At 35.8% G+C, this 288,358-nt stretch overlaps 1 protein-coding gene across 2 annotated transcripts; it reads left to right on the top strand.

Annotated features, from left to right (window-relative positions):
* Positions 1-94,232: 94,232 nt before the first annotated feature.
* On the top strand, positions 94,233-264,380 carry LOC149564654 (coiled-coil protein). Of its 2 annotated transcripts, XM_089818214.1 has the most exons (5): positions 94,235-94,699; positions 166,832-166,953; positions 177,227-177,318; positions 258,493-258,579; positions 264,047-264,380. In XM_089818214.1, exons 1-4 carry the CDS (start codon positions 94,320-94,322, stop codon positions 258,529-258,531), a joined length of 633 nt encoding a protein of 210 aa, XP_089674340.1. In that variant the 5' UTR covers positions 94,235-94,319; the 3' UTR covers positions 258,532-258,579; positions 264,047-264,380. The 2 variants fall into 2 exon arrangements, 1 of the variants encoding a protein (XP_089674340.1); XR_016361882.1 differs by lacking the exon at positions 177,227-177,318 and having other exon boundaries at positions 94,233-94,699.
* Positions 264,381-288,358: the final 23,978 nt, after the last annotated feature.

The raw sequence follows: 288,358 nt of genomic DNA, 5'->3' as shown, positions 1-288,358 counted from the left end.
CACAGGCATACACCATTATGAATATTTTGAAGCAACCTTCCATATAAACCTTTTGAAGCAACTTCTCAACCGTAAGAGAAACATTGTAACAACTAAGATATGAGATGGCTTCCCAGTTAGCTATGAAAGAAATTAGAAAGCAATAAAAACTGATGACAAAGATTTGAGTCATGACTCCTCTCCTCTCCTCTCCTCTCTCATGACTACAACTGATCATGACTATATTACTATCAATGAAAGAACATCCAATAATGCATACATTCAACAATGCGTAACTTGAATATCTTTGAAGTGAGTGGATATTGATATCACAGAGGCTTCATACATTACACTTAGTTGGATTTTGTGCAATTATTAACAAGACAACCAATTATAAATGGCATAATATCATTTTGATGGAACCCTTACCAAATACATGCTTTGAAAAAAATTAATTATTGATTTGATGAAACACTTGGCAAAAACATTATGTGATAAGAAAAGTTGTAGATTTCTACCACTTAGTGATGGCAACTCGAAACCTTTCAATCGTCTACAATGGAAACTCGAAACTTGTCAAATGTCTACAATGGAAAGTAAAACTTGTCAAACACCTACAATGGTAACTCGATCAACCTGCAAACCATATGAGAAATGCAAACATAAATAGAAAAGGCACCTAAGGCAACTCAAAATATAATAAACAACAAAGGCATGAAAGGCAACTCGATGGAAAATGGTTGCTTCTTACCTAAAATGGCACCCGTGCTCAATGCAATTATTCCTTGTCACATGTTAGTTCATTGATCAATCCCTCTCGATGATCAACTATTTATTAGCTTCAAGAACAAAAAGGAATCATTAAGTAACAGCCCTTCCAAAATAATGCAACACTTAAAAAGAAAATGCATAGGATAGCTTGGAAAATACAATTCAAAAGTAATAAAGTGGTATGTTATCTTGCATAACCTAAATAATAAAATAAAGTAAAGGACAAAGGATTATAAAAAAATTGTACTTACCTAGTGTAGACACCTAAAAATCCTTTAGAAATTTTTATTTTCTGAAAAAAGTCCCTGATGACATCATCATTAATTAATTAATTAATTAATTAATTTTTATGCCATTAAATCCCTTTATCTTAATTAAAAATATTTAATTAAGGAATCCCTCCCAAAAATGTTTAAATCTTATTTAAACATTATTTCCTTATTTATTAATTATTTAATTAATAAATTGACCAAAAATCCCAAAATAAATAATTTATTAATTTTTTTCCCAAAACTTGGCCAATTTCCTTAAGACCACTAACCTCTTCCAAAATCTTCTAATCCTTCTTTAATTTCGATTAAAGGCTAATCCCATCATTTCCTACCCCTAATCCCAACTCAAAATATTTAATTAAGATTAAATATTAATCCTCATGTTGATTAAAAATATTTTAATAAATATCTCCTCAACCCAAACCTTTGAAATAAATAAAACTTTATTTATTTCCTAAAACCTTATTTATCCTCATCCTAGGAAGTTCTAGACTCTTCTAGAAAGTCTTCATCCTCATCCAAAGCCTAGACTCTTCTAGAAGATGTCAATCCTTATCTTTAGTCATAATCCTAATCCCCTCCTAACCTTGTCACATTCCCTAAACATGGGTTAAGACTTGCTAACCCAAGTCAAAGTTAACAAATATCTCCTCCTTCACCCATCCTCATTAAATGCCATCCACTTGCCCATCTCTAACATCCCTAATCTAATCCTAAGCCATCTCTAATCCTACCCTTAATCATTTGCACAATCTTAAACAAGCTTAAGACTTTCTTAAGCCAAGCCAAAGTCTATCCCCTCAAAATATCCCAACCATAAAACTTTATGAAGCCCACAAAGTAATAAATGACTCTTACAAACCCATTCATTTCTCTTACAAGCCATTATGAGGATTTTTATGAGCTTTGAGCCTCCTTTGTTGACCCCTCAACTCCTCTTGCTCTAACCAATGACCTTGTTACATGTGTCACTCCCTGATTGGCTGTAAGGAAGCACAATCCATGTTCTCTCCTCTCATTCAATCTAAACCTTCCATAAGCTTTCTCCCATCCTTGCATCCTAGCCCTTGGTCCCTCAAGCCCTTTGCCTATTTAAGGAATCCTCTCCCAAGCCATTTTAACACAATCTAGAAAGTAAAGCCATAATGCCATTTTGAGAAGCCATTTTTACATCAAATCCATTCACCAAAATCTATCAAAAATCCTCCATTGAAGCCCATTTGAGCATTTGAGCATACATACATAATCAAGCCATCTTAGCTATTAGACACACCTCTACATCAAGTGATCATCCTCATTGAGAGAGCCTATCCATGGCTCATATTCTCATTTGAGGACTTCACTTTATTTCTCATGAAATTATGTTAAATTAGTATGCAAATACTTTTGATTGTTTTAATTTAGTGTTTCTAACATACTAAAGTAGCATATACACCCAGTAGAGATTTAATGCAACACAAACCATGACAAATAGACCCTAAAGACCAAAGAGGGATTTTGTGACAATAGAAAGAAATCATAAGCAGTGAGAGCAAAAATTAAATAAAGGCTTTTTAAAAATCTTGTATAACCTAGAAAAAAGAAAAGGATAAAGTATTGTTGAAAATTTGTACTTAGCCATGTTATAAAACTAAATTATAAGATATCAACATGAGAATATTTAGATCAAGAAACATATCACCTGTTTGCACTGCATATACCCTATAGAAAATCTGAAATCTAATGTATGTGGTGCATATACCCTGTAAAAAATCCAAAACCCAGAATGTAATGTTAGAATTTGTTGTCCTAAAACAACTTTAGCTTTAGCTATCCTAACATGGATGAATTAGATTCCTTTTAAACATGGAAGAACTATATTCATCTTTATCAAGAGTAGACTAGTTTGACTAGAAATTTTTTAATTGGGATTTTTAGACCTTGATGGTTTCCTTGGTCCAAAAAAAAGTAATTCATGTCAACATAATTAATTAATGTTGTCACTAATTCAATCAAGAAGCCCATCAAGGGGATAATCAGAAATAAGTATAATCATCTAAAGATTAATTGGTAACTCAGGCCTAGATAGTGTAGGGATCATGTTATATTCCCATTCAAGTTCTTTTGTTAAAGGTAGTCCTTTCTACCTAGGATCAGGTTTCAAATTAGCCAAATGTAACACTCACCCATGTCCAACCTTGTTGATAGCATCAATATTTAATTAGGAGGATATACTTAGCCTGTTGATTGAAACATGTGCACTTTATGTTCCTTATTTTGAAGGATTAATATATTATGTAATTATTGGATAGATTAGCAGTAAAGTTGGAATTATTAATGGATTACATATATGGAATGCAATGTAAGTAACTATGAATTTTTTTTGATGTGTCTACACATTTGCATGATGAGAAGTTGCATTTTTATGTTGCTTCAGTTATGTAAGTTTCGATGGTTGTATTTGAAGTTTATTTGAGTGAGAAAATGATAAGTTAAATCATGCTAGAATCAAAGGATTTATCCCATTATAGAAGTATATGTTATTATTCATGCACCAAAGAACAAATCGAGCCTTGTAATGTTTAACATATTTGGTGCAACACTCTAACCATCTCCCATGGAATCCTGAGTCTTATTTAGTATATTTTGAGTCTTGAATGATTAGGAATTAGTTGTTTCATATCATGTTATTAGGTGTTCAAATTAAGGTCATGTTGACCAATTTTTTGTTTTAAGTATTATGAGTCATAATGAGTAAAAAGTGGGAAAGTGCCATGGAAAGACATAAATGGAATATATGACAGTGTCAAGACATCATAAGATGATGATAAACCTTTTAAGGAACCTAGGAAAGTATATTAGAACAAAAAATGCAAAATGTGAAAATATGTAAAAATTGCCAAGAAATGTTGTCAACATTTTCTTTGCAAAATTAACAAAGTCTAGAAGGCGAACAATCATTCATCTTGTTTGAACTTCTTAGGGAGGTGAAAGGTCTTATTTGTTGATATAAAGAAATGTAATTTCATTTGGAAAAAGGGTATAGAGAAGAAGAAGTGATGTGGAATAGAAACATGAATATTATGACAGATAACTTTGTATAATACAAGTCTTTTTTTTTTTTGGAAATCTACATATTCTGATTTTTTTTTATAGCATTATGTTCTTCCTTACTTTCTCATGCTTTTAGTGATTATTAAACTTCCCTGTGAAGGTTATTGAAGGCGTGGATCAATATGAATGCAACATATCATGAGTTAGCAATATGGTTCTTTGTATTTATGAGTTGAGCAACAAATTATTTGTAGTTTTCAGAATTGGTAATCATAGCAGTTGCATACTTTTATTATATAAAGTTTGGGAGAACTTAAAAGGCATGTGGATGTTTTAGATTTCCCTCCCATTAAGTAGACACTGTATATTTATTCCTTAAGCCACAAATCAACATATTAATTGCTGTCATATGCAAAAAATAAATAAAATTGAATCAACATTTTGCAAAAAAAACTGTGATAGTGTCTTGGTTGGAGTTGCCCATATGAAGACTGCTATACATTCTTAGAGTACAGAGGAGCCTTGAGGAGAGTACAGTAGAATAGAAATGGAGTTGTGGGGGTACTTACCTTATTCAATAAGGAAATCTTCACAATTACACGGGTTTGTGAATTTTGTCATCTACCAATGAGTGAAAGCCTGAAAGTTAGAAGCTTGACATTAACTTAGAAAAGGTAATTTTATTTGGAAGTTTTTGTGTTGTTGTTTTTGGAGAGTGAGGTTAGAAAAAATAGATGTGTTCTTAGGCTTCTCTATTTAGACTCAACCTGCAAATTATTTATTTGATTGAATAGTGGAAATCCATAGTCAAATTATGTCAATATCAGTAAGAGATATCTCAATTTGCCTTTAGTTTGAGAGGTGTTTTGGAGAATTTGAGTTCTTGATCTACCTTCCAAGGGAGTCTACAAGGTAGAGCAATTTGTATTGGTGTTGTGAAGCCTCTAAGGTGTCTAGAACCTTATTAATAGTAAAGGTATTGTATTGGCAATGAGTTAATTCCTTTGGAAGTTTATAGGGGTATGGTGTTGATAAAGATCCTGGAGGTGCGAGGTGATGGAGGTGTTGTGTGGTGAGGTGTGAGAGGTTGTTGTGTGATTTTTTTTGAAGGTATAGGTAGAGACAACTAGAATAGGGGAAAGTGGCACAAGGAATATGCCATTCACCTTATTTCTATCCTTAGAGAATTGAAGGGGATGGCATATGTTATGCTTCGGTAGGCTTGGAAGAAGCTTAGCCTAGTTTAAGAGTTTTTGTATTAACAAAAAATAATCATCTCCACCATTACTTGTATTAGTATTGCATATAGTCAAGTAGATAATATGTATGCTCTTCACTGAATACATGGAAATCAAGCTATGAGATATTATGTGAATATACCTTTGGCTTGGTTGAGTTTGGTAATGTGAACAATAAACCTAAATTAAAATAAATTAAACCCATTAAATTGAGTTCCAAAATCAAGATTGGCACAATGTGTCTAACAAGAAATAAGAGGGGTAGGAAGATGCCAATTGTCAAATGTAGAAAAAGACTTGGGTAGTGTGTAAAAAGCATTATTGAAAAGAAATGGAGTTGGAAAAAGATGAAGAAATGAAGTGAGCAATATGAAGAGAATAGAGAATGCTAAGGGAGAAAGAGAATCTTTACAAACATTAATGAAGGAAGGTGAAGCAGACTTGAGAAGATGTTTCCTTTTAATTAAAGTTTCGATGGTTTCCTCAAGATTGAATTAGATGAATAAGAGGAATAAGGCACACTCAAGTAGAGAAAGAGTAATGAAAATAATGGTTTTGGAATGCTACGAGGAAGTAATCAAGATAAAAAAATATGGAATGGAATTGCTATGAATATATCAGCAATGTGATTTTACTATTGGAGTAGTAACAAATAGGGATAATGATGTTTGACCAACTCTAGAAGATATTAGGAAGGATTGTTGAATCCTTTGCATTTCTAAATGAGAGGGATTAAAGATGAGAGTTGTCAAATGTTTATTGATCAAGAAGTTTCACAAAAATGACTTCTAAGAGACATGCTTTTCTGGCATGTAGAGATAGTGAGAATTGGTAAGGAAAAAACTCTTTGCAATGTCATCACTTCCTAGCTAGGTTCCTACTACTTCACTTGCAAGCCTCATAGTGGTGGGTCTGGCTTGGTTGATTAGGCACTCTCCAACTAGTTGTTCCTCCATTCCATCGACCACTTCTCCATTCTTAGTTACTTCTACAAGTCTTGTTGCCTCTTTCTTTTAGAACATTTATCCAACTTTCCCAAATCAATTCTTTCACACGAGACAAATTGTTAGCAGTGTCCTATGCATTCAGGGTCAAGATTATCACATATACATTGTGGTGGGCTTCTAAATTAGCCATCTTTCTCACCACTTTATATCCTCTTTCTAAGACATTTGATTGCATAGAGACATATATTTATGGTTTTAAGCATATGAACTTATGGTTTCTATGTATATCATTCTATATGTGTGTGTGTGTGAACATAAGATGGAATGTGGATACCTCTAAAGACATAATATTTGCTTGATTTTATGGACAAGACTGGTGAATATAATAGTTATACATGTTAATGGATGTTTTCTCTCCTAAGCTATGTTTTGGGTAGTTACCTCCTGTAGTCGTAGGTTTGCAAGAGTGATAATTAAGACTAACACCTTTTCCTAATAGTGATGATGTGGATATATATGTATATGGTTAGATGTGTGTGCATTAATTATGTTGTAGGAGTTGAACATGGATATTCAAGGACCAACATACTAGCATGAGAGTCATCAAAGCCAACCATGATTGCAGAATCTTTGCAAAGGAAGTCAATGCTTCCTGTTGCATGCAACACTTAGATTTAGTGTGCGCTATATTCTAGGATTGTTCATGGTCAATAATTTTTCTATTATGAAACTTTATGAGTTGTAACCGATCCTCTTTATGAAGTGATCATAGATTTAGGAGTTAGTGGTAGTTTTCCTTTTAAATAATTGACTGTTGTGACTCTTTTGGAGTTAGACAAACAAAGTGGTTTTTAATATAGAACTCTTGCATACTATTTCAAAAAATGTAATTGTTTTTATGGATGAATAGAATGTTCAATTCAAGTTTGCAACTTTCATCTTGATTGTACTTTGCATTCACCCATTCAAGGGGGCTCACTTGATGAGTGAATTGCTTTGTTAATGTAGAGTTCATTTCCTATTCATTTATATGTTTTAGAACTCTGTTGTTCCAGCAACCACTGATACTAGAATTAGTAACCTGTTCCTATAGCACAGTCAGTTGGAGTAGTTCCTAACTGTAATTTCCTACTTTGATTAGAATATATTTTCTTACTAGTTTTAGTTTAGTTTTCTTGAAGCATAAGCATTTGAATTCCTTAAATAGGCTTAGAAGAGGAGGTTTAACACATATACTTTGTAGATGCCATTCCAAGTTTATGTCCCTGATTGATAATTAAATGAGACTAAATAGTGCATTAGGAATCATTTGGGGTGTCCAATCTTGAATTAAATAGTCCATTGCTTTGGGTTTCTAATACCATTGTTTGGCCAAGCATTTTTGGCGTCGTTGTCGGGGATGGTGTTAATTCAAACTAATCCTTGTAGTTGTAGTCTTAGTTATAATTTAGTACTTCAATAAACACTTTTACACATAGAAGAAGAGATCACCTCGGGAGATTTCTTCCTCGTAACTATCAAGGAGAACCACTTGAATTATTTAATCCTCAAATTGAAGAACCACAGAGTGAGAATGAAGAAGAAGAACCCCCTAAAAATCCATTTGCTAATGCTCAAGAACACATATCCTCTTCATCATCTAAAGAATCACTACATTTGAATGACCTATTTGTTGAACTTGAATATGAAGATAATCTGCTTGCTCTTGTTGTATATCAGCCACCACCATAAGGTCCTCCTAGAATGGCTAATCAAGCTCCCTTTCCTTTTCCTATACCTCAACAACAAGGCAACTAGAATATTAAAATCTTACCTACTGCTACACTTCCCAAATTTTATGGCCTCCTAGCAAAAGACCCTGAGACCTTTCTCTTTGAATTTGAAATTCTTTTCTAGAGATATGACTATACCACTAATGCCCACAAGCTAAAGTTGTTCCCATCAACTCTAAAAGAAGCTTCTTTGAGATGGTTCATGGGGTTGGGTGCTAACGTTGTAGTAGATTGGGATGCCATGACTACAATGCTTCTTACAAAGTACAAAGAGTGCTGTAGAGGTCAAGATTTGAAAGGTGATGACATTTTTAAAATGTCTTAGAAGGAGGATGAAATACTGCATGATTATATATTCAGATTTATGTTTAACCTGCAATGTAATACTCAACACTAGCTAAATGGGGCATCTTAGAAGCACCTTTTCTTAAAAGGTGTGAATGATGGAAGTATTGAGGCTCTAGACCTAATGGCAAGAGGTGATATCATGCAAAAAGCATGGGTTGACATAAAGAATATATGTGAAAATCACTCAAGGGCCACTTTGAAGAAGGGTAGGGGACTTAGAGCCCTACCACATAAGTCCAATGGTGGTTTTGGAGTATCTAAAATGGAGTTGTCTAATCTACTATCTGATTTCAAGTAGGACATCATTAATGATTTTGCCACTCAGCTGGATAGTATGCAAGCAAGGAGGAAGAAGGAAGTGTCAGATGTTGTGCTTGTTGAATAATGTTCTCATTGTAGAGAGAGGAAAAGAAATTGTAAATGTAAGACGATTGCATCTATGGATGTTAACTCAATGCCCACTGAGTTCAACGCTATAGACGAGGGGAATGAAGAATTTTTCTATGTTGCTCAAAGATGTCCATGGGCTCAGAGACAAGGTATGCCTCTAGATCCACTGAATAATTTTGGTTATAATAGTAACTATTGGCTAAACCAAAACCCCCAAAATTCTACTCCTTAAGGTTAGAATTGGAATCAAAATTGGTCTAATCAATAGCCATAATATAACCAAGCCTATCCACAACAACAACCATTTAACCCATACCAACATCAATATAACTGCTATCAGTAGCTGCAATAGAATAACAAATGGCCACCTCATGGTAACTGGCAACCACAACCTCTGTGGAGACCTAATAAACCTAATCAAAAACCACCACTAATGCCTCCACCTCAACAACAAGCTATTATGCCATCACCTCCTATAGCAAATAGTACTCCTCAAAATCCAACTCAACTTCTAGCTTAGCCAACTCCAAATCCTAATAATAAGTAGCAAGCCTATTCCTTTCATATGAATGACATCCATATTATATTAGGAACTACACTACCTGTATATGAGAAATATGTTAGCAAGTAATACTAATCTATTAAAAGAACAAAAGCATTAACTAGCATAAAAAACATAACATATATGAGAGACAAAGTGAAACCCTCAAATGAGAATATGAGCCATAGAATGGCTCTCCCAATGAGGATGGTCACTTTCTTTGGGGATGAGTCTAATGGATTAGTTTGGTAGGATTATGGGATGTATGCTCAAGCTTCAAACTAGCTTCAATGGAGATTTTTGGGATTTTTGGTGTGGATGTATGAGATTGGTATAAAACTTGGTCTTAAAATGGCATTATAACTTTAGCTCAAAAGTTGTGATGAAATGGCTTGGGAGGGGATTCAATTTATAGGCTAAGGGCTTGAGGAATGGAGGGCTAAGATGGAAGGAAAGATGAAAGCTTAAGGAGGGCTAGGATGCACTCAAAGGGGAGCACATGGATTGTGCTTGTTTAGCACCAATCAGGGAGTGACACATGTCACAAGGTGAGTGGATGGAGGAAAGGGGATGGATGAGTCAACAAAGGAGGCTCAAGGGATAATATCTTCATAAAGACCCTTCATTATGGCTTTTAAGAGCTTGTAATAATCTTTATGGCTTTTGTAAGAGCATTCATTCTTGGGTGGTTGGGATATTTTGGAGGGAGTTGAGATTGTTGACTTTCCTTGGCTTAGGAAAGTCTTAAGCTTGCTTAGGGAATGTGACAACATTAGGGGGTGGATTAGGCTTGAGTTTAGGATTATATTAGGGATGTTAGAGATTTGCAAGTGGATGGCATTCATGAGGGTGGGTGAGTTAGTGGCTAAGCTTGGTTAGTATGGGTGGATGGGGTGGATTAGGCTAAAAAGGGGGTTTAGGGATAAGTTAGGGGCTTTTAGATTTGAGGATTTTATTTATCAAATAGATTTATTTGATAAATGGGGATTTTGGAATTAGATAGGAGAATAAGATTTAATTGATAAATAATAGGTTATTTGATTTATCAGTTAGGACTATAGATGATTAATTAAATTAATCAGCTAGGGGATGGCAAAGGATTAATTAAATATGAATTTAATTAATGATGCCTTTAGAGATAACCAAATAGGATTACCAAAGTCGTGTAATCAAATTTAGGTGTCTACATTTTGCCCCTCTTTGACATAGTGTTGAGACAACACTATTTCAAAGAAGTTCGAATGAAGAAGACACGAGGAAGATGTTTTAGCAACAAGGTTGCCCTAGTCTCGGATAAAAAGAGGAGAGACTAGACTTAGATGATGCCCCCTCAAGAAGGCAACAAAGAGAGAAATGAGGCTCGACGGCTTCTTGAAAAATACAAGAATTTGAGATAAGCAAGGAGACTCAGATTGACTAAGAGAAGGGGCTAATTAGCTCAAACTCTCACTACGGGAGAATGATAAAGGGCTATCAGATGCACAAGAGGAAACAAGCTTAAGACTTCAGGGGAGATGGAGGGCGAAGGAGCGAAGTGCTATAAAAAAGAATCCAGGATAGGGAGATGGATGATGGGATGGAAAAAGATGATGCAACAGGATTTCAAAGAGTCAGTTGGTGAAAGATGGGTTTCGGAGATCCCTAGGACTAGGATTGTGGATCTCGAAAAATGAGGCTTGGTGGATTGATTGGATTGGTGGATCCCTAAGACTAGGATTGTGGATCCCTAAAGCTAAAAGTGATGAGTGATTCAAAGGGATACTGATGCATAAGCTAGGGTAGGAGTGACAGATGTAGGATATGGATGGGGGATAATGGAGATGAAGGGATTCCATTGAAGCTTTTTTGAGTGGGGGGGATACTTCAAAGAGAAGTACCACCATGTAGTTGAGCACTAGATTTGCTATAGGACTGTTGGTTAATTGCCAAGGTTACTAAGGACATCAAGGCCTTTTTACCAACCGTGCAGAGGACTGACGAACTAACTCAAAACAAACACATCGGGATTGCCCCAGCATCACACATGAATCTCAAAAGAATCAAAGTAGAACCAACACTGGGTAACCCACAAGCAGAAAAGAAAAACAAACAAAAGACTTGATCAAGACCTTACACCCAGATTGCCCCATTCGCAGCATATCATGATATGGAAGATCGTGACAACTTGGAGGAGGGAAAAAAAATATTGTTTGGAAAAGATACTTTAAGACCCAAAAGGGAAGATCCCAAATCAAAAGAAAGCGAAAATCCAAAAGAGAGCCATTTGCCAACAAGATGGGTAGGACAAGGTACTAACAGACCAAGATCAGAGATGAGGAAAGCTATATCCTACAAGGATCTATCAGAGAGCACCTAAGTTGGTGGATTTGGATGAGCGATGCATTTGGCAAGCTAAACTAATAAGGATAACACATTGGTGACAAGAGATCTAGCTAAAGGATGCATTGGAATAGCTAACCACGATGTGCGATGTGTGCAAGATGTTGATCAAGGACGAACTGACACGAACGTTGGATAGATACAATGGTACTAAGCTAAAGAGGATGTACAAGTTGACAGAGCAAGATATGTTAAAAATGTACAAGGTTGTGTTCATGTTTGGTTTTTTGTGAGATGGAAATGTTTGTAAAGGGTGGGATGTCTGCAATAGTTGATAGGCGGATAGGTAGATGGTTTGCGAAAAGCTTAAGGAAAATGTGATTCTACAAGCTATGATTCAAGGGATGATACAAGATTTACAAGGTATAATACAAGCTATGATACAAGATTTACAAGCTAAGGTACAAAATTTACAAGCTGTACAGGAGGTATGTACAAGCTCCATTGGATTTTGGATATTTGGTTGGAACACCAAGGGAACAAGTAGGTGTTTTATAGGATGGTGGGTGAATGGATGAAGGATAGGATAGTGATAGATAATGGATTAGTCTTAGGACACAAGGTGCCTGAATTACCAGGTTTTCACCAAGGTACCTATCCAAGGCGCTTGAATTGCCAAGTTTTCACCATTGGACGCTTATTTCTCTTTACTATTTTATTTTTTTATTTTTTCAAAAGCTGGGTATACCAAGGATTTTCAAGCATAGAACTTCTTGAGATGAATGATGTTAGTAGGATCATGCAAGAGTTCTCCTTCTGGTGTAGATAGCTGATAGGCTCTGGAGACAAAGGAGGCGGTGACAACATAAGGATCAAGCCATGTAGGTGCAAACTTACCTTCCTTTTCTCGATCTGCTTGGACTTTCATGTTTTCTTTAAGGACCATGTCACCTGGCTGAAAGTGTCATGGGAGCACCTTCTTGTTGAAATTCCTTTTGAGACAAGTTTGATAGACTATGAGATGATCATAGGCTTGTTGTCCCTTCTCGTCTAAGAGATCTAGCTGGGTGAGCCAAGCTACTCTGTATTCTTCATCTAATATTTGCCCTTGCAAACATATGCGCAAGGAGGGAAGTTCAACCTCTATAGGTAGTACCGCTTCGGTACCATAGACTAGGGAGTATGGAGTTGTGCCTGTGGATGTATGGAAGGAAGTTTGATAGGCCCATAGGGCGAGATTTATTTGTAGGTGCCAATCATAGCTGGAATCATTGACAACTTTAGGATTTTGAGGAGGGTTTTGTTAGTTGCCTCTGCCTGCTCATTACCTTGTGGGAAATATGGGCTAGAGAAGTGATGATGGATGTGGAGGGAAGTGCATAATTCTTCCATGTTGAGATTTTCAAAGTTACCTCCGTGGTCGGTGAAGATGGTGAATGGGATGCCGATGTAGCAAACAATGTGGTACAAGATGAACTTGGAGACTTGAACTCCTATAGCTGAGACTAGGGGGATTGCTTCTACCCACTTAGTCAAATAGTCTGTAGCTATTATTATCCATTTATGTCCATCAGATGAGAGAGGTGTGATAGTTCCAACTAGATCAAGGCCCCAACAAGCGAAAGGCCAAGGTGGTGTAATAGGCTGTAGATCCTGTGCTGGAGCATGCACAAGATTTGCGTGTTGCTGACATGGGAGACACTTTTTGACAAAGTCACAGGAGTCTTCTTCAATGGTAGGCCAATAGTAGCCTGCTCTAAGGATTTGTCGCGCTAGGACAATACCACTCGTGTGGGCACTAAAAATTCTAGAGTGTACTTCTTTTAACACCATCATAGCCTCGTTTTGGTCTAAACATCGAGAGAGAATATCGTGATAACCCCGACGATATAGGGTATTGGCTATGATAACATAGCGGGATGATTTTCGGATGAGGTTCTGGTGTTGGTTATGTGTGAGGTGAGGGGATATGATACCATCGTTAAGGTAAGTGTGAATCTCATGGTACCAAGGGGATTGGGGACCAACCAAGATACAAACACGGTTTGAATCCTCATTCGCATAGGCGGGTGTGAGGAGCTTCTCGACTAAAAACTCATACTGTGTAGCTGCTTGGGGAATTTCCAAGAGCGAGCCTATAGTAGCCATAGCATCTGCTGCTTTGTTCTATATTTGAGGCACTTTTGTAAATTGAAGCTTTGTAAAATGTTGGGTTAGCTGATCAACTAGCTCTTTGTAGGGTAATAGCTTTTCATCTTTAGTTTGATATTCATTTAGGGCTTGCTTGATGATGAGCTAAGAATCACCAAACATTTGTAACTCAGTAATGTTCTATTATGCAGCTATCTTTAATCCTGCTATGAGAGCCTCATATTCAGCTATATTGTTGGTGCTAGGGAATTGTAGCTTAAAAGCTTTTGAAATGTAATCTGCTTGAGGTGTGACCAACAATATTCCTGCCCCTGATCCATGAGATGTGTATGAGCCATCAAAATAAAGTTTCCATGGGGGTTGTTCCTCAATTAGATAGATATGCTCATCTGAAAATTCTGTGATCAAAGGATATGCATCTATTAGAGGTGCATTAGCTAGGTGATCTGCTATAGCTTGCCCTTTGATTGCCTTTCTATCCACATACTGGATGTCAAATTCGCTAAGGAGCATAACCCATTTGGCCAAATGGCCTGTAAGTGCTATTTTGGAGAGCATATACTTGAGAGGGTCAATCTTGGAGACTAGTTGGATGGTATGACTTAGCATGTAGTGGCGAAGCTTTTGAGTTGATAAAATAATTGCCAAACAAACCTTTTCCATAGGAGTGTAATTGAGTTCATAACCAACTAGGGCTATACTGATGTAGTAGATGGCTCTTTCTCTGCCGTAGTCATCAAGTTGTGCTAGAAGTGCCCCTAGAGTAGTAGGCATTGTTGATATGTACAAAATTAGGGGACGACTAGGAACTGGTGGAACCAAGATAGGGGGATTGGAAAGATACTGCTTGAGCTGATCGAAGCTACGTTGACATAAAAGATCCCACTTGAAGTTCTCATCCTTCTTCAGTAAATGTGAAAATGGCGTACACTTATCTGCAAGCTGGGAGATGAAGCATCAAACAGATTGAAGCTTTCCCTGAAGAGAGAAAAGCTGTTGCAGTGTCTGGGGAGGAGGCATGTCTAAGATAGCCTTGACCTTCTTGGGGTCAATCTCTATACCTCGTTTAGAAACTATAAAGCCTAGAAGCTTGCCAGATGTGACCCCAAAGACACATTTCTTGGGATTTAGCATGAGATGATATTTGGCGAACCTATCAAAGACTTTCTCCAGCTCAGCAAGATGATCCATGAAGGTGTGAGATTTAACCAAGATATCATCCACATAATCCTCCAAAATGCTATGGATAAGATCGTGGAAAATGGTAGTCATAGCTCTTTGATAGGTAGCTCCAACATTCTTTAGGCTAAAAGGAATCATGTTGTAACAAAAGGTTCCCCAAGGAGTAATGAATGTTGTCTTATGCTGATCCTCTTCTACAATCTTGATCTGATTATACCGAGAAAATCCATCCATGAGGGAAAAAATTTCATGTCTAGTTGTAAGATCTACAATCATATCTATGTTGAGCAAGGGAAAATCATCTTTTGGACAAGCTTTGTTAAGATCTCTGAAATCAGTGCAGATTCTGATGTCACCGGAAGGTTTAGTGATGGGGACCATGTTGGAGATCCACTTTGAGTAGTCGATTGGTTAGATAACCTTAGCAGCTAACACTCTTTCTAATTCAGCTTTGACCAATAATGCCACCTTGGGGTGCATTTTTCTAAGCTTTTGTCTGACAGGCTTGATCTTTGGATCGACTGCAAGATGATGAACTACAAGATTTGGATCAAGCCCTGGCATGTCCTGATATGACCATGCAAATTGACCAATGTTCTCTCTTAAGACCTCAAAGAGGAGATTAGCTTGGTCTTGTGATAGGGATGCAACAATCTAAACAAGCCTAGGGATCTCTGAAGAATCGATGTTGACTTCTCTAGTATCCTCAATTAGAATAGAAGACACCTCTGGTCGATTATCTTGAGGAGGCAATGCTAAATCCTCATGTTCTGCTTGTGACTCTGGATTTTCTTGCCAAGGGGCTCTCTTCACTGCCTTAGCTAGTCTCTGATTCACCTTTGTTCCAGTTTTGGGTGTATCGAAACTAGGTTGGGGATTTTCTCCAAAATACCCCTTGGGGTCTAGCTTGTAAATATAGGTAGAATTTGGCTTTGTTTGCTTGTGAGGAGTTTCGGCTCCCATAAATCTTAGAAGCGCTTCCTCTGATGTGAACTCATCAATGTGTAGGACGCTTGGTTGGTCCCAATCTATGAGTTGTGGATGGGCAAGTGGTAGGTCAATGAGGTGGATGGATAGTTCTTGGAGAATAGAGTCTCCGAGGGAGATTTGGTATAGGATATCGTCGTAGGTTCTCTTTTCAACTTCCTCAGGAATGTCTTCGATTTTGACAAGGTCACAGTGAATGTTCAAAAAAGCATGACCGTCCGTATTGGTGCCCCTAGTTGTGGGTATGCCAAAGCCAAGACCTGACTTCGATTCCCACTTGTGTGCATCGATGGAGCACTGCATGCCTCTTTCTTTTGGTCCTAGACCACCACCTTGATAGTTCCATTTGTCAGTGATGAGCTTATGTTCTTGAGGATACTTCTGGCTGAAGTGATCAAGGCATGCTTGATTTCTTTGAGGTGCATCCTTATGTAACCAATTTTTGATATCTGGAGTGAGCTCCTGATGAAGAGGGATTTTTGAGGATACAAAGGTTGTTGGGCCAAATTGTTTATATCGAGGAGGTGGAATCTCCTTAGCTTTGTGATATTTCGGTCGTCCATGGGCATGTGGATCAAGTGGGAGTGCCCCGAAAACAAATGCATCTGACAAACTATACTTTCCACAGCCTTTGTTATTGATCTTTACGATCGATAGGGTGGAGGTGAGGATGCTTTCTGGGTCATTACAAGTGTGGGATGAGCTGGCAATGGTTGTGTCGATATCAATTCTAGGGCAATGGTTTGTATATGAAGCTTCAACTGCATTGCAGTAAGCAAAGGGTTCTAGATCGGCATGGATGGTTACCTCAGTGCCTTGATGCAAAAATTTGACGCACTGATGGTAAGTGGATGGAATGGCTTTCATGGCATGAATCTATGGGCAACTGAGGAGGATGTTAAATGGTAGGTTTAGATCAATAACATGGCAAAGTGTCTCTTGGATGACTGGCCCAACCTTGATTGGCAGCAAAATAGTTCCTTCTATGGTTCTTTCCAAGTTTTCATAAGCTTTGGTGGTGATAACCTCATTGATGATATCTGCCTCAGTATACCTAGCTTGTTTTATGAATTTTAGGGTGCAAATATTCAAGGCTGATCCATTATCTATCATTACTCTTTTCATGAAAAAATTGGATACCATGATGGCTATGTGAAGTGGAAGGGTGTGATCTGGCTCAACCATAGGTATGTCGGTGGGTTTGAAAGATAGGGCACACGAGGAGGATAGGTGCCCAACAAGATTACAAAAATCAGTAGTGTTGATATTTGAAGGGACATGAGATTCTATGAGAGCGCTATCAAGGATGTTTTTGTACATAGGACTAGTGTGGAGAAGGTCTAAATTGGAGATTTGGGCTGGCATGTTGCCAAGGTGCTCCAAGATATATTACTGGCTTTTTGATGGAGCTGATGGTGTTGGCAAAATGGGTGGGCCTGCGATGTTAAATCGTGCTCTTCGAGTGGTGACTACACACTCATTGTTTGGTCCTTGGATATTGATAACATTGATAGAAGGCTCTTTTTCGGATATACAACCTATAAGGCTACCATAATCTATATAGGATGAAGTGTGGTCATTGTTCTTCCCATGTTGTTTGTTTGGCTGATGGTTGTTGGTGTTGTTGTTGTTGGTTTGGATAGGTGCTTTTCCAGGATTTTGGTTGTTGTGTGGAGGAAAAGAATTTTGATAGATGTGTAAGCCTGCATTGGGAGAGGTTTGGGCACCAACGGTGATTTCTTTCTGATCAATGAGGTCCTGCACATAATCCTTCAGTTTCATGCATCTGAGGGTAGTGTGACCTTTTACCCTATGAAATTTGCAGTACTCATTGTCTTTGTACCATGTAGCTTGTCGATTTGCTAGGTAGGAGGAAATTTGATGAGGTTTTCCTTGACTAATTTCTCAAAAATGACATCCAAAGGTTCACCAAGGGGTTGTATAATTTCTAGGTGCAGGTTGGAATTTGGGCTTTTGTCTTGCAACTACATTGATGGCATTAGCTTGATTGCTAGACCCTTGGAAGTTGGGTCTTGGATTGTGGTTTTGATAGCTTTGGTTATTCTGCTATTGGTAGTTGATAGCTTGCTGATTGTTTGGTTGATATGGTGGGTTGGACTGGTTGTAAGAAGGACCAACAATATTCACATATCTGGTATCAGTGATGCCATCTGTTGCAACGTGCTTGTTTTTGTTCCAATACCTAGACTTGTCATTGGAATGTGATTGATTTTGGTTGGCTTCCTTGTAAATCTTGACCACACCATCTTTAATGAGTCCTTGCTCAAGGATCATTCCTTTCTCTTTGATATCTTTGTAGGTTTGCAAATAGTTCATGGTCATGTGGTGAGCTAAGCTAGGATGGGCATTATCAATAAATATTTTCACCAAATGGCGCTCTGGCAAGGTACAAGATATACGGGTGGTAAGGGTTTGCCATCTTTGCAGATATTTGAGAAGGCTTTCTCCACCTTTTTGCTTAGTGTGGACAAGATCAACTACTGATAGCTCTGTTTCAACAAGATGGGCATATTGGGCTACAAATGCCTCAGACAATTCAGCAAAAATTTTAATTGTGCCATAGGGGATTCTATAAAACCATTTCAGAGCTGGTCCGGACAAGCTTTTGGGAAAGAGACACAAGAGGAAGACATCATCGTATGCCACTTCTTCGAAGTGCATGTAAAATTCTTTGATATGTGTGATAGGGTCTCCTTTTCCTCTAAATTTTTCAAAATTGGGTGTCTCAAAATGCTTGGGAAATGGTGTCATGGTAATGGCTCTGTCAAATGGGCAAGGACACATATTCTCAAGCTTGAAGGTTTTTGGATCATTTTCCTCTTGGATGTTTTTCAAAGCTGTCTTCATGGCTTCCCATTCTGCATTAATTGGTGATGGCTGGGGTGCCCCCAATGTAGGAGTGCCCTGAGGTAGGTATGTGCTAGATGAGGCAATGGAATATGGATGGCTTTGAGGTATGGGCTAGTAGGGATTGTACATGGCTTGGGCAACTGAATGGTGGATGATGGGTTGCTGAGGTGGAGGTGGCACATATTGTTGCATGTGTTGCAAGGCTTGCTGCTGATATTGGATTTGAGGTTGGGATTGAGGGATGTAGGCTGGCTGTGGGATAAATGGATTGCTTTGTGGAGGTAAGGTATAAGATGGTTGTGAAGCTTGGGGAAAGGATCGAGGAGCTTGTGGAACTTGGCTGTGGATTTGAGGAGTTTGACCAATATATGTGGGTTGTTCCCCCATTTGTGAAGGTGTCTGCATGGCAAAAGAGGCCAAGTAATTGGTAGTTGGTGGTGGTGGATTTCCTCCTAGAAGTGGCATAGAAAAATAGTTGGTAATAGGAGGTAACGTATTAGTTAGTGGTGGAGGTGGTGGGAATTGAAAGCTTGGAAATGGAACTGATGGGGTTTGATAGCTTGGTGGCTGGATTTGAAATCTTGGTATAGTGGTGGCAGGAGCTTGGGTCACTTGAGAGCTAGGTAGAACATTGGTAGTAGCTAGTGGGGTTTGATAGCTTTGTGGAGTGAGGGTAGTAGCTTGTGGATTTGTGGCTAATGGCACTGAGCTCCAAGGACCTAGTGGAAATGATGGAATTCTATTTTGAGCTGAGGTAAACAAGTTGGGGTTGATGAAGGGTTGATTACTTGGCCCCATGGGTGGCATCCTGGTTGTATATTGCTGAGGTTGGCCAAAGATACTAGCACTGATTTGGGAGATGGGTGGATTTGGAAGGCTAGGTTGGAGAGCAGTAGTAGCAATAGTGAAGGGAGTGAATGTTGAGGTGTTTTGGGTGAAGGGAGTTTAGGATGGAGTGGTATGGACCAATGGTGGAGTGGTGGTGGCTCGATTGGCTTGTGGAAGGGAGATTTCAACTTGAGTGGAGGCTGGTATGTTTGGGTTTGTTGGATCATATGGGGTGGGTTGAGGCTCTTCTTTTGGCACATATTGAGGATAATTTGAATTATAAGAGCCAATGGGTGGTGGGGGTCATCCAAACAATGGGTGAGATGGCTTTCATAAGGGGGGAGGTTTTCCAAAGTCGAAGGCTCTAATGTTGTCCCTTCAAAAGTTAGCCATGATTGTTTCCTTGTTTTTGTCTATAATGGCGTTCACCAATACTGCATTTCCTAGTTGGTTCATGAAGGCTTCAATGTCAGTAGGTGATGGTATGGCGTTCTCTGGGCTGAAGGATGGTTGAGTGCTCAAGGGGAGCGATGTTGTTGGATCCAAATGATAGGGCTCCATTGTTTCCTTCTTCTTCTTGCCTAAGCGAGTGACAGGTGGCATGAAAATGCAGAATGTTCCTAGGGATGAGATGCAGAAATGTTGATGGATGCAAAAGGGGAAGGCTTTTATATGCAAATGATTTCCTAGGTTGAGGCAAAGCTATATGACAAAACCTAAGGAGGATTGGGTTGGGGATTCTAACTTCAAAGATATGTTGCCAAATCATGAAAGGTCTACTTTCCTATGTGCAAGCTTGGTGGTGATTGTGTCAACTTAAGGATAGACTGATGATCCTTTAAGAAGAACACAAGATTGACCACTTGTGGATCCCAACCTTTAGCTCAAGGTGATGAGGGATGACAAGTGACAAAGTTAGATTACCCTAGACAAAGCTCTGTCAAAGGGATAACCTTGGCGAGATTGATGGATTTGGAAGATTTTAGGAATGGCAAACTTTTGGCAAGGTGACAACAATTTTGAAGGCTTGGATGTGAAGATTTTGATTGCTGGCTTGATGGTTTGATTCTAAATGAGATGGATGAGCTAAAAATGCTTAAGGGGAAGGCTAAAGATGGTTGGCTTTCCTACAAAGATGACTCTAATGCAAAAGTGAAGCTTATGCAAGAAGATGTGGAGAAACAAGTGGGTCTAATCATAGAAATCATGCCTAGTTGGTAAGGCATAAGCATTGTTAACAATTGAATGTTGGTTAAATTGGATGGTGCGATCTAACCAGGCATCTTGAAGGGCTTTGTTAGCAGCTTTGTCCTCTACTTTGTGGAGTTTTCCAATTCGAGGACTTGGTGTTAGTTCCTTTCTCTTGGCTGAAAGTTCTTGGTATGCCTGAAATGGTTTGAGTTTAACTTTGTGGAACTTTTGTTTGGGTTTGGGTTGTTCTGACATTAATTCTTGAATTTTCTTGGCTTTGAGAGACCTTGGTTATTTTGCTTCAACTTGTTCAACTTTTGGAATAGGTAGTGACTACGCTAAGTGTGCCTTAAGCTAGGATTGACCAAGTTTGGCAAACATTCATTCAACAAATTAAAAAACAAGCAATAGATATGAACAACCAGATAGAAGTTTTTGATTCTCAGAATGTGATACTTGCGTTGAAGAGTGTGTATGTTTTACAAATGTTTCGATCAGTCACTTCAAACACATTAACACTCTAGATGGTTGTCTACAAGGCTGACAGTGGGTTTAGCTAGGGAGTCCTTGATATACCCAAGGTACGTGAGGCCCAAATCCATAGATGAAACCAAAAAGATGTCACACAGCCGAGAGGAGCGGTAACTCACTTCTCCTCTTTCACTTTTCAAGGGTATAAAGTTCCTTGAAGCTTAGCCTGAGTGACAAAATCTTGATTCCAAGAGAGGTGTCTTTGGATTCACCTCCCCATCTTTATACTCCGCCAGAACGCTGGAGTTGAGGTCATCCCAAGGGGTGATGAAATCCCCAAGCAGGCCTCCTAAAAAGAGAAACAAGGTTTTGCATCCTAATCTTATGCACCCAAGATGGCCTCGAAAGACGACAAGGGGAGAGAAGACTTGGATGACCTTGGGCTAAAAAACACGCTTGTTCCTTTTCCAACTAACTCTTATGTGTGGTTATCTAGACTTTGCAAGCACTCATGTTTAAGAGACAATGTTCAATTCCAACTTTGAAATGTGCCAACAAAGCAAAATCGATCAAAGAATGAATACAAGAAGAAGAGTTAGGGTCAACAAAAAAGTAAACCCGCGTGCCTGGAGGCCCTCCATGTCAAGTATTGATTAATTTCCTTTAAAGCATTCAAGAGTTGGTGTGATTTTGTTTTAAGCCCAAAACAAAGATGTGTGAAACTCAATTGTCAAGTGCATGCCCGGAGGCCTTCCACGTCAATAGTTGTTCAATTTTAGTGCCCAAACTTGAAGTGTGATCGATTTAATCTAGAGTTTTGGTCATTTAAGAATTTTGATAAAGTTAAAGCAAACGTTCAAATACCAAGTGAGTGAGTTAGATTGTGGAGCATTTAACACCTTTTTCAAGTAGACCCATCCCCATAAATGGCGTTGAGATTGCAACCAATAGTTGAATTGATGGGTGATTAGAAAAGAGGTGAGTCCAAGGAACTACTCAAATTGATTTTTGCAAATTTGTATTTAACTTAACGAAGTTTCTTAAATGTCCAAAAATCAAACTTTGCCTAAATTGCATGTGGAAAAGAGATTTGTTTTGTTCAATTTTAAAAACTCCAAATGAAGTGTTTGATATTGCAATGGTAATTGATCCTTGGCATTCAAGATTGGATTTGTTGTTTTAATCATGCATTCAAGAAAAATTTGATTTTAATCTATGACATTCAAGAGTGTGTTTTGAGCAACATTCATTCAATAGAAAATGTGTTTAACCATTCAAGTTCATTCCATGAATAACTTTAAAAATATGATTAAGTTTGTTGCTCCAACCTACAATAAGACAAAAAAATAAAATTGATTAGTCACCCAAAATCTTTCAAAATAAAAACTTAACTATGGGAAAAAATTTTTTAACTTTTTTTTGCTGTTTTTCCTACGCGTAAAAATACTTAGAATGGTCTAAATCTTACGGAACCACTAAAAGTCAAATTTTGATTTATACTCTTTTTAAAAAAAAAATAAAAAATAAAAATAAAAAGTGCAGGAACTGATATGCTAAAACAGAAATGCAACATAAACAGGTAGAGACGATAGTTTATCAGGTAGAGACGCCAAACTACGGAGACGCTAAATTGTGGAGATGCTAGTCTGCGGAGACGACAGAGAAAAAGAAGAGGAGATGACATGTCAAATTTGGGGTGCAGGAAATAGGAGACCAGTGGAGACACTGATTTGTGAAGACGCTGATTTGCGGAGATGATGTTTTGGGTTGGCAGCGGCAGAGACGATAATTTAGGTTAGTGGCGGCGGCGGAGACGACAGAGTATCTGGCAAAGACGCTGATCTGTGGAGACGATAGTTGAAAATGCGTAGACGACAGTCTAGTGGCAGCACCAACAGTAGAAGACCAAGTGGAGATGCCAAACTACAGAGACGTCAGTTTGGTTTTGGAGATGACAAAGTAGCTGGCGGAGACAACAGTTTGCAGGCGCAGACGCCAAACTGCGGAGACGACACTACGCGAAAAGAGCTGAAAAATGCAAATTTTTTTCAAAATTTTTTAATTTTTTGATTTTTTCAGATTTTTGAAAGTACATCTTCTTCCCAAGTGCGTCCTTCAACCTGCAAAAACAAGTGAAACACCCTACAACTCACTCAAACAACAAAAAATATTAGATTGTTAGAAAAAACAACATATAGATAGAAATTGATGATTAAATGACCCATAGTGGGGTCCCACCGGGTGTGCGAAAATGTATATGAGAAATATGTTAGCAAGTAATACTAATCTATTAAAAGAACAAAAGCATTAACTAACATAAAAACCATAACATATATGAGAGACAAAGTGAAACTCTCAAATGAGAATATGAGCCATAGAATGGCTCTCCCAATGAGGATGGTCACTTGCTTTGGGGATGAGTCTAATGGATTAGTTTGGTAGGATTATGGGATGTATGCTCAAGCTTCAAACTAGCTTCAATGGAGATTTTTGAAATTTTTGGTGTGGATGTATGAGATTGGTATAAAACTTGGTCTTAAAATGGCATTATAACTTTAGCTCAAAAGTTGTGATGAAATGGCTTGGGAGGGGATTCAATTTATAGGCTAAGGGCTTGAGGGATGGAGGGTTAAGATGGAAGGAAAGATGAAAGCTTAAGGAGGGCTAGGATGCACTCAAAGGGGAGCACATGGATTGTGCTTGTTTAGCACCAATCAGAGAGTGACACATGTCATAGGGTGAGTGGATGGAGGAAAGGGGATGGATGAGTCAACAAAGGAGGCTCAAGGGATAATATCTTCATAAAGACCCTTCATTATGGCTTGTAAGAGCTTGTAAGAGTCTTTATGGCTTTTGTAAGAGCATTCATTATTGGGTGGTTGGGATATTTTGGAGGGAGTTGAGATTGTTGACTTTCCTTGGCTTAGGACAGTCTTAAGCTTGCTTAGGGAATGTGACAACATTAGGGGGTGGATTAGGCTTGGGTTTAGGATTAGATTAGGGATGTTAGAGATTTGAAAGTGGATGACATTCATGAGGGTGGGTGAGTTAGTGGCTAAGCTTGGTTAGTATGGGTGGATGGGGTGGATTAGGCTAAAAAGGGGGTTTAGGGATAAGTTAGGGGCTTTTAGATTTGAGGATTTTATTTATCAAATAGATTTATTTGATAAATGGGGATTTTGAAATTAGATAGGAGAATAGGATTTAATTGATAAATAATAGGTTATTTGATTTATCAGTTAGGACTATAAATGATTAATTAAATTAATCAGCTAGGGGATGGCAAAGGATTAATTAAATAGGAATTTAATTAATGATGCCTTTAGAGATAACTAAATAGGATTACCAAAGTGGTGTAATCAAATTTAGGTGTCTACACTACCGACACCCAAAGAGCCAATAATAACTGAAGTTGTTGATACTGAGGATATAACCATGAGCTAGCCTATTAATGTTCCACATGTTGCTTAAACTACACTAGTGCCTAAGAATCCTCCTTATCCGCAGAGATTGTCTCAGGTTGTTCCTCCAAAAGAAAATCATGTAGTCATTGATTAGATTGATCAACTCAAACAAATGATAGTGTAGATTTCCTTGTTGGATGCGCTTAAAGAAATTCCAATCTATACTAAAGCAATTAAAGAAGCCTGTATCAAATAACCCAGAAGGAGAAAGAAAGACCCTAATACTATCCATGTCTTAGGCCAGCTCTCTGATCTCATGCTAAGTAAAGGTGGCATGCTTAAGTATTTAGGCCCAAGAAGTCCAATTGTAACCATCTTCATTAATGGTACCCAAATTTAGAATGTTTTAATTGACTTGGGAGCATCAATTAATGTTATGACTAGAGAAGTTCTGTTGAACTTAGTATCATTGGTTTGTAGGGCACACCGACAATATTGTAGCTAACTAATAATTTCACAGTCAAGCATGATGGTATGGTTGAGGATATTATTGTTACTTGTTGGTAAACAGATTTGTTCTTTTATCTTTCATGAAATTATGACTATTAATACCCAGATTATGAATAATATCCATTCACAACAGTTGAAAAGCCATTTTATGGTTATCGACTTTTCTCTAAATTGGTAGGTGCAACTCCCTATATGAATAATCATCAATGAATTATGTTTGTTTCTACTTATCTAAATTAGCGTATGCTCTTAACCCGAGAGCAGGAGAGGCAAACCAAATTAAGCCTAACTAGAACTTAATTCAGGCAAGAAAAAATTCTCAACATCGAAATAGATTTATGTATCCACGCTTCTTATGAATTCATAAATCCATATGCGCGAGACTAAAATAAGTTGAAATCTAAATCTAAACTACAACTGATGAATCAGGAAAACTAACAGAATCATTTTGTCAAATGAAGTATAACAATACTTATTACATCCATTTGAATTCCAGAAAATAGGGGAAATGAAACTCTCTTCTTTCTTAGTTCTCTATAACAAAGAAAGGAAATACTAACAAATTATAGTACCTACTGGAATGGGAAATGATTGAGACGAAGTGCCATTCAATTGTCTCTACAACAGATAGTACTTCACACCAAAATTTGCCAACCTTTGATTAATCATTGAATTTCATACATATAGGTTTTGAGAGATGACCCTTACAATGGGAATTTCAATTAGTTCATCTTCTGAACATGACAAATGGCTAGATGCCAATTTGTCGGATTTCAAAATTTACAAAAATTTGCAACATTTACATCAGAAAATAGAAAAAGGAGTATTGAATAAGTCATTTAGACTTCTTTCCCTTTTTAGTTTTTGCCCTATATGTTCTGGCAACCACTATGATTGGAATCATCTCCTCGTGACTAGGCACATGTACATTGGTGAATCTTAAGAGCCACCTTGAATGCTCCCGAGCTAACTCCTCTACTGCACCTAGCTGACTTGTTAACTCTCCAGCTACCACATGCACGCATCCACTCAGTGCCTGCAACTCTACCACTCTGTTTTGATTGATTGAGGTCATCCCAGATAGGTTACTAAGGTATGTGGATAAATTATTCTTCATTACTTCTATCTCAATGAGAGCCTTTCCTTGCCCACTACTTTGTGAGTCAGTGTGTAATCCTTGCATGAGCTCAAATGCTCTATCTTGAATCTTTTTCACCTTTTCCTTTGTTTCTCTAAGTCCTTCCTCTACCTCTTCAATCATCTCCTGCTTGAATTGTATGTTTTGAAGCCATTCAAACAGAGGCTCAGTTCCCTTCTTCAAAATCTTTGCTTCAACTGCCTCTTTTTCCTTCAGTTGGATGATCATGTTTAGGAGAGAAATGCATTCGTCACACCTTGCCTTTTTTGTGGCCAAAGTGTTGTGATTGAAGTGATATTATCCTTCTCAATTTCTAACTGAAGGATAACATTTCCAATTTGATCAATCAAAATAGCTCCATCTATACTGAGCTTCTCAATCCGTTCTTTTCCAATCTGACCAAAATGCCTATCTTTCTAGAGCTGTGATATGAAGGCTTGTACCTCTTCTGCTGAAGGATTTTTAGTGGCAAGCACACTAGTGATAGTTGCCAATGGAACAACTAATTGCCAGATGAATCTTCTCAACTCCTCTATTTCTACTTTCATTTTGACCTTTGATGACTTGAGATACTCTAGTTGCTCTTCTATCACCTCATTACTCGATTTCCATAGGCCTACTTTTGTATCATGTCTGGCTTCCCCAAGGTCAATTGAGTGCATAGTGAAATCTTCTGGCCTCATATCTTAAGTTCTTCCCACCTTGTTTGGTTTTGCTACCTCCATACTTAGGTGCCCTTTTTCTAGACCTCGTCCCAATATTGAGAAGGTCTTCTACTTTTTAGTATTTACTAAGGCAGATCCTGAGTGAACCACTTGAGAAACAACATCCTTTGAAGGAAAATTTTCATCTTTTCTTTTCCTCTTCTTCTCCAAACTATCCTCAAGCCAAGACTCTATATTAATCACTTTGGAGGCTATTTCGAGAAATTCAATGCTAAACATTTTCTTCTTTACTGGAGTCGTTGTTGCTATAGCTGCAGAAAAAGGGGTCTTTGGATCTTGAGAAAGGAGCTAAGATGAACCTGGAGCTTTCTCTTCTTCTTGAGCTTTCTGGGAAACTTCATCAAACTCAGTGGACTCACTACTACTACTTTTATCATCTCCAATTTCTACTATCTGAATAGGAGAAATAGCAGGCTTAAGAACAGGAGCGCTTACAGATGGAGTAGGGCTACGATGGGGGGATGAGACAGGGGCAACATGAAGATATGGAGTTGGAGAAGCTTGAGGAGATGGGGGAAGAGCAGCATGTGGAGGTGATACTGGAGCGAGAGATCCATCTTTATGTTCCTCTATTTCTTTTTAAGCTTTGGCTTGAGTTTCGATTACTGGTAATGATCCCCCTTGACAGGTTGGGGTTATTGGAACATTCCTCTCAGATTGAGTTGGAGCTTGAGCAGCTATGGTAGTAGCACCAAGAATGGCACTCTAAGAGTAGCTGCAGATGTGGAAGCTTGAGTAGTTTTACTCCTACTCTAGCTTTTCTTAGCTGTCCATTCAACCCACTTCCCAGTCCTTTTGATTATTCTTGCCATCATGACATCGAAATCTTCTACTATGTCAACATATGGTTTGGAACTTATGGGAGTATTCCTCAACTTAGTCAAATATGTATTGCTGTACATATTTTGACCATCATCCTCCAGTCCCTCCACATCTGAATTTATACCATATGTCTTTACCTGATCAATTGTAAATTTGGAAAAGGCACGATCTCGACTCTCTAGTTCATCTTTACAATCTACCCAATAATCCTCCATGGTTGTTACATTTTTAATTACGCTTCCAACTTGAAGCACATCTCTAGCATATCTGTTAGGATCAAACAGGGGCCTTACTGCTTCATACTCTTCCAATTTGTATTTACTCTCAAATGCTTTGAGTATATTCTTTGCATTTGATCTGGTTTCACAATTGTATGCTCCAAATTTTATAGGGAATTCATACCCTTTCTTCTTCAGGCTGGCGCTCAACACGTTCACTTGTACTGCTTGCCTCAAGATCTCCACGAGAACGATCATATCATCTGGGTACCTGGGCAGCTTCACTGGGAATCCATCGAACGCTGTAAGACATAAATAAGAAAATGATGAAAATTGAATAAAATAACTGCCAAATTGACCAATGGTCGCCATTGCTTCTAGACTGAATCTCTGTTCTGAACACCCTTGGAGCTCCCTGCAAATCCTCATGGTGAATGCATCATTTACTCGAATGTATTCTGCATAACTATTCTGTAATTGCAAGCATGGGTAAAACTCATAGCTTTTTACATTATCAGGAAAACTCTCAATTCTAGGGAGTCCCGGCCACAATTGAAGAGAAGCGAACATGTATATCAAGAAAGAGGACATATAAAATGAATTATTAAACTTAGCTGCACTGAGAGCCCTAGAAAGATGCTCACTGACCTCATACGCCCAGTCAAAATACTGTGTGTTTGAGCAAATAACTTGCACCAAAAAGAAGTACTGTTCTATAAAATTAAAAGCTTGTACCTCACCTTTGAGTCGATGCAACAGAACCAAAATGTCAACAATTTCTGGTTTGAGGTCCGTGCTGAAAAGAGTTTTAGGGACTTTACTCTTAGCTCCCCTTGGCTTTTGAAACCAAGACTGCATGATCTCCCTCCTCCAAACCATCTTCTTCAAAGAGTACTTGGACATGGCTCCACTCATCGTTAAATCAAAGAACTCCTCTCGTTCTAGAATCCGCAAGCAATTCACTCTGGCTTGGCGATCAATTGAAATCAACATTGTTTGATCAGGCAACAGAATTTGCTTTGTATCCGAGTTGTAATGATGGATGCATTCCAAAATCAACTTTGGGGCTTGCACTACCACAGGAAACCCAGCTGCTTCCACTAATCCACTTCCCCAAAGTTTCTTTGTTATGGGATGGATTGGCTCTGATCTAAATCTCCTTTGAAAATCTTCCATATCATAGAAACATAGTGAAGTATCCGTGATAGTCGACCATGTTGACTTAATTTTGCCCAATACATCAAAACCTGCGAATCTTGTTGCCATTTTATTTGATGTATGATAGCAACAGTTCAAAAAATTGTAGTTGATACAAGGAGCAAACTGTATAACTCAAAAATTACTTGAAAGCACTATTTAGTATAATAGTATAATAGTGAAACGGGAGTTTGAAAATCTGTTACTTCCCTTTTTATAAAATAACCCCAGATTTGCCCGTTGAACTTCATAAATTGCACCACACGAGTGAAATTAAGGGTAAATCCATTGGGTTGGTGGATGTAAAGGTTCTAAAAGATTTATCTTTGTATTTTCACTGTTTCTGTTGGCTCAATGGTAACTCTCATTAATTACCAATTTACTTCCCATTTCATCTGTCTTTCAAAAAACACGAACAAAGTACTCCCTTGGGCTAAATGCACTTAGGTCAATTCTACTTGCAAAAACCTAATCAATCCACTGATTTTCTTCTATTTACTCGCCCAAAATAATATGCAACCAAATCACATACTTACCATGCTTGCAGGAATGACTTTCTCTGAAGTGCGAAAAATGGCCTTTGAAGGTAGAAAACCCACAATGGAGAAGTAGATTTCCAATTTTCCCCTTTAACTTTCGCTTTTACCTTTCAACCCTAAGCACTTTAATAAAAAAATTCAAGAAATATAAAAGAGGTTTTGTGGACAAAAAATGGGGCCCACTTAGTAACTCTATTTCTCCATCTGAGCCTTTGCGAAAAATATAACTCTTGGTTCGAAATCTGCTAGAAGAGAAACCACTTCTGAATTTTTTGCGAATGCTTATCTCGCTCATCTTAATGAGCTCTGAGTAATTTTTTCTATGCAGAATCGATGATATTTGAATGATCTAACCATTATGCGGCTTACGTACCCTTGTTTCAGCCTACCAGTAGCAGACATGGATCCCTACGGAGTTTTACGTTCTAGGTGCGAAAACCCGCAATGGAGAAGAGACACTTGTTTTTTCGCCACTACTCATTGTTTTACTTCCTCCACCTTATTCACTTTATCTTAAGCCTCCGAAAAATGCAAAACTAACTTCGAAAGTGAGGGGTGGGGCCCATTGGCTTTCTCAATTCCTTTACATATACCTTTTTAGAAAACTGATTATTAACTTCGAAGTCCACCATGGAGAAGCTCTTTTCTGGTTTTCTGCCGATGTTTATCTCGATCATTTTCCAAGCTTTAAAACTATTCTCACTGTGAGATCATGATATCACTTGAACGATTTTTTTTCTTATCATGATCCACTTTTCTTCGAGGAAGCTTATAAATAGTATTTGCCAGTCTTTACAAAAATTTGCCTTCGAGGTTGGAAAACCCGTCGAGATGAACCTGGAGCTTGATTTTCTGCCGATTCAATTTTCTTTAACTCTAGATCGAATGAGGTACATGGAAATCAAAAGATGTAGCACAAATCGAGAATCTCCATCGAGGATGGCTCTAAACTACCCCTAAGACTCATGACAACCAAGAAATACCCACTTGGGCTAACTGTGGTATGGGAGAAAGGAAAAGATGAAAACCTGATGGAGAAACTTAGCACCCTAAGAAGAAAGACCTAGTGACCCGACTTGACAGAATGTGACATTAGTTTACTCTCCACTTTGCAAAAATTTGTATATGGTGGAAAAGTGGGGCAATAGCTAGCTCTGACTGGGGACTTGGGTAGAGTATACCCAAGCAAAGGAACTTAGAATCTCTAGTTTCACAAAAGAAAATAAAGGATTACAAAACAACAAAAACAAACAAAATGAGGAAAGCGAGGAAAAGACACCGGAAAGGGAAAGCTAACTAAGAAACATGCAACACTAAGTCTAACTATGGTACATTATAGGGGTTAACTATTTTCAATTTGTAACTTGGTAGAGCTTGAGATCCTTACCATTATAAGTCAGGGGTAGTTCTTCACCATCTTCATATGCTAATTTGAAAGAATTATTTTCAAATGCCTTTTGAATTCTGAAAGGGCCTTTCCATAGAGTATCAAACTTCTTATGCATTCCTTTTGGAGCCTTTCTTTTGTCCCAGAGTAACACCATATCTCCCGCCATAAATTTTTGAGGTCTTGTTTTCTTGTCAAAAAGTTCTTTTACTTGCATTTGGTGCTGTGTGATATGATCAACAATTTCCATCCTTTCCTCTTCCAGTTTATTCAGATACAAGATTCTCTTTTCTAGACCATCTTTATAGACATTATCTTCAATTACTGTTTTGAGTTTGCTTGCAGCCAATTCCAATGGTAAAGGTAGATTAGCTTCAGTTCCATAAACCGATTCAAAAGGGGATATACCAATTGCTCTCTTGGGTGTCACTCTGTCTGCCCAGAGTTCCTCATGAATCTTTTTTTGCCAATTCTTCTGGTTATCTGACACCAGTTTCTTTACAATATTGATCAAGTTCTTATTGCTAGATTCCGCTTGGCCATTCCCTTGAGGGAAATAATCAGATGAATGACTAATGGTGATCCCATACTCAAAACAGAAATCAGTAATTTCAATTGAAGAAAAATAGGATGCATTATCCATCACTAACTTAATGGGAAAGAAAATCTGACTAAAATGTTTTCTTTAATGAATTGACATACTATCTCAGAAGTAGTCTTCTTTGTAGCCTTAGCTTCTACCCACTTGGTGAAGTAGTCGGTTGTAGTTATGATATATTGATGACCAGCAGTGGATGCAAGAGTAATTGGACCAATGAAATCAAGACCCCATTGTTGAAAAGGTCCTTCAATGATAACGGGTCTCAATGGTAGTGCGGCTAATTGAGGGCATCCAGAAAACATTTTACACTTTTCACAATTTGCTACCCATGCATATGGATCTTTGAACATCCCAAGCCAGTAATAGCATTGCCTTAGTATTTTGAAAGCTTTAACTGAAGAAGAGAAGTGTCCTCCACAGGCCTCATCATGGAATGCTTTCAATAGCTTTTCTTGCTGCGGTTTATCTACACATCTTAGGAATGTACCATCAATAGCCCTTTTGAAAAACTTGCCATCCCAAATCACATACTTGGCTCATTTTAATCTAAGATTTCTTCTTTTTTTTGTATTCAAACCTTCTGGACATTCACCATATGTTAAAAGGTAAGAAATATTCTCGAACCATGAATCATAGAGACCTACTACCAACACTAGTTGCTTCTCATTCGATTCCTGTAATTCACTAGTGGTTTTTCTTTCTGCAATTGCTCTGCATAGAGTATTTCCTCTTATCAGTTTGGTAGGTTTAATCTCAATATCATATTCCTATATCTTCGCCACCCATGCTCCTCTGACATTGCAACCTAATTCTTGTTGCGTTAGTACACTTTTTACTGTTGTGTCTGGGACAAAGACAACAGAGTGTGAATGTAGGACATAGAAACATAAATTCTTAAGTGCTATGACTACTGCATAAGCATGCTTTTCAATTTGTGAATATTTCAGTTCATGATTTTTCAAAGGTATGCTCATAAAAGCAATGGGAGCTTGTATTCCTTCATCATTCTCCTGCACAAGAATAGCCGATAATGTATGTTTTGAAGCATAGCAATAAATAATAAAGTCTTGCTTGTAATTTGGATGACATAGCACTGGGGCATTAGCAACATCAGTTTTTATATAAATGAAAAGTTCACTTTCCTTCCTCACACCATTTGAAACTTGAATTTCCCTTCATCATATCGATTCTATGCTTAGTAGTTTCTGCAAAATTGGGAACAAACCTTCTAAGGAAATTCACCTGGCCAAAGAAAGATTTAACCCCTATTTTTTTTATAGGTAGACTTAGTCTCTGGATGGCCTCTACTCTGTTAGGATCAATTTTAATGCCTTCCTGTGACACTATATGTCCAAGTAATTTTCCTTCTGTTACACAGAATATTGACTTTTTTGGATTGAGAGAAATCCCATGCTCCCTGCATCTTTGTAACACTCTTCTTAGATCTTCCATATGGTCTTTTCTTTTCTTTGAGAACACCGTAAGATCATCCAGGTATATGACTATATCAACGAAGGTCTCACTCATACATCTTTGGAACATAGCTCCAGCGTTGATCAGTTCGAAAGGCATCCTGTGATATGCAAATGTACCCCAAGGAGTTTTGAATGTTGTTTTATGTTGATCTTTCTTTTCTACTTTGACCTGGTTATATCCCAAAAAACCATCAAGCATGGACATCATCTCAAATCCTATAACTGTTTGTAATAAATGGTCCATGTTCAGAAGAGCAAAATTATCTTTGAGAGATGCTTGATTAGAATTACGAAAATCTATACAAATCCTTATCTCTCCATCTTCTTCTTGACAGGCATTATGTTGGCTATCCAGGTAGAGTGGTGGATAAGATAAACGATTCTTGCTTTTAACATGTTATCAACTTCTCAAAAAATGGCATCTACAACCTTTGGATTATAATTTCTTTGCTTTTGCCGAAAGGGTACTGCATCTGGTTTGAGAGGAATTTGATGTTTCACGTCTCCTCCTCTGTAGCTCTTCAGGTCCTCATAGCTCCAAGCAAAGACATCTCTATATTCTTCAAATAACTTCTTTGCAGTTTCTCTTTCTTTGGGAGTACAACATTTTCCAATATTAATCATTTTGGGACTATGGACATCTCCAATGTTCAATCCTTCATATTCACCCGTCGTAGGTCCCTTTTCTGTTCTTTTCTGCTTAACATAAGCATCATGTCTATTAAATAACTTTTCTAAAGCTACAAAATATAGGGGAATAATATTTATTTTCAATTGAACCTCAACACTTTTGCTATGTTCATCATCCTCGCAAGACTCAAGTTCAAAACTGGCTTTATCATTTTCCAGAAATAGTTGCAAACTATTATCATCCTTAAAGACTTGCTAGGACTCTATATTATCTGGGACAATAGATCTATATATAATTTCAATTTGATATTTTTAATCCTTAAAATTTGGATGTGGGAGTAACAAGGAAGTAGCGACTACAAGTGAATCAGCCTTTCTATTCATTTCTCTTGGCATGGCTCTAATGGAGAAGGCATCTAAACCTTTTATCTCATCCCACACCCTATTCCTATAATTCTTCAATTTATGATTCTTCACTGAGTATTGTCCTTTGATTTGTCTCACAATAAGCTCTGCATCAACATGGGCCCTTAAGACTTTTATCCCTCTTTCTTTTGCAGTAACTATCCCCAATATTAAAGCTTCATATTCTACTGTATTGTTTGTGTTACCAAACTCTAATTTGAAAGCTAAGGGCTTAGCTTCTCCTTCTGGGGATATCAACACTACGCCAGCCCCAGAACCTGAGGAAGCACAACTCCCATCAAATTCGAGTGTCCATATGTTAGAAACCTCTTTGTTTTCATCAGGAACCTTCTCGACCTAATTCTCATTCATTTTTTTTACCTAAATCATCTTCAATAAATAACATATAATTACCGAATTCCAATTCCTGATATAAAATTTGAGCTTTGGGATCATCCAATTTCAAGCCTGTGAATTTTGCTTTTTCTTCAAGTTCTAACTTGACCTTCTTATTACCAATAGGTATCACAACTTGGGACTAGTCTAGCTTAATTTCTCCTCCTAAGTCTTGGTAGAAACTTCTACTTAAGAGGAGTTTATAACTTGCAGGAATATCAACTACCAGGATGGTTAATAGGAGTTTCTTTTCTGGATATGAGGCCAGAGCTACTTGTGCATCTTTAATTTGTCCAAGCAAACGGACTTGTTTGGCATCCATAGAATAACATCTCCCATGCACTTTAGTAAGATTCAACCCCAAGGCTTTAGCTACGGAATATGACATAACATTATCTAATGCACCTGAATCTATTATGCAATTGCTGAGTTTACATCCATTAATATACAATGAGATATAAAAAGGTTCAAGCTTCTATCTAGCAGAGGTTGCTAAAACAGTAGAATCTTCTTGATTAAACAAGCCAGATGTTAAGGTTTCATCTTCGATTTCAATAGTCACATTATGATTCAAGTATGAGGTACCTCCTTTACATTTATCCACTAATCTCTTTAGTTCAGAAGGATGTGACTTTAAATAATCAATAGTGGAAATTTGAACCTTTGACTCTTCACAAAATTGAATGAAATCAAAAGATGTATTGTCCTTACCTATTTGTGAAGTGGATGTTCCTTGATCAGTATGTATCTTACTTGTAGAAGGACTAGAGTCATCTCTATGAGTATGACTAGAGGTTTGATTATTCATTCTTTGTCCACGGGTAAGTACTTTGTATGAGGTTCCATCAATAGTTGCGTAACATTCACCCTTTGATTCAGAATCTGATTCATATTCTAAAAATAAATTTCTAGAGTCACCATTTGAACAAGAATTAGGTTTTGAACATGGAGCTGCAATATTTAATTCATTAGTAGATAGCAATTGCATCATATGGACAGTCTCCGAACAATTCTCACTATCATGATTTGTGGTTAAATGGAAGATGCACATATTTCCCTTTTTCGGTGCTGCTTTGATTTGCGGCCTAGGTTGTGAACCTATAAGCTGCAAAAATCCACTTTCATTGCTTCTACCTGGTGAGTTTTGGTAGTTCCATTGATAAGAGTTATTGAATCTGGGTAACTATCATTGCTACTAATTCGTTAGACAACTTCTGAATCATTTCTTTTGATGATGTGGTGTTACTAGAACTCCCTTTAGTTTGAAGTTCTCGTTTCCATTTTCTCATGGAAATTAGGTCATCTTCACATTCAATAGCTTTCTTCTGTGCGTCAGCTAGATCAGTAGGGCGTGCTCTTCTTAGATCATAATTGATGTCTGGAGGCATAGCACTAATAAAGAAAGTTTTTAAATTTCTAGGCGTGGGTCTATTAGTAGTAGGAATTTTGCTATTAATCTTATTGAAGTTGGCAACGAAATCTCTCATGCTCATAGTTGGTTGCTTCTTAATTGAAGTCAACTGCGTTAGCAAGGCATGTTCATCTTCCGCAGTCTTGAATCTGGCTTCAAATTTAGTTCTCATCGTGTCCCAATCTGTTATTGAACCATCAACTAAATGATAAAACCAGTTTGTTGCATTATCTGTAAGGGTCTCTACAAACAATCTTACAACGATATCTTCATGTCCCACCCCCAATATATGGGTAGCTGCAAAGAATGCTTTAATGTGTTCATCTGTTGTGACTTTTCCATCACCTGAGAATTTAGGGAAGTTCTTCCTTGAACCAGTTGGCAGTGGATGATAAGCATTTAGTGCTAGCGGCCCTGTTGCCATAGCCCATGGAGCAACCATAATTGTTCTAGCAGTATATGGAAAAAAGTTAACAAATGGAGGTGCAGTAACTCCATAAAGTGCTAACACCTAACAAGTGGAATTTGAAGTGCTAGTGTCTTGGCTTCTAATAGGAGAAGGGGGTCTACTCTGACTTTTACCTTCACCTTTCTGCTTTGGAACTTCTAAGATAGGAAAACTGAGCTCTATTAATTTGTCAAAAGTGGAATCTTGCCCACCGTGTTTCTTGGTACTTCTGAGGAACCTAAATTGTTCCAAGATGCTAGGTCTGATTTAACTCTAAGCTTACTGTCTTAATTGTCTTTCTGCTCTCCAAATATCTCTTCTTTGAACAACTCTTTCAAAAGCTTCAGCTCTTCTTTCTTCTTCCTCTAATATCTGGCTAGCATTTTGGTAATGTTCAATGTTCCTTCTGTGCCTCCAAACAAACGTGTTAAGGGATGAAATTATATCCTCTTGGTCATCTTGAAAACCAAGGTTAGGTTGGAGCACTGGGATTATATTTTCATGAGGCAATACCATTTTTCCTCATGACAGGCTTTTTGATCAAGTGACTATTTGTCTTCCCAGCAGAGTCACCAAAAATCTGTTGGTAAATAGATTTGTTCTTTTATCTTTCGTGAAATTATGACTCTTAATGCCTGGATTATGAACAATATCCATTCACAATAGTTCAAAAGCCATTTTATGGTTACCGACTTTTCTCTGAATTGGTAGGTACGGCTCCCTATATGAATAATCTTCAATGAATTATGTTTGTTTCTACTTATCTAAATTAGGGTATGCTCTTAACCTAAGAGCAGGAGAGGCAAACAAAATTAAGCCTAACTAGAACTTAATTCAGGCAAGAAAAATTTCTCAATATTGAAACAGATTTATGTATCCACACTTCTTATGAATTCATAAATCCATCTACGCGAGACTAAAATAAGTTGAAATCTAAATCTGAACTACAACTGATGAATCAGGAAAACTAACAGAATCCTTTCATCAAATGAAGTATAACAATACTTATTACATCCATTTGAATTCTAGAAAATAGGGGAAATGAAACTTTGTTCTCTCTTAGTTCTCTGTAACGCAGAAAGGAAATACTAACAAATTATAGTACCTACTGGAACGGAAAATGATTGAGACGAAGTGCCATTCAATTGTCTCTGCAACAGATAGTACTTCACACCAAAATTTTCTGAACTTTGATTAATCATTGAATTTCATACATATAGGTTTTGAGAGATGACTGTTGCAATGGGAATTTTAATTGGTTCATCTTCTGAACATGAAAAATGGCTAGATGCCAGTTTGTCGAATTTCAAAATTTACAATAATTTGCAACATTTACATCAGAAAATAGAAAAAGGAGTATCGAATAAGTCATTTAGAATTCTTTCCCTTTTCAATTTTTTCCCTATATGTTCTGTCAACCACTATGATTGGAATCATCTCCTCATGACTAGGCACATGTACATTGGTGAATCTTAAGAGCCACCTTGAATGCTCCCGAGCTAACTCCTTTACTGCACCTAGCTGACTTGTTAACTCTCCAGCTGCCACATGCACGCATCCACTTAGTGCCTGCAACTCTACCACTCTGTTTTGACTAATTGAGGTCATCCCAGATAGGTTACTCAATTATGTGGAGAAATTATTATTCATTACTTCTATCTCAATGAGAGCCTTTCCTTGCCCACTACTTTGTGAGTTAGTGTGTAATCCTTGCATGAGCTCAAATGCTCTGTCTTGAATCTTTTTCACCTTTTCCTTTGTTTCTCTAAGTCCTTCCTCTACCTCTTGAATCATCTCCTGCTTGAATTGCATGTTTTGAAGCCATTCAAACAGAGCCTCAGTTCCCTTCTTCAAACTTCCTCTTTTGCCTTCATTTGGATGATCATGTTTAGGAGAGAAATGTATTCGTCACACCTTGCCTTTTCTGCAGCCAAAGTGTTGTGATTAGAAGTGATATTATCCTTCTTAATTTCTAACCGAAGGATAACATTCCCAATTTGATCAATCAGAACAGCTCCATCTATACTGAGCTTCTCAATCCATTCTTTTCCAATCTAACCAAAATGCCTATCTTTCTAGAGCTGTGATATGAAGGCTTGTACCTCTTCTGCTGAAGGATTTTCAGTGGCAGGCACACCAGTGATAGTTGCCAATGGAACAACTAATTTCCATATGAATCTTCTCAACTCCTCTATTTTTTCTTTCATTTTGACCTTTGATGACTTGAGATCCTCCAGTTTCTATTCTATCACCTCATTACTCGACCTCCATAGGCCTACTTTTGTATCATGTCTAGCTTCCCCAAGGTCAATTCAGTGCAGAGTGAAATCTTTTGGCCCAATATCTTCAATTCTTCCCACCTTGTTTGGTTTTGCTACCTCCATAGTTAGGTGCCCTATTTCTAGATCTCGTCCCAATATTGACAAGGTCTTCTACTTTTTAGTATTTACTAAGGCAGATCTTGAGTGAACCACTTCATAAGACTCAGGGGACTCACAACTACTACTTTTATCATCTCCAATTTCTACTATTTGAATAGGAGAAATAACAGGCTTAAGAACAGGAGTGCTTACGGATGGAGTAGGGCTATGACGGGGGGATGAGACAGGGGCAGCATGAAGAGATGGAGCTGGAGAAGCATGAGGAGATGGGGGAAGAGCAGCATGTGGAGGTGATACTGGAGTGGGAGATCCATCTTTCTGTTCCTCTGTTTCTTTTTTAGCTTCAGCTTGAGTTTTGATTACTGGTAATGATCCCCCTTGACAGGTTGGGGATATTGGAACATTCCTCTCTAGGGGTTGACCACCTCTGCCTACAGATTGAGCTAGAGCTTGAGCAGCTGTGGCAGTAGCACCAGGAATGGCACTCTGAGAGTAGCTGCGGATGTGGAAGCTTGAGTAGTTTTACTCCTACTCTGGCTTTTCTTAGCCTTCCATTCAACCCACTTCCCAGTCCTTTTGATTATTCTTGCCGTCATGACATTGAAATCTTGTACCATGTCAACATATGGTTCACAACTTATGGGAGTATTCCTCAACTTAGTCAAATATGTATTGTTGTACATATTTTGACCATCATCCTCCATTCCCTCCACGTCTAAATTTATACAATATTTATTTACCTGATCAATTGTAAATCTAGCAAATGCACGATCTCGACTCTCTAGTTCATCTTTACAATCTGCCCAATAATCCTGCATGGTTGTTACATTTTTAATTACGCTTCCAACTTGAAGCACACCTCTCGCATATCTATTAGGATCAAACAGGGGCCTTACTGCTTCATACTCTTCCAATTTGTATTTACTCTCAAATGCTTTGAGTATATTCTTTGCATCTGATCTGGTTTTGCAACTGTATGCTCCAACTTTTATAGGGAATTCATACCCTTTCTTCTTCAAGCTGGCACTCAACATGTTCACTTGTACTACTTGCCTCATGATCTCCACAAGCACGATCATATCATTTGGTTACCTAGGCAGGTTCAGTGGGAATCCATCAAACGCTGCAAGATGTAAATAAGAAAATGATAAAAATTGAATAAAATAACTGCCAAATTGACCAATGGTCGCCATTGCTTCTAGACTGAATCTCCGTTCTGAACACCCTTGGAGCTCCCTGCAAATCCTCATGGTGAATGCATCATTTACTCGGATGTATTCTGCATAACTATTCTGTAATTGCAAGCATGGGTAAAACTCATAGCTTTTTGCATTATCAAGAAAAATCTCAATTCCAAGGAGTCCCGACCACAATTGAAGAGAAGCCAACATGTATATCAAGAAAGAGGACATATAAAATGAATTATAAAACTTGGCTACACTGAGAGCCCTAGAAAGATGCTCACTGACCTCATATGCCAAGTTAATATACTATGTGTCTGAGCAAATAACTTGCACCAAAAAGAAGTACTGCTCTACAAAATTAAAAGCTTCTACCTCACCTTTGAGTCGATGCAACAAAACCAAAATATCAACAATTTTTGGTTTGAGGTCCGTGCTAAAAAGAGTTTTAGGGACTTTACTCTTAGCTCCCCTTGCCTTCTAAAACCAAGACTGCATGATCTCCCTCCTCCAAACTATCTTCTTCAAAGAGTACTCGGACATGGCTCCACTCATTGTTAAATCAGAGAACTCCTCTCATTCTAAAATCCGCAAGCAATTCACTACAGCTTGGTGATCAATTGAAATCAACACCATTTGATCAGGCAACAAAATTTGCTTTGTATCTGGGTTGTAATGATGGATGCATTCCAAAATCAACTCTGGGGCTTGCATTGCCACAGGAAACCCAACTGCTTCCACTAATCCACTTCCTCAAGGTTTCTCTGTTATGGGATGGAATGGCTCTGCTCTCAATCTCCTTTGAAAATCTTCCATATCATAGAAATGGAGTGAAGTATCCGTGATAGTCGACCATGCTAACTTAATTCTGACCAATACATCAAAGCCTACAAATCTTGTTGCCATTTTATTTGATGTATGATAGCAATAGTTCAAAAAATTGTAGTTGATATAAGGAGCAAACTCTGTAACTCGAAAATTACTTGAAAGCACTATTTAGTATAATAGTATAATAGTGAAATGGGAGTTTGAAAATCTGTTACTTCCCTTTTAATAAAATAACCCTAGATTTGTTTGTTGAATTTCATAAATCACGCCACACAAGTGAAATTAAGGGTAAATCTGTTGGGTTGGTGGATGTAAAGGTTCTAACGAATTTATCTTTGTCTTTTCACTGTTTATGTTGGCTCAACAGTAACTCTCATTAATTACCAATTTACTTCCTGTTTCATCCGTCTTTCGAAAAAACACGAACGGAGTACTCCCTTGGGCTAAATGCGCTTAGGTCAATTCTACTTGCAAAAACCTAATCAATCCATTGATTTGCTTCTATTTACTCGCCCAAAATAATTTGCAACCAAATCACATACTTACCATGCTTGTAGGAATGACTTTCTCTGAAGTGCGGAAAATGGCCTTCGAAGGTAGAAAACTCGCAATGGAGAAGCAAATTTTCGATTTTCCCATTTAACTTTCGCTTTTACCTTTCAACCCTAAGCACTTTAATAAAAACTTTCAAGAAATATAAAAGAAGCTTTGTGGGCAAAAAATGGGGCCCACTTAGTAACTCTCTTTCTCCATCTGGGCCTTTGCAGAAAATATAACTCTTGGTTCAAAATCTGCCAGAAGAGAAACCACTTCTGAATTTTTTGCCAATGCTTATCTTGCTCATCTTAATGAGCTCTGATTAATTTCCGCTATGCAGACTCGATGATATTTGAATGATCTAACCATTATGCGGCTTACATACCCTTGTTTTAGCCTTCCAGTAGCAGCCATAGATCCCGGCGGAGTTTTACCTTCTAGGTACGAAAACCAGCAATGGAGAATAAGAAACTTGTTTTTCTGCCACTACTCATTGTTTTACTTCCTCTGCCTTATTCACTTTATTTTAAGCCTCCAAAAAATGCAAAATTGACTTTGAAAGTGAGGGGTGGGGCCCATTGGCTTTCTCAACTCCTTTACATATACCTTTTCAAAAAATTGATTATTAACTTCAAAGTCCACCACGGACAAGCTCTTTTCTGGTTTTCTGTCGATGATTATCTCAATCATTTTCCAAGCTTTAAAATGGTTCTTGCTGTGAGATCATGATATCACTTGAATGATTTTTTTTTTCTTATCATGATCCACTTTTCTTCAAGGAAGCTTATAAATAGCATTTTCTAGTCTTTGCGAAAATTTGCCTTCGGGGTGCGAAAACTTGCCGAGATGAACCTAGAGCTTGATTTTTTGCCGATTCAATTTTCTCTAACTCTAGATTGAATGAGCTACATGGAAATCAAAAGATGTAGCACAAATCAAGAATCTCCATCGAGGATGGCTCTAAACTACCCCTAAGACTCATGACAACCAAGAAATACCCACCTAGGCTAACTATGATATGGGAGAAAGGAAAAGATGAAAACTTGATGGAGAAGCTCAACACCCTAAGAAGAAAGACCTAGTGACCCAACTGGACAGAACATGACATTAGTTTACTCTCCACTTTGCAAAAATTTGTATATGGTGGAAAAGTGGGGCAACATTACTCTAGATTCTTTAGAGTACCCTTTAGATTTTATAGTCTTGTCACCCAAAGCCACTCTTGGAAGTTACCCATTAATCCTAGGAAGGCCTTGGTTTGCCACAACTAATGCTTGCATTGCATGTCATTTAGGAAAGACGACTATATTAGATGGAATAAATAACAAGAAGTTAACTCTGTATTCTCTAGAAAAACCCCAAAGTGAACTTGATGAAGTTGTCTAGCCTAACTTAGGAGATGTTGCTCTTGAAGTAAGCTCTGTGCAAAAACTCATGGTCATTGAGAGAAATCCATTCATGGTATCCAAAGAAGAAGATGACATTCTTGTAGCAATCCTTACCAACCAGTATAGTTTTGAGGAGTCATCTTGTGATGATCAAAATTATTCCCTTCAAGCAATACTGCCCAAGCAAACTACATCTCAGTTTCCTGTAGCACCTGATTACCTTCACACTTTGCTACCTCATTAGATAAAGTCTCTATCCATAGTAGAAGTGTTGATGTTAGAAAACGTTGAGAGAGTTGAAATTGCTTCAAGAAAGGAACTAAATATTAATAAAAACATCACCGAGTCTCAAATGTCCAGTCTTCTCAAGCTTTTACAAGATATTCAACAAGCTTTTGCATGGGATTAAATTGACATGATAGGGCTAGATCCTAAACTCTGTACTCACAAAATATATATAAGCCCAGAATACAAGCCAGCAAGGCAAGCTCAAAGAAGAAAAAACCTTTCTTTGAGAGGCATAGTCAAGACTGAGTTGAAAAAGCTTCTTAGTATAGGTTTTATTTATCCTATCTCTGACAGTCAATGGGTTTCTCCTCCTGTTATTGTTCTAAAGAAAGGAGGAAAGTGGAGAGTTTGTGTTGACTATAGAGAACTTAACAAAGCCACTAAGAAGGATCACTTTCCACTGCCTTTCATTGACCAAGTGCTTGATAATTTGGTGGGTAAAAAGTACTTCTCATTTTTAGATGGCTTCAATGGATATAATCAAATACAAATATCACTAGAGGATCAGGACAAAACAATGTTTACCTGTCCTTGGGGAACCTTTTCTTATTTACTCCTTCCATTTGGATTATGTAATGCCCCTGCTACTTTCCAAAGAGCAGTGCTAGGTATTTTCTCTAACATTGCTATTGATTATGTTGAAATCTATATGGATGAATTTACAACTCATGGAGCAACATTTGAAGAAGCACAAGCTAACTTGGAAAATGTTCTTAAGAGATGTCAAGATTATAATCTCTCTCTTAACAGTGAAAAGTGCTACATAATGATGGAGGAAGGAGTAGTCCTGGGACATTATCTTTCATCTTTTGGAATTCAAGTTGATCATGCAAAAATTATAGTTATAAACACACTTCCCATGCCGACTAAGCATAACCATGTTAGAAGTTTTTTCGGCCATGTTGGTTACTACAGAAGCTTCAAAAAATATTTTAGCCAACTTGCAGCACCATTGTATAATTTGTTGAAGAAAGAAGCTGAATTTGCATGGATAGAAGAATGTGAAGCATCCTTCTAGAAGTTGAAGGATGTTTTGACAACAATACCTATTCTCAAAGGACTTGATTGGAAGCTTCCATTCCATATCCACATAGATGCATCTAATTATGCTATTGGAGAAGTTTTGGGACAAAAGAAAGATACTATTGAACATGCAATTTACTATATTAGTAAAAATTTGCAAGGAGCAGAATTGAATTATATTGTTACTGAAAAGAGTTGTTAGCAGTTGTTTATGCACTAGACAAATTTAGGCACTACATTACAAGCTATGAAGTATTTGTTTATACTAATCATTCAACTATCAAATACTTAATGAATAAACCTGCCATTAATGGTAGACTAGCATGCTAGTTACTCCTCATGTAGGAGTTTAATGTAAAGATCATATACAAATTAGGAAAGGCTAATGTAGTGGTCAATTTCTTGGACCACGACTGCACATACCAGATGATTTTGCAGCAATTGATGATAGTTTTCCTGATGAGCACTTGTTTTCTATAGATTCTTTTAACCCATGGTATGCAGACTTGGAAAACTACCTTTCTATAGGGAGAGCACCACCTCACTTTTCTCCCAAACAACATCGTCTATTAGTTGAGAGGATTTTTAACTTCTCTTGGATCTCAGGCTTTATGTTTTATACAAGACTAGACCAAGTCACAAGGAAATGTATTCAAGATGATGAAACTTATGACATCGTTCGAGCATGCTATGATGAGCCATGTGGAGGACACTTTTCTAAAAAGATGACAACTTATAAAATCTTGACAATTGGGTACTATTGGCCTACTTTGCATAAGGATGCAACAAAGCATACTCGACACTATGATAGGTGTCAACATATGGAATGCCAAACAAAGACTAATGAAATGACTCTGCAGCTACAAATAGTTGTCACACCCTTTGAAAAGTGGGGTATTGACTTTTTTGGAACAATTGAGCCCTCTTCTCATGGAAAGTCTTACATCTTAGTATGTACAGATTATGCAACAAAATGGGTTGCAGCCAAAGCTATGAGACATGCCAAAGATCACAAAGTTGTTGAGTTTATTTATGAATGCATATTCACCATATTTGTAGTACCAAGGGAGATTGTCATAGATCAAGGGGCACAATTCACATCTAACCTCATCACTGAGTTGATGCAAGAGTACATGGTGCATCATTGAAAGTCTTCACTCAATCACCCTCAGGCCAATGGCTAGGCTGAAATCATAAACAAGGAGATAGAATCTATTCTCAGTAAAATAGTAGTTGTGCATAAAAAGGATTTGACTACTTGCCTTCTCGAAGCCATATGGGCTTATCGTACCACATGGAAAACCACCACAAGGTTTACTTCTTTTGAGTTGGTATATAGAAAATCTGCCTCTATGCCGATTGAGTTCCAGTATAAAACACTTTGCACTGCTTTAGATCTGGATATAGATATCACCAACACATAGCAAGACCAATTATTTCAATTAAATGGATTAGATGAATACAAGAAGTCTACTCTACACAATACAAAGTTGATACAAAAACAAAGGAAAAAGTGGCATGATAAGTTCATCCGTGATAAGATATTTTTTGTCAAAGATTGGGCACTAATATATGATTCACGATACCAACATACACCAGGGAAATTTCATACTAGATGGTTGGGCCTTATGAGATTATATCAGTATTTGACAATGGAGTTGTACAACTTTCAACAATAGATCCTATTCAATTCGAGTTACTCGTCAATGGGCATCATCTGAAACTTTACCACAAACCTATAAGCCATGATGAGTTCCTCAAGTAGTTCTAGAGCATAGTTGAAGAAATAGTTCTTGTAGTCGAAGAATCTGGGTCTTCCACCCACAATTCTACTAATTCTTGATTCCATTCAAGACCACCATAATAAATATTTCACATTTCATGGAATACTTTCTTCGTAATAATTTTTCATCTCACCTTCTCTCTTTTCCACCCATCCACCCCATTCCATCACTTCACATATGTAGGTGTAGTTTTTTTTTTGGACAACTCTTCCAGTAGCACCTCCAAGTTAGTGCCAGATATACTCGTACATATATTAATTTTATTCATTAATTTTTAGGATTTTGTGTCTTTTTAATTTTTCTCTTGCTTAACTGGGCTTGATGGGACCCATGCAATTACTTAGTTGGCGGAGAAACTATTCTACTTTCAAAATTCAAAATTGGCATGTAAAATTTAAGTTTGTGTCTTGAAATATGTTTATGACATGACATGATGATCTATCCTTTTGTGATTGCATCATCACAATCAAAATGAATTAAAGATATTAAAAGATGATCTTGATTTTTAATGATGTGCTATGACGTGTTCAGGGTGGCAGCCTTGGCACACACGAGCTTTTATGGGATGTTATGTAAAACTCATATCATTAGATTTTGTGCAAACAAATCTTTAATTTTATGAATCAAGTTGCAGTTTGTATGTCGTCTTTCTTTTTTGGCATTTTCTTTCGTAATGCATTGAGGTCTATGACTTGCCATCGCTGAATTCTATGAGAATTATGTTCTGCAAGTTTGAAATTTGTCTGAGAGAAGCAATAGGAGGTGACCTCCAAAGGCATGAACTAGTGGACCACACAGTTTTGTTAAATGATGCACCCACCTATGAAATATTTAGAAGGATGGGGTGGCTGGATTATTGTTTAATCCTTAAGGGGTTTAACAAGGAAGTTTCTCTACAATTTATGTCCACCATGAAAGACTGGGTTATAGAAGTTAAAGGTTCGAAAATTGAGTTCATAGAAGATGCCATTGCTAAGGTGATAGGTTTACCTTAGGAAGGTGAACAATGGGTGACAGATTTTGACCTGTGATCAACAAGAGCACAGTTCACTTTGCACGGTGATCCTTAGTTGGATATCGACAAGCAGCAAGGAACCTAGCAATTATCTTTGCCCCTGGAGTTCATTTAGTCAGCCACATTTGTTATGCAGTACTTCACCTACAAGGGATCCTACAAATAACTACATGCTTTGCACTTCAAAATTCTCAGTCATCTCTGCCATGATAACTGACCAGTAAATCCTTCCAACTTCTTATTTAACATTTTGAAAAAGCAGTCTTTGTTAGTCTAGTTAGGAAGCAACTAGTCTATTTCACACCATTGCTTAGTAAAATTAATGGTGGAAAGGGAATTGAATAGACAAAAGGTTGGGACATGGGAAGAATTTTTGTAGATGAATGAGGTTGAACCTAGAATAGTCGGCCCTAGAGGTCACGGTGTTGGTAGGAGAGAACAAACATCTTCTGGGGTTTATAAAATTGTTCAAAGAGTTGAGAATGATCAAGAAGCATCTCCTTCCATTTCTAGGTCACCTAGAAAAATAATGTTCAATTCTGGAGCCTCTACTTCTCGGAGGAAGAAAAAAAAAAGTGCAAAAGCTCCTAACAGTCTAGAATCTTCACCATCCATAAGGAAAAAGTTTGCATCGAGGAGGGGTAAGGGTAAGATAACGAAACTAGAAGAGGCAACATTAGAGCCTTAGCTTGGTGACAATGCTAATAATATGGAAGAAACCTTACATTCCCCTAGGGAAGAGAATCTTGAATTTCCTCCTGAAGAGAATTCTGAGAACCCTAGGGAAGAGAATGTTTAAAAACCTCCTGAAGTAGTGGTAGAGGAGGTGGTCATCAGGAAGAAAAAGAAATGGAAGAGTCCTTCAAGCTCATCCACACCCCCTATGAGGAGAAGTAAAAGACTTTTTGAGAAAGATGTTGAAGCATCTATTCCTATTTTTAACATTAATTCTTCTAAATCTATAGAAAATGAACCTTTGAACAATTCCTCTTTTGAGGAATTGAATAATAAACCTACAACCAGTGACACAATAATGAGAGAGCAAAGTCCAGAAATAGAGGTTGGCCTTAGGGTTAACTACTTACTGATAGATAGTGATCAAGACTCCAAGGACTTTGAAGACACTAAGGAATATGTAGATAATTTCACCCAACTAGATGTTAGTATGAACTCAGAGGAAATGCTTGACTTTGGGACTAAAATCATTGAAGAAGTACCCTAGCAGGGTAGTCAGGAAAAGTTAGAAATGTTGGCTAAGGTGGCAGCTTATGTTAGTGAAGAAACCAATTTCATTAGGACAATTATTGTGTGGAAGGGTAAGTCCTCTACACCTAAAGAAATAGTTAAAATTCCTCACTTTCCCTCTAGATGGATGGACATACTCAATTAGGAACCTTTACCCCCACTAGATTTTTCTACACCTCTTGCAGCAAGAGTAAGTTTGTAAGAATAGTTGTTATGGGAAAATACATAATGGAATTTAGAAAAAATAAATTTCAAATGAGTCATTAATGAGAAAAATTCTTAATTGGAGTAGAAATCAGATGAGATTGAGGTATTAAAATGAAGAAATGATCAAATTACTAGTTAATTCCACAGCTGATGGAATGCATATCACCCTCACCAGTGAATGCAATATTCCTTCAAGAGCAACTTGTTAATTTCAAATTAACAAGGATTGTAGAAGGCCTCAATCCATCCATATCAACTCCCCATGAATTTTACTATGCCTTTTAGTCTAACCCAATGACTCTAAAGAATATGTTGTGTGAATTGTACTTACATAACCTGGTAGTTCCTGATGACCCAGAGTGGAATTCACTCCTCTATGTAGGAGATGTACAACTTAGAGCAGTTATGTTATGGATGCAGAATAAGGTAAGTTGTGAACACTAGGCTGTGCTATACATGGATAAAGAAATACTAGTTCCTTTAATGATCAAGCCTAAGGTACAACACTCCAAAAGAACATATTTTGACTGGATCTCTGTCACAACAAACACTAGTGGAGCCAATAAGATTTATCCAATGAGAGAACAAGCCTTTGCAGATTGGGACCAACATTCCTCTCGAGATGTTTCTATAGTAATTAATGCCTTTAGGCAAAGGTGGATAAGGATGTCATAGGATCTAAAGAGAATGGAACCTCACTCACCTTAGAATCTAACCCTTTTCATAAGGAGAGTTACATGGTATACTATGTTGGGCTGGACACTCCTTAATTGTTGGGTTCCATTAAGGTTTCACCCTCCACTCTTCCTTTAGCCATTGCTAGCAATGAACAATAGTGTAGTAGATTATGACATGGCCTTTGAAGTCTAGCATTGGGAAAGACTCAAAGAGACTCATGGATACTTTGATTATATTCATGATGAGCCAGGGTAGAGAACAACTAATGATTTGAGGGTTCGTGCCAAGGTTTGAAACTTTATGATTACTGGGGGCCAGTAATAGTTTAGTTGGGGGGAATGATGGGATCCTAGATTAGCCATCTTTCTCACCACTTTTTATCCTCTTTCCAAGACATTTGATTGCATAGAGACATACATTTATATTTTTAAGCATATAAACTTATGGTTTCTATTATATGATTATATATGTGTGCGAACATAAGATGGAATGCAGATACCTCTAAAGACATAATATCTACTTAATTTCATGGACATGAATGATGAATATAATAGTTATACATGTTAGTGGATGTTTTCTCTCCTAAGATATGTTTTGGGTAGTTACCTCCTGTAGTCGTAGGTTTGCAAGAGTGATAATTAAGACTAACACCTTTTCCTAATATTGATGATGTGGATATATATGTATATGGTTGGATGTCTTTGCATTAATTATCTTGAAGTAGTTGAACGTGGATATTGAAGAACCAATATACTAGCACAAGAGTCATCAAAGCCAACTGTCATTATAGAATCTTCGCAAAGCAAGTCAATGCTTCTTGTTGCATGTAACATGCAGATTTAGTGTGCACTATATTCTCGGATTATTCATGGTCAATAATGTTTCTATTATGAAACTTTATGATTTGTAATTGATCCTCATTATGAAGTGATCATAGCTTTAGGAGTTAGTGGTAGTTTTCCTTTTAAATAATCGACTATTGTGACTCTTTTGGAGTTATTTGAACAAACTAGTTTTTAATATAGAACTCTTGCATACTATTTCAAAAAATGTAATCATTTTTATGGATTAATAGAATGTTCAGTTCAAGTTTGCAACTTTCAACTTGATTGTACGTTCCATTCACTCATTCAAGGGGGCTCACTTGATGAGTGAATTGCTTTGTTAATGTACAGTTCATTTCCTGTTCATTTATATGTTTGATAACTCTATTGTTCCTGAAGCCACTGACACCAGAATTAGTAGCCTATTCTTGTAGCATAGTCAGTTGCAGTAGTTCCTAATTTTAATTTCATGCTTTGATTAGAATACATTTTCTTACCCATTTTAGTTTAGCTTTCTTGAAGCATAAGCATTTGAATTCCTTAAATAGGCTTAGAAGAGGAGGTTTGAAGCATATAATTTGTAGATTCTATTCCAAGTTTACGTCCTTGGTCGATAATTAAATGAGGCTAAATAGTGTATTAAGAATCATTTGGGGTGTCCAATCTTGAATTAAGTAGTCCATTACTTTGGGTTTCTATATTAGGAATCATTTGGGGTGTCCAATCCCGAATTGAGCAATCCATTGCTTTGGTTTCTGATACCATTGTTTGGCCAAGCACATTGTTCAAGCTAGTCTTCTCCATAATAGAAAGAATCCAAGTCTAATAAATGGAGAGCCCTTCAACATGTTAAATCAAGCATGGGTATACAAATTTTCCATGATTTTTAGACTAAAATTAAACAACACCATCAATTCTTTTAATATTTCACAACCTTCAGAATAGGCTGGGCCTCGAGAATAAGACCTAAAAGAAAATTACTAGTAGCAGCTAGTTACATTATCACACAATTCCTCATAGTAGTGATAAAACTAGGAAAAGTTATTGAAAACAATAGGTGAAGTTCAAAAATATGAGATGTGAGAGAAATGGGATCATCTTGCCATGCTTGGATTAAGAGGAGGTGTCATCATTGCGATCCCTTGTTGTTGCCTTTGCTCATTCCCAATCCAACCTACATGACATCGAAACACAAATCAATTGGAAAACTTCAAAGCTTAAAATCTAAAAGCACAAATTTATGCATCGAGCTTTGGAAGAGAAGAAGAATTTAAAATAATGGAATTCCTCTAGCTCCATGCCCAGGTCCGAGGAGTTTCACTCAGCATATGCTGACTGATTTGTGCAAAGCAAAAATGGGAAAAGCCCCAATATTACCTGCAAATTTCTCAACATTACTCGACGCAAGAATGAAGCCCCAATTTTTCTATTGTTGCTCAAAATAAAACATACGACATAATATAATGCATATACTTTTTTCTTTTTTTGTTATGACCCGAGTTGGTTGAAATTTTGACCAACTTGGGAAAACTTAGGAAATTTTTGACCAACGCAGGGATGAAAAGAAGAAGAAGATGAAATCATAGCTTTTGTTGAAAATTTTGGTAGAAAAACAAGTGCAAATGTACTAGTGAACACATTTCTTAGCAGAGATCAATTCATCTTCAATCTCAATCTTCATGTTCTGTGCTGCTACCAAATCTTCTACATAAGCTCTCCTCAAATTGAAACCAATGTTTGGTGGCATGACTCCTAGGAAGAAATTATTCTAATTATCAAGATTTTTCTTAGAATCTGATTGATGATTTAATTTAATTTCTCCATGAACTCCCATATTGAAAAAGTCAGCTCCTTTTTTGTATGGGCTAGTTGGGCCAACATCATGTGCTCGTCTTTTGAACTCTTGAATATGGTCTTGATTTTTGCTTCATGTTGGGCCATCTCGTGATGCATCTCGTTGGAAATTACTAAAACCAATCAACCACATTATCCACCAGTATTTCCACAAACATTCTCATGGTGACATCTTTATGTTGGGGTGCCACCACACTACATGCATCGAAGAAGGAAACAATATGCTCTTTCACTAATACTTTTCCATCTCTAGTAAACTTGGGGAAATTATTTCTTGATGCCTACAACAAGTCATTATTTGTAGCCAGCCACAAGGGATCAATTGCATTTCCCTATGGTGTTGTCATTGCTCTAGGTTGATTGAAAGGAAGGGTTCAGAAACTAACCCTCTATGGTGTAATGATGCCGTATAAAGTAAGAGCCTAGTACGTAAAACTCTTGATGTTCTAAAATTTTGGAGGAGAAGAAATCTTGCTTCAATTTTTATGAGCATGATTCTTCACTAAGGAGCATGCCTTTCAGATATCCTCAAGAACATCTTCTATCTCTTTCCTCCCTTTTGTGCTCCACAGAAATGGCTCCAAAAGTGAGAAATTGGATTTCTTTATCTTTTCAAAGATAATATCTATTTTCCTACATCCCTTTACACTTCTTGTATACTTGGACTCCAGATTGGGCAGATTTCTTTACTTCTATAGTTTGTTAGGAAAACAAGCTTCCAAGTCTAGTACTATTGTTGAGCTTGCCTTTGTTGTTGGAGGAATCTTTCCCAGTTGTCTACTATGGCTTCTTCTCTCTCCAGTAATGAGCTCACTCTTCTATAACCTTTTATGTTTCTCCTTAACCTCCAAGCTAAGGTTTTTAGTTATATAATAATGTCTTCTTGCTCATTCTAAAAACCTAAGTTCGGCTACATGGTCGAGATAATGCCTTATGAGGAAGTACCATTTTTCCTCATAGTTTAGGGTGGATGATCTTTTATTAACTATTTTTTTCTCCAATAGAGTCACTAGAAAACTATTGGTTGATGGTTTTTCCTTCTATCTTTCTTAGTAGAAATGATTCTCTCTCGCCCAATAGGTGAGAGAACAAAGAGTCACCAACACATTGTGAAGCCTTTTTTTTTTTTTGTTCCTCCTTTAGCTTCCCTCTAAATTTTAGAGGTACAACTCCCTCCTAGTAGATGTGCATGTTGGCATTATATTGTATTTGTCATTTGTGACAACACTTATTCGATTTTGAATGATTACCCAGTTCATCACTCAGTCTACAGTGTATACCAAGCATTCAGTGGTTACCTTGTAGATTCATCACTTAAGTAGTTCATACCGAGCATTCCTGAAGCTATCGAGTGAGTGTGCAGTCTAGTAGTATCTACCAAGCATACAATGTTTATCGAGCTTCACAGTGTCTACCAAGTCATCAGTTTGTGTGATGGAAGTATAGTGTTTATCGAGCGAAAGCAAGGTAAATGAAGGATTCAGTTTTTACTAAGTGATACTATATGTACCGAGTCTCCAATGGTTATCGAGTTCCAAGCTACGTTGTGTGATTAGTATGGATTGAGCTTCTACTTCTACCGAGTGCATGACGATGCCGAGTAATGCAGTGGATGTCGAGTATCAGAAGGTTACCAAGTCAGCTTGAAGAACCCGAGTTTTCTACTATTTGGCCGACTCAGTAATATTTTGTTCACTTGTGTTTTGGCCGACCTTGGAATTGTAATTATTGGAATGGTATATATGTAATGTATTATATCATTTGTAATGTATGAGTATGTTAAGGAATGGACATTTAATGCTTTGAGAAGAATAAAAGTGAATCAACAGCAGAGCAGAGTATTCAGCAAGGTCTACAAGGAGCAGTAAAGATTCATCAGTCATGAGAGGTGATCTGTACTTCAAGGATCTAATTAGCAATCAAGTTGTAAGTAGATCCACTGTTTCATCCTAACAAGTGAATCATTTTTGTAAATCCTTTAACAAGGTAGACTTAACAGTCTTTGTATAAATCTCCTAACAGAGTGCATACTTCATTGTATGTTTGTATATCCTTTAAGGTGGATCTAGCAGTCCAAATTGCTCTTAATAGGGCAGATCATCATAAGTGATCAATTTAAGCCCTAACAGGCTAACTTCATATTGCAGTACCGAAGTTTTGTGGGTATCATCCCCACCCTAGTTTTACTTTCTATTTGGAAGGTTTTTGGGTCACCAAAATTCTGTGTTCATGTGTTATAAATGGTTATCTTTCTCATGCATACAGTAGATTAGATGAATGAACGATGAATGGATCAAGTATTGAATTGATTTAAAGTTTTTGAGGTTACTGATTCACCCCTCCCCTCTCAGTAACGTAGTTAGTCTTGATTATTTCCAACAGTGCAATGAGTTTTGTTTGGAATCCTACTCCTAATTACAAAGTATGCTCTCAACTAGAGAGTAGGAGAGGCTATTTCTAGGTAAAAGCACAAACCTATGTCACCTTTTATAAAGGAGAAGTGATATCAGAGTTTAAAGTCTTCAAATTTAATGACATAAAAGTGGCATTTGTGCTTAGAATTTGAAGATGATGTAAACTAATGAAATGTGTAAAATTAGATGAAGTTTATGTTTGTAATTTTTTTAAAAAAAATTAAGTGAAAATTTTATCTATTTTTTAATTTTTAAAGTCTATTTTTTTTTTTTTTAAATGCTGAAAATATAGAGTTTTTTTCCCATCAAACAAATATATGAAAATGTTCATATTTTGGTCTAATTTTTTAATATGTTAGAGTCGACATGTATAGCTAGTGCACCAAAAAAGAAAAATTGAAATTTGGCTAATATTTTTCAAGTTATAACTGGTCAAAGTCAAAGTTATCAGAAATTGACAATTTTTTTCTCCCATCAAACTTTTTCTATCAAATCTACATTTTTTTTTTAAAAATTACATATTCTTGAAGAAGACTCTCTCCTCTAGTGCAACATTAAATAATAATAATTTTTGAACATGATTTACTATTTTTTTCTTATTTTTCAATAGAAAACTTCTTGAATCTTAAAGTACCTACTTGTAATATTTTCAAATTATAACATACTATCCATAATCAAAATAATAAAAAAATTATATGATCGTAATCTTGACTCGGAGACCTACAAAACCATATTTTTAGTTTTAAGAAAAACTTCAATTTAGTAGGTCAAATTGGCCTTCAAAGTGAGAAGTTTGCAGAAGTTCTTATTTTTTCTTGTGTGGTTGCCACCTAGGATGCCACATAGGTAGTTCCAGCCGAAACCGTTTCGACTAGAACCATTCTAGTCAGAACCCCTGTCAGCCCAACTAATTACAAGTGGTTAGTCTAACAGTTTCAAGTATAAAATAAGTTAGTTTCAATCCATTTCATGTAACAAACAAGATTTTTGTTTTCTTTATTTTAATAAATATAGAAAACAACGAAAAGTAGAAGAGCATTTTCAAAAGACAACAATTTTTGAAGTCATTTTCAGCAATTATTTCGCAAAAATCCTCAAAATCACAAAGGATCGAATATTTGTAAGGTGTTTTTTCCCATCTACTTATTTTTATTTTTATGTATTCTAAATTGAAGCATTAGCTGGTATTTAGTATTCAAATTCTTTTTTTTTTTTTCTATAGATAAAAGTATTCAATGGGCAGTAAAAGGAAAAGATCAAGGAAATATGATAGGAAAAGAGATGACAAAATGAAAGGTCATACTAAATGTAACCAAAACCAACCTATTGAAATTCTTGAACAGGATGAGATTTATGAAGAGAATGAAAGTAATGAAGAGGAATAAATTGGCAGTTCTACTGATATAAACAAATTAGAAGGCATAACAAATTTGATGGATTTGGATGATGAACTACTTTAAAACCAAATTCCATCTAAAGATCTGATAAATGATAACACTATTAGAAAGCATTGTCAGAACATGTGGGATAAATATTTCAAAGAAAAAAGTGTATTTGGGCAGGCACAATTATTTGTCAAGTTATTTAGGAGAAAAGATATGAGACCTGTTTTAGAGTTGTTGGGTGTTGATAACAGGAAAAACCATGCGCATAATATTAATAAAACAATAGTTGAAAACTTGCAAAATGCTTATAACAAAATTGACAACACAACTCGAGGAGGTGATTTGAGTAATGCACGTAGAGCATTGATGACTACTATATCTTGTAGAAAATCGACACATAGAAAACAAGTACGTGCAATTTTTGATGTACTACATATATCCAGAAGAACTGTTCAGAGATACATCAAGAGGAGACATATGCTAGATGATAACATTGAGAATAACTGGGTGAATATATGTAGAGTTCCTTGAAAAGACTAAATTTTTGAAGATGTGAAAAGACAAGTTATTGAATTTTGGACCACACATTCTCGTGTTTCTTCCAATAGGCATGATACTATACAAATTAAAGATCAAGAGATAGGGGCCAAAATTGAACATCCAAAACATTTCATAGATATAACTCAAAGTGAATTATTTCAAACATTCAAGCAAGAATTTTCAAATGTCAAAATATGTTAGAGAATGTTTGAGAGTTTGCGTCCTTCCTTTGTACGCATAAATAAGATGCGTGAAACTTGTTGTTGTCAAAATCATGTTGAATTTGGTTTACACTTGCAATCATATAAAAAAGTTATGGTAGTACTTGATCCTAATTTGGTCGTCCCTAGCAGTACAACACAATTTGTGAAGTCCATATTATGTGATAAATTAGAAGATTTAGATGAGTTCAAAGTGCAATGCATAAAAAATCAGTGTGAAGATTGTGGAGATTTACACAAATTTTTTGAAATGCAAATTGAGAATATTAATGAATCCACACCAGTCTCATGGATGAGATATGAATATGAGATATACCAAAATAAGACAGGAGATGAATCCAAAAAAATTGTATTGAAGGAGAGTGAATTGCGTTATGATGAGTTTAGGACCAAGTTTCGTACATTGATATATCCACATATCCAACATTGTCATGGTGCACGATGGCAAGCTAAACAATTTCGTGATTCCAAAAATTGTTTTCCACTTGGTTGTATACTTTTAGTTGTATATTTTTTTGAGAATTATACATTTGCACCTCAAACAGAGCTTGAAGGGCAATATTATCATTATGAACAAGTTGTAATATTTGTGCAAGTGACTTATAGACATGCACAATTTGAGGTGGATTAGATAGAAAGATTGGATGAAAATGAATGCATCATCATCAAAGACATTCATTTCTATATTAGTGATGATAAAGTTCATGATAGGATTTATGTGGCTCATTGTTTTGCAATGTTCTCTGAAGATCTCATAAATCGTGGAATAAATGTTTCAGAGCACTAGATTTGGTCTAATGGATGTGTAGGTTAGTATACACAAACTTACACATTTATTTTATTTTATTTTAACTTATATTTATTTGTACATACCTATTTTGATTTGATACATGTACACAAATAATTGTAGATACCTATCATGTTTCATGTTCACAAAACAATTCAAATCTGCGAAAGCATTTAATTGGTTAGCAATGCAACATGCTAGAACCAATGTTAGGTTTTTATGGAATTTCTTTGAAAGTGGACATGGAAAAGGGGAGCATGATGGAGCAAGAGCATGTATAAAGTGTGCACTTTGACAACATGAACTTGCAGGTAAATATATGCATTTAATGTGCATGTTTAATACTAGTAGCATATATACTTTTAAATTATATATATATGCATATTGTATGTACATATAGGGAATAGGATAGAGAGTGCAAATCAAATTGTTGAATGGTGCAAAGTTCATTTTGCTACTTGAGATACTGAATACAATAAGCATTACTTTTGGGAAGTGAAAGGTGAGTTCTAAGTTATATTTATTTTTAAATGTATTTTTCAAATTGTTCAGTTTTATATTAAATATAAATATTTTTAAATATGACAATTATTTTTAATGTATTTGTAATAGATATAGATTGATCTAATCCTTACAATTGTCAAACAATCCCTGGTATTAGATGTTGCATCAAGTGATGACTATAGGAAACCATAAACCTCTAGTAATTAAAGTAAGAGAGAAAACATGTTTTGTGATGAATGCATTAAGGACAATCCAGTGAGTGCATGTGAAAAAATTGTGAATGGATATGTTTTGCATTGGGATTTGAAGGAGATAGTTAGAAAGCCTCCTTTTGAAGATGTTGACATTGACATTGACATTCATGATCCTATATATTCAACTGATTATGAGCGCATTTCTGATTTAGTTATGGCAAGTTTCTGTGCATTTATTATAGTACATATATATAAATTAATATACATGCATATTCATTTTAAAATTAATTTATATTTATCTATATTTTTATATACATGCAGGAGATATTTTTGTAGTTCAAGCCTTACCAGATAATGCAGAAAATTTGGACTATTATCTTTTAAGATGCACAAATGCAAAACACAAGTTGCTAGAAGGAACTATAGATGCTGATGGAGAATCATATCCAATTGGATCAGTTGTTATTGAAGGAACATATTATCAACAAACAAGGGTAACTGATAGTGGCATTGAATTTATTGAATATAAGCCTGGAGAAAAAGTTTTACATTACAGTAACTATGTTATGGCAACAAAGTTACAATTTGAAGCAATACAAAGAAGAGGACGTCGTGAAAATCAAAAGTAGAAACTGTCTATTGAAGAACATGAAAAACTTCTAGAGATAATAAAAACTAGAGAGGATCCTAACAATACATTGTTTGTGGAGCTCTAGTTTACCTATGTACTTATTGTGGAGCTTTAGTTCAGCTATGTCTATATAGCTCTTATACTTTCACATTTAACATTGATAGAATATTTGTTTTATAAATTTGTATACATTGGATCATTTATCTTGGATTTGTGAAATTAGACATGTTTTGTTATTTTTATTTAAATTAGACATGGATATCTCATTTAAGACACCCTAGATTAGGACCTCCCCTTAAGACAACCTATTAGGACCTCCCCTTAAGACCACCTATTAAGACATCCCCTTAGTACCACCTTTTAGGACCTCTCCTTAAGACAACCCCTTTAGTATTTTTATGTATTTATATACATTGTTTATGTTTTCTTACATATGATTGTTAATGCTGTTATGTATTTATGTTATATTCTATGTTATACTCTAGATTTATATTCTTTATATGTTCTCACATGTATATGTTATATTCTATGTTATAATCTATATGTTACATATGTACATGTACATGTTGCCCTTAAGACATCTCATTAAATATAGTTAATTATACTTAGATTAAGGCATTAAAAACAATAGCATATACATATTTACATAAATATTGAAAACATATATGTCTACATTTAACACATGAACATAGTTACATACATCTATGAAATTTAAAATATAAATGAATATATTGAATTTATATATTAAATTTATTTCAAAATATATATTGAATTTATGTATTAAATTTATTGAAATATATATATCAAGAATAACACATATACATAAACATGAATAACACATACATAAACATAAAACATTAAGACATTAAAGATCAATTTAACATGTGTGTACATAAGACATTAAGTTCTAATTTACTATTGAGTTATATTCTTAAATATGTATTACATTTATTGATTAAATATTGAAAACATATGTATACATTCAACATGAACATAATATGTACATCTATGTCAAATAACACATCTATGAAATAATGTATACATACATGGGTAAAATGTATCCAAAATGCCATAGAAAATGTCTCCAAAATACGACATCAAATATCTCTAAAATACCACATGCATCAAATGTATCTGAAATAACATGTACATCCATATAAAAGTTTCTGAAATAAGACACATATCTGAAATAATATACATATATCCATATAAAAGTATCTATAAAATAACACATGTATATGAGATAACATACATCTCTGGATATAAAAAGTATCTAAAATGACATCTACATGCGCGCGCGCGCGCGCGCGCGTGTGTGTGTGTGTGTTTGGCAACATCAATGAAATAGACATGTATGTGTAAACTAACATCAATCACATCCCTCTCCTGATCCTTGACCCCAAAAGGCTCTATGATCTAGATCTGCACCCTGCACGTCAAATGAAAGAAATTTGTAAAATTATAAAATTATACATATTCATGTGTATACGTGCATGTATTAAATATCATATGTGTACAATATATATATCCATCAAATATATAATAAAAAATACATAACATACTTGTGACTCATGTCGTGGAGGATCTGTTGGGGTCTGAAGATCTCCAAAATGCAACAGACTATCACTAAGACCCTATAGAACACACATGTACATGTACACAAGTTAAATTGAATCACTCAAGAATATGTATGTGTAAATTTTATAGTAACAAATAAATATAAACATATATAAATTTACAATATTTATCGTAGCATCATGTAATACTCTACCAATCTGACTGATATCTGAGTCATGTAGTGATAGAGTGATCTCTGAATCATAGAATCTAGGTGCTCTAAGGCTAGGTTGTGTAGGAGTAGGAGCAGGAGCAAGAACAGGTGCTACGTGATCCCAAGTAGGTGTGGGGACTGCTATGGGGACAAGAGTTGTGGGGACAAGAGCTGTATGGTCCTCTGTAGGAGCAGGTGCTGTAGAATGTGCAGGGATATCCTCCTATCCCTATGAGGGCTATGGTCCTGCTGTGCTTGACAAAATATGGTTGATGTGTCCACCAATGTCACAAAGAGGAATCCATGTGATTGTCGACAATGCCTGATATGCTCCAAGAAGATCAGATACTAAATAAGATGTCATATGGCACAATGCATCCATATCTAATATGGTCAAAACCTCTAGTGGCGATGGTAGATTTTCCATCTCATATAGATCATCAGCTCCTATGCTAGAGGATGCACCTGTCAAAACAGGACCATGAGATCGTAACATGTATCTACCACATCTATCTAAAGATATCTCCTATAATTGTGTGACAACTATGGCAATGCTAGAATATATCTGAATCCTGACTGTATCATCAGGAACACTCAAACCCACAACAGTCATCTGTGGACCTCTCGGTATGACCAAAAGGTTTGGACCCACCATTGCTCATTTATTAACGGGCACAGGGGTGTCTATAGGTCTAAATCTCTCTGACAGTCGACCTTGACCCTATCCAACATGACCTAGAAAATCTATATAGTCGACATCCTAATGTAAATGAAATTTTGCAAACAATTGTTTGCAAAAATAAAGGGGAAACTTATCCTTTTATGGCCACCTGTGATGCGCGGCTAACCACTGAGGATATATAAATGAAGTGACGAGTGGATCTGTACACTTCATCGCTAAATAACCTCTAACCCTAGCCCTATTTGTATAAAAGGGAAACATGGTCTTGACCATAGTGGTAGAGACCTGACAATCAATCTATGAATGCTTCACAATACTAGTGACACTGTGAGAAACGGAAGAGTAAAATGTCTCGATACTAATATCATCAAATGGGTTATACCCAGAGATCATCTCGATCGTCTGGCACAACTCATCTCTAATAGAAATAACCTTCTCCCTATTAGGGAGAGTGGTAGAAGCTAACAATGTAGAATCAAGATACTCGAGAGCACGAGATAATCTAGCAATAGTATCTATAAATAAACGTTGTCTCTCCTCAGTAGATGATGTTCATCTACATGTTGTGCCTGACTCAACACTAAGACCCCCTCCATGAACACTAGCCTCCCTTGAGGATGTAGATGCTCCACTAGTACCGGATGCCATAATGATATATGCAAAGATCTGGATATCTATAAATGCAAAGTTAAGATATACATACATAAGTACATATAAAACTGAAAGTTAAATTTAATTTAAAACTTGTATGTATATAAATATGTATAAAGTTGAATGTAACTAAAAATATGCACATGTTATTTAGTACATCTAGCTCACGTATGTGAACATCTAGCTCAAATATGCACATCTAGCTCATGTATGTGAATAAAAAATATGCATGTATGTTATTTAGTACATCTAGGTTTATTATGTTAATGTTTTCTAAAATGTAAATAATAGGTTTGTAAAATGTAACTAATAGATTTGTTGAACTAATATTTACTATGTTAATGTTTTGTAAAATGTAACCAATAGGTTTGTTGTTAATCTGTACTATGTTAATATTTTCTAAAATATAACTAATAGGTTTGTTGAACATTAATGTTTACTATGTTAATGTTTTGTACTTAAATGTAACTAATACATGTTTGTTAAACATTAATGTTTACTATGTTTTAATGTTTTCTAAAATGTAACTAATAGGTTTGTTGAACAATAATGTTTACTATGTTAATGTTTTGTAAAATGTAACTAATGTTTTATTATCAACTACTAAACTCTATGCTAATGTTTTGTAAAATGTTTACTATGTTAATGTTTTGTAAAACGTAACTAATGCTTTATTATCAACTACTTTAAAAAAACTTAAAATATAATTAATTTAATTAATAAAATATTTTTTTAAAATCATTTAATCAATATTATCATGTAATAACTAAAAACCATTAAAAATAATAATAATAATAAATAAATAAAAATTCACCTACCTGTTATGGCTGAAACACTTTGACTGTGCTGGTGATTGCTATAGTTAATCAATAATGAAAATGACTGCTTGGGAGAAATTTTCAGCTATTTATAAAATCACCCTAGTTCCAATAGAAACTCTTTTGGTTGAAAGTGTTTCAGCTAGAACGTTGGCTGCCACGTTGACGCGGGAAAGCACCATGTATGTTCGGCCGAAAGTATTTTGGCTAGAAACCCCACGGATATCACAAAGGGTGACACAAGTTTGTGCTTCCACCCTTTTAGATTTCTTGCTTCTACAAGAAACCTAGACTAGATTAAGAATTTACAACTCTATTAACCCCACGACTGTGAGAACAACATAGCCTCTTTTTAGCACACACATCAACTGCTTATACTTCTATTGTATGCATATACTCTGCTCACATAATGATATGAAATTCTACTTCTAAATGTAAACACAAATAGAGGAAATGGAGATAGAATAAAACCAAAGTGTCTCTTTGACTAGAAAAAACCATCAAAGTTATGACTGTTACACTCGATGATTTCCCAATTCCTTTGCATCCCAATTCCCAAACACAAGATGAATCTTCAACAAAAAACAAGGGAGGAGAAAATACAAGGAACTACATCAATATGTAGATTACCAAAGCCATTAACCCCAATGACCATTGAAAATCAACAACTCCCAGTTTCAAGCACAAATCAAATTCTCCATGAATAACAATCCTAATGCGAACTTTCTATTATCACTCAGTAGTCACAAATATTGGGGAAGAATTCACACCAAAATTTGTGAATCCTTTATTGATTATCAAAAGGTTACATTTATAGGCCCTTTGTCTTTGGTTGTTACAAAAGATTTACATTTTAGAAGATAAAATAGAGAGCCAAAAAAATAAGGAATGGTGTATTCCATTCAATAGATAGTAATGATTTATTGGGGGGAGCTATAATATTTTGGCTTCCACCGTCTATTGTTTTGGCAAATTCTTGGCGTATCTTGTGACACTTCATTTCAGTAATGATTGTCGTGGGATCCTCTAGATTTGATATTGACATGTTGTATGATCAAACCAAGCAGTAATCATGGTCTGCAACCAAGCCTTCCATAGTGTCAACCCTCTTCTACAACATTTTTGACACTTTTTCCAATGTTCCATCCATAACACTTAGAGTGTAGAGGTCCATGGATTGGAACTTAATTAAATGCGCTAGCTCATTAATGAAGTCTCGATAAACTATTTTCATGTGACTTACATCCACAACTTCACTACATTTGCTAATGTGGGACTCTTTATGTAGCTTTCAAAGGTAGACATAGGTTGTGTCTTCTATTTCTTGACTAATTCATATATTTTCTTATGTTTCTTCTTAGCCTTCATCATACTCTCTCTCTTGAACTCGAGGAACATCATCCAATGGGACAATGACTCATTTCCATTTTTTAGAATTCTTAAACTAATAGCAATCTACTTCTTCGTACTTATAATTTCATATAACAAGCATATGAAATCCTTATATTTCTTGATATTTGTGTTCATGGATGCCATATATGGATGCTAAACAAATTTCCAACAAACAATTTTTGAATACATTTTGATAGCTCTTTGTTTGTGGCTTTGATTTGAGCTTTATAAACCTTTAAGTCATCCAACTACTCTCCTATCTCTTTATTCATAAATTCTTACATGAGGCACTTCATATCATGGCTTGACAGTCCCATGTCGCACTATTGGACACTAAAATCCATCAGGTCAAGATCAACTAAGCTTCCATCTTTCTGAGCCTAGGCGATCTCCATGATGTAATTTCTTATGCTTGCATCTTTAGCCAAGGTTGCTAATGTAGGGGCTACCTTTATCTTCTTTAGAGCTAGAGTCTTCTTTATTATTTGAGTGATTAGATCCTTTGGAGGTGAACTTTCCTTAGTTCTCTTCCTTTTCCTTTCCAGGGTGTTCTCTAATAAGGATTTAGATGTAAGCACATTCAGAGAAGATTGGTGTGTTGTAGCATTGAACAATTTACTCACCACTAGAGGGGTACTTGTCTTCCTTGACGAGAACGGAAACACAATACTTTTAGTGGAAGAAGTGGTGGTAGGAATATTACCTAGGGAGTCTGGGGCTTGAAGTGTCTATTATGGTAGAGGTCCTACATCTTTCTCATCATCTTGGTGAGAACCGTTGGATCCCTCTAAGTTAATCACTAGGAAAAAGGAGTCTTTTCTTGTGCACTTTCAAATTTTGTTGCTTTCCCCTTTTCCACTTCCTTCTCTATTTTTCTCTAACTCCCCTATTGAGCCCATCACTAGAGTTAGCCCACCTCTGCAAGTAGTGGTAATTGGAATGCTCTTCTTTGGAGGTTGATCTCCTCCACTTACTCAAACTATTTGAGTTGGACCCACTAAAGTGGTTGTTGTATTAGTTGCCATGCTTGAGGAAGTGGTAGTAGAGGACTGCACTAGCTATGATCCTGATACAAAACCACTAGTTTTCTTTCTCCAAGCCTTGGCCCATTTGACCCATTTGTCTGTTCTTTTGATAACTCTAACAATTAACTCCTCTAAAGTACCAACCATAGGGCCAAGAGGAGGGGTCAAATCTATTGTTGTGTTTTTAATCTAGTTCAAATATGTGGATGATTGCATGTTCTGTCCATCATTCTCAACTCTTTCTACATCAACATTTACACCATATAGCTTTGCTTGTTTGATGGTCATCCTTGAGAAAAAACTCTCTTAGCTCTCAAGCTCATCTGCACAATTATTCCAATAGTATTTTAGGATGGGAATATGCCTAAATGAAGACTCCAACTGTATATTTTCCTTAATATAGTTTATAGGGTCAAACTTTAACTTGATTACTTCATATGACTTAGGCTTCTGCTCTTCTTTGAAATCCTTTAAAATATTTATAATATTTGATTGTGAAGTACATGCGTATGCTCCTAATACTATAAAAAATGGAATTCTCACCTTCTCCATATTATAACAAAGTTCATTCACTTGTAGGTTCAGCTAACACATCTCTACTAACACAATCTGGTCATCCAGATACTTGGGAAGCTTCCAGGGGAAACCATCAAATCTTGCAATTCTTATATAGTAGAAGGCCAGGAACTAGATAAAGAAGCTTGTGAATTGAATTGTTGTGACCACTTCCTCTAGTAAAGACATTTTTTTGGACATCCTTGAAGCATCTTGCATATCTGCATTATGAAAGGATCATCGATCTTCATGAAATCCCCATAACTTTTGTGTAGCTGCAAGCATGGGTAGAAATCATGGATGTGTATATTTGCGTCAAATTATTCTACATGCGATAACCTTGGATACAACTGAATAGTTTCCAGAGAATAAATTAGATAAGAGGACATACAAAATTTCTTCTAAGCCTTAGCCATTCGGAGCCAACTAGAGAGGTTGTCACAAATGAAATGTGCCAAGTCCACACATTCTCCCTTTGCACATACTGCTTGTACCAAATAGAAATAGTGCTCCACAAATTTGAGTGCATCTTCTTTTCCTTTCAATTTGTGCAAAAGAACCATGATATCTATGATTTCCCTCTTCAAATTAGTGTTGTAGAGGGCCTTTGGTACTTTACTTTTCTGACCTTGAGGGGTTTGGAACCACACAGACATCATATCTTCTCTCCATACCACTTTCTTTTCATTGAACATGGAGGCTGAGTTCTGAAAGTCCATTTCATTATACACAACCCTCTTTGGTAATCAAAAAGTATTCTATAATGTATTCTAATCAAAGGGAAACAATACTTCATCCCCTAGCATCTTAATCTACCGAGTGTTAGTATCATAGTGCGAGATACACTTTGTGATGAGCTCTGGCACTTGTACCACCATTGGAAATCCCACTGCTTCAACCATGTCACTTTCCTTCAGTCTTTGAGTGACTAGATGTATAGAGTCAGTGTGTAATCATTGATGCAAATCACCCAAATTCTATAATCTCAACTATGTATCACTTATATTCTTTTGGGTATAGTCGATACTATTCAGACTATTATATCCAACAAATCTAGAAACCATGGTGACTTATAAATACTTGAACAATTTAGCGAGATGCAAAATTCAAAAATGATCGTTACAAAATGAGATGATGAAGTATGTTGTGTAATCTTTCTTTATAGATCTGTGTATTTGATCACTGGCTATAAATCTTAACAATCTGATTTGCATTAAATTATGAGGGTACCTAGAGCTTAACAATTATATTTTTAATTAATGCACTACCTTAATAGGCATAAAATACATCATCAATGCCTTTTTCATACAACCTTTTCCTTAATAGATGAAAATCCACCACCTTAAGTGGAGAGCAATTTTTTTGAGTTTGGCACATTGAAATTTGGCTAAGGCATATGATCTTTGTTAGGCTCTTGAAAATTGACTACTAGGAGTACACATTTAACTTTGGACGCTAGAGAAGGGCTTTTTCTTCTTTCTCAAACACTTCAATTTACTTATTTTCTTTATTGTGGGAATCTTCAGGATGAGGTTCTCCTCGGAACAATGCCTTCATAAGAACTCTGCTTGATTTTCCTCTGAAATACAGACTTCTACCTTGCCATGGGTAGGAAATATTTAGTTATGGAGGATCTCCATGAGAACACTTCACCCCCACAAGGGAGAACAGTGGAGTAGGGGAAACTTTGAACTTTGCCACTTAAGAGAAACATTGGGGACTTAGACAATTTCCTTCTCATTAGGGTGAAGAAACCCAAGAATCTTCTAAGGGGGAAATAATATTAACACAAGACAACCTGCATGCACACCTGACTTATTGATTTATCGCATAAAGTGAGCGGGGGAAAATTGCCACGCTAGAATTTCCAAAAATTTGACTAAAATGGAAAAAAGACTCCTGGTGAGAGATGATTTCTACCAAAACTTGACTATGGACATAGTCAATTTTTGGAGTACGGGTTTGGTAAAGTAACTTACATAAGGAAACTAAGGGTTAAGTTTGAAAGATAAGCCAACCAAAAATTTGGGCAGTAATTAAGTAGTGCCAATTTGGGATAAAAATGAATAAATGAAGTAATTAGATTTGAAGCTTTGATTGGAAGAAATTGTGATAGTGAAAATTAGAATCTTTGACTATAATTCATGCCTATTGTCTTTGATTCATGTTATTTGTGTGTTTAATCATAGATCATAGTGCATTAAGAAGCAATCGGAGCTGAAGCTTTGACTAGGAGCACTTGTGGTTATACATGGACTAGAAGCTTTGATTGTAGCTTGTATTGTTGTTTCAATTCACAAAAATAGGTAGAATTCCCTACTTACGGAAGTTTTTGTTCCCCAAGAGTAGAGGTTTATCTTATGAAATATATTAAAACTAAAAAAATTATTATTAAATAGTGTAGGATATAAAAATATGGATGAATAGGGCTTATAATAATGCACATGAAAGAGACCCTAAACCCATATTTTTATACATACAGTTTAATTGTAAGGGGACAAAATGTAAATCTGGAAATGCTGATATTGAAATGAATAAATGAAAGTACTTACCTCCAAAAAAGAATCTATTGAAAACTCTGTCAAATAGTCTCAGAAATTGTTGATTTCTATGTATGCGAACCGAAACTGTGAGATCTACAAAACTATAAAATATTTTCCTTTTCTGAGCTAGGTCAACATTGACCAAAATGTGGGGTAAGATCTTACCCTAGGGCACAATCTTACCCCTTTATTTCTGACCTTGACCTACATTGCTCCAACGAAAATTCTATTCGTGGATCCTAAAAGTTTGGTGAAAAGGGTATCCAAAGCTACACTTATATTCATTGTCACGCACCTATATCTGCAAGAAAAATGGTTTTGTTATTTGGATGAAGGGTTTGCCTTATTCAAACCCTGGTTTGGAATCAACCTTGATAATGGAATTAAAATAGAGAATGCTAGCAAGTAGTAGAAGTAGATCTATCAATGAAGCTATGATATTCAATAGGTATGCAATTGTATTTGAAATGTAAACAAGTATATTGATATGAAAGCTTGGACTCAATAATGTAAATAAAAACCATAAATGTAAATTAAAACCTCCATGGTTGTATTCTTGAAATCTACATTGAGGGAAGAATGAATAGATCTTGAAGATGAACAAAGGAACTTGAAGGAAGATCACACCACCATGATGGATAGATCTAGGGTTTGAATGATGAATCTTGAATGCTTGAACCAAATTCCTTCAAAGGCTTGAATGCTTAAATCCTTGATCTTCAATGGAGAACTTGAATGCTTGAATAGGTGATTGCTTTCTTGCTTGAATTTTCTTGCTTGAATTTTCTTGGGAGAAAACTTGATTACTTGATCATGAAAAGTGGATATGAAAATGAGAGAGGAAGGCTTCCTTTTATACTAGTCTAGGGCACAAACTTGTAGAGAGGCTGACATAGGAGAATTAAATTCCAATTAAGCCTTAACCCCTAGAAATGGACCTAGATTAAATAAAATTTGAGGGTTTATCATTCTAAAGCCCAAAATAGTTGACCCAGAAGCGAGAAAACAAACTTTTGAGCTTATCCCCACATCTGACAAACTTTACAATGAAAAGGGGGACCTGGGTTAAGGTCATCCTTGACCCAAGTCAAGGTCGAGGTCGACCTTGACCCAGGGGTTTAGGACCTCTGGAAAATGAGCCAGAAGGGAAAAATAGTGCCTGGGGAGGCCTAAGTAGAGCCCTAAACAAGCACAGAAGATGGGAAGGGGGCAAAAAATAGGGGACAACTTGATGAAGGCCCAAAACAACCCCTAAGGAGGGCTAAACATTCTTAACATGGAAGTACTTCTATTTTAAGATGATACAAATAGAAATAATCTACTTCTTGAAGTCTTTGCACCCCAATGGTAGTGATTTTTCTTAGACAAACATGACTTAGAGCCAAAGTGGTATAATTTCAATCAGCCATTGAGTTAGTGTTGGTTTATTGGTATCACCATTTCCAATGGTTAAATAGAAGTGTAGTTTAGAGATTTAGTCTTTCCCAATACTCGCTCTATGGTTAAGCAGATTCTTTCTTGAAAGATAAGAGGAAAGAATATTGGTAACAACCCTTACAAAATCTCTCAACTTCTTTCTTACCTTGAGTTGATTCAAGGAACGATGAGAAGGGGGAGCCTTCCCTTTAATGTAGGAGAGACTTGGTCTCATATGCTATAGCTGGTCTACCTATTTTGCAACTAGATTTTCACAAAATTGTCTGTTGCAAAATAGCCACCCAACAACATCGACCGTGAGACTTGGTGGTTGCTTTGATGGATTAGGAAGCACCCTACCTTGGTGGTATCATATTTTGAGGTGGTCAAGGTGTTTGGAGATGTGAGACCAATATGAGATGATCGTCACATTTATTATAACTAAGTTTAATTAGGACTAAGAAGGCATTGGGTTGAGTCTACACTGAGATCTATTCTTTCTTGGGCACAACATTTGGAGATGTCTTAGACTTTTTGGTTATGTATGTTTATGTTGATTCAGTAGTGGCTGGTGAGGTAGTAAGTCATCTCAAGAGCTTGGGATGGATGCCAAATCCAACTCAATTAAGACTTGATGTGGCATTTATTAGAGGAACTCTTTTGAGTGGTGTGCTCTTTATGGATCTGAGATGACAACACTTAGTTTCTACATTTTTATAGCAAAGGCTTGATAGAGAGATTGGATACCTTATGCATGATTCATCTTGAAGACAATGATGCACACCAATAGTATTTGTCATGATTGAGCTTCCAAAAATGTTAGGTAAATGACGTGCGAGACTAAGTTGGGGTCATCATGAAGATCCCATACTGATATGAGTTTTCTAGTTGGGATAATGTTGTTCTGGATTTGCATCTTCCAACCTTGGCAATTTTTTTCACTTTGGGAAATGTGATATTATGCCTCATCATAAGATATATACATTGGTGTATGGTTGCATTGATATGCACTTAGCAAATTTTGAAGAAGTGTAGTTTGAGCTAGTTCTTCATTAGAACAATTGGGTAGTTGATCGAGACTTCTTTTTTCAAGGCATTTTGATGAGCTATGTAGGTAGCCTTGATACCTTGCATATATTATGGACACTAGATTGGATGCACCAACTTCAACACATTTTTGGAGACTCACTTGGGTTCCTTGGTAGGAGGAACTTGATCCAGCTTGAGTGATCTAGGAGAGATCACCTCTAAGCACATTGGGGACAGGTGTGCAGGCATCGAGGATGTCAACACAAGTTGAGTGGGAGAGGATGTAATAGGGTTAGGCTTTGGCATTGATTTAGTGATTTTTTTTGAGACCAACTAGTTAGTTTGGTAGACTGGCTCAGTTGGGCGATTTGACTTGGAAATTTGAGAAGGTGTTTGTAAGATGACATAGACTAGGTGGTTCAACTTGTGTTGACATAGTGTTTTTTCAAGACTAGGCAACATAGTCTCTTTTATTTGGTTAAGTGTTGGAATGAGGCCAAATTTTCTTGCAGGAATGAGTGTGCATAGATTTTAGGGTCATGCATTGGAGAATGAACTAGGAAACCAAGTTATGTATCATGTAAATCAAGTATTGCATGTGACCCTAAGTTGGGCTCATTTTATTGCAACTGTTGGAAGATTTAATTGATGTAACATGCATTAATTAAGGAAGGGAAGTTTGGGTCCTGTCCTATCTTACATTAAAATTAGATTGGTCTGAGGCATTTCTATAAGAGGAAGCCTTGGCATATTCATTTGGGATCATGAGTAGATTAGAGATCAAGTAGTGTAAGTTTAGAGAACATCAAGGAGCAACTTGGAAGTTTAGTATTGAACTTGGTTGCAACATTGATTTCTAGCACACCAGAGCTAGGAGCTTGACTTGGATTCATTTATTATCATTCCATAGTGACAATATCATTTTTAGAGGTATCATCTTGGAGATCATGCATTGGTAGTAAATCAAACTTGGAGGCAACAAGCACAAGTTAACATAGCATAATTAAAGATTGTCGTGAAGGCTTGAGTGGCACATTCTAAAGTGGGCATCTTAATTCATGTCTAGCTTTGTAGGAGCTTGGGTGCTCACTTGTTTTCTAATAAGTGTAAGACTAAGATGAATTAGCACTTTCATATCAAGGCACTATGTATTTGTCAATAAAACATCAGATTTTCTTTGTACTTGTATTTTGGTAGCATGTGATAAAGAGATTCAAGGGGATATTGCCACACCATACATTCTAGGTTCGTGTTCTTTTTGCATTGCATTCCATCCTATGTATTTTCATGGTAGCATACTCTTAACACATTTCACTATGTTGGGCATTATTTAAGTCTATGCATTATTGGGAGATTGGTATCTTTTAGCTTCTACAAACATTTTTGTGGGATATGCATAGCCAAGGACCCTTTTTATATCGTGTCCTCTTGCATTTTTGGGACTGGGTCATTAATGTTGCATGTGAAGCTCCCAAGGCCCATGATAGGGCTCTTAATTAGGTATTCTTCAATAGTAAGCATATAGAAAATCCTCTTACAAGGTGTCTCTTAGAAGGAATGCTAAAATCCTATAATAAGGTAGTTTTAATAGACTGATTGCAATCCAAATAGGTTGCAGACATTCTTAACCAGCTGTGTTCTCAAAAGGAACAAGTTGTAGCTCTTAACCAGGCAACCTTTTATCTATAGTAAAAAGCTAGTGGGTATTTGTTGAGCTGTCATTTTGCATGATGCTTAATCATAAGAATCCTTTCGAACTTCTCTCTTGAAAAGCTGATCTGGGTTCAACTCCAAGGTTCTAGGTAATCTTGCGACGTACTAGAATCTGCTCAATTGAAGATAAATGTGTTTTTTTTCGAGGAGGCATTTGCTGGTTCTAATTGATTGGAATAAGATATAGAATTTGCTTGCTATCTCAAAAGAATAACCACACAAAAAGATTTTTTTTTTGTATTTTTGTATTTTTTTAATGAATGTAGTTTAACAATGCAACTATATGAATTCCTAATTCAACCAAGGGTTAGCAAAGCAAATAAAAAAGATAAGGTAAGGAGATATGAAATAAAATAACTTGAAAAGTAAATCCCTAATGGACATAAGCCACAAAAACAACACGTCTATGAGTTTAAGCCTTTGAAAAGATCGGTAGGGAACAAATGAAAATAGGAGCAACACTTCCTTAATTCCATCGATGCAATCATCGATGGGAATTTAGTAACTGTAAGATGTTTCAATTTTCATTAGATCACAAGGAAACAAAAAGTGCACTCATTCAAGACAAAAATCTATGCAAGAACAATAGGATGATCTCTTCTTGAACTAAGTTTGTTAGCAAAATTTGTAAACACGTGGAAAACACTAGAATTAAAAGATCGCACAATCAAATCAACACAAAAAAACTATTGGCTCCATTACAATCCATGAACATACATTCACAAAATATAACACACTTAGGCAAAAATAACTACGCTCTGAATGAGAGCACCAATATCATATATTATCGCATCAAAATAATGGTCTAGAATACATGTTACATTCCTAAATTTATAAGAAATAATCTCCTCAATTTGTGTTGAGAGTGAGAGATATCTTTATGCAAACATATGCTTCTAAACTAATAAAACAAATCTATTTATGTACAAACTGACTCTCTAACTAGTGCTAAGTAGGACTCCACCCTTGTTTATATCAATTAATGGGTGCATGAGCCTTTACATGTCTTTAAAAAATAAGCATGAGAAAATAAGAAGAAGAAATCCATTAGATGATGTAGGAATCTCTGGAAGTGACAAAAATAGAAGGTCAACCTTCACTAGATGTTTGTAGGAGTTAAACTGCCATTAGAATGCATTTCTAGTGCATGGAAAGCTCTAAATTTGGATGTGGCAGTTAACTATTGATGCACCCCTAACTTCTTCAAAAACTTCTAGCACACCTCAGAAGAAGTGCACATTGTGCACCTCAAAAGAAGTACACTATCTCAAAACAATGCACCTTGATGAAATTTGTGCAAGATGCTCAATTTCACCAAAAAATAAAAGTCCTCAAATTTGAAAATGATTTCTGGGTTTTTCTCATACGAGGTTTGGGAGCACTCTAGTATACTTATTTTTTCCCTTTTGATGATTTATACCATCTTTATAGACAAACACTTTCATACATTTGAACTCCTTCTACTTCTTCTATTTGAAATTCCAAGACACCTATGTTAAATCTTGTCATTAATAGTTGCATAAGATGAGAAACTTGTTCTGGTTCATGTGTCCAACCTCTGTATCTTTAATCTTTAGTGCAAATTCATGAATCAAAACTTAAATGTGACTCTTTTGAAGGTGAAGATTACCAACTTAGGTGAGATCTCTATTGCTGCTGATAATGAAGATGTTGTGATGATTTGTTGTAATGTCCCCATTTTAGCAGTTGACCAAGTGTGTGTGCGTTAGCCTTGTTCTACATGGTCCCGAGGGCTAACGAAGGGTTTAATGGGATCTTGGAGTGTTTTGGCCTAGTCATTTCCAGTTTGGGCCAAAACGAAGTTGATTTACTCAGTTTCAGGCATACTTACTATTTTTAGTAAGTCAGCAGGACACAGTGCAGGTCAATTTTGGTGATTGGATTCGATACTCCTCGGTGAGAGCTTTCCGATGAGCTATCACTCGCATTATTCGGAGTCCGATTGATAATACATTTTAATGCCTGAAGTTTTATTAAAGTAACGTCTAATTTAATTGTAAAATATTAAAGTGTTACTTTAATATTTATTTTATGGTGATGTGTACCCAAGGGAGACATAAGGGGTATTTTAATATATGTTTTATATTACACATCTTTTATCCCACATTGCCCATATGAGTTGAGGGGACCTGTGGGAATAGAATAAAAGGAAGCATTTGTGGCTTCATTAGAGAAGGTTGAATATGAGAAGAAATTGGTGTGTGAGTTGCAGCTTTGTTCTTGGCATTTGAGGACGTCTATCCTCTCTTGTAACATTCTAGACGTCATTCCCTTGGGGTTTGGCCTTTGGAATTCTTTCTTATTGGCTTCATTATCAGGCAGTTTAGTTGCATTTTCGGCTACAGGCAGATTTGATATTTTGCTCATATCTTCTTCACTACTTGTCCGACACTCATGCCGCTTGGAGGGAATGGTATTATGAAGGTAGTGGACTGATTGGAGGACAAAGTATTGTAGCAGCAAGTTCGTAAGCATGGGCTGGAGTATTATGACAATATTGCTGAAGTAATTAGTGAGTTGATAAATCTGCCATGTATTTGATTTTATGAATTCTGAAAATAACATTTTATTAGCAGCAGTTCATTTCCACTTTGCATATTGTTGTAGTTTCTTTCTTGTTTATGTTGTATGATACCAATTCCATGCACGAAACACAACAAACAAATAAACGTTTGATTTCCAGAGTTATAAGGGGTTTTAAGAAGTTGAATGCAAACTGTTTGACATAATTCCTTTCAGAAATTTGGTTTAGTTTTTGGGACATTCAGGGGTGCCCATTACATTTGTGCACATGTGCGTTAGGTGCCACAGCTTCGTGTTATGCACATCTTCATGCACTATGAAGTCCATTCCTTGATGTTTTCTTCTCTTTGACTACTCGATCCTTTCTAGTTAGAGACTTAGGTGATCCAGATTATCTAGGATGATCAAATGTTTGAAACTTTTCATATCTTTTTAACAAGATTTTCTAGGTGTTTTTAATTGGCTTTTTCGAAGGTCTTCTGCTCAAAATTTCAAGTTGAAACATTCATTAGTCCCTAAAATTGGGTCACTATTTTAGGGGCTAAAATTAGATTTTTGGTTCTTCTTTCCAATGGTGTAAATAGTTTTGAATTTTGAGCTCTAAGTTGAAAGTTATGACCCTCACAAGTTAAGGATACCTTTTCATTTGCACAAAGAAGAAAATATTAATTATCTCATGTTAGAAGACCCAAACAAGGACTCCTCAGGACTCAAACTGATAAAATTGGGTCAACACTAGTCAAATAGTGGATTTTTCCCCAAAAAAACTAGTTTTGCACACTAGCCCACCTTAGAAGAAGCAGAAGTGCGCAAATTTATCTTAGCAAACTAGCAAAGTGCATAGTTGCGCACTAGCACACATGTGCACCTTGACAAGGTGTGCATGACGTGTAACTATGCACATGTGTGTCTTGGCATTTTGTAAGTTAGAGAAGAGGTAGGGTCTTAAGTGCGCACCTCCAAGGGTGCACACATGTACAAGTGCGCATGTGCAGAACAGGGTGAAGTGTGCATTTGTGCACTTGGCACACCTGTGCACCTTGTCAAGGTGCACATGTGCGCTAGTGCGCATGGGCCCACTTTAAAAGCACATTAAAGTCTTTAAAATTGACACTTTTTCTCCTATTTGATTGCCCCACCCTTCTCGATCAAAAGTCAGGGTTTGACCTAGACCTAGGAGAAGATCCAAAATGACTAAGGCTTTGGACTAGATGCCTCATAGGGAAATTTCAAACTAGGGGGTCCCCATTTTGTGACTCAAAATGGGGCATGCGTTGTGAAAGAACAACAATATCTTATCCCCACCATAGTTTTCATCCTCTCATTGAGGGTTTCTATGTACAAATCCATATGTCTATTCATGACTAATTTTGTGTGCGAGTTTACATACTTCTATTTACTGTGATTATCATTGTGTTATTAGTTAAGATGTTGTTGTTCATATTATTTGGAATGGTTAAGAGATTAATCAATTTTGGACTTGGTACTGATTCACCTTCCTCTTAGTACTGGTTGGTGTTGTTACTTAAGATGTTGTTCATATTATTTGGAATGGTTAAGAGATTAATCAATTTTGAACTCGGTATTGATTCACTCCCCCTTAATACCGGTTGAGACCAACATTAGTAGCTTCTTGTGGCAATATTGATCTATAAGGGATTGAGGATTATAATTCATCAAAATCACTAGATAATAAGCATATTGGACTCCCTTTTTGGTGGATGCAGTCTAAGGATTGGGTGAACCACATTAAATTTTTGTGTCTTGTGTTCTCTTCTATGTGCTTTATTTATTTTTGATATTTATTATGTAATGACCCATTCCCCTATGTGCCCTTTGCATAAGGATTTTTGTCCCTTTGTTTGACCAAATTCCAACTGATGGAGGCAAATGGTGGTGACCATACAATGCAAGAAAACTACTATATGGTTATAACATGTATCACATGGCCTGGGAGGGGAAAAGACAGTGGTCATACAATATATTTGATGTCCATACAATATGGGGGAATTTCCTAATAGATAGGTTGTACGTGGGAAAAAATTGACAAGTTTGGAATAAGGGTGGTCATATGGTAGGCTTGTATAGGTCGTACGATATGTAAGGAAACAAGGGTATGATAGGAAACAAGGTTGTATTGTATGATAGGAACAAGGTTGTATGTGTTGACATTTAGGTCAAATTGTCTATCAGTGACTCAAAACTTAGTCAAATGGTTGCATTACTACCAAGCTCTATAGTTTCTACTGAGCTTATCATTCATCCTATAGTGTTAACCAAGTGTTTTAGTTGGTTCTGAGCCAAGTAGTCAGAATGTAGTGTCTACCAAGCACCTAAGTTAGTTTACAATGTTTGCCAAGCCATACAATGTTTACCAAGCTTCAAAGACTATGTGCAGTCCAAATCGAGTGTACTAGAGGCTACCAAACTATCTAGCAAAAGTGAACAAGATCATAGTGTTAACGGAGCTCTGGTATGTTAACCAAGTTCTACTATATCTATCAAACTCATAGTGTTAACAATGTGAATCTAGTGTTGGTCAACTGAGTAATTCAATAGCTACTGAGTTTCTCAGTGTTCACCGAGTTACACAATGTTGACTATCTTCGAGCTACTTGGAAGTGATCAGTATAGACCGAGCTTCAAGTTTAAGTGAGTGCCAAAGTTTGCTAAAGCGTTGGCAGTGTTTTTCATGTATTAGAACATCACTGATTTTGTCTTTAGAACCCAAGTTAAAATAGTTGGGTCGACTTTGTGAATTATGTTAAAATTGGTATTGTAGCCAACTTTAGTAAGTTGTTATTTGGATTGGTATATATGTAATGCATTGTATCATATCCAAAAATATAATTGAAAAAGATTATGAAGTACATGAGTGTGAATTAAAGAAGGCTATAAGAAGTATAAGGGACATCAGAGATTTATCTATCACATTTAGGTGATTGTTGTAATACAAGGAATCTCATTTAGAAAATCAGAGTAGCAGATTAGAGATCAACCATTGATTCATCCTAATAGGTGCATCATTCAAATCCTTTAATAGGGTAGAATTAACAGTGTTTTGCTAAATCTCTTAACTGAGTGCATACTTCATTGTATATCTATAAATCCTTTAACAAAGTGGACCTCATAGTCCTTATTGCTCCTAACAGGGAAGATCACCAAAAGTGATCAATTGTAAGCCTTAACAAATTAACTTTATATTGCAATACTAAAGCTTGTGGGTATCATCCCCATCCCAATTTTAATTTCTAATTGGAAGGTTTATGGCTCATCACATCTTTTGTAAAAGTGTTATGAATGTTATACTGCTTTCATTCTTTCATGCATGCAATTAGATCAGAATATTATATGAAGGATTAATTGATGAAGTAAGCTAAAACTTTATTGGTTCTTGATTCACCCCTCCCCTCTTAGTAACCTTGCCTACCTTATATTTCCAACAGTATGGTATGAGAGGAAGCAAGATTGTATGGGTGAGAAGACAAAACTGTGCACAGGGTTAATGATGGGGTATGGAAACATGCTCTCGTGTTGTGGATAGAGGATGGTGTACAGATGGAGGGGAAATGATAAGTTATGCAACCATAAACATATAGATCCAAATTCATGAAATAAATCCAAACAAGAATGGAGATTTGAACATGAATAACCTTCAATTAATATTTGCCAAAAGATGGTGCTCCGATTTGCCACATCTGAGCGAAGTATTGTAGACGATGGAATAGGGTGAGGATTGAATCCCACCAAACCCGAAGTAGCCAAATAGGGAAGTTCTTTCACTTTCAAAATGGAGAACAATAGATAATCCCAATGGGAATTCACAGTATAAAGAAATAATCCAAAAATGCGTACTAACAACTACCTAAAAGCCATGCTTAAATACTCATCAGGGAAATTTTTTTGAAGGTGTACAAAGATAGTCAATGGCTACACAAACCTATAAAAAATAGGAAAAAAAAGGGTCTAAGATATACTAAATCAATCGGCCCATTAACAATAGTTTGATTAATAATTTATTTTATGATGGAAACATTGCAATCCTCCTATCCCAAATTTTTCTTATTTTGAAGAAAATGCAATGTTGAATGTTGTAGAATATGCTCACCCTCCCACGTTGCATCTTCCAATGGATAATGTTTCCAATGTACCAAATATTCCTTCACTGTGTAGTTCTATACGGTCTTCTCATGTACTTTGATGATCTAGGCTGGTTCTAATATGAGCTTCCCTTCTTTATTGAGTGGTGGAAGGTCTGCAACTATCGTGATGTTTTGTCCCATGACTTTTTAAGGCAGGAGACATGAAAAATGTTATGAATATGAATCCTCTTTGGAAGTTCCAACTCATAGGAAACTTCACTGATGAGGTGAAATACATGATAAGGGTCATAATATCACAGTTTTAGTTTTTCTTTCCCCTTTTCCTTCAATGAGGATTGTTGGTAAGTTGAAGTTTGAGATAGACCAAGTCTCCCACTTTGAAACTTCTCTTGATTTGATGTCTGTTGGCGTACATCTTTTGTTGATTCTATGCCCATTGTAAGTTTTCCTTCAAGCATCTTAGGATGTCTTGTCCCTCCTAAAGCTAGTCGCTCACCCTTGGTGTATGAATGTCACTGAGAATTGTGTCGATGAAGGAAAGTTGTTTGTACCTATATAGTTCTTTGAAAGGTGTCATCTTGATGGACATGTGGTAAGTGATATTGTAACAATATTCCCCTAGGCGTATCCATTCGACCCATGTCTATTGTTATGTTGAAATGTAGCTCCGAAGGTAGCCTTTGAGCCACTTGTTCACAATCTCCATTTGTCCATCTGTCTGAGGGTAGTAACTAGTGTTTGGCGACAATTCTGTTCCAACCAGCCGAAATAGTTATGTCCAGAAGATACTGATAAATTTTCCATCTTGATCATTAACAATGGGGTAACCCATGTAGATTAAAGACTTCTCTAAAAAATAGATTGGCTAATTGTGCGGCCTGAAAATCTGAGGGATGGCAAAGAAATGCATGTGCTTCGTCACTCTTTCAACCACCATGAAGATACAATCCTTTCTGTTCACCTTGGGAAGTCCAGTAATGAAATCCATCAAGATACTTTCCCACTTCTATTATGGAATAGGTAGAGGTTGTAGTAATTTGATGGGTAGAGTGTGTTCAGATTTGTTTTGCTGGCAGACAACACACTCTCTTACATACTGGAATACATATCCTTTAAGACCTTTCCATAAAAACCTCTCCCTAAGACATTTGTAAGTTTTGAGGAAGCTTGGGTGTCTCGCTAAGGGTGAGTCGTATACCTCCTTCAAGATTTTCTTCTTTAGTTTGGATTTTGACACGAAGTATATCTGATTCTTATAGTAAATGATATCATCCACAACTTTTTACTGATCATCCTGGGTGTTGTCATCCATTAGCTCATAGGAAAATATATTTTTGGAATATTCCACCAAAAAATGTGCTTTCTAGTTAGCTAAAATTAGGGTTAGTAAGTAGATGGTGGGTTTCTTGGTCAAAGAATTTGCAACCACATTGTTCTTTCCCTTCACATATTCAATATCAAAATCAAATGCCTAAACCTTGCTTACCCTTTTTTTTTTGCCTCTTGTTCAAGTCTTGTTGGTCTAGAAAATATTTCAAACTATTGTGATCCGTATGTAAATTTCAAACTTGGCACCCACTAGATACTGCTAGAACTTGGTCAGTGCATGTATGATGCCCAACATCTCTTTTTCATAAATGGAGTATAAGTGCTTTGTTGGTGTAACCTTTCGACTCTCATAGGCTATGGGGTGTCTATCTTGCATCAGTAACATGCCAATGCCTTCTCTAGATGTGTCACACTCTAGAATGAATGGTTGAGTGAAGTTAGGTAAGGTGAGTACGAGACGAGTGCTCATTACTTCTTTCAACTTATCAAAAGTGAGTTGTGCCTTTTCATTCCACTAGAAGGAGCCCTTTCTTGTTAGATTCGTTAATGGTGTGTTGAGCTAAGAGAATCCTTTTACAAACCTCGGGTAATAACTGCATAGTCCAAAAAACCCTGGCAACTCAAAGAGTGATTTTTTTTCTTTGGGGGGGGGGATGAAGGATAGCTTGAATGTTCTCTTGATGAACCTATACTCCATATTTACTAAAAACGTGACCTAGGTACAATATTTTTGTCATACTGAATTCACTCTTGAATCGCTTGGAGAATGAAGACTGATCTTTCATGGTCCTTAGGACTTCATCTAGATGCTTCAAGTGCTCTTCCCATGTCCTGTTATAAATAAGGATATCATCAAAGAATAATAGTAAGTGCTTAGACAATTGTTTGATGAAGATGTGATTCATGTATGCTTAGACAATTGTTTGATGAAGATGTGATTCATGTATGACTGAAACATAGTAGGTGCATTCATTAATCTGGATGACATGACAAGGAACTCATAATGCCCATAGTGACAATGAAAGGCCATAATCTCCATGTCTTCTTCCCTCATGCGGATCTGATGGTATCTAGAATAGAGATCTATTTTTGAAAAATAAATTGTGCCATGTAATTCATCCAACAACTCATCAATCCTAAGACTAGGATATCATTTTTTATCATCTTTTTTGTTCAATACACGGTAGTCCACACACATGTGCATCGTCTCATCCTTCTTTTTAACCAATATCACTAATGATGCAAAAGGGCTAGAGTTGGGACATATTCATCCTTTCTCAATTAGTTCCTAAATATTTTTTATTTCATCTTTGAATTTCTTGGGATGGTGGTAAGGTGTGGTTATGAATGGCTTGGCACTTGTTTCCAACTTGAGAGTATGTTCAAACCCATGATGGGGAGGTATGCCTAGAGGAATGTCCATGAAAACTTCATCACGAGCACTCAAGATATTCTAAAGATCGTCATCCTGAGGAGGTGTTTGTTGTCCCTTTATGGGTTATGCTGAAACAAAACAATGTGTAGCCCAAGCAATGTCATCACACTGGAAGATTACCTCCATCCGATATGCTAAAAATTCCTTTGGTCCCTCATTGGCCATACCCTGGAGAACAACCTTCTTCCCATCGATAATAAAGGTGAAGTCCATTCGTTTGAAGCTCTGAGTTTATTTATCAAGTGTCTCCATCCACTTAATGCCCAGAATGACTTCCATATCATCTAGGTCCACTATGAAGAAATCCTCTATCACCATGTGATTAGCCATTGTGATACTTAGTTGAGGGACAAGGTGTTTACAGGGTAGACGAGTCCCTCCAATGACCTTGACCTGGAGTCTTGTGTGTAGCTCAGTAGGTAGACCTCTTTGTTTCACCAGAGATGAGTGTGTGATGTTTAGAGTGGCTCCACTATTGAGCATCACCATAACCATTTGTCCTTGAAAGGTTTCCCCATGCACAAAACACTATGCACCTCAGGCTACTAGCTAGGGTGATAGTTCCTCTGCACCGTACCAATGATGTCATTCTTTCTATATGGTTCTAACTAACCATTTTGGTGTCCTCATGGGGTTGGTTGTCTTCAGAGGGTATATCTTCCTATTCATTCTCATCATCAAATATGACTTCAATGTACTAGATTTTTCCTTTCCTGAGGCATCTGTGCTAAGGTTCCCATGGTCCTTTGTAGTTGAAACATAGTTTCTTCCTTTGAAATTCCTGACTGGTAGCTTTGTCCAAAGACAAATTCTTTGACAGAGGTTTATTATCTTTTTCCCTTGGAAACATCGACAGTTTGGAATGGGAGTACCCTCAAGAGGATGAAATCAAAGATGATGCCATACTACGAGCCTTCTTGATGGCCTCTGACAGGGTGGCAAGATTGAACCCTTTCACCCAACCCTTTAGTAGTTTTGTTAGTCCATGCATGAAAAGCACTATCCATCTTCTTTTGAAAATGTCTGTGACCAAAACAAAGAGTCTTTGAAATTCTGCAATGTACTAGTCAACTGATCCAATTTGCCCTAGTTGTGCCAAGTCTTTGAAATTGAGTTCTGGATCTTTACCATCAAATCAATCTATCAATCTCTCCATGAATTCCACATAGGTTCTTATTTTGTCATTCCCCAGTGTGATGGTTTTGTGATGCCACCATTCATGCGCTACTCCCTCCAAGTGTAATGTTGCAAATTTAATTGCTTCTTCTTCTAGCATGGTATTAAGTTGGAAGTAAGTATCGACCTTCATTACCCATGCTTGTACAAATATAGATCTAGATCCTTCAAATGGTGAAAGATTTACTTTACTTAACTTCTTTATGAGATCATTATTAAAATATCCCCAATTTTTGCCTCTTGAATATCTTATTCTTAGTTTTGCATAATCTTTGTAGGATATATCTTCCTCCAAATTCACATTCTTCCTGTCTTCTCTCAACTATTCTTAAGCTTCCTCAAATGTTGTATGCTTCCCTTCATGTGCTGCCTTCATCCATGGGGGAAAATATGACATGGAAGGTCAAGGGCACACTAGATGAGGGTTTGCTTTACTTGATATCGAGTCTGCAGTGTGACCGTTTTGTTCACTAGATATTTTATTGTCTGGAAATTTCTTGAGAGTTTCTTCCATGAGTCATTGAGTATCATTGATCTATGCCTGATTCCTCACAAGTTCTCTTAGTTGTGCCACGAGTTCGAACTATGGGTTTTGGTTCTACAACCATTCTATCAACCGAATGGGTTCTTCTTCTCTTTCAACTATAAACTCTCATTTAATATCCACAAGTTGGCAGGATTGATTGTGATGACCCGTTCCCTTATATTCCCTTTGTGTAAGGATTTTTGTCCCTTCATTTGACCAAATTCCAACTAATGGAGACGAATAGTGGTGATTGTACAATGCAAGAAAACTACCATACAATTAGAACATGTATCACATGGCTTGGGAGGGGAAAAGACAAAGTTTGTATGGTATATTTGATGTCCATATGATATGAGGGAATTACCTAATAGATAGGCCATACGTGGGCAATAATTGACAAGTCTATAATAAGGGTGGTCGTACAGTATCTAGGTGTACATACAGTAGGCTTGTATAGGCCATACAATATGTGAGGAAACAAGGTTGTACAATATGATAGGAAACAAGGCCATACAATATGATAGGAACAAGGCCGTACGGTATGAGAGGAAGCAAGACTATACGGGTGGGAACACAAGACCGTATGTAAGGGTAATGATGGGGTACAAAAAGATGCTCCCATGATGTGGGAAGAGGATGGTGTACAGATGGAGGGAAAATGCTAAGTTATCCAACCATAAACTTATAGATTTGAATTAATGAAATAAATCCAAACAATAATGGAGATTTTAACAAGAATAACCTTCAATTAATATTTGCCAAAAGATGTTGCTTTGATTTGTAGTTCCAAGCGAAGTATTACATGCGATAGAATAGGGTGAGGGTTGAATCCCACCAAAACTAGAATAGCCAAATAGGGAAGGTCTTTCACTTCCGAAATGACAAACAATAGAGAATCCCAATGGGAATTTGTAGTACAAAGAAATAATCTAAAAATGTATACTGACGACTACCTACAAGCTGTGCTAAAATACCTGTTAGGGAAAACTTTCCGAGGGTGTACAAAGATAGTTGACAACTACACAAACCTACAGAAACAAAACAAAAATGGGTCTATGATATACCAATGAATCAACCCATTAACAATAGTTTGATTAATAATTTATTTATGACGAGAACATTAGAGATTATACTTGCATGTAATTGTTATTTTTGTCTCTTTAATCCTAACAACTTGACCAAGACAAACCTCTCACCCCCAACAAAAAAATGTTTTTTCTTGAGTCTGGGAACAACTTTTTGAAATTGCAAATTAATATCCAAAAACTTATGGTCGTGAGCTTGTGCAATATTTTGGGTTGACTATATTTATGTACTCTAGGAACATGTCTGTGATCTAGTAAAACTACTAGTATATGTCAACTAGACCAACATGTACTTGGAGATATGAGGTTTTAGGATTTGTTTGTTTTTTTGTTTGTTTAGGTTCTAGATCCACTATCAGATTTCATGCAATAGTTGTAGATCCAAAGTTTTACTAGTAGAAAAGCACTTCCCCTTTAACATTTTGAGTCAGTTTTCTTCCTCCTCTTCTTCTCATAACAGATGATCCAATTTCTTGTTTTAATTTGACTTATTGCATACATATTGCTCCTAGATCTATCTCATCTTTTTTGTTTAATCTATTGGTTCAATTTGCTTTCACATTTACATATCTAAGGTTAATGAACATTATAATTTGGGTTTAGTATTAGCATCCATTCCTATTTGGGTTGTGCTGATCTAATTTGATTTCTATTAAGAGTTATATTTGGAAGCTTCTCTTTCTCTTGTATTGAATGACTTAGGGTGAATATGTGCAAGTAATGAATTCATCTAATCTAGTTTATATTGTTGAATTTATTTGTGTCATTTTCCCCCTAAATAATGACAAACATGCTTCTCAATTAGTAACAACCTTTGATTGTCACTTTGATAATAATCAATAATTTTATTCATTGAATCACCTCTTTTATCATTTTTTCATGACAATCAATATATGGCTCAAAATTTGTGAGGCCTCAACCCGACTCATCATAGCATAGATACTATATTTTTATTTTGTGACTTAGGACGAAATATCTCGACATATATTTTGATACTTAATGGACAGTAAAATTTTCTACTTATCCGATGATATTTATCTTGTGACTTTTTGTTATGATTTGTATCAGGACTTAATTGGCATAATGGATGAATTAATGTATATTGATTCAGTACTTCACTGCTATGATAGAAAATGGAATTATGTTGTGATTCAAAATGCTTAAATTGATCTTGTTAGGAAAGTCAGTAATATGCTAATTTTTGAGGTTTAATGATTAAATGTATGTAAGCAAATGATGAAGAATAGGAAGTTAATTATGAAATGTGTTATGTGAATTGTAGAATAACAAAATTATCATGTATCTTTACTTTCATATGTATTTTATATGTGACTTTTTATTGGATTACTGATGCTTGCGTTTAGTGTGTAAGAAAGGAACCATGGAAACATAACGGGGAAACAAGGTATAAACACATGTTAATATGACACTGCCAAGGTGAATCTTTAGAAGATTCATAAACCTCATTGTGATGTGTTTATTTTGTAAATGTAATATGTATGTGTGTAGTATGTATTTTATGAATAGATTCAAAACGTGTCATGTGTGATGTATATTGAATTTTGTGTGTGTCACTTGACACTTGTACTCATTATATGAAAATGACATGTTCTTTGAAGATGGATCATGTAGCCACCTTATCTCAAGTTAAATTCCCTAATTAAGAATTAGAGTTAATTTTCTTGATTTAGTAAGGGAAACAAAGGTTACCCCCATAAGAAATTTGAAATTTGACTTTACCTAGCATTGTGAGGGCCCAAAAGTAGTTTTAAGGTGAATTTGTGATGGAAATAAACCCTACCCATGATAATACTTTAAGTTAGGGGGCTAATAGTGACCACTAGGGTATCTAGAAGACCTAGGAGACCCCAAAAAGAATGCATTTTATATTGAATTCGAAAATGAGAGTCATATATAGAGGCATGACCAACTTAGAAACCCACTTGCCCACTCTCTAACTTTAGAGACATTTAGGGTTTGAAGGAAGATGATAAGGAGCTCTAAAAAAATTTCTTTTGCCATTGCTTGAAGTGAGTTTGGTATCCATGATCCATGATGTTTCTTCATTGCATTATAGATTTGATATGGTGTTACTTCATTGAATTGTAGATTTGATATGGTGTAGATGTGGTTTGTGAAGAATCTTGTTGTATGTGTGTTGAATGTGAGTAGTTTTATGTGACTTCTTTCTTGAATCTTGTTTTGTACATGTTGTTTGTTTGTGTAAATGGGTGTGAGGCATCACTCACCCTTGGGAGGGAAGAGAGGCTTGGGTGAAGGGGTTAGTTGGGCTCACCCATGTAGTTGAGAAACTCTCCCATGTGTGGAGATGGTTTTGATGTATTCCAATGGAGCATGCAATTCATGATTACTTGCATTCTTGGGAAGTATAAGGAGGTGTATGAAGAGGGAAGATAATGTTAAGCCTTGAAAGGGCATATTACTTATGGGATTATGTGCATATATGAGATTCATGGATTTGAAATTCTCCTCATGTAGAGAGCCCACCTTCACCCTATATCTTAATTCTATTGTTGAATCTTTGTGCAAGCCTTGGGATGGGTTGTATTGTGCTGTGTTGTGTTGAGATGTGTTGTTATGGCTTTGCATGATATGTGAGTTTGAAGGTGTGCAACTGTTTGTGCCTTGTTTCCCCAAGCTCGGTGGGTGGCCTCCTTGAGGCCTAGGATGGGAGGTGAGCCTCCATGGTTCCCCATTTTTTTGTCTCTCTTTTGCAGGTTTTACTTGATGATCTTGGAAACTTGGAGATCATGTAGTCTTTCCATTGCATAGGAGAAGAGGACTCTATTGTATTGTGTTGAAAATGGAGAAACAAACTCCATCTTGTTATGTGAATTAGTTTGTATTTGTAAGAGTGTTGTTAATATCCTCATTCATTTGTAATTAGAGAGATTGTGAATTATTTATGTATTGTACAAAAGTTCCTCCATTTGTATATCTTGATATGGTGATTTCACCACCTTATGTGCATGCTTGATAAATGTTTGGATGCAAGTTTGAGAGGATCATGAAAGAGGATATGAATGTATTGAAGAGAAGAGTTAAGCATCAATGTAGGCATTAGTATGATGTAAATAAGACTATCTATTGTGATACTATTATTCTCCATGCTCATAGAAATAATTAGATGCATTATGTAATCAAACTTGATTTATACATATGGATGTAGAATAGGCAATTCATTAGTTAATGTATTCGTATTTAGTTTTACTCATGAAATGGATGTCAACAATGTAAATTGAATACTTGATGTTCATGGATTTACCAACCAAAAAAAATTTCATTTATGTTCATATTAGAGTATCTTGAAATTAGATTTTGTTAGTATTATGTTAGTTATTTTGTGTAATACATTAGATTGTCAGATTTAATAGGTATCATAATGCATTATACAATGTTCAATTTTATCAACTCAAGTATAAAAAATTATAGAGAATGCATGAAAAAAAACTAGGCAAATGTTTAACTTCAAAAGAAACTTGTAGGTGCACAATTACTTGCTGCAAAATGTATGGCAACTCAAACTAAATCTATTCCCAAAAATTATCGTCATTAGAATAACAATTTTAGAATAAAATGAGCATATTTTATCTCTAGCAATATAAAAATATATAAGTCAACCATCATAATAATGATGTCTACCCAAAAAGTGAACAAAAACAAAAAATGTCTATATGAATATATGGATGTGGAAAAGTACCCTGTCAGCTAGTCATTAATAAATACAACTGAAAAAAAAAAAAAAAAAAAAAAAAAAAAAAAAAAAAAAAAAAAAAAAAAAAAAAAAAAAAATATATATATATATATATATATATATATATATATATATATATATATATATATATATATATATATATATATATATATATATATATATATATATACATACATAAAAGAAGGCAACCTTACCATCAATCATGTTAGGGGTTCTTGTAAGAATTTTTAAAAAAATAAAATAAAATTTGCAAGTTGGTTGGGGGGGGGGAGAAAAGGTCAAACCTTTCCCCCCTTTCCTTACATGGTGGCCATACTCATTTAAGGGGGGGATCATTTAATGTGGGTGGCTTGGAAGCACGCCTCCCTCCCTCTTCCTTCCCATGTGGGAAGAGAGAGGAAAAGAAGGGGGGGGGGGGGTGTGTTGGGAAGTGGGTAGGGGGTAGGTTTAGGGTATGGGGAAAAGTGTTAAGGTAGTTTGATTTGATGTTTTTTATTATTATTTATTTTTGTGAAGGGTATTAAGGGTTAGAGATTAAATATGAACACAATTAAGTGGTATTTAATAGGTAGATGAAAATTAGGCTTAAGGGGGTTCTTAGGAAATAGTTTAGGAAAAGATAGTTAGTTTGTTGTTTTTTTTAAAAGAAAAAGAATTAAAATAAATAAATAAATAAATATATATAATATTAAATAAGGAAGCATTAATTTAAGTGTTTTTTTAGGGAATATTATGTTGAAAAGAAAATTAATGTTTAATTATAGTAAGGTAGTGTAGTATTATAGAATTAATTATGGTTAGTAGTGTTGTAATGAATGGTAGTTAGTAGGTTTTATAGGATAGAAATTTTATGTGTAGTTAGTATATATTATGTAATAATCGTTGACTGATCAATATACACTCACTAAGTATTTTATGGGATCAAACCTTGATATTGAGACTATCGAATAGCCACCACCAGGCAAGAATTAACTGCTAAGTTAATAGACACATATATAACAATAATCTTAATGCAATTTGGAAGTAATTTAACACAAGATATGCGTTAGGATAAGAACATCATAACCTTGCCCTGTATCCGAGATGTAACTTGCAAGGAACTACATTAACCAACGAAGTTGAGAAATTTCTCTACTCTCTAATTAAAAATTTGAAATAGTCGGGCAATGTCCGAATCTTTGTCGTAACCCATAACCTTAGAATGCAACTTATACACATTCAGTTATAACAGTGTACCATTCAAGAATAACCATAACCTGATAAGAGTGCAAACCCTTTCAAATTAAACATCAAGTCATTCGACTAAATTGTATACATTAAGGTATCTTTCAAAAAAATAAAAAATAAGCTGTGATTTTGCCTTGTAGAATTTTACGCATGACAAAATTCTATAACAAAATTATTCATGATCTATCTCATATTGCACATAATCTTCATTGTGGCCTTTGCATATGCAAATAACTTACTACCACATATCGAATTTTTGATAACTCTTCTTTGTGGGATATATAACCAACCTTTATAATTTATAGCTTTATAAATAATTTTGAGTGTCACCTTTAGGAAACAATTTTGAGCACCAATCATACAAGCACTTCATGTTTTAAGTAATCATCTTAGATATCCAATCAGTTGCTCTAACACCAAATGTTTTTTCAATATGTTATTGGATAATAAAATAGTTATTTATGTATGGTGAAATGCAGTTGAAGTTACTATATGTTTATAACTATTGTAACCAACAATACAATATGGATCACTAAACAACCAAACCACTAGCAAGACATACATCTAACCAAAATAAGCGACCCTAAAGTAAAATACGTGATGAGAAAAAGGCTTGAATATCTTTTTTTTATTGAAGAAAGCTGAAAGAATTACAAATAAATAGTTACAGTTATGAATCTCTAGGACAAAACATGTTGAACCAACATAACTTTAACCAGCCACAAGGCTTAGAACAACAAACTCACTAAGACAAATAATCAGCCAAATTGTCACATAAAGGAACAATTAGATTCTGAAACTAAGAAAAAGGCTTGAATATAAGTGCTAAAGTGATGTCCTTTGAACCTTTAATTCTTTTGTTCCATTGCATTTACTGCATATAAATATTAGTAATTGGTTGAAATAATAAATGACAACTCATGTTCATAGTGGGTAATATTGTGTTTGGGAGGAATGTGAAAATCCCACACGCAAACTTTATTTTATTTTATAAAAAATTTAAAACCTCTAGATAATACTAGAAACCCACCATACACATCCTAATTTGTTATGGAGAAGACACAAATGCCTAGATGAAAACATATAAACGATTATACAAAAAAAAAAAAACCAATGAAATGAAAAAGCTATGAATAGCAATGTTAAAATGACATTCTTTTTAACTTTAATTCTTATGGTGCATTGCATTTAATGTTGTAGGTATTATATTTTAATACCAAGGATTATTAATAGGTTAAAGTAGATCAACAACACTTTTTGTAGTAGCTAATGTTGTGGTTCAATATGAAATTTAAAAAATAATACAACCCCATAAACAATCTTTATAAAAAACACGATCCTTGTAACGAATTTAAAACCGCTATGCAACTCCACAAACCCACACCACACATCATAATCACATGTTATTTTCCCTTATTATTAGTTCCTGCCTACGACAGGTAACTTATGCTTTCGCTTAGTCCATTGTATTAATAGCTGCACCAATCGGATTTTAGATTTCATTCATATAGTAATGTTTGCAAAAGGTTTTGTAATTTGCATGATTTTTTGAAATTCAAAAATACAATTTTTTGAAAATCTTATTAGCTCATGAGGAAAAAGGCAATGAAAAATTTAATTTTCTTCAACAAAAATACAACTATTTTTTCCAACACCTCTATTAGTGCAAGCATTAATTGCAACTTTATCTTTTCTTTTCTTGTGAGAAGTGGATAAATTTTATTAAAAAAAATCATTTTCCTAACACCTCATGAATGCATTAATTTCAATTTTACCTTTTCCACATTTGTGACTAGTGGACACACTTTTTTAAAAAAAGACAATCACTTTTATTGATGTTTATTTTTATAATTTGTAAAATGCTATTAAATATAGATATTTTAATCAAGTATCGGTATTTTAATCAAATATAGACATTTTAACTTTTTTAAATTGTCAATTTCCAAAAATTATTTTTTATATAGCTTAATTTCATATTTATTTTAATTTTAATTTATATATAAGTTTAAATTAGAATTTAGTTTCTTTTATTTTGACATATCTAAACCAATGCTTTTAATAGATTTATTGTTTATTTTTTATTTTTATATATAATTTTTATTATATTGATATTTTTAATTTATACTTTAAAATACATAATACTAATTTTGTATCAATTTTAATAAAGTTCAAATTGTTTAGCTTTGTATATTATCAACTTTATTTATGATAAGTGTGTTTGGTTTTTTTAAAGCATAAATGTTATTTTTAAATTAATTTATGTTTATTTATTTTTATGCATTAGATTTAAGCTTAAGAATATTGTCCACCTTCTTCAATTAGATGAATTTATTGCTTAAACAAGATATATCAAACAATTTCATCATTAAAATTAATCAATTTAACTCTTTTTAAAAAAAATTATATAATTTTATCTATATCTTATATATAATTAGTTCATAAATATCTTTGCTCTCATAAATGTTCTTTACGATGTCATCTAATTTTAATTTACCATGATACTATAATATTTATTTATATATTCTTTTACTATTTTATTTAATATATATCATTGCAGTTATATAATTTAATAATATACTGACTATACTTTGTAATTTAATTTAGCTTACCACTATAATATTCTATTTGTCATTACTATTTATTTGTTATTTTATTAAACTAAATACATTATATTTTAACCAAAACCTACTTCAATCAACCATAAAATCATGAAGGCAGGAACTTTGGCGCTTGCGCCCCTTGTTAGTTTTACTTTCTGAAACAAAATATTTTGGACATTCAAACATGTTAACCATATCACATCGACTATTCACTTATATCTCCATATCAAAAAATTATTAGGAAAATATGTCAATTTTTTTTATAGAAAAAGTATATTAAAAACATAATCACATCATATTTGATTGTTAATGATAGTTTCAAGAATAGTAATTGTCAGTTTTTTTTAATTTAAGAAAAAATAAATAATTATTTTAAATTTAAATATTTTGCAAAAAAAATATAAAATTCAATTCTAAGTTTATAGATTGTCTATATTAACTATAATGAATTTCTATGATTTACTAGTAAATTTTATTTATATATTGATAGTTTTATAAAAAGCTAACCTCAATACATACAATATGATATTTACACTTAAAATGACTATCTATTCACACCTGCACTCAACATATTAATAGAGTTCAGTAAATCCACCTTAAAGATAGTTTCATCATTTTAATGTCATTCATTTTATATTTTAAGATGAATAGTGATTGTAAATTTTTTTAATTTAAGAAAAATTAAATAATTCTTTTAAATTTAAATATTTTGCAAAAAAAACATAAAATTCAATTCTAAGTTTATAGATTTTCTATATTAACTATAATGAATTTCTAGTAAATTCAATTGTTATATTGATAGTTTTATTAAAAAAAACTTCAATATATACAATATGATATTTACACTTAAAATGACCATCTAATTCACACCTCCACTCAATATTAATGCAGTTATGGTAAATCCACCATCATAAAGATAGTTTCATCATTTGAATGTCTTTCATTTTACTTTTAAAGATGAATAGTGATTGTCAAATTTTTTTAATGTAAGAAAAATTAAATAATTCTTTTAAATTTAAACATTTTACAAAAAATAATATAATATTCATAAGTAGGAGATATTTCCACGTCAAATTGTGATATTGCTACCAATATTTAATTGGGTAGTTTTCTAGATCCAATGAGTGTTAAGTGTTCTATTTATTCTCATAAGAGATGGATTGTGTTGAATCACTACTCATGAACCATGGGTCAATAAGTTTGACTCAAAAACTACACAGTTAAATCCTTATAGCAATATCACAACAAAAAATTCAATTCTAAGTTTATAGATTGTCTATATTAACTATAATGAATTTTAGTTTACTAGCAAATTTAATTGTTATATTGATAGTTTTATAAAAAAATAACCTCGATACATACAATATGATATTTACACTTAAAATGATCATTACACTCAAACATATTAATGGAGTTATGGTACATATAAAACCACCATAAACAACGAACATGGTGGGTGTCAATGGTAATAACCAGGTTTGAGGGTCATCCCTACCTCTCATATATTTTTTTATAATTTTTTTTTTTATGAATTAGAAAATTATAAATATAAATTAGTACATACATGTAACTTTAAATTGGAAATATTTTAACATCTCAAATAAAATAAACAAGTTTCTAAATGTAGAACTTCAAATTAATATAAATATATAACAAATAATATAAAAATAAATATACTACATACCATATAAATTGTAAATGACTAAAACTAAGTTTTAAAAATTTATTCTATTCTATTTTAACAAGTTCAAAATGATTACAAATGTATAATAAAAAATAGAAAGATATATAAATAAAAATATAGAAATAATTGTGTCTGATTGAAATGGTTTTCTTAGTGTAAAAATAATCTAAGACTTCATGACCTTTAACTTATAACAAAAAAAATAAAAAAAATAAAAACATAAGAACAATTTTTTTATAAAAACAACACTTGAAGGTTTTGCAAATGGGGTTGCAAGCTTTGGGTTTAACTATGGAGGAAACTCTGTAGTTAAGCACGCTCAGGTTGGAGTAGTACTGGGATGGGTGACCTCCTGGAAAATCCCGGTACTTCACCCTTGTGAGCATCACCTGAATCCAATGAGTGCTAAGTATTCCATTTATTTTCGTGAGAGATGGATTGATGTTGAATCACTATGCTTCATGAGTTTGACTCCAAATCACACACTTACATTCTCAATATCACAATTTTGACTTGGCATGGAATTATCCCTACTTATCAATTCATATGATATAACAAATTTTCACTTACAATCCTAAACTACTAAAACAACCAATACAACCATCAAATTCCCGTTACAACTACCGTGAAGAGCCGGGATGCTATGGTCAACCTATTTAAAACACCTTTTTAACAGAAGTCAACAGCCTTAAACAAAGTGCTGCGTGGAATTAGTTGGAGGACAAAAGAATCGTCATTTATCTTTTGTTTTCTATTTTTCAGCAGGGCAGAACATGAGTTTCTTAGCAGGCAGGTTGGCTGGCACAGAGGGCGCATTTTTTGCCAACCAGTCTAAAGTAGCAGCTGCTCGCTTTAGAGAGAAGTTGGGTGATGTTAATGGCTCTCCCTGTCCTGTTCCATCTTCCAATGATAGCTCTACGGCAGATGTCCTTCCAGAGATCCTCCGCCACTCCATTCCCCTGTCTTCAGGGAATTCCTCCCCTTCCACCATGTCGGGACACTCTTCTCTCGCCTCTGTCTCCACTTTCGTAGGAGCCAACACTGGTGCTGCGCAATCGCAATTGGGAAGGCATCAATCCCCCGATGTTCTAAATGCCCTGAATCCTCTCAATGCATGGATTTCGATTCCCAGAGCAACTTTTGGTCCTAGAAGGCAAGTTTATCTTATTCATCATATTCATTTTTTTAACCCTCTTTTGGTTGTAAAGAACCGACTTACACATAGTTAAGTAACTCGTGGGTGTGACTTCAACGTGTTATCCAACAATCTGTAAGTCGGCTCTTTACTCTGAAGCATAGCTGTCAGATATATTGGTCACCATATTATGTTAATCAATATTAACTATGTTCCCGGGATACTTCAATTTCCTTCGTTTTGATTGGTAAATCCCTTTCGTTGGGTGTCCTTTGGCTTGTTGCCACTACTCAAGGATATCCCTTTTGCCAAAATTACCCTCGGCCGCAGTAGGTGTAGGCTACACCCACAATTAGGTTTGGTGATTTACTCAGTTCTGCAGCTGACATAGTTTATTTACTTCAACATTAAAATCTGTACACTGCAGGGAAGCTCCATTGAGAGTAAACACTATTTTAAATCTTCTCTTCTAATTCATAGAGGAAGCTTCTTAAAAATCAAATGCTCTCCTGTATTCTAAACTATAAATTTAAGTCATAATTATGTTCGCTGTACATTAGCAAGGGGGCATTGTGTTCTTATCATTGCTGTAGCTCCACAAATAATCAACAAACCTAAGGTTGGGGAAGGTCGACACAGAGTGATAGGTTAGAATCATGAGCGGACAGCAACAATAATGAACAATTGAATGAGATAGCAATCTCCACTTCTTTAGGTTTTCCTAGGCCAACCAAGGCATCACTGAGAAATACAAACACAGAGAAACACGCCATTAAATATCACACCCAAAGCATGATAAACCCCTAAAACTTGTTACTAAGCTTGTAGTATGTTGGCAGCAATAAATAGATACTTTGAGACTTCAATCAAATAGATAAAGACAAGACTGCAGAAGTAGCTAGAGAAATGACAAATATGTATCACCATCCATGAATTGCCTTAACATTACATAGGTGTGCAACTTGGAATCCAATGTTCACAGATTTTAATTTTGTTGTTGTTGTAGAGCTCATAAAGATCTTAGATATCACAATTGTTTTTACCGTTGAACTTGGATACATTGGTAGGTCCTAATCTAATCCTAAACTAATACAAAACTACAAAAATATATGAACAAATAGAGGAATTAACTGTTTTGCCACAGGGACAGTACCTATCTAATTGGGGAACAAATTCCCAGCCATATATATACATGGAAATCATAAATGCTATAAACAACAGAAGCAAACAGACTCTGAAAGATCCATCTCTGATTAGGAAACTCCACTTGCATTAAAGAAATGACTATTACAAATATCCTTTGGGATGTTTGATAGTACTTTGATGCTAACTAATCTTCAATCCAATGAAATAATCAAACATTGCTGGAGAGAAATTGTTGCACACTCACAAGATCCTTTGACTAGATTCCAGCCAGCCATGTGGGCATTTGCTAATGGAGGTTTCAAGTTTCAATAGTTTTGTAATGCCCCACCCATCTTGCTACTAAAAGTTTTTGCACTTCTTTCTTTTGCTTAGTAGTCAATCATTATATCAAACACTTTGATTGCATGCTGACCGTTGAGTTTTCTGATTGTTTATTTTGCAAATTGTTTTTTCCAAGTTTTTGGCAAGTGTATTTTTTCAAATCTCATAGATCATTTTTATTCATGCATTAATAAATCAGTGGAAATAACGAACTGATCTGAAACAGCATTGATGGTGGTAGAACACAAAACTGTGATTTGCAGAAAAAGGTTGAGAAGTTAGCTCTTCCTTACGATGATGGCTCAAGGAAGACTTCAGCTTGAGCTTGCATTTACAAAGTGGACACTTATTCCAGCTCAATCTTATGTCAGAGTAAGAAACAACCAAATATGTAGCAATACATTTGGATGACATTGCACACAAGTGGTGATTATGCCGAGTTTATAGAGAGACTTATTAGAACATTGACAAAAAATTTATCCAGAGTTGCATTTTAAGGATTTGGCACAACTAAAGTAGTGGGATTCAATAGATGCTTATTGAGCTGATTTTGAGAGACTTGCAGTGCTCATCACAGACATTTTTAGAGAGGACATTCATGGCTCTTTTTATGATTGACATACAGATCCATTAAGATTTTGGATTAAGACTCTCAATCTGCTTATCTTCTAGAAAGCCATCAAGAAATATATTGCAATATCGCTTGCCAATTCTAACCTCAAAATGCTGACTAGAAGCTCAAGGGATATCATCAAACACTTTGCATACAACCTCTTTACTCATCGTTTTTGTAAGAAATGATAAGATTGAGCAAGGAACGAGAAACAATCCAAGTAAGTTAAGTGCGAAACAATGTTACCATAAGATAAGCAAAATCCAAGAGCATACACCAAGATGGTTCAACAATGGAGACAATGATTTATAAGGGGAAAGCAAAGAAAACCCCTTGTGAGTATTATGAATGAAGGCAAATGCCTAAAGAAGAGAGAGAGAGAGTGTTGGAGCAAAATAGCTCAATACAATAACATCAAAGTGATTAGAGTGAAGAAGAAAGAAGGAGGAGCATCTCTTATATAGAGATGAGAAAGGAGTTGCATTTGTAACTCCCATTTCTATGAATGCCACATTCATAATAGGTGTGTGCAAAGTGTCACAATCCTCTTAAGGAGGATAAACTAAATTCCTTAATAAAGGAATAAAAAAGAGTTGTCCTTACATGTGGAATAAAGGACAAACAATGACATGTCCTCCACATGTGTACAATAGGACAAACTACATTTAAGGATCCTTGGAATATCCCAATTAATACATCCAAGGGAAGATTAACCTTTCTAACAGTTTTAATCTTTCAGTCTAATACTGATTGACTTAAATGACATATTGATCTATGGAAGGACTTGGCAGGGGCACTTGAAACATCTTGATATTGTGTTGAGCATCCTAGACCAGTAATCCTTATATGCCAATATGTCTAAGTGCGAATTTGGGATGACTGAGTTATTATATTTGGGACACATCATTAGTGCTGAGTGCAAGTGGATCCAGAGAAAATCTGAGCTATTATGGATTGGCCTCCACCTTTCACACATTAGGGGATTTATGGGTTTATGTGGATTCTACCGCACCTTTGTGAAAAGGGTATTTACAGTGTGCAACTCCTCTTACATATTTGACTTGGATTGATATATCACAATAGTGTTTTGACAGGTTTAAGGCGTTGATGAGTTCTTGACCTGTCCTAGCCACCTTAATAGACCATTTGAACTTCATTGTGATGCTTCGCGAGAGAGAATTGGGGTAGTATTGATGCAGGTCCTAGGATAGTCACTCTGTTGCATTTGAGAGTAGGAAGTTGAGAGGTGCCAAGCATGTTAATGTTTAGTGTCGGAATACATATTGATCTATGGAAGGACTTGGCAGGGGCACTTGAAACATCTTGATATTGTGTTGAGCATCCTAGACCAGTAATCCTTATATGCCAATATGTCTAAGTGCGAATTTGGGATGACTGAGTTATTATATTTGGGACACATCATTAGTGCTGAGTGCAAGTGGATCCAGAGAAAATCTGAGCTATTATGGATTGGCCTCCACCTTTCACACATTAGGGGATTTATGGGTTTATGTGGATTCTACCGCACCTTTGTGAAAAGGGTATTTACAGTGTGCAACTCCTCTTACATATTTGACTTGGATTGATATATCACAATAGTGTTTTGACAGGTTTAAGGCGTTGATGAGTTCTTGACCTGTCCTAGCCACCTTAATAGACCATTTGAACTTCATTGTGATGCTTCGCGAGAGAGAATTGGGGTAGTATTGATGCAGGTCCTAGGATAGTCACTCTGTTGCATTTGAGAGTAGGAAGTTGAGAGGTGCCAAGCATGTTAATGTTTTGATATACTGAATATTACTGCTGATTCTATAAATTACATGGATATAAGCATATATATATGTATACATATATATATATATATATATTAATATACATATACATATATATATATATATATATGTATATATATTAATATACATATATATATGCCTATGTCCTTGTAATATTATATGGATTATCGGCAATCTCTTGAAATACTGTTATCAAGTTTCATTGACTATTGGCAGCCTTTATTGTGATCGGGCTTCTTTATTATATCGAGAGATAATCTCATTATTGTGCCGATTATATTCTTACTATCGGGCGCATATATTAATCAAGGTTGTTTATCATTGTTGTAAAGGAACATGCCTCCGAAGAGGCATGCCTCTACGTGGCCCTTGGGTCACGTAGAGACATGACTCTTCGGAGTCATGTCTTATGTTCACATATTTATGTGCACTCTGGCCGCAGGGAAAGACATCAATCCATTGCATTCAAAGTACCTGTAGTTAATAAATAACTATTCTAAGAATATTGCTCTCTGTTAATATTATTGCATCAGTTACATTGCACTTGAGTTATTATTGTATAAAGTTCAAAGAAGAAAGATAAACTGTGATCGCTGCCAAAGAAGAAGTAACATTATTCAAGTGAGATATTCTCTGCAAGCATTTATTTTGTAATTGTTTTATCTATTAGAGATCTACAATAATTAACATGGTATCAGAGCTATACTGATAGGAAAACTATTACAAAGTATTCATTCAAAATCTAAATTTCAAAAGTTAAAGAAAGAGGTTTTAAAATCAAAGCATTAAAATGGTGAATCACGTAAGAATAGAAGATAGGCTAGATGGAGCATCAAATTTCTCATCTTGGAAAATCAGATTATTAATAATGCTAAGAGAAATGGAATTAGAAAAATACATTGAATCAAATCTACCCATGCCTGGAAGTGAATCTAAGAAAGTAACGTGGAAAAAGCATAATAATAAAGCAATGGAGATCATTATAAACTTAGTAAAGGATCATATACTTCCATCTATAGCCAATCTTCAAACTGCATTTGAAATGTTCTCCTCCATTCAAAATACATTTGAAATCAACAATACAAGTAGATTATTAACTTTAAAATAAGATCTACTTTATATAAAGATGAAAAGTGGAGAATCTATAACCTCATATTTCTTAAGAATTACTGAATTAAAAGATCAACTTGCAACTATGAAAAACCAAGTGGATGATAAGGAACTAAGCATGATTGCTCTTAGAGGTCTTTCTCTGTCATGGGAAACCTTTATTCGAGGTTTAAGTTCATGACCCAAACTTCCGAAATTTGATCAACTAAAAAATGAATGTACTCAAGAGGAATCCAGACTAGCTTCCAGAGGACTAAGTTCAAATCAAGAGGGAGACATCCAAGCACTATACACTAAATCAAATAAGAAAAGAAAGTTCAAGAATAACAAGAAGGATTTTAACAAAAATCACAAATCTCACAAACAACGTGACTGGTCCAAAGTTAGATGTTTTAAATGTGATAAACTTGGTCACTCTTATTATATATGTCCAGAAAAGCAGAAAATTCAAGCAGCTTTAGCAGAAGTCAAAGAAGAAAATATTGAGAAAGTGGATAAAGAAAATTATGCATTCTACTTAGCCCTCTCAAGCTAATTAAACACCAATTACAATACTTGGATCATAGATAGTGGAGCTTCTTGTCACATCACCGGATTTAAGGATAAGTTTGAAACTTTCACAAATCATGAATCAAAAGAAGTAACCATTGGAGATAATTCCTCTCACCCTATTAAAGGAATTGGTTCTTGTTCTATACAATTGAATTCTGGAATCACATTTCAACTCAAGAATGTCCTATATGTACCAGGGATCAAAAGAAACCTTGTCTCTATCTCCGGACTTGCTGATCAAGGGTACAAAATTGCATTTCAAGAAGATAGAGTTCTATCTTGGCCTAAGAACTCAACTATTAAGAAAGCCATCTCCATTTGAGTCAGAGATGGAAGTCTTTATAAGCTTTGTAGTAGCCAAAATCCTAATTTAAACTTAACCCTTAGTAATGATAAGTCAAATTCGTTTGAAATCTGGCATAGGAGACTAGGTCATCTTAACTTTCGAGCCTTATCATCTATAGGGAAAATTGTAAAAGGTCTACCTAATCTGAAAGCGGATCATTCAAGTATTTGTAAAGGGTGTGCATTAGGTAAAAATACTAAACATTCCTTCCCTAAAAGTGATCATAAATCTAAATCCATTCTTAAATTGATTCATACAGATCTTTGTGGTCCTATGTCAATTCCCTCTCTTAATGGGTGTCTTTACTATATAATTTTCATTGATGATTACTCTAGGAGAACTTGGATCTATTTTCTAAAACAAAAGGAGTCATCTAAGGTCTTATCCAAATTTAAAGAATTTAAAGCCTTAGTTGAAAATCAATCAGGTCAAAAGATCAAAACCCTAAGGTCTAACAATGGAGGTGAATACATATCTGATATCTTCAAAAACTTCTGTATTTTTGTTGGGATTAAGAGGGAGTTTTCTGTACCTTATAATCCTCAACAGAATGGAACAACTGAAAGGAAAATAGATCTATTGTTGAATTAGCCAGAGCCATGTTCCATGATCAAAATCTTCATTATTCATTTTGGGCTGAAGCATCTAATAATGCAGTCTACATACAAAATCGATGCCCTCACTCCATACTAAAAAATACCACGCCAGAAGAAGTATTTATAGGCATTAAACCAGATTTAAGCCACCTGAGAATATTCGAATGTTCAGTCTATATTCACATACCAAAAGAGAAAAGAACGAACTTGGAGCCTTCCGGGAAAAAGCGAATATTCATTGGATATAGTGAAACTACAAAAGGATACATGATCTACATTCCTGGGCAAAGGACAATTGAAATTAGCGGAGATGTAATATTTGAATAAGACATAGCCTTTAAAATTTATAGTAACAGTGATGAATCTATTTTTGAAGAAGATCAACCTATAGAAATTGAGAGGGAGGATGATTTTGATTTCTCTTCCATTTCTAATCATATAGAACCTGAAAACATCAACAATAACAATAAAAAGAGGCCTCTTTGGGCTAGGAAAATGTTAGAAGAAAATCAAGTTGAATCAGATGAAGTAATTCAGGGAAGCAAAAGGACCAGAAATCAATCTTGTTATGTTGCATTGCTATCTGAACTTATAAAATCTGAACCTGCTAGTGTTGAAGAAGCACTTTCACATCAATCATGGAAGGAAGCAATGATTGAGGAATATAACTCTATATTAAAGAATGATGTATGAGATGTTGTACCAAGACCTAAGAACAAATCAGTTGTCTCTTCCAAATGGTTATTCAAGATTAAACATGCATTAAATGGTAGTATTGAAAAATACAAGGCAAGATTTGTAGCCCGAGGTTTCTCTTAGAAAGAAGGTACTGATTATGAAGAAACTTTTGCCCCTGTTGCTAGGTACACTTCATTCAGAACAATCCTAGTAATTGCAGCATCTAAAGGATGGAAAGTACATCAGATGGATGTCAAAAGAACATTTCTCAATGGCAAGATTGAAGAAGTTTACATTGAACAACTAGAAGGGTTCAATACTTATGATAGAAAAACTCATGTTTTTAAATTAAAGAAAGCACTTTATGGACTCAAACAGGCTCCCAGAGCTTGGTATGAAAGAATAGATAACCACCTATTGAAATTAGGATATGCCAAAAATGAAGTTGACCCAAATCTGTATTTCAAAATTGATGGTGATGATATGATTATTTCTGTATTATATGTTGATGATTTGCTAATTACAGGTAAGGAACATCTCATAAAGAAATGTAAGCAAGAACTCGCTACAGAATTTGAAATGAAAGACTTAGGGTTACTTCACTACTTTCTAGGATTAGAAGTCTGGCAACAAGACAACTGTATCATACTAAATCAAGGAAAATATACAATTGATATCTTAACCAAATTTGGAATAATGAAATATAAACCAGCTGCTACTCCTATGGAAATAAATCTACACAAATTAAAAGATGATATGAACAAATTTGAGGCTGCAGATCCTACTTATTACAGACAAATTATTGGATTCCTGATGTATTTGGTCAATAATTGTTCTAACATATGCTATGCAACTCACACCTTGAGTCAGTTTATGCGTGCTCCTAAGAAGATGCATCTACATGCAGCTAAATATATATTGAGATATCTAAAGGGCACTATTGGAATGAGAATCAAATATGACAAAGTTAACATTGAACTACTTGGATATTCAGATTCTGATTGGGTTGGAAGCTCTGTTGAGTGGAAGAGTACTTCAAGATATTGTTTCAATCTTGGATCTGGTATGATTTCTTGGTCTAGTCGAAAACAAACTTCAGTAGCATTGAGTTCCAGCGAAGCTGAGTACATTGCGTCTTCCTTGGGTGCTGGAGAACCAATATGGCTACGAAAGTTGCTATCAGATCTCTTCAAAAGACATTTGAAGCCCACTGTGATTTATTGTGATAATCAAAGTTGTATTAAACTTTCATCTAATCCAGTGTTTCACAACCACTCCAAACATATTGAAATTCTATTTCATTACATCAGAGATATGGTGAATCGACGAGTTATTCAATTAGAATACATATGTACAAATGAGCAAACAGCTGATATCCTTACCAAACCTCTTGCTAAAGTGAAACTGAAATACTTCAGAGAAAAACTTGGTATGATTAATTGTAATGATAAATTTTTGAAATAAAATATTTATTTCATTTGAGTTTATGCTTCTATTAGTTACTTAGTAGCATTTGATATGTAATGAAAGGTGACGATCTTTCATGGACATATTCATTTGAAGGAAATTATTTACAAGGTAACGATCTTGTAAATAATAAACCTGTGTGTGTATTATATGAGCATCTCTAGACATTGCTTAAGTGCAAGTAGAGATTATATGTGCATCTCTAGACATTGCTTAAGTGCAAGTAGAGATTATGTGTGTATCATAGACATCTCTAGACATTGCTTAAGTGCAAGTAGAGGTCATGAAAACTTAATCACTATGGACATCTCTAGACATTGCTTAAGTGCAAGTAGAGATCATATACTGTCCATATTGTGTTGATTATATGATGATTTTGACTTATTGATGTTTTACTTCTCCCTTGCTAAAGAGGGAATGTTAATGTTTAGCATCAGAAGAAGCAAAACATGGATTATTTGATATACTGAATATTGCTGCTGATTCTATAAATTACATGGATATATATATATATATATATATATGCCTGTCCTTGTAATATTATATGGATTATCGGCAATCTCTTGAAATACTGTTATCAAGTTTCATTGACTATCGGCAGCCTTTATTGTGATCGGGCTCCTTTATTATATTGAGAGATAATTTCATTATCGTGCCGGTTATATTCTTACTATCGGGCACATATATTAATCAAGGTTGTAAAGGAACATGCTTTCGAAGAGGCATGCCTCTACATGGCCCTTGGGCCACGTAGAGACATGACTCTTCGAAGTCATGTCTTATGTTCACATATTTATGTGCACTCTGGCCGTAGGGAAAGACATCAATCCACGACATTCAAAGTACCTGTAGTTAATAAATAACTATTGTAAGAACATTGCTCTTTGTTAATATTATTGCATCAGTTGCATTGCACTTCAGTTATTACTGTATACAATTCAAAGAAGAAAGATAAACTGTGATCGCTACCAAAGAAGAAGTAAATACATTCAGCATTATTCAAGTAAGATATTCTCTGCAAGCATTTATTTTGTAATTGTTTTATCTATTAGAGATCCACAATAATTAGCAAAGTGGAGTTACAATATTTATGACAAGGAGATGTTAGCCATTATGAATGCATTGGCTAAGTTCAAACAATATTTGGTGGGCAGCCGATTCACAGTAAAAACAAATCACAATAGCCTATAGCATTTCTTTGGGTAGGAGTTAAGTGAGAGATAACAAAAGTGGGTCAGCAAAGTACAAGTCTATGACTTTGACATTGTTTATGTCAATGGGAAGAAGAACATTGTTGCTGATTCCTTGTCTCGGAGACCACACTTGTGTACTATTGGGGCCATATTAGATGATTGGAGAGAGCTGATCTCAATAGAGTATGGAAATGACAAGTGGGCAACGAGTATCATCGATGGTACCATGCAGGATGAGTGATTTTCAGTAGCGAATGATTTCATCATGTATAAGAATTGGATAAGGATAGTACCTGAATCTACCATTAAGCATTTGATTTTGAGAACCTTTCATAACTCACCTATGGCAGGGCATGAGGGATATTTCAAAACATACAGGTAGGTGAGAGAGCACTTGGATAGAAGGGACTCAAGTCAGATGTATTGCAACATGTGAGGGAGTGCAGTGTTTGCTAGCAGAATAAGCATGAGCACTCTTTCCTTGGTGGATGGTAAAACATACCGATTTTCCTAAACTAGTTTTAGTCTTGATTCAAACTGATTTCCTATTTCATTTCACATGACTATGATTTCCATCAACTGTTTAAACTGAAAAATAAATAACAGATGTTCTTGAAATGAAGTATCTATCAAATTACAAATTAAGGTAATTGCAAACATTTAACTTCTAATTTAAGTAATAGCTATTTGTAAAGCAAATGACTTTCATCTTGAAATGAAATAACTAAACATTCAGAAGTTTAAAGAACATACAGTTTAATTTGTGGAAGTTCTTTCACTTGTTGTCCAAGCCCCGGCATTGGTGAGAGGAGAAGCATTGACATAGGCTTAACTTCCCAATCGCGGACCATTACTTATCTCCACTTATTCTAATTTAATAGAACGGCCCTCCCTACCTCGGGATCGGGCTTGGGATGTTCATAAGTCCAGCCATCAGAGTATTTAGGTGGGTTGAAGTCCCAACAGTTATTCGCCAAAATAATTGAAGCGTCTGGACGATCAACAAAGATCACTTGTTCGGTTGCCTAATTCCACCCTGGCCAAGGATTTCAAAATGTGGGTCGACAAATCCGATCTCCACCACTCGGCTTGACAACATTTTTCATGAGTGGAACATGCATGAGCTAATGCATTATTTATCATGTTATTTATTTATTTTGATGTCATTCTTGTTTTACCGATTCTCTACACCTCCTCACCTTATTCAGGCCTCCAAGCCGGTGATTCTCAGGTGCTATCATTCTATAATTGCAGCAGAACATTTCATCTTCTTCACCATATTCTGGCATCATCGCTTGGTGAATTCATTGGTGTTCTGTTTTGAGATATTCTATTCACCCTTATGAAATATGATTGGAAGTATTTGGATTTAAATATATTTATCAGACTACACATCAAGGTTTCCATTATATGAAGCTGATTACAAATGCATATTTATCTATTTCTACCTATCGTTCCATGCATTCGAATGGAACTATCATGACATGGAATCAGTATTACATTCTCCTTGCTACTGTTGTTACATTATAAAAAAGAGAACTGAGAACCAGTGGAACTTAGAACATATAAACAAGCTTGGTTTACTATGCATCGAACTTGGAAAATAAAGAGAGTAAACAAGAAGCTATAGGTGCCTTACGTGACTTCTCTAAGTGACTTTGAAAGGCTTGCGCTTGGATAATTCCTTGAGCTATGATTTGCGGCAAGTGTGATATGAAAAGTTCAGGCAAATATAATTTCAAATTCTGATCTCTGCTACTTTGGCGTTTCGGTGACAATGGGTTTGAAAGGCTGAATTGAAATAATCGAATGCCTGATGCGATTTTGGGAGTCAAAGAATATAAACAAAAGCCTGACTCTACGGCTTCCATCCGTTACAAGAAACCATTCGAAACCATTTAAAATCAACTTAAAGAATAAAAAGAAAGGAGGAGGAAAAGAAAGAAAGAAAGAAGAAAGATGAAAGGTTTTAAAAGTTATAATTATTTTATTATCATTATATTTTCTCATCTATGCTTATGTGTACATAATGATAGGGTGGCATCATTGGATTATTAATTTATAATGTAATGGTGTCATCTTGTTATTATTTACATATGATCATATTTGAGAATGTAAAATAATAATTAAATAATATTAATATTTGATAATTCTTTAAAAGTAAGAATATATGTTTATTTTACATTATTTATTATAATGTTCCACTTATAGCTCATGCGGTTCCACCATGAAATATATTGCCAAGTCCTAGTAACCTTACCAAGATAGTTTTAGGTCAAACCTGTCGATTATGATGATTGAACTATTTGACCATCGCCTTCCGATGACCCCGTTTAGCAATGCTTTCCCTCTCTCTTCAGTCTTCTTCCTGTAATCATTCAAAACAACATTCTTGCCAAGACATCAATTCAAGATTTATAAATTGCTAATTCAAAATCATCAAGTGACCGTTAGGGATTTCATCAATGTCAGAATAACTAACTCTACATGCTCATCATATATATACAACGACTATAATTAACTAACTTACTTTCACATGATCGTGAATAAATTGATAGAACGGCTATAATTAACTAACTCACTTTCATATGATAGATAAATCGATACAACGACTATAATTAACTAACTCAATTTCACATGATATGAAGAAATAAACAACGACTATAATTAACTAACTCAATTTCACATGATATGAAGAAATAAACAACAACTATAATTAACTAACTCAATTTCACATGATATTGTTTCGTTAAATCAACGGCTATGCTCAATTTAAAATTTAGGGCAAAATTGGGATGTAACATACCCACCCCCTTAGATTTTTCATCATCCTCGATGAAAATAATAACAAATTGTACTTAATCAGTTAAAATAAAAGAAATAAAGTATTTAGTTTTCAACTTTAGAGAAAAGGTAGGGATATCTATGAAAAATATCATGGTAATCTTCCCAGGTGGCATTATCTTCCGTATACTGGCCCCACTAGACCTTGCACTGTGTTACTTCTCGATTTCGTAAGTGTAGCTTACGTACCTCGAGTATTTTGAGCGGTTTTACCTCTACCACTCTTGGCTCTCGCATTTGCAGTAATTTCCAATCAATCATATGCTCATGGTGGCTAATATACTTTTTAAGGTAAGACACATGGAAGACGTCATGCATCTTGGCAAGGGCTGGTGGTAAAGCAATCCTGTAAGCTACTGGGTTAACAACCTCCAAAACTTCAAAGGGTCCTACATATCTTGGAGCTAACTTAGCATTCTTGCCAAACTTGATAATACTTTTTTGAGGTTTAACCCTTAGTAACACCTTGTCCCCTACTGAGAATTCTCTGGGTGTTCTTTTAGCATCAACATAACTTTTCTGTCTGTCGTTCGCTTCCTTCAATCTCTGACAAATCCGAAGTACCTATTCTTCCGTTTCCTGAAGCATTTTAGGCCCGACAATTACCTCGTCTTCCAATCCGTTCCAACTTACTGGAGTTCTGCACTTACGACTATACAAAGCCTCAAAAGGAGCCATTTTAATTGAAGACTGGTAAGAGTTATTATATGCAAATTCTACCAAAGGTAAATATGTTTCCCATTGATACTGTCGATCCATACAATATACTTTTAGGAGATCTTCTAATACTTGATTTACTTGTTTGGTCTGACCATTTGTCTCAAGATGATAGGCTGAACTAATATTCAATTTGGTGCCCAAAGCTGAAAATAATGTTTGCCAGAATCTAGAAGTTATCCTAGCATCCCTATCTAAATAATTTTCTGTGGAATTCCGTGTAGCCTGAAAATTTCTTTTATGAACTTATGAGCAATTTCAGGTGCTCTATCAGATAAATTCCCTAGTATGAAATGAGCAACCTTAGTCAATCTGTCAACCACGACCAAGATAGTGTTGTGCCGATTCCGAGTCATAGGTAGCCCTTGTACAAAATCCATGGATATTACCCGCCACTTCCACTCAGGTACCTCATTTGGATGCAACAAACCTGCCAGGTACCGGTGTTCTGCCTTCACTCTGACATTTTAAACAGCTTGCTACAAACTCCATTATTTCACTTTCATTCCCTTCCAAAAATATAAAGGTTTTATATCAGATAACATTTTCGTTACTCTTGGATGTCCTGAGTATGGAGCTGAGTGATATTCACCTAAAATCAATCTTCGGAGTTCAGGGTCATTTGGCACATAGATTCTATGGCGATATCTTAACAATCCATCTTCTTTGAGGCTAAACTCTGAATACTTGGGATTCTGTGGATCTCTAATAAGTGCCATGCTGATTTCTGTATAAAACTCATCATGTTCCAAATGCTGTAAAATTTGGTCTCTCAATCTGAAATTTACCATAGTCATTGCCGAGATGTGTTTTCTCCGGCTTAGGGCATCAGCCACCTTGTTTTCCTTTCCTTTAATGTAGCTTATGTCGAACTCATAATCTGCTAAAAATTCCAACCATCTCCTTTGTCTAGCATTAAGATTCTGTTGGGTGAAAATATATTTTAAACTTTGATGGTCGGATCTAAGCTCAAAAGGTTTTCCAATTAAATAATGTCTCCACATTTGCAAAGCATGCACTATTGTTGCTAATTCAAGATCATGGGGTGCATAATTTTGTTCTTAATTTTTCAATTTCCTAGACTCATAAACAATGACTTGTTCTTTTTGCATTAATACACCCCCTAAACCTTCACCTGATGCATCAATGATAACTACAAACTGTTTCTGCAAATCGGGTACCCTCAAAATAGGTGCAGTAGTTAGTTTTTCTTTTAGAAACTCAAAAGCTGAATGACACTTTTCCGTCCAAACAAATTCCTTTCCCTTCCTCTAGAGTGAAGTGATTGGATAGGCTATCCTCGAGAAATTTCTAACAATTTTTTGTAGAATCCAGCTAATCCCATGAAGCTCCTGACTTCAGATACCTTTCTAGGTATGGGCCACTCTTTAATTGCTTTAATCTTAGATGGATCTACTGCTATACCTTGTGCTGAAATAATATGCCCTAGGTACTGAATTTCCTTCTGGTAAAAAGCACACTTAGATAATTTCCCATATAACTTGTGTTCCCTTAGTCTTTGCAGAACTATCTCTAAGTGTCTCTGATGTTCTTCATTTTTGGAGTATATTAAGATGTCATTTATAAAGACCAATACAAACTTGTCCAGGCAATCCTGAAATATACTGTTCATTAAATTCATGAAAGCTGCTGGGGCATTAGTTAATCCGAATGGCAACACGGTAAACTCATAATGTCCATATCTAATTCTGAAGGCAGTTTTATGTATATCTTCATCCTTAATTTGCAATTGATGGTATCCTGACCTTAAATCAATTTTTGAAAATACAGTCGCCCCCTTCATTTGGTCAAAAAGATCATCTATCCTTGGCAATGGGTACCGATTTTTGATGGTGATTTTATTAAGCATCCTGTAACCTATACATAGTCTCATGGTTCCATCCTTCTTTCTTACAAATAACACTGGGGCTTCCCATGGTGAGACACTTGGTCGAATCATCTTCTTATCCAACATATCCTATAGTTGAATCTGTAACTCCATTAACTCTGTGGTGGTCATTCTATATGGGGCCCTGGATATGGGTTTCGCTCCTGGTATCAAGTCTATGGTGAAATCAAATGCTCGAGAAGGGGATAATCCAAGAAGTTCCTCAGGAAACACATCTTGATAATTCTTCAAATAGGGATATTTTTTTCGAAGGATTCTTTTAATTTTTGCCTGATTTCTCCATTTTCATAAATGTAGTCATCCCCATATGTGGTTATTTTAGGCTCTCTTGTATCTTCAATCTTATTTGCGAAAATTTCACAGTCTCTTTTCCCATATCTCTTAAGTTGCATTGCAGAAATTTGTTTTGGTTTGATTTCATATTTAATCCCTGAAATACTTGTGGGTCTACCTTGATTATCTACGCAATTTACAGTTTTGGCAAGACAATCTATCTTAGCCTTATGTTCATTCCAATGATAATATCATATGACCCTAACGGAGCTACATATAAGTTCAATTTTGTGGAGAAATTTGGAAAATCAACCTGAGCTTCAAACAGGCATTGCTCTACCTTGGCCCTTGACTAGTTTGCATACTCGATTGTCCATGGTTCTGCCATAAAACCAGATCTTTTCGGAAATCTACTTAACAGCCTAGGTGATATAAAACATTCAGTTGCTCCAGTATCAATTAATATGGATACAAGGTTTCCGTAAATCTTACCCGGGGTTTCAATGGGGCCTATCTGCTGCTCTGCTTGCCTATTATCCAAAATTGCATGAATCCTCTGCTGAAAGACTTGCTGTTGCTGTGGCAAAGGTGGATGCTGTGACTGACTGAGGTTAGGGCACTGCTTCTTATAATGATTTCCTCCACAGATAAAACATCCTTCTGGTCGTCCTTTCTTCTCATTATTTTTGTCGTTTTTGTTTACATAAAAATTGCCTTTGATATCTCATGTTCCACCGCTTTTAATTTCAGGTTTGTTATTCTTATAATCCTTAAATTGTTTTTTTGGCAGTCCAAAATCAGCACCTTCTAAATTCCAGGTAGTCTTTCTTTTGTTGTCTCGGATGGAGTCATCCTTTCTAATCTTATGCTTTTGTCAGACAGCCTTTTCTAAAGCCTCTTCCATGGTCCGAGGTGCAAGAACATCAACAACCTTCTATCCTATTATTCAATCCCATGATAAACTTTCTCACCTTCAGATTGGTGTCTTGTTGATAAGGTGGTACGTATTTAAGCAACCGAGTAAACTTCTCCCAATACTTATGCACTGACAAATCTCCTTGTTTTAAGTTTTGGAAATCCAAGAGTTTCTGATCTTAAAAGCTCTAAGGCAGCCATCATTTCCGAAATATGCCCACGAATTTCTCCCAGGTCATATCAGTAGTTCTAATGTTTTGTTTGACCTTAGTGTTTCCCCGCCAAGTTGTTGCTTCCTCGTTGAAATGATATATACCCCATACTACCTTTGAGGTCTCAGAGAAGTTTCTAATCTCGAAATATTGCTCCATTTCAGTCAACCATGCTTCTGCTTCTTCTCTGGACTCAGAACCGGAAAATTTAAGTGGTTTTATTTTCTTTATGTTTGTTGATAAATCAACCACTATTTCTTTTCTGATCATTTGGGAGAGGGGGTTTTGTTACATTCAGAGACTTCTGTCTCTGCTCTAAAAGTGGGTGTGGTTTGCACTTCTTCACGGTTTTGCCCCATCTGGGCTATCATTTCACTCATCCTCCTTTCCATGGTTTCTAGTTTTAATTGCGTTTCTTGCAAAATTTGGAGTAATAGTTCATTGGAGCATTGAGGGTTCTCGCATACTATATCTTGCTTTTTTGCATTTGCATAGTTATTCATTTTTATGTTTAAGGTTTCTCACTTGTTAATTTGCAATTGTGTTATTTTGCAAAAAGAAGAATTTTACAAGCAAAAAGGTATTACAGCATATAATTTCAAATTACTCAGCTAAGCAATCTTATTTACATAATTTTAGTTTCATTGCTCAACTAAGCAATCCTATTTACAAAATTTCATTTTCATTGCTCAACTAAGCAATCTTATTTACAAAATTCATTTTCATTGCTCAACTAAGCAATCTTATTTACAAAATTTTCCTCTATTGAGGAAGTCTACATTCACACAACATTTTTATTCCTGCTTTGTAGCATTACATTCTGGTTCAGACTGGTACATGTCTCGTACCATCCAAGACCTATGAAAATGGAAAAGGAGGCTACTCTGCTGAGCATTCCAGTTCCGTATTAGTTTGTTTCTATATGCCGCCTTCTTGGCAGGAGTCCATTTGACTCTTTCCTTCTTCATTTGCTGAATTGCTTGATTCAGGGTTTTATTATCTCGAGGTTCAGAACAGCAGGAGTAGTCACACTTAGTCATGTTTCTAATAAGATAGGGAAAGATTGGATGTCGAGTTTTCTTGCTGGGTGTTTTATGTACTAACATCCTATAGTCCTTTCAGATCTCCATTAAGTTTTTAAGAAGGTGATGTGCCCTGGGTTTAGTGTCGAACCCAGTGCTCTAATGCCCATATGTAACATACCGATTTTCCTAAACTAGTTTTAGTCTTGATTCAAACTAATATCCTATTTCATTTCACATGACTATGATTTCCGTCAACTGTTTAAACCGAAAAATAAATAACAAATGTTCTTGAAATGAAGTATTCATCAAATTACAAATTAAGGTAATTGCAAATATTTAACTTCTTCTAATTTAAGTAATAGCTATTTGTAAAGTAAATGACTTTCATCTTGAAATGAAATAACTAAACATTTAGAAGTTTAAAGAACATACAGTATAATTTGTGGAACTTCTTTCACTTGTTGTCCAAGCCCCAGCATTGGTGAGAGGAGAAGCATTGACATTGGCTTAACCTCCCAACCGTGGACCATTACTTATCCCCACTTATTCTAATTTAATAGAACGACCCTCCCTACCTTGAGATCGGGCTTGGGATGTTCATAAGTCTAGCCATCAGAGTATTCGGGTGGGTTGAAGTCCCAACAGTTATTCGCCAAAATAACTGAAGCGTCTGGACAATCAACAAAGATTACTTGTTCGACAAATCTGCCTAATTCCACCCTGGCCAAGGATTTCAAAATGTGGGTTGACAAACCTGATCTCCACCACTCGGCTTGACAACATTCTTCATGAGTGGAACATGCATGAGCTAATGCATTATTTATCATGTTATTTATTTATTCTAATATCATTCTTGTTTTACAGATTCTCTACACCTCCTCACCTTATTCAGGCCTCCAAGCCAGTGATTCCCAGGTGCTATCATTCTATAATTGCAGTAGAACATTTCACCTTCTTCACCATATTTTGGCATCATCGCCTGGTGAATTCATTGGTGTTCTGTTTTGAGTTATTCTATTCACCCTTATGAAATATGATTGGAAGTATTTGGATTTAAATATCTATATCAGACTACACAGCAAGGTTTCCATTAAATGAAGCTGATTACAAATGCATATTTATCTATTTCTACCTATCATTCCTTGCATTCGAATGGAACTATCATGACATGGAATTGGTATTACATTCTCCTTGCTACTGTTGTTACATTATAAAAAAGAAAACTGAGAACCAATGGAACTTAGAACATATAAACAAACTTGGTTTACTGTGCATCGAACTTGGGAAATAAAGAGAGTAAACAAGAAGATATAGGTGCCTTACGTGACTTCTCTAAGTGACTTTGAAAGACTTGCGCTTGGATAATTCCTTGAACTGTGATCTGCGGCAAGTGTGATATGAAAAGTTTAGGCAAATATAATTTCAAATTCTGATCTTTGCTACTTTGGGGTTTCGGTGGCAATGGGTTTGAAAGGCTGAATTGAAATAATTGAATGCTTGATATGATTTTGGGAGTCAAAGAATATAAACAAAAGCCTGACTCTATGTCTTCCATCCGTTACAAGAAACCATTCAAAACCATTTCAAATCGACTTAAAGAATAAAAAGAAAGGAGGAAAAGAAAGAAAGAAAGAAGATGAAAGGTTTTAAAATTTATAATTATTTTATTATTATTATATTTTCTCATCTATGCTTATGTGTACGTAATGATAGGGTGGTATCATTGGATTATTAATTTATAATGTAATGGTGTCATCTTATTATTATTCACATATGATCATATTTGAGAATGTAAAGTAATAATTAAATAATATTAATATTTGATAATTCTTTAAAAGTAAGAATTTATGTTTATTTTACATTATTTATTATAATGTTCCACTTATAGCTCATGTGGTTCCACCATGAAATATGTTGCCAAGTCTTAGTAACGTTGCCAAGATAGTTTTAGGTCAAACTTGTCGATTCTGATAACTGAACTATTCGACCATCTCCTTCTGATGACCCCGTTTAGCAATGCTTTCCCTCTCTCTTCAGTTTTCTTCCTGTAATCATTCAAAACAACATTCTCGTCAAGACATCAATTCAAGATTTATAAATTGCTGAGTCAAAATCATCAAGTGACCGTTAGGGATTTCATCAATCTCAGAATAACTAACTCTACATGCTCATCATATATATATACAATGGCTATAATTAACTAACTTACTTTCACATGATCATGAATAAATTGATACAACGACTATAATTAACTAACTCACTTTCATATGATAAATAAATCGATACAACAACTATAATTAACTAACTCAATTTCACATGATATGAAGAAATAAACAACAACTATAATTAACTAACTCAATTTCGCATGATATGAAGAAATAAATGACGACTATAATTAACTAACTCAATTTCACATGATATTGTTTCGTTAAATCAATGGCTATGTTGAACTTAAAATTTAGGGCAAAATTGGGATGTAACAGATAGTTCCAGCCCTTGCCCTTTCCGAAGAAGAAGTGGGACAACCTGTCAATGGATTTTATTATGGGCATCCTTAAAGTTGAAGGTAGAGATTGTATATTAGTAGTGGTTGACCGTTTGATGAAGTTTGCTCATTTCTTTGTAATTGCATCTACATATGGAGCAATATAGGTGGCTGACTTATTCTTCAAGGAGTTATTTACATTCCATGGGTTGCCACAGACTATTGTCAGTGATTTGGACAAAAGGTTCAAGATTTTCTTTTGGCAGGAGATTTTCAAATTATGTGGGACTAAGCTCACCTCAAGCATAAGCTACCACTCACAAACCAACCAACAAACAAAGATCATAAATATATATGTTGAGGGATAGTTACATAGTTATGTAGAAGGAAAGTTGAAGGCATGGAAAAAGTGGTTGCACCTTGGGGAGTATTGCTACAACACTATGTATCAGATGTCTATCTAAATGACACCATTTATGGTGGATTTCTTCTTCAGTGACAACAAGGTACCTAAGGCGAGGGATCTGCTATAGGATAACTAGGATATCATGAGACCACTGAAGGAAAATATGTTGAAGGTACGAAACCAACAAAAAAATCTGTAGATTAGTGAAGAGTCGAGAGATCATTTGAGATAGGAGACATGGTTTACCTCGTGTTACAGTCCTATAGACAATGCTCTCTTAAGAGAAGCAGAACAGAGAAATTGATGTCTTGTTATTTTAGGCCATTCTGAGTTAATAAGAGGGTTGGTGAGGTGGCATATGAGTTGGAGTTACTGGTGGACAACAAATTACATAATAACTTTAATGTTTCGTGCTTGAAGAAGGCATTGGGACTCAATGTGGCACCTTTAGCAGAGTTCCAGATCCTCTAGGTAAAGAAGGGGAATTGATATAGGCACCTGACATTTTGGAGATGAGAGTGTACACTTAGGAGGAGGATTATCTGAGAGTATTTGGTGCGGTGGAAGGATTTGCTGAGTGAGGATACAATATGGGACAATGTGACTATCTTGTAGCATCCAGGACTGAGATTTCTTGAGGCCAAGAAATTTCGAGGGGGTGTTGTAATGCCTTCTTTTCAAGCCATCATGATAAGATGAGTTGTTAGCCCTTATCTTGATCTCGAGGGCTAATAGAGGACTTAAGTGAGGGTCATGGTGATGTCTCCATTGTTAATGCAAATTGTGATGCTTCTCGTTAAATTGATTTTGACAAGCTATCACTCGTTAAATTCTAAGGTCAGATGCCCATCCATTTTAACGTTTAAAGTTGTGGCTCTTAATGACCATTAAAAGGTAATGGATGAAAAATAAAAGAAATAAACTAATATTATTGACCTTGGCACATAAGGCCATATGTTATGGAAAATATTGAATTTATTCAAGAGTCACTAAGTCGGGTGATTAACATTAATCAAATGATTAAAAGAAAAGTCTAAGCTAGGAGCGGGTATTACATAGAAATATGAACAGCTAGAATGGAGGATTAAGTGTGCAAGCAAGCACGAGAGTAGGTATGCAAAGAAGGAGAAAAGGAAATCGTTTTGACAGAAAAGGGAAGGGGAGACAATATCGAGTAACAAGAGATTGATTAGGAATCACTTACATAAATTTGAGCCAAGTTAATGACATTTGCAGGTTTCTAGGTTTCTTCGATTAAGACAGTCTTGTGGGACGTCAACCCCTCAGGATAATAGCTTCAACGCTTATTAGAGAGGGGTCTTGATGCCAACGCATGGTTATTGCTAGATTTCACAACTTGCTAGGCGTTGGTGTGGAGTTTATAGTTGTGAATGGATGCACGGTCACTGAAGGGGTGACTAAGAATTGTGGTTATAATAGGAAAGGAAAATATTGAAGTGGGAATAGTTACTGCCAGGTATATGTTTGCTAAGTATCCACGTGAGCATCTCCCTGTATGACGATGCATTAGTAGAGGTTGTTGCATGTGTTGTACAGCCGTTGACAACGGGTGATAGAACGACAATGAGACTACATTCTTTAGAGGGAGCTCTCGATTAGTAGAGTTTGATATCAGTTGACCAGAGATATTATGTGGTAAAGGGAGTTATTGGAATGATCATACATATCGACAAGGTCAGCTGGAGCTGCGACATTGCATAGACTCTGTCATTTGACAAGTATATTAAGGAGTTCCGTCATCTTGTATGTCTGGTTGGGAAAGAAATTACAACTATCTCTGCAATTTATTTTCAGTCTATATGAAAGTGAATGAAAACATTTTGTTACTATTTTCTTTAAGTTAAAGTTGAATATATGCAAACTTGTCTTGTTGTACAAATGCAAAAACTATATAGTGAAGTCTTCACTAGATAAACTAAATTTATAATCTGTAAGTGCACCTTTTGTTCTCTATTTTTCATGCTCTTAATCAGGAAGTACTTTTAGTAGAGTACATCATCTTGTGGGTTAGATTCTCACTAGAGTTTTCCCTAATGGGTTTCGTCAAGATAAAATTTGATGTTTTGGTGTTATGTGTTGAGGATCTTGCGTTCATTGTTTATTATTTAGATCTGTTAAGCACTAAATTGTTACAACTTATTCACCCCTCTCTTAGTTGTGCTTGCTTTCTTGGGGTCTTAACGGACCTTATGGACATTATTTTCACAAACAACTGTGGTTTAACTTGAAAACTGACTACTATTGCCCTGATCCATTCAAGGCAAGAGAAATCCCCTATGAAGATGTCTACCCTTGTAGCTAGAGATTACACACCGGAAATGACAAAACAATGCAATCAAGAACACCAATAAATGAAGGACAATAGCCTCCGATTATCATCAAGTTGGCCTACAAGTGCAGATTACAAATTTTCGATCATACCCGCCTCAAAGGACCTAAGCCTTATTCCCGATCTTCACTATCAAATCTCTTGGCTACCCTATTTTAGTAAGCTACTCCCTTACTTCCCCCTTCCTCTAAACAACAACAACTACTCTACTTATATACAAGATCACCAGTACAAGTTGTTTTATCTGATCAACAATTCCCAAGATCACGTCAAATAGGTCAGAACCCAAATCCTTAAGAACACCCCTAAATAGATAAATGACATGCGAGTGTACAAAAAGGTCGGCTACATGTGTAAGAACATAGATCCATGCACCATTAGGCTTCATTTAGCGTGAATCTCCATTACAAGCTGAATCTTACCAACTTGGCTGTTAAATCAGGAAACCAAATGGAGGACCAAACCAATCATAAGATACCTTTATGTAGAAACATCAGAGAAAACTGTGAAGCTAGACATAGGATTTCCATGATGTCTAGAACACACCATAAGGAATGCCAACTAGAATAACCACTACCTAGAACACATGAAACTGCCCAACTGGAATAGAAAACAAACAAACTGAAAGGAAATATTTTTGGGTGATGCAAGATTGTCAACTACACAAGGATGCTCCTACATCAGACACCCCAAGTAAATAAGAAGATGTTCCATAAGAGGAACTTCTGATCATTTGAATGGATTCAAGACAAATCCCAAGCTATTTCTTAATCCACTTGTCCTCCTCATCAACAAGGTACATTCTCTGCTAATGGCTTTGCTGACTATCCAAATACACAAGCTCAATAGTATACCTTCCATCCCTCGGTAGTATTTCACTACTTCTTTCGCAACCTCTGTTTTGATTCTCTATTTTACCACCATTGCTTCTTACTTCCTTACGCGTGCAATCATTGATCAATGTTTGCTTCCTTTTCTGCTTCTTGACTCCACATCTATCAATACTCAGTAGCTTCTTTTCATCTGATCTACTCACATGATCCAGCTACTCATTTGATACCATAGATGAACTATTGACAGAGTACTCTCCGAGTTGCAAAAACTAGCCAAGTTTTATGGCCTGGTGAGTTTTTATGACTTTTACTGGTGCCAAAAATTTGCTGAATATTTGGGAAGAACTTTTCAAGTACTTGTTGAGCTTTTGTTAAAAACTCGGTCATAGTTTGATAACAACAATAAATATCAAAATACGGCCCAAATCAGTTTCATTCTCATTTCTACATTTGTATTTTGTTGAGAGGGGAAAAGTCTTCCAAACACTTGCAAACTAATTTTGATTGATTGGAAGCGGACTTGAGGCAGGTTTGAAGCACATTTGTAGTGGAGTTTTTGAAGAGGATGACATCAATGATTTGAAGAGATAGGTTATGGAGGAAGGCGTGGATTTGGTTTCATGCTGAATGAAATTGAGTTGAATGAGTAGTCATTGCTAGTGCCAGGAGAAGCTATAGGAAGAGCTATATCTAGGATTGAGGATGAGCCACAAGCTGAGTTAGACATACCGAGCAAGAAGGCAATCATGGCTAGTGCAGACTTCTAAGATTAGACCCTCTAGTTCTACCTCTCCCTTAGTTTTTATTAGAATTGAGAAGAGGAAGATGTAATTGGAATGATATATTTACTTTTAGTTTTGCATAAATTATTTACTATTTTGCTTCCAACAACGAGTCTTCCTCAGGAGAATGCGACTTTGTACCCACTTTGTGTTTAAATATATCTAGATGCGACTTTGTACGCACTTTGTGTTTAAATATATCTAGACTAAACTTATTTGTTTTTTGTTCTCATTTATTGACTCATTGGATGTATCTTCTCATCGCATTTTGCAAAAAATGCATTTCTAATTAAATTGTTGAAGTTGCCAAGTTTTTGCTGAAAACTGGTTGAGTTTTCTCCAAATTTATTTTTCAAACCTTGGCAAGTTTTTGGCTTTGGCGACTTTTCCAACTATGTCTGATACTACTTTGGTAACTTGCTGTTGCAACATCCTTCGATTGTCATCAGCTTTCAACTCTACCAGTTTAGGTCTATTCAGTAATTCCTTCATCATCTGTACAACCTCATAAACCTTCTCATCTACCTATTGTAAATCATTCACCTTTTAATTTGAAGCACTTTGATCCACCAAAGTATAAGTCTTCATCAGACTCAAGTTTTGAACTTCCTTCTTTAAAGGAATTAAAATGAACTTCCTTCCAATCTTTATAGTAGAAAAACATTCCTTCGACAATCATGAACAACTCCAACATTCTGCCAAGGTCTTCCTAACAAAGACATGACAAACACTCATGTTAACTACTTCATGTAACACCTCGTCTAGGTATGGTCCAATATGAAACTTAACCCAACATTGCTCTTTCACTTCCACCATGTAATTATACTTAAACCAACTTATCTCATAAGGAAAATGATGTTTGAGTCTTACCAATCCAAGTTTTTGTACCATCTCTTCTGATACCAGATAATCAGTACTAGCACTATCCATAATCACCTTACAACATTTACCTCCCGCCTTGCAAATAATTAGGAACAATTGCCTTCTTTCCACAGGCTTTGGTTCCTTTTTAGTAAACATAACTCTTTTGAACATCAGAGATTCTCCCATCTCAGGTGCAACTTCCCTTTCAACAAGTTCAACTTCATTAATGTCCTCATGTGCCACCAGGTTAAGCACCCTTTCCTTTATTATAAGTTATAACACTCCAAACATTTGTAAGCCCTATGACCAACATTTTCACATTTGAAACAGGTACCTTTGAAATTCCTGTTGTCACTGCCTCTCCTAAGAATCTTCTGGTCAGGTTCATCCTCAATAATAAGTTTGTCTTTACCCTTGTTAGTGATTGGTTTATCCCTTCCCCTTGGGCTACCTGGTCTTCTCCTCAACTTATTTTCTGTCTTTAGAGCATATTGATAAGCATCCTCAATTGAACTAATCCTTAACATATTGAATGTTAATTCTCAAACCAATAACATATCTAGCCACTTTCTCCTTAGATGCCTCAATGTCTAGATCTGATTGTCATCTTGTAGAATTTCTTTGTATACTCCTTAACTATCAAATCTTTGTGCTTAAGATTCTGCGACCTCTTGAGCAATTACAATCCATAATCTTCCAGTATGAACTTGGCCTTAAGTCTAGAAACCATAACTTTCCACCTAGTGATCTTAGCTTCACCATTATCTTATTTGTCCTTTTGTAACTCTTTCTACCGTAAGGAAACCTGACCCTTTAGCCTAGTCTGTACTAACCTAACCCTTTGTGGATCCATAACATCTTCAAGCTCAAAGTAATCTTCTAGTTCATTAATCCAATCCATCAAATCTGCAGGATGCAAACAACTAGAGAAACATGCAACATCCATTCCATGACTCTTACCCATTTGTGATATAGCCCTCAATAACCTTTCTTCTTCTGTAGGGATCTCAACTCAAACTATTTGAAGATCTTCAAATTTCTCTCTGGTTTCAGGGTTTCTCCTAAACCAGTCAATGCATTCTAGAATCTAGATCTCAGTGCTCATTTCATTTTTGAACTCCTCCATCATTTGCTCCAGCCTTCTAGGATTGTAATATCTGACTTGGATATACTCTCAAAATATTTTCTCAATAATTTCACTAGCAAATACACCAGCAAATTCTCATACAAATTACTCAAAAATAGTTATTGCCTTATAACCAGCAATACAATAACTTCATAAATATTCCAATATTAGATGCAAAGGTTACAACTAGATTGGATAATAGGAAAGAAACTGAAGTGCAAAGTGAATCTTGTCATGAATCCACCTTGAAGATGAAATAGGGTTTTGTCCAATCCACCGAAAAATCTTGAAGATTTCTTTGCTGAGGTTTTAGCAAGAGAAAGCTCGAAGCTTCTCCAAAGAGATATCAGAAAACTAATCACAAATTCTTTTGAGGTTTTCAAGATTGCTGCAAATGTACTAAGCACTGCCATGTTAGGTATGTGTTTTCCAAAGTAATGATCTCTTCCATTTATATGGAGAATCAACCAAGAAGAGACATGTCCTTACATGTCTATTCATTATCACAAAATTAAAATAATGACATTTATAATTGTAATAATTAATTAATTATTACGATCTAAGTTAAATCATTCCATATAATATTTGTCATAAATAAATTATATATCTCATATATATAATCTAATTTATAAAACTGAATTATAACATTAACACTCCCTCTTAATGAAGTATAAAACACATAGATATTACACCATTGGTAATATTCGGAATGACAAATTTAAGGATATCTCTGATCAAAAGATATCAACCATTTCGATATCACATTTGATATCATGAGTATTGGCCTATTAGAATATCAACACACGGTATTCACCAAATACTCCAAGTATTGGCTTGCAAAATATCAACATATGATATTCACCAAGTACTCAATAAGTTAATGACTTGCATAATATCAACATATGATATTCAACAAACACCTATCATATATCTATAAAAATAACTCATGGACCATCAAGTGAATGACATCTAACACTTAGTTGTTGATGTACAAGATATAATTCATCATGATCTGTTTCAACATTTACATAAAATGTATATCATCACTCAAGTTATTGTAAGATCGTCACCTTCCAATAACTTCTGCAAATATAAATGATAATCATTTGAAAGCCATCACTTCCGCGTGATGTACACAAGGGGTAGGCCCATTACAATCATACAGTCACACACATGGACTTTCAAACTGCCTCTAAATATCAATCATCTGAGCTCTCCATCCAAAGACGTCTTTGAAGAAGTGTTAGACTCCCTTTGAATGGTTCTGATATTAATCTTCCTTTTCTTGTAAAAAAACATATTCGGAGAGAAGGAAAAGGATAAGGCAAATACCTCTTATATAAAAATCACTTTTAATAATTATTCTCAATAATAATGTTATATTTAACTATAAATGATGAAAATGTTGTCACTGATGTCAAAGATAGAAATTGTTGATGAATTATTATCATTGATGTCAAGGAAATGAGATGAATAAGGAAATGGAATAAATAGAAAGTTAAAAACTATTCATCAGTAATATATGTTGAATAATATTTATTTCATATATATTATATGTGGAATAAATCCTATCATATCCAAATGCAGCAACTGTTATTAAAGTATCGAAAACAAGAGAATACAAAAATTAATAACACTGATGCATATTACCTTGAGAAGAAATGGATTGAGTTGTATGCAAAGAACAGAGAAGTGTGTTATAAGAAGATAATGTGAGTGTAGAGAAGGATATCAGTGTTGCAAGTAAGACAGAGTAATACTTATACCAAAATTTATCAAAATCTGATATATGTTGATGTATGCGTGAAATAGAACAGATTTAAAAGAAAGAATAAGAAGTTGTGAAGCAATTAATGAGAAGTCAGAATTACGAGGAGTAAAAGAAAACATATATAATCTGATTGATATATACACATATATATCAGAGTATGTGTAGTAAATAAATAAATAAATAAATAAATAAATAAATATATATATATATATATATATATATATATATATATATATATATAGTAAGAGCTGACTTCAGGAAGAAGAGAAGAAAGGAATTGATCAAATTGTCCATCATCCGTTGCAATCAGCAATATTGTCAGGGTGGAAAAAAAGTTTGTGTCCAGTGGATTGGTGCTCATGAAGACAACAGTGGGGTTGGTGCTTCTAGTAGGTCGGGGCCTGCAAAGTGTGGCAGTTGGAGCTTCCAGTGAGTTAGTACTCATAAACATAGGGGTTGGAGCCTCTAGTAGGCTGTATCCTACAAAATAATTGTAAAGAACAATTGATATAAGAAAACATTTATTTGTTGTGGTTTTCTCCTGCATTGGGTTTCCACGTAAATCTTGTGTTATTTTGTTCATGTGCATAATTGTTGATTTCAGCATTAAAAGTGATTAAAGCAATGTTTGGATAAAAATTAAAAAGTTATAAATTGGCAAAATTGTTGTTATAGTGATTCACCACCCCCCCTTCAGTATGATCGTGTGCTCTTCAACTCTTTACCAGAAAATTCTGAGTTCATGTAAATTTGCAAGAGATGTTCATCTATAGATACCAATTTCAGCAAACATAAGTGGATACTAAATGTTCAAGTCCAACTGGCAAATATAAATATCAAATAATAAATACTGGTATATTCATATCAGCATGACAAAAGGAAAGTTGGAAGAGTGTGCTACATACTACACTAAGCGAACATGCTGTAGAAATCATTTGATGTATACAAGTGTGATAGATGTACGATAAGAATTAATGCAACAAAGAAGAAAGTAAAAGCATCATCATCATAGAGCAAAACAGAAAATTGCATTGGAGCTTCTTAATTCATCTTCAACGAACCATTTCTAATAGAGGAGCAACTCATTAATCTTCTCTTATCAAGTTCCATCAGCATGAGAGATCAAAGGGATTAATACATGGGCAAGTCTTGATAACAGCAAAAGAGGGTCTATCACTGTATCTCATGATAGCATTTTCCAGTAAATCCCTATCAAAAGTAGCTAAAGAAATCAAAGTGGCATAAGTAGGAGGTTCCTGATCTTTTAGAAGAGCACCAACTGCAAATGTTCAAAGGTCATGAAGGAGTTGGAGGAAAAGCAATATGATGGCTGCATATGGAATCAACAGAGGTTTGAATATCACAAATTTCTGCAGTTAAAAACAAGCTATCTATCACAGAAAGAGTTTATTGGTCAAAGAGGTAGATGTCCAGTTACCTATAGCAAATACAAGTGAAGAGTAATAAATCTTGTAGCCTGCTATGAATATGTGCAAAGGAAGTGAAGAAGGAAAAGAGTGGAACTCCCTGGCGAATTTGGGAATGTTTTCCAGTATTTCTTTTTTGCAAAACCCAGAATGCCAAGGAGAATAAACGGTCCGTAAATCATACAATGAAAAAAATCGTGGCTACAATATACACATATAACACCTTAATTTTGCAGAGGAATAAGATTAGGAAGTATGGAAAATGAAGCACAATCCAGAGCACAATTCCTTGTCTTTTCTGAAAATAAATCCCCAATTCTTGTATTCTTCATGGTGACCTACCTTTTAGACAGGAACTTCCAACAATCATCAAAGCTGAATGACAGAACCCCTGCGAGTTTTCATAAATGGTCAAGAAAAATGCATAAATAGAAAATTGAAAGAACCCCAAATAAGAATGCCCAGAAATGTATGACGACTACCAATGAAGTCTACAGGAAACCTTACAAGGGTGACATTCTCATTGTTTTTCCAGAAATCGAATAAAGAAATGAAGAAGAAGGATTTGAGCATTTGAAGCTCAAGTATGTGAAAAATGCAAGCTTCTAGCCAAGAAGGAACCACAACAAAGAAATAAACTCTTCCAATGACGGCCTAAACACCAAAGATATGCTTAGAAATCCTGAAGAGTCTGCAATTTTCTTTTCTTTTCTCCAAACCCTGAGCAGCTGTTCTTGAATTTTCCAGACCCTCATGATATAAATACTTAGGTTGGAAATGCATATGTATGCCTTCCATAACTAAAGTATATTAATTTTTGGAGTCTGGGCATTATTGTGGGATTTGATTATATTTATTTCTTTTCCAAGTGTGCAGTGGGGGAATTTAGAAAATATTTGGAGATAGGAGTTAGGTATTACTCTAACATTTTTTATTTGCATTGATTCCACATTGTAAGACAAAATATTAAATGGTATGTTATAAATCATTTGATGTTTTTGTTATTTCAAAATGCAAATCAAGGAAGATTGGGATATTTTCTTGTGTTGTAATGAGTCAAATGTGACATGTGTCATATTGCCTAGTCTTAGAAGTCATGGAGATATTATGTGAAGACTTAGTGTTATGAATCAGTTGGAATGATGAGGAATGTTTCTAGTAGTTAGTTTGGGTTCGAATTTGACTTTGCTAAGGCAATTTAGAGGTCTTTATGGCCAGTTGGAGCACTTTATGGGCAGTTGGCATGAGTCATAGGTTTCTTAATGACTTAGTGGAGTTTATGAGGCTCGTAATCATTTTTGGTGGTTTGGGCTCCTATTTTGGAGGCTTTTTCCATGGATCTGACCCCAAGGGGGCTTGTACTCAGTCTTTTGGACTCATGTTGGTTTCTAGTTCTGATTATGCAGAGGAAGAATTTTATGACATTTTCTTGTGTCCTTGGTGTATTTTTTTCTGCATTTTTTGTAACTTAGCTTTGGATACTTAATACTATGATTGGATCATTTTAGCAAGTCTATTTCAAATACAAGCCTTCTCTTCTTTCTGAAAATATGTGTAAATGTATGATGGTAGAATTCCTTTTTGCCTTGTCTCAACTCTTGCCAAGTTACAGAATTGTAAGTTTGTTTGCAGGTTACAATGTGTGTCTATCAATTTTTTGGGATTGGTAAGTGAATATTATCTTTTCCTTAGCTTTCTATCTTTTAGGACCTCACTGTGAAATATTTATGCAAGCCTTTACAGAATTGAAGTGTTGAATCATCAAAATAAGGTCTTTAAAAAGTGAAGTCAGTTGTATGTTTTGTGTCGATGTCTTTGGCGAATCCCCTGTTAAGTTAGTTTTAATTTTGCAAGCTCTTTTTGTAAGTTCTATGCAACATCTTTTCCCTTTTCCATATCAAGTCCTTAGAGTTAGTTTTGAGGAGCAAATTAGGTGATTATCTAGTAGGAACCGGCCTAGGATCCAAAGGTCTCATTTTCATAATGGCATATCCCACATGCAGAATTTGAGTCCCATGTTATGCCAGATTACTGAACTTTAGAGTGGTAGTAGGGTGCAAGTTTGGTGCATAACAATAAATTCACTAAAGTTGAGGGTTGAGTCATCATTGGAAGGGGCCATTTATTTAATTAGTTATAAGCCAAGTATTAATTACAAAAGTGCAAGGAATTGAAAGCTTCTAATTAATGTTGAGTTGGTGAAGCTTCTTAAGTGGAGTTTCATTTGTGAAACAAGTGGTTCTTGGAGATTATAAATATGGGCTCATTGTGAAGGGAAAGCATCCAATTATTGGATTATCTTATTTTCTTATTGTCTTTGTGACATTCTTGAAGGTCTGATTTTTTCATGCCCTTGCTGAGGTATAAGGGTTTGATTTCTAAGTGTTGTCTTTGCAAGTTTTTTGCTGAAGTATAGCAAAATCGCCATTACTTCTCTACTATATCTACAATGGCTGAGAAGAGATTTATTTGCATCTTCCATTACTGTTCAACTGTGGCTAGGAAGATATTGTGCTACTGAAGAAATTTAGTGATTTGGGTTATTGATTTTAAGGCCCTTTATATTTGCTGCTATAGGCATTTATAATTTTTCTATCCAGGGGTTAGAAATTGGTGCATGCTGTAGGAGTTTGATATTTTCTTTATTGGAGCAGCATCTATTACATGCTAACTGCGATCTACCTTAAGCTGGAGGGAGCATACTGATGTATGTAGTTCCTCATACAAATCTGTTTCAATTTGACATCTACAACAATCACCTACAGGTTCTTTATTTAATTACAAATTTCATGAGAGTTGTAGTAATAATTTTCAAGCTTATAATTGCAAATCAATAGTTTCATATTGGCATTATTGTTTGTGGTCCATTGTAAACAGTTTGGTATTGAAATAAAGAGTTATTAGGTTGTACAACAATTGTTTGTTAAAATGCCAAGTTGTAGTTGTGTGTTTCAGTCATTAGGTTGCATGCCAAGTGTTTGTAGATTTGTCTACCGATGGTAGATGCACATTTCACATGCTAAAATCATATGTATATATTTGAATGGTAAAAAACAATTACATTTGTACTTCAACTTCTTTGTTTGGACATCTAATGACCATTTGTATGCGTCTAAACTAAATTTGAACCATTACAAGCAAGCGGAAGTAATTTGAAGATAAAAGATAGCGAGATAGATATTTCATGCAAAGTGTTTGACGAAATGTCAAACCATAATCTTGTGAAGAAAAAATGATGTTTAATTAAGCTATCACTTGTTGAGGGTTATTACAGGTGGACTGTCATGAACCCCTGGTATTGTACAAAAAATATATTAAATTTAAATCTAATAACAAATATAATCATTTCATTTAATTGTGTATTTTATACAATCAGTTTACTCACCATCTAATTGTAATAATCCTTAATTAGTTAATCAACAATAATTATCATTTTTATAGGCAAGAGCCTACAACACAATGGTAACTTGTGAGCCTCTCATGTGGGAGGTCTTGGGTTCAAATTCACTTAACAGATTGAAATAATTAATTACAATAAATAACAATAATTAATCTAGGCTTCGGCCGTTTACCGATCAAGACAAAAAAAAATAAATTTTTTATTTTTTATTTTTATACATTCTAGTCAACAAAACATAATAACCTATTTTCATTTTTCATTTTCCTAAGTTATAAACTTGTAATTTTGATAACTCTAAAATAAGGGATAAAATACACAATCCTAATCCAATAATTAATCTTATCTAAACTAACCTACCTAAGTTATAGACACCGCTACGTATAGACACAACATTTCATGGTTTCGGCATATATATATATATATATATATATATATATATATATATATATATATATATATATATACATATACATAAAATGTGATAGACTGAATAGTGGGCATCGTGTACCGAAGAATATTCTTATTTCAAACTTCTGCAACACACACACACACACATATATAACGTGATAGACTGAATAGCGGGCATCGTGTATCGGAGAATATTCTTATTTCAAATTTCTGCAAACAATCCCGCATGGAAGAAGACCATACATTTGAGAGAAAACAAAGCCAAGCATCAAAGGCATCCTGTGACCAAGTCAAACCTATAAAAGTGATTAAGGTCAACCCAAATTGATAGGGAGGTACATACTCCCCACGTGGTAAGAGTAATTGCAAGTAACATACTAAAGTGCATAATTTAATATTTGTGATTTATCCAAATAGTATAAGATGGAAATACATAATTGGTGATGATGGTTTAATTATTTAACTTGATTATTAGGAAACAAGATGATCTTTTCTTCCTAGTAACACTGCAAATTATCATATGATAATTTATTAAACTTCAGTTTAATTTAATATTGGCATAGAATTGAAACTATCATTAGTAAGATCATAGAACTAGTTTAACCTGATTTCACATTGGGTAGGGAGTTTGCATAGGAGAAAGAGTAATTTGATCACATTGAGCCATTTGAGTCCCAATATGGGCGAAAGCCACGAGGGAGCCTTGGGTAGATTGTTTCTTTCTTTGAACAACAATAATTCTTCCATCCATTGCAGAATCAGAAAGGAGAGATGACCTTCTATAATGTTACTAATGGTAGGAGCAATATTTCATGCATTAAAGACCAAATATAATTAATTTATTCCCTATTTCAGATTACTAGGATCAAGGGTCATCACAAAATGTTATAATGCAATAAAAATCTATTGAACACGATGCCATCTGGAGTCATCCTATTTCAAAGGCCTAAATAAACAAAATAAATATCAAGGATGTGTATGGCAGTAATGTCTTCAATTATATGTCGTAGAGTTCCATTTAAAGTTGTCAAGTATATATTTAAGACAATCTGTTGATTAAAATATGATATATATCGAATCCAGGTCACAAAGTTTGTAAAGAATTAAAAACTATCTTTCAAAGTCTCTCAAAGCAGCCTATCTCATAGAACAAATGATATAATACGAGGACCGTGTTTGAAGACCAAGGTTAATACACCCACATCATGAATTTGAGGTGATATGTAAATTGATAGGTAGAAGAAAAATGTTAAAGAAACATGGCACCAATAAACAATAGCACATGAGAGATGATTGAGCAAAATCACGATGGAGTTTAAAATTGCATACTTGCTGTCTAGTAACCTGCAGAAAAGTCAACAGCCCTGAATTTGAAATAGGTATCGGGAGTTTTAATATACGAAAAATGAATAATTAAACAGCATTATCATGTGAGGTACTACATGCATATGCTGGTCTTCCATATCATCACATATCACTTTAATGAATAATATGCAGATTGGTGAAGGCTCGATAAGCGCTTATAGTAATAGGGAAACAATGTATAAGTCAAAATATAAATCAGCATACATAAAAATCAATGTGTAATTAATCAAAGATAGAGATTTAAAAGAGTTGTGATTATAATTAAAAAGGTGCAATTGTATGGAGACTGTATCCAACTACTATCACAACTATCAACCTTATTAATCCTTAACCATATGAGCAATATAATCAACAACCATAACAAGATACTCATACACAATAGCATCAGATATATTAACTAGGGAAACCCTTGATCAGAGGGAAAAGCCTGGTGGCGATGGTACCCACAAAATGATGTACTGATATAAATATTCCTTGTTAGAGGATGGGCCCTGTTAGGAGTCTATGAAATACATTCAGTAGATATTAGTCCCTATTATGAGACTTTGAATCCCTGATAGGAGATTCCAACCCTGTTAGGAGTTGTAGAAGGCAGATGGACCCACTGTCCAAACAACTTTAGGGGCAAGACCAATGAACTCATTGTCCAAATGATCTTTGTATTATTCCTTGTAGAATAATAGAATTAACTATAATGTCCCTATTTTTGGCAGGTCTACGCAGTTGATGGAGTTAGCTCATCATGACGACCCTCGTGAGTTGACAAGGTGTTTTGGGGGGTCTCAGTTGTGGATTTACTATTTTTGGTAGTTGCTATTCTTGGCAGTGTAGTGGGTGGCTTGGCAGTTGGTTGTCACTTGCAGTAAATAAGTTTAATAATTGCATGAGCTCTTATTTATTAATTATTAAGTAGCATTATTATAATAATATTTATATTATTATAATAATGACTTTAAGAGATATCTCTAAAAAGTGTGTTGGAAAGTTTCAAGTGTTGAGTTCTTTTGGAAAACTTCCACAATTTCTGAAGTGAAATTTTTTAGGAAACTTTGGCCAACGAAAGACTATAAATGAGAGCTCATTTCATTGAGGAAATCACACTTGAGTATTAATTTGCTTTGTCGCCTTTGTGGTTTTTTTTGAGGTTCTGATTTTCAAATCCCTTGCTGAAGTATAAGGGTTTGGAGCTGAGAAATACTGGGTAATTCACAACTGAGGTATTGTGAATTATGTTCCTGAAGATTGTTTGAAGTCACTGCTGAGATATAGTGATTTCATTGGTTAAATCTCTTATTGTGATTATCTATGACTAGGAGATTGGAATTATAAATTTTGAGGAATAATTTAGTGTCTTCCATTCTATTTTACTGTTACTTGGAGGGCCGTTATTATGAGATTTTGAAGGTTGTTTCTATCTGCATACCTGGGCAGTATTTATGCTGGGGTAACTCATCTGCAACGGTTTCAGGTTGAATGTTTGGTATTATCATTTCCTTTGGTGTTTCTAGGGCCTATTATTAATTGTTTGTACTTCTGCAAGGAGGATGCTTGTCATTGTGTTGTTCTGGAGCTGCATCTGGCATCCTTGTTGGTATTTAGGAAAGTTATTGAAGCTGCTATTCTATATCCGCGTCTAAGTTTGGTAAGACACTTGTGTAGTTTATGAGGCTGCCATTCATCACCAAGTCAACAGCCTATTTTGTTTATGCCTTATGATCTCTCTTATTCAGCTTGTGTCCATTTCTCACAAGCCTACAAGAAACATACAGGCATTTGCATAGCATTATTGTGAGCCTACAATATCATAATCAAGTTCTGTAGTTCATTTTGAGTGATCATGATTCTTTTCTGGTGGCCTGTATTTTAGTTGGTGAGCCTGCAACTAAAGACTGGAGACACTACGTTTGATGTTTTGGAGTCTGGTTTAATTTTCAGAGAGTGTGATTCGCAATTGCAAGGAAATTTCATCAAAGTGCAAAACACAGGTTCCACTATAGTCATTTCAGTTTATGCAATTGTCGTTTGTTATGTTAGCAATCTGATTTACATCTAATAAAGGTGGTTATTAGTCCATGAAATTTGTGTGATTGTGTTCGATATCTAGTTAAGTCTCAGCATTGGAATTCACTGAAATTTGTGGATCAGTAAGTTATAGCACCGATAGTGGTTTTGGTATTCAAATTGTTTTAAATTTAACACAAATGTTCTAAATGCAAAGCAATAAATGCAAACTGCAAGGGAGATTTGTCATTATGATGATATTGAGCTAGCCTTCCAAGTGTTTGACGAAATGTCGAATAACTAGCAAGTAAAGAATTAGTGTTTGTTTGAACTATAGTCAGTTAGGGTTTTTACATGTACTGTACTTCTTCCTTCTTCTTCCTCTATCCTGTCAACCGGACTTTGACTCCTTTTGATCTCAATACCGGATCACTAACTTCGCATCCAATAATCCCTTGGATTGCTTACATGCATTCACCAAAAACTCTGCTCTTGTTCGCACGTACTCGATCATAATTTCATTCACACACTCTTTACAAATAAGGTAAACACTTTCCTTTATACCAAGTCCTCAAAACAATTCCTTGAGTCGACCTTGAGACTTCCCCAATTAATTATAATAGGACCACAATAAAATAATTAATTATTTCGCAATTGCACAACACTGTCGGCTCACAGTCTTAACAACTTCTTACATGTGCGACTCCAGACTTTGTGCACTTATTGATGTCAACATTAGATTGTCCTCTGTCACTGACTAACCTCGCATAACCTAATTCTGTCTCTGTTAAGAGATATGACCCAATCATCATAAACTACTTTTAGGGTACTTTGTCTTGGTACTTGTTTTTTGTAAATCTTGCATATCTTCTACATGACTTCGACTTCATGCGCACTTAACCTCTCCATTAGGACATAGTGTAGAAAATGTCCTTAACCGCGCATCATCTGAACATCAATACTCTGTCCATATGACCACAATCTCTGTCTTCTACTTTGCTAGTCTTCATAGAAACTGTACTATGTTGTCATCAATGACAAACACAGCCATGAATGCAATATGTAAATTGTGCCTCATGCTCACCAATGCTTAGGATACTTCCCTAAAGGAATACCATCAACATTCATGCTAACAATCTCCCCCTTTGGCATTGATGGCAATATAGATGAAAAACATCTAAGTTCTAAGAATATCAAACAGTACTTTGCTGCAACTGCTGCTGCAGTCATCTCTTCAAATCCTCTTCATCAATCAAATTTGAAATCTTCTAGAATACTGCTTTGTTTTGCATCTTTTAGGATTGACGTCAGTTGTTCACACGCTAAACAACTCTCAGCTTCTCCCCCCATACATCAAGGTATGTGCAGGATTATGGTGTGCCAAAAAGTGGGGATGTGAAAAACATGTAGTTTTAAAATGCCTAAAAGTGTTTCAAAATGTGCTTTGACTTTTTTCCCAACCATCATGGTACCAAACCAAAAATGTAATACCTTGCTTGATTGGGTATTCGATTTGAGAACGAGTATTCAATTTGGGAATGGGTATCCGATTCGAGAATGGTTACCCGATCTTTGTTCCTAAATCATGGCACCAAATTCAAATGTAAAGGGAGTAGGGACCAATTTTTAAGATAAATATTGATTTTTATTTACCAAACTCAAGGGGGGACCAATTTTAAGTTATATCAAGTCCTAGTATAATATAGTTATAGCATAATTGCGGGGGACCAATTATTATATATAGTTACTAAAATTTATTATATAGTATTAAATAATAATAATAATTTATTATATAATTATTTCATATATAGTTATTACTTATTATATAAAAAAAAATTATTTATTATATAATTATGTTATATATAGTTATTACTTATTATATATTATTATATAATTATATATCATATATATTATTATTATATTATATATATTACTAACTTAAGTTGATAAACTATATGATGATGTATGTTCCCAGGGGTCCCCCTAGGGACATAAATGTGTTCCAATGAGTCCAAATGGGTTATGGGATACCCTAATTATATATCATATATATTATTATTATATATTATATATTTTAGTAACCTAAGTTAATAAACTATATGATGATGTATGTTCCTAGGGGTCTCACTAGGGACATACATGTGTTCTAATGAGTCCAAATGGGTCATTGGATACCCTATGACCCATTTTGACCCATCATATGACAACATATCTTTCTAATGGTCAAAGGATGCCTAGGGACATACATCTTGTGTTTCATTGGGTAGAAAGGGGTTATGGAGTATCCTATGACCCCTTTTGACCTAATACATTATAACATATGTTCCTAGGGGTCCTAAGAACCTTATAGATATATATATTTTGTTTTTCAATGGGTCAAAAAAGTTCAGAGTATCCTATGACCCTTTCACCCATTACATGATAACATATGTTCCTAGGGTGACCCCTAGGAACGTATGTTGTCATGTAATGGGCCGAAAGGGGTCATAGGGTCTCTGATGACCCCTTTTGACCCATTGGAACACAACATGTATGGCCCTAGGGTATTATGACCCCTAAGAACATATGTTATCATGTAATGGGTTGAAATTCGACTCATTGGAGCACAACACACATGATGATAAGGGTCCTAGGACCCATAGCAACATGTGTTCTCGTGTAATGTGTCAAAAGGGGTCATAGAATACCTTATGACCACTTTCTACCCATTGGAGTATAAGAGGTATGTCCCAAGGGGTCATATGATGTCCTATAACCCCTTTCTATCCATTGGAACACAACATATATGTCCCTAGGGGCCCTAAGATCCCTAGGAACATAAGTTGTCATGTATTTGATTGAATGGGTCATAGCATAACCTATGACCCCTTTCAATCCATTTCAACACAACATGCTTCTCCCTAGAGGTCTTAGAATCAACAAGAACATATTTTGTCATGTAAAAGGTCAAAAAGGGTCATAGGATATCTTTTAACCCAATTTGACCCATTGGAACACAACATGTATGTCCCTAGGGGTCCTACAAACCCTATGAATGTATTTTGTTATGTAATAAGCCGAAATGTGTCATAGCATGCCCTATGACCCCTTTTTACCAATTACAACACATCATGTATGTCCTTAGGGGTCTTGGGTCTCCTAGGAACATACATCATGTGTTTGAATGGGCCGAAAGGGCCCTTTTGACCCATTAAATGATAACATATGTTCATAGGGGTCCTAGAACACTTAAGAAAATATATCATGTATTCAAAGCATCGAAAGAGGTCATAGAGTACCCCATGACCCCTTTCAATACATTATATGACAATATATGTTCTTAGGGGTCCTAGGATCCCTAGAGACATAAATCATGTGTTTAAATGGGTTAAAAGGGGCCATAGGATAACCTATGACCTATTTTGACTCATTAAATGATAACATATGTTCTTAAGGGTCTTAGGACAACTAGGAAAATGTATCATTTATTCGAATGAGTCAAAAGGGGTCATAGAATACCCTATGACACCTTTCGACATATTTCACGACAAGATGTCTTTCGGGGTATAGGACCCCAAGGGACATTATAATCGTTTATATGGGTCAAAAGGTGTCATAGTATAACCTATGACCCCTTTTGACACATTTCATTACAACATATGTCTCTAGGGGTCCTAGGACACCTAGGGACATATTATAATCGTTTATATGGGTCCAAAGAGGTAATAGGATAACCTATGACCTCTTTTAACACATTTCATTACAACATATGTCTCGATGGGTCCCAGGATCTCTAGGGACATATTATAATTGTTTATATAGGTCGAAAGGGGTCATAGGTTATTTCGACATGTTTCATTATAACATATGTCTCTAGGGTTCCTAAGACCCTTAAGGACATATTATAATCGTTTATATGGGTCAAAAGGGGTCATAGGATAACCTATTACCCCTTTCGACATATTTCATGACAACATATGTCTCTAGGGGTCTTAGGACCCCTAAGGACATATTATAATCATTTATATGGGTCGAAAGGAGTTATATGATAACCTTATGATGTCATGTCCCCTTTTCAAATAATTAAAAAATAATAATCTTTGCTAAGGCAGGCAGGCCCAAGAAAGTGAAGTTTCGGAAAAAGGGGGTTAATCTTTGGAAACCATTGGACTAATAAATGAAAATTATTATTAAAATATGTTTCATTAACCTCTCTTGGACGTGAGTTACAGTTATGCCCTCTTTTAAGAGGTTTGGAGGCATTTTGGGGGGATTCTAGAACTTGATTTTGCTCATTTCTTTGTTATTCTTCAGAGGCTGCCAAACCTGTGGAGAAGGAGACCCAAGAACGGGAGTTTGCAGGTTTCCAGGAAGACCCAAGAACGGGAGTTTGCAGGTTTCCAGGAAGGTTAAGGACGGGAGTTTGAAGCCATTCCATGTGCATGCTCATACAGAGTTTGCCTTTGTGCTGAATAGTGCAGATTTGTGAGTTTTCGGGGTTGTTTTTTGGTATGAGTTTGGTGTTTTCAGTAGAGTATTTCATATCAGTTTGGGTTGTTGCTGTATTTCAGACTTTAAGATGTTAAAATAGAGCTGAATATATGTATTAGGACGTGATTAAACTTCTGAGATAGTTTATTAGTGTTTTGTGGTGTTTTCGGGCATTTTTGTGTTAATTTCGGGAGCCCGATGAGCATAGTTTTTGTCCTACATTTGTGAGCTGTTGTGTAAAAGCTATACAGATCTGAAAATGTCATTTTGTAGGCCGTTATGCTGCTGAAATTTCTGTAAAAATGTCCATTTTCAGATTTATTAATAATAGGTGAAGCTGTGAAGCTTTTGGCACCATTTCTGGCATACCCGATTTGGGGTTTCTTGAGAAATTTGGAGGATCTTTTTGATATTAGTTGTTTGATCTTAAAGATCTGATTAAAGGTTGGAAATATCATACAAAATCAAAAAAGGGACATTTCAGTGGTATCAGAGCCATGATCTTGCCAGCCTGAGGGTTTGTAGATGTTTGCATGTCAGTTTTGACAACTACCTAGATCTTGCATTTCAGTTTGGAGAACTACCCAAATCTTGCATGTCATAATTTATGGTTGCATGTTGCTTCTAATTAGCTGCATGTCAAAATTTATGGTTGCATGCTACTTCTAATCATTTGCATGTTAGTTCTTGGTGAATTTGGTGGTTGCAGAAGTTTGCATGTCAGTTTCGACAACTACCCAGATCTTGCATGTCAGTTTTGACAACTACCCAGATCTTGCATGTCAGTTTTGACAACTACCCAGATCTTGCATGTCATAATTTATGATTGCATGTTGCTTCTAATCAGCTGCATGTCAAAATTTATGGTTGCATGCTACTTCTAATCATTTGCATGTTAGTTCTTGGTGAATTTGGTGGTTGCATGTTGCTTCTAATCAGTTGCATGTCAAAATCTATGGTTGCATGCTACTTCTAATCATTTGCATGTTAGTTCTTGGTGTTTGAAGAAGTTATATCCTATTGGGGTTACACTCTACTTTATCCAGAATGGACAGGTATAGTACAGAGTCTCAGAGGACACGATCTTGGACAATTGATATCCAGAGTCAAAACAGTAGAAAGGATGGTTATTTAGACATTCGAGATAAATTTATGAAAATAAGCCATGACATGTCTGAACAGTTGGTTGAGCACCACCGTATAATGAATGACATGTTGTCTGACCCAGCTAAGGTGGATAAGTTGACTGGATTTCTATTTGGCAAATTTTCTCACAGGACAGATGACACAATTCCCAAGAACTTGCATGAGGAGTTTGAGAAACTAACTGATAGCCAGGTAGAGGTCTCAGATTCTACTCTGCCACAGGAGGTGGTGGGAAAGGATATTACACAGATTGATAGTAACGGTCAACTTGATACTAAAATTGAGACAATTGTTTACAGGTCATCAAAGGGTGATGCCACAGGTATTCAGGATGGTATAGTTACAACAGGCAGTGACTACAGTGTAGTGGGTTCAGATGATGATTATGAGGATGTTGTTGTGCAGGATGGTGAGATACCTAGTAGAGATGAGCAGACATTGAGCATTCATGACTTTGCTGAGAAAGAGTACCAGGTACAGTTAGATGTTTCATCACATGAGGTTGAGGCTGGTAGTACTTCACATGATTTGTCCAGCCAGCTGAAGGTGAACAAAGATAGTATTGTGACTTCATTATCTCATCATGACAGGTATGTGGAGTTAGTTGGTATTGGTCATATTACTCAGGTGAGGAGTTTGCTTGAGTTACTAGTTGATTCTAGTTTACGCATATGGACTCGAGATTGTTTATTGGCATTTGGGATTCAGTTGACTGGAGATCGTTAACACTTTTTGGTAGCAGTGTTTGTTTGGGTGCTATCATGGATTTGATTAGCAGATTACACGGTGTTGTCTTTTCTTGTGCCAGTATCTTGTCTGATGTTGGTATTAGTTTTTATACACCAATGTTGGGCTTTGTTCATATATCCAGTCGACCATACTTGCTGGAATGTGTTGATGATATTTCATATTTGGCAGTGTGTATAGATGAGTCCCAGGATCATATTGGCATTGATGACATCCAGGAGGATGCAGTGGGCAGTTTTGAAGACTTAGTTTCCTTGGGTATAGAGGAGTTGGACAACAATGCTAATGTTTTTGATACTCCGTATGTTGATATGAGCTTTAGATTTGATTCACAGGATATGGATGGTAATACTCTAGAGACTAGTAACTTTGAGGATAGTCCTTCAGACAGTGCATCAGAGGAGGTTTGTAGGAGACAGTCAAGCCAGTGCCATCATGTGTCTAATCAGTTGAGAGTTAGTGACCAAGACATTGCTATCACTTGCCAACATTTCGATGCTGCTCGTCAGTTGTTAGCAGTTTATGGATGGGGTTCTCCTACTAGTGATGAGCAGGGAGGCAGTTATCTTTCCTTGATAGAGTTCCACTCTTTATGGGAGGCTATTCGGATTTTGAGACAAAATTATATGCAGTTGGTAGCCGACAGAGATTATCTTATGGAGTGGGGCAGTACAGCATATGATGCATTGTTGGCCAAGGAAGATGAGGTGAGTGAGCTTACTGAGCAGCTTGAGGTGACTTCTGAGATTCTTGAGAGTACACAGTTGGCTTTCAAGGAGTCACAGTTTCATTTGGCTAAGGTGACCATGGAGTTAGAGCGACTACAGTCTTTACCTAATTCTATACAGTTACAAGCTGTGGTGTTTGGTGATCCGAGGATGTCCATGGCCGAGAATGTCAGAGATAGTGGAGATGGGGATGCATCCATCCTTGATACTAACATTGGCATATCAGGTTCATTCCCACTAGAGTCAGGTTCAACTGAATTGGGTGTTGTAGCAGATTGTTGTATGCCTGACATGGTGGTGGCCTCTAGTACTGATGGTACAAAGACTAGAGATGTATCAAAGATCATGTGTGATGTTGGTGAGTCGGCAGTTGGCATGGTTCCTGCTAGTAATACTACTCCCTTGGTGATATCTTCGGAGGTAGTAGTCAGTTCCAACATGGTTAATGATCAATTGCAGTCAGTTTCATCTAGATTACAGTCCCAACCATTGACTAAGAATGGCGAATTCTATCGGCATTACACTGTGAGGTACGCTCATCAATTTACCTTTGATGACCATGTTGATGAGATGATGATACAAAGATGTACTTTGGTTCCTAGTGCTTATCATTTGTTATGGGATAGTTTGATGCCTCAAGATGAGATTTGTAATGGGCATGACATGGTGATAGGTTCTGCAGTTGACAGCTTGATAATATGTGACTTAGAGCAGGAGTTTGGGAGTGATGCTTCAGTGGGTGTTGTTATTGATTCTACTCCTTTGGCTATGACATCTCCTGACTTAGCTAGTGATCAGTCACAGTGGGTTGTATCACTTGTTCATGGTGAGCTGTTGACTGAGGTTGGTTTTTTTAATCAACATTATATTGCAGGGTATGTACATCAGTTAGCATTTGATCCTTGTTTTGAGGAGTTGATGGCAGGCAAATTTGGTTTGGATTCCATTTCTTACTCTTTATCTTGTAATGTCTTTTCACCATCAGTAGTGCATGGGAGTTATGGTTATGAGATAGTGGCCGGTGATTTGCAGAGTTGTGTTGACTGTAGGAGTTGTACAGTGTGTGGATTCTCCATACTTGGTACAGTTTCATTCGAGAGCGTTCACCATTGTTGCAGAGTTGGATTGTACATTCCGTATAGGCCAGTGGGATGTGTTGATGGTATTTACTATGTTGGTAGTTTGATTTGTCCACTTTACTTGGGTTCTGATGTTCTAAGAGTTTGTGTCTCATGGGTTTTTGACTGTGGTAGTGGTGATTTTGGAGTTTGGTTGAGCTATAATTGCCAGTTTGATTATGGATTCCTCTTGGTCATATTGCAGAGGATATTGCAGGAGTCTGTGTTAATTGGTAGTAGTATAGTTCATGACTACATTTGGGATCCAGGTGGATTGATTGGTTTATTGTTCAACCATTGCTTGAGGACAAGCAATGTTTGGGAGGGGAGGACTTGTCATGTCCCCTTTTCAAATAATTAAAAAATAATAATCTTTGCTAAGGCAGGCAGGCCCAAGAAAGTGAAGTTTCGGAGAAAGGGGGTTAATCTTTGGAAACCGTTGGACTAATAAATGAAAATTATTATTAAAATATGTTTCATTAACCTCTCTTGGAAGTGAGTTACAGTTATGCCCTCTTTTAAGAGGTTTGGAGGCATTTTGGGGGGATTCCAGAACTTGATTTTTGCTCATTCTTTGTTATTCTTCAGAGGCTGCCAAACCTGTGGAGAAGGAGACCCAAGAACGGGAGTTTGCAGGTTTCCAGGAAGGCTAAGGATGGGAGTTTGAAGCCATTCCATGTGCATGCTCATACAGAGTTTGCCTTTGTGCTGAACAGTGCAGATTTGTGGGTTTTCGGGTGTGTTTTTTTGTATGAGTTTGGTGTTTTCAGTTGAGTATTTCATATCAGTTTGGATTGATGCTGTATTTCAGACTTTAAGGTGTTAAAATAGAGCTGAATATATGTATTGGGACATGATTAAACTTATGAGATAGATTATTAGTGTTTTTGTGGTGTTTCCGGGCATTTTTGTGTTAATTTCGGGAGCCCGATGAGCATAGTTTTTGTCCTACATTTGTAAACTGTTGTGTAAAGGGTATACGGATCTAGGAATGTCATTTTGTAGGCTGTTATGCTGCTGAAATTTCTGTACAAATGTCCATTTTTAGATTCATTAATAATTTGTGAAGTTGTGAAGCTTTTGGCACTATTTTCAGCATACCCGATTTGGGGTTTCTTGAGAAATTTGGTGGATCTTTGTGATATTAGTTGTTTGATCTTGAAAATCTGATTAGAGACATGTAATATCATACAAAATCAAAAAGGGGACATTTCATATAACCCCTTTGGACATGTTTCATGACAACATATGTCCCTACGGGTCCTTGGACTCTTAGGGACATATTATAATCATTTATAAGGGTCGAAAGGGGTTATAGGATAACCTATGACCCCTTTCGACACATTTTATGACAACATATGTCTCTAGGGGTCCTAAGACCCTTAGGGACATAATAAAATCATTTATATGGGTCGAAGGAGTCATAGGATAACCTTATGATCCCTTTCGACATATAAAATGACAAAATATGTCCCTAGGGGCCCTAGTACTTTTAGGGACATATTATAATTATTTATATGGGTCGAAAGGGGTCATAGGTTATCCTATGACCCCTTTCGACACATTTCATGACAATATATGTCTCTAAGGGTCCGAGGACCCCTAGGACATATTATAATAGTTTATATGGGTTGAAAGTTTCATCACATTTCACTACAACATATGTCTCTAGGGGTCCTAGAACCTTGAGGGACATATTATATGGGACCTATGACCCCTTTTGACAAATTTCATGACAATATATGTCTCTAAGGGTCCCCAAACCCCTAAGGACATATTATAATAGTTTATATGCGCCGAAAGAGGGGTCATAGGATAACTTATGACCCCTTTCATCACATTTCATTACAACATATGTCTCTAGGGGTCCTAGGACCCCTAGGGACATATTATAATTGTTTATATGGGTTGAAGGAGTCATACGATAACTTTGTAACCCCTTTCAACATGTTCAATGACAATATATGTCCATAGGGGCCCTTAGACTCCTGGGGACATATTATAATCATTTATATGGGTCGAAAAGGGTCATAAGATAACCTATGACCCCATTCGACACATTTCATTACAACATATGTCTCTAAGGGTCCTAGGACCCTTAGGGACATTATAATCGTTTATATGGGTCGAAAGGGGTCATAGGATAACCTATGACCCCTTTCGACACATTTCATGACAACATATGTCTCTAGGGGTCCTAAGACCCCTTGGGATATATTATAATCGTTTATATGGGTCGAAGGAGTCATAGGATAACCTTATGACCCCTTTTGACATGTTTAATGACAACATATGTCTCTAGGGGCCCTAGGATTCTTAGGGACATATTATAATTATTTATATGGGTCGAAATGGGTCATAGGATAATCTATGACTCCATTTGACACATTTCATTACACATGTCTCTATGGGTCCTAGGACTCCTATGACCCCTTTCGACACATTTTATGACAACATATGTCTCGACATATTATAATCATTTTTATGGGTCAAAAGGGATCATAGTATAACCTATGACCCCTGTAGACACATTTTATTATAACATGTCTCTAGGGGTCTTAGGACCTTAGGGACATATTATAATCGTTTATATGGGTCGAAAGGAGTCATAGGATAACTTTATGATCCCTTTTGACATGTTTCATGACAACATATGTCCCTAGGGGTCCCAGGACCCGTAGAGACATATTATAATCATTTATATAGGTTGAAAGGGGTCATAGGAAAACCTATGACCCCTTTCGACACATTTCATTACAACATATGTCTCTAAGGGTCTCAGGACTCCTGGGGATATATTATAATCGTTTATATGGGTCAAAAGGGGTCATAGGAAACTTATGACCCTTTTTGATATATTTCATGACAATATATGTCTCCAGGGGTCCTAGGACCCCAGGGACATATTATAATCATTTATATGGGTCGAAAGGGGTCCTAGGACCCCAGGGACATATTATAATCATTTATATGGGTCGAAAGGGGTCATAGGAAAGCCTATCTCTAGGGGTCTCAAGACTCCTAGAGACATATTATAATCGTTTATATGGCTCAAAAGGGGTCACAGGATAACCAATGACCCTCTTTAACACATTTCATGACAACATATGTCTTTAGGGGTCCTAGGACCCTAGGGACATATTACAATCATTTATATGGGTCAAAAAGGGTCATAGGTTATCCTATGACCCTTTTTGACACATTTCATGACAACATGTCTCTAGGGGCCTTAGGATCCCTAGGGACATTATAATCGTTTATATGAGTTGAAAGGGGTCATAGGATAACCTATGATCCTTTTCAACACATTTCATTATAACATGTCTCTAGGGACATTATCATCGTTTGTATGGGTTGAAAGGGGTCATAGGATAACCTATGAACCCTTTCGACACATTTCATTATAACATATGTCTCTAGGGGTCCCAAGACCCCTAGGGACATATTATAATTATTTATATGGGTCGAAAGGGGTCATAGAATAACCTATGACCCTTTTTGAGACATTTCATTACAACATATGTCTCTAGGGGTCCCCTAGGGACATATTATAGTTGTCTATATGGGTTGAAAGGGGCCATAGGATAACCTATGACCCCTTTCGACATATTTCATTATAACATGTCTCAAGGGGTCCTAGGACCCCTAGGGACGTATTATAATCATTTATATGGGTCGAAAGGTGTCATAGGATAACCTCTTTCAACACTTTTCATGATAACATATGTCTCTAGGTGTCCTATGACCCCTAAGGACATATTAAAATCATTTATATGGTTCTAAAGGGGTCATAGGTTCTTAGGGGTCCTAGGATCCCTAAGGACATACATTATGTGTTTGAATGTGTCGAATGAGACCATAAAGTTCCCTATGACCCCCTTAGACCCATTAAATAAGAAAATACATTCTTAGGGGCCCTAGGAATATATATTATGGGTTTGAATGAGTCGAAAGGGGTAATAGAGTATCTTATGACCCTTAAGTACACTTAATGTCATCGAATGGGTCAAAAAGGGTCATAGGGTATTCTAAGGCCCATTTTGAGTCATTAGATCACATCATTTATGTGGTTAGGGGTCCTAGGATCCATAAGCACACATATTGTGATTGAATGGGTTAAAGAGTGTCAAAGCGTTCCCTCTGAGCCCTTTTGATCCTTTGGAACCATTATATGTATGGTTAAGGGTCCCAAAGCCTTTAAAAAACATATTATCCTAAAAAGGAGTTATACTATTATAAAAGAATTTGATTAAAAAAAAAAAAAATTAATTTAATTTTTTTATAAAAAAAAAGGGTATCCGATTTGGGAATGGGTACCCGATACTATCGGGTATTCGATTAGGCTTGGTTTTGCTCTGGATGCCAACCCTCCATGGTCAACACCAAAAACGGCCCAAAGACGCGTTTTTTGCTTGTTGTAGTGTGTTTTTGACTACAACGATGTAGCTAACGACTTTTTTTTTCATCCAAATTTGATGAAACGAAAAGGGTTTCTTGAGAATGTTCTCAGCTTTTCATCGATATAATGTCTGTCAAATTACGAGTTAAGTAATCATTACTTATTTTCTAATGGAGTTAGCTACAAAGTGCTGATTGACATACTGTTTGAAAAATAGTTATAACTTTCAAACCGTATAAGATTTTTGAAATCCAAAAGATGCTTCACATTCTATGCTTTGACTAGTGTAAGAAGAAAAAAAGAAAAATTTAATTTTGAATTTTTTTGAACTAGTTAAGGTGGTCAGACACAAGACTTTTTTAATTCTGAAAACAATATAGTTGAAAATTCATAATTAATTAATTATTTAGAATAAAAATACCCATAAATGTGTCACATCTACGTATGAGTCTACTTTTTATATGTATAATTATATTAAAAAATATTATCATTTGATTTTGATTAAGGTGGTCAGACATACACCTTTTTATTTTTGCCATGAAATTTTTGTAGTACTGCATTAAAATCCAATTTTTTGACCAATTAAATAATTTTTCCTCTAGATAAGGCCTAGTAGTTTAGAAACTACTTTCAATTTCCTATAGATTAGTTTTTTACAACTTTTTGATATAAAGTTTAGAACCACTTTAAAATTATGTGTCAAGTTGACATAACCTTGATTTGCTGATTTTTCACTACCACTTAAGGCCATAGTTTGGTTGACCATGTTCTTGCACATACCCATCAATCTGTACTTATTTTACCCCTTTAGGCATTAATAACTCTTTATGTTGTGTATCTCCCCCATAGAGATATTCCTTCTCCTTACATGAATCTTTCTAAATCTTTTTAATAAAGTAGAGATGTTTTCCATGTACACATCTCCCCCATTGACATCAATGACAAAGGCCTCATTATGTCAATTATCTGCTCCAATTCTTCAACCAGCTCAAGTGTCCAAAGACACTGTTTAATACCAATTACCAAGAGTCCTTAGTGACTTTGCTCATCATAGATACTCCCTCATATAGGAAGCATCAACATTCAGTCTATTCAAATAATAGTGTTCTGTATCATTGGACCGATGCAATCTTTGCATCATTTACTCTGAAATAGGTAGGGGCATAACCCTAGGCATACCTCTTAAGTACTCAAATGTATCTTTAGGTAAGGGCTTTGTAAAGATATCTGTAATATGATCTTTAGTACTAACATACTCTAGTCTAATCTCTTTCTCTACAACCTTCTCTCTCAAAACATGATACTCAATAGACATATGCTTAGTCTTAGAATGCTATACAAGATTCTTAGACATACTCAGATATTCCCAACATTTAGGAAGCATTAGCATTTCGTCTAGTCAACAATAGTGCTCTGTACCATTGGATTGATGCATTCTCTACATCATCTACTCTGAAGTAGGAAGGGGCATAACCCCAAGCATACCTCTCAAGTACTCAAATGTATCTTTATGCAAGGGCTTCATAAAGATATCTGCAATCTGATCTTTAGTAATGACATACTCCGACCTGATTTCTTTTTTTGCAACTTTCACTCTCAAAACATGATACTTAATAGATATATGCTCAGTCTTAGAATGCAATACAAGATTTTTAGACATACTCACTGTACCTGTGTTATCATAATGTATGATAATAGGATCTGAAAATTCTATCCCAATGTCCTTCAGCATTTGCTTCATCCACATGACCTGATTACAATTATTTGCTGCTGCTACATACTCTACTTCAGCTGTACTTTGTGAAATGCAATCTTGTTTCTTGCTTATTCAAGAAACCAATCTTCCTCTTAAGAAAAACGCCCCACCATTGGTGCTTTTTCTATCATCCATACTACGTGTCCAATCCGCATTAGTATAAGCACATAAAGTGAAATCATTTGCTCTGTCATACCATATCCCATAATTATATATTCCCTTCAAATATCTGAATATCCTCTTTACTGTTGCATAATGATATTCCTTAGGATCAACTTGAAATCTAACTACAATCCCAACTGCATTTGCTATATCTGGTCCGGTGTGAGTTAGATCTTGCAAACCTCCAACCATTGATCTGTACTTCTTTTGCTCAACTATAGGTGTCTCATCTTTGCTAGATAACTTGTGACCAGTTATCCTTGGCGGGATAACAAGTTTACAAATTTCCAAGCAAAATTTTTTCAACTGGTCTTTTAGATACTTAGCTTGTGATATGAAAATTCTATCATTGTTTTGCACAATCTGCAAACCTGGGAAAAACTTCATCTCATCAATCATGCTCATTTCAAACTCATTCTTCATTTCTTTAGTAGACTTATCACTTGCTTCATCGTTGCCTCCAAAGATTATGTCATCGACAAATATTACTATTATCAACAAACCATTCTCAATTTCTTTCAAATACAAGTTACCATCTGCCATACCTATACCAAATCCAAGCTTGCCAAAGTACTTGTCCAACCTTGCATACCAGGTTCTAGGTGCTTGCTTTAGACCATATAGAGCTTTCTTCAATCTGCATCCCATATCTTTGTCTTCTATCAAAGGAAATCCTTCAGGCTGCTCAATGTATACCTCTTCTTCAAGTTTTCCATTCATAAAGGCTGATTTGACATCCATCTGATACACTTTGAACTTCTTATTTGCTACATAAGCCAAAAATATTCTCACTACTTCCATTCTAGCTACTAGGGAATATGTTTCCTCATAATCTATTCCTTATTGTTGTGAATAACCTTTGCACACTAGTCTAGCTTTGTTTCTGACAACTTCACCTTGTTCATTCATCTTGTTTCTAAATACCTATTTAGTTCCTATAACAATTTTGTCGTTATGTCTAGGAACCAATTCCTGTGTGCCGTTCTTCACAACTTGATCTAGTTCTTTCATTGTTTGAATCTAATGATTATCTTTGCATGCCTCATCTGCACTCTTAGGTTCAACTTGAGAAATCAGACACAATTCTTCATTCACTTTGTTTCTTGTCATTACTCATTTCTCTTTGCTTCCAATTATCTATTCTATAGGGTGATTTTTTATCGAGTTCTTGTTAGGTGTAGGAGTTGCTATTTCAACTCTTATATCTTCTTTTGGTTCTGATCTCTGTTTATCTCTTTGCTCAACTATTTGCACATCATTTTGCAAGTCATTGTTAGTCTCAAAGAAAACTTATACATTCTCATGTTTATCCTTTGGATCAACAATAATTACTATAGCTATCTCATCTTTTACTTCCTCTTAACCAATTCATCCTCATTATTATCATCATCACAATCATTCAGGAATCTTTCCATACTTGCTCCTTTGGATCAACAATAGTTACTATAGTTATCTCTTCTTTTACTTCCTCTTAACCAATTCATCCTCATTATCCCCATCATCACAATCATTCAAGAATCTTTCCATGCTTTAAATTCTTCGTGTTCATTAGAAAACAAATTCTTTCTAGTTTTTCTAACTCTCCTAGGACATCTGGACGAAAAATGACCAAACTCTTTACATGTCCAACAAACGAAAATTTCTATACCTTCTGGCTCTCTTTTTATGAGCAGAATAATAGAATTGAACTGTACTTGTATTTTCTCTTCCTCTGTCCTATCAACCAGATTACTCTGCTTTTTCTAATCTCGATACTAGATCACCAATTTCGCATGCAATAATCTCTTGGATTGCTTACTCGTATTTACCAAACACTTTGCTCTTGTTCGCACACTTCGCATACAATTCCAATATCTCAAACAAGGAAAACATCTTTCATTTATACCATGTCTTGAAAACAATTCCTTGAGTCGGCTTTGAGGCTTTCCCAATTAATTATAATAGGACCACATTAAGATAATTAATTATTTCGCAATCACATAACGCTGTCAACTCACAATCTTGACAACTATTCACACGTGTAACTCCAGACTTTGCACAGTCGCTGATGTCATCGTCAGATTGTCTTCTGTCACTGTATAACTTCGCATATTCCGATTCTATCTGTGTTAAGAGATACAATCCAATCATCAGAAACTATTGATCAGGTACTCTGTCTCTGTATTGCTCTCAGTAAATCACACATATCTTCTACATATCTTCAACTTACTTGATGCGCACTTAACCTCGTCATCAGGACAAAGTTTAGAACACGTCCTTAATCGCACGTCACCTGAACATCAAATCTCTGTCCGTCGTCACAAAAACTATACTATGTTGTCATCAATGAAAAACATAGTCATAAATGCAACATATCAATTATGCTACCAAACTCCACATGCTCTGGCAATGCTTAGGATACTCCCCCAAAGGAATAACATCAGCATTCATGCTAACACATTTATTATCAAAATATTGCTTCTAATGATTATTGGAGATTGTGGTCTGCAAATATATTTTGTATAGCCAAAGAAAAGAAGGATTTCCGTTAATGCTATCAGCATGAGATTCCATGTACTCTCTATGTCATGTATATCCCTTTCTAAAGTTTAAAATCCATTATGAAATAACTGTGTTGGTTTCTATTGCATCCAATTATCCTTCTTGACATCATTAAAACAATATGGGAGATATATCAGAATATTACATTTCCTATAGAGAAGCTTTCAGCATTTATATATACAATAATGGATTGTAAGTTGCTATTGTAATGTCGAATAAACAAGGGGTTTCCCTCTAGGAGAAGAATGCCACAATTCTAGAATTTTTCTATGGACAAAGTGACAATCTATGTAACAAGCAATATGGGGAAATGATCTATCAAGAGTAAGCCTTGTTTAGAAGCAGCTGGAGAATCTTCTTTAATTCATATCCCTTGACTATAAGAGGGATGATTTTTTCCAAAGAAAAAGAACAAAAATAAGTTTTCCATATTTGAAGCCAAATTGTTCAAACAATATTTCACATTGCGAGGAAGAATAATAATCAATGTTTTATTCCCACTTGAACCATCTTTACAAGGGAGATATCACAAAAGAGACACTATTAGAGTTTCAATTTTATTAGATATTTTGGAGGAAACGATTCAAAAGAGGAGATGTCTCTCAAACAATCTACAAGGCATTTTCTGATTTGATGTATATGGACCTTCATTAAAGCAACTTGTATCAAAGATGTGCAGATAAGTATTCATTAGCTTTGAGTATTACATTTATCTACTCATTGTATCCTTTCTCTTAATTGCATTTTCGTGTGTACTATAGGAGTTACTTGTCTTGACCTTTTTCCATTGTCTTGGATGATGTTCTTGCATCTTGCAGGAAAACGAATGGTACATTAGGCATGCTACCTAATGTGAGTACCCTTCTATAACAAGAGGGAGTTTGGCACATTCGTCAAAGAGGGAGCATATAGATGATATGTTTTAGTTTTCTTCCGAGAATCTTGGTCATATTGGTTCAGAAGGAGTAGACTATGCTGAGATGGTTTCCCTACTAATTAGAGAATTATAGAGGTTAAAGGGACTATGATTCATGGGATGAAGTTCCATGTGAACCAAGAATGTCTAGACTATAACATTCCTAGATAAATGGATATTGTTGAACTAAAGAGCATGATAGTTCGTTAGAGGTAACATTGGACAAAGAGAGAGAGCATATAGAGGATGTGTTTCAGATTTATAGGGAGTCTTGACACCCTATTGGAAATAACCTTGACAAGGAGGTCAAAAGGTTAGTGTTTCTTCATGAAGAAGTTCCAAGTGAAATCCCTCATAAATACATTCTTCTTTATGAGAGATAAATTTGAGGTAAAAACCTTATTCTCTAATTGTCATGTCCCCTATTTTCCTCCAATAGTATTTAATAATAAATATAATAAAATAAATGAATCCATTTGATAATAAATTTATAATATAATATTATAAATAAATATAATATATTATTAATCAAAGATTATAATTAATATAACAATTATAATATAATGAAACTCTTAATGTGTGAATAAATAAAAATAACATTAGACATGCCTCTTCAAGGTTTTTATTTGAAATAATATAAAGGACAATCATCATGAAATGAGATAGAAAGGAGGGAACGGGAGATACACCATACAGAGGAAGTTTTATAAATCTACATCTGAATAGGGAATGACAAGAGTTTCAGACCGAATAAAAAAAAGCTAGCACTCACGGGGAAGACAGTCAGAGATTTTTATATAGCCATTATCAAATAATGACAACCTATTGTGAGAAGGAGAATACATCTATTCAATACGAGCAATTCATAATAGCATTAAACGGTGGTTGTGAAAATCTTTTGATACAAAGAATATATTTAATAAACTTCAGTTCAACAATTACAGCTAGCATATAACTCAATAAGTTTGCAGTTATGTTATTCAATATCATTTAATCACATTGGCATTAGGGCTTAGTATGACCAAGAGAAACCTATACAATGATGATCTTAAGAATCCAAGACAAGAGGTCAACTACATAAACATCAAATCTGTCGTCAGGAAACAATGTATCGGGATGTTCCCGACGGTGTATCGGGAGGTACCCGTCGGTGTATCGGGATGAATGCCGTTAGGCCGACATGTATCGGGATGTATCAGGAAGGTTCTATAATTGTAGCCGACATGTTGTATGTGGCCGACAGATACCTTCGGGAAGGTTCCTCGGATAGTATTTATATCCCCCTTCGGGATCATTGTAATCATAGCATCATAAGCATAATGTAATATCTTGGTGTATGCGAATATAATAAGGAGTTCTGCTATTCTTATCTGCTATTTTGTTTTATTATTTGTATGCTTTGATTTCTTTACCCAGTACAGTAAACATTTGGTGCCGTTGCCCAATGGCCCTGGAAAGAAAGGCGAATGAAGAGTAATGCCGAATCAGCTGAACAAGAATAAGAACAAGCTCAAAGAAAAAGACGAAATACACACAAAAGGAAATCTAATTTTGGCACGGCAAGCCGAACAGAGGAGGTTCCAGAAGATTGCCGATCGACACAGAAGTGTGGAGGAATTGTTGGAAGAAACTCGATAGTGGGTGGAGTTGGTGGAAGAAGCAAGGGAGGAGTTTTTGAATTTGTATTCACTGAGGGAAGAGAATCCCGACGGAAGAGAATCGACTTGCACGGCTCCAAGTGTCGAGGGGGCAAAAGCGTGGAGTGAACTCTTCGTCTGCGATACACTTCCAGAAGGGACAAATTCGTTGAACGGAGACTTCTCTTCACCAACCAGCACAACTGCCGGGATACCAAGCGTTAGTGTTGGGATACTAAGCGTCAGCGTCAGAATACCAAGCGCCGCTGTTAGGATGGCGGGACCAAAGGAGAAGTTGCCTAAATTTGATGGTGATGGAACAGCTGATCCCATCCGACATTGTAAAACTTGCGAAATGTTTTGGAGGGCTAATGGCATAACGGATACAAACGAATGGATGAGGCAATTTCCGGCAATCCTACGGGGTGTTGCAATTGATTGGTTTACTGATATCGATCCACAAAAGTTAAACAGTTGGGATAACATTAAAAAGGAGTTCATCGCAGAATTTCAACTCTTGTGCGACGATAACGAAATTGTAGCGGAGATATTCAATACTAAGCAGGGGAAGAATGAATCAGTCCGAGTCTTTGCGAGGAAGTTGAAGGACTTGATCAATAAGATGGAAAATAAGTCGGCTGATGGGTTACAGAAAAGATGGTTCATTGAAGGCCTTCACCCGAAGTTGCGAAAGAAGATGAAGATCGTGTCACCATCGACATACACTGAAGCATACAATTGGGAAATGAACCTCGAAAGTGAGCAGAAGACAAAGAAGAAGAAGAAGAGCAGCTCGTCCGATTTAGATGACGACGCATCTTCAGGAGAAGATAGCAGTGATGATGAGGGCAGCAGGAAGGTGGTTCGTGCCCTCCAGAAGGACATGATTCGGATGATGAAGGAGTTCAAGAACATGAACAAGGAGACTACGGGCAATGAGCTATGGTGCACGGAGTGCAAGAAAGAAGGCCATACAAAGGGATCTTTCCCGAAAGATCAATTTTGTGAGATTTGCTAGATTTTGGGACACTCGGTAAAGGAATACCCTTTCAACCTGAAAACAAGAACATCGCAACAAGTGTTCCTGACACAGGAAACGTCCGCGTCTAGAGAGAGCGGGAACAACAATACAGAGGGTGCCACGTCAGGAGGATACAGAAATAATCGGCGCGGTCAAAACAACACTAGCGGCAACAACAATAATGGCGGGAGGAGTCGAATCCAGTATGATGCGAATGGCTGGCCGATAGTCCAATGTTGCGCATGCAATCTGTGGGGTCACTTCACCTGAGAGTGCACAACGGCGAACACACCGAAGTTGCTATGCCGATGGTGTGGACCTGGCGATCATGACGATGCTAAGTGCCCGAAGTCTGGAGTAAACTTGATTACCATCAGGACAGACAAGGAAGAAGTTTTGGCAATCACTCGGAAGTAGGTGAAGCTATACCTTGATCCGACAGAGGAAAAGAAGAGACTAGAGGAAGCACGGGCAGAGATCCAGAGAGCAACGCAGGCAGAAATGGTACACCTGAAGGACACTCCTGGTACCTCCATACAGAACTGCGTAGAACAGAACATTGTATGGCAAATATTGCAAGCCGAGGTACCTGTCAGGATAAATGATTTGTTGCTCACTATGCCTCAACTTCGTACGACACTCACGAATATAGCTCCGATTGCTAAGCAACCAACAGAGCAAGAAAAGGAGAAACAAGGGGGTGCAAGTGTGGAAGACCCGATGTTGTTAGCTCTTTCATCCGGACTCTATCCGGCAGTTGTCGAAATGGGCATTCTCGGGACTATGCTAACAGACATGATTGTGGATGGAGGGTCCGATGTCAATGTGTTGCCAGAGGATACCTGGAAAAAGTTGGGACAACCGACATTGTGGCCACCTACCTTTCAGTTGCTAACAACCGATCAACATGGAATCAAGCCATTGGGAGTCCTGACAGCGCAACTAGTGACGATTGGAACACAACCGTTCCTGTTGGACTTTGTCGTGATCCCACTAAAGCGGAAAGGATACGATGCTATTCTGGGTCGGGGGTGGCTGATACAAGCCAAGGCAAAGCACGATTGGAAGAAAAATACTTTATCACTTGAAAGCAAAGGCTGGAAGTACGTCATCAATCTACACATTCAAATGGTCGAGGAAGAAGCTCTATCGTCAGATTTCGAAGGAGAAGAGGATGAAAGGATGTTTACCGCATAGGTTAATTAAGAATTGCACACAAACAATGAACACGAACACGAACAACAGAACTTTTCTTATTATTTTCATATGCCAAGATATTACATTAGGTTCTGATATCATTACAATGCTTCCCGAAGGGGTTATAAATACTTTCCGAAGAACTTTCCCGAAGGAGTCCGTCGGCCACATACAACATGTCGCTACATAACAAAAACCTTTTCGAAGGGACTCGTCGGCTACATAACAAGAACCTTTCCGAAGGGACCCGTCGGCTAATACACAATTTCCTTTCCGAAGGGACCCGTCGGCTGATACACAATTTCTACCGACGATATCATCCCCCCCAAAAAGAAAAGTCGTCTCCTGATGACTATTACAAAATCTCTGAGACAAATCAACAACCAAAATACATTGACTGACTAACTGGTCTTCAACACTATCACCTTAGCCAATTTGACATCTGACCCTGATAGCCACCTGTGCCGCTTTCTGCCTTCCAATTCCGAGTACACTGAACCAAGTGTCGCTGCACTGCCTCCAACTGGATGATCAACTCCTCCCAAGCTCTCTACGCATCCACCAAGACAGCCTCACGGTCAACACCTACTCTCAGTGCCTCTGGTACACAGACACTCCATGCCTGCAGCAGCTCTAAGTCTTCTCAATTGGTCAGACTCCCACGACTGATATCCGCAATGATTGGGGGTCCAGGGGGCAACGCCCTCGGTGGGGTCGAGGGGCAGCGCCCCTCGCCGCCAAGACCAAATTAGCACTCTGAAACCCACACAAAACTGCACAGAACACACCATTTCTGTCATTTCCTGCCGATTCTACACTCTTTCTAGCAATTGCTGATGCTTCCCCTTCCCTCTGACATCATCTAATACTCATTCTGAGCATTCTTGATTTGTCGACTTTTTTTTTTTTTTTTATAGAAAACCTCCTGTCACCCTTCTGTGCTACCAATGTACAGCTACACCATACATCTTGCCACTGTATCGACTCCTTCCTTATGCAATATCCTGTAACGTCCTCCAAAGTCTGAATGCAATAGCAAGTAGAAGCCGTACGCCAAAACCTCACTCAGAATCTGTAATCTTGCAATCTAAATCCGTACACATGATATGATTGAAAAATCCATACAATTACCTCGCATTCCCAACTGCAATTTCCGTACGCTGCTTTCTTTAAAAATTCGTACAAGAAAATGGCTCTAAAATCTGTATGCTCCAAGTCTTCATAAAAACCGTACGATGAGTAGTGAAATCCTCTCGGTGAAAAAATCCGTACATTCCTAGACTATTTTAAAAAATCGTACGGTAGTCTCAAATTGATGTTACAATGTGCAGCTCCTAAAAACCGTACTATTTTCAAATATTGAAACCCGTAAACCAAAAAAACCGTACACTTGCTGGAAAGCCGTACAGTAGAAAGCCGTACATCTCATATTTTATAATATGCAAAAGCCGTACTTCCTCCAAAATTGTACGATGAACAGTTAAGAATCTGTACGGTGCTTTGTTTCCAAAATCCGTACAATAGCCCCCAACTTAAAAATCGTACAACTAAAAAACCAAGTGAAAACCGTACAGTGAGCAGACAAAATCCGTACGGTACTTTTTTCATTCTTTTTTTTTTTTTTCAATAGCAAAGTCAGTTTTCCCTCCAACTGTTGGCATCGTTGGTCTGCAACGACGAAGGGGTCGCCCGAAGGCCATTCTCTGACGCAGAAGTCTTTCGGCCGTGGTATACCTTCAGCTTCAAGCCATTCATCGCCTGAGGCACTTCCTGTCCATCCAAAGTCCATAATTTTATTGCTCCATTGTCCCCTACTTCCCGGATTTGATATGGCCCGACCCACTTAACTTTGAACTTGCCTGGTTTGATCTCATTCCGGTCATCGTACTTCAACACCCACTGTCCGAGTTGAAACCTGCTAAGCCTGTTCTGTATCATCTCCATATCGCCCAGTTTGTTCCCGAAGCTCGCTACCATGGACTCTGTCACCTGCCCCTTTTGTCCGTCAATAACACATTCACTCTGTACTGCTACAACTTTTATTGAACCCTTCCTCTTTGTTGCTGGTGCAGACCGTATCATGTGTCTTCCTTGCTGCCGGTACCTTTTTGCTATATCTGTGGTTCGACGTAATACTTTCTTCCTGCGCAGTCGTACAGTAGAATCTTTCCTCCTTTTGGGTTCGTACTGTATGTTCTTTCCTTCAGCTTCAGTCATACCCACATTTCCTTCTTCGGCTTCTATGTGTTGCTTTGAAAATTCATTTCCTCCTTCGACTTCTCCATGTTCCTTCAGACATTCATTTCTTCCGTCGGCTTCTCTGTGTTCCTTCGGACATTCATTTCCTCCTTCGGCTTCTTTGTGTTCCTTCGGACATTCATTTCCTCCTTTGGCTTCTCTATGTTCCTTTGGGCATTCATTTCTTTCCTCTTTCTTAGCTTCGTCAATCCTTAGCATATTACAACTTGGAAAGAGCTCGTAATCCTCTATCTGCCAGTGGTAAAGACTATTTACTGAATCCAGATTGTCATCTCCTTCCAATCGTAGGACTCCCTCCTGATCGGGTTCCATACTCTGCCTCCTCTCATCATCTTCTCCTTCGGAATCCGATGATAGAGCTTCTTCTCCAACCATCTGAGTGTGTAGATCGATGACATACTTTCGGCCTTTGCTTTAAGTGATAAAGTATTTTTCTTCCAATCGTGTTTTGCCTTGGCTTGTATCAGCCACCCCCGGCCCAGAATGGCATCATATCCTCTCCGCTTCAGTGGGATCACGACAAAGTCCAATAGGAACGGTTGTGTTCCAATCGTCACTGGTTGCACTGTGAGTACTCCTAATGGCTTGATTCCATGTTGATCGACCGTTAGCAGCTAGAATGTAGGCGGCCATAATGTCGGCTGTCCCAACTTTTTCCAAGTGTCTTCAGGCAACACATTGACACTGGACCCTCCGTCCATAATTGTTTTCGTCAATACAGTCCCGAGAATTCCCATTTCGATGACTGCCGGATGGCATCCGGATGAGAGGGCTAACAACATCGGATCTTCTGCACTTGCGCCACTTTCCTTCTCCTTTTTGTCCACTGTACTTGCTCTGCTTTCCTGCTTCCTTCCCTGTTCTCCTAGTAGTTGAGCAGCGGGAACGATGTTTGTGAGTGCTGATCGGAGCTGAGGCATAGTTAGCAATAGATCACTTATCCTGACAGGTATCCCGGCTTGCAAAATTTGCCGTACAATGTTCTGTTCTGTGCAGTTCCGTACGGAAGTACTCAGCGTGTCCTTCAGGTGTGCCGTTTCTGCCTGTGTTGCTTTTTGGATCTCTACCTGTGCTTCCTCCAGTCTCTTCTTTTCTTCTGCCCGGTCAGGGTACACTTTCGCTTGTTGCCGTGTGATGGCCAAAACCTCTTCTTCGTCCGTCCCGACGGTGATCAAGTTTACTCCCGACTTCGGACACCTAGCATCTTCATGATCACCAGGTCCACACCATCTGCATAACAACTTCGGTGTGTTCGCCGTTGTACACTCTCGGGCGAAGTGACCCCACAGATTGCATGTGCGGCATTGAACAATCGGTCGACCATTCGCATCATACTGAATGTGACTCCTTCTGCCTGTATTGTTGTTGCTGCTATTGTTGTTATTTTGATTGAGCCGGTTGTTTCTGTATCCGCCCGATGTGGCACCTTCCGTACCAGTGTTCCCATTCCCTCCTGACAGGTATGCCTCCTGTGTCAGGAACACTTGCTGCGGTGTTCTTGTTTTCAAGTTGAAAGGGCATTCTTTTACCGGGTGTCCCATAATCTGGCAAATCTCACAAAATTGATCTTTCGGGCATAATCCCTTCGTATGGCCTTCTTTCTTGCAGTCCGTGCACCATAGGTCATTGCCCTTAGTCTCCTTGTTCATGTTTTTGAACTCCCTCATCATCCGAAGCATGTCCTTCTGAAGAGCACGAACTTTCTTGCTGCTGCCTTCATCTTCGCTGCTATCTTCTCCCGAAGGCTCATCGTCATCTGAATCGGATGAGCTGGTCTTCTTCTTCTTCTTTGTCTTCTGTTCACTTTCGAGGTTCAATGCCCAATTGTATGCTTCAGTATATGTCGATGGTGGCACGATCTTCATTTTTTTCCGCAGCTTCGGGTGAAGGCCTTCAATGAACCATCTTTTCTGGAGCCCATCTGCCGGCTTATTCTCCATTTTATTGATTAAGTCCTTCAATCTCCTGGCGAAGACCCATACTGTTTCATTCTTCTTTTGCTTGGTATTGAATATCTCCACTACAATTTCATTATCATCACGCAAAAGTTGAAATTTTGCGATGAACTCCTTAATGTTATCCCAACTTTTTAATTTTTGTGGATCAGCATTAGTAAACCAATCAATCGCAACACCTCGTAGGGTAGCGAAAAATTGTCAGATCCATTCATTTGTATCTGTTATGCCATTTGCCCTCCAGATCGTTTCACATGTTTTACTATGTCGAATGGGATCGGCTGCTTCATCACTATCAAATTTAGGCAACTTTTTTTTCGGACTTGCCATTATCACTGTATGTTGAGGGTTTTGTTCTGTACCTGCGTTGTTTTGCACTCCCGCGGTGTTTTGAGCACCCGCGGTGTTTTGAGCTCCCGCGCTGTTTTGAACACCCGCGCTGTTCTGCACACCCACGCTCTTTTGGACACCCGTGCTGTTCTGCACACCCGCACTATTTCCAACACCTGTGCTGTTCTGGACACCCATGTTGTTCTGCACACCGGCGCTGTTTTCTACACCCGTGCTGTTTTCAACACCTGCGCTATTTTTCGGCTTCCACGCTGTTTGGTGAAGAAGAGGGTTCGTCAATTGAAGCTGTTCGTTCTAGAAGTATATCTCGGATGAAGAGGTCACTCCATGCTCGTGCTCCCTTGGCACTCTGAGCCGTGCGAGTTTATCTCCTTCCGTCAGGATTCTCTTCCCGTGGCGTATGCAGGTTCAGAAAATCCTCCCTCGCTTCTTCCACCAAATCAAGCCGTTGTCGAGTCTCCAACAATCCTTTCGCGCTCTTGTTTCCATCGGCAATCTTCTGAAATCTCCTTCGACGCTCTGTCTGCTGTGCCAGAATTAAATTTTCCTGCGCAACGCGTATGTCATCTTTTTCCTTCAGCTTATTCTTATCTTTGTTCAACTGATTCGGCATTTAATTCATATTCGCTTGCCTGCGTACCAGGTCCATTGGGCAACGACGCCAAATGTTTACCGCATAGGTTAATTAAGAATTGCACACAGACAATGAACACGAACACAAACAACAGAACTCTTCTTATTATTCGCATATGCCAAGATATTACATTAGGTTTTGATATCATTACAATGCTTCCCGAAGGGGTTATAAATACTTTCCGAAGAACTTTCCCAAAGGAGTCTGTCGGCCACATACAACATGTCACTACATAAAAAAAACCTTTCCGAAGGGACCCGTCGGCTACATAACAAGAACCTTTCCGAAGGGACTCGTCGGTTGATACACAATTTCCTTTCCGAAGGGACCCGTCGGCTGATACACAATTTCTATCGACGACAAAGGAGGCAGAGTATGGAACCAGATCAGGAGGGAGTCCTACAATTGGAAGGAGATGACGATTTGGATTCAGTAAATGGTCTTTACCATTGGCAGATAGAGGACTATGAACTGTTTCAGAGTTGCAACGCACTGACAATAGAGGAAGGACACAGTGTTGATGAATTTCCAAGGGAATTTATCGAGATGAAGGAAGGAAATGCGCCATTGGATGTGACACCCGCACATAAGTTCACTGAAGGGGAACCCATCAAATATAATGAAGCCACTCTGCAGACCATGAATTTAGGAAATGAAGCCGAACCAAGGAACATACTGGTGGGAGATAACTGAGACCTTGTACTGAAGGTAGCAACATTCAGGATAGTTTTGGGGTATAACGATGTGTTTGCATGGACATACAAGGACCTGAAAGGAGTACCCTCAGAACTGTGAGTGCACCGCATCCCGTTGATTGAAGGCACAGTACCTGTACGGAAGCGGCCCTACAGGATGAACAAGAACTATGCGGCACGGGTTGTGGAGGAAATCAACTGAATGCTGGAGGCCGGCATTATCTTCAAGGTGCAGACCAGCGAATGGGTGTCGCCAATAGTAATCTCACTAAAGAAGAGCACCTGCATTATCTTTTAACAGATGTGCCACCCCAGCCAAACTCCCCACTTGACAATGTCTTCGGCCCGTTTTGTGTAACTTCCGTGGCCCATTGTGCCTGCAGTCGTCGCTCATCTAGTTTATTTAAGGTACATGATCTCTCCATCTGGTTTGCCATATCGCCCAATTTGTTCCCGAAGCTCGGTACTATGGACTCCGTCGGCTGCCCCTTCTTGCCGTCAATAACACCTTCACTCCGTACGGCTGTAACTTTTATTAAACCCTTCCTCTTTGTTTCCTGTGTAGACCGTATGATGTGTTTTCCTTGTTGCCGACACCTTTCTGCTATATCTGTGGTTCGACTTAACATTTCCTTTCTACACGGTCATACAGTGGAATCTTTCCTTTTTGTGGGTTCGTACTGTATGTTCTTTCCTTCAACTTCAGTCCCAATCGCCTTTCCTTCTTCCGCTTCTCCGTATTCCTTCAGACATTCATTTCTCTTTTCTTTCTCACTTTCATCGACTCTTAAGGAGTCTTGCTATTTTGTTTTATTATCTGTATGCTTTGATTTCTTTACCAAGTACAGTGAACAAAATCCCCATGTCATTGAAAGAAAATAACACAACCAGGATCACGGGCATCCGATATGGGAAGAAAATCACACTAAACACAAAGATTTCCATTGCCTTCAAAGAAGGATTTGATAATTAGTCAAAAATCCTTCACACACGGCAGTTAATAAACATTGTACAGAGCCTCTCAGACAGGGAAAATGTTCAACGCAGGACCACGTCAAAGGAAGTTAACATCCAAACATTAAAGGAGACAAGTGGATATGAAGATACTTTAAGGGCAGACAACATTGACTTTGGTGCACATTTGTCAGTGTTCATATGAAAGACGACGACATATTATTGCTCTAATATAATAGATATACATTGCTGAAGATTGAACTTTGTTGCTTCATTCTTGCAAGCATATTTGTTTATATCCGTCACGTCATTATTGATCTTATCAAACACAATGATTCCTTAGTGGAGGTTAGGGATGAATATTAATGAGAAAGAATTACTGCAGGCAGTAGTTAACACGGCCATTGCAGTGAGAAAATATCAGACTCTAACACCCCAACATACATCATTTTCAAATAATTGACCTATAGGTGAACGGTCAACCATCTTTGTTCACAAGTTATAGCAGAAGTTTAAGAAGGGAAAGGAAAGCATTGTGCATCCAAATTGGTTTGGATTAGGAACAAAAGAAATAGTAAACACTAGCAATAATTTTACCTAGATGCCTATTAAATTGTTATAGGAATAGCACCACTAGTTTATTTTAAACATTATAGTGGATTACAAGCAATATCTATTGATATATAAGTGAATTGGCTATATTGTTGCAATGTCATAACATTGCATTTAATGTTATAGTTGATTTGGGAGTAAACATAAATTAGACCCTTTAGAAGAGTAATACTAGCAACTCATTATATCTTTTTCATTGAGATATTATCCTTGCTAGTAGTGTTAGCTTATGGGTAAGATCAAATATTAACATTTGTTTGGTCGAGAGAGAAAATTCACCATAACTGTTCATAATTTTGTAAGGTAGCTGACGAGGGATAGTACACTAATATGATCCATGGTGAATGTCACGACAACACGACATGACAGTATTCTTGGCGACTTCATGCGAACTTCTGATGTCATGTGTGTATGGGCCTGCCCCTTGTGTACATCATGAGGAAGTGACGACTTCCAAATGATTACAACTTGTACTTGAAGTTATTGGAAGGTGGCAATCTACAATAACTTAAATCATGATGATACATTTTGTGTAAATGTTGAAATAGATCATGAAAGACTTTATCTTGTAAATCAACGACTAAGTGTTGGATGCCATTTAATTGATTGTCTATAAGTGTTTTGTATAGATATATGATAGGTACTTGGTGAATATCTTGCCTTGATATTCTGATAGGCCATTGCCGCATTGAGTACTCGGTGAATATCATTTAGTTGATATTCTGATAAGTCATTACTTGGAGTACTTGGTGAATATCATTTGATTAATGTTTTGATAGGCCAATGCTCATCTTAGCTAATATGATATCAAAAGAGTATTTGGTGAATGTCGTGTTGATATTCGGATAGGCATTCCCATATGATATTATTTAATGGAAATCTTCTGATCAAAGATTTCCTTTAATGTATGATTTCTAAATATTACCAATGGTGTAATATTTACCCATGTGTTTATCCTTCTTAACCAAGAGGTAGTGTGAATGTTAGTGTAGTTTCAGTCGGATAAGACTCACTGAAGATATATATATATATATATATATATATATATATAAGTATTTATGAGATATATACTTCACTAATTTAATATATATATTAGTTATTGTGTGTGTGTATATTATCATATGCTTAATCATGATAATAAGCATTGAGAAGGTAACTTGAAACACACAGAAAATACATAATTGCTATTACAAGTTACAACTAAGACAAAATGATCCTACTTTAACAGTTCAAAATTAAAGTTAATGATGGGTTTGATTTTAGAATGACAATTCCGCAGTCTAGGCTAGATAATTCATATGTTAGGCCTTTTGTTCAACATTTATTACCAGATCATTCCACCACTCTTCTCTCATTGTGATTGATTGGGATCTCACACCGTGGATCTTAGGCTTTGGGTTGCTCTGTGTAATGACAACTCCATTTAGCCAACTTGTATGCACACATTTTAACTGTAAAATTTTCAGATTCCAAATACAATGATATGTTGGATAGATGATTTTTCATATCAAATTATTAACTTACAAACAGGCCTAGGAGTTGCTTGCTCTAATACCATGTTGAGGTTTTCAAGATTGCTGCAAATGTACTAAGCACTGCCATGTTAGGTATGTCTTTTCCAAAGCAATGATCTCTTCCATTTATATGGAGAATCAACCAAGAAGAGGCATGTCGCTTCATGGAACATGTCTATTCATTATCACAAAATTAACATGAAAACTATAATTGTAATAATTAATTAAATATTACAATATAAGTTAAATCATTCCATAAAATATTTTTCATAAATAAATTATATATTTCATATATATAAATTTAATTCATCCAACTGAATTATAACATTAACAAATTCAAGCATAGTTGCAAATGAGCTCCTCTCCCTTTCTTTAAGCTCAACCTCGTAAATCTTCACATTCCCCCTTATGTCTTTTGTCTTCCGTCATCTAATGATCTCCCTTTTAATATTAAAATATTTTTTAAATAATCTGCCTAAAGCTCCAATTAAGTCATCTCAAAAACTATTTTATGCATCTGGTTTAAATTCTCTAATGTCCCAAAAAGGGCACATTACAAGGATTCATCCTTCTAGGTGGCATTTTCGCAAATCTCAGGAATCTCCTTTTCAACTTCAGCTTCAACAATCTGATCACAAGTGTTGATTACTAAACCAAAATTAAGCAATCTACTAACACCCACAAACCGCCTCAAACAAACTGTCTGCTTGAAATCACCAACTTGCTTCTCAACTCCCTTTGGTTCCCTTGTGGAATCCTTTTCAATCGCAGGTCAAATCCTCCTCTCTGCTACCACACAATCAGGTCTCAGGATTCACAATCTCTGGAACTCACTCTGATTAATTCCTATATTCTGAACTCTCTCTGTTGTGTACAATCAATGACAAATCCTATTTAGAACCACCCTGTGCTAGCATCCTGTTGATGAAGGTCAGATCCTTGGTGCTGCCACCCCAAAAACAACAAATCTATAACTTCACAAGATCAGGAACTTGGATCCTCAATCACAAGACTGCAACTTGCTTTGATACCATTTGATGAAGTCAAGGCAAGATAAATCCCCTATGGGGATGTCCACCCTTGCAGCTAGAGATTGCACAACAGAAATGACAAAAAAACACAATAAAGAATAACAAAAAATGAAGAACAATAGCTTCCAATTATCATCAAGTTGGCTTGCAAGTGCAGATTACAGATGTTTAACCAGACATGCCTTAATGGACCTAAGCCTTATTCTCGATCTTCACCAACTTGGATCCTCAATCGCAAGACTGCAACCTGCTTTGATACCATTTGATGAAGTCAAGGCAAGATAAATCCCCTATGGAGATGTCCACCCTTGCAGCTAGAGATTGCACAACAGAAATGACAAAAAAACACAATAAAGAACAACAAAAAATGAAGAACAATAGCTTCCAATTATCATCAAGTTGGCTTGCAAGTGCAGATTACAGATGTTTAACCAGACATGCCTTAATGGACCTAAACCTTATTCTCGATCTTCACCATCAAATCTCTTGGTTAACCTTCTTTTGCCAAGCTACTCCCTTACTTCCCTCCTTCCTCTAAACAGCAACTACTACTATACTTATATACAAGATCGCCATCCACAAGTTGGCTTATTTGATCAACAATTCCAAGATAAAGGAAACATATTACATCAAATAGGTTACAACCCAAATCCTTAAGAACACCCCCGAATAGTTAAACCATGATGTGTAAACATAAAAGGAGGTCGGCCACATGTGTAAGAGCATAGATCCATGTGCCATTAGGCTTTGCATAGCATGGATCTCCATCACAAGCCAAATCTTGCCAACCTGGCCATTAGAATAGGAAATCAATGTAGGACCAGACCAATCATAAGATATCTTTACCTTGAAACATTGGATTGAACTGCGAAGCTAGACATAGGATCTTCATGATGTCAAGAACAGACCATAAGGATCACATAAGATAACGAGCCAACTGAAACGATGGCTACCTAGAACAATGGGAACTGCCCAACTAGAACAGAAAATAGATAAACCAAAAGGAAATATTTTTGGGTGATGCAAAATTGCCATTTATCCAAGGATGCTCCTCCATCATTCCCCAAGGTATTGTCACTAGATCCTGTTGTGGGCAGGCATCAAGGGGATTACCACAACCAAACATTCTTTTAAGTAATGGTGGGGTCTTCTATTGTGTATTATTAGTAAGTATTTATTTTAGTGGGATTTATATTAAATGGGAGTATTTTTAATATTCAAACCATTATTACTATGATGACAATTCTCTGTGAGTAATTATTTCTCTATGACCATGATATATATTGGTTAATAATCACAAGAAAATGGGACCTACAAAGCATACAAATACCTCTAAATATTTGTTAATAGGTAAGAGGAATCACAAATATAAACGACCAATTTAGGCTTATCATTTTTAGCCACATTCTCCACTAGCACAAATTGGCGAGGGTGTGTCTAATAAATCATTTTTTTCCCACAATTATCATCATTGTGGAATTACTGAAATTTGAAACCCAATATTGGTTGATCTTTTGATATGTTTTAAGGTTTCATGTAACATACCCTACTAATTCTGCCTTGAATTTTTCAGTTTTTGATTCAACGACATTTTGTCAAACAGTTGGTGTGCAAAGTCTGATTTGAAATTTTCTGAGTTCTTGTTCAGATGTTAAAAATGCTTCTCTACCAAACAAATGACAATATGATATGAAGAATAGCAAGGACAAATATCTTGGCACTTGAACACTACTACAAATATGCAATGTAAAGAGTTCTTATGGACTGATCATGAATGTCACATACAGTTATCCTCTATTCAAGATATACAAACTTCATACAGCTGTGTACAAAAAGTGACTGAATTTATAATGCAATGACTGTTACACAGTGACTGAATATGCAAACCCCTTTACAATTATGACACCCATACATTCATCTAACTATTATAATCGGGTGTAGAAGAATCTGGAAATGATACGATTGCTGTTGATCGAAATTTGATGATGAATGTCCAGTTTAGCAACCCCTGAACTGTCCTTGGTGCAGGTCCGTACTCTGTCCAGGAGCAGGCCGTACAGTACGACACTGTATGGAAAATATATATTAATTTTTACTGCAACAATGGCTGCCGAAAATGACCTGTTCTGAAACGCCCAGGCTCTAGCAATGCAACAAAGTTGGAAGCATGTGATTTGGACTAGGAATGATGGACTTATGACCTCCAATGTGCTTCCAGGCAGACTCGCGAATTCACCAGTTTGGTACCAAATTTGTAAATGAATGTTGTCCTCAAAATGATGCTGACCAGGCACTACCCCAAACTAGTTTAATGAATCTCAAGACCATCTATTTCAATGGCATCAAGATTTTCAGCTTGAAGGGATTTCGTCCTTCAAACTATTGAGAAATAACCTCCAGAATATTATCCAATTTCTTTGATATTTCCAAGCTTGCCGAAAGAGAGCTATCCTCTTTCTTGTAATCTTTCCTCACTAGAACTATGCTTCTGTTATGCCAATGTGGGATATTATTTTTTCCCTTTTACAAAAGCCCATGCATGTACTCTAAAGGGAGATCTTGATTTTTAATAAAGTGACTTTATGAAACATTAAAATATTTAATTAAAATAGTCACTTTATTGTTATAACTTCAAACATTAAAATAATATACCAAATAAACTCGGAATCCCACATATAATAGCTCATCGAAAAGAGCTCAACAAAATGCATCACATCCTGTCACTAAAAATTGAAGGCACTGCATCCTCTGTTGGCTTACTAAAAATAGGAAGTCTTTCTGAAAACCCAATAAACGAACTCCATTTGGCATGTAATTAAATTTGTCTAGGCCAAATAACCTCAAGATCCCTTTTGAAGTCTTGGTTAGCCCTCGGGACCATAAAAAAAGGGGCTAGCGACAACATACATCCATACTGGCTAAGTGGGGGACATTACATTTCACCCATCTAACATTTACTTCTTCCTTTGTTGACCTATTGAAAATAACTAACATACAAATATCATTGGGAACTGATTTCCAAGCATATATTGTATTGAATTTATCATGCTTATTTGTGTATTTAAAGGATTATTGTGAAAGATAGGGTACCAGGCTGTGGTTGCATTTATAATTCTCAGTAACTTGTCTTTTAAGAAATTAGCTTCCTTGAGCTTTATCAAGTTACTCGTAGTTTGGATGGTCCAAGTTTGTGAGAATTGATTTTGCTGCTGGGCTGTAGTGTTCTACCTTTTTTCAAAATCAAATAAATTTTGAAGTGATTTGTGCCTTGGGGCATTCAACCATAGAAAACAAAGTTGAATCCTCTTAATTATAATGCACCCTGGGTATCTGTAAGCTTGATTATTTGCATATGTTTTGTTAAACAATAATGCTGCAGGTGGACTTTGCCTACGGAAGAAATGCCTTTACAAGCTTCAACTGCCAATGAAATAAGACAGGATCACACTAGTAGCACTGATACTGAGAAAATGAAAGCCGCTATGGAGGGATTCTCAACAAGTAAGTTATTTTTCTCTAAGTTACAATTATAACGTTTGTAATACAGATTTTCGTTGATATGCAACTTCTTCCCTTGAACTGTCGTAATTAGTATAATCATGAGAAATGAACATGCTGTAAAAGTTTTGTAGGAGAGTGAATTGAGTGCACATTAAAGTTTACTATCCTTTTCATCATTCAAAGATAGGAAAACAAATTGTAATGGTATCATGTGACTATCAACCAATGATCAAATGTTGTCAAATGGACTGAAATCATGTATCTTGATCATGAAGATGTTATGTAAGACAGTGAGAGAATGCATAAGTTTCCTGAACTTGACCCAACACTGCAACATTAAAATTAAATAATGCAAATTTCAAGTAAGGCACAAAGGTAAAGAAAGATCAATCTTAGAAGCGAAGCCAGGCTTCCCAAGGTTTAATCAAGGTTCAAGCAAGAACCAAAATGAAATAATATTTGTACATTGGAATGAGTCAAAACTTTATCTGGGGCTGTTATCAAAGTATGACTTGGAAGTATAAGAATTTTATTATAAGGGATAGTGCCTCAATTTTAATTGGTGGCATGTATTGGCTGGAAAGTATTTACTAACTAAGATAGAGGTTACCTTGAGGACTGTACAGGTTTGTGAAAATTAATTTAACAGTTTAACCTGTTTTATATTGCATTAGGGAATATATATTGGTTTCTAAGAATACGCTACTGGATTACAACTTTGAGGATATTTGTGACCATTTTTAAGTTGTTTCTTTTGGAATTTATATGTAATTTGTAAACTCCTCTAAATCATTATACTTTTTCTTTGTAATAACCACATCTTAGTATTAATTATTTTTCATAATTTTCCCAACCATGGTCATGGCAATAACTTTAAGCCACCATTCATATACTTACAGTAGAATGTAGTAAGCTCCCAATCTTAAGTCATCCATAGACCTAGAACAAAACCTTGAGGGTTAATTTTGAATGTCCTTGCGTATGTATCCCTCTTGATAATCAGAGGTTTGGTAATTCATACATCAGCAATAAAGGAGGTATATTCTCACATCTAGGATGAGACCTTTGATCTCACTTTCAAGTCAAAGCTATTTATTGAGTTTATGCTCTCAATTTAATACATTTACAATAGAATAATGACAAACACATTCTGATCAAGTGTTGGTTCCATACCATCCTTAATGTACAAACCCACATAAACCTCATCGAAACCATATCATTCCAACATTTTGTTTTCAAATAGTGATTGGCTCAAGCATTATCAACTATAGACAATGTAGCTGCTCCCACTTGTATTTCACATAGGGAAATAGCTCTTTACACCCATAGGTACAAAATGTGTTAGCTCCAACATATGTCACCCACAAGGTGACTAGCTCATGCTCAGCTCACATGTACATGTGGTGATTAACTCTGACATACATGAGATATAAATTGTGTGAATAGTTAAAACATCACATATACAAAATGCGATATCTTGTGTATGTATCAGATATACACTATGTCTAGCTCAAGAACCTAATGCTTTTAACACAATGTAAATAACCTAATCTCAAAAGTACACATAGTAATCAACTAGAAACAATGAAGTTGTCGCAACCTTAATGCAAAAATATTTTCCGTATTTGGGTTCCCTAATCTGTAATGTCCCCTCTTTAGTTCAACATGACATTGATCATGGATTTTGCCTATTCCAGACTCTCGTAGGCAAATGGTGTGGAGAGAGAGTCAATTCTGCAGATCAGATGGTCATATCTTGCTCTTGAAGAAGTGTTAAGAGATTATATTTTATTATTATGTGTTATTGGGGCCTACATGTTATAATTTTAAGTTGAGTTGCACTTTTTATTTTATAAAATTACTTTATTATAAAAAGTGCATTATAATGAGATTTTATAAAGGATGTTTCTAGAAGTTCTAGAAAAAGTGCATTATAATGAGATTTTATAAAGGATGTTTCTAGAAGTTCTAGCAACTTCTTAGAAAAGTGAATAAATAGAGGGTTGGGCCTCTCATTTTGGACATGCTTGGATTTGAGATTTCTTCTACTTCTTCCATTGTGGAGCAAATTTGTAGTCTCTTGGGTCTGCAAATTATTATTTGATCTTTGGGAACGAATCACTCCCTTGGATTGGCGACTTTGAGGGTGTGAAATATCACCTGAATTGTTGCATTTGAGGAGTTGGTAATTCAACCATCTCATTTGGACTTCATTGAGATTCAGTTATAAGGGTTTACTTTGGTTGGAATAAGGGTTTCAGTTGTGCCCTAGCATTTGTGGATTGATTAACAGGGTTTGAAGACACAGTTGTGCATTATTTTCAGACTGCCAGTCCAAGGTTTGGACCCACGTTTTTGCTCATAACTCCTAATTGGCTTGACGGATGAATTTCATATTTTAGGGGGTTATTCAGCAACCCTAGGCGCCCAGATTTATTGCTTTTGGAGTGACAAAAAAAAACGCTGCAATATTTTTTATCTAGCAGCCGTACCAGGCCGTACCTGTACGGCCCTGTCAGTTGGGCAGCAGCAGCAATTTTGTGAGTCGGTTTGGGGCAGATTGTGAGGTCTTTGTGTGGCATTAATTCAGCATTCATATCTGGCAAAATTGGAGCTATTCCAGGTGCACAAACTGAAGTTTTGATTGCCAAAATATTGCATGTTATGGATTAGAACAGTCAGCACTGTCATTGCATAAATAGTTATTTCCAGTCATTAATAACTGTTGTAAAAGTTTCGTCATTTGCATTCCAAATCTGAACTGGGTTATTGTTCATGTCATAACATTGCATTGTCAAGAGCTTGATGTATTAGAAGTGCATAGTTGTGACAGTCTCTCATTGTAATCAGTTCTATTTGCTGTCATAAAATCAGAATTGCATTGGACTTCATATTTGAGTTTCATATTGTCATCTATCTCTTAGATTGGTAGTGTTATAATCTGGAATTGTTGCTCATACATTATTGGCATCATATATTGAGGTTTCGTTGTACAACAATTAGTAATATTGCAGCCTTATTCGGTTACATGCCAACTGTTTGACAAAATTCCTAAGTCCAGTTTGAGGGTTTCAGTGGCCTTTATAGTAAGGGTCATTACATAATCCAAGCCTATTAGTACTTACCATTTAAAAAATGACTGCTGGCATATCGCATACCACACTACTGGTCCCATCCTTTTTCCCAATCCATTGCCACCTACAATAATAAGCAAGCATTCAATACTAATTGCACACCTAATTGAGGCCATTTGTGTACACGTACCTAATGATCGGCTCATGTTTATAGCAATTAACCAGCAATAGGAAGTGGATAGGGCATTGCTACATGCCTCTTCTCATCACTTGGTTCACTAACACTAACAGTGAGAGTGCATCCTAGCCAAAAAGAAGATTCAGTACATCTTATAGTACATTGTGAGTCCTATCCCCTTCCTTAGTTCTGTAATAACCCCTATCGGTTATGGCTCAAACAATCATCAATTTCCACACTAATCAGTGGTTTGACATTTTGTCAAACATTTGGCGAGCAATTCATCTATCACTCTACATATGATTTTTAACTTTCTAGTACAATACTAGGATTAATGAGCTACTCATAATTACTAGATAAATCAAACATTGAAGGCTCTTCTATAAATGAATACCAAACAACTGATTTACAACTTCTTCCTTATTTGTTTGCATACATAATTCTGAAAGTGTTCTACGACCACTAATATTGAATGGAGAATGCGATAACTAGATCAATGAGACCAAATAGCAATCATGCCATTATTAAGTTCTATTGCATTGAAAAAAAGCACAATAACTTTTGGAATATGTATGCAGTAGCAGATTTATTAACCCCAATGGCCAAATCACTACCAAAGTGTGAAAAACTATCCTCAAAACACCGGATTGCAGCCTGTAGGATGATATGTAGTTGCAAACATGCAAAAGACAGCCTCTTGGAGAAATCGCAAGTGAGAGAAAGTGGCAGAATTTCTTCAGATTTCCCACGTGGTCCTTGGAAATGAAATCTGCACTTCCCCAAAATACCAAACACTGCAAATACTAGTAACAACTGCCTCTGAATAACATGTGTGGATCCTCAAATGTAAATTGTAGCTATTAAAGAATCCTCCATTTCCTTCACAAATTCATTCAAAAGTAATTTCTCCCAAGCCATAGTAAAGAACAGTAGGAGAAGAGAGCAATTGTATACCTCAGTACAATTGTAGATGTAGTCCTTAGAAATAAATCTCAGAATTTTGAAACCCCAGAAATGTAATTTCCTCCACAATAATAATCCTCCCAGCCATATACAATAACAGTAAGGGAGATTAAATGGAATCACTTTACCTCAATAGTGATTCGAAAAATATTTCTCAGCGTCCCTTATACCTCAGCAAGGGCAACAAAATTTAGAACCTTAGAAAAAGCCACAAAGGCAACGAAAGAAAATAAATTATTCAAGTGTACTTTTCTCAATGAAATGAGCTCGTATTTATAATGTCTTTGTTGACAAAAGTTTCCAAAAGAACTAAACTTCTAAAATTGCGAAAGTTTCCCAAAGAACTCAACTCTTGAAACTTTCCAACTTAACTCTTTTGGCAACATTCCAATGATAACTCAATCTTCAGCTTAAGTGAAATTATAAAGTTAAATTATAACTTTATAAATAGCCATTTAATTATTTAATAATAATTCGGCCACTAAGAAGATAATAACTCCCAAAATACTCTATCATTTAAATATGCTGTTTGAAATAGAAGTCATACCGATTATTTGTCCATGTGACCAAATGCACTTTCCAAAAACAAAAAGGGTCTATCTCGATCAACACCAACTTACCACAACTAGTAAGTACACAAAACTAAGCCCAAAAGAAGTCCAATCTAAGCTAAACGATGACCAACTTGTAGCTTACTGAGATGTGGAGAAGATAAAACCCTCCCAAGCCAAGCCACTGCCACAGAAGACCCTCTATCCACAATAATTACCCTACATGGATCACAATAATAGGCTAATCCCTGAAACTCCGATGCCAACAAAATGGGGGCATTGCAGTCCTCCCTCCCCATGATTGCTTGTCCTCAAGCAATCTAGCAATACAGTGAACTCCAGCTTCCACTTGGATCCCAAATGAAGAAGTGCGTTGCATCCCTGTGGACACTAAACCAACTGCAAATCAACATCATCAGGACCACGACATGTCCTACAGCCTAGCACCCAAAACTTGTGCTAACGATGTAGAAGTTAGAAAGTCACCAGAAGGCAACTTCGTAGAAGATCTATGAAACCTCTTCTTCTTTGTATCCACCCGCATAATATATATAACATTGGAATCTTGATCATCACCAACAATCCTTGAAAAAGACATACCTACAGGAGAATCATGTGCACTCATGCCCCTTGTATCAACAATATGAGTATCCACGTCAAAATATGTGGATGCAAGAACATCACCAACTGCCGCAATAGAAAAGTGAACCAAATCAGCAGATGGTGAAAACTCATAATCATCAACATGTGCGCTATCAACAGAACACACATCATTAACCACATGCATATCGCTAAACTCCTCCATAGATGGCTTAACTAGCGCAAAAGTAGCTGTCGATAAGACTGTATCATTGTATGCTCCTACTCGCACTATCACTCCATTACCATCAAATGCATGATCCTGGGAACTCATGTCATCATCTGACTCAATCCAACATGAAATCTCATCACACCCCACATCCACTGTGGCCAACTTGTGCGGTGTCTCATAAGAAATGTCTTGCACATTTGTAGCTGCAATTGTATCATCACCTTTCGCTCTTCGAAAAAGTGATATTAGGCTCTACTCAAATCTCGGATTTGAAATCAGTTGGGTCATTTGTTTGTGATTTTGATTCAATTCATTTACTTTATAATACCCTGTATCTTAGATTCTCCATCCCTAGGTAGAGAAGTATGTCACCTGCAAGTATAATATCTACCTGGAATGAATCTCCTGTCACCATCCATGTCACTATACTAATCACAAAATTAATTTGACAATTTAGACGTAAGAACCGACCAAAAAAATAACTGAGCCCAATTCTTGCAGGCTAGTAGGAAACCGCTTTGATACCACTGTAATAACCCCTATCGATTATGGCTCAAACAATCTTCAATTTCCACACTAATTAGTGGTTTGACATTTCGTCAAACATTATGGCGAGCAATTCAGCTGTCACTGTGCATATGATTTTTAACTTTCTAGTACAATGCTAGGATATGTAATGAGCTACTCATAATTACTAGATAAATAAAACATTGAAGGCTCTTGTATAAATGAATACCAAACAACTGATTTACAACTTCTTCCTTATTTGTTTGCATACATAATTCTGAAAGTGTTCTATGACCACTAATATTGAATGGAGAATGCAATAACTAGAACAATGAGACCAAATAATAATCATGCCATTATTAAGTTCTATTGCATTGATGAAAAGCACAATAACTTTTGGAACCTGTATGCAGGAGCAGATTTATTAACACCAATGGCCAAATCGCTGCCAAAGTATGAACAGCTATCCTCAAAACACCAGATTGCAGCCTGTAGGATGATATGTATTTGCAAACATGCAAAAGACAACCTCTTGGAGAAATCGGAGGGGAGAGAAAATGACAAAATTTCTTTAGATTTCCCACGTGGTGCCTGGAAATGAAATCTGCACTTCTCCAAAATACCAAACACTGCAAATACTAGTAACAGCTGCCTCTGAATAACATGTGTGGATCCTCAAATGTAAATTGTAGCTATTAAAGAATCCTCCATTTCCTTCACAAATTCATTTAAAAGTAATTTCTCCCGAGCCATAGTAAAGAACAGTAGGAGAAGAGAGCAATTGTATACCTCAGCACAATTGCAAATGCAGTCCTCAGAAATAAATCTTAGAATTCTGAAACCCTAGAAATGTAATTTCCTCCACAATAATAATCCTCCCAGCCACAGACAATAATAGTAAGGGAGATCAAATGGAATCACTTTACCTCAGTAGTGATTCGAAAATACTTCTCAGCTTCCCTTATACCTCAGCAAGGGCAGGAAAATTCAAAACCTCAGAAAAAGCCACAAAGGCAACAAAAAATAAATAAATTATTCAAGCGTGCTTTTCTCAATGAAATGAGCTCATATTTATAATGCTTTTGTTGTGATTGGAATATCAGGATTTAACTGTGTGATTTTGAGTCAAACTCATTGACCCATGTTTCATGAGTAGTGATTCAACATGAATCCATCTCTCATGAGAATAAATGGAACACTTAGCACTCATTAGATCTAGATGATGCTCACAGGGGTGAAGCATCGGGACTTCCCGGGAGGTCACCCATCCCAGTACTACTCCAACCTGAGCGCGCTTAACTACAGAGTTTCCTCCATAGTTAAACCCAAAGCTTGCAACCCCATTTGCAAAACCTTCACCAAGTGTTGTGCCTTATGAACCATTCATTAGAAAGCCCCTTAAGCTCATCAAGTGATAAGTAGGAGATAATTTCCACAGCAAGTCAAATTGTGATTTGAATATTAGGATTTAATTGTTTCCAAAAGTTTCCAAAAGAACTCTACGTCTGAAATTGCAAAAGTTTTCCAAAGAACTCAACTCTTGAAACTTCCAACTTAACTCTTTTGGCAACATTCCAATGATAACTCAATCTTCAGCTTAAGTGAAATTATAAAGTTGAATTATAACTTTATAAACAGCCATTTAATTATTTAATAATAATTTGGCCACTAAATACTCATCATTTAAATATGTCGTCTGAAATAGGAGTCATACCTATTATTTGTCCATGTGACCAAATGCACTTTCCAAAAACAAAAAGGGTCCATCTTGATCAACACTAACTTACCACAAATAGTAAGTACACAAAGCTAAGCCCAAACGAAGTCCGATCTGAGCCAAACGAAGACCAACTTGTAGCTTACTGAGATGTGGAGAAGATAAAACCCTCCCAAGCCAAGCCACTACCATAGAAGACCCTCTATCCACAATAATTAGCCTATGAGGATCACAATAATAGGCTAATCCTTGAAACTCTGATGCCAGCAAAATGTGGACATTACGAGTTCTCTGTGCTAGTTGTGATAACAGGCAAGCATGTCATACTACATGCAATCATCATCAAATAAGGCAAATAATAAGATTTCCGTGGTTCATTGGAACTTTTGATTTTGTGGGTTTTGACATTTATTGCCTTTATGCCATTGGATAAAGCAATCCAAATTAGTATGAGGTAACTCTTGCCATCTATTGCCTACATGGTAATGCTGAAAGGCAAAACCAACTAAACTCTATTATACTATAGGAAGCTCCTGACATTCGTCACCTTTATGCTTCTGGTGATGATCGGCTAGACCTTAACATATGACAGCTAGCCCTTGGCATCTGTCACCTACATGATATTGGCGATCCATTTAGATTGCATTTGCACCATATCATGGATAGAGTTTTGTGCTCTTCATCTCTATGCTATTGGTGAAAGTTATTTAATCCTTAATATATAGTGGATAACACCTAGCATTTGCCACTTGCATGGTACTGGTGACAGCTGGTTATCTGTACTTGTATTAGACTTGATTTTGGTATGTGGGGTCATCTTATAGACAAGTACACATAGTATAGAGTGGAATAATACCACTTCAGTCTTAATTACTTTGTGATTTGAGACTCTTGTGATGATCTTTCAAAAGAAGCACAACTTTGGTTTAGGATTGATGACTAAAAACCTGTTGGTTAGTGTTATGAATTGAAAAATGTTATATTTCTTTTACATCATCCTGACTACTAATGCCTTTGTTAGTGGAAATCGTAGTGTGTGTGCACTCGTAAGACTCTTCACTATAACCAATAAAGAATGATGAGGATTTGTCGGTTATAATGTACGGTATTAGGAACTGAGAAACTGTTTACTTTCTATAATTTTATATTCTATTTTCATCCTTTGTAAAAAAATTAAAATGATAAAACCCTAGTTGTTAGGAGGTTAGTCCAAGCTCACTATCTTACGAACTTTTTCCTATTTGTTTTTCACATTGAGATTTTGTGGATTTTACAAATCTTGTAAACTTTGCATTTGTAATTTTTTCATTAAAAAATTAGTGAAAAACTGCAATGATTTTTGTCACACCATATTTGTGAGACTTTTCACTTTTACTTGTTTTCATATCAAAGAATTATCAAAATCGCTCAGAAGCTAATTACCTCCTTTTGCCATCAAGAACCAAAACACATGCTGTTGAGACGAAAATATGAAAATGCATTGGCTTTCATTTGATCTGGACTAGGATTCTTTAGGTGTGAAATCCTACAAGCCTTTAAACAAACTAATGTTGAGGATATATATTATCCCGTTCATTGCTTAATTTGTGTGGCATGCGTTTGTCATATAACATGCACAAGGTCATGTATATGATTGCTGCGCTTTCCTAGTAACCAATCTACTCTTCTTGTGGGTGCGGAGTATTTCTAGTTGTCTCTGAATACCCTCCTTGCAGTAGTCCTAGAACTCTAGTTGCATTGGTTGCTGTAAAATGTCGAGTAATTATGATAAATTGTGACTGATCATGCTGAAATGTGGGTTGATTTGTTTGGCGTTTTTAGCTATAATTTGGGATTTTTCGAATAAATCATGAAAGCCAAGTTATTCTTGGTTTCCTGTTGTTTGAATTGTCATTAAGCTATCGACATTGTGATAAAATGAGTTTGACTGATATTTTGGTGAGTTTGACAGTTTTTGATCTTTTTTGTTTTATTTGGAAACCCTAACTCTAGACCTAGCCTTTTTTGTTTGCAATCTTTGATTGTGGGACAATTTTTTCTTTTTGTCCAAAAACCTAACCCTGACTCCAACATGATTTTTCCCCAATTAAATCAAATTTTTTTTGATAAACTATTTATATTTTTGTATGCCAATTTACTCTTGAAAACAATGTTTGCTACTATGTGCATAACTACTTGGAAGTAAATTCATCACCCTCAGATTTTAGTTTCTTGATTCCCCTGCCTATTGGATTTTCAATCAAAGCTTTGGACATGTTAAAGTTTCCAATGGACTCATAGTTAAACTAAAAGAAAACAATTAGTCACTTGGGTTTTAGTTGGCTTATGAAAATGCTTCAAAGTTCAAGAATGCATGTTGTTATTTTTGGTGCATTTTACGGTGTTCTTATTCTTCAAGTCTGTTGTGAAAAAAAGCTGATCAACTATGTATATAAATAATTCCAGTGGACACTAATATCTTGCTTATTATAGTTGCAAAGGCATTTGCTATTGCTACTGGAATTATTTTTGGTGGTACCATACTGGCTGGTGTCATTGCAATAAAAAAGCTACAGTTGCACACTGTAAGTCATACCTACACGTATCCTCATTTCAAAGATGAAAGGATTACATGCAGAATGCTTAAAAAAGAATCCTTCTTCGTTAAAGTGCATGAAAAAAAAAAGAATTCATCTCTTCTTCCTTACAGTCCACAATGTCTTGAACTGGTTATATGTTCGCAGCTTAATCACTTCAGTAGGCATCTATGGGATACGAGTATATTGTTCTTTATTGTTTAATTCTAATATTTAAATTATTTTGTTCAGTTTGTACTTTTAAGAAAAAACCATCTTATTTTTCTTGTGGCCAATCTTTCCATTAAACACACACGTACTTAGTTGCCATGTAAGTACAACCTAATGGTAAAAGGCATGTATATAATAGAAGATGCTTGATTTGGAATGAAAGAAACAACCCCCTTGTGGAATGCATGCATAAGGGGGGCCTTGTGCATCAAACAGGTTTTCTTATGTGATATCCCTGTCAAAATAAGATTTATATATTTAAAATATAAATGAATAATTAGTTCAAAAGAAGAAAAATATGATATAAATAATGACATAATTATAATATTATAATCATATTATAATATCGTATAATGCATTACATTATAATAATATTAATATTAAAGTATGAAAATGAATCAAATGATAATTAAATATTATCATATAAAATACTAAAATATATATTAGACAATGATGAAATTAATAATAAAAATATATAATTTGAAGCATATATATAATATGCATTACACATATAATAATATTAATATTAATAATGATATTAAAGTATTAATTAATAATAACATAATCATATGATAAAATTAATCAAATGAAAAGACGCACCTTTCCCATCATAAAGTATATAGAGGAATATTAATACCGAATAATACAGATAAAGAGTATTGGATATGGTACTACTCTACAAAACTTGAGGATCAAAAAGGGGACACCACATCTTACTTGATGACAATTTTAGTTACCGAGTCATTGAAATAAGGGAACATTTCTAGTCTATCTTAAGGAATTTAATGAGTTACGGTTTGACACATATAGTGGTAAATAATCTAAGAATTATCTTTCTTTTCATGATAACCTAGGAGAAATAACTTAAATAATCTTGTTAGAGATAGCTATCTTCCATTTTATAATAATGTAGGAGAAATGGCTTAGAGATGTCTTCTTAGAGGTGTCTGTCGGTGTCCGCATGTCCTATATCAATGATGAGGTAGATTCAGTTGCAAATTTCGGTAATTGCTTAATCTTATTCAAAGAATGAAATGTGTGTGTGTATATATATATATATATATATATATATATATTATATAGGCGATTACAATGACGATGTTTCCTAAAGATACAATCGATAAGTGAAGACTAATTTAGAAACCATCGAACTAGACTTAATATTACATTATTGACCATTAACTAAATAAATATGTAAGTATTATTCTAATAGCCTCCTTGAATTTTACAAACTCGTTCGTGCTTAGAGACTTGGTGAGAACATCTGCGGTCTAATCCTCAATTGGAACAAATTGTAATTGCACTGATCCATCTTCTACAAGCTTGCAGATGTAATGACAATGAAGCTCAAAATGCTTAGTCAACTAATGGAAGACATGATTATTGACAAGTTTGAGCACCCCTTGGTTGTAACAAAAGAGAGGCGGAGGACCTGTTGGTTATCAAAATCGCTGGTTAGAAACCTATGAGCCTTGCCTGCTCGATGCTGGGTATCTAACTGATTTTGGCCAATTTGATAGGATTAATTGAAATCCTCTGTGCTTTTGGTTCCGTTGGACCAAGGCTTGTTTACCCAAATCCTAGATGACAAAACTCGGATCCAAGATTGATTTATAGCGGATTATAATATGAAAACAAACTCCTCAACTGGCAAGTGTCAAGGAACTTTCTGGATTGCATTTAATAACTATTTATCTTCAAACTTTGATTATTTTTATTAGATTTGTGCATTGCTGAAAGAAAAAAGTTAAAATGAATTACTAAAATTGAGAAGATCAAATTCTTAAAGGAGAGAATGTAAAGTATTGCCAGCCCATGGATTGAAAATTATGAGCAAACAAATGATCAGTGCTGAATTTTAATTGGGTAATAGAGTCAAAAATATATATCACTTACAACTTTATGACGCTGATCGTATTTTACTTGTATATGCTTCAGTTATTACAATGCTTCAAATTGTTACACTGATTTTATTGTCAAGAAAAAATCGTATTGATGACACTCACAGGCTGATGCTCCAATTAACACAATTTATTCTCACACAATGTTTAAAAGGTATGCCCAGCAATTCGATATCCACTAGCTTTGTTCAAACTTTCATCTCAGCCTCTGAAGAAATTTTAAAATATATGCCTGAATATAGAGAGCTACTGTCCTTTTTAAAAAGCAATGAATATCTCTCCTTTCGGCTTTGCTTTACACATATTTATAAACATACAAAAGGTGTCAGTTTGTTTTCTCAAACAACGCACCCTTTCACAAAACTAATCAGCTTGTCTTTATTTGTTTCTAAGCAACAACCGATAGTTGATAAATTAAAAATTAGTAAAGCCCAAAAACTGTCTTCATATTTCCATTAGCGCAGGTTTCTTCTCTCAACATCTGCCATTATTAAACAATATCCTTGCTTGCCCTTTATTTCTTGTGCTTCGACATCTACAAGCATTAATCGATGAAGAATTTAATCTGTGCAACCTCCTTTTTTGAATTCCGAACAACATCAAAATGCAGGTGCTTGACATTGTGGATGACACCAAATCGTGATGATGGAAGCCTTCTTCACGCGGGTTCTTCTCTATCACACGAATCATCTAGGTGACCTCTGACACACATATAATACTTCCTGCCAACAATGGAACTTGCGCAAATGCATTCAGACTGCAGGTGAATCATCCCAATGTCTTCGGTTCGAAACGTCCTTTTCGTCAGCATAAACTCTCAAGACCTGCAAAAAAACACAATATTAGTATAAGTTTAATAATGATTGGCAATATTTAACACAAAAATCCATGTTTCAGTGGCCATCCACTATTTCCAAATATCGCACACTACAACTTTTCATTGCGATGGTGATTTGCATGTGCGCCTATAGACGATTTTCGTCCATGCCTCCACTTCCTTTGGTCTTTACGCCACATCCTCCCAAACTTATACAAAACACCCTTGTCACAAATTCCAGAATAATAGTTGCTACAGAATAACGACACTTTTATTGTTGTTGGGATTTCTCCTTCACCAAGACTCTCCATACTTTCTTTATTGGAGTCGATGCTATTGCTTAGACATTTCCTGTATGCTCAAATACTCTGTCAAGTATCACTGTTCATTGCAATCATTTTCCATGGGCCACCAAACATTTTTACAGCGTTCTGTATATTTAGCGGGATTTTCTCATGAAGGCTGATGAATATTTATTCTACTTACTGGTTAGAGTTTGACGCATCTGATATTCAGAAGAAGCCTCCATCAATCATTTTTTTTCAAGCTTAATGGTGATATACCTCCTGCTTACCCTGTACTAACAATCCTCTCCAAAATTTGTTAATGAGGATGCTGAAGGCGAAAAGATCTGGTGTATGGCCTCTGACTGATGCTTGCTTTAAAAAATCACCAGCTTGTGCTACTTCGTTCTGATTTTTCTTATTAGGAGCAAGGCTTGAATACACACTATCATAGTTGCAGCCCTATCTATCCTGCCAGCCTTGCAAACACTTGCTTGAATCTATGTGACTGTTTTGGATTTTGAATTTGAGCACTTGCAGATGTGACTATCACTGCTTAAAAAGCTGCCTTTGACCTATATGATCACAATGTTGTTATCTGATTTATTTGTTTATTCTGCTCTCATGGTACCACAAGTGATGCCAAAAGCTATATGCTCACTTGAACAAACATAAAAAGAGAGTGCTTTCAATGCCCCTGCTGTTTGGGTTGTTCATTGTGTACATATTTTACATCTTTGCCCTTGACACCTATGATTATACTTTCCTCTTCAATTAGCTATGACAACTGTCATGTCACAACAATGGGTATTGTATCCTAGTAAATTGCTCATGTGATATTCAGAGGTCTGCTCAAGAATGCTTCATAAGATTCTTATTAATAGATTTCAGACTCCAGCTTTTGTCAACATGCTGTCATCATATTGCAGATAACTGTAGCTGTCATATACAGTGCTAACACTTTCCTCTGCAGAATAGCACATAATCCCCTTGACAACATGATAATGATTTAACACATACGGCTGATAAAATTGAGTGAAAATATAGTATATAAATGGAGGCCTTAATTTTGCAAAAAATTTGAGGTTCCATCAGGACCTTCTTTGAGGCTTGTGTGTATTAGAAAGCATTTATTGATGCCAAATTGCCTCGCAAGATGCTTTAATAGTGCCGCAATATTTAGTTTCAGTCGAGGAAAGAGCTGCCCCTTGTTTCTTGCTAGTCCATGTGATTGCACTTGTTCCCAGACTAAAGACATACCCAAACATAGGTTTCTTATCATCAACAAAAGATGCCCAATTTGAGTCTCTGAAACCAACAAGTCTAGGATCACTGCTTTTACCCCAAAATCAGAAGTGCACTTAACATATCGCAAGTATGCTTCATTGCAACCTTGTAATGTCCCCATTTTTTCAGGCTCTTGGGATTAGCCTATCATGTGACCCTCGTAGGCTAATGAGGATGGATAGAGGGTCTCTTTCAGTGGGCATCTACTTCAGGATTTAGTATCCTATGGTTTGGCTTTCGTTTGGCATCATTCGGACTTCATTTGCTATAGTTTTGCCATGTTTACTATTTATAGTAAGTCTGATATTTATCGAGAAGGACCCTTTCTATTTTTGGAAAGTGCATTTGGTCACATGGGGAAATAATAGGTGTGATTCCTGTTTCAGACGACATATTAAAAGGATAAGTATTTTGGGAGTTATTATTATTTTGGTGGCCAAATTATTATTAAATCATTAAATGGCTTATTATAAAGTTATAATTTAACTTCATAATTTCACTTAAGTTGAGGGTTGAGTCATCATGGGAAGGGGCCATTTATGTAATTAATTCATGGAACCCTAAGCCAAGGTATTAATTTAAAGTATTGGAGTAAATGAGTTATTAAAAAGAAAAGTATATCTTTTTATCCCACATTGGTAAGAATTGTGTTTGAGCTCTCATAAGAAAGAATAAAAAGGGACTTGAGAGCTCATTCTAAGATATCCATTGTTCATTTGATGAAAATTTATTAAGTTTCTTGGCTGTGAGAAATGGCTAGGGTTTGAGGACTGATTCCTCTCTTGGCAATTTGAATCATCACTGATTGATGATGAATTTTGCAAACTGAATTCTCAGAATACTATTCTGATTCTGTGGATGCAAATTTAGTGCTGTTGTATACCAAATTTGAAGAGAACTATTAAATTGCTGCTATTACAGAGGCTGCAATATAATTCTGGAAATTGGTGAGGACTCAAGGTGCTGTGTTTTTTTATTTTGGAGAAGATTCAGAAATTCGTGTGGGCTGCATATGGTCTTCAACTTCCAGAATATTTCACTGCTTCTTCGTTGGGAATGCAAGGTGGCTCCTAAAACAGGTTCTTTTGTCATTTTCATGCATGTTAGTTGACATTCAGCTGCATAATTAGGGGTACGGCTGTAGGTGATAGTCTGCATCAGATTTACTCATTAATTCATATGTATCTGCCAAGAGTCTCAGCTATTTGATATTAATATTGTATTGAAGTATTCATGACAATGGAGATATAAGTAGCTGATTTCAATAGGTACTCTTGCAAATGAATAGCAAATGATATGATGCTTGGCAAGTATTTTACAAAATGTCTATTTGCTGTAGCTTGTCTTTGCATACCTAATTTCCCATATATTTGCATAAAAATCCAAAAGGAATTGCATATTTGCATGTAGATCAGATTGTAGGCATTGTAGGGGTATTTGAATCAGTCTTAGCATCCATTTCTATCAAGCTACTTCAGACTGAAACACTACATCAGCAAGCTACAAGGTTGCATATAAACTGTTTGACGAAATTACAAATAGCAAATAGGGCAATTTGTGGACAGTTTTGAGTTAGGCTCATTACAAACCCAACATTCAACTTTAGGGATCGTCATAAAGTGAAAGATGTGACTCATGGAAAAATTGAGGTGATATGGTGGCAGCAAGAGAGATAAGACTGCCTGCTAGTTTCCTAAACATAGATTCGTCCACCAGGGGTGAATCTGATTTGGTAGATAATTTCAGCCCCATCTCCATAGGTGTGGATGCAGGTTTGCAACCTTGCATCTGAAATTTGTCTAACAGATCTTTGACATACTTTGACTGAGATATAAATATATTATCATCTCTCTAGCAAGCCTCAATACCTAACTAGCAATGCAGAAGTCCTACATCTGTTAGGTCAAAGATTGGCACAAACTCTATTTGATCTGCTCAATCAAAAGTGCAAAACTACTAGTAATAATTAGGTCAACAACATAGGTGACAAGTAGAAGTATATCACCACCAGTAGTTTTGACATATAGATTGGAGTTAGGACTCCTCTGTAAGTCTTGATCGTTGAGGTACTTATCAATTTTAAGTACCAAGCCCGAGGATTTTGTTTCAATCTACAAAGTGCTTCCACCAGTCTGCATACTTGGTATTCTTTTCCTGCAACCTAGAAACTGAGAGGCTACGACATATAGACTTCTTGCAAGTCACCATTGAAGAATGCACTCTTGACATCCATTTGATGGACATTCCATCCAAATTGGGTTGAAATGGCAAGGTGTAGCCAAATGGTACTCATTTTGGCCATGGTAGCAAAAGTATCCTCATAATCAATGCCCTTTTTCTATGAGAATCCTTTAACAATTAGTCAAGCCTTGTATTTATCAAGGGTTCCATTGGCCTTGTACTTAACTCTACACACCCATTTGCAGCCAATGGGCTTCTTCCCAAATGGAAGATAAAAAAGAACCCAAGTGTTGTTCTTTAGAAGATTGCAATGTTCGACTTCCATAGCTTATTCCCACTTAGGTATACCTCAGGCCTCTGAATATGATTGAGGCTCATAAACACCATGAATATTGGACATAAGAGAAAAATTTACTGTTTTTTTCTGTTTTTTCCCTTTTTGGACAATCTACCCTCAATGAGCTTATCATCATAAAGATCACTGAAGGTCTTGGTCTGATTTAGGAGGAACAACTAGACCTAGAAGAATAGGTTCATCAGGTTGTAGATCAATAGGTTTCTAAGGAAAGTTGGGTGGCGCAACATCATGCCTGGGAGAGTCCACAAGATTAGAGTTGGAGTCATCTAAATCCCTCCCATTTGGTGGACCTAATGGAAGAGTAACACCCAAATCCTTAGCTTGCAAAGGTGGATCCTTAGGACTCAAAATAGGAGAAGTGAGTTGAAAAGACTCATTATTTAGAAAATACATCCTGACTTAAAATGAGATGACTAATGTCTACATCAATCAGTCAATATGCTTTTTGGTTGTCATTGTACCTTGTGAACATGAGTCGCTGCTTTTTGAAATCCAATTTTGAGTGTTTGTTATGTGGAATCCAAACATAAGCAAAAGAGTCAAAGACTTTCAAGTGAGTGATTTGGGGCTTCTTGCCAAGTCATACTTCCTCTAGAGTCTTCCTTTTAACAACTTGTGTTGTAGACATGTTTAGAAGATTGACCACAATGTAGATTTCTTTAGGCAAAAACTTCTTTCTATGTTCCAACACAGATTGATCCATGTTATGGAAGCAGAAGCACTAACCCAGAAACAATAAATTTACATCACAAAAAAGATGCAAAGAAGTAGGAAGAAAAATAAAGAAGAATAAAAAAACAATTGACAATACATAGATATACATGGTAAAACCTTGACAATATGTCAAGGAAACATCCATGGGGCAAGTATTGGTAATCTTATTGCTCAGAGGAAAAACAATTACATCTGCAAACTTCATAGCTGCTGATGCAATATTTATCTTGAAAATAGTATGATATGCTTTCACAGAGAAGAAAGATATCTAACCTCTTGAAGATAACAACACTCTCAACATAGAATAAAACCTAATTTATTCCTTCGAAAAAACTAAGAAGTTTCCTTCCGAAAATTAAAAAAACTATTGTTTTTCCTAAAATAAGAGAAATATCGTTTCCATAATCTTGTTTTTTTCCTTTTTTCTTCCTTGTCATTATCTAACAATCTCCACCTTCACAACAATTTATCTAATACTTGCCCAAGCCCATGTATTACCCCTTTTGCAAACAAAGAGAGGGCACACTCTGCTTTAGCTTCTCTACCACATAATTTTTAGGTTTATGAACTTTTCAAGAGTCACTCCACCTTATTCAATAACCTGTCTTAAAAAATGACACTTAATTTCAATATGTTTGGTTTTACTGGGATAAGATGGATGTTTAGCGAAATGGATAGCACTTTGACTATCACAGAATACAATCACATTATTTTGCACCTTTCCAAACTCACTCGAAAAACCCTTCAACCAAATTGCCTCTTTACATGCATGTGAGACAGCCATATATTCTGCCTCAGTTGTGGACTGAGCAATTGTAGCTTGGATCTTTGACATCCAACTAATTGCTCCACCTGCAAGAGTAAAGACATAACCTGATTTAGATCTCCTTTTCTCTAAATCACTTGCAAAATCAGAATCAACATATCCACACACTGAATCGCTACAACCACTAAGGTGATACAATAATTACATGTGCCTCTAAGATATTGAAGAATCCAGTTCACTGCTGCCTAATGCTATTTATCTGCATTTTCCATGTATCTAATGATAACACCTACTGCATGTGAAATATCTAGTCTTGTACATACCATCGCATACATTAAACTTCCTATTGCATTTGCATACGGTACACGAGACAATATCCTTTTCTTCCTTAGTACCAGGACATAAACTTGAAGATAGCTTAAAATGGGAAGCCGAAGGGATATTAATAGGTTTCACATTTTGTATACCGAATCTGATGAGGATCTTCTCCACATATTTCTCTTGTGATAACCAAAGGTTACCATGTTCCCCGCTCTGTGTATTTCTATACCCAAAATTTGTTTTTGTGCCCCTAGATCCTTCATATTAAATGTCCTCTAGCTAACTAAACCTTTAACTTATTAAGTCTAACCATGCTTTTACTTGTTACAAGGATATCATCAACATATAATACCAAGATAATGAATAAGCAATTTTCCTAACTTTAAAAAAAAATGCAATGGTCATACTCACTTCTTACAAAGTTTTGGCTCACCATGAAAGAATCAAACTTCTTATACCACTGTATGGTGATTGCTTCAAGCCATAAAATGACCATTTGAGTTTTCAAATTGTAAAGTTTCTACAAATTCTGATAACCAATACTGAAATAATGATTTAGGTCTTGCTGAAAATCAATCTCCTTCAAGTCTTGGCTAAATGTTATTGTTCAGGAAATCTGAAATGAATTCTAGAAATTATAATTTTATCTTTGATATAAATCCTTTGGAGCAGATTGCTAGAATAGACTTTGGTAATAATCGCGTCTTCTATCCACAAACATGTTCCTATTTATATACAGACCAAGGGTCTTGTCTTTCCAAAAGACATATCGCTTCTAGGTCGGCCCTCCATGAATTAATCTCTTTATCATAACAAATCGGCGGCTTTAAATAGTTAACTAAATTTAACTACAATAGTTATTCAAGAGGTAAACAAGTATACCTTAAAAGTTGCCGATAATGATGCTTGGAGAAGTATTAATCATAAGGAAAATACAAAGAACCATTTATGCATATCGAGTCAATCTGATCAAGAATATCAGAACATTGTTATTATCGAGTTATAAGGATTTATCACTCCCTCTTAACTTGATAATATAATGAGAGAAACATCTCTAGCAACATAGATTAAGCATAGAATTGTACTCTATATCTATCTGATTCTTCCATGCATGTAGTATTGTAATATGGATTATCACTAATACTAGTGATAACAATATTGCAAAGCATACTATATATAATATAGGATAAAATCCGAAGAATAATTAAATTTTTCATTTATAAAAGTTGTGACTTATAGGTACTGGCATTCCTATATCACAACATGATCCTGTGTTAAGATCTACTAGAACACAAGATAAACTTTGGAGAATAATTAAATTCTTCAATTATCCAAATTTTGACTCATAGACATAGAAATGTCTGCATCACAATATGATCTTAAACTCATCTAGATCTGACAGTAGTTCTCTACTGTTCAACACGTTATCTAAGAGATCGTCATCTCTGATAATGTCTTTAATACAAGTGTTCATTATCTCAGAGATCGTCACCTCTTAGATAATAAATACAAATGGTGAAGCCCATAACAGTCAATAGCCTGACAAAAATTATTTTAACAATAATTTAAAGAATACAAATGTTTTATAATTCAACCATACCAAGTCTTTTCTTGAAGTGATCTATCTTCAGTCGAGAGAGAGTGTAGTCAGAATAAAGTAACTAGTATGTTTAGTACTTGTTAAAGCTAGTCGGGCTGGATAATTAGGTGGTGAGGAACTGCGTCGATTGGTTTCCAACTAACTGACCCTTCTATAAATGTTTGGAACATTGGTAATGTACTCATGTTGTTTTTGGTATTAATAAAGAAATCATTTGTTGGCCTATTGGTATTATGGTGTTAGTAGTATATTCGATGTTTTAATTTGTATGTATCTCAGTTGTGTTATTCTATATGATTGGCATATCTTTGTGACTTTGAGTGATATTTCCACTCTACACTGTGTGTCCATCGGATTCCATTGGTACCCGGAGCAAGACCAATGCGAAAAAGGCCTTATAGAATGAACAAAAACTATGCAGAAAGGGTTGGGGAAGAAATCACATAGATTTTAGAAGTAGGGATAATATTCAAAGTACAAACAAGTGAATGGGTATCTCCTATAGTCATATCACTTAAGGATGGTGCTCAAATTCGGATGTGTAGATTTTAGATGTTTGAATGTGGTGACAATAAAAGACCCATTTTCCATTCCGTTTACTAATAGCATTTTGGAGGTAGTCGGCCATGAGATGTATTCCTTCATGGACGGATTTTCAGGATACAATCAGATTAGCATTGCGGAAGAAGATAAGCTAAAAACTACATTTGTGGTTGAAGACGTGGTATATGCCTATAATAGAATGCCCTTCAAACTATGCAATGCACCAACCACCTTCCAGAGGATCATATTACATATCTTCGATGGAATTTCTGTGGGGAATTTCAAAGCATTCCTAGATGACTAGTCAGTTTACAGTGGGCAGGAGCAACACCTCAAAATTCTTGGAGAATGCATGGAGAAATGTCGAAGAGCAAGATTAGCCCTCAATCCAAGAAAATGCAGGTTCATGGTTTCACATGGGAGACTTTTTGGGCATATTGTGTGCAAAGAAGGATTGAAGACAGATCCTAATAAGATCAAGGTGATTTTGAAATGGAAGCACCGTCCAATGTAACAGGTATCAAGTCATTTCTGCGTCATGTATGATACTATAGAAGGTTTATAAAAGGATTCATCGAAGTATCAATGCCACTAGAGAGATTAACTAAGAAAGGTGAGCGGTTTGGGGGAAAGGAAGAGCAGGAAGACGCTTTCCAAGAATTGAAGAAAAGATTAGTTGGGGCCCCTATCCTCATACATCCCGACCGGGACAAAGAATTTTGTGTTCATGTGGACGCCTCCAATTATGCAATAGGTGCCACTTTGGCACAAACAGGGAAGGAAGGGCTGGATCATCTTGTATATTTTGCAAGCAGGCTCCTATCTAAAGCAGAGCGTAACTACAGTACCACAGAGCGGGAAGCATTAGGTATGGTGTATGTAGTGCAGAAATTCAGACATTACTTACTAGCTACATCTTTTACATTTTTTGTTGACCACCAAGCACTAATGTACTTAATAAACAAACCGGTGATTCAAGGGAGAGTAAGTAGATGGCTAATTCTATTACAAGAATTTACATTTAAAATTATAGTGAGGGTGGGAAAATCTCATATGATTGCTGATCAGTTGTCAAGGATCAAGTTAGGGGAAGCTTCAGGTAATGAGGTGTGTGAGGATTTTCCAGATGCACACTTATTCCAAATTGCAATATTACCTCAATAGTATGAAAAAATTGGACACTACTTATCAACAACAACCTTTCCAAAGGAAATGCCTACAATGGAAAGGAGAAAAATTGCCTTAAAAAGTAACACATTCCAGCTAATTGAAAGGTTATTGTACAAAATGGGACCGGACGAAATACTGAGGAGATTTGTTATGGAGGAAGAAATTCTAGGGGTTCTAAGCGAAGCTCATGAAGGATTGGTGGGAGGTCACATGGGACCAGATACTACAACGAGGAAGGTACTTTTGGGAGGACTATGGTGGCCGACATTATTTGTAGATGCGAGGGAATGGGTATTGAGTTGTGACACGTGTCAAAGAGCAGGAAGACCACTCAAAAGAGACTTCATGCCATTATTTCCATCCAAACCACAAGAATTATTTGAGTGGTGAGGACTGGATTTTGTAGGACCCTTACCGGTAAGCAAAAGTCATCGGTGTAAGTACATAGTGGTGGCAACAGAGTACATAACGAAATGGGCTGAAGTATGGGCTCTCCTAGACAACATGGCTCTCAGTATGGCCAGATTTTTGTATGAACAAATAGTCACGAGATTTGGGATTCCACTTCAGCTAAAAAGTGACCAAGGAGTACATTTCGTCAATCATATCATCAGGAGAATGACAAGTGAATATAAAATTTTTCATTCCTTTTTTAGTCCTTATTATCCAAGAGAAAATGGCCAAGCAGAGGCCACGAACAAAGTAATAGTGGCAATCCTATATAAAACTTGTGGAGTAGAAGGGCAGGATTGGGAAGAACGAATCCCAACAGTGGTCTAAGCATACAGGACGATGTATAAGGCCATTACTGGTCACATAGTTTAAAATCTCGCAGACTTATCGTGAGAAATTTTCCACGGTGAGAAAATACAAGTTTTTATTGCCAAGTAAGGATGCCAAGAAATTGAACTTCTCACGGCGAGAAAATGGCGAGATACCGGCGATAAATCGCCAACTTCTCATGATAATTTAATGACTTCTTGCGGGCGGTGTCAGTATATACCCACATTTGGAAAAAACGGCATTTCATTGTTTGTTTTCTGTGTTTAGTGTCTTGGGTGGGGAGGAGAAGGGTTTTGAAGCAGCACTTAGGTGTTTGGCAGCGATTTGTAGAGATTTCCAGCGGATTAGGAGCGGATTCGAAGTGAATTTGAAGCTCTTTCCAAGCAAATCCGGATCCACAAGTAAGTTTCTCAAATTTTTTTCGTTTGAGTTAAACTTTTTTTTGTCTTCCCATACTTGCATATCTTGCATCATAGTTGCATCATACTTGCATATCTTGCATTTGTAATATATTTTACAGTTTTAGAGTGAATGAGTCATGACAAAGAGTCAAAGACCTAACACCATCTTTTTGCAATTTTTCCAAAAACAATCAAGTTTTTCTCAATAATTTCAAAACTTTAAGGCTAATACATTTTTGTTTTATTCTCTGATTTTCCAGCAAATATGGCTTCCTCTGCATGTAGGGCAGCAATATCTTCTAGTGATCCTGTAGCATGTCCATCTGGATTCATAGGCATGCGCCCTAAAGGGGCTAGAGACTTTGCATGGAAATATGCCTTTGAAGGAACAGAGTATAATAGTGTCATATGCATAAAATGTGAAAGACAAATCCGTGGAGGCATATCTCGTTTGAAGTACCACCTTGCTAGTACAAAAAAGCATGACACAAGGATTTGTGATGCGACTACAGAGGAAATAAAAAGGGAGATGATTGCTTTGCTTAGTGCCCAAGAAGAGAAGAAGTTGAAAAGGGAGAGGGAAAAATTGGCCATGAGGGCAGCCATTTACGAATCACAAGGTATGTTTCCTTTAAAGTTTTAACAATCATTTATTATTTTCTAATCACAACTAATGCTTGTGCTAAAACAATTATCAATTTATCATGATTCATAATGAGATGATGTGGGTTGTTTCATGTGACTAGGTATCCTAGCCACCCTTGATGAAGAAGAAGTAGTTGAGGGGATAGTGGGCTCTTTTCGTGGCCCAAGGATCCGTGTACGGAACACACCTACTCATGGTAGGTCCTCGGGCTTAGCTTCCACATCTGTTGGGTCTAGTAGACCGCAAAGCTCTTCTATTGATGGTTATTTTGTGCATAGAAACACACCTGGAGCACAACCATTAGTGGAGGGTATTGGATGGAACCATGATGTGCATGCGCAACTTGACATTCAATGTGCTGATTTTTGGTTTTTTAACAAGCTCTCCTTCAATGTTGCAGCAAGTCCATATTTTCTGAATTTTGTGACTAGTTGTATGGTAGCAAGAAAGGGCTACGAACCACCTACTCCTGCAGCCTTGAGTGGGAGGTAATTCACTTGTTTCAAACTTTAATACTTTTACAGTTTTACTATTTACTTGTTTTTGTTGAAAGTAATTTTTCTTAATCAAACTCGTGTACTTAAAGTGAATTTCATTTTTTATTTTGTACTTGTAGATTGTTGAAAGATGCTGTTTGTAGGGGTAAAGAAGTGGTTGAAGAGCAAAGGTTAGAATGGAAATAGTATGGCTGCACCATACTTTTAGATGGATGGACGGATGGAAGAAACCGTACCATCATCAACTTTTCAGTTTCTTGCAAGGATCAAGTGATCTTTCTTAAATCCTTGGATGCCTTGGACAAGATAAAGATGGCTAAGACTTGGCTTGAATGCTAGAGAATATTGTGATAGAGGTTGGGGCTGAAAATGTGGTGCAAATCATAACCGACAATGTAGCGGCATATGTGGCAGCGGGTAGGATCTTACAAGAAAAGCATAACACACTCTTTTGGTCTCCTTGTGCAGTGCATGTTATTGACCTTCGTTTGGAGGATATAGGGAAATTGGATTAGGTGAAACCGGTTGTAGAGGAAGCAAAGACGATAACAAAATATATCTACAATCACCCTTGGGTCCTTCGCTTGATGAGAGACCACCAAAGACGAGGAGTTGGTTAGACCTGCGGTCACAAGATTTGCAACGATTTTTTTAATGTTGCAAAGTGTTCTTAAACATATGAATCCTTTGAGGCAGATGTTCGTGTGTCCAAAATGGCTAGAGTTAAGTTATTCAAAGAAGGTCGATGGGCAGAGTGTTGCACGCATTGTGTTTGACCTCCAGTTTTTTGAGTGAGCTTCAAAAATTGTGGATGTGAGTTGGAAACTTCAAAATTTGATTTTTTTTGTACTTATTAATCAAGTCTTTCATTATTATTTTATAGCCCTACTCTTTGATTAATAATTGTTTTCTACTTTTCAATTATAGGTGGTGAAGCCCTTGGTTAGAGTTCTCCGCTTGGTAGATGGGGAACAAACCCCAATGGGGTCCCTTTATGAGGCCATGGATAAGGCGAAAGAGGCTGTAAGAAATAAGTACAGGGTAGAGAGCCTAAAATTTCAGCCCTTATGGGATATTATTGATAGGAGGTGGAGCAATCAGCTCCACCAACCCATTCATGCAGTAGGGTATTTCCTCAACCCTTGTTACCGCTTCTCTCCATCATATGCGGATCCCAATGGAGAGGTCATGGAGGGCTTTAGTGAATGCATGCAGAGGATGGTACTCGACATTGTAGTGAGAGAGCTCATTGTGGCCGAGATGGAAGTGTATCAAAATGCAATGGGCAAACTATTCTCCTTAGCCTTGGCAAAGAGAGGCAGACAGACTCAGACACCAAGTACAATATTTGGAATTTCGAGTCTCTCACATGCATGTTAAGTAGATAAATAAGCTACAAAAACTTGTCCTCATCTTGCTTTCTAACTCTTTAATATTTATCTTGCAGATGCTTTGTGGCGAAATTGGGGTGGTAATGTCCCAAATCTGCAAAAGCTCGCTCTTCGCATCTTATGTCAGCCTTGTAGCTCATCTAGTTGTGAGCGTAATTGGAGCTTGTTTGAATCTAGTCACACAAAGAAGAGGAACAAATTGGCACAAAAATGCCTAAATGACCTTGTCTTTGTGCATTATAACCTCAAGTTGCACATAAAAAAGGTAGTGGCAGTAGCAACTGAGCCACTTGATCTGGATGACATAGATCCTTTTGGCGATTGGACAACAGAGGAGCAGCCTTCACTGTTCACTGAGGGTGAAATATATGAGTTGGAGAGGGAGGCTATGGAGGAGGGTGGTTTTGCAATGGGACTAGACAACATTCAGGAGGAGGGCAGTGAGAATGAGGAGTCTGAGTATAGTGACAGTGAGCACAGTGATAGTGAGGATGTCATGTCCCCATTTTGGAGGCAATTTGATTTAATTAATTTAATTAATTAAGTTGTCCAAAATAATGAATATTTTATGAGAATGACTAATTAATTATTTTAATTAAATAATAAGTGATATTAAGTTAATTATTTATAAAGTTATCAAATAAATAAATATTAAAAGGTAACTTTATATTTAATTAATTTAATAAAGTGACTTGAATTATAAAATATTTTTTATAAAGTCACTAATAGATAAAATAAAATAATGTTCTAGAAGTTTCTGGAGAAAGTGGAGAAAAAGAATAAATAGGCACCCTTTGCTTCATTCTAATCATCCAGTTGTTTATTTCTCTCTTGACATCAAATTGTGATTCAGTCACATAGTCTATTGTGGAGCCAAGTGGTTTCAGATAGTCAGTTGATCTTTGGGAACGAAAACTCCCTTGGATTAGCATAACTGAGGAAGTGAAATATCTTCTGAAGGGTTGCACATTTGGAGGTGATACTTCAGTCACTTCAGCTAGGGCATCATTGGGCCTAAGGCCATTTTCAGCATTTCAGCATTTCAGGAAGCAATTTTTAGCAGGGCCGAAATTATTGGAGGTCATTTCTAGTAGGTCTGAAATTATAGGAAGCCATTTTAAAGCAGACCCGAAAAAAGTAGGCGGAAAAAGCAGTCCGAAAAGCAGACTCGAAAAAAGCAGGCGGAAAAAGCAGTCCGAAAAAAGCAATCCGAAAAAGCAGATCGAAAAAGCAAAAACGAAAAAAAAGCAAATCCGGAAAAAGCAAGTGGAAAAAGAAGATCGGAAAAAAGCAAAGCAGAAGGGGCAGCATTGTAGAAAATTACTACAGCCATCTACAATCAGGTTCTTCACTTCTCATTTGGCATATTTTCTGAGAAAAGTAGGTTTTTAGTTGAGTACAAAATATAGCTTCAGCACTTCACTATTTTCATATTGTACTTGTCTTTGTTTGCCATTTGGCATTATTGGTATCAAAGGAAGGTTAGGATTTTGCAATTAAAGAGCATTGTAATTTTTAGACTATCTATATTGTAAACCTAGAGTTTGATGACTAGCTTATTAGTTTGCATGCCAATTGTTTGACAAAATGTCAATTGGCTGTAAGTTCTCTTTTTGACATAAATAATGTTATAATTTTGCATACTAAGTGTTTATATTAATGCCACTTGGTTGTAAGTGCATTAATGCCATCCTAGGTTGCATCCAAAGTATTTGTCATAATTACTAATTGCTGTAGCTGCATATTGCAAGTAGTTTAAGTCACATATTTGTATTGAATATTGCCAAAATTAGTTGCACATTCATGTTAGGTCATTGTTTAGACAATTTTGTAAGCATTCTCTTTGAGGCAAATCCAAACAAGAATCACTGCAGCAATCTAAAAAGTTATATCCGTCATATGACACCTTGTATGCAAAGTGTTTGACAAAATTCTTCAAGCCTTCAATCAGCATTCTAAGGTCGGATTTGAGCAGGACCATTACAGAGGATGAGGATGATGAGGAGTCCTTGCCAGGGCCAACACCATCACCACCACAGACGACTGCTACGGCTAGAGCTGCTAGACCCCCTCCCTCTCCCATAGTTTTTACTGGAACTACTGGGATAGGGAAGAGGAAGAAGTAGACTAGTTTCATATTGAACTTGACATTTGTATTTGCTTATATTTTGAGTCTTTGACAAAGACAATTCGGTATTTACTATTTGTAGCTTGTTTCAGAGTTCAGAGTTTGTAGATTGTGACTACATCGACATTCCACATGAGGATGCGATTTTGTTACTTATTGCATTTATATATATCTAGATTAGCTTATTTGGTTTGTTTACTCATTTATTGACTCAATACATGCATCTACTAATTGAATTTAATGAAAAAAATGCGTTTTTAATTAAATTAAAGTCATTTTTTAAATTCTCGATATTTTCTCGAGAAGTTGCCGATTTCTCTCCGATATTTGTCGAGAAATTTTTTTTTGGCCTTGTTGAGAAGTGGCCGAGAACGAGAAGTTGAACTATGACTAGTCATATTCCCTTTTCCCTTATGTACAGACAGGAAGCCATGGTATCAATGGAACATATAGTCCCAAGCTTACGGATGGTAGTCGAAAATAGGTTGGGGGAAGAGGAGGGCCTCAAGGAAAGACTATGTACTTTACTCAAACTGGATGAAAAGAGGACATTTGCTCAATGGAGTACTAAGGTGGCCCAACAAAGACGAAAATTTTGGCATGACAAACATTTGAAGAAAATAGATTTTAAACAAGGACAACTGGTACTAAGATATAATGGAAAAAATGAAATAAAGCTGAAAAAATTTGAAGTCTGATGGCTAGGACCATTTAAAATATCAGAAATAAGAGAGAATGGAGCAATAAAGTTATCTACTTTGGATAACAAACCTATCAGAGACTTAATAAATGGGTCTAAGCTAAAAGCATATAAGGACAAAAATAAATTAGCAAGCACCCATTTTACAGGTACAGAAAAAGAAAAAGGACGCGAAACAAAAAGTGTGAGTATTGAAGGAGAACAACTTGCACGAGGTCTATATGAAGGGGAATCACAGGACATACTTGCCATAACAGTGGAGAAAGCACCAGTCGTACGAGTAGAGAAAGGAACATCCGTACGGACGTTCGTACCACAGGAGGGAAACAATAGAGGGCATATGGTATTAGCCGTATGAAGGAAGGAAGTGCAACCACTCGTACGATAGCATTCCGTACGACAACTTTCCGTATGATAGCATTCAGGGGGAGAACTCCATACGACATCATTCCATATGGCAAAATTCCCGGTAGAATTTCATAAACAAAAATTCCATGTTATAGCAACAGGTCATACGACATGGGTAGTCTTTGACATTCGTACAGCAGAGACAACAGGCAAAATCAGTACGGGAGGAAGATATAACATCTGTATCTGAGGAGTCTGTACAATGGTAGAAGAGAGTACAAGCAACCGTACTTATCAATTCTGAAACCGAAGAAGGGCTTTGTTGCAAACAGTCACATCGTAAGAACGGTTAGTACAGTTGGTATAGGTGGCACATACAAACTGTTGAAAAGATCTGGGAACTACCGCATCAACACACAATGGTGAAACTAAGCATTGAAAATTCGAGCAGGGGAAACATTATCAACTTCGAAAAGAAGAAATCTGCCGCATTACAAGCAAAGGATGTAAGGAAGATGACAAAAAATAAAGGGAAAGTGGTACAAAAAATCACCATCACGGTTGAGAATATTACATTTGAAAGTGTGATGGGAAGTGAGTGTAGGACTTGGTGGGAAAAAGTAGATGCGGACCTTCCTTTGAAGAAAGCATTATGTACAATAGAGGTAGATAAAATCATTTTTATGCCGATTTTTCAATTAAAAGAGTTTGAACCTATACTACAGAATTTAATCACAGGGTATGAGAAATTATGTCATAGATCTGTAGTTCAACATTTCTAGCAACAGGTGACAGTTTCTTATTCAACAGAAGAAATAAGTAAGGTTTTCGGAATTCCCAACAGAGGGCGAGAAGTGGAAAAAATTTCTATGATAGTAGAAGACAAGAAGAAATGGTTGAAATTAATGTGCAGGAAAGATCTTACAAGTCTGGAATGGGAAGGAATCTTGAAGAACAGTAAGGGTCTAAAGAAAATTTTCATAGCAAATGATGAATGGCGCTGTGTTGTAGATTTGGTTAAAAGTAAGCTCACTGCGGGCGGCCACACTTCCGACATTGCCCTTTGGATGTTACCTGCAGTGGATGGATTTTATAAAGGGCAGACATATAACTGGGCTAAATTTCTTTCTGATAAACTTTGAGAATTCATGGAGTTGAAACATAAAGTCTTTTATATGCTTCATCATATGGTGGTCTTGTTCTTAGAAGCAGGATGCACTCAGGTGAGTAGCGAACACTGGGGGATATTGGTACCGGCTAGTAGAGTAGAACCTTACAAACTAGCTATGACCTACTGGCTTCATCTGGATACCATGGATGTAGGATCTCACAATGGAGGTGAACCTAAGAAAAAGAAACTGAAACAAACAGTAGTGATCAAAGAAGCAAAAGAAGAAGATGACAAAAGTTCAGAAGAAGGCAGAGATATGGATTCATCCTCCTCCGACTCACAGGAGGTAGAGATCCGCCTGAGTCATCTGCAAGGGACTCCACAGGTGGTGACATTTTTACCACCTACAGAGGGGCCACTTCTAGTAGGAGTAGCAGAACCTCCTCAGCTTTACTAAAAACCGCCTAGTGATCCTGATAGAATTGAGGCAGCAGATAATTCCAATCCAAATCAAGTAGGAGTCAAGGAAGGAATAGGTGGTAGTTAGCAAATTTCGAAATGGGGGGCTTCCAGAATATCATTTCCGAATATAGCGCCAATTACCTTTCCCGAACAACCCTCCTGTACTAAAGTCATAGATTTGAGGTGCCAAACAAAGTGTGCCCATAAAGTGAGGTTACAAACACCTCTTGGCCCAGAAATAGTCCATCCAGTTTCTCTTATGGTACAACTAGTAGGAGGAGAGGAAAAAACTGGGAAAATTCACACCCAGGGTAGCATGACGACAGTGGTTGGTACGGATGTGGCCAAGATAGATACTATCCTGGAGAAAGCGGATAGGTTACTCGAGGAAGAAGGCATGGTGTCTTCACCCTTAGAGACAACTGCTGAGGATTAGATAGAGATACAAAGTGAGTGCAGGGAACCACTAAACACAGCCTCTTTTGTAGCCAAGGCCGAACTATTCCTCACTGAGCTTCATGTCATGGAGCATTCCTCTAGGAAGATCATGCAGCAGGCCAGGGCTTAGAATCTAGAAACTATCATCATGGCAGCAGAGGCGTTGGCCACCTTTATGCAAACTGACTGCCACACAAATTAGGGACTACCGGAACAGGGTGGCTATTCAAAGGAGGACATGGCTACTACATGGACGGGCAACTCTATTATTTTCGGACAGGAACAATCGCCTCTCAAAGAGGCACTGACAACTATGGAGGTTCCTTTTCGGGGAACCTTTTTGAAACTTCAAAAGAAAAAAAACCTAGCTAAAGCTTGGGGGCTAGAAAGAAAGAGTCTTAAATATGGATTATCACTAACACTAGTGATAACAGTATTGCAAAGCATACTATATATAGGATAAAATCCGAAGAATAATTAAATTCTTTATTTATCCAAGTTGTGACTCATAGATACTGGCATTCCTATATCACAACATGATCCTGAGTTAAGATCTACTAGAACAAAGGATAAACTTTGGAGAATAATAAATTCTTCATTTTTCCAAATTGTGACTCATAGACATAGAAATGTTTGCATCACAATATGATCTTAAACTCATCTAGATCTGACAATAGTTCTCTACTGTTCAACACATTATCTAAGAGATCGTCATCTCCGATAATGTCTTTAATACAAGTGTTCATTATCTTAGAGATCGTCACCTCTTAGATAATGAATACAATGGTGAAGACCATAAGTCAATAGCCTGACAAAAATTATTTTAATAATAATTTGAAGAATACAAATGTTTTATAATTCAACCATACCGAGTCTTTTCTTGAAGTGATCTATCTTTACTCGAGAGAGAGGTTTGGTAAGAATATTTGTTGTTTTCTCTACAGTACAAATGTACTCTCAACTTTAGAGTATTTCTGTCCACCATATCCCTTACATAATGGTAGGGAATTTCAATATGCTTGGACCTGTCATGAAAATTAGATTCACAGAAAGCTTGATGGAACTCTGATTATCACAATGAATAATAGTAGGATTCATGGGTTGACCAAATAATCCCACAAGTAACTTTCTAAGCTAAGCTGCTTCTCGAGAAGCCATTGCTACTGCAATGTATTAAACTTTTGTGGAACTTTGTGCTATTGATGACTGCTTTTTGCATAACCATGATATCATTGCTGATCCTAAATTGAAACATCCTGAAGTGCTTTTTCTATAATTACACTTCCACCCCATTCTGAGTTTGTGAATCCATTTAAGTCCACGTCAACTTTCTCATATTTGAGCCCAAGGTTAAGAGTGCCTTGTACGTATCTCATAATGTGTTTAACTGCAACTAGGTGAATCTCCTTTGGCTCACACATAAACTGACTTAAGGCATTAACAACATAGCAAATATTAGGTCTTGTATTTACCAGGTACATAAGAGATCCAATCATCTATCTGTAAAGAGTAGAATCTACGGAAGGTGATTCTGCTACTGCTTCCTTAAGTTTATGTAGATTAGTCTCCATTGGAGAAGACATAGGCTTGCAGTTCGACATTCCAAATCTCTTCAAGATGTCTAATGTATACTTTCCTTGATTAATTATTATGTTTTCAAAATTCTGCCATACTTCTAGTCCTAGGAAGTAGTGAAGGAGACCTAAATCTTTCATCTCAAATTCTCTGAGACATAGGCTTGCAGTTCCACATTCCAAATCTCTTCAAGATGTCTAATGTATACTTTCCTTGATTAAGTATTATGCTGTTAGAATTCTGCCATACTTCCTGTCTTAGGAAGTAGTGAAGGAGACCTAAATCTTTCATCTCAAATTCTTTGATTAGATTTTTATTGCATTGATCTATAAGATGATCATCACCTGTTATTAGTAAATCATCAACATACAGTATCAAAATTACCATATCATCTTTATCCCTTTTATAATATAGATTAGGATCAGCTTCATTCTTGGAGAATCCTAAGCTGGAGAGATACTTATCAATTCTTTCATACCAAGCCCTTGGAGCCTGTTTAAGCCCATAGAGAGTTTTCTTGAGCCTGCAAACAAAAACTTTAGAGTTATGAGTTTCAAAGCCTTCAAGTTGCTCCAAATATACCTCTTCTGTAATCTTTCCATTCAGAAATGTTGTTTCTACATCCATCTGATGTACTTTCCATCCCTTCGATGCTACAATAGCTAGGACTGCTCTTACAGAGGTGTATTTGGCAATAGGAGCAAAAGGTTTCTTCCTAATCAATTCCCTCTTTTTGAGAGAATCTCCTGGCTACAAATTTGGCTTTATATTTTTCAATGCTACTGTCAGCAACATGCTTGATTTTAAATATCCACTTAGAAGAAACAATTGATTTTCCTTTAGGTCATGAAACAATTTCCCAAACATCATTCCTAATTATGGATTGGTATTCTTCCATCATGGCATCCTTCCAATCTATATGTTTAATAACATTTGAAACATTGGTTGGTTCTGATTTAGATAGATTACTCATGTTTGTTGCATAACTAGAAAATCTTTTGGGTCTTTTGCTTTCTTTGATGGTTCCAGATGGTGCAGCGAAGTCTTGTGTTTCTTCTACTGTCTTAGTGGCCCAAATTGGTATTTTCTTTGGATTTTGAGTTTTCTCAAGATTAAGATTTTGAATTTCATCTTCAATTTCTTCAACGTTCTCTCTTTAAAACTCGGATTCAGTATTTTCTTCAGAACTAGGTAAGGGAGAGGGATCTTTAGAACTTATGGCTCTTTTGAATGCTAAATCTTCTTCAAATATTACATCCCTACTAAGTTCAATATTTTTCTGACTAGGTATGAAAATCCTATATGCTTTAGATGTTTCACTATACCAAACAAAAATACCTTTCTTTCCAGAGGGTTTTAACTTAGTTCTCTTTTCCTTTGGAACATGTATATATGCTGTGCATCCAAATATCGTTAGATGACTTATATTAGGTTTAACCTTAGTAAAGACTTCTTTAGGAGTTTTATCTCTAAGGTAGGAGTGAGGACTTCTGTTTTGAATATATACAGTAGTACAAGAGGCTTTTGCCCAAAGATAATATTCTAAATTTTGATCAAATATCATAGCTCTTGCTGCTTCTATAATTGTTCTATTCTTCCTTTCTGCTACTTAGTTTTATTGTGGTTACAAGGAACAGTATATTCCCTCTTAAATCCTACTTCTTTATAAAACTCTTTAAACAAATCTGAAGTATATTCCCCTCCATTAAGTCCTAAGAGTTTTAATTTTGTGTCCTCATAAGTTTTCAGTTAAGGTTTTGAATTCTATAAATCTCTTAAGGATTTCTTTTGATTCTTTATATTTTAAGAAGTAAATCCAAGTTTTCTTAGAGAAGTCATCTATAAAAAGTATATAGTACCAAAATCCTCCAAGAGAAGAAACAAACATAGATCCACATAAATTTGAGTGGAAAAATTCCAAAACATTCTTAGTTTTTCTAGTGCTATCATAAAAGGGACATTTGGTGTTCTTACCCAGAGTGTATCCTTTACATATACTTGAATGATCTTTATTTAGCTTAGCTAAACCAGTAACCGTAGTCGATAAAGTTTTGAAATTTAGATGTCCTAACCTTCTGTGCCATATTTTGGTTATATCAACAGCTTCATGAAAAAAGGTTTGAATTGGTCGACTAGATTCTGTATTTAATTCATACAAGTATCCCTTTCTTTGACCAATCAATTTTGATTTCTTAAATGAGGGGTTCTTGGACCAGGTCATTACTTTACCATCCATGAATGCAACATTATGTCCATCACCTTCAAGTGCTGTAACAGAGATTAGATTCCTTTTTATTCCTGGTACATAGAGTACTCCTTTGAGGTGTAGAGCGCTACCCAACTTCAGTTTCAGCGTGCAATTCCCAATTCCTTTGAGGGAATGAGCTAAATTATCATTGATGGTAACTTCGCCATCAACTTCTTCTAATATAGAGTCTAGTGCTTCTTTGTATCCTATAATGTGTCGAGATGATCCATTATCAATCACCCATGCTTTGCTAGATACTTCATTTGATAATGCAGAATACAATGCACAATTCTCAGGATCATAGTTATCTTCTTTCTTGGTAATGTTTGTACAGTTTACTTGCTGCTTTGTATTCTTAGGGCAATTAGATCTATAGTGTCCAAATTTTTCACATTTTTCACATTTTATTTTGGATAGATCTTTCTTAGGTTTGTCATTCTTTTGATTACCCTTTTTCTTGAAGTGCTTCTTCTTACCTTTATAGGAATTTGTGTTGAGAACATGAAGTTCTTCATCTTCAATTTTCAACTTTCCCCCTTTTTTAAGTTTTCTAGATTCTTCTTGAAGGCAATCTCCCTTAAATCTATTGAAGTCGGGAAGATTGTCTCTAGCACTTACTCCTTGTGCGAATGTTTCCCATGAATCTAGTAACCAATCTATAGCCATAAGTGTTAGTTCCTTGTCTTCAATTATGGTCCCTATACTTGCAAGATCATCTTTTAGACGAGCAACCCTTAGGAAGTATGAATTCATAGATTCTCCCTTCTTTATCTGTATATGATTTAGTTGCCTTTTTAGTGCAAGGGTTCTAGTTGCATTGTTAACCTCATATGCATTTAATAATGTATTCATCATATTAAATGTTGTTTGATGTTTCATTAGCATAGGTACTATTTCATTTTTCACTCCATCTAATATGATCTGCATGGCTTTCTTCCTATGTTACCCCAAGTTTCCGGGACGGGGGGACACGGGGACGAGGAAACGGGTTTTCGGGATGATTTTTTTTTTTTGGCTGAAATAGGGGACGGTAGGGGACGGCTATATATATATATTGTTGAAAGACATTTTTAGCTAGCTGATTTTATAGCTGACCTGAGCAACTTAATTTGGTGCTGCGTTTCAACACCTTTGTAATTAATTGCACTAGGATTTGAAACCTTCATTTTGGGCCATTATAACTTGGCCATCATTTCAAGGACGACTTTGCATGTTTGATATGTGTAAACCCTAAATTTATGTTTTTTGGACAACAAACTTCTGGGCAAGTCGAGTATCAAAATTTGCATATCCATCTCTATTTTATCTCAAAAATAGGAAGGAAGGTTGTATTTCAAGATTGAAATTTCCAGGGCAGATATTAAGATTATTGTATGTTGCTAAACTCAGAATATAATCTAAAAAACTGTCTTTACTTGATAAACTCAGATCTGATTCTGACATAACATCTGAGCTGTAATTGACGTATTTGAATGCAAATAAATATTCAGAATGTTTGTGCCCTAGTTTATAATATTTGTTATCTTTTCCTAGCATCCCTATTTGAAGATATTACACTATAACAGCTTCAAAAGATGAAACTTTAGCATAAAATATTTAGCTAATCATGAATAACAGCTACGTAAAGTAGAGTGTGAAATGTTTTCTCTATTGTACCCCTGGGAAAACAATAAAAGTATTGTATATTAACAATTTAATAGTGAAATTTTCTGGGCAGATACTAAGATTATTGTTTGTTTCTAAACTCGGATTACTGTTATGTTTCTAAATATTTAACTAATCATGAACAACAGCTAGGTAGAGTGTGATCTAATATTTTCTCTATTACACCCCAGGGGAAAACAATAAAAAATTGCATATCACTAGTAATTTTTTTAAAAGTTGAATTTTATTTTAAAATTGGAAACTTAGAGCAGTCCCCAGAATGGATAGAAAACAGCTACGGAGTCCCGGGGATTGTCAACACCATCTGGAAACGCGTTGAACGTTTCCGAATTTTCGGGGACGGGTTTCCAATTTTTTTGCTTGGGTGGGGACGGCTTGGAAACGTTTCCGGCCGTCCCCAAGTCCTCGAAACAGGGACAGTTTCTGAAACTCAAGGCGTAGGGCAGGAAACACGTTTCCGAGTAACATAGCTTTCATGTTTCCTTTTCTCCAGATAGTTCTATTAGTTTCAATAATAGGTTGTTTGGATGCTGAGTCAACGAACTGTTTCACATCACTGTCTTCAAGAATCATCATGATTCTGAATTTCCAAGCAACGAAGTGTTCTTTACCATCAAACTTGTCCTCGGGTCTGATTGTGCTTGCCATTGAAGATAGAAGAATGTTGCTAAATATTCAAAGTCCAATTGTCAATTTGTAGAGCCTAGGTTTGACTACCAGAGCTCTGGTACCATGTAAAGTTTCTACAAATTCTGATAACCAATACTGAAATAATGATTTAGGTCTTGCTAAAAACTGATCTCCTTTAAGTCTTGGCTAAATGTTATTGTTCAGGAAATTTGAAATGAATTCTGGAAATTATAATTTTATGTCTGATATAAATCCTTTGGAGCAGATTACTAGAAGAACAAACTTTGGTAATAATATTGTGTCTTCTATCCACAGACATGTTCCTATTTATATATAGACCAAGGGTCTTGTCTTTCCAAAAGACATATCCCTTCTAGGTCGGCCTTTCATGAATTAATCTCTTTCTCATAAGAATTTGACGGCATATAAACAATTAACTAATAGTTAACTAAAGTCAACTACAATAGTTATTTAAGAGGTAAACAAGTATACCTCAAAAGTCGCCGATCATGATGCTTGGAGAAGTATCAATCATAAGACAAATAGAAAAAACCATTTATGCATGTCGGATCAGTCTGATCAAGAATATCAGAGCATTGTTATTATCGAGTTATAAGGATTTAACACAAACAAACTTCCTATTGTGATTTTGAACAAACTCTTCTGGTTGTTTCATATATTTCCTCATCCAAATCTTCATGTAAAAATGTTATTTTTTTCACCCTATGGTAAGACATATTGCCAATTAGTGACAAACACTAAAGCTATCTAGGAAGGTTGGTTAGTACTGCAATTGAGCTTTCCACTAAGGAGAAGATTTTAGTGTAGCCCAAGCAAATAAAGGTATACTGTGCTAACCGAGCTCACAATATATATCAAGCTGTTTAGTATTATCAGTGGGAAACAAGTCTCATGTGCGAATTGAGTTCACAAAGTTAACCAAGCTCTGTGTGTAAACTGAGCTAGTTATATCACCCAAGTTCCACAATGTTACCCGAGCATCCAGTGCCAAGCAAGTTTCAGTGTCACCCAAGCTCACTCTATTGCTCGAGTGACAACAGATCATCATAAGCACTGTATTGCCCGAGATCAGTATATGGGCCAACCTAAAGGCATAAATTGATTATTACGAAGATATCCATTGTAGGAGCCGACTTGGTAGAGTTATTGTTTGAAGGGTATATAAGGAAGACAAATTCATTTGTCTAGAGTGTGTAATGAATAGAATGGAAGACACATGATAAATTGGAGACAAATAGTGAATATGAAGTAGTTTAAGTAATCGGGCTACAAGGCAGAGCAAAGATTCATCCATCGCAGTCAGGTGATCATATTATTCAAAGGATCTAATTCAACAAATCAAGTTGCAAAGCAAAGATCAACTTGCCGATTCATCCTAATAGGTGCATCAGTCAAATCCCTTAACCAGGTGGACCTAACAGTCTCTTGCTTAGTCTCTTAATAGAGTAGATACTTCATTGTATTGTAAAATCCTTTTACAAGGTGGATCTAATAGTCCTTCATACTCCTAACAGAGTAGATCACCAAAAGTGAGCAATTATAAGCCTTAATAGGCCAACTTTATTACTGCAGTAGTAAAGCTTGTGGGTGTCATCCCCACCCTAGCTTTACCTTCTACTTGGAGGGTTTCTGGGTTACCATATCTTGTGTCAAAGTGTTATGGTGTTGATTTCTTTATTATTTTATGTTCATGCATGGAAATATGTCAGATAATCTAAAGAAGTAAAGCTGAAGTAATCTTAGTGGGAAAAGTTCTATTGGTTTCTGATTCACCGCCCCCCTCCCCCCCCAAATCACTTGCTTGTCATTACATTTCCAACAGTTTTAACATTTAGTTTCTCTAACTCAAGATTAAGTAATGCAACTAATAATAATACAATCTGATTAGAAACAAGCTTAACAACTAGCAAAAGACCTCATGAAAATCAATACCTTCTTTTTGAGAACATCCTTTTGCTACCAGCCTTCCCGTGTATCTTTCAATTTTATTATCAATATCCTTCTTCAAACCTTCAAAATCAGAATCAACATAACCACACACTTAATCGCTACAACCACTATAGGTGATACAATAATTACATGTGCCTCTAACATACCGAAGAACCCATTTCACTACTACCTAATGCTCTTTATCTGCATTTTCCATGTATCTAATGACAACACCCACTGCATGTGAAATATCTGGTCATGTACATACCATCGCATACATTAAACTTCCTATTGCATTTTCATATGGTACACGAGACATATAATCCTTTTCTTCCTTAGTATGAGGACATAAACTTGAAGAAAGCTTAAAATGGGAAGCCAAAGGATATTAATAGGTTTCACATTTTGCATACTGAAATTGTATATTTCCTAAATCTTCACCTCCTTCTTCAGAAGGATTTTGTTGCACCTTTTCTTTTGTAGAAGGATGAGTTTCCAACTGAACTTGTTGATATTGCAGCACTTGTTCCTATTCCAAATTATTTTCCACAAAATCTGATCTTGTTAGAGAGAATTCATCAAATACGATATTTTTGCTAATGATGACATTGTGGGAAGCAGGGTCCCACAATCCATATCCCTTTACTCTATCACCATAACCAAAAAAGGATTATTTCTTGGATTTGAGGTCTTAGAACACTGGTTCTTAGAAGCAAGAGCATAAGCATCTCAACCAAATATTTTCAGATTTAAAAAATCACATGAATGACCTGTCCAAAAGTCTTGAGGAATCTTGCAATTGATGGTGATGGATTTACCAGATAGCATGTTGTATTAACTTCTTTTGCCCACAACTCCTGCTGCAATCTGGGATTACTAAGCATGCTTCTTGCTCTCTCTAGGAGTGTAAACTGTTGTTTTATGCCTTACGGTCCCAGCTTCTTTGCAATAATTTTTACACTCTAAAGATGTGAACTCACCTCCATTATTAGTTCTCAAACACTTGATTGATCTGCTAGGACTCCTGTCAACCAAAACTCTAAATTGTTTGAATACACCAAATACATTAGCTTTACTTTTAATAAAAAAGACTCAAACACTTGAATGGATATAGTCTAGAACACCTTTGCTTTTATGGCTACCAGATTTAAACTTCTGTCCTCATTGCTTCCTAAAGACACAATGCTTGCAAAAATTCAAATTCAAAGATTTTATGTTTGGAAGCTGTTGAAAGGATAGCTTCAGTCAGATAACTATGATTGATATTAGTCAAGAGACTGATACACACACACACACACACGCACACACACACACATATTTTGTATATTGGTACATATACATACATATTAAATACTTAATTATTATATTGATCATAATAGTAAAATTAATTATCATCCATAATGATCTGATTATCGTTGATATTGTTCCAAGTATAATCTAAATTATCGATTTGCATATTGATCATTATTAATTGGCATTATCTTTGCATTTTATAAGTATCAATAATAAGAAAATAACATTGAATATATATCAGATATGAATCTGATGAGGACCTGTTTATATTGGCGTCGATTATGGTATCAACCTCATATATAATTGGCATTTGTTGCATGCTTGAATATTGCCGATAACTATTGGTTTACATTATTAAGCTAACTAAAAGGCATCATTAATGTTGATGTTTGTAGCTTCAGTCGGATAAACATAACTTGTAAAGTATGCATAAAATAGAATATTTCTTTATTTTATATATTTATATATATGTCCTTGAAGAAGTTGATACTTCAAATAATAATGGATATATATATACACACACACACATAGTTAATTATTATTTATATATTAACATAACCGACTGATGTTGTAGCAGATTATCACATACACGAGTTTAATTCTTAACCATTGCATGTGTTTCGGTGGTGATAATAAAAAGGGAGACACTTGTGAATGGATGTGTTTCCCATGTAGAAGGCACGTCCTTACACGGGCATGACTCCCAATACAAAAACCCTCCTAATATAAATGGTTGACGGCTGCAGTTAAGAGGACATTGAACAAACGAAAAGAGTATTCTAAGTACTATGCCATCTGCAGATAATGATTACTCAATCATCTTACATATGATAACAGTCTGAAATTTATGTAATAATTATTAGTGTATGATCAGAATCCCTGATTATAATAATCATTTGAATCTAAATTCAGACTCATAAATTAAGACACATTATATTCAAATTTGACAAAGTGTATCAACATTACACATAAATAAATAATATATATCTATATTTCAAATCTGATCTCCAAATTTGGCAGTTAATATGGAGACATATCAATGAATAGACAGACATGTGTCCACTTACATGTAGGCATGTCCCCAAAGATTATATATATATATATATATATATATATATCTAGTCCGATCGATCTAGGTGGCAATGTATGGAAAACAAATAGTGCAAAGCCACTTAGAGTCTGATCTCTCTCTACTATTCATATTCAGATTTGCAAACATGGTAATCAAAATTTAGTATTAGTGTTTCAGAAGCATTGCAATACTTGTGAAATATAATTACATCTCCATTCTGATTACAACCTGCAAAGAATTATTAGTCAGTAAGGATATTGTTCAAGAGACTAATCAATCTGTTGGCTCACAGTCTTCATAACTTTTCCTGCAATGAACATATGATTATGCTAACTTAACAAGTCATTTTCAACATGTCTTCAACCTTTGTATCAGCTCGCTCAACCAAATTCCATATCTGTTTGGAGATAAAATTCAAATAACAGTACCTGCTTTCTAGAAAGGTTGTCTAAAAGTTGCCTTCACTAAAATATGCGTAACTTCGTCCAGTCTTCATATTTCCTCATGTGCTCTTAGCTATAGCATCTAAACATAATCTAGAACATAATCCGGAGTGCACATAGACTGATTTTCAATCCTTGAACCATGTGAAGCTAGTCTCTCTCTGTTGTTCTGCCAGTCTTCACAGAATAACCAGTATGTTGACATCAATGACAAACTCTATCATGAATGCAACACATAAGCTTTGAATCATGTCTCCAACACTGCTAAGATACTCCCCAATAGGAGTATCATCAGCATTCATGCTAACAATCTCCCCCTTTGGCATTGATGACAACATAGATGAAAAACATCTAAGTTCCAAAAATACCAAATATACTTCTTCCTCATTTGCCTTTGCTTCCCCATTCATGCTGCCCATGAATGTAACCATACTGTAACCAACATGCATAAAGTTGTTAATCTCCCCCATACGTCAATATCTTTTTATAAACCCTCTTCATCAGTAAAATCCTCTTCATCAATCAAAAAATCTTCTTCCGGATACATATCTCTTCTCTCTGTATTAAGTATAATGTTTTTCATGTACTCATCTCTCCCCCATTGACATCAGTGACAAAGGTATCATTATGTCAATTCTCGAAGTACAATCATTTCCAAAATAGTTTGTTCAAGCTCTAGTGTTTAAAGACACTATAGAATGCCAATACCAAGAGTCCTTAATGACTTAGCTCGAGCATAGATACTTCCCCGTAGAAGAAGCATCAAACATCTAGTCCTGGTAAAGAAAATATTGCTTTGCTACCATCTGGACTAATGCAATTTGTGCATCATCTATTTTGAAGTAGGTTGGGGCATAACCCCAAGCATGTCTCAAATACTCAAATGTGTCCTTTGCCAAAAGTTTTGTAAATATATTTTCTATTTGCTCCTTTGTGCTGACATATTCCAATCTGATCTATTTTTCAGCAACTCTCGCTCTCTCAAAAAGTGGTACCAAAGAGATATATGCTGTCTTTGAATGTAATACTGGATTCTTTGACATACTTATAGTACTTGTGTTATCACAATGTATGATAACAGGTTCAGTGAATTCTATCTCAATGTCTTTTAACATTTTCTCCATCCAAATCTTTTTATTACAATTGTTTGGTGCTACTACATACTCTACTTTTGTCGTACTCTGTGAGATGCAATCTTGTTTCTTGCTTAGCCAACAAACCAATCTTCCTCCCAAGAAGAATGCTCCACCACTAGTACTCTTTCTGTCATCTACACTTCCCAATCAACTGTAATGTTCCATTCTAGAGTTGCCTTATGAAGTCCCATAGTATGCTTCAGGTAGTCTTGTTGTGTGCTTCAGGTAGTCTGGTTGTGTGCTTTAGGTAGTATCCCTCAGTTCTTCAAGTGGCCAGTGCTTCAGGTAATTCTCCCTCAGTGCTTTGGGTGGCTAGTGCTTTAGGTAGTTCTCCCTCAGTGCTTCAGGTAGTCTTTCTTTATGCTTTAGGCAGAGTTCCTTATTGCTTCAGGTAGTCCTTTTCAATGCTTAGGTAGTCTTGCTCAATGCTTCAGGTAGCTAGTGCTTCGGGTAGTATGGTATTACCTTGATGGCCTACAGTAGAGTGTATGGTCATACGGTGTATGGGAGATGTTGCTTGACATAGAGCAGATAGGTCGTACGGTAGATTGCAGAAGGGGAGTGCAAGCCCAAATGGCCATATAGTCATGGGATAAGGTCTGTACGGTGAGGAGTGGAAGGTACGGAGTAAAGATCAAGTTGTGAAATGGATAGTGTACAGATGGTAGGAAAATGACTAGTAATGCAAGGAGAACTTAAAGACCCAAATTCATCAAATAAAACCAAAACACGAATGGAGATAAAATATATATAATCTTCAAATAATATTTGCCACAAGATGGTGCTCCGATTTCCTAGATCCAAGCGAAGTATTACAAGTGACGGAGTAGGGTGAGGATTGAATCCCACTAAAACCGAACAAGCCAAGTAGGGAAGATCTTTCACTTCCGAAATGGTGAACAATAGAAAATCCCAATGGGAATTCACAATACAAAAGAGATAATCCAAATCGCATAATAACTACTACCTACAAGTCGTGCTTAAATACCCGTCAGGGAAACCTTTTCGAGGGTGTACAAAGATAGCTGGCGACTACACTTACATAAGCAAACAATTAAATAAAATGGGTCCGAGATATACTAAACCAATCAGAACCACAAATACACATATTACTAACTTGGCCTCAACTTATATAATTAAAGTAACTAATTAAAGGTCTTTTTGATATATTATTTAAATTTTGGGACCAATTAATTAATTAATTAAATTAAATTATTTCATTCAAATTTGGGGACATGACATCAACATCAGTGCATGCACATAAAGTGAAATCATGTGATATGTCATACCATAATCCATAATTAGGTGTACCTTTCAAATATCTGAAAATTCTTTTTACCACTGCATAATGTGTCCCTTTAGGATCTTCCTGAAACCTTGCCACAATTCTAATTGCATTAGCTATATCAGGTCTAAAGTGTGTCAAATACTGCAGTTTGCAATCATAAACCTGTACTTTTTCTATTCACCAAAAGGGGATTTATCTTTGCTAGATAACTTACATCCAATTGCCATAGGTGTTCCAACTAGTTTACAACTTTCCAATCCAAATTTTTTAGCAAATCTTTAAAATACTTCATTTGTGATAAAAAAAAATGCCATCATTATTTTGTACAATCTGCAAGCCCAAGAAGTATTTCATCTCTCCAGTCATACTCATTTCAAATTTTTTCTTCATTTCTTCTGAAAATGCCTTCCTTGCTTCATCATTTCCTCCAAATATTATGTCATCCACAAATATTTCAACAATCAATTGGTCATTTTTTCTCAAATACAAATTACTATTAGCATTACCTTTCAAAAATCCCAAACTTGTCAAATACTTATCCAATCTTGCATACCAGGCTCTAGTTTCTTATTTCAATCAATACAGTACCTTTTTCAATTTGCAAACCATATCATCCTTATTAGTCAAAGGAAAACCATTAGGTTGTTCAACTTTTTCTAGTTCACCATTAAAAAAGGATGATTTGACATCCCTTTGATAAACTTTAAAGTTCTTGTTAGTTGCATATGCCAAAAACATTCTTACTGCCTTTAGTCTAGCAATAGGTGCAAAAGTTTCTTCACAATCGATTCTTTCTTGATGTGAGTAATCTTTACATACCAATCTTGCTTTGTTTCTTACAACTTCATCTTGTTTATTCATTTTGTTTCTGAATACCCATTTAGTTCCAATAACATTCTTATATTTAGGTGTAGGAACTAATTCCCAAGTCTTGTTCTTTTCAATTTGATCTAATTCTTCTTTCATAGCTTTTATCCAATAATCATCTTTACAAGCTTCATCAACATTCTTGGGTTAAACTTGAGAAATTAAGCATAGTTCTCCATGTACCTTGTTACTTGTCATAACTCCTTTGTCTTTGCTTTCATGATTTGTTTAGCAGGGTTATTCTTTGCCACATACCTATAGGTGTCATTGTTTAAACTCTGATTTTTTCTCTCTATTCTTCTCTTTGTATTTCAGTCTGCAAATCAATGTCATTTTCATAAAACAATTCCTGCTCAACATTCTTCATGTTAGTTCTTGGATTAGTCTCTTCATTAGAATTATAATCTAGTATCATTTTCTTTACCGAATTTTGAACTTTTCATCAACTCTCACATTTGCACTCTCAACAATAGTCTTTGATCTTTGTTAAACATCGATAGGCTTTTCTTTTCAATGAATATCCAAAAAAAATTCCTTCATCAATTCTAGATTCAAAATTTTCAATGTCATCATCTCTCTTTCTATAGCATTTACTTCCAAAGATTCTAAAGTACTTCACAATAGGTGAAGTCCAAACCAAAGTTCATAGTGGGTCTTACTAGTGCCTTGTTTGATTTGCACTCTGTTCATAGTATATACTATTGTATTCATTGCTTCTCTCTAAAAGATACATGACACATTGTTTTCCAACATCATTGCTCTTGCTGCCTCAAATACTGATCTGTTTCTTCTTTCTGTTATCTCATTCTACTCATGTGTCTTAGGGGCTGAATACTGTATCTTTATACCATTGTCTTCACAAAACCTGTTAAACTCATTTGAAATGAATTCTCCTCTATCTGATGTAGATGAATCTACACTAGAATCCTCCTTCAGGAATTAAACACTCAAGGGACTCAACAGTGGATTCATCTCTCCAAATACCATGAAATTCAAAAAATGAACTCTTATCCAAATCTGCAGCCTCCAAATAATTTACTGTCAAAATGTGAATAGAAAGAAACAACTCCATATTGTTCCTGTCACCAAAGCCTTCCAATGTTTCTCACTTGAACATTTAATTTCTAATCTCTTCAAACCATCCTTCAATCTTATTTCCAAGTCTTCCCAAATGGAATCCCAAAAATATTAAATGTTACATCCCAATTTTTGACTTAATTTAAAATATAGCCGTTGAGGTTCATGTGAAGTTAGTTGACAATTTAATCTGTTATAATCTTGCGAAATGGTAAGAAGGTTAGTCGTTATAATTTCATATGAAGATAAGTTGATTATTTATCACGAATTCAAGGATTTGAAAAGGTGGTTAGCCGTTATGAGTATTTATAACTTGTTATGATAATATGATTTAATTATGGAGAATTTCCTTATAAGAAACACATCGAAGGGGTGGAAGCATTGTTAGAAAAGAATTAGGCACAGGAGCATCACCATCACTGGGCAGATGGGTTGAGGACCTAGTGACTTGAAACATGATACGTTTGTGGGATCCGCATGAGCTATATAAATAAATAATTTGAAAAACATAAAATAATTAAAATGTAAAATGTATCTTAAAGGATTTTTGATTTTTCATCATATTATTTTAATAAATATTTATATACATGCATATAAATATAAAAATGATTTGGCACCATTATAATTTAATAATTTAATAAAGTGATGTTTACACGTACATATAAGATTATAATAATATTCAAAATATAATAACATTTGAATTATAATCTTCCAACTCTATTCTTTCTATTTTAATATTCTTGCTTTTAACCGATTAATACTTGGCATGATAAATCGATTTAATATTTGGCAATTCAGATTGTCTTATAATCTTTCCAACTTTATCTTCCAACCTTGTATTTTCCCCTCTTTTTCTTTTAATCGAATTAAATACTTGGGAATTCAAATGGACATCATGAAAACCGATAGAAGTCAAGGAGTCTTGGCAAACCTTTTTTAACAAGCCGTGAACCAACAAGGCAGTATCAACCTTTTCCATGTTTGCTACATTTTCTTTCTAAGCCGTGAGTCTTTTTCTCAGTCGAAACTTTCATTCAATCTGCACCTTGTGTTATACTGTTCTCTTTCTTGCCTCGCTCATGCTTTGGAAACCGCAACCCAAGTCTCAGAGCTAGCAAGTGAAATAACTTGCCAGCAAGGGTTCCCGCCAAGGACGGGAGGAGCCACGTCCAAACCGACTGCAATCACAAACACAGGTCATGTTGTAAATGCCATCGTAATTCATAGGAATCCCTTCTTGGCTGAGCATATGCCTGACTGTAGTCAGCTACAAGAATATAACATGTCTTTGTGTTTCATAGTTCTTCCTTCTTTAATTGTTGTCAACTACATTTTGATAGAGCTGAGAATAATGCAAATATGTTTTCATATACATAACTACTTCTTTTCCCAATTTGATGCTCAACCATAGCCGGCTATGTAATGTTAGGTTGAGATTAGTTTATAATATCTTGCTGTTGGTTCTCGGCTTTGCATAGAGTTCATTGAAGGTATTCATCGAATATCCTTGTGATTAAACATCAATTATAATGGTAGCTGTAAAAACTTGAATGTTTGTATGAACCAACATTAGTGACCATGCTGTTATAGTTTCCGAAACACAGTTTATAATACTTATAGAATCTAAATACCGTGGAATTCACCGACAAAGAAGCCATGAAATGGTGAAAAGGTGGAATGAATCTATAAGAACACATAAGAGAAATCAGATATGATTAAGTTAATTATTTAAACAATAAATTCTGCAATCCTTAAGAGTATCCTTTTCAAATCATAAATTGTGATAAGTTAGAACATATATGTTATTCATGAAATTGTTGGAAAATCAATAGACAAAGCCGATTTCTCTGAGATCCGAACACCTAGGATTCACTGGCTGTATAGCCATGGAAAGGGTGAAGAGGTGAGATGGAGTCTGCATTGACTTATAAAATAAAAATCAGATATGATACATTAAATCTAGAATAATATCATTTAATAGCTCATGCATGATCCTGTTAATGTAACTCCTGCTGTCAAGTCTAGTGGTGTGGATAGATACCAAGATGCTCAATAAATGACAGATGATCCAAGTCCAATTCCGGGTATGGAGGGCCTTTCTCGTTGGAGATTGTGTGGGGAATAAGTTAAGGTCCGAGGTTGGGTGGTAGAGCCCCTGACAATGTTTCTCCTCTCCCCAAGTTGTCGGACATACAATAGATAAAGATAAGCTATACATTCAATTGTTTTCAGAAACAAGTATTGTTACTTTTATGATGTATATGCAAGAAGGTAAGATTAATTGAGTTATTTCATCGTTACAGTTATTTTACACCTAGATGCGAGAGATAGATTTATGGATTGTTGTTCATTTGTATGAATATCAAATATGAGCATATTTTTAATCTTGAGTTATTGCCACAGTTAAGTAATTAGAAGGAAATGATTGACACAGTGGTATCTGAATCCCTAATTGATTCAATGGTAACTGGACCCCTAAATGATATAGTGGTATCGAAAGTCTTAATTGAATCAGTGGTATCAGAAGCTCTAATTGAATCGGTGGTATCAGAAGCCTTAATTGATACAATGGTAATTGAAGCTCTAAATGATCCAATGGTAATTGATGCCCTAATTGCTACAGTGGTATGTGATTCCCTAATTTTATATAGTGGTAATTAATGATAATCATCATTAGATTTTGATATAGCGGTATTGGAAGGAATTTTGTTATTTGATAGTGGTATTGTGGACTAACCTGGGTGGTTGTAGAAACATCCCTACAATGATTTATCAATTCATATTCCAAGGTACGTGGATATTATTTTCTATATTAAATTCTTTGATGGTGTTTTAAGTTCTTAGTTAAGAAATTTTGTTTAATTGTTTTTTTAACTGTCCATCCCTTTCACATGAACATGACTAATATAACTGTCATCCTATGAAATTAAAGTAGTAACTGTATTCCTTTGAGTATGTTAGTTGTTAATTAAGACCCCAGGAAAACGGGATGTTACATTAAAAGTATAGAAAATCTGCTCATACAAAAAAAAAAGATTACACCTCAACTACCCAATTTCATAAACCAATAGTAAGGAAATTTACAATAAATGCCAAAATACTTTTCAATGGGAATACGGAATAGACACTATGAAATCTGATTTTTCTCCAAACTAAATCTGCACCATAGTCCCTTATTGATATAAACATAAATCAGTCCAAGATCTCTCTTCCTAAGTCAAATTCATAGCATGCAGCCCCACACCAAGTTACATTTCAGATTTATTTAAAATTGATTTGTTTTTGCAGCCAATTCCTATCTATTTTTCAGAAATATCCCTATCTATTTTCAGAAACTGGAAACTGAATATTCATTTTTTATTTATTTTAATAATTAAAAATAATTTGATATTATTTCATCATGGACGATGAAAAACCTAAGGGGGTGGGTATGTTACATCCCAATTTTTGCCCTAGAATATTTTAAAGCTATTTATAGCCGTTGAACCAAATTAATTTTTCATGTTTTTGTGAAATTGAGTTAGTTCATTATAGCAGTTGTTATATCATGTTAGTTATAGTCATTGATTATTTATTCATGTTCATGTGAAATTTAATCAATTAATTATAGCCGTTGCATTGATTTGATTATCAAATGAAACTGGTCAGTTATATCTAGTCGTTGTGATCATGTGAATTGGAATTAGTTAATTTTAGCCGTTGTACAATGAAATTTCCTAACGATCACTTGATGATTTTGTTTAACAAATTATGAATCTTGAATTGATATTTTGGCAAGAATGTTGTTTAAAAATGTTTACTGGATGAAGACCAGAGAGAGAGGGGAAGCATTACGAAACGAGGTCATCAAAATGAGATGGTCATAAGATTCAGTCATCAGGAATGACAGGTTTGACCTAAAAGTTGCTCTGGCAAGGTGATTAGGACTTGACAATAAATTTCTTGGTGGAAAATCGCATGAGCTAAAATTAAAAATTAAAAACAATATAAGTATTAAAAATAAACAAAGTTCTTACCTTAATTAAATTTATCAAATAATAATAACACTTAATATTATTTTACTCTCTCGATTAAGATCAGAAATAAAAAAATACAAAGTGGCACCATTACATTAGAATTTATTAATTCAATAATGCCACCTTGCAAATACGTATTTATAACCTTAACCAAGAAAAATAAAATAATATTAACAAATAAACTCTTCATCTTTCTTTCCCTTTTCATTTTAATTTTCCCTCTTTCTTTTATGCTTTTTTCCAAACCAATCGAATTAAAGAATTCGAATATGAGTCAAGTAACGGCAGGAAGCCGTAAGGTCGAGTCCAAATTTATCTATATGATAGTTTTGTCATGTATCGGCACCACACGCTGATATTTGACCACCTTATTTCTTGCAAACTAGCGTTGAGTTTTTCCTTGCTCTGTTCAGTGCCAACAACACCCAGAATTTATTATCATCTTTGCATTACAACTCTGTTGCATTTCGGTGGGAATTTGAGGAGTAGAGACTAACTAAACCAAATACAGTTTCAGATCAATTGTGTCACGTAAGATGTGTCTTACAATTTCGAAATGTGGATTTATAACCCGATCTCCACCACTCAGCTTGACAACTAATTTCGAAAGTGGAATTTGGATGAGCTAATGTCTTTTAGTTTATATAATATTGGTTACTGATTTCATTCATGTGCTTCTTTTACAGATTCATCTACACCTCCTCACCATATTCAGGCCATCAGGCTGGTGACTCTTTGGTGCTTGAACATTTGTCTTTACTTGTGTAACTTACACCTTCATCACCTCATTTAGGCATTAGCCAGGTGATATCATTGGTGTTCTCAGTAATGTGTATCAGCTATTGAATCACATTTTCAGAGATTAAAAGTACAATTTTTAAATGAAGAGTCTTCAAGCATTACTCAGAAAGATTGGTATATTTAATTGTATTCTGCTCCTTCAAGACATTCAACTGATTAGAATTGCTTTGGATAGATGACTAAACTTAACCAGGGTACTTGCTTGTTTCAATTCATATGAGTGTAAATTCAAACTTTAAAAAGAAGGCTTCAAATTTTCTATTAAGGACGGCTTGATATCACATAACATGGAAAGGATTTAATTTAAAACCAATTCAGCACATAACATGGGAAATATTTTATCAAAGCCGACTTAGCACATATCATGAAAAGAATAAAACAAAAAGCCGACTTAGCAGATAACATGGAATGATTAAAAAGCCGACTCGGCATGGAAAGATTTAGCTTAAAAGAAAACAACTCAGCTGTGCAAGGTGAAGGAAAAAGAAAAGAAATTGTAAGACGCATCTTACGTGACACAATTGATCTGAAACTGTATTTTCTTTAGCTGGTCTCTACTCCTCCTTAGATTCCCACCAAAATGCAATAGAGTTGTAATGCAAAGATGATAATAAATTCTGGGTGCTGTTGGCACCGAACAGAGCAAGGAAAAACTCAATGCTAGATTGCAAGAAATAAACAGGTCGAATATCAGGGTGTGGTGCCTATACATGACAAAACTATCATATAAATAAATTTGGAATCGACCTTACGGCTTCCTGCCATTACTTGACTCATATTCGAATTCTTTAATTCGATTGGTTTGGAAAAAAAATGTAAAAGAAAGAGGGAAAATTAAAATGAAATGGGAAAGAAAGATGAAGAGTTTATTTATTAATATTTTTTTAAATTTTTATGGTTAAGGTTATAAATACGTATTTGCAAGGTGGCATTATTGGATTAATAAATTCTAATCTAATGGTGCCACTTTGTATTTATTTATTTCTGATCTTAATCGAGAGAGTAAAATAATATTAAGTGATATTATTATTTGATAAATTTAATTAAGGTAAGAACTTTGTTTATTTTTAATACTTATATTGTTTTTAATTTTTAATTTTAGCTCATGCGATTTTCCACCAAGAAATTTATTGTCAAGTCCTAATCACCTTGCTAGAGTGACTTTTAGGTCAAACCTGTCATTCCTGATGACTGAATCTTATGACCATCTCATTCCGATGACCTCGTTTCATAATGCTTTCCCCTCTCTCTCCAGTCTTCATCCTGTAAACATTTTTAAACAACATTCTCGCCAAAATATCAATTCAAGATTCATAATTTGTTAAACAAAATCATCAAGTGATTGTTAGGAAATTTCATAGTACAACGGCTAAAATTAACTAATTCCAATTCACATGAACACAACAACTAGATTTAATTGACTAGTTTCATTTGATAATCAAATTGATGCAACAACTATAATTAACTGATTAAATTTCACATGAATATGAATAAATAATTAATGACTATAACTAACATGATATAACAACGGCTATAATGAACTAACTCAATTTCACATGAACACGAAAAATTAATTTGGTTCAACGGCTATAAACAACTTAAAAATATTCTAGGGCAAAAATTAGGATGTAACAAATGCTTTGGAAATGTCAAAGGCAATGCAAAAACATGCAGCCCAATACCCTCATCTGCATATTGCAGATCAAGATGAATATAATATTCTTAAATCGACGACCAAAATATTAAGACTATAATTTTATCTTTCACAAGGATGACACCATGAAATAGTAGAAACAAAAAGAAATTGAGCTAAGAAAACTTTATTGAAAATTAAACAAAACTATAGAAAGGAAATGATAGTCAACAACCAGAGAAAACTGAAAAGACTACATTTTTGTAATGTCCCTTGTCTCCTTGGTTAACTTGTGAATCCCCTGAGCTTACGAACTTGCAAGTATGTCAGTATTCAAATAGGAAAAATATGCATAGATTTATGATTAAAACAAGATAAACCCAATTCCCATCTAATTCCCTTCTTGAGGTGAGAGATTGTGGTTAGGTCCTTAGCTAGGCTTCTTGAGGCTCTTAGTTGAAAAGAACAACTGTACTAAGAACCTTCTTTCCATAATGCTCCTTCCTCCTCAAGTTCTTATGGATAATCAGTGCTAGATCTATCCAACCTTCCTAGAAGAGATCTTCCTTGTTCTAGGCCTCCTGGACAAATATATCCAGTCTTTTCATATGCATATGTCTTAATTACAGTATGTATTGACCTTCAGAGATCTTTATCTCTGTCCTAGAATTTGTAACTCTCACTGGGGAAGTCCTTGTCTTTGATTGTATTGTTTCCTTAGATCCTGTTTATGTATTTTATCCGCGTTTGGTCCTCTATTGGATATGCTTTATATTGATGCTCCCTGCAGGGTGTGTTGCTTCCTCCAAACCGATTTTGTCACTTCTATGGTTTCTGAGATTGATGGAGAATGAAGGACATTTTTATGTCTTGGAGTCTATAACTTGATTATGAGTACTTGCTGCTATGGTGGACTGGAATGCTTTTGCTGTAATCTGGCCTGGAGTGGAATCCGGTGATGTTCCTTGTCTGGCTACTCCTTATTGTAGAGGCATGGTGATGTCTTAAGGCCCTGCTTTGCAAGTCGTTCTGTGTAACCTACCTGTTTGCTATACTCTTACTCCCGTGATTGAGTTTTCCAGTGATTGTGTGGTGGACTTTTGTTGTCTCGATTGGCGTTGGACTTCTTCCTCAGTGCTCTGCTTGCATATTCTTCTCTTCCTTGACTTGATGTTCTATCTCTTCCCTCCCCATGTCTTCTTTCTCGTAGTTTTATACCTATTTGTGAGTCTCCTGTGAAGGGTCGTGTCCATTCTGGTCATCGATCAGATTAATTTAACTTGGTTTTATTCATAATGGTAAACAATTTGTTTTATTATTATATTTTATTAAAAAAGTCAATGATAAGTTATTTGATTAATTATTATTATTTCTTTACTTAAAGAGTCAATTAAAAGGCTTATAGTCTATTTTAATGTTATATTACATTTATTAAATAATTAAATGATAATTGCTATTGATTTCATAAGGGGGTTATTACAGTCCTTCTCACTTGATTTTGCTTGTCCTCAAGCAATTTAATAGTCTCTTCATTTTCCCATGTGGCATCCTCTTTAGGTAAATTCCTCCATTGGACTAAGTACTCTGTGATCGTTTGATTTCTCAACTTCCTCTTTCGGGTTTCTAGAATAACCTCGAGTTCCAAGACAAGCTGGCCTTCGTTGTTTAATGGGGGTAATTGGGTACAAGGTTTTATTTTCTTTCCCAAAACTTTCTTAAGGCGCGAGACATGGAAAATATTGTGTATTCCACTTCCTTCAGACAGTTGTAGTTCATATGCTACCTCTCCAATTTTTCTTGTTATTCAATATGGTCCATAGAATCGTGGCTTGAGTTATTTTTCTTTTTGATTGATGTTTGTTTATATGGCTGTAATCTTAGGAATACTAAATCTCCCATCGAAAATGTCCTTTCGGTGTGCTTCTTGTTAGCATACATCTTTTGTTGATTTTGGGCTTCCTTAAGTGTCTTTAGAAACTCTGTGCTTTGCTGAACAAAATCTTGTGCACTTGATAGTCGACTTTCTTGTGGGATCAAATCTGCAAATGTAGGTGCCTTATAACCATATAAAGCTTCAAAAGGGGTCATCCCAATGGACATGTGATGTGTCATATTATAGTAAAATTCTCCTAAGTGTAGCCATTTTATCCATGCCTTCTATTGCCCGGTTACATAGTTTCTCAAATATCCTTCCAACCACTTATTTACTATTTCGGTTTCTCCATCGTTTTGCGGGTGATAACTATTACTGGGGGTTAAACTCGTTCTTGTTAGTTTGAATATCTCTTGCCAAAATTGATTGATCAATTTGCTATCTCTGTCATTGATTATGTTTTGTGGAAGGCTGTGGAGTCTAAAAACCTCTCTAAAGAATAGTTCAACTATTTGATATGTTGATGATTTGGTGGCAAATGGAAAGAAATGTGCATATTTAGTGAGTCTATCCACCACCACATAAATACTATTCTTCCCTTGAACCTTGGGTAGTCTAGTTATGAAATCCATCGGAATTCTGTCCCATTTCTCATTCGGAATGGGTAATGGATGTAGGAGCCCTGTTGGATGTGTTTGTTCAGCTTTATTCCATTGACATGTCATACATTCTTGTACATGTCTTTGAACGTCCTTCAATCCTTTCCATGAGAATTTTTCCCGTATCTGTTTATATGTCTTAAAATATCCTTGGTGATAGGATAAGGGGTTATTATGATATTCCTTTAGGAGGGTTTCCTTTACTTTTGGCTGAGGAGTTAGAAATACTCTTCCTTTGTAGAGTATCATTTCATCTCGGACTTTGAAGTCTTTGTTTGGGATTTTTCCTTCTAATATTTCACTGGCTTCAGGGTCCTTTGCGTACTCGACAATGATATCTTCCTTCCAACCTCTTGAGATATTGGTCATTAATTTGAGGTGGGGATGTCTAGATAAAGCATTCTTGAATCTATGTCAAAATCATATGCTTGAATCTTACGTACCCATTAAGATCTTTTTGGTTCTAGAAGAATCGTAGGCTGTTATGATCAGTCTTCACAATGAACTTCCCACAAACTAGGTATTGTCGAAATTTGGTTAAGGCATGCATTATAGCCAACATTTCTTTATCATATATAGAATAATGTTTTTTTGGTCCTGTAAGTTTGCGACTTTCAAATGCTATAGGGTGTTTCTTTTGCATGAGAACTGCCCCAATCCCTTCTCTTGATGCATCACACTATACTTCAAAAGGAAGTGAGAAATCTGGTATGTCTAAGACTGCACATGAACTCATTATTTCCTTTAACTGTTCAAATGCTTGTTGTGCCTTCTCATTCCATGTAAATGCACCTTTCTTGGTTAGGTCAATGAGAGGGAAGGCTAACTTAGAGAACCGTCTTACAAACCTTCTGTAATAACTGCACAACCCAACAAATCCTCGGAGTTGGGTTAGGGTCTTCAGTTTCGGCCATTCTTTAATTACTTTGATCTTTTTTTCATCTATGCTCACTCCCTCGACATTAATCTTATGCCCTAAGAAAGGATCTCATTTAGCCCGAACTCGCATTTTGAAAATTTGGCATATAGTGATTGTTTGTAGAATGTTTAGGATTTCTTTAATATGTTGCAAGTGTTCTTCCCAGGTTTTACTATAAAAGAGAATGTCGTCAAAGAATATGAGGAGGAATCTTCTTAATTGTTGCCTGAAAATATGGTTCATACATGATTGGAAGGTGATTGGGGCATTTGTGAGACCAAATGGAAGTACTAGGAATTCAAAATGCCTATAATGGCATCTGAATGCTGTTTTGTGAACATCTTCCTTCCTCATCCTAATTTGGTGATATCCAAACCTTAGATCAATTTTTGAAAAATATTTAGCATCATGTAATTCATCGATTAGTTCATCTATCCTAGGGATTGGATACATGTTCTTGATAGTTTTCTTATTTAAGGCCCTGTAATCAATGCACATCCTCATGGTTCCGTCCTTCTTTTTGACGAGTACTATTGAGGATGCAAATGGGTTGCTGCTAGGTTGGATGTGTCCTATTTCCAATAACTCTTTAATGGTTTTTTCAATCTCCTCTTTGTATTTAAGGGGGTGCCTATATGGGGTGGTTATAAGTAGTTTAGCTCTATGGAATGTTCAAAATCCCTTTTGAGTGGTAGCCCTGGAGGGATATCCTCAAAGATCTTTTTGGGTTTTTCTAAAATAGGGCGTATATCCGCGTATATCATAATTTCATCGATGGGAGATTTATCAATAACCATACATTTAGCTATCCATTCTCCTTGCCCATGCCTAAGGATACACTCTATTCTATTGCAAGATACAATCTTGGGGGATCCATCCGGTAGACCTTTTAATGTTATGTCCCTCCCCTCGTGTTTGAAACATACTTCCAGATTGGGATTGCCTATGGTAAAACATCCCATGGAGTCTATCCATGGCATCCCAAGGATGATATCATTTTGTAGTTTGACCACAAAAAATCTGCTTTTATGGTGTAGTTCTTAAGAGTGATTTCTATTTGGGGGACGATCTCCACACACCCATCATTACCTTGAAGACTTGGAATTTATGAGTTTTTAACCTTCTTTTTACGACTAGTTCTTGGCTGATAAAGTTGTGTGAAGCTCCTGAGTCTATTAATGCAATCACTTTCTAGCCTTTTATCGTTCCTTTGACATGGAAAGGTCTCTTCGCGCTCTCTTGCGTAACTACTACTAGGGTCCCAAATTATTTTTCACTCACCTTAATTCTTTTATTTGGCACTTCATCTTCCCCTGTTTCTTCCATTTTATGTAACTGTCCCCTTTTACATTGGTGGTCTCGGCCCCAAGGTTCCTTGCATTTGAATTACAAGCCTTTTTTTCGATAATTCATCCCTGTTCCGAATTGCCTCTTTTCCTTGGCACCGATGCCTTGGGTTCCATGGTTCTTTGCAAAAGTAGCATGTTTCACTCTCCTTCCTTGAACCTTCTTCCTTATTTTTAGGAGGGTGATTTCTAAATCTTTCCTTGTATACATTAGATTCCACCTTTCTAGCCTTTTGGATAGCATCCTTCATTGTCAGAGGTTCTAAAGGATTAACTATATTCTTAATAGGATCTTTTAGACCTTCCAAAAATAAGTAAGTCTCTTTTGAGATAAGTCGGGCACCATGACTGAAATTTTTTGGAAATCATTTGCAAATTCCTCTACGGTTCCATGCCGTTTTAAATGAGTTAATTCTTTGAAATACAATTCAGGTTCAATTTGATCGAATTGTTTGATTAGTTTCTGAGAGAACTCTTGGTAGGATGTTATGTGTTGATGGCCTAAGGATATTAGACAATTATGCCAACATTCATGTGTTGTACCTTCTAAGTGTAGTATTGCGAATTGGAGGGCATCTTCTTCCGTCATTGGGCTAATTGTAAAATAAGAGTTCAATTTCTGGAGCCAAGCTTGGGCTGTCATCTTCCTTGACCCATCAAAGTTTGGTAATGTTACTTTGTTCACCTTGTGCTTAAGATCTTTGTTCTCATGCCTTCTCAATCTTCCAGGGATCTCATGTTTCTGCCATTCACAAAAGTCTGCAAATGTTATAAGTTCCCTAATCTCTGGCTCAAGGTTTGCATAAGCCCTTGCATTGTTGACTGTGCTATTGGTTGGCTGGTCTATCCTTGTCTCTTCTATTGGTATTTCTTCTCTTGGTAGAAATGATGGTTTAGGGATTTGAGTAGATGACGAGTCATTAATATTTTGTTCATTTGAACTTATATCCCTCCTATGGGAAGAGTTATTCTTGAGGCTATTGATAGAGTTTCCCATATTTTGTAATGCATTTAGAAGGGCCTGATTGGATTTATCTAATCTTTCATTTTGACTCATAATGGTTTGGTTAGTTTGTTCCATGAATGCTCTAAATTCGTTGGCCATTTCATTCATAGTCATTTTCTTCGTTCTTCTCTCATAGGTTTGCATGAACTGTGTTCATAGGATGGCAAGATTGAGTGCTTTGATACCACTGTAATGTCCCTTGTCTCCTTGGTTAACTTGTGAATCCCCTGAGCTTACGAACCTGCAAATATGTCAGTATTCAAATAGGAAAGATATGCATAGATTTACTATTAAAACAAGATAAACCTAATTCCCATCTAATTCCCTTCTCGAGGAGAGAGATTGTGGTCAGGTCCTTAGGCAGGCTTCCTAAGGTTCTTAGTTGAAAAGAACAACTTTACTAAGAACCTTATTTCCACAATGCTCCTTTCTCCTCAAGTTCTTATGGATAATCAGTGCTATATCTATCCAACCTCCTAGAAAAGATCTTCCTCGTTCTAGGCCTCCTGGACAAATATATCCAGTCTTTTCATATGCATATGTCTTAATTACAGTGTATATTGAGCTTCAAAGATCTTTATCTCTGTCCTAGAATTTGTAACTCCCACTAGAGAAGTCCTTGTCTTTGATTGTATCGTTTACTTATTTCCTATTTATGTATTTTATTTTTATTTGTTTCTGATTCTAATCCCTCATTGGATATGCTTTATATTGATGCTCCCTGCAGGGTGTGCTGACTCCTCCAAACTGATTTTGTCACTGCTGTGGTTTCTGAGATTGATGGAGAATGAAGGACGTTTTTATGTCTTGGAGTTTGTAACTTGATTAGGAGTACTTGCTGCTATGGTGGACTCGAATGCTTCTGCTGTAATCTAGCCTGGAGTGGAATCCGGTGATGTTCCTTAACATCTGGTTGCTCCTTATTGTAGAGGCATGGTGATGTCTTAAGGCCCTGCTCTGCAAGTTGTTTTGTGTAACATCCCTGTCTACTATACGCTTACTGTTACATCCCAATTTTTGACCTAATTTAAAATGTTCATATAGCTGTTGAGGTTCACATGAAGTCAGTTAACAGTTAAATTTGTTATAATCTTGCGAAATGGTAAGATGATTAGTTGTTATAATTTCATGTGAAGATAACATGCTAGTTGATTATTTATCATGAATTCATGGAATTGAAAAGGCGGTTTGCTGTTATGATTATTTATGATTAAATAACTTGTTATTGTAATATGATTTAACTATGGAGAATTTCCTTATAGGAAGCATGTCGAAGGGGTGGAAGCATTGTTAGAAAAGAATTGGGCATAGGAGCATCACCATCACTGGGCAAATGGGTATGAATAGTGAATCACCATGGTTGAGGACTTAGTGACTTGAACATTAGGATACAATCGATGAAACCGCATGAGCTATTAAATAAATAATTTAAAATATAAAATAATTTAATTAAAATATAATACGTACCTTCAAAGATTTTAAATAATCTTTCACTATATTATTATAATATATACCTATGTACGTACACATAGATATAAATAAAGTGACACCATAATAGTATTTTATTTATAATAAAGTGATGCCACCTCATTAATATATCTACGTATATGTAGATAGATATAAACTATAATATTTTCCGAATTATAACCTTCAATCTTCTTCCATCTTTTTATTCTTTTTCTTGTTTGAAAACCAATTGAACACTTGTCTCATTTATTTGGCGTCCAAGAGCCAATACATTTCCTTATGTTACGCCTTCTTGGAAGCCAAAGAGTCTTTTAATTCTTTTTTATAACATGAGGTCGGGAGAGACAAGAGACAAGAAATCACATTTTTGACGTCCATTATTTTTCTAGTGTTTTCCTAGCTCATTCCGGCTTCTTTCCACAATCCATACCTTACAAAAGACATCGATTTTCTGCAATTTCCATTCGAAAACCTTTCCATTTATAGCAGTGCTGTTCTTATTACAGTCTGCTGCATGTTGTTCCTTCTATGCTGAAGATTGACATTGTATTTACATACTGTGATTACGCCTGGAAGCAAATCAAAGAAGAGCTGTTACAAAATCGTTAGCAGCACTCTATTCTTATTTCCTACAGCACCCGACTACCTTGTTCATATTTATTCGGCTGGAAATCGTGAGCACTCTTATGCTACGACTGCAATAGATGTTTTGCAAGCAAAGGAGAGGTAAGTAGCTGAGCATCCAACAAGGCAACAATTACGAATTAATTCAGGTTATGTGGAATACCCAAAATCCAATATTTCAAATACGGTTTTTCTTGATTTGTGGTGCAATAACATCGAATTACATAGTAGTAAGCTACAGTATCCATCATGATTATGTCTTGTTTGATATTATAGGATTAATCCTTGTTAATTTAGAATTGTTCATGGCAAGTGAGAGCCAAGTAATCATGATATGAATCCATGAATCATTATGCCATTCAAATTAACACAATATCTTCTACAAATCTTTAGGAATATCTTATATATATATATATATATATATATATATATATATATATATATATATATATATATATATATATATATATATATATATATTCATGAATTAGTTGAGAATCAATAGATAGAGCCGATTGCTCTGAGATCCGAGCACCTAGGATTCACCGGCTATATAGCAATAGAAAAGGTGAAGAGGTGAGATGGAGTCTGCAATGACATAGAAATAAAAGTCAGATATGAAACATTAAATCTGTAATAATAGCATTTAATAGCTCATCCATGATCATGTTTATTGTATTCTCTTGTTGTCAAGTCGAGTGGTGTGATTAGATACCAAGATGCTCAATGGATGACAAGATGTTCCATGTCTATTTCGGGTAGGGAGGGCCTTTCTCATTAGAGATTGTGTGGGGATAAGTTATGGTCCGAGGTTGGGTGGTTAAACCCCTGACAATGTTTCCCCTCTCCACAAGATGTCAAACATGCATCAGATAAAGATAAGCTACGCATTCAAACGTTTGTTGAAAACATATATTTTTACTTTTATGATGTATATTCAAGTAGAATGTAAGATTAATTGAGTTGTATCATCGTTATAGTTATTTGTTTAAATGAAAACAACTCTTATCGTCAATATAGTTGGCAACCAGTTAGATCGATTGATCTTCTAACCGAACGTAGAATTTATTTATTTGCGAGAGATAGATTTATTTGATGGATTGTTATTTCAGTCTTTCATTTATAAGAATAATAATGATGAGCATATTTTCTAATCTTATGTTATTGTCACAGTTAAGCAATTAGAAGAAAAGGAATGATAGAGTGGTATTGACGCCCCAAATGATACAATGGTATCTAATGCCCTAAATGATCCAATGGTAATTGAAGCCCTAAATGATACAGTGGTATTTGATGTCATAAATGATCCAATGGTAATCGATGCCCTAATTGATACAGTGGTATTTGAAGCCCTAAATGATATAGTGGTATCTGATGCCCTAAATGATCCAATGGTATGTGATGCCCTAATTGATATAGTGGTATGTGATGCCCTATATGATATAGTGGTATCTGATGGTAATCGTCATTTTATCCTAAGTGATATTTGTGAACTAATCTGGGTGATTGCAGAAGCATCCCTACAATGATTTCTCGGTTCAAATTCCATGGTATGTGGATTTTAATTTCCATAGTAAATTTATTGATGGTGTTTTTAGATGTTAGTTATGAGTTTTCTGTATTAGTAATTGTAACTGTTAATCTCATTCACATGAACATAACTGATATAATTGTCTTTGTATGAAAATGAAGTAATAATTGTATTTCTTTGAATATGTTAGTTGATAATTAAGACTCAAAAAAAGTGATTGTTACACTTACTCCTGTGATTGAGTTTTCCGGTGATTGTGTGGTGGACTTTTGCTGTCTTGATTGGCGTTGGACTTCTTCCTCAGTGCTCTGCTTGCATATTCTTCTCTTCCTTGACTTGTTCTATCTCTTCCATCCCCGTGTCTTCTTTCCCGCAGGTTTATACCTATTTGTGAGCCTCCCGTGAAGGGTCGTGTCCATTTTGGTCATCGATTAGATTAATTTAACTTGGTTTTATTCATAATGGTAAACAATTTGTTTTATTATTATATTTTATTAAAAAAGTAAATGATAAGTTATTTAATTAATTATTATTATTTCTTTATTTAAAGAGTCAATTAAAAGACTTATAGTCTATTTTAATGTTTTATTACATTTAATTAATAATTAAATGATAATTGTCATTGATTTCATGAAGGGGTTATTACAGTTTTGTAACTATTCTTTGGTGTATTCCTTTTTGAAAACTCCGGCCCATTATATATTGTTCATGGTAAGTTACAAAATAACTCTTCTTGTTTCGTGTTACATGAATCTTCATATTCCATTGGTTACAATGACAAGTGGGTATCATTTAAATTTTATAACAAACTTCTACATTTTAATATGCTATCCCTCCTGTTGCAATAAACTTTTGCATTAATAATATTGTATGTTGTCTTCCTGTTGCCACCAAAATTCTGTCACTGACGTGCTCTTCCACCACTATCGATCTCAAACATCTAATCTTCAAACCATATTCATTCTCAACTCTACTCTTAAATATCTTGAATTTCTCAAAAGCTTCAGATTTTTCTCTAAGAAATGCAACCCTTATCATTCTACAGAAATCATCAACAAGAATCATAAAGTACCTTTCACCATAGAATGCTCTAGTCTTTGTAGGACCACTCAAATCTGTGTGCACAATTTCTAGTTTCACTAAAGTAGTATAGTTTTTGCTCGAGAAAGAACTTTTCTTTTGTTTTGCCATTGCACATTCTTTACACATCATGTTAGTAGGTTTCACAATCTTAGAAAAATCTCTAACTACAAATGTAGTACTAACCTTCACAATGCTATCTAAATTTTTCATGAAAAGATCTCTTAGTCCACAACCAACTGTTAACCACCTTAGCAACTAAACACGTCATTTCAGTAGGGTTCAACTGAAATACATTAGCTCTTGTTTTTGTACCAATACCAATCAATGTGCCATTCTTATCCTTGATAATGCAAGTCTTCACTTTAAACTGCAACTAATATCCCTTATTAACAAGTTGTTCAATACTCAAAAGATTGTGTTTCAAACCATCCACAAAATAAACATCTTCAGTGTTAGTCTTTCCATCAAGTGTAATAGATCCTTTTCCTTTTATGTGACATATTGCATTATTTCCAACTCTAATTGCTCCACCATCATAACTATTGAACTCCACAAATTTGTTCATATCTCCTGTCATATGATGGGAACAATCACTATCTATAATCCAATTAGACTTTTCTTTTCAACTTTTGATTCTTGTTATTTTTCCTCTCTAATTTCTTCTTTTGTTTCATCTTTTTCAAGGCTCTCTTCTTTAATGGCAACAAATCCAATTTCATCATCTTCCTTATTATCACTATCATTCAGAAAGCCTACCATTTTGTAATCAAATTCACCATCTACATTAAAATAAAAGCAATCCTTAGGTACTCTTGACTTGTAAGGCTTCTTTTTAAACTTCTTTTCTCATTTAGGATGTTTAGAGGAATAATGACCAAATTCTTTACATGTCCAACAAACAAGAATTTTGGTACCTTTAACTTCTCTCTTCATGAGCAGAGCATGTCCTTCAATCTTCTCGTCTTCTTTAGTTGTTCGGCTGCTACTAGTATAATCTCCACTTGTACTAGCACTTCTTGTCAACATAGGTTTGTATCTTAGTGCACTGAAAGCAATATCTACTCTAGGCAATTCACCACTTTGTTTCAATTACATCTTAGATGTCCGCAATCTTGCAAGAAGAGTCTCTCTTGTAAAGTTAGGTGTACGAGGAATAACCTATTCAATCATTTGCATTGTCTGCCTATAAGTAGGTGTTAAGGTTTTCAATATTTTCCAGACAACTTCATCTTCAGACTTCTCTCCTCCACAATTCTTTATTCTTGTGACAATCTTTGATATTCTAGAAAAGTATCCTCTTACAATTTCATCCTCCAACATCTTAGTATCTTGAAATAAACATATCTATAGTCTAGCCTTCTTAGCATGTTTATCATCTTCAAATGTACCTTGTAAAGCATTCCAAATATCATTAGCAAGTCTAAAAGATTTTACCTCTCTATATCCAATTTTAGGAAGAGCTAATAACAATGCTTCTCTAGAAAGCATATTCTGCATGAATAGATTTTCTTGGTTTCCTCACATCCTTCAATCTTGTCTTCTTCAATCACATCCTTCTCATCTTTTGTAACCAACCAAAATTTTCGAGCCCATGAATAGTAGGTGTCTTTATTTTTTCTTACCCGTTGTCAGAGTTAACTCCATCAAATTTCGAACTTTCTTGCAATGCACCATATTAAGCGGTTAAGCTTTTCCTTCAAGGACCAGATGCTTTGATACCAATTTTAGAAAGTAAGATCCACTATGATAACTTTGGGGGGCTTGAATCAGTTATGTAATTAAAACAACTCTCAATATCATTATTAATTCTGAAGCATGTAAACTACAGATGCAACAACCATAGAAAGATAACTATGCACACTAGATTTGTTAGCTATGGAAAACCTCGGTGGGGATGGTACCCACAAAATGATGTACTAATATGAAAGTTCCTTGTAAGAGGATAGACCCTGCTAGGAGTCAATGAAATACAATGAGTACATATGAGTCCATGTTAGGAGATTTTAAATCCCTGTTAGGAGATTCCAACCCTGTTAGGAGTTGTGCCAACCCTGTTAGGAGTTGAAAGGAAGACCACTAAACCCACTGTCGAAATAACCTCTGTATTATTCTTTTCGAATAATAGAAGGTGAAACAAAAATAGTCCAACCAACAACTTGTCTTGCCAAATACCATTCCTTTTCAACTCACTGTGCCTCAACTACACCAAACTCTGCTCTAATATTCACAACTTGCATACCAGGCTCGCACAATAGATATTGTAAAGATATGACTGCATATCATACAAAATGATCTCACTGATGATTACAACCAAGGAAAATATCTTTCTTTTATACCAAGTCCTAAAAATAATTATTGAGTCGGCGTTGAGGCTTTCTCAATTTACTATAATAATATAGGACCATTTTAAGATATTAAATTACACGTTACATTATAACATTGCATCTTTTCAAGATTATAGTCAATCTGTTGGCTCACAGTCTTCATAACTTTTCATGCGATGAACATCTGATTATGCTAACTTAACCAAGTCATATTCAACATGTCTTCAATCTCTATTTCAGCTCACTCAACCAGATTACATTTCTGTTATGAGATAAAATCCAAACAACAGTACCCGCTTTCTAGAAATGTTATCTAAAAGTTCCCTTCACTAAAATCTGCATAACTCTGTGCAATCTTCATATTTCTTTACTCGCTCTTAGTTGTAGCATCTAGACATACTCTAGAACACAATCCCCAAGTGCGCATAGGCTGATCTTCAATCCTCAAACCACGTGAAGCCAGTCTCTATGTTGTTCTGTCGGTCTTTACAGAATAACTAGTATGTTGACATCAATAAAAAATTCTATCATGAGTGCAACACATAAGCTTTGGATCATGTCTCCAACATTGTTAAGATACTCCCCATAGGAATATCATTAGCATTCATGCTAACAATCTAGTCTCCATTTCTGTAGTTGAAGACAAAGGGTATAGAATAACATTTATAAATGGCGAAGTCCTGGCATGGCCAAAGAATTCCAATATCAAGAAAGCACATACTATAGGAATAAGACATGGACGTCTTTTCAAACTTTGCACTAATTCAAATCAAGTCCTAATTCATGAGACTTTCAACTCAAATGAGATTTGGCATAGAAGACTAGGGCATCTTCACTTTTGTGTTCTATCTTCAGTAGAGAAAATGGCAAGGTTGCATGGGTACTCGTACCCACACCCTTGGTACTCGTACCCACCGAGTACCCACGTACCCAAGTACCGGGTACACGTATCCCACATACCGGGTACTCGGTGGAGAGCATCATAGCTAAGGACCTTGATTAAGATTTTGATTTTGGTTTTTTATATTTGTATTAGCTTGTTGTTTATCAAACTTAATTCAATACCAAATCAGTTTGAAACTTTGATACTCATTAACAATAAACTTTATCACTGTTCAAGTCATAAGTTTATCATTTGCAATATGTCATTGTTATATGATTTAGGATCCTCTTGTTCATGTTTAAAGTCTGCGTTTTTTGTTATGCATTTAAGCATTTATCATGTATTATTATTTCAAACATATAGCAAATCTGAAACTGAAAACAATACATTACATTTGCAAACTTTATCACTGTTCTTGTTTTGAAAAACCATTGTCATGACTCATAATTTCAGATTTTTTATAAATATAAAAGTATAATTTTTGAATAAGTTTGACATACCCAAGTACCTCCATCCCCTATTATGAAAAATACTTTAAACATTAAACATTCAGCAATAGCATATATATATATATATATATTTCAAATTTCTTGTTTTGAATGCTTAATGTCATGACTCATGACGTATATTTTGATTTTTATATTTTCTATAAAATATTAATAATATAGAAAAAATAGGCATACACACGTACCCCCGTCCCCTATTTTGAAAAATATGCATACTCGTACCCGTTCCCGTACCTGTCCCCATTCCCGTACCCACGTACCCGTTTAACCTTGGAAAATGGTGACCGGGTTTCCCAAACTAAATCAATCTCATGGAGGAGCATACAAAGGTTGTGCTCTAGGAAAGAATACAAAGGGAACTTTTCAAAATAGTATTAGTAAAACAAAAAATGTACTAAAAGCAGTTCATTTTGATTTATATAGATCCATGTTTCTAACCTCCATGGGAGGATTCTTGTAGTATATAATTTTTGTAGATGATTTCTTTAGTAAATCTTGGATATACTTTCTGAAATGTAAAGAGTCCGAAGAAATCCTGAAGAGGTTCAAGGAATTCAAAGCTCTTGCAGAAAACATGCCTGGGAAGAAAATCAAGACATTAAGAACAGATAATGGGAGGGAATATTCTTCAAACATCTTTAAAGAGTTTTGTGTGAATGTTGGGATTAGGATGGAGTTTACTATACTTTATAATCCACAACAAATGGAGTAGCTGAAAGGAAGAATAAGACCATTGTAGAAGCTGCTAGAACTATGTTGTATGATCAAAACATAGAAATTTCATTTAGGGCTGAAGCCTCTAGGACAACTGTTTACATCCAAAATAGATGTCCTCATTCGCTTCCAGACAATAAAATTCCTGAAGAAGCTTTCACCTGTTAATGTTTGGTAGCTTGAGTTGGATAAATCCATGAGACTAAACCGAAGAAGATATATATATATATATATATATAATCAATTATTATATTAATTAAATAATAATGAGTAGGCACGTCCCATGAAGGGACATGTCTCTCCATGTCTCATTCACAATATAAGAGAGAGATCGCTGCCCTTGGAAAATGTAATAACCCCAAAAATGAACATATAAATATAATTTTCTAATGAATGAGCTATAATTAATAAATATAATATATATTATTATGTCTTATTATCTTATGATATAAAAATTAAATAAATAATATGATTATTTATTATATTATAATATATTATTATATTATAATATAATAAAATAAAATAAAAGATCTTAAATAAATAAATATCAAATTAATTTAAATAAATAAATAAACTTGTCATTCAAATGAAGAGATACGACCATTCAGGATATGTATTTGATATAAAGAGGAGAAGAGGCATCGAAGAAGGGGATCAACCGAGCATTACAGAGCAATCAATTTAATAATAACTGAAATACCTCCAAACAAATCATGGTGGATATATCGACAAGGAAGAGAGACAAATTTTTTTTTAAAAATCTCAAGAGCTATCGTGACCATAGCAATCGACAGAAGGAAACATGGAACGATAATCATTCCAAAGAAAGTAATCAACAAATTAGAATGTATGTGCGACAATGAATACAAATAGAGGGCAAAAGAAAACATACAAATATATGATGACAACCATGAAGTATAGGGAATCCAGCGAAGGGAAAAACAACGATCATCATCAGCGAAGGAAGAGAGAACATGGTCGGCAGATAAAAGAACCATTATTGGGGTTACATAACAACTTAATTAAAAAATTTCATAGAAACAACACCAGTTATGTGAGGAGAAGAATATAGTCAGGGTTCACCAATCATCGAGCTAGACAAGCTATCGAACTAGACTAGAGATAGAGCAATGAAGCTATTTGCAAATTACGGAAGTATTCAGTCATGCGGTAATACTGTTAGCAATGTGGGCATCCTCCATCGCATTGAACAGAGATGACAAATATTCTCATAAACTTTAATGGCCCATAACAATTGATATAGCACATCGTAAACAAGAGCTCCAGAAGGTAGTGAAACAATTACAATTTCTAAGGGTAGTGAAGAGTAATTGCCATCTGCGAAAATACCAGAAATAGCAATCTAACATATTAGTCATTAGGGGAACAGTGAAACTTCAGAAGGTATGAACATATAGAATAATGTTGTAGAAGTCAGAATAACTCAGAGACATCCAAGCTATAATATCTTTATTTCTAGAGTGAAAGAAGAGAATAGGGCAAAGACTAGGTACGAGAACGAAGATAGAATCAACTTAGACATAGAACTTATGTTTATATTGAATCCAAGTACAGAACATAGCAATATAAAATCATCGAAATCATATGCAATAGCGAGCAGAGGAAAGAAGATAGTCGAAGTCTAACTTGTATGTTCGATATAGAAGTCGGTTGTAGATCATAACTACACTTCTGATAAGAGTTATACCTACGGACTACATCAGTAACAAGTAAAGATGTTGTAATGTCCCCTTTTTTCTGGGACATTATAATTTTGTGTTGCCAGCTCTCTTCGCCTAGGTTTCGGGGGCGAAAAGGATCTTTACGGGGTTCAATTCGAGTTTTGGCCTAGACATTTTGAGTTCCAGACGCATTAGAGCAGTTTTGGCAGGTTGTCCAGATGCTTACTATTTTTAGTAAGTAATCAGAGCTTAGTATTTTCGGTACCTCAGTGCTGGGTTGGAAGCGTCTTACCAAAAGCTTTCCAACGAGCTATTACACATGCTTATCAGAGTTCATTTGGTTAGTTATTTTAATACTCAATGGTTATATGGTTTAATGACTAAGTGACTATTAAAATTCATTTAACTTGTCACTTTATTTAAAAAGGTACTATGTTCACTTAAGTGACTAAAGGACAAAAAGGTGCTTTATCTCACATTGCTTAAAAGAGCGTGCATCACATTGGAAAAAAGTGATAAAGGAAGAACAAGCTCCACATGAGAGAATATATGAAGATTATATTATTTAAAACAAATATTAATCTGGAGCTGGAAACAGTTGTTGGTTATTCCTTCGAGGACGCAAACCCTTGAAGAAGCATTTGAAGGTTGGATGCAAACCTAGCCTTTTCACAAGTTTAATCTACATTGCCAATCTGGCTGTCATTCCTGTTTATAAGATTGGATTATTGGGATTGTTGCATGTTATTGTATTGCTGTTGTATAATACAATAACGTTACTGGACAGTTATTTGTATTAATCTACTGGTTTATGTATAAACTTTTGAATATTGGGGAAATAAAATAATCTTTTCTGAGTTTCTTGTATGCAAATGTGCTGGTTAGAAATTGATTAAAGTTCTGGAATTTATATTGAATATTGGTTTTCTATTCGGATTTAAATCTGCACTTTTATCACTGGTTTTTGGTAAAATATCCAGAAAAGGGATAGTACAGTGGTATCAGAGCCACAAATCCTGCCATCCTGTGGAAATACACAAGAAGTTTATGAAATCAAAATACTTCATATTCTGGTTGCTTATTGTGACTAGTCTGAACTGTGAGGACGAAAACCCTCCAATTTGAAATGAACCAAGGGAGTTGAACAACCCCCTAATCTTCCTTTGAATCAGCGTTATACAGGTTCGGCAGAAGAATCGGCAAGCACTAGTATTTCAGAAGAAATCGAGTTGTTGGAAGGTAAGGAAATCAAGCCAGTTATCATTTCATATTCCAAATTTCTGTGCATTTGAATTTCCAGCTGGTAGAGCAAATTGTATGAGAAGATTGTATGAAGAGATTACAACTGAGCGTAATATCCAAAAAGGAAAAAAACTCGTGGTAGCTTGGGAGTACTAGTAAGTGGCCACATCATCAGTTAATATTGCACCTGGGTTTGCTACGCAAGGTTACCTCACACAGCGTTGGAAAACACACTAAGATAACATTGACCAAAACAGCACAAGCTACATTTAGTCGAGTATAGTGGAGATTACTAACATACGCATACAGGTTAGCCGTGGGTTGGAAAGTCGTGACTGGTTCATTGGGAGCTGCATGTGTTATTAACCCGTCATTTGCAGTAAGACACGGCAGACAAGGAGGTTAATGGTGCCCATTGTCTCAGCGAGGGAACTTGGAATGTGAGTCGACTCCAAACGACCATACTTAGTAGCAATGCGGGTGGAATATCATACTGGTCCACCTCACGTCACGTCCCAGCAGTTTATGCATCCATGGTAGGTTACAAGGAAGTGCAGACGTGGTTGAGTTCAAGGACATAATCGGCATTACCCCCAGCAACAGTCGGTTATGAGTTAGAGTGTGAATCGAAGTGATATACTAGGGTATCTCCAGTTCTGGTTGGGTTCTTCTTTTCTCACAGGGATTTTGTGAGAAGTCCGCACCTTGAGACAACGTGTTATACCATACTAAGTGAAGGTTGATAAATCTTAACCGGCGGCATGTTTGCACGTTGAAGAGGAGATGAGTTCAATACGGGAAAGCACACATGCGATTTTGGAACTGTCGACAATAATCTTAACCCAGCGGCCGGTAGCATTTTCATGCGGGTAAGCCACAACGCATTATCGGGTTTAACGTGTCAAACGTATTCTTCCTTCTTCAGCGGATACGGGCTAGTAGTCAACACCCACGAATTGGCAGTGTAGATACTAGTGGTCTATCGAGTTGGCACCAATCGACTTGCAAAGGAGTCAGGCATTATAACATACGGGGTGTCTCAGCGAGTGCAAACATCAGGGAACTATACCAGCGGTTATACGGGCATACAGAATGCTAAATGCACAGAGCCAGTATGTATAAGTGGAGGTTAATATGGCTAATAAACGCTTGCTGGGAGGTGGAGTAGATGGAGCTATTCACAGGGTTGCTGGACCAAAACGTTTAGCAGCATGTCGAGCTATTCTAGAAGTTGAACTTGATATTAGATGCCCAACTGGTAGTGCCAGAATCACGAAAGCTTTCAAGCTCCCTGTATCACATGTTATACATACAATGGGGCCTGTTTATGAAAGTAATGAAGACCCACAAAATGCCCTCTCAAATGCATATAAAAACTCTGTAATGGTTGCAAAAGAGAATAATATCAAATATATTGCTTTTCCAGCCATATCCTATGGTATATATCGATATCCTCCCGAGGCAGCAGCTCAAGTGGCATTGTCAATGCTTCAGGAGCACACAGCTGATTTGAAGGAGGTATATCTTGAATATTGATGTTGCTAAGCGATTTCTAGTTTCAAATCATTCTTCTGTGGTATTCATTGTTCCTAAATATATGTTGTTTGTTTAAGTATCATCCTGATATCTGCTTGATTAATTGCACCCTCGTGAGTTGAACTTTGTGGTAAGCATCAACAAAAGTCGAGCCACCATAGAAAGAAGTAGAAAAGCTATCAGCATGGATCGAGAAATTGCAGAAGGAGACTTCAATTGAAAGGCTATCTAAAAATAGTGGATATTTTGGATCTCAGGGAACAGATAATGATCGGCTGAAAGAGTATGAACACAAACTGAAAACCATTTATGAAAGAATAAAATGTTGCCAGTCTGAGGTTGTACTAGAGAAAAAGGAGCTCCCAGTGGCCTTTGTTACGTTTAGATCGAGATGGGGTGCTGCTGTTGCTGCTCAAACTCAGCAGACTGTGAATCCAATGCACTAGGTTACAAAATGGGCACCAGAACCAAGGGATGCCTCCGGGCATAATCTATCTATACCATATTCTCATTTGGTGTTTCACAAAATTGGAGTCGCCATATCTGTGTTTTTTCTTACAGTATTTTTTTGCAGTTCCTATTACAGCAGTCCAAGGTCTTGCACAGTTTGATAAAATCGAAGAGTGGTTCCCTCCTATTAAAAATTTACTGTTAATACCTTAGCTTGGTGGTCTAAAACTTGTTGAGAGAGGCATGCTAATTGGGTGTTATCCTAATGTTTTCAGAGGCATTACCTTTCAAAGAAACAGTTGTATCAAAAGGCGTTCTTGTGGCAGCAAAAACCAAAACAATGGGGATGCTGAATCAAATGGACTTCCAACTTGATATTAAAATTGAAGTAAGGAGATTGTACGATGATTATAAAAAAATTTCGTCAAAGCTTCAAAAAGCATGTCCTTTCATTGATTATGTGGACGATCAGCTAGAACTGCAAAACAAGACAGATATGATAAGGAACAAATGCTATGATTTGGCTCGGGATCTCCTTGTAGAGAACAACTACAAAAATCTGCATAAGGAAGATATCAATCAAATCGATAATATGCAAAATCCTATTGATGACCGAGGTAGAAGAGTTGACCGAGGTAGAAGAGTTGACCAAACCGCCAACGTTGGCAACTCCCCATCTTATTTAGACAGGGAGAACACTGGCATCTTATTTGGGGACATGGAAATTAACTTGGATGAATTTTATGATGATACTAGGTTGGAAATTATGTCAAGCTTTGAGGAGGAGCAAATGGACCGCAATGTTGGCAAGATAGATGATCTAGCACACATTGAGTTAGGATATATCTGAAAATGTTGTTTCCTTAAGTGATGTAAAATCAGAAAATTCTATGGCCCACTTGTGTTCGAAGGAGATGGTCAAAAACCCTTAGCACTCCTTGACTTATTGGATATGCTTTTGGTCAAAGAGGACAAGGTTGTCCAAGTGTTGACGAGGATGGATGATTCTTCTAATTTAATTGAGGATCTCATGCGGAAGATTGTGATAGAAGAGAGGCATGAGAATGTATGCGGTGTCACAAGTCCTCTTTTGCATACTGTTTTTGAAACTTTGAAAATGATAAAATATGAGTACTTGCAACTATAAATGGATAGAGATCTAGCAATAAAATTTGGAAGAGACAAGGAGAGTGAGATAGATGAGCTATGCCTTCAATTGAGTTTAAAACATTATTCCATCCACAATGCTGAAAATCAAATGAGTGGGGCAGCCACTTATGAAGAAGATAACAGTGGTTCAAGGGCACAAGAAATCACGCAAATCATTGAAGAAATTAATAAAGTGGGTAGATGTGAAGGCAAACAATGTAATTCAATCATGTGTTTTCTGTTTGAGACTTTCCATGATGAGAAAAGTTGTATGGACCAGCAAGTTGATGAGTCTGAAAATTTTGAATTTTATGATAGCAGCTGTACATTTTCACACGAGCACATGGTTAGTGATACCACAATTGACGATAATTCAGAAATTTCAAGTAAGGGTGAACCATCCTTTTATGAAGACTTTGACATGAGCGAGGATACTGATGGTAGAGTAAGAAGTTCAAATTTATCCTTGGCTTTCTCTGAGGGGTTGTTCAGCTTACCTAGAGAATTATCACCCTGCTCTTATGAGATGGCCACGTCCTACTTGTTGATTGGTGATTTTTCTTGTTGGTATATTCTAGCTATCATTGATTTGCCTGTGTATGTTAGTAGTATATTCACTGATTCTATTTGGCCTTCAGGGCTCAATGAGTTATTTGTAGATGAATGGGGAGAACATACACTACCCTACGTTCCACACGTGGTGTCTTCATTTTTTATCTAGCAATATATTGAAGATGTTGTGAGCATTCATGATGTTGGTGATTCACCAACCACTCCTTCCTTTATCTAGGATCAGGTTGATTGGGTGATCGGGAATCCAGGTGTTAATGGTATCTTACATCTGGTGGATTATGTTATGTTGTTACACAGTCACAAGATTATGATCTGTGTGTTTCAGCCTTCTGACATGTCAGAGTTCCAGAGGTTAGGATTACTCCCTTTTCACCAGAGTGATATGGAGGTGGAGTCGGATTGGCTGTCATTATCATCGGTACAGTTATTGCAGGAGTAGTACATTACAGTGGTACAGTTATCATAGGAGTAGGTCAGTAGTATCTTAGTCAGAGCACGAGTTCTCACTTGGGATCTAGGGGAGCATCCCTATGCATTGCCTCTTATAGGGGAGCTAGGAGGAGAGTTTGGTAGTTATCATCTTGGGGTGGATATTGGTATATTGCCGAGCTCCCATCATCTCTTGACAGTATAGATTCGCAAGGTCACTCATGGAGTGAGGCATTCATTCTGACTGAGGGTAGTGGTACACAGGGCAGTAGCACCTGGCAGTTGGTGTTCCTTTGTGGTGAGACTTGGGACCCTGACATTCAGTTATTTGGCACATTGATTCTTATTGTACTATTTCACCATTTTGAGTTTGGGAAGATGCATGCTGGGGTACATCGACTGAGGAGTAGAACCTCATTTTCGAGGCGAGTATGGGATTCTGACATTTGGTTTTTGCAGGTATGAACAAATTACTTGAGGGCAAGCAATCTTTGAGAAGGGGGGCTTTGTAATGTCCCCTTTTTTCTGGGACATTATAATTCTGTGTTGCCAACTCTCTTTGCCTAGGTTTCGGGGGTGAAAAGGTTCTTTACGGGGTTTAGTTCGAGTTTTGGCCTAGAAATTTCCAGTTCCAGACCCATTAGAGCAGTTTTGGTAGGTTGTCCAGATGCTTACTATTTTTAGTAAGTTATCAGAGCTCAATATTTTGGGTACCTCAATGCTGGGTTGGAAGCGTCTCGCCAAGAGCTTTCCAACGAGCTATTACACATGCTTATCAGAGTTCATTTGGTTAGTTATTTTAATACCCAATGGCTATATGGTTTAATGACTAGGTGACTATTAAAGTTCATTTAACTTGTCACTTTATTTAAAAAGGTACTATGTTCACTTAAGTGACTAAAGGACAAAAAGGTGCTTTATCCCACATTGCTTAAAAGAGCGTGCATCAAATTGTGAAAAAGTGATAAAGGAACAACAAGCTCCACATGAGAGAATATATGAAGATTATATTATTTAAAACAAATATTAATCTGGAGCTGGAAATAGTTGCTGTTTATTCTTTCGAGGACGCAAACCCTTGAAAAAGCATTTGAAGGTTGGACGCAAACCTAGCTTTCTCACAGGTTTAATCTACATTGCCAATCTGACTGTCATTCCTGTTTATAAGATTGGACTATTGGATTGTTGCATGTTATTGTATTGTTGTTGTAGGATAGTTATTTGTATTAATCTGCTGGTTTATGTATTAACTTCTGAATATTGGGGAAATAAAATAATCTTTTCTGAGTTTCTTGTATGCAAATTTGCTGGTTAGAAATCGATTAAAGTTATGGAATTTATATTGAATATTGGTTTTCTATTCAGATTTAAATCTGCACTTTTTTTCACAGGTTTTTGGTAAAATATCCGAAAAGGGATAGTATAGATGTACAGTCTTTATCCCTTGCTGTGGAAGGTGACAGTATTCAACAGGGAAGAGATAATATAGACAAACAACAAGGAGTAATGATGTGGCATGATGCTAAAGAAGAAGACAAAGACATTGATAGAAATAACCATGAATGATAGGCAAGGAATGTAATAAAAAGAATGATTATCTATATATACACCATGATGAAAAGTAAGCATGGGAGTAGAGACATATTGACCAATAAGGACAACAAATAAAGACTAGGATGACATATATGTAGATCAAGGAAATAAGATGCGAACAACAGAATTCCCAAGGAGACAACTACAGGCATTGGCTATTGAACAATACTCTTAATTGATAAATATAAGTGAGCAACGAAGGAGAGAATGTAGAAGTAAACAGGGACAATAGATCCTAGTAAATAGGTTGAAAGCACATTAGAACCAATTTTGATATATAAGGGAATAATGTGCACAATAGAGTAAGACTTCTTCCCATTAGTGTATACAAGTGGGTGAATATATTGTGATTAGTCACAAGGCAGAGAATAGAGGTATGATAACATTGTAACTATCATTAGAGAAATCAAGATAAATTTGATAGGGGCCATTCTAAATGAATGTCGATTTCTTATAAAGAGAACTCAGAGATTAGAGGGCATTTGTAATCGAATGTCAGGTTTTCAAATTGGAATCCTAGAGAGAGATTTATAGAGAATCTCTTAGAGACAATATATATTGTAGTGGTCAAACATATGCATATGTTAGAGATAAGAGACTTGGTAGAGGTGGGATCTCTACCAAGTAGTGTTGCCAAAGATCCCAAAGAGGCCTAAGGCAGACGCTCTTCTTATGACAATTACCTAATCAAGATGTAGTTCTCACCAGAGGGTTGGGTGATTGGAGAAAGGATCTCTCCCGAAGGATTAGGAAGGGTAGCTTGGGTAGTATTTAGATTAGTATTTACTTAAATCTAATGTTGCTAATAGGTTTTACATACAATTTTTGATATTGTACTGACAAATGGTTCCAGGTTATAGCTTTCGAACCTAATCGGGAAATGGGGACATTACAGAAAACATATAAGAGGCGATGTTAATACATTTGCATTGATCCAAACAATATCGATACAGTATCAGAGTAGGCTTCCAAATGTAAGAAACTTATTAAAGGCATGATAGAAAGATCCATTTGAAAACTTTGATATTTGAATTCAAGGTATCACATAGCAAATTAAAGGAGAAGGAAATCACAAAAGTGAGGATTACAAAGAAAACAAGACAACAATATTTAAATTATTGATCTGCTATGGGTCATCAAAAGAAATGGCTTTGCCATGTCATGTATCCTTTATAAAGCAAACATGGAATTTGAGAGAATAGACATTTATCAGGAACAAACTATATTATCTATGTGTTAAACAACAACATGCAAGAATGAACAGAGTATTTAAAAAAGATAAAGGGATCATGGAAATTTTCATTTACGTTGAACTCCATGACAACTATGTGGTCCTTCAGATTATCTACTGTGTTTGTATTAGAAAGGCTGAGCCATTTATCTCGAGAAAGCTCTGGTGCTTTAAAATCAAGCAACACCATGGAAAAGGCCATGCTTCCTCGTGCCCTGAACTTGTTACTCGTAGATGGATTGATTCTAAACTCAAAGTTTTGCCACCTTGATCTGAAGTGAGTTTGATTAGATTCTCACCATCACTGCTCTAAAAGTAAGAATCATATAAGAGCTTAATCTAGTCGACATGAGAGTTGTCAAAGGAAGGAAACGAAAAAGAATACACTTTTATTCAAAAACAATACACTTTTATTCAAAAATAACTGAATCAATGAATAGTGTGTAATTAATCATCCTATCTCAACAGTGGGTAAATTACCGAACACCCGAGTTGATGTACCAAGAAGACAATTTAATATAATATGTTGGGAGTTTTTAAAGGCATAGAAAGAAAACTCCTACTCAATTTCTTTAGCATGCTTTACTACATTGGCCTTCTACTCAGACCTTCCCTTCTTCTGTTAAAAAATCAAATAATACCAACAATCTTTTTTCATGTGACCATACTTGTGGCAATTATTGCACTGAATGTTCTTCTTGGAAATGTCTGAGGATTGACCTAGGCCTTTCTACTAAGAGAACTAATTGTTCCCTTTGTCTTGAGCAAGTGAGTTTTTTGTGAAGGAATGTTTTGTTGAGGATGAACTTGCACTACTACCAAACCATTGTCTCCATTGATCTTGGTGCAAAGATCTGAAAACTTTGTCAACATTAATCGAGGTAATGTTGATTGTCTCAAAATAGTGCTCATAAGACTTTGGTTGACTTTTTAGAATAAATTCTACTATGTTTGCTTCCTCCATTGTCCTACCAATTACCTCCAATTGAGCTCAAATGTTTATTATTTTTGTCAGATGCTCTTGTAGGAACATCCTCTCACCATTATGATCAAGAAATGCACGTTCTTTAAAAAAATGCACAACCTTTGTCAGACATTTCATGTGGGTCTTTCAAATATTCACATATTTCAGCAGTTATTTTGCTTGAAGGTACGTGCAGCAACCTATTATTGGTGACTTACAACTTAATTAACATCATAGCTTCTCGATTCCACTAATCAAATTTGTCCTGATCCAGACCCTACGCTATAGGACAAGTAGACTTGCATAGAATAATCTAGTCAAGGCATCGATACTTGAAAATTGTCATCATTCATTGACTCTAGATGTTGTAATTGTGACCGTCAAGGCATTGATACTCGAAAATTGTCATCATTCACTGACTCTAGATGTTGTAATTATGACCGTTAAACTTCTGATTGACTTCCTACAATATATTTGTCAAAGAATCCACATTTATGCTTTTTGAGGCATGAAAAATGAGAGATAAAAGTAAAGAGGATACATGAAACTAGTATCTCAATATGGTGCTCGTAAGACTTTGGTAGAATTTTTAGAGTAACTTCTACCATGTCTTCTTCATCCATTGTTCTACTGACTGCTTCTAACTGATTACATCCATTTTTTTATTTTTGTGAGATGCTCCTGTAAGGACATCCTTTCATCCATCACGATTGAGAAAAGCATGTTTTTCAAAAAAAATACAACTCTTGTCAGACATTTCATGTGGGCCTTTCAAATCTTCCCATATTTCATTAGTTGTTTTGCTTGAAGGTACCTGAGATAGCTGATTGTTGGTGACTAACAACTTAATTGTCGTAGCTTGTCGATTCTGCTTATCATATTTGTCCCGATGTTGTAGTACAAGTAGACTTTCCCAAAGTAATCTAGTCAAGGCATTGATACTAAAATGTAGTCATCATTCATTGCTTCTAGGTGTTATAAATGTGACCATTGAACTTTTGATTGCCTTCTAACAATATGTTGGTCAAAGAAGCTAGCTTTCACGCTCTTTAAGGCATGAAAACAGAGATAAAATTGAAGAGGATACATGAAACTCTAGGCAAATCACGTAAAAATTAGAGGCATGTTAAAAATGTAGACAAAAAATCCAAGTACGAATTTTGAGGTAGATTAAAAAAAATGTAAAAACCTAGAAAAAGTTTAAGGCCCAAAAACATCCCTAAAAAACCCAAAACAATTGCTAAACTCAAACCCTAGTCACTTCCAAACGCAGAAACTGTAGATTGTGGGAAGAACCAGTCACATAAACTTTTGCAGAAGCCCTAGCTTTGTCTAGGTGATTTTCTTAAAAAAAATCGCATTGCAGGAGAAGGTAAAATAGATTACATGAACTTGTAGGCGTCGTGGCTTGAGATAGCCGAAAAACACAAAAATAGATTTAAAACTTTGCGTGGAAGAGAAAAGCTCAATCAGGCATGTCTGGTATACAAGTTGTGGGAAAATGTCAAACTTAATGAGAATCACAGTCACAACAAAACAAACATATCTATGGATGAAAGAAAACCTGAAGTTGTGTGAGCTGTAAACAATCTTTCAAGATCCAATGACCCCTAGACATGTGTTCTTTGTAATAACCCTCAATTATCATTGATTATTCTAACATAGCAACTGAAATGAACTCTAATGTTTGTAGATTTGTAATTGCAAATCTTCCACAATTAAGATAAGGCAATTTTTCCAAATAGCAATAATGTTGATCAAACCAATTCAGGTTGCAAGGTATGATTTTCAGATTGTTCACTCGTCAAATGAATACTAAAAGTCTGAATACTAATCACACACTAAATCTAGATTTTATTGCTAACATACCCCTTGCTAGCAATACAAATTTCTTACATCATTATTACTAGTAAAGAAAATACAAATAACATTCACAAGGAACCTGATTATTTGCCCAGATTTTTCAGTATTAAATAACAGCCCCAAAATGATGCTTCCTTGCCTAATTTTCCATTGTTGACTGCAATAAGGCTGTCCTATCAAACAAGTGCCATCTCCAGTCACCAATATGCAGGGCTAAACCCCAATCGTCTGATTTTTAAGCAAGCCGCTGCCCAGAACTACAAACACAGCCTTGCTGATGATGATCGCAGGCCACAATTATGAATTTTCAGATCCACGATCTGATTATGGACACTCAGATTTATAATGCCAGCCTTTGGTGATTAGAATCAAACCTTCTATAGGTGATGTGGGTGTATGCAAATGTCTTATTACCCCTGCAATGTTGAATGCAGCCTTGGTTATGCTTCAGCGCTGTCACAGTAAGAGACGACAGCCCCCAATGATTCACTGATTTCGTTAGCAGCAAATTGCGAGTAATTATGAACTCCACAATGCCAATCGATTTCTCCATAATTATTCTTCTCCTTAGTTACAATATGAATAGTAGGGGGAATGACAAATTGTATACTTCAACACAATTTGCAAGAGTAATTCTCAGAATAACCCTTATACTTCAGCAAGGGCACCGGCACACAATTTATAAAACTCAGAAAAAGCCCCAAAGACAACAAAAACAAATAAATATCCAAGCGTTGCTGTTCTCATCAAATGGGCTTGTATTTATAACCTCCAAATGCCCTTCTATTGCCAAAAAGTAACTTTACTCAAGAAGCTTCACCACACAACATTAATTAGAAGCTTCCATTAGATTCTTTTACTTGACTTGGCTTAACTAATTAAATAAATGACTCATTCCAGTGATAACTCAACCCTTAACTTAAATGAAATTATAAAGTTAAATTATAGCTTTATAATAAGCCATTTAATGAATTAATAATAATTTGGCAACTAAAAATATAATAACTCTCAAAATACTCATCATTTAAATATGCCGTCTGAATTAGGAGTCACACCTATTATTTCCCCATTTGACCAAATGCATTTTCCAAAGATAGAAAGGGTCCATCTCAATCAACACCTATTTTACCACAAATAGTAAGTACACAAAACTAAGCCCGAACGAAGACCAAACTATTATTTACTGAATTGTGGAGAAGACAAGAACCTCCCAAACCAAGCCTCTACCTTAGCAGATCCTCTATCCGCAATAATTATCCTATAAGGATCATAATAATAGGCTAATCCCTTAAACTTTGATGTTGGCGAAAAAGGGGACATTACAGTCCTCCCTCCCTGATATTGCTTGTCCTTAAGCAATCCGGCAACACAATGAACTCTAACCTCCACCTAGATCCCAAATAAAGAAGTGCGTGACATCCTTATCGACACTAAACCAACTACAAACCAACATCATCAGGACCAACCACATATCTTGCAACATAGCACCCGAAACTTGTGTTGATGATGTAGAAGTTAGAATGTCACCTGAGGGGAACTCCTTAGAAGATTTATGCATCCTCATCTTCCTTGTATCCACCCACATAATATATTGGAATGGAATCTTGATCATCCCCAACAATCCTTGGAATAGACGTAGCCACAGGAGAACCATATGCACTCATGCCAATTGTATTAACAATAGGTGTAGCTATGTCAAATATGTGGATGCAGGAACATCACCAACTGCTGCAAGAAAAAACTGAACCGAGTTTGCAAATGGTGAAAACTGAGTCCAACTCCACTCAAGCAAGTGATCAAAATCAACCTCAAATAGCGGATTGTCATAAGACAATGATGCATCCATGTCAAACATAGGATTGTCCACAAAGTGAACCTCACCACTATGCTAATTTGAATTGTAACATGACTCTGCCTCAACACCACTCACCCCATCATTAGTGACATGTGTACTACCATCAGGGCACACATCTACAATTGCATGCATAGTGCTAAACTCCTCGATAGATGACCTAATTGACACAGAAGTGGTTGTTGATATGACAGTATCCTTGCATACTCCTACCTCCTCTATCACTGCATTGCCATCAAATGCAAAATGCTAGGGGCTCATATCAACAACTATATCATTACATTTCACTCTCCGGAAAAGTGATATCATGCTCAGCTCAAATCTTGGATTTGAAATCAGTTGTGTCATTTGTTTGTGATTTTGATTAAGCTCATTTACTAACACATTCAACTATTTTAGAATACCGAATTGTTACACAAGTTCTTCATCCCTAGGTTGTGAAGTACGCCCTCTACGGGCATAATGTTTACCCAGAATGAATCTCGTGTCACCATCCATAGCTATTGAATGCCAACCCAAAAAATGCTATCAACTCCTGAACAAATTGCTGCCGAATAATTCTGAGCCCAATTCCTACAGCCTGGAAGGAAACCGCTTTGATACCATTGTGATAACCCTCATTAGTTGTCATTCTTTATTCTAAGATAGCAACTGAAATGAAGTCTAATGTTCATAGATTTGTAATTGCAAATCTTCCACAATTAAGATACGGAAATTTTTCCAAATAGCAATATTGTTGATCAAACCAATTTAGGTTGCAAGGTATGATTTTCAGATTGTTCACTTGTCAAATGAATACCAAAAGTCTGAATACTAATCACACACTAAATCTAGATTTTATTGCTTATGTACTCCTTGCTGGCGATAAAAATTGCTTACATCATTATTACTAGTAAAGAAAATTCAAACAACATTCACAAGGAACTTGATTATTTGCCCATATTTTTCAATATTAAATAAAAACCCGAAAATGATGCTTCATTGAACGCTGACTGCAATGCAGCTCTCCTCTCAAAAAAATGTCGGCTCTAGTTGCCAATATGTAGAGCTGAAGCCCAACTGTCTGATTTTTAAGCAAGCTGCTGCCCATAATTACAAACAGAACCTTGCTGATGAAGGTTGCATGTCACAATTATGAATTTTCAGACCCATGATCTGATTTTGGATACCCAGATTTATAATGCAAACCTTTGGTGATTCGAATCAAACCTTCTTTAGTTGATGTGGGTGTATGCAAATGCTTTACTACCCCTGCAGTGTTGAACGCAACCTTGGTTATGCTACAACGCTGCCACAGTAAGAGAGGACAATTCTCAATGATTCACTGATTCTATTAACAGAAAATCAAGAGTAATTATGAACTCCACAATGCCAATCAATTTCTCCAGAATTATTCTTCTCCTAAGCTACCGATTCAGATGCAGATACGGATGCGGGGATTTTTTTTTTTTTGGATGTGGATGCACGAGGAAAGGTATATATATATATAATATAATATATGCAGGGAAAACAGTTCTGGATTTAATGCTGCAAGGAGGATAAATCAAGCCATTAATAGTTCTTGTTTTGCTCACTTTTGATGCTGTTCATACCATCAGTAGCAAGATAATCCAAACAGAAGGAGGTCAGGCAACGAATGGACAATAGAGTGGGATGCATACATGCAATCTGGGCAGAGGCTTGTGTTAACCAATGGATTGGCCCAGGTTTCTGATTACAATGTGAAGGATGTGGTAGAAGTGCGTTATGAAAATTATGGGAAGACCTCCTTTCACACACATTAAATAGATACATCCAATGAGGTTGCAGTTTCTGATTAATAAATAAGTGTGAGTTTCAGCTTGAATAGTATATCCATTTTATCAAGTGCATCATCGTGTCTAGTTGCTGCTGGGCCTGCGGATGCTCCCGGATGTGTCCAGAAGCCCTGTGGATGCTGGCTGGAAGCCAGCCATAGGCTCCCGGATGCATCTGGATGCTAGAGACCGGATCTTGGCCGGAAGCCAGCCGAAGGCTCTTGGATGCGTCTGGAAGCCAGTCTTTGGCTTCCAGATGCATCTGGGTGAAAAAAATTGTCATTGATGTCAATAAGTTTGAAGAAATTATCAAGATCAATGTAAAAGGATGCGTCTAGAAGCCAGTCTCTGGGTTCCAGGTGCATCCGGGTGATAAAAAAATTGTCATTGATGTCAATAAGTTTGAAGAAATTATCAAGATCAATGTAAAAGAATATATGAGGACCATTAGCATTATCATAACTAATGGGCTTAATCATATTCAAGATAAAACTTTAATATCATAACTCATTCATCAAAAATTCAGTCTCAATATGCATCTGCAATTATTAAGTCATGAACAAGGAAGTAATCCGACAAACAATAGGAATATATGAAAAGAAATAGAAGTCAAACCTGTGCAAAAGAGGGAAACACCAAAAGAATGTTTGGTAGAGCACGTACAGAACAGAATAGTGCTAGATGCTGGTACACTGTCATATCAGAATGACACAGACCATTCTGAATAATTATGCCATTGCAGAAGAGAGAAATATACTGTTTGTTCAGATAACAAGAGGTAGAGGTTTGGACTGATGACTATCTTGACAATACAAATTACAAATCAATATAAGCGATGGGAACTTTAACAGCCACAATGTGACGTCTGAATTTTGAAGACAAACCACAATGACCAAGCAGCTGTAAAAGATCAGAATATGATGGGGAATGAAGGTTTGAACAAAGTAAACATATCTAGCTAGAACTCCATGAAGTATGATGTCAAAGATTAAACAATATAAGTCAGAGTTATATACCCACGACATGAAGAAAGAGCCCATAAATTTAATAATGAACAATAAAATTATTAGAAGGCAATAGTATGCATAATCTGTGATACAATATGGACGGAACCATCAAGAAGCAATTATACATTATCAGTTCAAAGATTTATAAAGACTACCAAATGATCAAGCATGTCTTGAACAGCAAGGAGCATAGTATGAAATAGTGATATCTTTGTATAAGAGAGCCACCAGCAAACAAATAAACATCTGACAAATATTAAATAAATTTCTCTATTTTTTGTCATACTAATCCACGAAGTCTGTACGGATGCAAAAATACGACAATGATATCTTTTAAAGCTAAGAATTAAACAGTTTGAGAGTTTTCATGTCATGATGATGAAGGCTCAAACATGGGCGATAAAGATGAATTTAAACGTAGAGGACCAATACTCATCGAAAGAAGACTATACATGAAGCCCGATAAATTGGTCAAGAAAATCGTCAAAGAAATGATTGTGCCCAGTCATCATATAAACAGACTGCCACATATACAGAGATAGCATGCACTTGTAGAGTGGAAGGACCACTATGCTATTCGCATCAATATATGTGCAAATAGAACCTTCACATACTTAAAGCAAATCATCGATATGATTATCTTTCAAGCAGCGATATATATACCTTTCACGCGATGTGAGTATTATTGGCATTTGGTAAACCACGCAATATTAACTCTGGAATCTCTATGCCATGACATTCAGCGATGAAGCAGTTGGGTATTGAAGTGGTCATAAAATAAATACATTATTAATGTTTATTCGACATCTTCTAGAAATGTTGCTATATACAGCAGATAAGGCTTTTGTAAGTATTGATTATGACAAATGAAGCCGTTGAAATATATTGATGGCATAAATAATTATGAGTTAGCGATTGACAAATGTTTAATTGAAGCACATATAACAATCGTTTCAATTAAGAGAAAACACAATTTACTTATGAAGGAGCGTGACTCATTGCAATTGAAAAATCACATCTTATAAAAGATTATATAAATAAGGAATGAATTTTTTAAATAAGTAAATCAGCAGCTTGAGTAGCTTTGAAGAGAGGAGCAGAAATAAAGGAGATATATTTAGATATTATAAATCTGATACATCTTTAATCAGAACTTTAAGAGCAGTGTGAGGAGAGCAAATATATATATAAATCTATTGAAGAAAAATTGGCTGACTTCAAGGCAAAAGAAATTACATAGTTCCATCATCAGTTGTAAAAGCAACAAAGAATAGAGGTCGAGTTTCAGATTTAATTTCAGAAGTGGGAGTAGGTGCTTCCAGTAGGTTGAAGCCTACGAACTTTGGGAGTCGTAGCTTCTAGCGGGTTGGTGCTCGTAAAATTGAGGTTGGAGCCTCTTGTAGGTCGGAGCCTACAAACATATTGTAAAAAGATTCAAAGTTATATAGAAGCAATTATTTACCGTGGTTTTCTTCCACATTGGGTTTCCACGTAAAATTGTGTTTTTGTGTTCAAGTGCATAATTATTGATTTTTGTATCTAAAATAAATATTTGGATAAATGTTTTTAAAATTGGCAAAAGATATTAATATACTGATTCACCCCCCCTCTCAGTATATTCAGTGCTCTTCATCGGGAGCTTGCAGCTGGCTTCTGGCCAGCATCCACAGGGCTTCTAGACGCATCTGACATCCGTTCGCATCGGATGCGGAAACCTAGCCTATAGGAGAGGAATCGATATCCTAGTTCTTCTCCTTTGGTATAGTATGAATGACAAATTGTATACTTCAGCACAATTTGCAAGAGTAATTATTAGAATAACCCTTATACTTCAGCAAGGGCACACAATTCAAAAAACTCAAAAAAAGCTACAAACGCAACAAAAACAAATAAATATCCAAGCATTTCTTTTCTCATCAAATGGGCTTGTATTTATAACATCCAAATGCCCTTTTGTTGCCAAAAAGTAACTTCGCTCAAGAATCTTCACCACACAACATTAATTAGAAGCTTCCATTAGATTCTTTTACTTGACTTGGCTTAACTAATTAAATAAATGGTCCCTTCCAGTGATAACTCAACCCTCAACTTAAGTGAAATTATAAAGTTAAATTATAATTTTATAATAAGCCATTTAATGAATTAGTAATAATTTGGCCACTAAAATTATAATAACTCCCAAAATACTCATCATTTAAATATGCCGTCTGAATTAGCAGTCACACCTATTATTTTATCATGTGACCAAATGCACTTTCCAAAAGCATAATAAGTCCATATCAATCAACACCCGACTTACCACAAATAGTAAGTACACAAAACTAAGCCCAAACAAAGTCCAATTTGAGCCAAACGAAGACCAAACTGTAACTTATTGAATTGTGGAGAAGACATGACCCTCCCAAGCCAAACCTTTACCTCAGAAGATACTCTATCCATAATATTTATCCACGAGAATCACAACATAGGCTAATCTTTGAAACTCCGATGCTGGTGAAAATGGGTACATTACATTCTTCAAATGAGAACATTGTTCCTTTTAGAAGAAAAAAATTATGTGGGTTGGGAGAGCCAGAGAGAGGTTGTTTAAACACAAATAAAAATGACCTTTAAAAAAAAACCAGTTGTGATATGTCCTGTCGTCTCTCGCTCATCTGGCGTTCAGGTTGATATTTGAAAGAAAGGAATATGGGGATTCACACCCCCTCAAAACCTTGAAGTACTTGTCCCTCAGACGTCCCTGCACTGGGTACTTGGAGTACACGAGTACCCCTACCTCTATCATTCCTGGTGCAATGGCACAACACATTACAGAGATCAAGCTCATATAAATGATAAAAGGCACAACATACTATAGAGATTATGCTGACATTTCTTTTTATTAAAAATATTTGGCCTGATACATTGTTTTTAGTTTGGCCCCTCTCCCCTCATCATACTTGCATCTCTATCCTCTACCCAACTTACAATGATTAAATACAATTTAAGAAATTAAACAGATTTTTTTCAAATCTTAAAGTCTCTCTAACTAATCCTAAAATATGACTATGAATCATGCCTATAATCTCACAAATCTATAATAAGGCAGATTTATTACAACCAATTCTATCCATCAAGATCCATGACTCATCCTCTCTAGAAATTACTTAAAAACTAAGGAAATATAATTATTTACACCACAAAATCAGAATTAATCCTAGAATGTCAATACCCATCCTTTTAATATTTCCCCTTTAGAAGTTTGATGACTTGGAAGCTAGGATGCTCCTGCATCATACTCCCAAGATATGAACATTTCATGACCTCATGATCATGTGGAATTAATTTTCATGTGCTCTAGGATCCCAAACTCAGTGTTGCAGTTTCTTACTCAGCCCTGTGTTAATGTTTTGTTGTTGTTGCCTTTAATTTTCCAGGCTTCTGAATTCTATGTTGTTGTCGTCCACTTGCCTAGCTGATGAAAAGCCTTATAATCAGTTGTTTTTTGTTGCTAGCTATCTCTTTCCTCTTTCTATACCTTCTCTGTTGTCATCCTCTTTATCATCATCCACAACCAATCGATTTCATCATCTAATTGCATTCTTTACTTCCAAAATTTTTTGTCATTTCTCACTAGATGTTGGATAGCTTCCTTGTGTGTAAGAGTTGCAAGATTGATCCAAATTTCTGGTTTATACATTTGCTTCATATTTTTCTGGTCATGCCTTGGAGCTTCTTCAAAATTATTGTCTTTCAAAATGATTCCATATACTTTCATGTCCAAATTTTTATACTGAGAATACAACTTTTGATCTACTAATCTCTCTTTCAGAAGATTCAATTCTTCACAAGAAACACTAAAATTGTCTTGAACTGAATTCATAAAATTCATGCCATGCTCATTGTTGATGTCCTTTGTCAATTGTTCCTTCAAGAGATTCTCTCTATCCTCAAGTCGATATATCTCGCTCCTGTTATAAGAACTCCATCACAATTCCCTTGATTGGAATTTCCTCGGTATTGCTTGCATGAAGAAGGTCTTCATCGTTGCTACCTGCATAATTTGCATTCACAAAAAATTCATTAGTTTCAAAAATATGAGATTCTTGGATCTCATCAGCTCTTTCATCCTAATCTTCACCAAGGATAGATCCTTTTCCTGGTTCACAATAGTAAACTTTTGTCATCGCTGCTCGAAGCTCTTCATTCCTCAACTTATTTCTAAATCTATGCTTCAATTTCACTTTCAAACTATGCCACTTCACCTTCTTCCATAGAATCCATCCACACCTCAGGTCTCCTTCACTTTCTTTTAGTAACATCTTCATTAAACTGAGTTGTTCCTTCATCTCAACAATTTCTTTGTCCAATTCCTTTGGACTCATTTTAAAGCCATTTACTTTGGCATTCTCCTCCATGCTATCTAAACTCTTGTCATAATCATCAATATCCATCTTCACTCTTCCTCTTTCTTTCATACACTTGTGAGTTGCACTAATCCTTTGCAATAGCAAGTTTGTTTCACCCTTCGATAACTACCTCACCAAGCCTTTCTCCTCTAAGCTGGCCTTTTGGTGTTCCCTTTCTTATAGTAACAGTAGTGAAGGAAGCAAGGTGCCGAAGGAGGGAGCGTAAGCGTCAATCGGCCGGTCCTACTGGAGCATCATGCTTTCATCTGGATGTTTTCTTATCTATAATAAGGCTCCTCTCTAACCGAGATTGGCCTAGCCTCTCAAATGCATTCAGAACTAGCTATTGGGTGAAATAGATTTGCTATGCAGGTTATCTAAATTACTTAAAAAACATAGGAAATACAACTATTTACACCACAAAATCAGAATTAATCCTAGAATGTCAAGACCCATTCTTTTAATATTATCCCTTCAGAAGCTTGATGACTTGGAAGCTAGGATGCTCCTACATCAATTCCACAACCCCACAACTTTTGGGATGAGTACTTGAATTTCTTTTTGAATTTTGAATTTTGAATGTTATTATTGGGTATGTACCAGGTTACTATGTTTAATGTTCAATGGTCCTAGTTTGTGTTGCAATTTTGCTATGTTCAAGTATTTCAGTTTGGTATGTTATACTGAATCATCATTTCATAACTAGCATTTCAAGTTCTATATGTATTGTATACGGAATGCCTCCTTGCCCCACCTTGCTCTTGTCGCCGTCCCCCCCCCCAACCCATCCCAAAATTGAGGCCCATTGTCCCCCCATCGTGGAAACTAGTCTTGGCATCCTGCCGTCCCTATGTACCCCAATATTGGTGTTACACTGAAAAAACACATTTTGGAAAACCTCTCGGCCTTAGAATTTTTTTTAATAAAAGAAGTCTGACAAGAATTTTTAGAATAAAAAATTTTCAAAAGCAAATTCTTTCCTTCTTTGACACTGTTACAAATAATGATGCTTATTCTTATTCAAAGAATGAAATGTAAATATATAGAAAACTATGATGACAATGTTTACTAGAAACAATCGATAGCTGACGATAAATTTATAAACTATCTAACTAGACTTAATATTACATTATTGACCATTAACTAAATAAATATGTAAATATTATTCTAATAAATTCTTTATTTTTTTGTTTATCTCTATTTCTATTCATTCATGGTTCATATAACTAGAATTCTGCAATTAGATTTATGTTGCTGTTTTTGGACCTAAATTGCTTCTACCTATCAACAAATGTAGTTCTGACGATTCATTGTGTATTCCACCAAATTTCTAATCCATTCTAGATCACACTAGTCCTCAAATATTGATATATAAATGCTTGGCAGAGAATAGTCTATATAATAGAAGCAGTGGTTTTTCTGTTATTATTTTAAGGTGATTAGATAATCTCTACAAAGCCTTGTTTCAATTGTACCTCAGATTTCCAAGTGGATCAAATGCAAAAGCAATTTGAATATCCATTGGAATGGAAGAACAAACTGAAAAGGATGTATGCTTTGAATTGACCAAATTGTTTGATTTTGTGCTTGTTACATATTAGGATAGATTATTGAGAACAAGGTATATATATATATATATATTCTACAGCAACAATGAACTTAAATTATGTTTCCATGCACCTTCAGCTCATATGATGATGTATGGTGTATTTTAAATGCAGTGTAATGACATCCAAAGGGAAGGGAGAGCTATATTTTAACCCAAAGTTCAAGTGGTTAAAGAACGATTTAGTCCACTCAAGATTTGGGTAAGTCATCAAATTTCACAATTTCTCAAAAATCCAATATTGGAGTTGACTATGTTATTTATCGATTCTGATGTCTACAAATTACAGTTCGACTTGTGTATATTAGAATACTTTGTGGAAACTACATCGATGTGATGTGTTTTTTTATATTTTACAATATTGCCATGAATCAATAGCTACAGAAACATCTGTTTATCTTGTTTGTTCTTTTGAACTAGTTCTGGTCAATTTCTAAATGAGGAGCCTAGCCTTTTTGCTTTTGATAGATCATAGATACCTTGTTATCCATGTTGTAGCACAAGTTGACATTAAATGTCTTTACAGTTTCTTTTTAATTAATGTCATTTCTCACTTTGTTCTTTATTAGGGGACAATATTTCAGTCTTCCTACTAATGGGTATTTATAATTTAATGTAATTATGGTTCTTATCTTGTTTGATGTTTTCTTTTTAAGGTTTAGCATCATTACTTTTACAGTAGCTAGATGGTTCGAAAGTTTTCCTTGTATGTTCTGCTGCTTCCTTTTGGTTTTTGATTATGATTTTGCAATGTATGCTTTATCTCAGTAAAATAGAAAAATAATATTTACTCTTTTGTTTTGATAAAGAGGTAAATCTTACAGGGAAATACAAGTACTGTCCATTTCAGACTATAAAATCTTTTAGATCTGGTTACCCACCTGAAAAAAACACCTATAGGTATACAGTACTCTGGAAATCTCACAAAATGTCATTATTCTATAGTTGGGAAAAGGGACAATGTGTTGTAACCGTTCCCTAACTCCAGTTTTGTATAAGAGCATCTAATGAATAAAGAAAGCAATTGTTATATCATACGAAAACTCACCTCTATTGAATTACTTTGCAAATCACGTATGAATCATTTGTATATGACATTAGTTTACTTTGCATTAAATGATTGGGTATCTCTGTATTCATTTAGTAGTGAACATTGGTTGTAATAACCCCAATTGGTTATAACTTCAACAAATATCAAACTCTTTAATAATTCAGTCATTTGACATTCCGTCAAACACAACACAAGGAATATAAAGCTGATCTGAATGCTGATTGTTCCTAAATGCCAAACTAAAAGAGATATGCTTGCAAACTCCAAATGATTAACAATGGCAATGCAAACATTATTTTTTTGTATTTTATTGAAACATATAAACATTGGTTACAAATGAAAAAATATGCATCTTCAACAATGAGACTTAAGGCAATGCATGCTATGATCCAAATGATATTCTAATTCCCTTTGACAACTCCTGAAATGAAATTTTGATATAAATCAGCCTACAACAGATTTAAAAAACCCTACCAATGCCCCAATTATCTACTCTCAAACAATGCAAAATGAAGTAGATAAGAACCTGAAATTGCTCCAAAAATCTGAATTTTATTGTAGCAATCACTGTAGCAACGACACTGCAGCAGTGTCACTGTAGTGGTGACATTGTAGCAGAGTTACTGTAGCAGCAATACTGAAGCAAATCGGTACTGTAGCAAATCTGTATTGTAGCAATATCTGACTTTTTCCTTCGATCTTAATCCACAAATGTGGCCATAGGCCACAAATTTGGCATAATGAAAAGACTGATTTGTTTTCTCCAACAGCTGCAACCCTTTGGAAGATATTTCACCACCTCAGTTATGCAAATCAATGAGAGTGTTCATTCCAAACAATCAGTGTAGCAATTGCAGAAACCCTTGGCTCCACAAGTTGCCCAATAGAGTAGATGACAACACATTCGATGCTCAACAATGAGGCTGCCCTTCCTATTTATTTTTTTCCTCCAATAGATGGATCTCCTTCTAGAAGAAATAAAATAATATTTAATTCCTCCTTCTAGAAGATTCTTTTAATTTATTTATTTAACTTTAGTCACTTTTAATTAAATTAATTAAATATAAAGTCACCTTTTAATTTAAATTTATTTAATGACTTTATATGAAATTAATTTAATAAATTTCTTCTTATTTCTCCACTTATCCTTTGGAGAATGTAAAGGCTAAGAACTCCATTGAGATGCTAAGAAGATGAGGACATTACATTGGTGCCATTACATTAGAAGGCAAATATTGTTACTCCACTATCAAGCCTAAACCCAAATTCATAGGTAGTGGATCAGAGGATCCAATGAGGCATTGCAAGACCTATGAAACAATTTGAGCACTTTTTGGCTACTGTACTGTCTAGCCACCATAAAGAGTAAAGCCATTGATCTGTATATCAAAATTGAACTACTATCTAGAAACATGTGGAATGGGCTGAAGAAAAATCTTTAAAGGAGAGACTAAATTGCTATGAGACAATAACAAGATTGTAGCTGAAATATGTTATACAAATCAAGGCAAACATAAAAGTGCACCCATTCATTACATTGTTCCTACGTCCCTCGGTGTCATACTATTTGTGACTCTTGCACCCACCACTATTATTTTCATTCCTTCTATTTCGGTATCTTCGTGGAGATGCATTGTTGTTGTTTTGTATTTTTGACAGCATATTTGGTGGAGTGGCCTGATTTCCTTCTATAAAGAGAACTTGCATACTCTTCAAAACATATAGGCATTCTTTTAGCGAATGATCCAAAACTTGGCAAATATTACAATATAACATCTTTGGACGACTTGTTTCAATATTGCATTTAGTGTGTTGTAGTCCACAAGAAAGTTGTCTAGTTTCCTTGCTGTTTTCTTTTCTCAGTTTTAATTCTTTCATCATCTTGAGCATTTCCCTTCTCAAAACTTGTCTTGTCCAAGTTCCGTCATTTTTACTTCCATCTTTCATATTACCTTCATCTTGTTTCCTTTTGGCGCAAGAGGACATTTTATCTTTGCTGTCAATGTCCATTGCCCTGTTATAGGCTGGATGAAGGCAGTAATACATCTTTTTCTTAATGATGAGATGAATCATTCAATAATCAATCCCTTTTTAAGGGCACCATCTCATCGTTAAGAAAAAATCTAGTGCAACCTTCATCCAGCCTATGACAGGGCAGTGGACATTGACAGCAAAGATAAAATATCCTCCCGAGCCAAAAGGAAACAAGATGAAGGTGATATTCTGGATCGAAGTAAAAATAATGGAATATAAACAGGACAAATTTTGAGAAGGGGAATGCTCAAGCTGATGAAACAACTAAAACTGAGAAAAACAAACAGCAACAAAACAAATAACGTAGCTGTGGACTACAACACACTGAATGGTCATTGAAACCAAACGTCCAAATATGCTCGTTTCTAATATTTGCTAAGTTTTGGGTCATTCAATAAAAGAGTGCCTATATGTTTCAAAGAGGAGTACACATGCTCTTTATACAAGGAGATCATGCCACTTCACCAAATACAATGTCAAAGCTACAAAACAACAATAATGCACCTCCAAAGAGCCACTGAAATAGAAGGGGTGACAATAATAGTGGTGGTAGGGGAGTCACCTATAGTGCAACTTCAAGGGAGATAGGAACAATGTAACAAATGGGTGGATTTTGCAAAAATGTAAAAAAAGGGCCAAAACAATAGGGGATGATTGTGTAAACAATATGTACTAGGAGACTGCAAAGGCACTGATTATCTGAAAAAAATGCCAACATCAACAAGATTGACGTAGGGAAAAAGGAAGAAGTAATGATCAGCACTCAAGCACAAATGAAAAAGTTGATAAACCTAAACTCTCATATGGAAAAGGAAAGCTTTGTGAAGTTAAGAGTGAAGTAGAACAAGTTTTCTCAAGGGAATGAAGGTGCTCTAAGAAATAGGCAAGTAGTTCAATGAGGCTAGGATGGGAGAGTAATAATATAATTTGCAAGACAAGTACTTGAAACCACCATAAATATCAAGATAGCTGTTCTATTGCAAAGCATTCCATAATTGAGGACTTTCATATAAGTAGAACTAAATGACATTGATATGCGAATTTCACCATTGAGACAATATTATTCTTTGATATAAAAGAATATATTTAAACATTTTAAAGTTGTAATTTAATATGTAACTTTTTTGTACCTTTAATGACATGGTACATTGGTTAAATCTTGGCATTATTGTTGTTGCTGCCAAGGTTCAAACCTCTGATAGGCTGTTGAGTTCTCAGGCTTTGCATCCTCCTAGGCTATTGAAGTTGTGGTTGGAACCTCGTTATTGTTGCCAGCAAGGTTGGAACCCTTACTAGATCACTCGACCTGTGAGACTTGTGCCCTTGTTGAACCTTAGAACTAATGGAGGAGCATCGAAGGTGTAAGAGCAATCTTTCATACCCAAAAACATTGTTTACTTTTACAATAAGGACTGTTTTTTGCACGGTTCCTATTTTCAGTAAGTTGCCTGTTTTGCATGAAAACTTACACAAACCTTCAGAATGTTGAAACAACGCCAATGGTGAAGAAAGCATTTAAATATCATTTTTCGTTTGTGAGACTAATATTTTCATTTTTTTGCAAAATGTTATTAAAATATTCAAAGTTAAATTTGAGGCACTTTGAGGTTCCAGATGGGCTTGAAAAGTGGTCCAAAACCAATATTTACCCTTTGATATTGTTTTGGTATTGTTTTGTGGAGAATGTATTTTAATTATAACCCCAAGAAGTTGTGCTCAAAGTCCATAAATTTCAAAATATATTTTCAAGTGAGAAAAATGGACACAGGGGGCTTATGATGCCTAAATAAAAGTTACCCTTTCTAGAATACAATAGAGTGATCAAACTTTCTGGATAAAGAAGGCAAACATGGGGTTCCAAGCACAGCTCCAGTAGTGCAGACGGTGGCTTTGGCTTCTAGATTACAGTAATGAAAAGCCCTTATGACTGTAGCATGTTATTTTCTGAATATTGTAATTTCATTCCATTGGGGATAATAGAAAGCTAGTGTTCCTATCTTGCATTTTCTGTTTTTTTGTCTATTTTGTCGTGTTTGAGTTTGTAAGGGGAGTACCCTTATCATGAACTCACGGGTTTGTAACTTCTAGCATTAGTGCAGTATTTAATAGCCAGAAAGTCCCTCTTATAATCTTCTTCGACATAAACATTAGTGTCACACCTAATCAAGGCTTTATCAAGGTTTCTTGAATAATTAGTATTTGCCAAAACTGAGTAGCAAATTCCTTTGCCTCCCCACTTCCATCTCTTATCTTTCCCTTCCTCTCGCCCCCCTCACCCCTCGCCTTCCATCTCTCCATTCTATCTATTTGATGTCTGGAATAGTTTGAAGTCTTAGGGCATGGTTTAGTCATATAAGAAATATGCAAATTTTATTTCTTCATTGATGCTGATAAACATATACTAAAATCTGTCAACTTTCGTTGGAAGTATTAATGTTTCTTTAGCATCCTTCAAGTTTGTAAGCAATCAATCCCCATAATTCTCCCACATACTAATGCTACACCTGTATATCACCTGTATGCTATTTGAGCAATATCAATATAGTTGGAATAATGGCATTTGTCTCTTCTTCTCTTGGGATAGGTTGAAAGAAATTCCATGAGGTGGCATTTAAATGAAAGGAAGATTGAAGCAACCCGTGCAGAATTCTTGCGTGGCCTGGGCATGAGTGGAACCAACAGAGATGATAATAATGTTTAACTAATTGGATATATTTAATTTTTCATCGTGTGTTCAATATGAATATTTTTGTGTTTCATAGAGAGAAAAACATTGATCCAGTTATCAATTACTCTGTTAAAGAACTGGTTACCCATTTTATTGGATATGTATTCATGAAATTAAAAATGTATTATGAACAACTCTCCGCTTCGTTATGATTGTAGGTCAAAGTGATTTATGTACCTGTTTTGGATAACCCTGCTTTCTTTTTGTATGTTTTAAATTTTTTTGAACACTTGACACCTTTAGGTTTTGACACCTTGAAGTCTTGGGTATGCTCTCTACTGAGTATAATTTATTATTATTTTGATTGGCTAAAACATGTTGTAGTCATTTTAAAATATATTTGGTACATAATATTTATCTGTTCAAGTATAATAATAGTTGACAATTCTTCAAACATAAAATATAATTTTTCACAGCTGTATGAAAGTGCATGATATATTATATTGATGAACAAGGTTGAGCAGAAAAATATTTTTATTGCAAAACGTAATAAATATTTCCTTGCAAAACTTGATATGAAAACTCCTGTCCCCTTATCTTTGTTCTCTACCTCAAACCTTTACTCATCCCTGTGTCCACCCTTAATGCTCCCTAACACTCTCCTTCCATCTCACCCTCACACCCTGCCTCTCCAACTCCCTTTCTTAGTCTCTCTAATATTTGGAATAATTCATGGTTTATGTATAATTTATATAGACATCAATCATTATACATGTCATATTTGATATTAAGAATAATTTAAGATATAACACATTATTTCTCATTGATGTTTGTAAATGTATACGTTAATGTTCATTTTACGTAAGTATGAAATAAATAAATACCAACCTTTGGTTTGTATGTGATTATGATCTGCACGATTGTACTTAGCGGATAGACACAAAGAGCTAAGGGTCCGTTTGGTTCGTGGAATTTAAAAAACTCGAATTTCTACAAACCTTGGTTTAGTCAAATCAAGGTTTTGTATATCTTCATTCTGATTTTTATGATTTTACTGAAATTGTTTGTTTCAATTGGAAGATGCGTGTGAAGACACATTTTTATGTGTAAGCTTGGAGTTGAAGGCAAATTTCAAAAAGTAGTCCAATCTATTGTTTTTACACTCCTTCAAAAACAAAATCAGGTTTTGATTTTCAATTCCTACTTTTTTTAGGAAGTTGGAAAACCTGGTTTTGAGGCAAAATTGGAAGTCTCGCATGCTAATTCCATTTTGCAAATTTTGAAACAAACGCACAAATTTTCAAATCCGAGTTTTGAAAAAGCCAATTCCTATCATCTTCCAGGAACCAAACAGACCCTAAATGTGATATTGTAGAAGCACAACAATAGTGATGAAGGCTAAGATAATATATGGAAGTGTAGATGACGTAGGAAAAGAGGAATATTAGACTAAGTTGGAAAAGATGCAACAATTGTCTATATTAAAGAAAAAATGTCCGATACAATCCTTGATGGTTTGGGATGCAATGCTCTAATTGTGGATTTAGATGTCTTATTGCATACATAAGCAATGGGGAGAAAAAGTTCAAGTAGAGAGCAATACTTAAATTGCAACAATTTTTAAAAAATTGGTTTATGCATTGTCCATAGCTTGTTTTTATTCTATTTATCCTATATATGCTTTCTTATTAATATTAAACTTGTATTGATTACATGTTTGGGTAGATGTAAGGTCATTATGGAATTTGGAGTTGTTAAGATTCCACACATATTGCTTCATTTTCTAATTATTTGGTTTTTGGCTTTTTATTGTGTAAACGATTGCTGTTTCAAGTGACAAATTTAAAAGCTGTAAAAAATGCTCAAGTGTGATTAAAATGTTGCATAGTGTTTTGAAATGGTATATAGAGTTTTTCATTGAGTTATGGACTATGTGCCTTGTATGTGTAGTTGTAAACATTAGTAAATTTTGAGCTATTTTCCACGAAAATTGGTCGAAATTTCAACCCATGTTGGTTGAATTTGCGACCAAATGGTGCGTCACAATTTTTGTCATTGAAATTTTGACGAACTCTCCAATTGGTCAGAGTTTCGACCAAACACTTGTTCGAAATAGGCTATATTTGCTATGAGCATTATTGGTGGGAGTTGGTCGAAATTTCAACCAAACTTTTTCGAAATGGCTACCAAAGTGTGGTCGAAAGTTCGACCAATTTTGATCTATCAACGACTAAGAAGTCATACTCACAACCAAAGAATTGGTCAAAATTTTGACCAATATTAGTTGAAATGGACACCAAACTGTGGTTGAAAGTTTGACTAATTTTGGTTTATCAATGACCACGATGCCATACTCACCACCAAAGAATTGGTCGAAATTGCAACAAAAACTTGGTGGAAATGTCAACCAAGATTGGTCAAAATTTCAACCAATCTCATTTGTTTAAAACAGAAAATATAGAAGAGGTGAAAGGGTGACAAAAGCCCATTTGGGATGAAGAATGTTGGGGAATTATGTTAGGAGAGAGTGGTTGTAATGAATGTTGAAGATTTGTGGTTGATGAAAGGCCGAATGAAATTGGTGGTTTAGGTGTTAATTTGCACAATGTCCAGCTATGGTGGTGGTAAAAGATAGAGATGAAAATGGTTGTGGTTTTGGGAATGGGCTTCTTCTTGTTCATGTTGTGGGCATTGCGGTGGTCTAGTAAAGCTTATTTGGTACTGAATTGTGTGCAACAATGATGACATGAGTATACACGATGGCATTTTAGTGGCCTCCTAAAACTTGTTTGGTAATGAATTCTCTACAATTTCTTTTTGAACTGTAAGTATCAGGAATTGATGGAGAAGAATGACACTCCAAATAGTGAAGGTTCAAAGGGAATCTCTCTCCTTAAATAGAGATTTTGAACAAGCTTGTGGTCAATGAATGGAATTAGTAACCCCTGTTGTATAATATATATTGTACTAAATTTGAGTTTATCCAAAGAGAATCTTAAAAAAATGGTGAATTTTTTTATGGAAGAAAGTGCTTATTCCCTGCCATTCATTTTTATCTATTTTTTAGTATTTTAAAAAAAATGTTAATGGACATTGTTGCTAAGGACTTGCATTAATATAAATGTCCACCTTTAGATTGTATAAATGGGGTAAATGATTATGCAAACTTTCACAATATAAATGGGGTAAAAGTCTTCCTTCAGATGACCTCCTCAAAAGTGGTTAGTCGAGCAAATAAAGATGCAGTCAAAAACCCATAAAATTTCCAATTTTGTGCAAAAATGTTAGTGCATCCAGTTTACAGGTTGAGGAAACAGGTTTTACCAGCAAGGGCGAAGTGATTCAATGACTTCCTATGCAGAGCATCATGAAGTTCATTGTTTGCTAGGGTTTTAAATAAATTCCTTATTTATTTATTGATTATTGCTTCAAGTGCCTTAATATTATTCATTAATTGTTGTTTAGTATAATTTAAATGTTGTTTCTTTGCCTTTATACCAATCATGGCTCCAATTAGAATCACAATTTATAATATATTGCCGCACTTCAATTGTTGTCCTTTGCATCATCATTGTTTGTTATTATCCTTAGTTAATCACTATCTTGTCCATCTTATAATCTTAGGCTTCCTATAGAAAATCATTAATTCTTATAACCAAGACGATTCACTTGATCTTCAATATCTTCTCTATGGTGTGTCATGACATATTTTCTGATTCAAGGTATATTAAATATTTGGTTTTTTAATAGATTAATTTTCTTTATTTTAAATTTTGTTTGGGTTCTCCAGTTATAAGAATAGTTAGAAACAACTAGATACCCTGTGGATATGTGATTTTCCCAAAGCCACTCCCAATCCCTATTCCACTTAGTACAACAACAGGACTGATTTTGCAAGGATCTAGTAACTTAGAATGGAGAGATGTATACAAGGATTTCAAAGTTAAAATTGTGTAAAGAGTTGTTTCCAACGTTGTGGTTTCTGACAATTGTTTTGTCTTGTTCAACTATGATATATAAACAAGAGTAAGTTTATGGAATGGAGGATTCTGCAGAAAATGATTTTGCCAATAGTTATTATATGTTACAATTTGATAAATGTTTATGTTGACTTTGTTATATTGTTAACATTTGTCAGCTTAGGTAGTGCATGTTATCGAGTTGTTGTGGGTAGTTAGACCAATAGTTGTCTCAAATAGTTTCTCCGTTGTTGGCTTAAGGGAGTCGATGTATAATAGGTCCTCCTTGTACCCGTAAGTACTGTATTGACTCTTAAGCACTAATGACAAAATAAAAGCATAATTCTCTATATTCCTTGGGTAATTGGTCCTCCCTATGAACTGTGATTCCAATCATTTTATGTACTATAACTTGTGGTTTGATAGTATAGATTTTATAGTTACATGCCTTCGTCATTTCAGATCTGCTATAAATGAGATCCATGAATTGCAATCATAGTAATTCAAACAAGAAAACTATATAGTTTTCAATGTACTCTTATATACCATGTTTAGCATTAAGGCCCAACAAATTAAACAAAATTAACTGTTGATTGCTCAAGCATAATTTTAAAACAGAGGGAAGATAGAATATATCCCAGTGATTAATGTTAATATTAGAATGTATTAGAGAACAAAAACTTGGCAAATAAAGTGCATGTAAAAACCTCCAAAAATAACACAGAATAATTTAGAACATACCATTGCTTTCATCTTCAAAGTGAATGTCTTAGCATCATATGGATTTGCCTTCATATCAATAATAAGATCAGGGAACGATTCAGGGATTGTTAATCCTTCTAGAAGTACTTCGTTGTTTTCCTGCAAGAGAAGTTGGTACATGTCTCTTCCTGTTCTCTGCAAAATGCCACATGCTCTAGGTTTAGATTCCAATGAGTGCAAAAGTCCTAGGATAAAAACAAATTGATCATTCCTCATTACTGTTATGTGAATAGGGTTGGTATTTTAATTTTTATCTTGATTTTATATATCAATATCAATGGAGCTTCTTAGCACATCTTAAGAAACAAGGGAACTCAGAAAAATATTACCTATTCTAATGAACAAGAAGACTACCAAAATCTAGTTAAGTATCAATGGAGCTTCGTAGCACATCTTAAGCAGCAACAAAGGAGCACAAATAGTCAAATGACCTATTGACTAAAACATTTAATATTATGAGCATTTGCATCTTAATTTATTACTACTAAACCTAATCAAAGGAAGCCATAAAGCACCTAGAGCATACTAACAACGAAAGTCATAAAGCATGACAAACTTAATTAGTATCTATGTATGCAACAATCATAGTGGATAAGTGAAGAATAAAAAGATAATCATATGGTTGTTAACAACATTTTGAGGTGATGCATAACAATGGTAGTAGAAGATCATGTTAGAGTAAATAATTAATAATTATTTATTTATTCTATTACTTAAGCTTACTTAGGTTAATGCATTTATTTAATACTTTTGTATTTAATGCATGTAGTGGTTAGTTGTTGACAACACGGGAGTTTGTTCCCTTCTAGTTGTCACACTTATCTTCTACCACCTTCCAGCTTGTTCTACAAGCTTCCATGAGCTCTTTATATTCGGGCTCTCTCTCATTGTATCATTATAACATAACATATATCATATTGCATATTGTAAATACATTTTCATTGTGTTTGCACATTTGTCTCTCATGTCCATTTAGGGTTTTTGCCCTTGCTCCATGCTCTTCCCCTTCTTGGCTTCTTTTTGACAGGTGCGCATGCAAGTGATCTTGGGCGTCTTCGGAGTTGGCTTTCCTCAACTTCAACATGGTATCAGAGCCTTCCTCCTGCTGCTTCGTTGAAGAAATTTTGAAGCCGTGATTTGGAGTCACAAACCCTAATTTGTTTGTGCAATTTTTCTTCAAATCAGGGGATCAGCAAATTTTCGAAGCACTTTCAGCCCAAACGGACATCACCATTGGATCCGGAAGGCCATTTACAGTCAGGATTCATATAAAGCTTTTCGATTTTGGAGACAGAGCTCCGGGAGGCAAAAAAATTTTAGTTGCAGCCCTTTCGTACGGACGATCTCGGCGAAAAAAAATATAAACCGGCCGCACCACCGTAGCAGCGCTCACGCGCCACCGCGGAGCCGCTAGCCCTCTTCCTACACTCCACCGCGGACTACATCTCCGCCCGAGCTCCTCCCATTTGCCGCTCCGCTGGTGACTGTGCCTCCGCCGAAGATCTGCCACCTCCTCTCGGCGGCGACGCCCGTTTGTGCCGCTGTGCCGCTCCGCTCTTCTGCCTGCAGCCACCGCCGCCGACGTCTCTGCCCGGTCCCCGCCGCCAGCTCTGCCTTCCAATCAGCGTCCAGTCTGCCGCCCTGCTCTGTTAGTGACACGTGGCGTCTTCTGCCATGTCCTGTGCTAGACACGTGGCAGGCGTGCCACGTGGCCCTTGCCACGTCATCAGCCATACTGCCACGTGCCACGTGGCATCCTTTTTTGCGACGACGGCCTCCAAGCCGTCAAATTTAATCGCCTGACTTGCTGACGTCAGCGCGATGTCATCAGCCTTGCTTGCACCTCTCCTGATTTGGTTTTGGACCTACTTGTGGTTTTTTGGCCATAACTTTTGCATACGAAGGTATTTTTTTAATCCAAAAGAAGCACCGGAAAGCTGGTTCCGAGACGGAGACTTTGGTGTAGGTATTTTTATATTTTGATGCATTTTTATTGCCTGTTTTTTCTGTTGAAGTCTGAAGTCCTGTTTTTGACTCTGGCATGCATATCTTTTGCGTCCCATGTCAGTTTTTTGAAAACTTTATATTTTTGGAAAGCTGGTTCTGTCGCCTTTTCAAAAATGCAGTCCTTGTCCTTAGTTTTTGGCCTCTACTCTTTCTATCATAGTTTTGGCATTTTTTCTCTATGGTTGATATTTTGAGTGTTTTAGGCCCGAGGATTGTTTTCCTGGCATGGTTTGCTTTGTTTTCAGCTATACTTTCTTTTGTTGCAGCTCTTTTCCATTCTGATATTTGTAGCTATCATTTTGAAGCACTTTTTTGTTTCGCACTAAGATAAAGTGTCACTTTTGCATTCCGGGAATCATGAACGTTGTTTTGAGTCAGTTGTACTTGCACTATTTTCATAAAGCACCATGGGGGGGATTATTGTTTGTTGTTTTAGGCATTCTCCCTTTGTCAAGTGAGTGTCCCTTCCACGACATTAGCCTCATGCAGAGTCAGTTAGACCGTGTCTTTATCGGTGTCTGTACCTCTTTTCCTCTTTCCTCGTTCTTGGTTCGTTTGCAGGAGATTTTGGCCCACCTTTTCAGTTGCCTATCATCACACCCTGTCTACATTAAGGGGGGGTTATGCTGTTGTTCTAATGCATCCATGGTTCGATAGTGTGAACTATGTATTCAGTGGTTGATCCTATATACAAGGCGATTGCAGTGGCTGGCTACCTATGCATTTCGGTGAGATGGATCATCTACCATATAGACATGCTCGGTTCGTGCCTTCTTCTTCCATGGAGGTTCTTCAGATCAGCAGTTTGGCAAATTTTGCGGCTTCTTCATGCTTCAGTGATGCTCTTTCATGATCACTTCTCGTTCCTGTTTTAGGGGACAATTTCCCTAGTTGGAGACTTCTTCAGCTTTTTACTAGGTTCTTACCTCTTTTTGGGGGAGGGTTTTTCCCACGTGGTTTTCTCTCTTTCCCTGTTTACAGAGGTTGCATTTTGATGCATTGTACTTGGGTACCTAACATGGCCTTGTTGCTGAGACCCATTCTGCATTCATCTTTAGTTTTGTGAGCTCAACGCATTTCCCTAAGTTGCACTTAAGGGGGGGTGTTAGAGTAAATAATTAATAATTAATAATTTATTCTATTACTTAAGCTTACTTAGGTTAATGCATTTATTTAATACTTTTTTATTTAATGCATGTAGTGGTTAGTTGTTGACAACACGGGAGTTTGTTCCCTTCTAGTTGTCACACTTATCTTCTACCACCTTCCAGCTTGTTCTACAAGCTTCCATGAGCTCTTTATATTCGGGCTCTCTCTCATTGTATCATCATAACATAACATATATCATATTGCATATTGTAAATACATTTTCATTGTGTTTGCACATTTGTCTCTCATGTCCGTTTAGGGTTTTTGCCCTTGCTCCATGCTCTTCCCCTTCTTGGCTTCTCTTTGACAGGTGCGCATGCAGGTGATCTTGGGCGTCTTCGGAGTTGGCTTTCCTCAACTCCAACAGATCAAAAGGATATGGTTACATGAAATTAGTCTAAGGGTAGCTTCTAAAGGAAGAACTTAGTCCAATGAACAAGAAAACAGTGTCAAAAGCTATTCAAAGCCTAATCAAAAGAAATGCAATCACGTTTTTTATAGGTTGCATGCCAATCATGGTCTTACAAATCCCAATTTTTGCATCCTTATTTGTTTCCTTGAAAATTTCTTCCAAATGTTCTGATAAGACAATTACTATGATATGGCAAGACAATATTAAAGCCCATGTTGAGGGATGAATATAAAGAACTGTAAACACTTATTAGTTAAAAAATTAATATCAAATAAATTGTATATAACACCTAGTTGTAATTTGATTTATTCAAGAAAAAGTCATTATCTTAACAATCTTAGCCAGAGCTAATTATGAAAACACTTCCTATGGTGACCTATTAGTAGATGAATATAAATATATTTTATCAATATTCAGTATTCAAGGGGATTACATGGTAGGACAAACCTTCCCTAGAGGTGGTAAATCTTTTAATGAAACCTTGGATGGAGCACCATCGGATACATTAATGCAATTTTTATACCCAACTTCTTCCATGGAAAGTTTATCTATTTCCCCTTCAACCTATACAACATCAAGCTTATTTACCAAAAAATCATCAACATGAATTTCAAAGAATCAAATTAGAACTGGATTAGTACAATTATGATGTCTTGAGCTCCCTTTATATCATCTAGCCCGTAAGGAATCTTTTCACCATGCTTTTCCTGCACCTAGAATAGAAAATGCAAGTTCCTACTTAAGAACTCTATTGTGGCCATTTAGCGGTTCCATAATAAGCTTTCTATAGAGAAGAAGCAATAAATATCATAAAGTTGAATTGCAATCAAGAGGTTTCTTAGTACTGACATTCATAATCTACTTTGTTCAATAATTAAAAATGGTGGTATCAAGTTTTACATAAAATATGGATCAAACATATTACTATTCTATTGATCACATGTGGTGGTATCAAGTTTTACATAAATTATGGACAAATTAGGTTTTCCCCATGTTTCAAATAGTGTCTATCATGAAATGCATAAATGTTGTGGTGGTAATTTTGGGACAGTAACCAACTCCACCTTGCATTAACCTACTCCTTAGAAATCCAAGCAATAGGAGTAAAGATTAGAGTTCTTAAGGAAAGCCTCATCACAGAGGAATTCTATAGTGTGCAAGGAAGATGTGACCTTCAAAAAATAAAAGGAACATCGCCAATGTCCAAGGCTGTAAATATGACATGCAACAAGAATGTGCCCTCTAGAGGATTAATGATAAGACTCATGATGCATTAATCCTTTTTACATGGCTTCCATAGATGTCTATCATATTTTGCAAATTGGATTTGGGAGCTCAAACTACTTATCATACAACATATGTATATTTTGCCCAAGGGATTGTTCCTAGCTATACTAGGCATAACTGTGAAGATTTCTAAAATCTTCAAAACAATTTTTTCACAAAATCAACATTAAATGTATGTCTATAATCATTTTATAGAGCACTTTTTGCTAGATATATTCTCCAAAGGCTTAGGTATTCCTTTCCATTTTTAAAGTTGGATGCATAGACCAACATTTTTGTGGAAATTCTAGCCATTATTGTATGACTGCAGAAAATTACATTTTTAAAGTAGGTAATAGTTGATAATGATTGTGAGTCTTATCTTCAACATCTCATGAATCCTTAAACAATTACACATAATAGTTCTCATTAGTTTAGCAAGATGCTTGACACCTACTTGTTTGCTAGATACCTCTCTTTTTGTTTAAATCTTATGATGGAAAGATTCTTTTACTGTTTTAGCACAATGTCATAAACCACATTTTGTAATCAATTTTTTTAGACTTTTATGATTTCTTCATTTTCTAAAGTTTCCTTGTCAGAATTATTACCAAAAGACACCTTAATTTTTATTGATCTAATGGTGTTTTTCACTTCAAGGAGAAAATGAAGATTGAGGTTAAGTTGTTTCATAGATTAACTATTCCAATTTCAGATGTTTGAACTTGAAGATACCCAAACAACAGTAGTTTGCGGGTTCATGGATTTTCAGACCTAAAACAAATTCACAAGTCCTCCTATGGCTATAACTTCCATATCCAATTCAAAATCCATCATAAAGCACCTTTTCCCTAATCTAGTTGTGTCACCCCCTTTTGATTTGTTAACACAAAGACATAAATTGTATGAAAAAATAACTTAAGTACTATTATTTTACTCTTGTTCATATACATGTCAAATTTCTACTCACTACTACGTACTACCCAACCAAAAATAATATAGGGACTTGAAGACTAGTTTTCAAAGGTGAGTGAAATAGGGTGAGTTGACTTCTAGAATATGTTGCTCTATCTTAAACTTATAAGGAATCTTAAATAAAATATTTTATTTTTAGAACAAGGAAAAGAATCGAGAACCTGGAATACAGTGACTATGGGCTGATGAAGAAGTGATCAACAAATAAGTCTAGAGTTAGTACACCCCGACCTTGTCCAACTTCCTACAAACATAAGGTTACATATATTAGCCATTATTCCTATAAGATGTGTCATCAAACAAATAAAACTAGTTTGAAAAGATTGTAAGTGCAATTTTCATAGAACAAATTGACAAAAGAACAAAATATGATTTTCAAGTACCTCAATCTTCAACAGAGATGTTGTGGGTGCATATCTATCAACTGCATTTTCATCACTGTCAACCAAAAACTTACTAAAGTTCTATTTTATGCTATCACCAAAAAATCCACCTTTGATTGATTTCAAGAACTTGTAAAGGGTTGCATTACTACCATTGACCTCAACCTACATCATCAAAGTGCAATACAAACACAAAAGATAAAATTTAATAACTTTGTTTACTAGTTAAATGAAACTTGGAAAAAAAATCAATTATTTTACAATAACATTGCCCCTAAAATATCTAGTGAAGATATCTAATAAGAAATCAAAATATAGTTAATATGCTAACCTTGCAAAAAATGGAACCAAACTAGGATCAAATACAGGTTAATATGCTACAAACAAAAATGACATGTATTGCCATGAACTGGTCAAGTGTACTAGAAACCAAGGTAGGATCAAATATAGGTTAATACATTTTTCCATACAGAATGCTAATTTTGTCAACAAGAAATTGTGATTCTCATTGTTAAGCATGACTTTAGAAAAGTTTATGAAACCACCAATAGAAAAAAAACCATCTTCAAGTCTATGAAAATTAATCAAATGATGATGACCTTGCATTTTAACTAATGGATGTTTTATTTTTCTATGCAATATGATATTCATAAACATGACTAGTATATTTTCCTCTGCAATTTTTATAATAAAAAGAGTTTCCTTATTAAGTGTTAGTTTGTTTTCGCTAATATAATGAGACGTCATTACTAGAAGATACCATGGACAATGACTAAGTATATTTTCAGTCAATATGATAAGAGTATATTTGCTTATGGCTCTTAATAACAAGTGCTAACAAAGTCATTTGATTTTTTCAGGGCATCGATAGGGCACAACTTGGACTCTTTTAGTATAAGACACATATCATTTTCTTATCTTCTTAAAACTATGGTTCCAATTAAAATGACTTTTTCCTATTTTCTTAGAAGATCAATCATATCATTAAATATATTTTTAATCTATGCTTTGAATTATATCTAATATTCATCATCCATAATGAGGAAATAAAGAGTATAGAACTACAGATATGAACCTCACTGCTCGGTAATCATTATTTTCTCATATTAATGATAATTCACTAGGCACTTGCTTAAACATATGGATTATAAATATATATACAATTCAATCCATAAAACTTGCATTGAAATTCCACATCTTTTCTAAAAAATTGTTTGAATGAAATTTTACTTTTTCCAATATTATGTTAGCATTTTTGCCACAAACATTTCTATAATCAAAATGAAGAAAGGATTGTGCAAGAGAAGATCATGATATTGGGAACTACTAGAAACAAAATTTGGAAATTTGATAAACAAAAGAAAGTGAAAGAAATACCTCCACCTGCACTCTTGATGATGAATTCCAATTCTTCGGTAGCTGAATTTTCTTCGATCCTCACTACAAGGTAGATAAATGAGATACTTTTAGTTGTTATCTTCACAAATATTTCATAAGGCATGTGTGCAAAATAGAATAGTTTTAAAATTTTCTATAAATGTTAATAGATTTTTTATGTGCTCATGAAATTGAATTATTTCAAATGAACCCACTAAAAATCGAAATTTGTTGAATGTGAAGACTTTGAACTACATTTCAAAGTGATGACTAAAAGGGTTAGCAGAGAAGAAGAAACAACAGTCAGATTATGAAGAATCGTTAAAGGCTGTGATGTATCTAAGTTGTTGGTCTCCTTCATAAAATGTTTATATTTTCAATATGGAGCTATGTCCCCTCTCCATAATTGTAAATTATCTTTTCACAATCCGCTGGATGCAGAGATGTAAGGGGATACATATGAATTGCCATATTTTAATTCAGTCAGCCCCAATTTTGTAAAAAAAAATTTTGCTCTTGTAATGAACAGATTATCAGATTAGTAGTGCAAATATTCCCTTAGACTTCACAAATAAAATAAATAAGAGGAAAATGATGAGAAATCTACAACTTAGGTGTTGGTTTTTTGAAAAGATTGCAACCTAGAAGAATGTTCTTGGGAAAGGATGTGAGAAAGGATGTACCTTTGCATGTGTTACAAAGGCCAAGTCTCCATGAGTTTTTGGATTGATTGGATAAGGATTATAATATTGTAATTTTCATTGATTTCCAAAGAGGTTGTGACACCTAGTGACATCTAAATGTGATAAGTTCTAGGTGATGTTGGAAGTGTGTAAACACGCTTAAAACTACAGTTATTTTTTTGGCAGCCTTAGTTAGTTCTCTGAATATATTTGGTATGGATTAAAAACCAATAGAAAGGGTGTTGGTATCCATAAAATTGGGAATGGAATAATTAGAACACAAAAAATTGATATATGGATAATGTTGTACTTATTCCTTTTTTTTTCTCTCAATCCCATGAATGCACTACTATTGTGATAAATTAATATTCATGAAACTATGAAGGAGAAATAATTTGGAAATTACAACAGTGCTAGATGTCAGAAAATTTATTTCACATGCCATTGTGGGATCAAGAGATGGTGATGACCACATCCATTCCCTCCCTAATATTAATGTCAATGATACATAAGATAATACAGATGAAAGTCAACATAAAAGATTAAACTCAAGAGAGAAACAATGGGCCCACCCAACAATAGATGCTTGAAAAAAATAGATAAACCTAAACCAAAAACTTGAAACCACAAGAATGGCTTAGGATGTGGAGATGAAGATGGAGATGGAGACCCATGTGAAGGATAAGCCTATACCAGATAACTCCAATTCCTCCATGCTTGTGGTCATCCATCTAAATAATGTGGAAAAATTAATAGAGAAGGGAGTGGTCAGAAAGGAGGAATTCCTCATGTTTCCTATGATACAACTCATGATGATGCTACGAAGGAAGATTACGGCCACTTACCTCACTATTTTCCTCAACCATCTTCTCTCTCCTGCCTTCAACACATCTTCCTCCTGCATTACATTTTCCACATCTTTGAATTCATTTCCTATTGTTCCCACACTCTTTTGGAATGCTAGTAGATTGCCCTTCTCATTGTTATTGGTGTCATGCAGAGGATTGAAGCCAGCATTGCCATTGACATTAAATTTGGTTGTTCATGACATGCTAGAAGATGAGTTAGTCAATAATTGGACTTAAATTATCTAGGAAGCATAACATTTTTTAGAGCTGACATTTAGTTATGTTAAATCCTCTCAAGTAGAGACATGTGAGACTATTGAGACTTTGTAGTTTACTAGTGGGTATGCTTAGTCCAAAAATTTGGTCCAATCCATTAAAACCATAGCTTTTTCCATGTGGGCATTTCCCATTCGAGTTTGTTTGAAACCAAGTTTTGGGCAAGCAGAAAATATGAACTGTAATTTCTACTTTGCTAGAAAAAGATATAAACTAAATTAGGTTGTCAGCAATAAAATTATCAAGTTAGTGTTATAAAATTTCAATCCCACTACCATATCTATTGGTAATGCCCCTTTAAAAAATAACCTCACTAAATAGTAACCTCGGATGTCATTACCAATCTCTTTAAAATTAACCATAATAGATAGATCAAGTCTTTTATCCATTAGCATACAAAAAATGTTTAATCTAGAATTTGGTGGCTGCTATTACAAACAAAATGGATGAGATCCTTTTCAAGAATTCTTTTTGAAAAACTACAACTTAATGCACATAAGACTTATCAACTTTTCGTTCTAACAATACTAGTCAAAGTAGTTCACCGGATAGTTCCATCTTTTCGTATTAGATATGGAAATCTTATAGACTTAGGTTGGCCTAACAACCATTTGTAAATCCTTTAACAGGGTGGCATTCCAAGTGAATGTACAAAAGTCTTTTAACTGGGCCTACTTTTAGCAAGGTAGTTAAATCCTTTAACCAGGTCACTTTTAACAGGGTGTAAAGTCTTTAATAGGACAAGCCTTTCATAGGGCAGACCATTGGAAGTGGTCAAACATTGTAACCTTGAACAATTACATATTGTTGCAGTGATATTTTGTGGGTGTCATCCCCACCCCAGTTTTACCTTCTCATTTTGGAGGGTTTCTGAGTTACCAAATTTGTGTGTTATCTATTTTCATGCATGTCTTTTACTTTTATGCTCATTAGATGAATTGGATGCATGTGAATGTTTTCAGTTAAAAGGTTTTGAAAAGGTTAAAGTTAAGTTACTTCTGATTCACCCCCACTCTTAGAAGTAAATCTTTCCAATTGTAAATTCCAACAATTGGTATCAAAGCCAAGTTCTCACAAGAAGAAGCCTTACAACTTGGAGAAAAGATCTAGAAATGGAAGTCTACAAACTTGGGAAGATCATAGAGAATTAGGCAATTGACATACAACTTGCTTTACATGCTTTGGAAGAAGCTAGAGAAGAACTAAGAAAATCCTTAAAGAGAATAAGAGAGATTGCCATAGGTGAGAATGACACACAGTACAAGGAGATTGACACCTCAAATCTATTTTCAAATGGAGATTCCAAAGAGTTTGATGCAGCAATAACAGACCTAATGAAGAAGAATAGAGCTCAAGCAGAAGAACTTAGAACACTCAAGCTTGAACAAGAATCACAAGCCATGATGCTTTGTGAAGTGTCTGAATAGAAGAAAAGAGCCATTGAAGACAAGGCTATGCTAGAAGAAGACAAGAGAAACCTTGCCAACAGACTGGAAGAAAAGTCAATTGAGCTTGCTAGAATCTCAAGCATGCAACTAGACACCCTAAGTCAGATGATGAATGCACATCATGAACTAAATGTCAAGCACATTGAGATCTCTACACTGAAGATGCAAAATGAACAACTACAAAATGACCTGAAAAGAGAAAAGGAGATTGCAGAGAGCTTCAACAAACCCAATGAGGTCATCAAGTACTTTGAGCAGCTACTAAAATCACCAAGGGCTATCAATGATACTTCAGCACTGGGATACATCAGCACTGAACAAGGAGAGTCATCCAAGACTATAGAAGAAAGGAATAACAAAGGTAAGAACACTAAACCTACTTGTCATTTTTGTGGTAAAAAGGGACATACTTCTAGTGTGTGTAGGAGCAAGAATGCCCATCAACATGATAAACCTAAGAATGCAAGTCATTGTCATAAATGCAAACAGCAAGGTCATCAAGCACACAACTACAGGACTAGGACTATTAGAACACCAAAATTTGAAAGTCACTGCTACAATTGCAAAAAGTATGGACATAGAGCTTTTGAGTGCAAATCAAAGCCTATATGGACATCAAATTAGGTAGCAAGGGAAGGTAACCATGGTCATCACTACAATTGGGACAATAACACCAGGTATAGTTGTCATTACTGTTAGGAATATGGACACATTCCTAAAAAATTGCATAAGTACACATTTCACAGGAACTATAGTAGATGGTTAAGCCAAACCACATGTTTCAGTTGCTTAAAGATTGGTCATATCAACAGGAATTTCCCAACAAGGTCAAAGGCATTCAACTCAAGGAACAATAAAGGTAAAGAGAAGGTAGATGTTGAACACATCAAAGGAGAAATGAATAAGACATGGAAGAAGAAAGATGGGTGTAGCACATCAAATGAAAGGATCACTTCACCTGATAGGTCAAGTGGTCACACTTCATCAAACTAAGTAAAGAGAAGGCACGAGGGACTGATTTACAAAGTTTTATCATACATCATTTCCTAAACAAGCAAGTATTGAAAAGAAGAGATTAGCATGAACAAAGATGCAAAGTTAAAATTTCAAGATTTCACAAGTGTTTCTGAGTTGCCCTTAGATGCCGAGTAAAAATATAGTAGATGTTGAGTTGATTATCAAGACTATAGGAGCTGAATGATTAGTAGAAGCCGAGTAGGTAGAGGAAGCCAAGTGAAGAAGAAATTTTTAGTTAAAGCTGAGTAAAGAATACTCTTGTGGAAGCCAAGTGGTGGAAAGGCAATGGAAGGCGAGTAATGTAGAATCCTTCAGAAGCTGAGTAGATAGTTGTAAATGCACTAAGCATTAAATGCGATGAAATAGGGTATATTATCACATTTTCAATCAATTTTCCTCATTGCGAACTAAGAGAGAATATGATAAAGAGTGCAGAGTGAGTTCAAAGTAGAGAATCCAACATATAAGTAGATTTCAACAGTATTTCAATACGATTTCATCAATCTTGAGGTATTTACATCTGTGCCAAGTTACGCAATTTAATATTTTCTTCGTGTTAAAACCCTAGAATTGCAAAAATGGCTTCTAGCTTTAGGAAAAATTAGGAAGGAAGCTTTCGAGGTCCAACTAGTTTTCAATGAGGTCAAACAACCTAATTTTGGCCCAATCCCAGAGGTAGCATATAAGAACGACCCAGTAGGAGCCCTATCCATCATACCCCCTAAGGTTGTAATGGTTCAGGATGTAAGGAGATGCTATAATTGCAAGATTGGAGCCATAGGTGACATGGAAATGAGGGAAGCCTATGAAAAACTGTGTGATAATGGAGTGTTGAAAGAAGAGTTTTAGATTGTTGAAAGGAAGGGTTTGACGCGAGCTTTAGAATTCCCCACCATTTTCAAAATTGAATGGATTAGATTGGTGCTAAGCCAAATACAGGATGGAAGCTTATGGTTGGAGGATGGCCCAATAAAAATCACAAAGAGAATTGTGCATAGAGTGACAGGGTACCCAACTCTAGATCGGCCGAAGACCCTTAGGAGTGATTCTAAGGAGACAATTGAGAAAAACACAGGTGCTAAGTGGAACAAGAGAGGGATGACAATTGACACCATTCAAGACCCTCTTGTTGATTTTGTTGTCAAAATCATTGCACACAAGTTCTACCAATCCAACAGACTCAACAGTGTGCCCTACATTATAGTAGATGTTGGTTATAAACTGGTGAAAAAGGAGCATACCTATGATCTTGCAGAATTGCAACTGCAACAGATTAATGAGAATCTTGTAGCTATTAGAAGAACCAAGGGATCCCAATGCAAATTTGGTGTGATTTTTATTTGTATATTCTTTTATGTTCAGAATGAATTTCCTTCTTTTGGAAAAGTTGCATGGAAGACAAATAGGTCAATCATAGCTCAAGTCAATGAATACGTAGAGCAGATGAGAGCTAATTTTGAGACCTTAATGACTAGCTATTTTGAAGACTTTAAGAAGTCAATGAAGCAAAGGCTAAGAATTCCAGTGTCATTAGTGGAGAAACATGTGAATGATGTATGCTTTCTTATAGATATAGATTATACATACATTCAAGCTACCATACCAAGAGTGAGATGGTTAAGACCTCTTGGCTATGAAATAAATATAGATGAAACATCAATAGCAATAACTGTATTATTAGTAGAGGAAATGGACAAGGATGCACCACATTTTGGAACTTATGACATGGTGAGATCAAAAGTGGATATGGAGTTAAAGACTGCCTCCACTCTAAAAAAGAAAGATAAACTTGTTAAGAAGTTAAAAGCCAAATTTAGGGAAGGCACTACAGAAGCAGCAGAGGAAGAAGGTGAAGATGCTGAGGATGATGAAGAGGAGAAAGGTTAATGACCACTTCCTATAACCCAAGGTATGGGGGAGGACGCAGATGAGGAGGAAGGTGCCGAGCAGGAAGCACCCAAGGCTGAGACAAAGAAAAGAAAAGCTCAAAAACAACTAGCTGCATAGCCCAAGGGAAAGAAGATGGCTACAAAACCAAGTCTAGCCAAGCCAACTACAAGGGCTGATACCAGGGCTACAACTCAAGTGGAAAAAGAGTAGGAGAAACAAAAGGCAACAGAACAAGGAGGACCTACAGAGCAGAAGAAAAGAAGAAGGTATGTTGCACCTCCTGGATCAGATGAAGAAAGAATAGTTTGATGAAGAACAATTTAGATTGGTAAGACATTCTACCACATCTAAATTGGAAAGCATTTGCAATAATATTAGAAACAATGCTAATTTAACTGGTCTAATGACCATTAATTTTAATAAGTTGTCAAAGGAACAACAAAACATAGTGGAAGAGTCCATCTACACTATGATGGCTAAGTTCAAGACCACCCCACTTGAACTAGATAATTAAATGCCTAAGGAGCTAAGCTCATTAGTTGAGAATAAATGGCATAACTGTCTCAAAATGGAAAAGGAAATAAGGGAGTCAATATTGGCTCGAGTAATGCCAGGCCTTACTAAATGCCAAATAACAAAGGCTAGCAAAAAGCATGGGAGCAAATTTGCACCCAAATATAGAGCCTTTAGAATTTTATAGAACCAAATAGAAGATGTCATGCAAAAGTCCACACAAATGTGGAAACTAATATATGGATTGACAATAGTCAAAGAAGGGTAGGAAGACCCTTTTGAAGGAAGAAATGATGATGAAGAAGAAGAAAATGGGAAAGATGAGGAAGGAGAGAAGGAAAAAGAAGAAGAAACAATGGAGAAGACACATGGTGAAAAGGCAACAGCTGAAGAGCAGCAAATAGAACAGAGTGTCCAAGACACCCAACTGCCACCACCAAGTCCTCCACATACAACACCTACAGAGACAATAATTTTCAACGATGTTCCTGAGACTTCATCTTCGAACATCAACTCATTGACTGTAGAGGATCTCAAAAAGATCCTTCACCAAACTACATTGCAATCACAGCTATGTACAAATCCAATTTTGGTGAGTGTGGATGAATTGCAAAAGGCTGTAGCAAAGATAAAAAGGGAGAAGGAAAACACTCAAGAACCGCCTACACAACCTCCCACAGCTACAATAGATTAACTCAAAGAGAAAGAAACACAAGATAAAATTGCTAAGGTTGATAATACAGTTGCAACCACAACAACTGCCGAGGAGCTAGCAAAAAAACAAACATGGCAAGATGTTCCTACTGCACAAAGACAAGGTGCACCTCCTCAGATCATCATTATTGATCAAGGCAGTAGAGAAGAGGAGAAAGAAGAGGAGAGAACCCCTAAAGAAAAGAAGTAGGAGGTAATACAAACATTAGCAAACTTGCCTACCTTGGAGACTCCTAATAAGAAGTCGAGCACTGATGCAGTACCATTGCGAATTTCAGCACTAGGCTCGAGCACCACCAAGGTTGCAAAGGTACTTCACTATGGAGACCCTGTATTTGATGAAGAAATAGTCATACCGATTTATGACTCAAGGACTATGAATTTAGCACAAATAAATGAAGTGCAAGAGGCACTAGATAGGAGGAAGAGACAAGAGATACTCAGAAATGAGTATAGGTAGAAGCAAGCACTTGTGGAAATCAAAGATATATTTCTTGATGCATTCAGCTTGCAAGTACTTGATGAAACCCAACCCATCATGGAGCAATTGTCCAACATTGTGGACCAAGTACAGAATGAGGACCTTGATACAAATGTTAAATTATTAGAATAGTTAGAAAAAAAAATTTAGATGAAAGGGAATGAAAAAATATCAAGTGAAATAGCACATTCACAAATTGAATTGGCTAAGAAGTTTGAAAAGGCAAAAACAATACTTGGGAATGTATTCTCATTGTACTCCAAGTTGTGTGATTCATCATATTTCACACAGGAAACTAGCCAAAGGATACTGAGCTTGGAACAAAATCTAAAGATTTCCAACACACAGCTACCCAAAGATCCAACTCAGAGTGAGAAGCATTTTGCAACTACGCTTCACACATAGAAAGAGTTAGCTATATTGACATTAGAAGAGGCAAATATCAAGGCCAAATTGATGCAGATTCAATCTTCCATCACCCCACATCTGGAAGTACTCCATAAGGAACAAGCCTATGCAGAAAATATTCTAAAGAAAAATCCTAATCTTTCTACTTTGGAAGGCCTTGTACATCTTGTAGCAGAGACAACCATCCAACACAAGTCATTGGAAATTGCTTTAGATAATTGAGATACTTCTCTCAAGATGATTATGGAGGTAAATAAAACATTTTTGGCAAAATATTCTATTCATTCTTAGGACCCTTTGACATAAGTGTCAAAAAGGGGGAGATAATTCATCTAATAAAGGGGAGATATACTATTTTGGGGGAGATGTGAATAAGAATGGTTACATAATACATTATTTGATGGAAGTAATAAAGAATATTCAAAGGGGGAGATATTGAAATTCACATTTGAGGAAGTAATAAAGCCAAAAGGATACAAAATTGCAAGATGTGAAAAAGGGGAACAGATACAGAGTACAGGAAGTAGAAACAAGGCACACAGATACAAAAACAAAGGCAGACAAGGCAAAGAGTATGAAATACATCAGCATGAGACACATTCAACACAATAATTTTGGTTACAAGTATGGAAATGGCACACCAACTCAGGGGGAGTTACAAAATTTCGAGGAATATAAAATTTTTGAACAAGTTTTTGAAGTCTTTTGCATATGCTGAACATAATATGTAGTACACTTATAGAGATAAGATTCATAATGTTTAAGTTAAGTGTTTTTTCCACTCATGTCAAAGAGGGAGATTGTTAGTCTCATATTGGTTTTGACAATTGAGTGTCAACACACTTAAACAATTTTGAAGATGATGCCGAGTGTAATACACAAGTCGACCTATAGTGTGTGCCGAGCCAGAGAATTCAATAGGTGTCGAGTGATCTTTAGGTGTCGAGCGAAGTTCAAGTGCCAAGTCACTATAGATGCTGAGTCACTGTAGATGCCGAGTGAAATAGTAATGATATAAGTGTTGAGCAAGAAAGAATTGCTATAAGAGTTGAGTGATATAGAATTTCTATATGTGTCGAGCATTAGCAACTAGTAAGTGCTGAGTAACACAGAATCAATATATGAGTTTGTGCCTTCACAAACTCAGATGCAAACCATTTTTGAACCCGACATGGGATGAATCTCGAAGGATCTTAAAGATAAGAATGAATCTTTTGCATTACCTATGTGATCAGCATGCAACCAATAATAAAAATGGAGACGGCATGCAACCAATAGGAAAAGTGCAAGAAACGAGCAGGAAATGAAGATTTAATATTGATCACAGATTCATACCTAACCCCTAAGTCTTCAAAATCCTTAAAAGGAGGATAAAACCCCATTATGCAATAGAGAGGATGCACGAGAGAGAAGTGTATGGGTGAATTATAGCCAAGTGCAGAAGGGTGAAAATACTTAATGAAGAACAGAGTAGCATTGCAGAATCCAGTTGATCAGGAATAGAGCATCAAAATTTTGAAGAGTGACATATCAGATCAAGCAAGGGTTAGAGCAGACAGAGCAGAACAAGGATCTGTAATCAGCAATAGAGGATTGTAAGTTATCAGGTCAAGACTTTCTAATACTCTCTAGCAATTGTATTAGATATGAAAATCCTATGGACTCAGGTTGGCCTAGTAGCCATTTGTAAAACCTTTAATAGGGTGGCATTCCAAGTGAATGTACAAAAGTCTTTTAACTAGGCCTACTTTTAGTAAGGTAGTTAAATCCTTTAACTAGGTCACTTTTAACAGGGTCTAAAGTCTTTAACATGATAGACCTTTCACAGGGCAGACCATTGGAAGTGGTCAGACATTGTAACCTTGAACAGTTACATATTGTTGCAGTGATATTTTGTGGGTGTCATCCCCACCCCAATTTTACCTTCTCATTTCGGAGGGTTTTTGGGTTACCAAATTTGTGTGTTATCTATTTTCATGCATGTCTTTTACTCTTATGCTCATTAGATGAATTAGATGCATGTGAATGTTTTTAGTTAAAAGATTTTGAAAAGGTTAAAATTAAGTTACTTCTGATTCACCCCCCCTCTTAGAAGTAAATCTTCCCACTTGTAAATTCCAACACAATACTCTCCCATAGGAATATCATCAACATTCATGCTTCCAACCAATCTTCTAACACATATATCTTGGCCTTCCTATGATGGAATTTAACTCTGTATCTTGATTTTTTTACCTATGAAACACTCAATAGATTATAGTTAAGTCCTTCCACCCAATAATCATTATCATACTTGATTTTGTTAGTCAATTGAAAAGTTCCTTTACCTTTCACAACACATGGAATATCATTACCAAACTTAACACATTATAAGAAGATCTCACTACCCAAACAAGTAATTAGTCTTTTATAATATCAGTGTTGTAACTTCTTTCTTAACTAATCTCTGACCTTAGCTCGATCTCGGATCACAAAATAAGGTTCTCATAAACTTCACTTCACAAGATATAAAAGTTTGCATATCATTTGACACAGTACAATTACACACTTCTTCTCGCAAGATATCCTTTATATAAATATCATGCCTTTTCACAAATTTATGCTAAGTCAGCTAAGATCATAATATACTTTTTCCAACTTAGAGTAAATATCTAGGATGTCGGCCTTAATTGGTCAAGTAATTATTTTGTAAACAAAATAATTCTTTTACCTCCGATTTAGATGTTTGGTAAATCTTGAATATCTTTTATCCATATAGTCTGTACTTATGTCTGAGGTTATACACATCATCATCAATATGTATACCATCTACATTTAACCTCTCTTCCAAAAATAACATCATATAAACAAGTTCTATGTTAAATATTGCTCTCTGTTCTTGACTGATAATCACAGAACTGCTTTCACTAACACTTGAATAACAATTGTTAGAATTAGTATTCCTACGTACAACATTAACCACATATCCAACATACTTCTTGCTTCCTCCATGCAACCCCATTAGTCATAATATGACATCAGTAACAAGTTACATACAAAAACAATAAGATGATGTAAACCAATTTCATACTTAGATAATTTTCTGGGTACCAAAAGCTAAATATCTTTATTTTTGAGGTTTTCTACAAGCATGTACATCATGTCTTGCCATAAATGAAAACAATTACATATCTTTATTAGCCAATTGTCAACACCAACATATTTTGAATAGGATGGTGAAAGGGTGACATTTTTTTTAAAATTAAGACCCTCCATCAGTTGCAATAACAAAGTATCAACAAGATGATGTCGTAGCTTGGGTCATTGAACTACCATCCTTTGTTGAACAGGGTGAAGAAGGTGTGGTTGAAGAGGTATCTTCGAAATATAAGGAGGTTGACCAAAGTATGGAGAAGCCTTTTGATAGCATTATTGAAAATTTCTGCAAGTGTGTTGGTGTTAATATGTCAAATGCCTACTTGGTGGAGGAATATGTCTCAGTATTTGAACATTTTTCTATTGAAGAGGAAGGTAATATTTTGGGGTTTTCTTCCTTGACCAATGACAAATAATTCAAGCTGAAACTATTTTCTATCAAGAACTTTTCAATAGTTTATAGCTTTGATGAGTTGTTTGCTACCCGTACAAAAGATGATGGTCCTTTGACCATAGAGGGGGAGA

Source organism: Cupressus sempervirens, chromosome 3 (genome assembly GCF_028749045.1).
Source record: "Cupressus sempervirens isolate cs-2001-9-10 chromosome 3, ASM2874904v1, whole genome shotgun sequence".
NCBI classification, from domain to species: domain Eukaryota; kingdom Viridiplantae; phylum Streptophyta; class Pinopsida; order Cupressales; family Cupressaceae; genus Cupressus; species Cupressus sempervirens.
This window is presented reverse-complemented; position numbering and strand designations above follow the sequence as displayed.

Coding starts and splice junctions, on each gene's coding strand:
- LOC149564654 (XM_089818214.1), top strand. CDS start 94,320: ATGAGTTTCTTAGCAGGCAGGTTGGCTGGCACAGAGGGCGCATTTTTT. Junction 94,700..166,831: donor GCAACTTTTGGTCCTAGAAG/GCAAGTTTATCT, acceptor ATAATGCTGCAG/GTGGACTTTGCCTACGGAAG. Junction 166,954..177,226: donor TATGGAGGGATTCTCAACAA/GTAAGTTATTTT, acceptor TGCTTATTATAG/TTGCAAAGGCATTTGCTATT.